The 288,358-nt window shown below is 37.5% G+C and overlaps 5 protein-coding genes across 20 annotated transcripts; 3 read left to right on the top strand and 2 right to left on the bottom strand.

Moving 5' to 3' along the window:
- The first annotated feature begins 6,307 nt into the window (after positions 1-6,307).
- On the top strand, positions 6,308-122,692 carry CCDC88A (coiled-coil and HOOK domain protein 88A). 9 transcript variants are annotated; one of them, XM_087436749.1, is made up of 34 exons: positions 6,309-7,121; positions 7,217-7,317; positions 31,810-31,918; positions 42,089-42,158; positions 44,168-44,226; positions 52,950-53,033; positions 54,606-54,746; positions 60,378-60,550; positions 67,048-67,129; positions 69,054-69,212; positions 70,808-70,954; positions 71,529-71,673; positions 75,146-75,330; positions 79,070-79,207; positions 80,473-81,543; positions 83,235-83,362; positions 87,308-87,449; positions 90,690-90,854; positions 95,421-95,582; positions 96,564-96,841; positions 97,060-97,203; positions 100,045-100,231; positions 104,142-104,287; positions 107,818-107,910; positions 108,044-108,258; positions 111,610-111,693; positions 112,695-112,898; positions 113,497-113,568; positions 114,105-114,191; positions 114,556-114,636; positions 116,487-116,755; positions 116,954-117,416; positions 121,051-121,150; positions 121,691-122,692. In XM_087436749.1, the coding sequence occupies exons 1-33, from the start codon at positions 7,059-7,061 to the stop codon at positions 121,113-121,115; spliced, it is 5,712 nt and encodes a 1,903-aa protein (XP_087292875.1). In that variant the 5' UTR covers positions 6,309-7,058; the 3' UTR covers positions 121,116-121,150; positions 121,691-122,692. The 9 variants fall into 9 exon arrangements, with proteins under 9 accessions (XP_087292871.1, XP_087292872.1, XP_014646991.2 ...); XM_014791510.2 differs by lacking the exon at positions 114,105-114,191; XM_087436750.1 differs by lacking the exon at positions 114,105-114,191 and having other exon boundaries at positions 87,311-87,449.
- A 4,325-nt stretch (positions 122,693-127,017) lies between these two features.
- Positions 127,018-129,157, bottom strand: LOC101401338 (prolyl-tRNA synthetase associated domain-containing protein 1). Of its 2 annotated transcripts, none has more exons than XM_004435676.3 (2): positions 128,683-129,157; positions 127,018-127,544 (listed from the first exon to the last, which is right to left on the bottom strand). In XM_004435676.3, exons 1-2 carry the CDS (start codon positions 128,764-128,766, stop codon positions 127,110-127,112), a joined length of 519 nt encoding a protein of 172 aa, XP_004435733.2. In that variant the 5' UTR covers positions 128,767-129,157; the 3' UTR covers positions 127,018-127,109. The 2 variants fall into 2 exon arrangements, with proteins under 2 accessions (XP_004435733.2, XP_087292877.1); XM_087436751.1 differs by lacking the exon at positions 128,683-129,157 and adding an exon at positions 128,499-128,659.
- A 14,997-nt stretch (positions 129,158-144,154) lies between these two features.
- Positions 144,155-164,134, top strand: MTIF2 (mitochondrial translational initiation factor 2). Of its 4 annotated transcripts, none has more exons than XM_087436752.1 (15): positions 144,155-144,269; positions 144,658-144,828; positions 146,112-146,337; positions 147,065-147,176; positions 149,831-150,002; positions 150,464-150,624; positions 151,754-151,930; positions 153,768-153,907; positions 155,963-156,087; positions 157,398-157,602; positions 158,226-158,475; positions 159,148-159,288; positions 160,948-161,112; positions 163,157-163,297; positions 163,900-164,134. In XM_087436752.1, exons 3-15 carry the CDS (start codon positions 146,119-146,121, stop codon positions 164,070-164,072), a joined length of 2,181 nt encoding a protein of 726 aa, XP_087292878.1. In that variant the 5' UTR covers positions 144,155-144,269; positions 144,658-144,828; positions 146,112-146,118; the 3' UTR covers positions 164,073-164,134. The 4 variants fall into 4 exon arrangements, with proteins under 4 accessions (XP_087292878.1, XP_087292879.1, XP_087292880.1 ...); XM_087436753.1 differs by having other exon boundaries at positions 144,171-144,269; positions 144,580-144,828; XM_087436754.1 differs by lacking the exon at positions 144,155-144,269 and adding an exon at positions 144,279-144,462 and having other exon boundaries at positions 144,580-144,828.
- Positions 164,135-165,253: 1,119 nt separating this feature from the next.
- Positions 165,254-167,735, bottom strand: RPS27A (ribosomal protein S27a). The gene is made up of 6 exons (XM_004435678.3): positions 167,717-167,735; positions 167,550-167,614; positions 167,016-167,070; positions 166,485-166,570; positions 165,955-166,086; positions 165,254-165,448 (listed from the first exon to the last, which is right to left on the bottom strand). Exons 2-6 carry the CDS (start codon positions 167,595-167,597, stop codon positions 165,299-165,301), a joined length of 471 nt encoding a protein of 156 aa, XP_004435735.1. The 5' UTR covers positions 167,598-167,614; positions 167,717-167,735; the 3' UTR covers positions 165,254-165,298.
- Positions 167,736-172,736: 5,001 nt separating this feature from the next.
- Positions 172,737-216,979, top strand: CLHC1 (clathrin heavy chain linker domain containing 1). 4 transcript variants are annotated; one of them, XM_087436760.1, is made up of 11 exons: positions 172,737-173,574; positions 177,848-178,035; positions 180,800-180,933; positions 182,558-182,759; positions 182,874-182,986; positions 183,361-183,445; positions 184,856-184,962; positions 199,019-199,193; positions 205,901-206,103; positions 215,055-215,234; positions 216,640-216,979. In XM_087436760.1, the coding sequence occupies exons 1-11, from the start codon at positions 173,398-173,400 to the stop codon at positions 216,834-216,836; spliced, it is 1,761 nt and encodes a 586-aa protein (XP_087292886.1). In that variant the 5' UTR covers positions 172,737-173,397; the 3' UTR covers positions 216,837-216,979. The 4 variants fall into 4 exon arrangements, with proteins under 4 accessions (XP_087292886.1, XP_087292884.1, XP_087292882.1 ...); XM_087436758.1 differs by lacking the exons at positions 172,737-173,574; positions 180,800-180,933 and adding an exon at positions 175,013-176,109 and having other exon boundaries at positions 176,519-178,035; XM_087436756.1 differs by lacking the exon at positions 172,737-173,574 and having other exon boundaries at positions 177,948-178,035.
- Positions 216,980-288,358: the final 71,379 nt, after the last annotated feature.

The raw sequence follows: 288,358 nt of genomic DNA on the forward strand, positions 1-288,358 counted from the left end.
ATTTAAACTGAGAGATATGTTCAAACTTTGATCATTGTTATATTTTCTAAGGGTGTGATGAGAGTGCTACAGGTTTTTAAAATAACATGAAATAAATGCAGTGCTATATTAACCTCTGAGTGGTAAAATTATAGGTTTGATTTTTTTGGTTTCTTCTTTATGTGTTGTTGATTTTTCCAAATAGGACAATGAAACATATATTACTTTTATAATGAGAAAATAAAATAATTTTTAAAATATGAATCATGTTTTGCTCCATGTAACTGAATATTTTGTATTGCTATTTTAGTTTAAGAAACCCAAGACAGACCTTTGGATTGCAAAATTCATGGAATAAAATTGAGTCTGAGAACTCATCTCGAGCTAATATTTTAAGAAAATATTCAACTGGCACATGTTGCTTGAAAATTAGGAAATAAAAACATTTACATTTAAAATTTTTTGTTTCATGTGAATTTTAACTTTCAACAGCAGAACATCAAATATATAGTCTCATATCAGTATATGCATTTTTATATATCTTCTGACTACTGTTTAACAGAAGGAAATAAAATGTCTTCATATTTCCTCATTTATAATGTTTATTATCAATTGTAATTTGTACTTTTTGATATGGAAGCAAATCTACATTTTTTTCTATGATTGGAAGCATTTAATAGTTTTAGCCCGCATTTATTTTCAGTAGCCTAAAAGCACCAGTGGTGCTTTATGTGGAAAACTACTTGCTGATTACCTTGAAGGGAATGCTGTGTGGCAAATTCAAAGGATGCCCTAAAAATGGTATTATTATACCCAATTACAGCCAGTTTGTGTTTAAGTTATTAAAGATCTTAAGCTTTTGTGTCATGGTATATAATTTATCAATCATATTTCTGTGATCTTCACTGTGATGGTATTGCCTGCCACGTGGAATTTTTGTCCATTTTATTAAAGATCCAGCAACCGTACTGACATAGGCTAGGTTCTGTTTTAACTAAGTATTGCTAATGTCTGTCTTTAGGATATAAATGGGTAGATAGTAGAGGTTGGGAATAGGCATACAGTCAGAATAGGAAAGTGATTTTTTCACCTTTTAAAAGTCCATTTTACAATATTTGTCCTTTTGTATACATGTTTTTATTTTCTCCTCTATCAGGTTTCCATTTGCTTAGTGTCTTTCTATCAGCAGCATTGTAAGTATGAATGAGTCACCACCTATTGCATAGATACAAGGAATTAAAGGAGGAACTATCTAAACCCAAAGGACTGATCACATGATAGGATAGTCATACCCTGGAAATACCACTAATTTACAAGATTATTTCGTGTCTTACCACGGTAAACTAGTTAAAGAAATAGAGTAGCACCACCTTACCTAAGTAAAGACCAGGAAACTGAAAGTAAGCAAAAACATCACACCAAGAGACACTTTAGGCATGTCACAAATTCATAGGAGAGCCCATCAGGTCCTCACTCAAAAATTATTAATTCTTTCAGACTGTTTTAACAATCTGTGTATTCCCAGCACACAGAAAATTAGAAGCAGCAAACTAGAATAAGGATGATAAATAGAGATATTGTCAGCAACAAAAACTGAGAGCCAAGAGAGAAGATAGAAAAACTCTTCAAAGTAAAATAAAAACTCAAACATAGTTGTCTGGGGCCTGTGAGTGGAGGTCAAACACCCTTGAACTTTTTAAGAGCTTCTGAACACATCATCATATTAAAAGCACAACGCAACCATTTAGGTCAATTGTGATGATGTATTTCTTTAAGAAAAAGTTAATTTATGTTCAGAATAAGCTGTTGAACAAAACTTAGACAATTATAACACCTTTTAGAGGCTTTCCATCAAAATGATAACAAATGAAAAATAATTTGGGCATTGAAAAGGATAAATATCATTGTACCCTGTGTGAGAAATAGAAGATTACATTGATGTTTATATATTCCTCTAAGCTTTTCTCTGAAAAAAAAGTTACATAGACTTTGGAAAAATCTGTTTTGAAAGCCATTTATTTTATGATCTCAATGTGTTTTTAGTTTTTCAAATTCACTGGCAAGCAGTAATCGCCAGCTAATGCCTCTTCTATGTCATCCGGTCATTTGAAAATGACTAAGTGATTTTGACTTGTTTAGTAAAAGCAATATGGATAAGAAATCAGAGTTACGCCCTTTACTTAGATTTAACAAAGTTCAATTAGCCTCTTCTTGGAAATTGCTCTGCTGTGAACTCTTGCGGATTGTTAGGAATTTAAACTGGTCACTGTGGTTGAAGGAAAACTCTGATCTGCTCTTTTATGGGCACTTTGACTGAGAGTGCCCATAATAGCTAGGTGCTGTCCTAAATGCCAGGGATACAAAGATGAATAAAACAAGGTCACTTTCCAGGAGTTCCCCATCTACTCAGGAGAAGAGGCTGTCAGCAAATACATGCCATTCAGAGCAAGTTACAGAAATAAAATGAGATTATATAGTAGGCAGGCACAGAAGAGGGAGTGTTCAACTCAACCTGAGGAAGAGGAATGCCACACAGAGAGGTGTCTCTTGAATCCCGAAGGATGAATAGAGTTGACCTGGTTAGAAAGCAGGAAAGGGCATTTCAGACAAGGATGGTAGCATGGAATACAGCGGAGAATTTGAGATGGTTCACTTTGGAACACAGTATTAGAGCATTTGAGAGGAGCAACTGAAGATCAGGCTGAGAGAAGGACCCCTCTCTCTGCCCTATCATCTCTTTCCAACATTCCTTTCCTCTGCCCAGTTGAGAGACAGGACAGAGAAAGTCCAGTCTAAGCAGATGTCCAGTAGGGAATGGAAGCAATAAGCCCATTATACAGCTGAGGAAATTGATGCTCAAAGAAGTTAAGCAACCTGCCTAATTTCTATCTCTCTCTTATTCTCTCTCTCTCTCATTCTATTATATTTTTCTTAAAACTATGTTGGATAACTAAAACTTATGCCTTCTATGTTCTTAGGTGAGTTTAAAATCTTATTCATTAGATCAAGAGGACTAGAGATCCTTTTGAAAAGTCTATGTGAGATTGGATTTCTCGAAGGCATTTCTTTTTAAATATTCATGAGGCAATGGTGCTGTTCTTTTTTTTAAATAGCTTTTAAAAGAAATAATTAACATATCATACAATTCAGCCATTTAAGGTGTACAATTCAATGGTTTTTAGTTTCTTCACAGAGTTGCGCATCTATCACAACTAATTTTAAAATATTTTGATTTTCCCAAAAAGAAACCCTGTACCCCTAAGCCATCAACTCCATTTCCTCCCAAACTCCCCAGCTAGGCAACCACTAATCTACTTGCTCTTTCTATAGATTTGTCTCTTCTGGACATTTCATATAAACGGAATCATAATATATGTGATCCTTTGTGATTGGCTTCTTTTACTTAGCATAATGTTTGCAAGGTTCATATATGTTATAGCATGTATCAGTACTTCATTTTTTAATTGCCAAATAATATTCCATTGTATGGATATATCACATTTTATTTATTCATTTATTAGTCAATGGACATTTGGGTTGTTTCCACTTTTGGGCTATTATAAACAATTGTGCCATTCTGCTTCTGTATTTATGTTATTTTTATTATGCTAGCTTATGGATGTGATTAGCCTTGCAAATATTTGTCACCAAGGAGCTTGGTTCAGGTGAGTCTATCACTTCCTATAGTGTAGATCAAGACAGAGGTAGACATGGGTGCTTTTGGTATAAGGGTAGTGTTATTTAGGGGGTAGTGTTATGTATGTGTAACCTGCAGATAGAGTCTCAATTATAACAGCACATGGCAGAGACTCTTTCTCTAGTGATTCCTAAACAGGATCATGGTCCATTCCAACCATTTAACTTCTGATTAGAAGAGAGCAGAGCAGATAACTTAGACTCTAACCAGATGGGTATGATTTTCCCAAAGTCCTTTCCTGCTGGATTTAACTTTCTAAGAAAGCATGAATTCAGGACAAATAAATGACTACAAAGTACAAAACTAAAGTACCCTGAAGAAATCTCTTCCTAAGTGAAAGGATGATAGGAGGAAACTTTTGGATTTAATCCTACAGGAAGTTGCAATTCAAAGACCATTAAATTGTGTATAATGTACAATCCCCTTTTGCCAGACAGAGAAGTTTCCTGATTGTTCTCTTGAGATATTATAAAGCATTTCTAAGGCTGCTGTTAAAGTAGAGAATTGTGAATTGGTAGGTTTTCAAATAAGTTACTCCAGACCTCAGTCTGGTCTAAAGCTTCCTGTTTTTACAATTAACTCCTCATGTTTCTTTGTTGAGTGTGTGTGTGTGTGTGTGTGTGTGTGTGTGTGTGTGAAACCTAAAGATAGACCAGGAAGCATCTCGGGCCATCTGGCTCTAGAGGGGAATCCACATTTCTGTGAGGGCTAGCTGTTAAATGTAAACTGGATAAACAATGCTATCTTAACGTACAACTCCTATGCTAAGCCTTCAGCCATCACTGTCCAAAATGCCCTTAACTTGTTGTACTTGGTGTTAATATTTTATGAGTTTTTCATCTATGAATGAAGCAGGTTGGTCTGTCTTAAGATAAACCCCAGTATAGGCATGAACAATTGCATGTTGTTTAGTCAAGCTTCTGAGGGATTACAAAGAAAAGTGGTCATGTCAGGCATTGGGCTGCTCCTGAAAGCAATGCTTCCTTCTTGGTGCCTGCTCTCTCGTGGTCTGCATTTCCAAATAAAGGATTGTGATTAAGAAAGAGTCATCAAGAGCAGAAGGAAAAGATTGCTAGCTTGTATACTGGCCACAGCAATGCAAGGTTCTATTCTGTACACCACCTAGCAAAGCACCACATGAATGCATTCTGATTTTAATTAAGATGATTTTGGAAGGGCATTTCTCTGCTCTCCAAAGCAAGATCCTTTCTCCTGTAACTGTAATAAAGCAGGAGAGGTTACATTTCAAGTTTTCTCCTAAAGATTCTTCGTTTGGGGGGAATGATGATGAAAACATCAATAACATTTATAGAGCATTTACTATAGGTTGCCATTTAATTTAACCCTATTATTATCCCTGCTTTACACATGAAGAAAGTGAAGCACAGAGAGGTTCAGTAACTTGCCTAGGCTCACACAGCTGGTAAGTATCAGAGCCTGGATTTGAACCAGGCAGGAAGACTCTAGATCCCAGGCTCTCAACTACCTAATTAAGAAACTTCTTAATTTAGTGTTAAGACGAAAACATTTTTACTGCTAATTTAAAATATCATATAAGTACTCAAAGTAGATATTACGTAAATGTAAACAGCACACACTGCAAAACTATAATACTATATTTATTTTCTCAAAAAAATGGTTTTACATGCCCATTTTGTCCCAGGGAAAAGGTCTTTATTTTCTTTCGAAATGAAGAGGAGTAACATTTGATTTTGCTGGGGAACTGTTAAAATTACTTGGATGGTTCCAGTCGTGCATAGCATAGAGATTTATGACAGATATGTAATCTGTTTGTCACCCAACTTGGATGACTTCCAAATGTTTCCTCTTAGCAGCTCTTGATTTTGTTTGGATTTTTTTCATTGCCAAATAATCCAACACAATGTCTGAATCACGTTTGCTCCAGTCAAGGAATACCAACGTGTTGAAAGACAGCTTTGGTTATTTAAAATCCTACCACATTCACTTGCAACTTGAAGAGCATTCATGCTTTAGTGGACTGGATTTCAAAAGAAGAAAAAAAAAGGAAATAAAAACAAACACAAACCAAGTTTGCGGCTCAAGCCCTTCCTTTGCTATTTGCTGCAGTGAGTTTTTCTATTCCGTTTTGCTGGCGAAAGCACGCTTAACAGATCAAATCAAACTGTCCGAAAAAGACTGTCTGCATCCCTCATGTTTAAAAGAGAAGGATTTTGTTCCCTTTGCTTCACACATCAAAGAAAGCACTCGGGGAGGAAATAAACCATAATTAGGCATGAGCGAGCGAGCAGACAGACCCCTTCCTCTGCCTTCCCCATCCCCGCCCCCAGGTCCCGGCAAACGTTCTGGACGCGAGTGAGGCGCCGGCCACCGCAGCAGCTGCAGCGAGCGCGCGTCCGCGCCCGCGCCCGCCGCCAGGATCTGGGCGGCGGCGGGGTCGGCCCGGGGGCGCGCTCGCTCGGGAGCGCGCTCATGCAGCGGTTTTCTTCTCCCACAATCCAGAGGCTGCGGCGCGGGAGGGGCGGGGAGTCGGCGGAAGGATATGGGCGCGGAGGGAGCAGCGCTCCCTTTGACGGCGGGCTCGCAGCGCTGGTTGGGCGGCGAGGAGCGGGGTGTGATGCGGCACTGCGGTTCTGAGGCCGTTACTCTGGCTCCTCCACAGAGGGCGGAGGAGGAGGCTGGAGCGCGGCGGTGATTTTGTGCCAGGGCTTCCCAGAGGCGCACTGAAAAGGCTGGCGGGGCTCAGGAAACTGGGGGGTTAGGGACACACATTCAAGCCCCCAGCCCCCGGGAGGGGAAGGGGGCTGGAGGCGAGGCTTGAGGGCGGCGGAGGGATGATGTCTGCTCGGCGGGAAGGGGCGAGCCCTGCCTGTCGGTGGTGAGGGGCTGCGGGCAGGGGAGACTCTGCGGGTCGAAGCGGCAGTGGAACGTGTTGAGCAGAACGCGGGGGTCGAGCCTGGCGGCCGCTCGGAACCCTTAACGTGATATCTTACGTGGTGTTTCATTTAGCCCACGTTGAGATTAATTCATTGGGGGCAGCTTCGCTGGTCTGCCTCCTCCGGGAGCTGGGCAACCTTGACGGGCTTTTTGTCTGCTGCTCCAGCCCCTTTTCCCTTCCTCCTCCTCCAGATGCCTTTTCTCTGCCCCTCCTCGCCCGGTACAGACATTTCCAGCGCAGACTGCCGCTCGTGGCTGCTGTCGAAGCCACTTCTCGGGATTTCGGCTCGTTTCCCTCTGGGGTGTTTTTTGGGGAGGCAGAGTTTTCCCCCCCTTCACGATGGGATTTTCTTCCCGTGCCAAAATGGACTTGCATTGATTTCTACTTACTTTTTCAACGTTTAGTGACCAATTCCCTAGGCGTATTTTTGTGGTAGTTCCTTTTTTCAAATACATTATCTGTAAAATGGAGAACGAGATTTTTACTCCCCTTCTGGAGCAGTTCATGACCAGCCCCTTGGTCACTTGGGTAAGTGGGGTGTCTTTATTGTATATTTTGCTGCATTATTTGCGGCTGCAGAGATGGAGGTGGGCGTTCGTGTCGTGATGATCGTTCTCTTCTAGGTTAAAACGTTTGGATCCTTGGCTGCAGGAAATGGGACCAACCTGGATGAATATGTGGCTTTGGTGGATGGGGTATTCTTGAACCAGGTCATGCTCCAAATGTAAGTGTTCTTCTCTTCTTTTCTACGTAACTTGTCTTTGAAAAATTGGATACTGTGAATTTAGAGACTATGTTTTAAGCTCCTAATTTGGTTCTTTGGCCAGAAAAATTCAAGTGGTTTAAGAATTGGACCTTGAAAGAAGTAATAATCTTACATGCCCGGCCCATTTATCACAACCCAGTAATTATACCTGTTAAAATTGTGAAACTTTAATTTTTTATTCTGCCAGCCATATATCGTCGCTTATTGTCTTCAGTGCTGAAATCCAAACCATATTGTGCCCTCTTTGATAATTTGGTAAGATGAGAGAGAGAATGAGAATAGTTTCCTAAGAGAGGAAGAGCCTTTACTGTGAAGTTATGTTCATTTGATGCAGAAATGTTTCTTATTAACCTTTGCGTCTAAAAATAAATGGTTCCGATTTTGAAACTGGAGAAGTAATAACAGATTTCAGAAGAGAAAATTTCAAACAACAGTTCTGATTGGTGAGGACTGTTACTGTAACAAGTAATTTAAATGCGTACAATAACTAAAGTCTGATTAGATGATTTATTGTGTGAATTATTAGAATAATATTTGGGGGATCATTTTAAGGTATTCTTAGAGCTAGTTTTGAAATGCAGGTAACTGAAATCTTGATAACAACTAAATAACGATTTAGTAGGCAAATCTTTGTTTTTTATATTTATGATATTGGATTTGTATTAAGTAGGACATTGTTTTTGAGATGAGAATTGAGTATTTAAATCGTATTGGTAGCTGAATCAGTGAAATAAAAACTTCTTAATTTTTATCATTATAGGTATTGTAGCATACATGCATTCTAAGTACATCAGTGTAGGTTATCAAACTGAATGTTACAGTTGTGCTCAAAATAATGTGTATTTAGCTTTATTTCTCTTGAATAGAATCTGATTACAAGAGTAGTTTGGAACTTTCAATTTCAAGACACTTATCTTTTATGTATGTGGGAATTAGTACATTATTAATAAATAATTGTTACTAAAGAATGTCTATTAATAGATTAATAACCTAGCATATAAAGTATCAATTCTGTATTTTATTGGAAGTTATTTTTATGTTTAGATTTTTTTTTAATTTAAAAGAGGCTAGAAGTCAAATCCATAAATAATTGTTCCAGTGGTAACTTCTTAGTCTGTGTGCTTGAAGAGATTTATAGTCTCTCTGCTCAAAGAGGTTTGTGTGCTGTTTTTCAGGTATTTGTTGATCCTACAGGGAAGTATTATACTACTATATGTTTTACAAAAGTGTTTTATTTGTAGAGGCACTCAGAGAAATATATATGTTATCTAAGTGTGTGTGTATATCTTTTTCCTTAAGAAAGGAAAAAAGGAGATAGACGTTAATTATTTCCAGGGATAGTAAATGTATTTTTGGCAGCTCTCCCATGGAACTACTTTTTGTCTTTGAAATATTCCACTATATCCTAAGCAAAAGGGTAGAATAATTAAATTGACTTCTGTTTTAGGGAACACACATGACAGGAAGGGTAGCCATTACAGCAGATACTCAGAACTTACTCGCCTATCCCTCTTTTCTTGCTTGTTTTTAGACAGAAAAATTTGAACTTGTATGCTAAACCCTAAAAAAAGGTGTGTTCACAAAAACAGGAAAATACATTACTTTAGTTTTCCACTTTAATGGTTTTTATTTGAATAATTCTAATTTCAAAAAATATTTAGATCTTTTTGACTTCTGAATAGTTAGCCAAGGTGCTAAAAACAGACACTTCAGCTTGTTTTCACTTTGAGTACAGTTTTATACTTAAAAATATATATATGTATATTTTGAAAGTAACGATGTTCCAGAATAGTGGTTGCCAGGTTGTTTTTTTGGGAGGACTAGCTCCATTCCAAACCTCAAATGTGCTTCTGTTTTCAGTTCCACCTCTCAGTTTCTTTAAAAGTTTTTTCAGTGTCCTAATTCTGTTCTGAATGACCTATATAAATTAAAGGAAAAGAAAAATGAATAAAAAAAGGAAGAAGTATGCTTTAGCTTTTCAAAAAATAATTTGCTAAAATAAGATCAACACAAATTTATTTTAATAAATTATTTACCTAATAGGGCAACAAAATCTACATTGTTTTGAAAGCTATGTTTTGCTAATTTTGAAATCATTAAGATTTCTGTTAAGCACTTTATTCAAATTAATGTTTGATTTAATGAACTCTATTAAATTGAGTTGAAACTGTACTCAGTTGAAACTGTACCCAGCGAGTTAACCTAAAAGTTAGCCTTAGTCTAAGTAATTTCTGTATCACATTTGGTTATAGAATTTGTGAGTGAGAACCCTTTGCAAATGAAACTTTATATATGTTTCTTCATGTTTCTTTTGCTTGGAGTTTGTTGAGCTTTTTTGATCTATTGGTTTGGTTTGTGGTTCTATCACATTTGGAAAATTTTTGACCATTATTTCTTCAAATATGTGTATATTTTGCCCTCTCGCCCCCTTTTGGAAATCTGATTACATGTATATCAAGCTGCTTGATGTTCACTGATGTTCGGTTCAATTTTTTTTCAGTCTTTCTCTGTTTCATTTTGGGTAATCTTGCCATGTCTCCAAGTTCATTAATCTTTTCTTCTGTAATATTTAATCTACTGTTAATCCCATCCAGCGTATTTTTCATTTTAGGCATTATATAGTCGTGCACCGCATATCAACATTTCGGTCAACAATGGATGCCATATATGACAGTGGTCCCCTAAGATTAGTACCATATAGCCTAGGTGTGTAGTAGGGTATACCTTCTAGGTTTGTGTAAGTATACTTTGTGCTGTTCGCACGACAATGATTGCCTAACAATGAATGCATTTCTCAGAATGTGTCCCCGTCGTTAAGCAACACATGATTGCAGTTTCATCTCGAGAAATTCAGTCTTTTTTAATATCTTCCATGTCTATAGCTTTCATACTTTGTCTTTTCTCTAGCTTCTTGAACATAGAGAATACAGTTATAACTGGCTTACTGTCCATGTCCACTAATTCTGTGTCATTTCTGGGTTGGTTTTGATTGATTGATTTTTCTCCTCATTATGGATTGTGGTTTCTTGCTTTTGCATGCCTGGTAATTTTTGATTAGATGCCAGACATTTGGAATTTTACCTTGTTGCTGGGTGCTGGATGTTTTTTATTTCATTAAATATTCTTGGGCTGCGTTCTGGGATGCAGTTAAATTACTTGGAAACAGTTTGATCTTTTCAGGTCTTGCTTTTAAGTTGTTTTACGCAGTACCACTTTGTTGCACTATTGAGTCAAAACCCTTCTGAGTACTCTGGCTGGTGGGAACAGAAACTATTCCTGGACCTGTGTAAGTTCTGGGTGATGTTTTCTCTAATCCTTTTTGATGGTTCTTTCACTTCTTTGGGTAGTTTCCTCACATGTATATACTGATAAGTACTCAGCTGAAGAGTTGTGGGATATCCTCTGCAAATCTCTGGATCTTTCTGTGCAGCTCTTTCCTCTAGGTACTTTGTCTTGTATATGGCAGTCACCTTGCTGTCTCCAGACTAAGTTGCATCTTGTCAACTCAGGGAGACTGCTGTGCTCTCCCTGGGTTCTCCATCCCTGTTCTGTGGCCTAGAAACTCTTTCAAGGCAGTAAGCTGGGGCAGTTGTAGGACTCATCTGTGTGTTTCCCATCTATCACAGGTCTACTGTCCCTTGTTGCCTGATGTCCATTGTCTTGAAAAACACTTCATGTATTTTGTCTTTTTTTTCTTTCCACTTTCAGGCAGGAGGGTAAATTTGGTTCCTGTTATTCTATCTTGGGCAGAAGTGGAAATCTGTTCGTATAATTACATTTTTGCCTTGCCAGTCTTGTATTCTTGCTTTCAGATGTGACATAGAATTTTTTTATAGGAGTCTCATGGTAGAATTTTCTTTTTCATCTAAAGTGTTTATTAAGAGTAAGAATATTGATTAATTTAGTGACTCCAGATTTACCAATTTGGATCTGGAATCTGAAAGTAAAGAGTTGACTTCTTCATGCCAGTTTACCAACTCTGCCTTACAGTTTCAGAGTCTGTTCACTGACTCGGGATTCACTGTATTCAGCGATGAATCCTGGATTTCATTGAGTAGCTCCTTGAATCAAAGAATATGTGTAAGAGGGCCGGCCCCGTGGCTTAGCGGTTAAGCGTGCGTGCTCCGCTGCTGGCAGCCTGGGTTCGGATCCCGGGCGCGCACCTACGCACCGCTTCTCCGGCCATGCTGGGGCCGCGTCCCACATGCAGCAACTAGAAGGATGTGCAGCTATGACATACAACTATCTACTGGGGCTTTGGGGGGAAAATAAATAAATAAATAAATAATCTTTAAAAAAAAAAAAAGAATATGTGTAAGAGCTTGTGACCTGCCATCAGTCTTCTTTAACTAATGGGAAGGCTTTAACTAATGGGAAGGGGAAGCTATTTAGAGATCTGGAATGATGAGCCAGCTCTTCTGCATGCTGCAGGGCATTTTCCTACTTCAACTGAATGAAATCTTTTTTCCTCAGTGCTAGCTGTCAGACACAGGGCTTGGTGACAGTGAAGTAGAAATAATCATTGTCCTGTTTGAGATATCATGCAGTTCTGTAACCAATTACAAATATTACTTGCTGTGAATTTTCAAGGAATTTGTGATATTGTAGTTAATTTTGTAATTCTAAACTTTAAAAAGTATGCTATTCATATTACCTAAGTAGTTGAAAATATGGATATGTTAGAGTTGTAAGTACTGAGAAAATTGTTAATAGTATCAAAACAATATTTGGAATTACTCTCTGTGATTCAGCCCCATTGGATAGCTATACAGATCTATAATTGAAATACTTGATAATTGTGATATATTTGTTATGGCTTTTCTTCTTTTAGAATCTTGAGTTTGAAAGGACTTTAGAAGTCATCTACTATGAAAATCATTTTTAATTGACCCCCTGACACATGGTTATCCAACTTCTGCTTAGGTATTTCCTGAGAGGTGGCTTCATAAAGTGTACCTAAAGAAGCTGCCTATCTAATAGAGGAAGTGGACTAAGAAATGTTCCTTAGTTCTATCAATGCTTAGGATTCAAAAGGAGATCGTGCTAGCTTTATGACTATAGTAACCCTAAAATGACTTATAATATATATAAGTTGTCTTACCAGGTGTGGCATTGACTGAATTTTGGTATGGTCACTCTCAGGTTTTCTCATTGGGCCTCACGGGTTTTGTTTAGTTTTGTTTTTCTTTGTTGCTTCTTTAAAAACACACTCACGATGTAGTCAGAGTTGCTATCTTATTAGGAAGTTTTGTGATTTACCTCCCAAATATTTCTCAGATATGTCACTGACTCTTGGATTAATGTAGTAGCTCCTGACTGGTTTTCTTACCTTTGGGCTTGCCTCCTTCAAGTTGTCTTCTCATCTGTGATCATATGAAACTTTCTAAAACACAGGTTTTTACTTGTCACTCCTATCTTTAAAATGGTTCAGTAGCGCTCGTCTGCCTTGAGAGTAAACACATTACTTAAGCATCCAGACTCCTTTGAGATCTGTCTGCTGCCTGCGTCTGTAGTTTCATCTTTGCATAGTACCACTGCTCAATGCATAGCCTAAAATCGAGCAAACTTGTAGTTCCCAAAGATAAGCTGTGTTCTTATATGTCTCTGTGCCTTTCTACACACTCTTCCCTTCCCCAGAACACTCTTCCAGCTCCTCACTATTACTTTCTTTAGCTGACTTCTACTTACTGTCACTGCTTCTCTGCCTTTCCCTGCCTCATCCTTGGCTTCCCTCCCTCCTCCTTGTGCTTCTATATGACCCGTGTATCCTTTGGCGATAGCATTTATCCCATTGTATTGCACTTCTTGGTGTGCTTGACTCTACTGACTAAGCTGTGAATTTCTTGAAGCCAGGGACTGTATCTTTCATCTCTCCATTCCTGGCATAGTGCTTGACGTATAGTGGGTTCTTGATACACTTGTGTTGTATGACTGAATAATAGAGAGGCTATGTGGTAAAGTGGAATGAACTTAGGATTTGAGTCAGACTTGGGTTCAGTTCTCACCGTGCTAATTATTAGCGTATGACCTTAAACAATTTAACAATTTGCTTAACATCTCCAGATCTCAGTTCCTACATCTATAAGATGGGAGATAATATTTCCTTCCTGGAGTAGACATAATCTCTACTAAGGCAAGGATAATATCTATTTTCTGTTTTGTTGACCACTGTATCCCCAGTGCTGGTTGCTGTCATTATTATTGTCCTCTGCTATACCATACGTACCTGTTTATGTTTCCTCAAATAAGTCATGATTATTCATGGCTTAGTTTTGTATGATCTCTCTTTGTGTCACCTATATAGCTGTATGATCTTTAGCAAGTTACTTCTCAATTTCCTCGTTTATAAACAGGATAAAAAGAGAATCACAGGGTTATTATGAGACTCATAGGATAATTTATGCACAATACTTCGCATATAGCAAGTGTTCAACAAATGTTAGCTGTTGATGTCTTTACTGTTTTATTTCTATTATTATGATAATCATTTTCCGCTAGACTGGCCTTCCCCACTTTTTTTGCCTAGCAAATTCATACTCATCCCTTAACACCCTATGAAGTCCCTTAGCAGAGTTCATTGCTCTCTCCCCTATGATCCTTTATCTACCTTTACCAAATTGTTAAAGTGATATGACTAGATAATTAGCATTTAGAGGCTAGAGATTTTGTGTTACATATCACCAGGGCCTGCATAGATTTGGTATGTTGTAAGTTTTCAGTAAATGTCGAAGGAATGAAGACCTTTTATAAATTTATTAATTTTCAAAAATTTGAGTATACTCTCTAGTTTTAGTATAGTATAATTTAGTTTGCTTTACTTTTTTAGCTTATTTTTCTCCTTTTGTTCTCTCTCTGTCCCCTTATTGTTTTAATTACCTTTATTGGATATTTTCCCTACCTGTGTTATGTTTTGCTTGAGGTGAGGTGGTAAAAACAAGTCATGGGCAGGCCCGGTGGCATAGCAAAGTTTGTGCGCTCCGCTTCGGTGGCTTGGGGTTTGCAGGTTCGGACCGACGCACTGCTTGTCAAGCCGTGCTGTAGCAGCGTCCCATATAAAGTAGAGGAAGATGGTCACGGATGTTAGTCCAGGGTCGATCTTCCTCAGCAGAAAGAGGAGGATTGGCAACAGATGTTAGCTCAGGGCTAATCTTCCTCACACACACACACACAAAAAAGTGAACCACAGTATAATCTTACTTAACTTGAATGTTCAGGGAAAATGGAGTGTTGAGTTTTCTCGTAATTGAAGGTTAACTTAGTTTTTTCTAAATCTTTTGTTGAAAATCTTTGCAAATGACTTAAACTACATTTCCACCTTTGTAAATAGAATATACATGTGATGATTCAGAATCTTGTAGTATCTCATTTTATTGTTTTAAAGTTAAGTATTTGTGTTAAGTATTCAACTGAATAGATGAATCTATAGTAAATGGTGAATGATCCCCAAGTGTGTTTTGAAAACAAATCTCTGGTTATTAGCTTGGTTTTTTTCTTTCTGTCTTTAATTTGTGTGAATTTTATATGTTTCTTTTGAGTGTGTGTATGTGTGGTAGTGGGGGTAGATTAGGTGACCCTACTGTTTAGAAGTTAGTCAGAAGTTAGGTTTGGCCTCTAGAGTTATGGATAGTCAGGGAAGCATAAATAGGGAGCAAGTTAGATTTGATTTAAATCTTGAAGAATGTTTGAACTTGGGTAGCCATAAATGAGAAGAGAAGGGTATTTTAAGCTATGGAAGCAGCTTGAGGAAAAAGCATATTCTATTTATGATTTGGGAGATGGTGGGGGGACTAGCGATAGTAAAGGAATGAAATTGGGGAATAGTAGAATATAAAGTTGCATAGGCAGAGTAGACCAGATTATGGGAAACTGGAAAGTTAAGTAGTATAATTTAGACTGCAGATGGCAGGCATTGGAGAGCCATTTAAAATTCCTTATTAGGAGATTAAAAGTATTATTTTAGGAAAATCATTTTGGCATTAGTTTGAAGAATAGGTTGAGTATGGAATTCATTTGTTCATCCAATATTTATTGAGCATATACTATGTACACGATTGTTAAATACTGATAATACCCCAGTGAATCAATGAAACTTACATTGTATTAGTGCTTGGAACAAAGGAGGGGAACAGGCAGGGATAAGTAAGGAAGACAGGTGGATAGTGATGAATGTCATCTATGCTTATGGTGGTGAGGTCCTAAATCAAGGTGGACTGTATGATTGGAGAAGAAGGAGCAAATTCAAGAACTATTGGGGCTGGCCTGGTGGCCTGGTGCTCGCCGGTTCGGATCCTGGGCACGGACCTATGCGCCGCTCATCAAGCCATGCTGAGGCGGCATCCCACATAGAGCAACTAGAAGGATGTACAACTATGACATACAAGTATCTACTGGGGCTTTGGGGAGAAAAAAGGAAAAAAGGAGGAAGATTGGCAACAGATGTTAGCTCAGGGCCAATCTTCCTCAAAAAAAAGAAAAAAGAACTATTGCAGAAGAATTGATAGAATTCTAGATACAGTGTGTGAAAGGGAAGAATGAAAGATGATGCCACGATTAAAGCTGAGCAGATAGACTATACTTAAAATTATGTATTTATAGGAAAAATGGTGTGGAGTTTGGATACTTAATTTTGCATGAAAAAATAAGGACATTTAGTTTCTTTTTATTTTTCCTAACTTGCAACTAAAAGCATTTAAATGTATAATACAGTAATATGTTTGGACAATGGTGTCTAATTTCGTGTGAGAAACATTTCAATAGCTGTGTATTTGTGCTCTTGTTTAAATTCTCATTACTTTTAGATAGTGCATATTTCATTTTTGAATTTATTTAGTAAAATAGTTTTGAGGATGTGTTATTATTCCAGTTCTCTTTGGGCTATTGGAATGCTTTAAAGTCTACATTGTTAGGATATAACTTATCTAGGAGATTTAACAATTCCCTGAAAACTAAGTTGCATTTTAATTACTCAATTGTTAGTATTTAGCCGTTTTTGTGACATCTATTCTATTTATTGTAAGGATTCAAAGTTTTGTCTGTGCTAATAGAAAGAGCTCAAAGCAGTATTTCAGAGTTTGGGCAGTGCTGTCCTCAATAAATTTTTCTGTTTTCTGAGAATATTCATATAATTATTCTGTTTTACACATTATTCTGAAGACATAGCCTATTACTGGGTTATTTATTCGAAAAGAAAATCCTGGTGTTCTTTGCATAGTTCTCCAGAGGTTTTTTGTTGTTGTTGTTTTGTTTTTTTTAAATTCTACAATAGAGAAATTAAGTTCAGTGTTTATTGAGTATTACACCTGTTTCTTCTGAACATCCCATTATCCATTAGCTTTGCTGTACACAGCTCCTTTCAAAATATTCTAAAATCTTAGGTCATTTATTCCTCTGTCTTTTAAAAACTAGTGACTCATTTTATTAAATTGGAGGTCCCCAAAACTGTTTATTTCTCTTGGGCCATTTGTAGACCATGCTGCAAATTTCTTTACCTTGTCTATTAATAATTCCTTACTCCCCTGCTTGTATGCCTTTCCTCTGACTTGGTTTTCAGTTCATCACATCTTTTTCAATACTACCTTTGTTTGTATGTGTGGCTATTTTTTCACCTCTGTTGTAAAATAGCAAGTGCTTTTTTAGTAGGCGTCTATTATTTTGCCTTTAATTGGTGGGCTTATAATGAAGTTAGCTTGTGATCCTTTTGGAGCACGTTTATGGTATGCAGAAAAGGGCAAATTAAAACAATATTGTGGTAATCTTATTCTGCTCTTAATAGAATTCATATTCTTAGAGTTGTCTTGTATGGGGACTTTTTTTTAATATTAGAGAAACTGTCAGGATTTTCTAATTGAATTTTAAAACTTCTTACTTAAGGTAAGTTTCTTGACTATATATTTTAGTTCATTAGATAGAAGAGGTTATACTTTGGGAAATACTTTTTAAAGTTTTTCCTCATTTTGGAGGTTTTTATTGCTTCTCAAAAATGACAGTGAGGGGCCGGCCTAGTGGCATAGTGGTTAAGTTCGTGCGCTCCACTTCGGCGTCCCGCAGTTCATGGGTTCAGATCCTGGCTGTAGACCTACACACCACTCATCAAGCCATACTCTGGCAAGGTCCCACATACAAAATAGAGGAAGATTGGCACAGATGTTAGCTCAGGGACAATTTTCCTCACCAAAAAAAAAAAAAAAAAACAAGAAAGAAAAAATGACAGTGATACCTGTCACTGATAATTAATCAACTAGTGAACTATTTAAATTACCCTAGGAGGGTTTATGGACTTCAGGTTAAGGATCCTTACTGTATTGAATTGATAGTATGGGAATGAAAGCCATACTGCTTAAGTCTGCCACCAATCAAGGAAAATACCTAAGTACATGTCAGCTCAGTTTGAGATTTCTTGAGTCTCTAAGACTGACTGGATCTGGATCAAATACTGCCCTAGGATACTGATTAAAACAGATTAAAACAAACTTCTGTGACCCTATCTTAAGGTTTAAGGACAATGGATAAGGACCATTACAGATCAGTGATGCCCATTGGTGCTATAAACAATCTTCGTTTCAGTTACTGGCCATGTGGTTGACTTTGGTATAAATGAAGGTTGTATTACTTTATGAAGGCACTGATTAGCATAATATTAAGTGCTCAGGTGTCCATATAGAGAACAGGAATTGACTTGCCTAATACAGTGGTTTTCAAAGTGAGACCAGCAGACCCCTGGAGTCTGGTTGTGTGTCAGGTCAAAATTATTTTCCTAATAATATTAAGATGTCATTTGCCTTTTTGCCTGTGTTGCAAAAGCACTGGTGGTGCAAAAGCAAAGGTGGGTAAAACTGCTGACACCTTAGCATGAATCAAGGAGTGGTACCAAATTGTACTGGTAGTCATTGTAGTCTTCACACTATGTACTTGCAGTTGAAAAGAAGTCCAATTTCACTTAAAAATGTCCTTGATGAAGCAGGAAAAGTTATTTTATTGAGTCTTGACCCTTGAGTACGTGTCTTTTTAACGTTCTGTAGGACGAAATGGGAAGTATGCATAAAACATTTCTATTGTGTAATGAAGTATGATGATTATCTCAAGGAAAATAATCATGATTTTTTTGAGTTGCAAGCTGAACAAGTCTCTATTTTGTGGAACACTATTTTTACTTGAAAGAAAAACTGACAGACAAACTATAGTTATTGGGACTTGAGTATTGGGCAGACATTTTCTCAAAAGTGAATAAAGTGAGCCTGTCACTTCAAGGAAAACAACTGATAGTGTGTGTTGTCACTGATAAAATTTGAATTATAGAAAACTTGAGCTTGGGAGCTTCTCAGCATTTAAAGACATTTCTGATGAGATTGGAAATGATATTAATCAATGTGATTCTTTTGTATTGAATGATAAAATGTGCAACATTTGGAAAATCTGTATAACTCAGTGAACCAATGTTTTCAAAATGACCAATGCATGATAAGAAATCATACATATGTAAAGATCCATTCATATGCCAGATAGGCAAATGGATTTTAATGTGTAACAGAAGAAAGGTTCATTGAGGGGGCCGGCCTGGTGCCATAGTGGTTAAGTGCGCACGCTCCACTTCCGCAGCCCGAGGGTTCGCAGGTTTGGATCGCAAGTGCGCACCGACGCACCGCTTGTCAAGCCATGCTGTGGTCGCGTCCCATATAAAGTAGAGGAAGATGGGCACGAATGTTAGCCCAGGGCCAGTCTTCCTAGGCAAAAAGAGGAAGATTGGCATCAGATGTTAGCTCAGGGCTGATCTTCCTCACACACACAAAAAAAAGTTCATTGATAACGGTTTTAGATTCCATATTGCAACCAACCTTTAAGAAAGTACCACTTTACTGAATTTTGGTAGTATCAAAGAAGAATATCCATAAATATCTGAAAAGGCTAGGAAAATACTTTTCCTTTTTCTGATTGTATATTTGTGTGAGGTCAATTTTCTTCATATACTTCAAGCAAAATAATGTATCACAACACATTTAATGCAGAAGGAGATTTAAGAATCCAGATGTCTTCTATTAAGCCAGACATTAAAGAGACTTAGTAAGTTGTAAAAGGATGTCACTCTCCACTAAATTTTTTTCTATTTTTGGAAAAGATAGTTATTTATCATAAAAATGCTCTTTGTATTAACATACGAGTTTGTCATTTTTAGGTAGATTAATAAATTATTTTTTAATTCTTAATTTTAATTTCTAATATAGTAAATATAGGGAGATATAACTCACATAAACAAAAGCTCTTTGGAGTCCTCAATAGTTTTTAAGAGTGAAAAGGGGTTTTCTGACCAAAAAATTAGAAAACCACCAGCCTGATATTTGAAGAGCTCATGTTGGCTCATTCTGAGAAGGGTAGATCTTCAGTCATTTTATCCAATTCAGATAAAACCAAAGTTAAATGTACGTATAGTATCATCATGCTTTAAATCAGAGCATTAGTTCTATTTGTTAAATCAGTGAATATCATGCTGTACTGCTAGCTTTGTCTTGGGCTAACTAGACAATGTCATAGATATTCAATTTTTGAAGAGGTGACAGTGTCTTAAATTATGAGAAAGTACACAATGGGGGCTGTGTTGAAAATCTCTATGTGGTAATTATATGTCACATACCTCTCCAAGAATGACTGTTTAGTCATTGTGAAGATTAAAGTAGTTAATATATATGAAAATATTCTGTTGATATATAAAAGATTACATTAATATTAGGTTTTATTGTTGGCCATCATGCACAGTGATTGAGTTTGTGAGAAGGGGGAGAAATTAAGGTGAAGGGATACTTTTTTTTAAAACCACTCATTTCCTTGATTCCTTACTGTTTGGATAACCATAAATGGTGATGATATTTACCCAGTTAATTATTTTTCATAAAACAATCATTCTGGTATGTGAACATTTGAAGTTAGATATGCAAATAACTTAGTTACTTCAAATGTTTCATAGTGATATGCAGATGTTATATAATTATATGTTACCATATAAAATAACTCAAAAATTAAAAAAAAAAATTCGTATACAACTAGTTTTAAATTAGAGTGGCATGATCAAAACCATGAGCACATGTAGTTGTTAAGCACCAACACTAAACAGATGGTCCAAGAGGATACATAACAGGTTTGCAGTCTGGGTAGAAGAGTATAAAGCCATTAAAACTATCAGATATCTGTTTCTCATAGTTATTAGTCAATAAATAAGTAAAGACATAATCTTTGGTTATACAAGGACCAAATCTTAGAATACTAGTGTTGCAGAATTGGTAACTTTTCCTTCATCTTTTACCCTGATTTTAAAATTACTGTATATAGTGGTAGATAATACTATTTCCTGCTTATTGAAATTAATGCATCTTGTCATAAGTAGGTCATTTATAAATATGAAATTGCTTGAGGCCCTTTTTTACTGCCATGTTGCATTTAACTTCTGGCTGGACAGATTTGAGTTATATTGCTAGGCTATTTGCCTCTAAAGCATTTTTCAATTTTTATCTTATAAAAGGAAATGGTCGATTTGAGATTATGTTGGCTTGGAAATAGCTGTGTGATTAGAAGGGTACTTGCTCACATATCACATGTGTATCATTCAATAGCTTGTCATTTATTTTAGAAAAAGGACTTTCCAAAGATAAATGCTTAAAAAAAAAAGATATGCTTTCAAAAGGAGCTTAATCAAAACTTCATTAATTATGACTTTCTATTCTCAATTAATCTTTATTGAGCATTTTAAGTGTTAAACATGAAGGAAAGGCAGAATATTTGGAATACTTAATAGACAATTTCTTTTTAGAGAATTTGGATTTATACTATACTGAGTTTGTTTAAATTACTGTACTGTGAATTTTATTGTATAAAGAAATAAACCTTAAAATACACGCAGGAATGGAGTGCTTTCTGTCTTTACATAGAATGCATACTTTTTACAGAAGACATTTTTAATATTGTTTTATTTTCTTATGTTTATGTGTAGTCTCACACGTGTCTTATGACTCTGAATCTCTAGCATTGAATGGACAGGCTTTATGAAACACAATTTTTTTGTGGGTGTTTTTTCTCTCTTTAAAAAATGTTTTACACGGTTAGAAGGATTAGTTAATACCAAAAGCTTCATAATGAAGAACAGCGGTCCCCTGCCCTAACCTTATTCACATCTCCATTCTGTTCCCCAGAGTAAAAACTTAACTTTTTTTTAGCAATTCTGTCATTTAGCCCCGTATATAGTGATAATATGCCTAGCCTAGTGTTTCTTGATTTATCCCTTTTAGACTTTATCTGTTGACTTCCTGTTAATGGTAGATGAGATTTTAGCTTTTTTTAATGCCCCATCTCTATTTCTCCTTCCCCTGTCCTTCTAATATATTTATTACAAGTTTAGTTAAATCAGTAATCAGTATTTATATTAGTATAACCATATAATTTTTCCTGCAGAGGCAAGTAGTATATCTTTATTACATTTTTCTTTTTTTAAAAATACTATTTTTCCTGAAGTTAGTGTTTTTGTTTGCATGATTTTTGGTAAATCTATCCTTAAATATTCAACTGTTTTTCATGAGAGTGGAGATTAGGACTTTTCAGGCAGTTTCACCTCAGGGTAGTCCCTCTCACATAAAGAGATCACATTCTTGGGGTGAAAGGGCCTGTTTTCCATGATCCTAACATATGTCAGTATGACCCTAACTCAAATTAGGCATACATCAAATGGGAAACCAAGCCTTGTAATTGAAAGTTTATTGCTCTCTAGGTCCATGCCTAGAGTGCTTAGCGATTATCCTGGTCTCCAAGTCCAGAAAGTTTATCGATAGACTGCGATGTAACATCAGTGGTATCAGCCTATTCTAATAGTAAAGAACTCCACTATTCTATTAGATTTCCTAATGAGTCTACTAGATCATATAAATCTCAAATCCCATGTAATCATAGCAAAGATTTGTAAACACAAAGCACCACAGTATTATAAAAGGATGCAGAAAACTTTCATTCCCCTATCTTTTAAGATTCCTCTTGAATGTGCGGTTAATTTTAGGTGTTGAAGTACTTTTCCATAAATTTTTCAAAATACTTTCTCTAGCTTATGTAAATTGCATTTTTCACTTTGTCCAAAATTCCTAAAATAATTTCATCTGATATCCTTAGCATATAAAAACTAAAGTTTCCTTTTTTTATATTTAGAATTGTCTGATTGTTACAAGCAATCTTTCTCAAAGGTTGGAAAAACTTAATAGAAAACTTATAAATAAATTTTTTTTTTTTACAAAAAACTCTTAAAAGATTTTGAGCAAACCAAAATTCCAATTCTTATAACTTGATAATTCTTAGAAGAGCTTTATGCAAAGGAGACTATAAGGCCTTTCTGGCAACTGAATAAATTTCAAAATATCATATGAGGAATGTTGGACATAAAATTTAAAAAGAAATTTTGAAACTTTATTTAAAAAAATTGCTTTAAAGAACACAGAAACTTGGTAAAAATATTTAATACTTTATAAAATTTGTTAAAGTGGAATGATATCACACATGTTTATTAGAATATTATACATCCATCCCAAAGTATAATCCAAATTATATATTGTCATGTAATAATGGGTTTGCATATAAATTTGTATAGTTTTTTTTAGTTTATATACATTTTCAGTAGTAATATTGAAATCTTTCTTAAGTATTTGCTGTCAGAATTAAATACCTAGGTTTATAATAAAATATCACTGTGATGAACTGAGGTGGGAGAATGAATCTTCTATAGTTTGATTATTCACTGTAAAAACAGAGTTAGGAATATGCTCAAACAATACAATGAGAACAGTGATTTATTGTACACATGGGTTTTGTATATAACATTGCTGAAACCTTTTTCTGTCAGTCTTTTAGTTTTCCTGAATGATCCTCTAAGAGAAAAGGCTGAAAGACAGTAAAGGAAAAAAGCTGTAAGGCAAATTACTGCTTTAGACTGCAATTTTCTGATTTATAGTAAAACTAGATAATCTCTAAGGTATTTTTTAGGTCTAAATGTTATCATTATATGAATAGAAGACAGTCATAGGTGAGAGGTATGTAAGGGAATTAAATATAGATTAAAAAAAAAAGAAGTAAAAAGATGGAAGAAGGCTAGAAAGGAATGATATTTAATGTCTGTGATTGCAAATGAAATTCACATAACTGTAGGTATACCTAACATTTATGTAACTAGGATTGTTCCTATTCTCTTCTCCCAGTTACAAGTATTCTTTTCTTCACAATGATACTGTGACTAGGCTTTTGTACATTAAGTAATATGGCCACAGTAGGTATTTCTTGAACTCACTGACTAAAAGTGTACCAGAGTTGATTATATAAAACAAGATTTTCCATTCAGCTGAGTTTTTAATCATGACATCCTGACCATGCTGCTGTTTGTCTTTGTCTGCTGTGACACATGATCTGACTTTTGTGATGTAGTCTCCTTGTTTTTGTAACTAGTTCTGGTTGGTGCTTTTTCCTCAGAGACGCACTTTTCCAGTTATACTCTCATTTGCCTTGGGCTGTGCGTTATTTCTCTTGCACTAAGCATAAATCAGTCACAGGTCAGATTTAGCCTGCATTACTACTATTCTCCCTTGTTCTGTAGATCTCACATTGTGGTTTAGGGCTGTTACTCAACTGGTCTTTGGGACACAAATCTTAGTAGGGAGTATCTATTCTGGATTGACAAGTGAGTTGTTAGCTTGGAGAATGTCATCTCATAACTCTCATCAGAAAGCAACAATTTTTAAAACACTATACTTTGTCTCAGATTTATTCTTATTTTTATTTGTTCAGACATTTGTGTTAGGATATAGGCTAATTTTTAGAAATAAAAATGTAAATAACATATGGTCCCTGCTGTCAAGGAGCTTCCAGTCTAGTGAGAAAGTGAGAGGCATAAAGGCAGTTAAGTATTAGAAGACCTATGAAAGAATTGTATACCCCAAAAAGGGAATAGTTGTTACCCTATGGGTGAGGGCTGATGGAGTGAATAGACTAGGATTGCGAGCATTATTTACTAACGATGTAATTCACTACATTAACATATTAAAGGAGAAGAATCAGATGAGAGTAGATAGGACAGGAAAAATTGGATAAAATTCAGCACCCATTCAGATATTGAATAGGAACAGGAGGAAACTTAACTTGTAGGAGGGTATCCACCAGAAAATTACAGCAAACATTATGCATTAATGGTAAAACACTAAAAGCAGTCCCATTAAATTTGAGAACAACATAAGGATAGCTCTTATCTCCATTATTATTTGTTAATGCAGTGAGTAAAGAAATAGAAATGAGATGTAAGCTTCGAAAGGAGGAGATAACTGTCATTTGCTGACGATATGATTTTTTTATCTAGAAAACCCAAGAAAATGAACTGAGTAAACTAAAATTTGAAAGGTAGTTAATCAGAAATGCAATACACAAAAACTACAATTTTCCTATTATACGCTAGTGGTGATGAATTAGGGAATGTAATAGAAAATAAATCCATTTCACAAACAAAAACCCAAGTAAGAAAAAAAAAAACCTTAGCTGTGTAAGATCTTTGTGGCGAAATTTTTAAATTTTACTGATGCCATTGTCAATTTTTATCAAATTAATATTATTAATAAAATCCTAATAAATCTCAACAAGGTTTTTCGTAGAACCTTATAAATACCCTAGAATTCATAGAAAAGAGCAGTATGTATGACTAACCAGGACAATTTAGAAAACCAAAACAAAAGAGAAGAGCTTGCTCTAATAGAATCAAGATAATAATAAAGCTATAGTAATATAAAAAAGGTTTTAATGACACAGGAATAGATAAATGGGTTAATGGGATAGAATAGACTCCAAAAGTAGACGCACACTTAATATAGGAATCTAGCATATCATAGAGATCAGTGGGAAATTATAAACTCTTTAGTAATTGGTGTTGGGATAATTGATTATCAATATGGAAAAACTACAAATTATGTTCAAGAGCACCTCCAAGAGCACAACAGACAATCTATTAGAATAAGAAAGTTTAGCATGGTTTCTAAAGATAAGAGCAATACACAAAAATTGATAGCATTCATATATCAATAATAACCTACTAGCAAATGTATTTTTAAAATATTACATTCACTCTAGCAGCAAAAACTAGAAGGTGTTTAAGAATATATCTAATGAAAGGCCTTCTTAGAGAAAATTATAAAGTGGTTTTGAAGAAGAGCTTAATGATGGATGTGACCCCCAAGAGCACAGGCAACAAAAGCAAAATTAGGCAAATAGAATTGCGTCAAACTACTTATGCACAACAAAGGAAACAATCAACAAAATGAAAAGGCAACCTATGGTAGTTATCAAGGTAATTGTAGTAATAGATTATGATCTGTTGAATATTGTAGGGAACCATGAGTGCATACTGATATAAATAAATAAACTGAAGATTGGTGAAGATCAGATTATGGACATAGTTTCAAAGTATGTTCTCACAAAATACTTAATAATTATGAAAGGAAAATAGTAACTATCATGGAGAAAACTGGCAGATACCAGTTTAATCAAGTGATAAACGTAAATGTCATCAATATCGGGACAAATCAAAATCGTATACCATCTCTTTGGATGCGTTGAGAAGAACAAGCATCTCTTCTGTGTTTTTCCTGTCAAAGATACGTAACGTGAACTTATGAGTCAGACTAAAGATCGCAGTTCAGACTGTTGAACGCAAAGTATGATTCTGAACTGGATCTTTTTCCTATAAAGGACCATCCATTCATTTTTTGGAACAACAGACTTGAATGGATTCTAAAGATTGGATGATGGTAATGTATCATTGTTAATTTCCTCATTTTGATAGTTATATATGTTTGTAGAAAGTAAACACTAAAATATTTGGGGACTACTGAATATCAAGTCAACAACTTATCCCTAAGTGGTTTAGGAAAAAGACTCTACTTGTCCATGCAACTTTTCTCTAAGTTTGATATTGCCCCATAGGTCACTTAGTCTCCTTCATTCGTTTCAGCTTTGTTCTTTTCTTTCTGTCCTTTGGATTTTTTTTATCGCTGTGTCTTCAAGTTTACTAATCTTTTGTTACACAGTTTCCTGTCTATTGTTAAACACATGCAGTGAATTTTTCATTTCAGATATTGTATTTTTTAGCTTTAGAAGTTCTATTTGGTTTTTTTTTTTTTAGTAGTTTCCGTTTCTCTCCATGTAATGTTTATTTTTTCTTTAAGTCGTGTAGTATATTTATAATAGCTGTTTTAAAGTCTTTGCTATTTCCATGGTCTCTTTCATTTCTGGGTCTGTTTCTGTTGACTGTTTCCTTTTTCTCTCCTGGTCATTAATCACATTTTTTTTTAATTGATGTCTTAATAGTTTATAACATTGTGAAATTTTGGTTGTACATTTTTGTTTGTCAGTCACCATATACATGTCTCCCTTCACCCCTTATGCCCACCCCCCATCCCCTTTGCCCTTGGTAACCATCATACAGTTCTTTCTGACCATGTGTTGGTTTATATTCCACATACGAGTGAAATCATGCAGGTTTGTTTTTCTCTTTCTGGCTTCTTTCACTTAACATGATACCCTCCAGGTCCATCCAGGTTGTTGCAAATGGGACAATTTTGTCTTTTTTTATGGCTGAGTAGTATTCCATTGTATATATACACCACGTTTTCTTGATCCAATCATCAGTCGAGGGACACTTGGGTTGCTTCCACTTCTTGGCTGTAGTGAATAATGCTGCAATGAACATAGGGGTGCATAAGCCTCTTTGGATTGTTGATTTCAGGTTCGTTGGATATATTCCCAGTAGTGGGATAGCTGGATCGTAGGGTATTTCTATTTTTAACTTTTTGAGGAATCTCCATACCATTTTCCATAGAGGCTGCACCAGTTTGCATTCCCACCAGCTGTGTATGAGGGTTCCTGTTTCTCCACATCCTCTCCAACATTTGTTGTTTTTTGTCTTGGTGATTATAGCCAATCTGACGGGCATGAGGTGATATCTTAGTGTTGTTTTGATTTGCATTTCCCTGATGATTAGTGATGTTGAACACCTTTTCATATGCCTATTGGCCATCTGTATATCTTCTTTGGAGGAGTGTCTGTTCATTTCCTCTGCCCATTTTTTCTTTTTTTTTGTGAGGAAGATCAGCCCTGAGCTAACATCTGCCAGTCTTCCTCTTTTTTTGCTGAGGAAGGCTGGCCCTGGGCTAACATCCATGCCCATCTTCCTCCACCGTACATGGGACTCCGCCACAGCATGGCTTGCCAAGCGGCACGTCGGTGCGCGCCCGGGATCCGAACTGGCAAATCCCGGGCCGCCGCAGCGAACGCGTGCACTTAACTGCTTGCGCCACCGGGCCGGCCCCTCTGCCCATTTTTTGATTAGGTTGTTTGTTTTTTTGTTTTTCAGTTGTGTGAGTTCTTTATATATTATGGAGATTAACCCCTTGTCAGATACATGTTTTGCAAATATTTTCTCCCAGCTGGTGGGTTGTCTCTTCATTTTGATCCTGATTTCATTTGTCTTGTAGAAGCTCTTTAATCTGATGAAGTCCCACTTGTTTATTTTTTCTTTAGTTTCCCTAGTCTGACTAGGCATGGCATCTGAAAAGAATGAATCACATTTTTTTGCTTCTTTACATGTCTAGTAATTTTTGGTTGTATGCTGGACATTGTAGTTATTACACTGTGGAGTGTCTGGATCTTGTCCTTTAAGGAGTGATGGATTTTATTGTGGCAGGTTGTCATGTTACTTGCAATCAGCTTGATCCTTTCAAAGCATGTTTTTAAGCTTTATTAGGGAGGTTCTGGAATAGCTTTTATTCAACCACTAGTTTAATCCTACTTCTAATATATGACTCTTCTGAAGTCTCTACTAAATGCTCTGGGTGTTTATCAAGGTCTCTCTTTTACTCTGGCTGGTCAGAACCTGAATTTCTCTCTGCCTTTTGTGAGCTTTGGATGTTATTTAGCTTACAGCTTTCCTGTACTTTTCCTCTGCTCAGCCTTGTGGAGTTTTAGGGTACATATGAATAACTTAGTATTTAACCAAAATCTTAAGGGCATATTTTCAGAGCTCTTTGTTAGTATAGCTTCCTTTTCTTTGGTATTCTTTTCTAAAAATTTCAGTCACTTCAACCCCCTTGAACTCGAAGCTTTGTCTCTTCAAGTTCAGTGAGACTTGAGCTACCCCTCCCTATACCTCATTCTGGAAAAGTGCCTCACTGCTTCACTAGTGAGAGCCTAGCTAGGGGTTATATCCTTGTATTACCTGCTGTCCAAAGTCTGAAAACAATTATTTCATATGTTTTGTCCAGTTTTCTAGTGCTTTATGGCAAGAGATCAAGTTTGGTACTAGCTATTCCTATTTGATATTTTAGCTTAGTTTGGTTGTATTATTTTCTCATGTAGTGCTGTGAGCAGTCTCAATGTAGACAGTTGAACTGATCCCGTGTTGGGGATTGACAGTGTGAGTGTGGTCAAAGGACAAAAGGATCAATATGTTGGGAGTGCTGGCAAGAGAATAATTGAAGTAAAGCAATAGTTCTCAGAGTTTGGTTTGAGGATCCTTTCAGGGAATCCATAGGCTCTTCCTACTTCTAACTACTACCTGTGTGAGGCTGAATTTTCTTCATATATGTGAACCAAAATAACACAAACAATAGATTAAATGCAGAAGCAAAGATGAGCATCAGCCTGTTTTTAAAAATTAAACCAGATATTAAGGAGATTTGTAAAAATAGTAAAACAAGGCCACTCTTCTCAGTAAAATTTTTTTGTTTGGTATTTGCAAGCATGTACTAGGTTTATTTTTTTAAAAAATGAGTTAATAAGTAAGCAAATGACTGTGACATTTTTGCAGGTTTAATTTCTAATGCAGAAAATATTGATAAAAATAGCCCACAAAAATAACAGTTGTTTGGAGCCTAAAAGTTTGAGAATTGCTGAAATAAAGCACCCATAGAGTCTAATCTGTCTACAGAAGGAAGTGAAGGCATTAGAGTGCAATGGACTAGGTAAAAAAGGGAGAGTTTAAGGAATGAGAGGTTTCTACTCAGTTCCTATTCTCTATTGGATTGTTGTCAGTTTCTTTACTTCTCTGCATCCTTGTGTGGAAGTGCTTGCATTTAAATTTTATAATCATAGGATAGTACTCTGTCCCAGCAGCTGCTTAGGTTTCTGTTTTATAATATTATATACTCACTCCTTGCATAGGGAATTCTGATTTATTGTCGGCCATTTCACTTGGCAATGTCTTTCTCCAGACTGACTTCTTTGCCCTAATGAGGAACTAGCTCATATCTACTTACATTCTGGGATCAACTTACCCTTCTGTTCTGGTGCCACCACTTTACTTGACTTTCCCGTTCTTTTAAAAAAATTTTTTTTAATTTTTATTTTTTTCAGCTCTATTGAGGTATAGTTGACAAATAAAATTGTAATACATTTAAAGTATACATAGTGGTGATTTGATACATGTATACATTGTGAAAGGATTCCCACCATTTAAGTAATTAACACGTCCATCACCTCACATTTTTATCTTTTGTGTGTGTGAGAGAGAACATTTACATTCCATTCTCTTAGCAAATTTCAGTTATATAATACAGTGTTATCAACTATATCACCATGTTTTACGTTAGATCGTCAGACCTTATTCATCTAGCTGGAAGTTTGTACCCTTTTACCAACTTCTCCCAATCCCCCCTGCCTCCCCGCCCCAGCCTCTGCAACCACTTTTCTACTCTCTGTTTCTATGAGTTTGACTTTTTGTTTTGACTTTTTGTTTTTTTGGTAAGGAATATTGGCCCTGAGCTAACATCTATTGCCAACCTTCCTCTTTTTGCTTGAGGAAGATTGTCGCTGAGCTAATATCTATGCCAGTCTTCCTCTATTTTGTATGTGGGATGCTGCCACAGCATGGTTTGATGAGCGATGTGTAGGTCCACGCCCAAACCTGCGAACCCTGGGCTACCGAAGCAGAGCACGTGAACTTAGCCACTATACCACCAGGCCAGCCCCTGACTTTTTTTTTAGATACCACATATAAGTGAGAACATACAGTATTTGTTTGTCTCTGTCTAGCTTATTTCACTTAGCATAATGTCCTCAAGGTCCATCCATGTTCTCACAAATGGCAGGATTTCCTTCTTTCTCATGGCTAAATAATATGCCTGTGTGTGTGTCTGTGTGTATATCACATCTTTTTTATCTGTTCATCTGTTGATGGACACTTAGGTTGTTTCCATATCTTGGCTATTATAAATAATGCTTTAGTGAACATAGGGGTGCATATATCTATGAGATCCTGTTTTCATTTCCTTTGGCTTTATACACAGAAGTGGGATTGCTGGATCTTATGGTAGTTATATTTTAAATTTTTTGTGGACCCTCCATGCTGTTTTCCATAGTGGGTTGCACCAATTTACATTTCTACCAGCAGTGCACAAGGGTTCCCTTTTCTCCACATCCTCGCCAACATTTAGCTCTTGTCTTTTTGATGATAACCATCCTAACAGGTGTGAGGTGATGTCTCGTGGTTTTGCTTTGCATTGTTCTGATGATTAGTGATGTTGAGCACCTTTTCATGTACCTGTTGGCCATTTGTATGTCTTCTTTGGAAAAATATCTATTCAATTCCTCTTCGCGTTTTAAAATCAGACTGTTGTTTTCGCTATTGTATGAGTTCTTTATATATTTTGGATATTAACCCCTTATCAGATACATGATTTGCAAATATTTCTTCCATTCCATAGGTTTCCTCTTCATTTTATTAATGATTTCCTTTGGTGTACAGAAGCTTTTTAGTTTTATGTAGTCGCACTTGTTTAATTTTGCTTTTGTTGTCCTTGCTTTTGGTGTCACTGAATTTCTCATTCTTAACGATGGTCTATTTTTATTCTTCAGTTTCTGCTACCTCAGAATCATTCAACCCTTTGCTTTTATTGAATCTACAAAATTCACCCACAATAAAAGTATTAACCTGTGTCATCATTTCATTCTTTAATTTCTCTGGGACATTGCCTGCTCAAATATAGTCCCCATTATCCAGTGAGGAGATATGACATTTATTGGTTATTGGCCCATACCTTACATTCTTGATTTAAATAGATTTATTTTGGGTGATGGAAATATATATATTCAAAGGAAATAAGAGGTTTATTCATCCCAGGAAGGTGGAGAGAGAAAATGAGAATGAAGGGCAATATCTGACTTATGTTTCAAATTTATTTTGCCACTGTCTTAGAAATATCAGATGCATTTATATTAATTAAAAGCATAGAATACATGTCAGAGTAATCATCTGTACTTTTAGATCATCTCTGTTTATGCAGATGAATATACAATTTGTTTAAAGAAAAAATGTATTATGATTATGGTCAGTCATCTATAGGTTGTTAGATATATTTCAATATAATTTTAGTTTAAAGTTTTTTTTTTTTTTATTTCTTACAGTAATCCTAAATCGGAGAGTCAGCGAGTAAATAAAAAAGTCAACAATGATGCATCACTTAGAATTCATAATCTATCCATTTTGGTGAGACAGATAAAATTTTATTACCAGGTAAGTGGTCTTTTTTTCATCTAGTATTTTAATAACTGCTTACACATTCACATTTTTGTGTTATTTGTTATCAGTCACCTAACATATACTAAATGTTTATTATATGCCAGGTGCTGGTCTATTTGCTGGAGATAAAGTAGTAATAACATAGTTTATTTCTTATGCAACATTAAAAATGCAAGCAAGCACTTCATAATTATCTAATTTTACAAATAATTATTGTATTTTATATGTTTTTAAAACCAGTTGCCAGTTTCCTGAGTATTTGCATAGTGCAATACTTTGTTAGCCTACTTGAATTATGCCTTTGAAACATGTACTTTTTATTCTTTTTTTAACTTAAATTGGATGCATTTTTGAGAGTTTAAATATGAGCATTCTTAAGACTATCAGTATATCTCTAAGAATTGCCATAGCTGCATCTATTTTGGTATGTTGTATTTTTTTTTTAATGTTTATTTCTATGCACTTTCTAATTCCTGTTATGATTTCTTATTTCACTTATGAGTTATTTAGAAGTATGTTTTTAAATTTCCAAAGATACAGTATTTTTCAAGCAGTCTTTTGGTTTTGTTTTTTGGTCAAAGAATGTGGTTTATATGATACTTACTCTCTGACATTTATTAGTAAGTAATTGGCTTGGCCTAGTATGTGTGGGTTTTCATTAAAGATCTGTGTGTACTTAAAAAACGTGTATTCTCCGGTTGTTTGGGTGCAGAGTCAGAGCAAGCTTGTTTGTTAATTTTATTTTTCAAACCTTTTGAAACGTGATTAATTTTATCTCTTGATTTATCAGTTATTGAGAAAGATGAGTTGAAATCTCCGCTTGTGATGATAGATTTGTCAAGTTTTCCTTTATACACTTTAAAGCTACGTTACTGGGTCAAACAAGTTTAAAATTGTTTAATTATTCTGGAGAATTATACCATTTATTGGTAATTGTTTCTACATATTTTTTTTTCTACTTTTTTAAAAGTTTTTCATCTTCTGTTTTTTGAGGCCACTCTCAAAGTTATACCTTTCATACTTAACATAGCAAAGGCGAAAATTAATCAATATCTTTACCCTTTTGTGGAATAATACTGTGACCTTAGAATGCTTTAACTCCAGTCATTCTCTTTTATGACTTTTAAGCTGTTCTTGCCTTGTATTTTAGTTCTTTTTTTTAAAATCCCATAAATTAGATATTGAAAATTCTGTTAAGTAAAATCAGTTTCTTTAGATCAAGCTACATGTTTTTCCTTTTTTCCCATCTTAAGGTTGTCTTTTGTATCTCAGACCTGCCTTTGGTATAGTTTTTCTTACTAAAGTATACCCTTTAAATTTTTGTTTAGACAGCGCTTGTTGATAGTAAAGTTTCTCAAAGTTTATTTGTCTGAAAATGCCTTTAGTTCACCCTTGTTCTTGAAAGATAATTTTGTTGGGTATGCAATTCTAGGTTAACAGTTATTTTTCTCAGTGTTTTGCAGATTTTATTCATCTATCTCTGGATTCCTTTTTGTTTTGGAGAAGTCAGCTTTCAGTCTAATTTTTGTTCTTAGGTTAACCTGTCTTTTTTTCTCACGAGGCTGCTAATATTGTCTCTTCTAATATTGCCTCTTTCCTATCCTATTAATCTAATATCCTTCAGCTATTTCTATTACATGTATATTAGACTTTCTACTCTATCCCTCATGTTTATTAAACTTTCTTTTACATTATCAATCTTGTGCTGCCTTCTAAGTTTTTTTTCAGGACTATCTCTTCATTTTGCTAATTTGCCCCTCGTCTGTGTCAAATCTTCTGTTTAACCCATTGAATTTTGACTCTCAGTAATTATATCTTTCATTTCTAGAAGTTCTGTTTGAGTCTTTCTACATATACTTTTTCATTTTGTTTATTAATAATTCTTTTAATTTCTTCCTTTATTTCTTCAGAAATTTAAAAAATTTCTCTTTTGGATTTTTTTTTTTATAAAGATTTTATTTATTTTATTTTTTCCCCCCAAAGCCCCAGTAGATAGTTGTATGTCATAGCTGCACATCCTTCTAGTTGCTGTATGTGGGACTCGGCCTCAGGATGGACGGAGAAGTGGTGCCTCGATGCGCACCCAGGATCCGAACCCGGGCCACCAGCATTGCAGCGCGCGCACTTAACCACCAAGCCACAGGGCCGGCCCTCTTTTGGATTTTATGTTTGATAATTCCAAAATCTGAAATCAGATTTGTGGGGACTTTGAATCTGCCCTTTGTTTTCTGCTTGCTGTTTCTTACGGTGGTGGTGGCAGTGGTGGCAGTGATGTGTGTGTGTGTGTGCACGCACGTGTGTTTTAATTATAAGCTCAATTTAGGGGGGAAGTTTATCTGTGAGAATACTTTTATGTCTTGGCCAAGGATGCATTAATTCTGAGGGGATTTTTTTCCTTTTGTGCAGCCAACCCAGGACCACTTTTAATTTAATTCATTTTAAGCAGCTTATATTATTTTAGAAGCAATACTTGTATACTGTAGAAAACTAGAAAAAATGAGAAAATACCAACATAGTTCTAGTGCCTGGAAATTACCAGTATTAGCACCTGAGTATATGTAATTCTGGATCTTTTTCTGCATTTGTGTTTATGTAAATTATGTATTTATGTGTTTACATATATATATTTTTTAACTGGGCCTACATTATTGCAGATCCTTAGGGAAACAGCCCTCCTCAATCTCTACCAAAGTCCAAGAAAAACAGCTTCGTCCTTGTCTTCCTTTGCAGGGTTCAATTTTTTTTCTGTTCTATCTTTTTACTTTCTTTTGAGCTCAATCATACATTTTAAAAGATTAAAAAAAAAAATTATCTGGCATTTTTGGATTTCTTCCTTCCTTTCTAGTATCTAGTACTCCTTGTTGCCAGAAATAAAAGTCTGTGCTAGATTTTTTATAAACATTTTATTAACACTTGCCAATATTCTGGCTCTCATTTTCCTCCAGTTGATTTGAGCAAGTTAGGTTTTATGGTGTATCTATGATGTCTTTTTTTGTTGTTTCATATCAGTGTTTCGAGATATTTTAAACAAAAGACTGGATTAAGTGACACAGTGACTCATTTTGTCAACCTTCATCAGTTTTGTCCTTATTAAAACGATGCTAGATTTTTGGTTTTATAGTATCTTTAGGATGATGGAAGTTTCTCTTGAAAATTTTAGTGAGACTCCTTGGAAAAAAAGACGTCAAAGGCAAAGGGATTTCTATATCAGAATCTTAAATCGGTTGTTGATGCAGCCTAATTCTGTATTGTATACTACTACTTTTTTGTGTGTATTTTTTAACAGTTTTATTGAGATATAATTCACATATCATACAATTAACCCTTTTAAACTGTCCAATTCCATGGTTTTTAGTATATTTACAGAGTTGTGCAGGCATCAACACAACCAATTTTAGAACATTTTTATCACCCCCAAAAGAAACCATGTATTTATTAGCAGTCACTCCCTATTTCCCCCAAACCTGCACACGCACGCATGCACACACACACACACACACTACCACCACCCCAGCCTTAGGCAACTGCTAATCCATTTTCTGTCTTTATAGATTTGCCTATTCTGGACATTTCATAAAAATGGAATTGTACCATATGTGGTCTTTTGTTCCTGGCTTCTTCTACTTAGCATGTTTTCAAGGTTCATCCATGTTGTAGCATGTAGTAGCATTTCATTCTTTTTTATTAAACTACTGCTTTCTTGTTCTTTGTCTTCTTCCTGCCCAAGCCAGGTGTTGAAATTATCTTTGTATTAATCATGTTTATCTAATGATGTTATAGTCAAAGAGATTTGAGGAGGAAGGAATTGTGAAATCCATCATCTCAACAATTTAGATAAGTAGTTCTCAATGGAGGGTGATTTTATCCCCTAGGGGACATTTGACAATAACTGGAGACATTTTGGGTTGTCTAGTCACCTAGCGGTACTACTGGCCTCTAGTGGGTAGAAGCCAGGAATGCAGCTAAGCATCCCACAATGCACAGGACAATTCCCTACAAGTAAGAATTATCTGGCCCCAAATATTAATAGTGCCCAGATTGAGAAACCCAAATGTTAATAGTGCCAAGATGATATTATTATTAATGTTTTGATTTGTCTTGGCTGTCACCGTTGTTTTTTTAGACACATCTGAAAATATTTCATTGATATTTGCTAGATGACCACTTATATACCCTTTTGTTTTCATTAATCCAAGTTGAAATACCAATAGACTAATTAGGGCTAGAAGTGATTGAATATCTTAACATTTTGTGAATATTGTTTCAGATATTTAAAACATAAAATATTACTAAGGGTTGAAATTTCCCTTGTACCACTCCCCTGTGTCCTTCCTTTAGAACCAGTTTGCCAAACCATCTCTGCCTCTTGCCCCAATGCTTCATATTCTTAGATAAAATATTTCTAAGGTACTTCTAAAGTATCTTCAGAAATAGGTCAACTATCTTATTTACACGATTGCTTGAGTTAGTGAAATTATTTTTTATTCTCTTGTATATAATCAAGAGACACATGGCCTGGTTTAATATATGACAGATTTCAAGTTAACAAAGTCCAAATCAGTGCAGTTCTTGTCACCTGTTAAATTACCTATCTTTTGGAAAAATGAGCTTTTTCCCTGAAAGTCTTTCTAAAACTATTCAAAATATTTTTTTATATCGCATACACCCCTCAGAAAAAGTATTTGAGATAAGATATTTTAGAACATTTTGATTGTTCTGACTCACAAAAAGAAAGTGAATTTGGGTAGGTTAAAATTCAGAAGTGTATGTCTCCAAAAAGTTTTTTTAATGAGTTGGTAAGCATCAAGGTCATCTTACAGAAATGATTCCCAAGGAGAGAGGAAAATTGACGGAATACTCTGAGATGATTGTTATTGGAGAGAATTATTTCAGTGTACTTTTTCAGCAATGATAGGTAAATTTAAGTGTCAGTATTATTCCTTTTTTTTTCATTTTAATGATTTAGAATATGTAAAAGCTCAGTAAAAATTATGTCATTCACATTTCCACTTTGTTCACTCCCTTTTATTGACTACCAAGGCATTGGGGCTACAGTGGTGAACAGGGCAGACCATGTCCCTATTCTCATGGAACTTATGGTTCTAGTAGAGGGACAATAGACAAGTAAATAACTAAATAAACTAATTTTGATTGTGATAAATAAGAACAATGATGTAGTAATGTGAGAGGTCCTGAGAGAAGTAACTGGTAACATTAGATTATCAGAAAATTTATTTATTTTTTTTATTTTAATTTTTTTTCTCCCCCAAAGCCCCAGTAGATAGTTGTATGTCGTAGTTGTACATCCTTCTAGTTGCTGTATGTGGGATGCGGCCTCAGCATGGCCGGAGAAGCGGTGCGTCCCTGCGCACCCGGGATCCGAACCTGGGCCGCCAGCAGCGGAGCGCGCGCACTTAACCACTAAGCCACGGGGCCGGCCCAGATCAGAAAATTTATTGACTGTATACTTCATTATGTTTAAGTGGCAATTCAGACCTTTCCAAATAATCACTTGATCCATAGCAAGCATCTTTTTGTTTTGCAATAGATATTTAAAAATTTTCAAGTCATAAAATAATTAAATTATAGCTGTTATGTAAAATTACCTAGACTCTTTGATTTTTTAAACACATTATTTTTATTCCTGTAAATGAGGGAGAGAGATAATTTGATTATCACAGCATAGTTTACAAGTAAAACTCTTAGTCCATTTTTAGAACTCTGTCAGCAGCTAGTGTTTGGTATGACTACACTGGCTGTAGCTTCAGTAAGTACTAAAGAAGCCAGGTGGTTCTTCATCTACCATTAAAATAATCATCTGAATCATTTGAGGCCCAAAAAAGGAAAGAACACTTTACAATTAGGAAATTTAAAGTTATTAGGAAGTTTTTGCATGGTTGATGTCACTAATGTTAAAAACAAAAACCAGGTCTATCAGCCATAAAAAAAGACAAAATTGTCTCATTTGCAACAACAGGGATTGGCCTGGAGGGTATTATGTTAAGTGAAATAAGCCAGAAAGAGAAAGACAAACACTGTGTGATCTCACTTATATGTGGAATATAAACGAACACATGGACAGAGAAAACTGTATTGTGGTTACCAGGGGCAGTGGGGGTAGGGGTGGGGACAAGGGGTGAAGAGAGACATATATATGGTGATGGACAAACAAAAATGTACAGCCCAAAATTTCACAGTGTTATAAACTATTAAAACATCAATAAAAAAAAAAAACAACCAGGTCTAATACCGTTAATCTAGTTTCCAGAGAAAGCAGGTACTTTTTAAGGTTTTTTTTTTTAACATCTGTTATAATAAACAAAATTTGGAGTATTAATAAAATTCAGTATCCAAGGAAACAAGACCCTTTGTTTATTATACAACACATGCTTTATAGTCCATCATATTTTTGACACTTTGGTCAGATGTTCTTTCCTTTTAATGCTATTCATTTAATTTTTTTCTATAGCCTGCTAAAATATGATAAAATAGTCTTAATTATTTTCACTAGTGACATAGATAAAAGGACAAATACAAATAGTATGATAAATATAATTATGTTTGAATTTTTTAAATAGATTATAAAAGTCTCAAAGGAGAGACTGTCAGTCTAGTGTATTTTAGAAATCATTGAAACCCATATTTAGTACTATAGAAGTGTGCAGTTTTAGTAACAGCATTTTGCTCAGTGTGTGATTCAGGAGAGGGAAATGAGCCCAGACCTTTGCCAGAAGTGTTTAACTTCTTACTGTGAAGGAAGTGTTATGGATAACTTATAGGAATAAGGAGAAGCTTAGTTTAAGTTATCTTTGAATAGTAACTAGATAATGTCTATGTCTGGCATAAACTTGAAATAGTCTTCCTTACTATGCTTTAGCAATGTGACCTTTAATTCACAGAAACTTGTAATATATGTCAATAAAAAATGTTTTTAGATGGTTAACTAAAAAATATAGTTAATATACCATTTTTTATAGAAAAGTTATACGAAGCCAACTAAAAGTAATAGGAATGAAATTACTTGTAGTATCTTTCAATGCACCTCTACTACTGTTTTTCTATTAACATAATCTCTGCCAGTTCTTTCTTGTTCTTTTTATTAAGTGTTGTCCATCTCCAGATCTTTCTGGACTATCTTCATACCAGGATAGAATTTCTACCTGTTCAGTGAAACTTTCATTTAGTTGTGAAAAGTCTCAAATTCTCTGTATTGGAATACTACAAGTGTTATTACACAATAACTTTAAAAAGTTATAACCTTCGCCTCATCTCCACCTCCACCAATACTCCTTCTCATTCCCTGCGTCATTTTTATCCTTAGCACTTATCACCAAAAACATTTATTTACTCATTTTCTGTCTATTCCTACTAAAATGTAAATTCCATGAAAGCAAGGATTTTTGTTTGTTCATTACTATGCCTCCAGTATCTAGAACAATGTCTGGCAGTTAATAGACGCGCAATAAATATTTGTTGTATGAATGACTGTCCTGATTTTCTCCAAACTTTCTCCTCTTTCAGTCATATTGCTAAAATTCTTTCTCCATACATTTTTTATAGGTTTCTTATCACTTTAGTAACTAATTGAAGTATCTTCATTAGTTAATATACATATATTATCATCCTAACCCATCAATTAATTTGTTCCTCCTACTTAACCAAGTCATATTTATCTTGGGCTCATTTATGTATTCTTTTTCCATTTCTTTAACATTTTAATGATGAACATCTTTAGAGCTAGGTGAAGTCTGGGAAATCTGGGAATGATATAATAGAGCTTTAATAATAATAACAACAGTTTTTTTAGCCTCTGATCTCTTTTATGTCTTGTATATTTTTTAATATTACTTGTAAGATTGAAGTAGGGAAATAAAAGGAATTTTTATAAATGTGTAGCTAGAATCCTCTGGAGAATCCATGGGACCAAATAGAGATTTTTAGAATAGTTTGGGTTTTTTAATTTGTATAGTTTTTAGCTGCCTTATCTAATATTAGTACTTTCAGACTTACCTTAAAATTAATACTTGGAAGTAAAGTAAAAGGTAAATTTTTTTTCCCCATTAACTCTTATGTTTGATAACCTTCATTTTTTATAACTTTATGCTTTTGTTTCATTTCCTACACTTCCCAATGAAAGTCACATACTTACTAAGTCATGGAGCTGAAATTTAAGCCTAGGCATTCTGACTTGACTCTACGGAAGTACATTATACTAAGCATTCAGATTTCGCTATATTAGAGTATAATTTTGGATACATGAAGGTAAGTTTGAATTTAGCAATTTGCATCTTCCAAATATAATCAAACTTCATAGTGTAAAGGTCAGACTGTATTAACATATGAGGTCATTGATAATAACCATGGGGCGAAAGGATATATGAGATTGCTTTCATCTTTAGGGAGAGGCTGAGTTAGCATGAGACCATGCATGGGGTGACAGAGTAGGCAGGAAATGGGGAGCCAGCTGAAAAAGAGGATACAGGAAAGAGGTAGTAGACCAAATTGAAGATTACTGTTCATTTGGACAGTTTCCTTATAACAGTGTACCAACATAGAATGTTACATCATAAATCAATAAAATAATTGCCTTTGAAATATAAGTTGATGTTTTCTGGGTGCTCCATCAGTTTTGACTCATGTTACCCCAAAATAAGTGGTGTCAGTGAGAATTATCTTTTATCTGTGAAGTTGTGGTAATGACTTTTTCTAATAATTCAAGATGAATGTGTACCATGATGCAAAGATAATTTTGCTTCAAGGGAAGGAAACTAAAAATTAGAATGAATTAGAAATTTGTTGCTTTAAGTCCATTTAGCTATTATATACTTAGCTATAGCATATTCTATCTTGAGATAACTTGCTTTTAACTGGAAAATTCATTTGTTAAATACCTGAATTCAGTATTAATCCTTGAAGTAAATGATTTTAGCAATTTTTGACACTTAATATTCTTAATTGTATTTATCTAACATGATGGACATATTGAGTTATGTACTTTTCTTTAAATATGTGTATGTTTTTGGTGGTAGTTTTTTAAAGAGCTAATAAATATAATGCTGAAGAAAATTTTTTGAAACTTTGTAAAACATATCTATAAAGAATTATGGATAAAAGATTAATTTGAATTAGCCTCTGATGTCATGCCACATCCTGGCTATGGAAAATGCTTCAATGGATCTAGAATTACAGATCTTTAAAAAGTAATACTATTAACTTTTCATGGTTATTCACTTCCTCATCATAGTATTAAGTAAAGAATGATTCAGAAAGAATTGAATACTTAGAAAAATTTATTCCTCAGTAGCTAGTTATATTTGAATATGTAGTGAAAGCCAAATTGTAAAGAAACTCCCAGTTATTTCTGTAATCTTGCAAAGATTCAGTAATATCACATGACACCCATCAGTCCCGTAGTCGAATTCATCGCAAACCCTTTGTAGCATGTCATTGTTAGTGCTGGTAATGACAGACACGATATGTTCCCTCATTTCCTCAAAGAAGAGGTAGTATAAACAGAAAATGCATACTTGAGATATTACCTAAAAAGAGTAATTTGAAAGTGTTCAATTCTTTTTGAATCATCCCGTACCATCAGAATGTGTATATATTCTTGTCACTAAAAGTTTGACAGAAGTCAAACGAAGTAAAACAACTATTGTAAATAGAGGAGAGAAATAATGATTCACTGAGGAAGAGCTCACTTTCATGAAATGATCATAAGACAGGATTTTTAGTAAAGTAACTAGCTTTCTTAATTTTAACATCAGTTGATATTTTTAGTTCCCTCAGAGAGAAGTAACAACAAGAGTACACATGCATGATCCTTTATTGAGGAATCTTGTTTAAATATCTAACACTTAAAACTCAGATTTCCACATAATAAATATTAGAGCAATTCAGCTTGGACACTTTTATTTTGTGGGCATTTGATATCTTATTAACTTAAGTCTATCTGGTATTATAATTTTAGTTATTTAATTCATTAACTTAAAGTTATAAAAGATTTAAAGACCTTACATTGTTTTTTCACATTTATTTTTTTAACTTTTTTAATTGCCATATAGCATACCTACGGAGAAGTGCACAAATCATAAGTTATAGCTTGTTTGAGTAATTGCCTAGTCAGCATTACCCATATAACAACCTTTGGGTATCTTTTTACAGGAGACTTTGCAGCAATTGATCATGATGTCATTGCCAAATGTCTTAATCATTGGCAAAAATCCATTTTCTGGTAAGTATTAAAATTAGTATAATGTGATAGTAAGGTCTTATCTTTGTGTAATACTGTAGTGCTTACCAAGATCTTGCTTATTTGCATTAACATACTAGGTTGTTGATGACTCTATGGGGAAAGTTGGAGGTGATACTCCATTTTACAGGGAGAAAATAAACTTAGAATATTTGTAAATTGTATATCGGACCAGATATACATTTTACATTAAGTCCAGTATTTTTTCAGCTCTACCAAATTGATACTTTTCTGTGGTGATTTTTAGCGTCCTCTTATAAACAAATATAGAAGATAATGTAGTTATAAGCTTAAGGAACATAACCGTAGAAAAGAAGTGATTTTGAAATGATTTCTAGGTTTCTGTTCAGATATCTACTATCTACCATTGCCAGAGTTGTTTGAATCTAAGGTTTTACTGATTGATGTGTTGTAATTTCTGTTAAACTACTTCTGGATGGAAAGATGAGAAACAGTTTCTTAAATTATTTAAATTATTTTCTTCAAAACTTTATGCCCTTGACCAGATTTTAAATGTGACATGTTCAGAGTTTTAATTTTTGAATAATTGGGGAAATTAGCAGCTACCTAACATTTTCAACAAAGACTTATTCTTACATGTAATAATACATGTAACTGAAATGAAGTTTATCTTCTCCAAACCCCAGCCCTACTCTCAGTCAAAACAAACCAAAATAAGAACTAAAATCAAACAGTTATTTTTATTGAGGAAACTACCAATTAGATGGGGTGAATTAGGAATTTAGAGAGACTTTAGAGATATTCTGGGATATTTGATTATACAAATTAAAAAATGAAAAAAATATTTTATGTGTAGAATGGAATTATTTTCAATTCCACATGCATTTAGTAATTACCTACCAAGTTATAGGGACCAGGAATATAAAGAAAATGGTCTGTGCTCTGGAGGAGCTTGTGTTTTGGTGAGAGATACACAGATTACTGGGAAATCATGTAATAATTAGTACAAAATAAAGATATGTAAAAATATTAAGGCATATGAAACATGGAGCCATTAATAATTCTTGAAGTTGGCAGATTAGTGAGGGTTGGGGACCATTGGTGGTTGGGTCAGGGAAGACTACACAGAGATGTTAGAGCTGTGCCTAGGATTCTGATTAGTACGAGTTCATTGGAGGGATAAGATATAGGGAACAAAGACAGGCAGAGGGAGTAACAGAAGTTAAGGCAGAGGAGTGTGATGTATACTTGTTTGGGAAAGGGTGTTTTGTATGGGTCATTGTGGCTAAGAAAGTAGGTTGTTTTGTGGAGAGTAGGAGGAAATGTTTGAAAAGAAGATTTGGACTTTATCATAGACAGATTGGCCTGATCGTGAAGTTATGGCCCAAAGAAGTGACATCTTTTTTGCCACCTGAATGTTTTAAGAAAGTCTGAATTGAATGCTGTTGGACAGTGAATGTACTTTCCAGTTCTGTTACGGACCATTAACTTTATCGAGCTTGTTATATACATTTATTTTACTAGCCTCACTGTAACTGACATGTAAGATTTTGATCCTTATAAATCTACACAGTGGAAAACCATTTAAATTTTGTAGGTAGATGAATCATATAAAATAGGTGTTTTAGAAAGAAAACACTAATAGGCCTAAAAGAAGCGAGACCTATTAGGAACCATTTTGGCTGACTTTGTGGCATGCCCCTATATCAGCAGTTGTTAATTTGGTGTGCTGGTATAGTATGATCATTTATGGAAAAGTAGTAGATTTATAGTTAGCATACTTGATTGCACAGAGCCTTGAAGCCTATTTTATCTGTATGAGGGCCCTTCAAAATTGAGATCCTTGCCTATTTCTTCTGCTATTATCCCGTTGTGTACACATGTAGCTGTTTTTTTGAATTCTCCATTGTACTTATAGATTTAATCCTTTGGTCAAGTTGTTGTGAATATTACCTCTAGAGGTAATGCTACCAATGTAAGAGAGTTGAACCAAAGTGAAATGTTATACTTAGTAATTGTTTTTATTTCAGAACAAGGCACAGAAGAAGTTAAAAAGTTGCTTTTACTTTTATTGGGTTGTGCAGTTCAGGTAAGTTAAAATGTTTCTTCATATTTTCATTTTAATAACTTCTTTATATATTTTTTCAGGCTCTAGTTTCTGAAAGACTTAAGGATGGGCCATTGGTTTTCAAAGTCTATGTTAGAAATTTTTAAATAACTGTATAATCTTCTAAGGAGATTTTGAAGAAAAATACTTATTCTGTTATTTTATTTCAAACTTTAGGTACGTTATCAGTCATATCATTTAAAGTCTTTAATTATTTTTCTTTTATTCTAAGGCTTCTAATGGCCCCAGGTTTTTCAGATTTCCTTAGAGGTACCCTTAAAAACCACTCCCAAAACATGCTTATAATATATGCATGCCATGTGTATGTTATAGAAGAGAAGGGGGATTAACAGTAAAAAGGAAGTAGAAATTATGAAAAATGTTTTAGGAGTCTAGGTTATTATTATATTACCCTTTTGATCAATGATTATAATAGTAATAGCAGCTGTGATTTATTGAATGCTTACTTGGTGTCAGATATGATCCCTTATATAGGTTTTCTCATAATATCTTTTTTCAGAGAAGAAGATTGGTGTTTGGGTAGGGTGATCCTACCTAAAAATAAGTTATCCAAATTAAGACACTTGTGAGAGTCAAAAACAGTACTATTAACTATTATACTGGAACTGCATGTGTAAACTGGGACTGTCACAGAGAAACCAAGATGGTTGCTCTAGATTTAGGTCATATTGCTTGTAGGACAAAGAGTCGCAATTCAACTCTGGTCTGGCTTCAAAACTTATTATGCTATGTTGATTTTTCCTTTAATCAACCATTGTTTGGATGAGTGATTACAGTGTTCCTTTAAACTATCTCAGTTCTTTGTGGAATAAAGTTATTTGTAAACAAATAAATGATGTGACCACTAGTAATTATATATACATATGCCAGAAATTATATATCAAAGAGAGTGTTCGCTTTTAGAGCCGACTGCTTGGGTGCTATATACTTATACAATGTATGTTATTCAAGTTTTGTACTGTGTGATACAAGTGTTTATAATTGATTAAATATTAAGTTAAATATAGTGTTTGTAGTCATTGCTATTCTAATTTGGTCATCAGATCCTGAGTTAGAAACACAGCCCTTAATTATTCACAGCCTTTGTATACATTTGCTTTTAAAAATACCCTCTGTTGAATGTTATATAAATTTAGATAACATAGTGATAGCATATATTTGACTGTTATTGCTGGTTACTAAAATTGACAATGGGAATGGAGCAGAACCAAGGACTTTTTTAATGAACAGGTTAGAGAAAGCCGAAAATATTAAACCGTTAGAAAAATCTGTTCTTACAGATTTTTACCATCTGTAAGAACAACAGAAAAAGACTATAGAATCTAAGCTTCTTCCTTCTACCTTACTATTTTCTGTAACTTACATGATAGTATCCCAGATGCTGGAAAATGAAAAGGGTGGCAGAGAAATACCATTCCTTTTTCCAGCAAGCTATAGTTTTGATAGGTTACCCAACCCAGGCTCTTCTAGTTCTGCCAGTGGGTGTTTCCTAAAGAAATTTACCGAGAATTTTTATGTTTGAATGACTGTTGATATTCAAGTTTTAATACACCTTCTATCATTTTACTTTACCAGTGAAGTAAAGAAGAGTTATGAACTAGGCATGTTTTTCTTAAAACTACTTAATGAAGCCATGCTAGAAATCACCAATTATCATAATGTCAGATATGTACATTTCTTCTCACTGATGCACAGAACTAAATGCTGCATAAATCAAAAAAGTGTATACATAGACTTACCCTTGTAATGAGCCTACCTTCTAAAATAGTTTACATTAATGTCAGCATGTAATATAAAAGATTCTCTAGCAATGCTAAGTAAATATTCTTAGTTTTTCCTGTTAGTGTGTTAGCTGGTTATGATTACTTGTACTTTAGAGTCACGTGATCTGGGAAGGGTTTTGTAAGGTAGATATTATTTCAAATGGTTATTGGAAAAGGGAGGAAGAATATTTGGATGGATTTAGGTATAAGAAAAGGCACAGAATGGGAAAATTGTGTAAAAGGATAATTATATAAATAGGCATCCGTGTGACACTGTAAAGTGAGCTAGAAAATAAAGGTTATTTTGAGATGTTTAGAGAGAACAGGGCAGTGTGAAGGTAAGTTTTAAGGTTGAGGGGAGGAATTTATTAGTTTTATAATTTTTTTTAATTTCAGGGGAATGGTTCAGAAAGCACGTAAATGAACTATATTAGCAATGTGAAAGAGTGACTTGAGGGAAGTGTGGTTGGAGTCAGTGAAGAGTAATCTATAGCAGTATATTTGGAAGATGTCCAGAACCCAGGGCAGCAAATTTATGTGAGATTAAGAAAGAATAAATACAGGCAAGTTAATTTTTTCGTAGTAAGAGAGGATAGGTTTTATCAATTGTAGAAAACAAAGCAAAGACTCAAGGAGACCATCATGCTAATCCTAACCTGTGTCAACATCATTCAAAGTTTTTATAGAAATGAGGACGTGGCAAGGTTGTCAGACCTTGGTCCTTGATGTGCAATGAGTTTATCAAGAAAACTGTAAACCAGTCTTTGTATATACTTTATGTCTTTGTAGTCACAGCAGAATTTTTTTTTTTTTTACTTGAAAACCCTTGAGACATGCATCTGTTGTGGTGCCAGAATGGCAGATCTCCCAAGAAAGGAGGAAGGATCCAATGTTGAAAAATATTTGTTCATTCTGTATTTTTTAAATGTTAATGACCTGATTTTTTTTTTTTTTGTGAGGAAGATCAGCCCTGAGCTAACATCCATGCCAATCCTCCTCTTTTTTGTTGAGGAAGACTAGCCCTGAGCTAACATCCGTGCCCGTCTTCCTCCACTTTATGTGGGATGCCGCCACAGCATGCCCTGACAAGTGGCGTGTCGTGCTCTCCCAGGATCCGAACCCGGGCCGCCAGCAGCGGAGCGTGCACACTTAACCACTGCGCCATGGGCCGGCCCCCAGTGACCTGATTTTTTTAATGCTCAGTATGTACCAGGTACTGTAGTAAAGGACAGGAACGGGGATTTTTTTTTTTTTAATGCAAAGCTCAAGGAGTTTCAATTTTAAAGGCAGACAGACCAAACAATAACAGTACGAGGTAATAATTACCATAATGCAAGATATATTGGTGCACAGAAGAAACATTTTCTTAAATCTGCTTGTAGTGTCAGAGAATGCCTCTCTCAGGAGATAATATTTGAAATGAGAGCAAAGATATTGAGATAACAACTTGTCAGGGAACATCGAGTCTGACTGGAATGTAACATGTGTACGGGAGAATGGCAAGAGATTAGACTGGAGAGTTGACAGGGATTGGGTCACAAAGGACTGGGTTGGCCATTTTAAGATAGAGTTTAGATTTCATCCTACAGGTGTTTGGGAGCAACTAAGGCTAACGACATTGTGTGTAACTATCAAAATCTCCTGTCAGCCTTCAACTGTGACTATATGAACTATTAGAAATCTTTGTTGATACTGAAGAGCCAAAATGTACTTGAGGACAAAAAACTGTTGATGAAACCAATCAGCCAACAAGTATTGTTTGAACACTTTCTAGAACATAATCTCTCTTACAGAAAATCTGTTCATCTAGTAGTTGAACAGGTTAAAATTCTGATGTTTAGTATAATATATAAATAAGTGGCATAAATATGTTTTTCCACATCAGGATTAGTTTTTATCTGTTACAGCTTGTGATTTGTAGATAGAAGTAGCAAGTTAAAGTTTTCTGATATGATACCAGAGTCTAAGAATTCAGTGGGCCATAGGTTTTAAAAGATGTTATATTCACAAAAAGAAATAGAAAAGGAAGCAAGCATCAGGAAATTAAAAAATGTTTTTCTTCTTTTGAAGAAAAAATTATGAAATTCTTAAAGAGAAGCAGCATTCAAAAAGAATAAAATTAGCCACTATCCAACGATCTTACCTCACAGAATAAATGATAATACAGACTTTTTTATCCTTGATTGTACATAAATATAAGCCACGGGCATAAGTTTGAATATGAAAATCTGTTCAAGGCCAGGGCTTGGATGTTTTCATTATTGACTAACTAAACCAATCCATTTCCTCCAGAATCTTTTTTAATGGATAACACATCTCCTGAACCACTTCTGAGCATCAGCTAGAATTTTCACAAATGATGGCTTTGCGTCCCAGCCCTGAGATAGCTGAGAGATTCCCACGCAAAATTATCCTCCACAGAAGGACAAATTTTTGCAGTGTGTGTTGTTTGGATATTTCTTTTTTTGAAGATGATGTAAAATTCACCCCTTTTCAACAGAACTTAGGTTTTATATCAGTGCTGGCTATTCAGTAACCAAAAATATTACTTATTTTGGACTTTGGCCAGGTTGCATAGTACTGAAAGTAACTGAGTGTCAAGTGTGGTTGGAATTACCATTTTGACCTTTATGTGTGCCCTTACAAGCAATTCTAACCTTAGTAGTTGATTCAGAAAACCAATTTTGAACTTGTTCAGCTTGAGGGCTACAATCTGTTGTTTTCCTGCCAGTTATCTGTAAAACATCTTAAAAGTTAGCATTTTAGAACATTAATTATTGTATTACATTTTTGGGAAATAAAACAATACATAACTTCTAGCCAAGGCATTTCTTTTTCTGAGAATACATGAAAATAGCAAATGTAACTTAATTTAAAGAGGGAATTATTTTGCTGATATTGTTTTTTAAATTTTTATTATTTTTGTAGTTGTGGAAAAATAAACGTAACATAAAATTTACCATTTCAACCAATTTTTAAGTGTACAATTCACTAGCATTAAGTACATTCACATTGTTGTGTAACCATCACCACTATCCATCTCCAGAATTTCTTTCATCTTTTCTAACTGAAACTCTATACCTATTAAACAATAATTGCACATCCCTTTTGGTCCCAGCCCTTGGCAACCACGATTCTACTTTCTTTCTCTATGAATTTTACTACTTAAGGATGTCACATAAGTGGAATCATACAGTATTTGTCCTTTGGTAACTGACTTGTTTCACTTAGCATAGTATCTTTAAGGTTCATCATATTGTAGCACATGTTGGAATTTCCTTCCTTTTTAAGACTGAATAATATTCCATTGTATGTACATACAGTAGTCTCCACTTATCTGTGGGCATTACGTTCCAAGACCCCCAGTGGATACCTGAAACTGCGGATAGTACTGAACCCTATATATACTATGTTTTTCCTATACGTACATACTTATGATAAAGTTTAATTTATACATTAGGCAAAGTAAGAGATTAACAACAACAACTAATAATAAAATAGAACAGTTATTACAGTATACTGTAATAAAAGTTACCATAGATCTTAGCAACCTCAGCATACGATTTTTTTCTTATTAAGTCGAGAACTTTCACCTTTCACTTAAAGGAAGCATTTGACAGCTTCTCTTTGGCATATCTAAATTACCAGGCATAGCACATTGGGGCTAGTTTTAAGCAAAATAAGGATTACTTGAACACAAGCACTGGGTGACAGTTGATTTCATAATCAAGATGGCTGCTAAGTGACTAACGCTGGATGAAGGGATGATTCATGTCCCAGGTTGGATAGAGTGAGATTTCATCACACTACTCAGAACATCATGCAATTTAAAACTTATGAATTGTTTATTTCTGGAATTTTTTTATTTAATATTTTTAGACCACAGTTGACCGTGGGTAACTGAAAACTGCAGGAAGCGAAACCACGGATGATGGGGGACTCCTGTACCACATTTTATTTATCCATTCATCCATTGATGGACACTTGGGTTGCTTCTACTTTTTGGCTATTGTGAATAATGCTGCTATGAACATGGGTATACAAATAGCTGTTTGAGTCTCTGTTTTCGGTTCTTTTGGTTTCTGTCTGAAAGTGGAACTGCTGGATCATGTGGTAATTCTGTTTTTGATTTTTTTAGGAACTGCCATACTGTTTTCTACAGTGTCTGTGGCCATTTTACATTCCCGCCAACAGTATACCATGGGTTCCAATTTTTCCACATTCTTGCCAACATTTATTATTTTCTGGGTTTTTTTGTTGGTGATAGTCATCTGTGAAAGAGGAAATTTTAATTTTTCTATTTTTATTTCTTTTATGTGGCTTATTTTGGTCTTTGGTAGAACTATGTTCTGTTCAGTCACTAGTGTTCTTATTTCATTGAAAACACTATACTGTATTCCTTATTTTATTCCTGTTCAGTAGCTTGTTTTGGGTGCCCTTTCCACTATTTTAATGTAGTTTTTCCACATAAGCTTGTCTTCTTTTTTTAAGAGAAAGCACTGAGAATAGCAAGTGAAAATATGAGGAATTTGAGGAATAATGTATTAAGAGCATAAACTCTCTGGTGGAAGATATACAACTTTAGGATTAATGTAATTCTCCCTCCCCCACCACCTCCCACCCAAATAACCTTCTTACTCTTTTCCTATATCCCAGCTTCCATCTTATATTTTTGGAGTATCATGGTAATCTGCTGGCTTAGGAATCAGTTATTATAATAGAGTTCAAAGTATCTTTAGTGCCCATAACACTTTAAGAACTTTGTATAAAGGTAAAAGAGAAATGCATACAAAATAGTGCATACTTAATTTTAAGTGGAAAAACAATTTGCAGATAATTAGTCTTCACAAGTCTTTATAGCTGGAAGTAAAACTATTTATATGTCTGTTTTTAACACCAGACTTTTTTTATGTTGTAGAGCTGGGCTGTCAGTATAGTAGTCACTAGCTACGTGTGGCTATTTAAATTAAAATTAATTGCAATTAAATAAAATTAGAATTTCAATTTCTTAGTTGCACTAGCTACATTTTAGTACTCAGTAGCCACATCTAGCTAGTGATTACTCTGTCGGACAACACTGATGTAAAACATTTGGTCTGATTATTCAGCTTCAAAGTTTGAACCTTCTCTCATTCTCTTTTCCATCTTAGTCTTTCTCTTTTCTATCCTTCAAGATCCTATGAAAGTCATTCCGTATTCTTTAAGAAATCCTAACTTATTTATAAAGTGTTTTCAGAAATCGTAAAACCTTTGAATAAAGATGAGATTTAATAGAAATTGTGGGTATTGTAAGGGTAAAGGAAGAATTCTCATTGATTTGTGTTGAGACTGTGTTAAAGGGTGAGCTCCTAAAGATAGTATAAATAAAGAAGCGGTGGCTCTAGGGCTTAGAAAAGGAAAGTGTATCTGTTTAAACTGAAGGCAGACAAAGATTTGCAGTTGAATTAGGGGACCCTTCAGTGAGACAGTCATTATAATCCTGGCATTTTGTGTGTTCATCGGCTCAGAAACTATACATAGGTCAATATTTTTTGGAAGCATTAAATTTAAAAATTAGGGTTACCATACCTAAAAAGTTAGTTATTTTATATTTGCTACAATTGTACATCAGAAAGTCATTTTTAATTATTCTCATTAGGCCTGTCAAATATAATTTACTAGACAAACAAAATTCTTGCTTTTAAACTCATCCCATCCCCCCAAAACTCTGACTTCCTAGTCACAACTAGGAATTGTACGTTCCTGGTAATTTAATTTTAAATATTGTTAATCATCCTAATAATTTTGTTTTTACAGAATATAGAACTTTCTGCACTGATGGGAATGGGTTTAATTGTGTTAAATTGTATGGCAATAGAAATAGAATGTTATGATTTGATATAATAAATGTGTAGAGTATAAATCAGAACCTTGCTAAGTTTCTTAATGATCAAAGAACCAGTTTTTCTTTTTGTGAGTACATTGTCTTCACTAGTAGTTCAGTAATTGGCCCAGGAGATGCAACTAAGCTAGACAAGGCGGTGCTGTCTATTTTGTATGCACTTCTCATTTGGTAGCTGCAAGAATACAGTTATACTAAACAGTTGGATTGCAGTATAAGAGATGTAGACGGAAGGCGGAGATTAAGATGCATGTTAAACTGCTATTCAATACTGACTGGAAAGAAAAAGATGAAGTTTCCATTTTAATATTTTTAATTTCTCTAAAGCTTTTAAGAAGTTACACAATAAAGAATTGCTGCCTTTATTCCACTTGATACATGTGTACTTCTATATATATTCTTAAATTTTGCCCCTGGTAACTTTATGTTATTTTAGAAACAAATCAAATATTTATTGTATTACCTTGTAAATGTTGAACTGGGCCACAAAAGTAGGTTTCTTTTATTAAGATTGATAGGATGAAGATGTGAGAATGAATTGTAAGCTTGAAGTAAAAATTGCCTAAGAGTTTTTTTTTCCCAAGAAGAAAGGCTGTGTTGTTTGATAATAGCCAAAGACTGACTGAGCATTTTGGCTGTATTCCGAATTCTGCCACTGACTCACTGTGTTTTTTGGCAAGTAACTTATCCTCCCTGAAACAAGTTCTTGATTCTTTACTTCTCTGTTTGTAAAGTTAGCATAATAATATTGTACTGACCTCAGAGGGGTTGTGTAATGGTTTCCCGCTTTAGAATTTTCCAGCATAAAAATAATATAGATTTTCAATGCCTTGCTTTTTAAATAAATATTTCTAAATTGTCATCTTTTTATTAGGTAAGAATATTAAAGAGACCATTTAAATGCAAAACAAAACAAAACCCTCATTATACTGTTCAAAACATAGCCAGGCTTTTTAGTTTGATGAGTTTTTAGTTATTTACAGCATGTTAAGGACTATGCCCTATAACGTATGAATGATCGTTTTATTCATTTCTTTTAGTGTCAGAAAAAAGAAGAATTTATTGAAAGAATTCAAGGTTTAGATTTTGATACAAAAGCAGCAGTTGCCGCACACATTCAAGAGGTAATAACCTGTATACAATTTTTATATGCATTTTATGAAGGTTGTGATATGTTTATTTGTATATGTCCCCAAATACTAAAGTCATAGGATAAGCAAGAACAAATCAAGGTCAAATATAAATGAACCCTGCTTTTAGACAAATTGTCTTTTTCTCTTTAGAGAGAGCTTCTTAGATGAATCATCTTATACAGGGCACAGTGCTAGCTACAAATGTACTGTTGCCTTTATCAACAGGGACATAGGGAGAAAGTGTTATTTGAGGAATGAAGTATATGTCTTTGTTAGCACAGAATGAATAGTATAGTAAATGGAAGCAGCAGAAAGTGGATCACTGCCTGTTGTTCAAAACTAAAGTGAGGTAAGATGACAACCTTAGTATTATGTCATCCCAGTGATTTTCTTTTGAATGAATGCACACAGCATTATTTTTATTGATGATACTACATGAATTATAAACACATTAGTGATTTGCAACATTCATATGAAAACTTAAATATACGACATATTGTGCAGTGTCAAATAATTGAAGTTAATATAATTTATTTGTTAAGATTGCTTTTAAAAGCTGCTATTTCAGTATCTATCTAGTCTTGGGCTTTTAATCTTGTGTGCTTAACAAGACTATTTAGAGCGAGAGCGTGTTAAATTTTACATGTTGACTAGAGAGAGGACTAAGGAAAGGGAAAGGAGAGAATTTTTAAATAGTGAAAATTGGTAGTGTTTAAAATATTTTCTATTTAATGTCTTTGTGTTCCATATGTCGTCTTTTCTCGTAGTTGACATTCGTAGAACCCAGCTTTTTTGTTGGTAATAGTATTGTCAACAGTAAGCATATTAGTACTCTACAAGATACAATTTTATTGGTAGTTTCTATTTATATAAATGTTTTTATATATAAAATCTTTGTATTTTATTTTGCATAAATGTTAACTATTGCAAGTTACTAAATTTGCCACCATTCTTGAAAGTGTTATTTTTGCTGTTTATTGTTAAAGCAAAAAAGTTAAAGCAAAATGTCAGAATCACAGCAAGAAATGGAAAGCAAGAAATAAGTATTTCACTTATATAACTTTTCCATTCTTTTAAAAATCTTTATTTTGGGAGTCGTTTTCTCCTAAGGTTCTATAATAGTGTCATCTTCAGAATCTATAAAGACTTAGCTTTTCAGGTATAAAGATGCAATAACATATATCCTACAGGAGTAAAAAATTTTTGGTTTTGAATTCAAGTACAATAAATTTAGTCTTATCTAAAGAAAAGTTCAATTGATTTTGTTAAAGCAGGTTATCAATATTACTTTGCCTTAGGAATGCCTTAAATTAAATATTTTATGTTTTAATTGACTGGAAAATAAATATAAATTCATTTAAAGATTATATTTAGTAAAAATAATTTTTAGTAGTAGTCTTTTCATCATTCATTAATTTCAAATGTTCTTTGGATATCATATTTGCTTTTCATATTTTTATTATATGGGATATATAATATTTGAGTTAATTTTGTGCTAAAATGAAATAGATTTTTAAGTATTAGTCATTTTTTAAATTGTTTATTTTGGTTGTTTTTCTAAAGGTGACCCATAATCAGGAAAATGTGTTTGATCTTCAGTGGATGGAAGTGACTGATATGTCTCAGGAGGAAATAGAACCACTCTTGAAAAATATGGCATTGCATCTAAAAAGACTTATAGATGAGAGAGATGAACATTCAGAGGTTTGTAAATTTCTTTCAGTATATTATGAAAATTTGCTTTCCAAAAAAGAAAAAACTAGCTTCATAGATTTTTCAAAATTGATACTCTGTTTCTTAAGGACAGGTAATAAAGTACTATATGTCTTTTTTTGTGCAGCACAAGAACCAGAAAAGATATATAAAATCCCCAAATTGCTAGTAAACAGATTGCAATTAGGTTTTCTTTTCTTCTTTCCTTTTAAATTATTATTGTAATTTTGTTCCTGTGTGTTTTTTAAGTCATCCCCATAGCTCTGGCGACAGAACAAAAGTGTGAAACTGAAAATATCATTGATGTACGTGGAAAAATCATTGCCTTGAAGCATAAGAATTTGCTTAAAGTTAATTTCTTAATTTTATTGCCACGTTTTGAGGTTGGAAAAATAAGTGTTAATAAAAGTAGAATAACAGGTGTTCTGAATAAAATATCCCACAAAAGGTCTCAAATGTTTGTAGTCAGTATAATGAGGTGTGATTTTAAAAAAGAGAATTATAAGCTCCTTTAAAAGAGTACTTTGCCTTTTAAAAAGAGTGAAATTGCACCAGGTTTTTTGCCTGCACTCTTTGAAGGCAGCTTGTAATTTTTAGAGGAGTCTAGACTTCAGTGCAGTGGTAGTGAGTAGTATTTTCTTAACAGTTGACCAAAGTACTCTGCCATTCAGGAGAATATATAGCTTTCATCAGTTGTTCCAGGAGAGACGGTTTTGACCTTATTCATAGAAAATTTGATTACTCTTGGGACTAGTGAAAGACTACATAGAAGGAATTCCTAAATATTTTTTTTCTGAATAAAACTGTCATGTCTCTATAGAGTATATTAAGTTCTGATGGGAATTTTCAGTTTTTCTTCAGGCATTAAAAAAGAAGAAAATATGGAAAATAAAGAAATATTTTAGAGCAACAATTAAATTTTTTAAAAATCTAAGACACTGAAACCAAAGGAAGAAAAGAGTGAGTTGAAAAACATCCCTAGCAAATATCAAACTTATCCTGAGATTTATATTATTTCATTTTCAATCTGATATTGGAACCATATGCTGTATCTTCTTTTTGTATTAGTGTCTTTTCACTGCTTTATTCATTTTCTAGAACATTTGTCTATTTGTATTTCAGGATATCAAAGGTATTTTGAAAGGTGTCCTCCAACTTCTGAGGAATTACTTCTACAAATGTATACTTTGGTTTCATGTGACTGATGGACACATATAAATTGTTTGATCTCACTTGAAGTGATTAATATGGGGTGAAGGAGGACATTTTGGAGAAATGTGAATAAAATACTTGTCATTACATGATCTGTGTCAAAATTAAAAGGAATATGAAATACTATATAGAGTGATTATTGGAAAAACCTTTTAAAATCTGTTATCCTGCCTGATTAAGCATTATAGTTGAATTTGTTTTTCTAACAAGGAAAAAAAAGTCACATTCTCTTGTCTCAGGTATTCCGGAAGCAAGTTGCTAGTTAGTTTAAACTGAATTCTCTGGGGAAAAAATTTTCAATTTGGGTCACCAGTGTACTAATTAGAAAAGATAATTTAAAATAACTGTGAAAAATATTAGACAAATCTAAATACAGTATGTAAATATAATAATTCTGTATCATTCAATTGGATTGAAACAAGTTCTTATTTAGATTTTCCCTTTAACTTTTTTTCTGTTTTGGTTGATCCTTTATCATAATTGTTTCAGTTTAATCTAGAAAGTATAATTTGGTCCCTCTGTTTTTAATTGCTCTTCATTTTTTTATTATTAAGGCTGTGTAAAAAGTATTTCTTCGGTCCTCCCTTTTTACTAAAAATCAAATAGGAGATTTTAATGAATTTAAAATCTTTTTATTGGCACTGTTCATTTTATGCCAAGCTTTGTGTTATAAGTTTATCATATACTATCATCTGCAAAATAACCCCCCATTTTATAGATGAAAATACTCGCTCTCAGAGAAGTTAAGCTTATGTTTCTACCATTATAATACCCTTGCCAAAATCTATGATTGTGCTGAGCACATCTCTGATTCTTTTCCTTAATAATGAGTTCCATATGTAGAATTATTAGGGCACTTGAATGTTTTTCTTAGCATTGATGTATCTTTTTACGATAATTTTTCAGCATATATTAATAAATGCGTGCTTTTTGCAAGATCTTGTGCTAGAGTGCTTGGGAGCAACAACTGACAAACTTTCAAAAAAGAACCAAAGATGTTACAATCTAATAGGGAAATTATTTTAATAAAATAATTAATTGTAATAATAAATTTTGAACGTGTTAAGTACCAAAAAGAGACATATATCTAAAGACTATAAAATTTAAAGAAGGAAGATGTTACTTCCAACTGCTAGTGGAATGTCTAGGATTGTAAGGATCAGAGAAGGCATATGAAATGAAAGTCATGCTTTAATGACATTTCCTGTCAGATTTTTTGGAAAATGTTTGGAGGTCTTAAGCTCAAGAAACTACCACCATTAGAGAAAAGTCCAAATGTCTACATAATCTTTAATGGAAAACACCTCTGAATACTCTTAATTCTTAGTTCCTGGTTTCTTTTTTTCCTTTTTTCTGTTTAAAAAATATTTTGCAGCCCATAGTTCTCTTGTGCTCTGTTTGTTGGCATCTGGAAGCTCTTGATATCTCCATTTCACCACCTACTAAGTTCAAATGTAGTATGTGTCTTCAGTACTTTTCTTGAGTTCTCCATTTTGTGAATCACTCAGTTAAATATTTTTGAGCAGCCCTTTTTGTGCTCAGTACTCTGCTGGATAAGATCAGAGATACAAAGGAGGCATAACAAAGATTGTATCTGTTTTATTGGGAAAAAACACACTGTAAATGAAAAATGTAAGGTAGCATATAATTAAATTTTAATTTATTTGTGTGTGAAACAAATGTTTATTATATACTTACTATGTGCAGGTAGTATTGTTAGAGTCGGGAGATGTTAGAAAACAAGATTAAAGATAATTGAGATAGTAAGAAAAGATACGAATAGAAGTTGACTCCATTGAAGTCCGTAGGCTGGACTACTATAGAGATTAATGAAGCTATTCACGGAGACAGGAAAGTTGGGCTGGGCACACGGGTAAGTGGATAGGATGAAGTAGTGTTAATGAATATATAAACTACCCTTCAAAGAGAAGCATTGAAAGAGAAATAGAAGTAGCAAGAGGGAAATGTGATTTTTTTTTCCCGAGATAGAAGAAACTTGTATATCTTTGAAGAACAAGGAGAAAAAAGCCAACTGAAGATGTTATAGAAGTAAGGAATTTGTGTTGGGAGCAAGGGATACATAAAAATGGAGGCGTTCATCTCAGGTGCTTTTGTTTCTTTGACAAGTTGGAGGAGAGGTCATTTGTTGGAAGTGGTGATAGCAGTTTGCAGTATGAAGCTTAAGTAGAGAAAAGGGAATATATTTACAACAGCCATTGTGGGGAAATTTGCTGGGAAATCAGTAAGATTTCAATAAGAGGATTGATGGGCATTGGAAAGAGCTTAATTGAAATTGGATGGCAAGATCTGTAGTAGGGCTATGTGGTTTTTTTTCTCTCTCTCTCTCAGTTCTTTATCACCTTGGAGCAGGAATAGAAAAAACTCATGGTAGGTAAGAAAAATGACATAGTGTTAGTGTCAAACTTGAATTTGAATTCCTGTTATACCTATCTTTAGATGTGTGACTTTGGTTAAGTAATTTAACCTATATGAGCCTTAGTTTCCTTATGTCTAAAAATAGACATAATACCTCTATTGCTGATAATAGTATCGGATGAGATCTTGTTGCAAAATTCCTTAGCTAGGAGTTCTATAAATATTAGTTTCTTTTTCCTTTTTCCCCAAAGGGTGAGCCATAGTCAAAGATGGCATGGTACTGTTAAATTAGAAAGTAAGGGTGACATTTAAGGGCCTAATTTAGTTCCAGGCTGAGTAGGAACTCTCGAATAGCCAGGAATAATCTGTTTGATTGGGCAGAAAGGGGGAGTTGAATGATTAAAGGTTCAGGCATAGATATGGTGACATGGGAGTAATGCTAGTAAAGGAGGCATGGCACAAAAGAGGAGTGATTCCTTCACTGGAGAAGCCTGTGTGTATGGAATAGGGAATGGATGTGGAATTGTAGAGAGAAAAAGAACTGGGAAGTCACGTTCTGTGGTTTATCAGTAGGCTTACTAGAATCTGTGAAAGTCATAGGTGGACAGACCTTCATTCAGGTGCTGAAATGTGTCCCAAGGATAAAGAAATGAATTCTGATGGGTGGTTTGAAAAAAAAAAGAAAAGTAATGATTCAGTGAGGGCGGTATAAGACTTGGTGATGAGAAACAAAGCAAGGATGGTGTTTCCATGGTCCCAAGTTGTTTATTCTGCCTATTCTGTCTGAAGTAGAAGGACAGTTGAAACTGCTATAGAAGACAATTTCTGTTTGCCTGAGAAGTTTTAAAGAAAAGCAGAAATTGGTTTAGAATAAGAGAATTTTCCAATAAATTAGAGGAATGGAGGAATATGATTGAGTGAGGTACATGTAGGTTAAATAGCTGTTAAAGTTCAGGTTTAGGATAAGTAGAAGGAGATTTGTGCCCCATGGAGGGTCTCTAGAGAAAGGAATAAAGGAAGTGTTGAGAAGTAAGCAGATTGGAACTAGTATTGCAAGAGAGAGTGCATAGTTTATGGAGTCAAGAGACTGACCTGGAGTCTTGGGATTGCTACTAGCTACTAGTGTGATCATGGACTAATCAATCTCTGTGCTTCGGTTACTTGCACAATTAAGAGATGGAGGGATCTGTTAGATCTCTCTGAGGTTGCTGTTTACAATTCTAGAGCTGTGTCGTCCAATTCTGCAATGATGGCAAGATTATATTTCTGCACTGTCCAGTACAGTAACCATTAGCTACATGTGGCTGTTGTGCACTTGAAATATGGCTAGTGTGACCAAGGAACTGTATTTTTAACTTTTTAAATTTGTAATTAAATAGCCACTTATGCTACTGGCTACCATATTGGACAGCATGGTTGTCGGCATATCACTCTTGGGTTAATTTCTTTCCTATGTCAAAAAAGTCTTTTATGCCTTTCCAACAGTTGCTATGTGGTCTAGTTATTTTACCACACTTGATTTCTTTTGTTAAAAAACTAGAAATGGGCCGGTCCTGTGGCATAGCGGTTAAGTTCATGCACTGCACTTCAGCGGCCCGGGGTTCACAGGTTTGGATCCCAGGCGCGGACTGACGCACCGCTTGTCAAGCCATGCTGTGGCGGCGTCCCATATAAAGTAGAGGAAGATGGGCACGGATGTTAGCCCAGGGCCAATCTTCCTCAGCAAAAAGAGGAGGATTGACAACAGATATTAGCTCAGGGTTAATCTTCCATACACACACACAAAAAATACTAAAAACAAAAAATATTAAATCTTGTTCTAGTGTTATCTACTAAATACCTGATCCATGAACTGTTAAATGAAATTTTTAAAAATGACAGCTAAATATGACAAAGTTAAGATATTTTTGACCAATGAATTGTTTTTGATATTGTAGTATAGTACTTAGACTCAGTGAATACTGTTGGTGTGTTTAGTTCTCTGATGTGTAGAATACTAAAAGTGATTCTGTGTTTATTTCTATATTTCCTTAGACTATAATAGAACTCTCTGAAGAACGGGATGGTCTTCATTTTCTGCCCCATGCCTCTTCCTCTGCACAGTCACCCTGTGGTTCTCCAGGCATGAAGCGAACAGAAAGTCGACAACATCTGTCAGTGGAACTGGCTGATGCTAAGGCCAAGATAAGGAGGCTTAGGCAGGAATTGTAAGTTGCTGATTTTCAAGGCTCATTGACTTTATATGGTCGTAAAGGTGACCTAAACAATATTTTTAGGTGTATGGAATATAGATTAGTGGTTCCTCATTGCTAGCCTGTTTTTACTAGTATTTGTCAAAATGAGAAAAATAAGGAGACTGGCATAGGGTTTTCCTAATGCTAAATCTTACCAGTGTAAAGGATGCCCTTTCTGAGTTTATGTCCTTCCTATCTTTGTAGTGTTAAGATATTCTTTCTTTTATAAAATAGTGTTTTTCCTTGGCAAATTGGGGTCTCTCTAATTTTTTTTATTTTTACGTTCCTTGAAATCCAAAATACTGCAGCCACTGATACAGATCAATAGGTTTAGCTTTTTTAAAATTAATATTATAAAAGACTGAATTGTTGGCATACAGTATTACAAAATAATAATCTTGTGTGTTTATCTTCTGCATTGAGTAATTGAAATGCCTGAGTCATGTACTAAGAAATGGTAAATATTCAGATTAGTTAGTGCTGATGAAATTATATTTATTTAATTTTCAAAGATCACTGCAGAAGTTAGTATAAATGTCACATAGGCATTCCTTGGTGAATCACATGTAAAGACATAACCAATCTCTGCTGGAGATTTTTTATTTTGCATTTTAAAAAGAACAAAGGATTTTTGTGTTTGGGGCTTTTTGTTTTTTTTTTTTTTCCCTTAGCTTGTTTTCCTGGAATTTGGGCTTCAGAGTGTAGATTTTGAACTTAAAGCTACAATATAGCAATTAAATTTACTTACTGATTATTTAAAGCAGTTGGTTTAAGAAAGTGATTGAATATGCAAGGTAGAAAAAATATACAGTCTATAGGAAAATTTGAAAACAAAAAAATACAGCTTTCATTGTGGATGTCTGCATTATTATGTATCTATTGAAATGAACACGCCCAGGATATTCTATAAACAGCTGCACCAGGAAAATTAGGGAAGAGATTGCTGTTATTAGTTTGACTGGCAGTTAATGGATAGCCTAAACAGTGAACACTAGTTCATTCCATATAATTTAGAACAATCTTCTGCAGTCTTTAGATAAAGCATGCAATTAGAACTGCAGTGATGGCTTTGAATTCATTTAACATTTTGCACTATATTAGAATCTGATTTTTGAATAAAATTTACTTGGGCATGGAGTATATTAAGATTCCAGACAACTTAAAGGATTGATAAAGTTTGGTCTCTCATATGCTGATTGGAAAATGTAAATGAATATTTTTAACAGGTAAATAAATATGCCAGATATATGCCAAACTGTTCCTTTGTGTATTTCTTCTGTTAACATTTATTTTAAGTCTTTTTGTTAGGACGGATCTTTACTGAAGTAATGAAGTATGGAAATCATGGTGGATAAAAATAGTTCAGGTTGCCGTATACCTAATGGAAATAAATAATTGTAATGAGAACATGCAGATTAACTAATAACATACTTATGGGTGATACATCAAAATATAATTGCTTTTGATTTATTAACATATAGAGCAAAAGTATAATTTGCAATTTGGATGGAAGAAGTAATTCCTTATACATTTCACTTTAATGCAGTAGTTAACACTATCAAAGACTTCCTTTAATAATTCTCTCTGCCTGCATGGATCCCATGTTTTCAAAGAGTTTTTCTATCACATAAATTTTTTTTTTTTGGTGAGGAGTATTAGCCCTGAGCTAACATCTGTTGCCATTCCTCCTCGTTTTGCTGAGGAAGATTGGCCCTGGGCTAACATCTGTGCCCATCTTCCTGTACTTTATATGTGGGACACCTGCCACAGCATGGCCTGATAAGTGATGCATAGGTCCGCGCCTGGGATCCAAACCTGTGAACCCTGGGCCCCTGAAGCAGAGCATGTGAACTTAACCACTATGCCACTGGGCCGGCCCTGACTATCGGAAAAATTATTAATTCTTTTTTTTAAATAACAGGTTTATTGAGATATAATTCATGTATCAGACAATTCATCCTTTTAAAGTGTACAATTCAGTGATTTTTAGTATATTCATTGAGTTGTGCAACCATCACACACTATCTAATTTCAAGACATTTTCATCATCCTAAAAAGAAACTTCATACTAATTAGCAGTCACTCCCTATTCCCCTTTGCCTTAGGCTCCTGGCAACCACTAATATACTTTCTATTTCCATGGATTTGCCTATTCTAGACATTTCATATAAATGGAATCAAACATTATATGGCCTATTGTGGTTGACGTCTTTCACTTAGCATAATGTCATCAGGGTTCGTCATATTGTAGCATTTATCAGTTTTCTGGTTGAATAATATTCTGTTATATGGATATACCACATTTTGGTTATCCATTTATCAGGACATTTGGATTGTTTCCACTTTTTGGCTATTATGAATAGTGAGCCTATGAATATTCGAGTGCACATTTTTGTGTGGACATACGTTTTCAATTCTCTTGGGTATATACCGAGGAGTGGAAATAGTAGGTCATATGGTAGCTCTATGTTTAACTTTTTGAGAAACTGTCAAACTATTTGACTGCACCATGTTACATTCCCACCAGCAATGTATGAGGGCTCCAATTTCTCTATATCCTCATCAATACTTGTTATTTTACATCTTTTTGATTATAGCCATCCTAATGTGTATGAAGTGATATCTCATTGTGGTTTTGACTTGTGTTTCCGTAACTAATGATGTTGAGCATCTTGTCATTTGCTTGTTGGCCATTTGTATATTTTCTTCGGAGAAATGCCTATTCAGATCTTTTGTCCATTTTTAAATTGAGTTGTGAGATAAACTTTTAATGAGATCAGTGAAATAATGTGAAACTGAAGATGTATTAGAAGTCTCTATAGTCTGCAGTTGAAACCCAAAAGAGTTTTGATCCTTTCTGACTTGAGGGAAAAAAAAGTGGTGTCAGGAAGATTTCATGGCGATAGTCACATTTTGGTTGGTGTTAGGCATTAAGTAGGTCTAAAAGGCTCAATTAGTTATTCTAAGCAGAAGAAACTGCAACAAGTTCAGTGGGATATAAGGAGGGGCATGGCTAGAAAAGTTGAAAATGATGGAGTGGATACATGGAAGGTCACGTGTGCTTTACTCAGAAGTTTGGACTTTAAGCAGTGGGAACCAATTGAAGTTTTTTTGCATAGGAGAATAACAAGATCAGATTTATGCTTTAATGAAGAGGTACTAGCCTAGTGGCCAACTCTTAGTGAGTGTTCAAATTGAAAAAATAAATTCTGGTGGCAGTGTGAAGGTGAATTGAAGGACAGTCCAGGCACGAAGTGGTGTAGGCCTGATCTAAGGTTGTAACAATGAGGTTGGAGAGGAGGTAAGGGACAAGGCAGGGTCTTTGGTATAATTCCTAGTTTTCTGTAATGAGTGTCTATCTGGATGGTGAATGTCATTCACTCAGGGAACATAAGAGAGAGGAATAAGATTCAGGTGAACGGCAAGTTTAGTTTTTGACATATTTAGTTTGAGATACCTTTGAAATATCTCTGTGGAAATGATCACTGGATAATTGACTATCTGGTCCACAATGCAGAATAGAGATTTGAAATCACTAGCTTACTAATGCAGAATAATATGCAGCGTGTAAATAGTAGTTGAAACCTTGGGAGTGGATAAGACTGCTCAGAAAGAACATAAAGAATGAGAAGGATGTAATCTGAAGAACACAAACATTAAAAAGGTATTTAAGTGGTTAAGGGCAGACTTCACCATTTATTAGCCACATTATAAAACTGGCTAATAAAAAACTGTTTGACTCAGTTTCTGCATCCATAAAATGAGACTTCTGATAATACAAACTCTAGAGAGATACAGCGTATTATCAAGTGTGTGAGCTTTAGAGCCATTCTGCCTGAGTGTGAATCCTGGCTCAATACTTCTTAACTGAGTGGCCAAGTTACTTAATCTTTCTAAGTCTGCTCAGTTTCCTAGCCTATTAAGTAGGAATAATAACTATTGTGACTACTGTAGGGTTGTTGTGTGAGGTAAATATGTAAAGTGAATGGTGTCTAGTACATAAATGTTCAATAAATGTAAGCTGCTATCACTGCTACTATTTCTTTAAAGGGCTCTTGTAAGGATTAAGCGTGTGGCAAAGTGTAAAGTGCCTAGCAAAAGTGCCGGGCACAGATAATGAGAGCTTGATAATTGTTAGCCAAAAAATGGGCACAAAACATGAAATCAACATAAGGGTCAGAGAATTAATATGTAGAGAAGTAGAAAAACCTAAGAGTGTGGAGTCATGGAAGCCAAAGGAGAGAGAGCATCAAGAAGAATGAAGTTAACTGTATTAAATTCTTCAAAAAGATCTGAAAATAATCCATTGGCTAAAGCAATAAGGAGGTAATTAGCTCTATGAAAAACAGTGTCAGTGGGGAGGTTTGGATGGAAGTCTCATTGCTGTGGACAGAATGGTCAAATAAGTGCAAAAAGGAATTATTAATGAGCTGGAACTCCTGGATGACTCTTTTGGAAAAATTATTTAAATTCATCACATACACCAAAGTGAATTTCAGATGCGTTAAAAAGCCAGATGTAAAAAATGAAATAATGCTGAAAGAATCAGAAAGAAATATAGAGAATATGTATATGTTCTCTAGGTGGAGAAGAGCTTTGCATAAAAGCAAAAGAAATATTTATAAAAGGTCATTGTTCTATTTGTGTAAAAAGTGTTAAATATGTAATCATCTGGGGAAAAAATAAGTGAAATTAAAAGCATTGACAATATTCCTAAGAAATTTAAACAGAGAATTTTCATATGACCCCACAAATCCACTCCTAGGTATATAGTCAAAAATTGAGAACAAGGACTCAAACAGATAGTTGTTTGCCAGTGTTCACTGCAGCCTTGTGCCCAATAGCCAAAAGGTGGAAACAACGCAAGTGTCCGTGAACAGATGGATGGATAAACAAAATGTGCTATAGGTATACAAAGGAATATTATTCAGCCATAAAAAGGAATGAAATTCTGATACCTGCTACAGCATGGATGAGCCTTGAAAACAATTTGCTAAGTGAGATAAACCAGATACAAAAGGACAAATATTGTATGATTCCACTTAAATGAAATATCTTTAATAGGCAAATTCAGAGAGACATAAAGTAGATTAAAAGTGGGGGCTGCGGGTATTGGGGAATTGGAGAGTTATTGCTCAATGGGTACAGAGTTTCTCTTTGGGGTGATGAAAAGTTCTGGGAATAGATAGTGGTGATAGTTTAACAACATTGTAAATGTAATTAATGCTACTGAATTATACACTTAAAATGGGTAAAATTGCAATTTTATATATATGTTACCACAATAAAAAATTTATTTTTCATTTTTAAAAAAGCATTCCACAATCTGTAAAGAAATATTTGTAATAAATAACTTACAAATCACAAAAGGTAATAGCCTTTTATCAGAAGAAATTTTAATGACACAAACATAAGAAAACAAAATTAGCCTTTTCCAGTATTCAAATAAATGTAAATTAGAACAATAACAGCATTTTCCAATGGTTAAATTGTTTCACATATAGGTACTTTTATCCTCTGTTGGTTGCATTATAAATTGGTAATGACCTTTCTTGAGGGCAGTTTGACAGTATATATCAAGTACCTTTAAACCTGTAATGTACTTTTAGAAATCTGTCCCGAAATACACAGTGTTTTATGTATAATAAGTTTATTTATCAAAACATTATTTATTATAGTGGAAAATGGAGTCCACTTAAGTAAATAAATTATGGTTCCTCTATCAAAGGGAATAATTTTCCGTTAACAATTAATGGTTTTGAAAAAAATGTACAGGTGTAAGGAGATGTGAACAACAGATTGTTTTATACAATGAACATTTACCTTTTATTATTAAAGAACAGAAGGTGGAAAAGTAGAGATAGTGAGTGGAGACTTTACTTTGAGGAGCTTGGCTCTGAAGGGGAGATAGAAAATGGGAGTTAGAAGTAAAGCAGTGCAAAGAGAAAATAATTAATAGGAGAAATTTGAGGATGTTATAGGCTACAGGGAAGAAACCAATAGAGAAGTAAAGATTTTAGGTATCTGTGTGGCAGTATATAATTTCCTTTAGGCTACTGTAAATGTTGAAAATAGTTTGGAAACCCTTTTAAATAAGTGTCAGACCCAGATAGTATTTATTGTCTTGCATAAAAACTTTTCCAGCTTATTTATCTTTGGCTATGCAGAGAGGGAGAGAGGGAAAAAGAGAGAAGGGAGAATGGGAATGGAAGATGGGAGGAAAGATGAGCTATGAGGGCATTAGTCACTGAGGTTAGCCTTTGGAGAACTTTAGTGGGGAGTTTGATTGATGACAGCTAATCATATAAATTCCTAATATCCATTTCTTTGTCTTTTTCTCCTGGTCAGGGTTTTGGCTAATACTGTGTTCAAATAGATATTTAGTAATGACAATACTTGTATTAATGCAGATGATCATAGTTTTTGAAAGTTGTAATCTTATTCTTTAATAAATATTTTTTGCATTTAAGGGAGGAAAAGACTGAGCAATTGTTGGACTGTAAACAAGAACTTGAGCAAATGGAAATAGAACTAAAAAGGTTGCAACAAGAGGTTTGTACCTGGAACTTTTATTATATAGGACCACTAAGTAATTAGAAATTGACTTTTCTACTTATGATTTATAACCTTTATCTTAATGCTTTATGAGGTTACTGAGGCATAAAGAGATCTGATGACTTTTTCAGTGTTTCTCTCTTCAAAAATGCCAGAGCCAAAACTAGAAATCAAGGCCTTTGGACTTTTCTTTCTTCTGTATTGGTGCTATTCAAACTTTGCTAAGATTCAATGGAGCCTTTAGGACTGGGCCAATTCCAAGGTTCTCTTTTTTATCTATTTGGCTTCTGTGGGCTTGGAAGCTCTACTGTAAACTGTGCTGCTTATGTGTGTCTTCCTGCGTCTCCCCTCTCTGATGGTGCTTTATGTTAACTTATATATGACAGAATGCTTTTTAATTCTTCACTGTGTTCTTGTTAAATAAAATCAAAACCTTTTACGTTTTAAAAATTGTTTTTATTTTGCTAAAGCTTTATGTTTTTTCATCTTGAACCAAGATTAAGAAGTCACTTCTTTTAATCACTCTGTAATGTTTCATTTTCATTTGGAGGTAGTGCATGAGATCTTCTTTAACCCATAAATTGTAAGGATTGGGGTATGGCTGGACAATTGTTTCTTCCCATTACTTCCCCTAACCTGCCATTTTGAATTCAGGAAATGCTCCACTTGCAGGATCATAAACTGGGACCTTTCTAGATGAATGAGACTGGGAGTCATAATCTTTATTTCTAGATATGGCTATGGTTGCTATTTCTCTTCTTGGTAGCAGGACTTTTTGTGGACTTTTTGTATGTGTGCTCCTCTTAACACAGTGGTTCTCAGTCTTTTTGGTCTCAAGACTCTTTTCACTCTTTTCAACTCTTAAAAATTAATGAGGATTGTTTCATGTGGATTATATCTACTGGTATTTACTATATTAGAAGTTAAAACTAAGAATTTAAAAAATATTTATTAATTCATTTAAAAATAATACTCAACTCATTCCACGTTAACATAAAAATTATATTTTAACTAAATAACCATTATTTTCCAAAACAAAAAAAATTAGAAGATTGGTACTCTTTGACATTTTTGCAAATCTCTTTAATGCCTAGCTTAATTGAAGACTGCTGGATTCTCATATGTATTTCTGCATTCAGTCTGTTAAGATATCATATGCCGTGTAGCCTCTGGAAAACTCCACTCTCCTGAGAGAATGAGAGTGAAAAAGGAAATAATGTCTTAGTATTATTATGAAAATAGTTTTAACTTCATGAACTCCCTGAAAAGGTTTCAGGGAACCGCAGAAGTCCTTGGATCACACTTTGATAACTGCTTTTTTAAAAGATTACGATAAGGCTTTTAAAAGGTTGAATTTTAATATTTGTCTTAAATGACACTGATTATATGCACTAATCATTTTACTTGGAAGCATTAAAAAAATCTCAGCAGGATTTTAGTACGTTACAACATGTCTAGATAGAAACATTATTTCTCTAAAGTAACTAATGATCAACTTTAATAATACAGTTTGCCTCTTCTGTGCTTTTACTATCTTGTATTTTAAAGTTAACTTTTTCACCTTAAATTAATTGCAAATGATTATGTTAAGTAGAGATTAACTTATTTTAATATATCCTGAATAGTTTTTACATTTCTGATAGAGAACATTATATAAAAATTTGTATATAAACATAAGTTTGTATAGTTGTATATAAACATATGTTTAAAGTACTTTTTATTTTTGGTATTAAAAAAAAAGGCTTTATATCTCCCCATTTTAAAAATAAACTTAATTGAGTTATAGTTTGCCTACCATAAAATTCACACCTTTAAAAAAGTTCATTGTTTCTTTAGTAAATTCGTCAAATTGTACAACCAAGGATTATCAATTTTAAAATAGAAAATAATATTTAAAATATTAATATTTATTTATATTTAGAACATGAATTTGCTTTCGGATGCTCGTTCTGCAAGAATGTACCGAGATGAATTAGACGCACTTCGAGAAAAGGCAGTCAGAGTTGATAAACTTGAAAGTGAAGTCAGCAGATATAAAGAGAGGCTACATGATATTGAATTTTATAAGGCAAGAGTTGAGGTATGTGGTTATTTAAGTTATTCACAATTTTTTTCTTTAAAAGTGTTATGATTTTTCAAAATGCATTTAAAATGCACTTAATAAATGTAAGAGACTCTTGAAATACTGAGCAAACTGTAAATACCTTCAGGTGTTTATGATGGATCAAGATATTGCTTAGACTTTTAAAAAGGGGTTTTTGGTTATTAATTTTATCGAACTCTCTTCTTTCATTTCTTTATTTAGCATTATAGGTAGGGCAGACTTGAAGTCCTTGCCTCATAGTCAAAATAAAGTATCTCACGGGCCGGCCCTGTGGCTTGGTGGTTAAGTGCGCGCGCTGCGATGCTGGTGGCCCGGGTTCGGATCCCGGGTGCGCATCGAGGCACCACTTCTCCGTTCATCCTGAGGCCGAGTCCCACATACAGCAACTAGAAGGATGTGCAGCTACGACATACAACTACCCACTGGGGCTTTGGGGGGAAAAAATAAAATAAATAAAATCTTTAAAAAAAAAATAAAATAAAATAAAAAAATAAAGTATCTCGGGCCGGCCCCGTGGCTTGGTGGTTAAGTGAGCGCGCTCCACTGCTGGCGACCCGGGTTCGGATCCTGGGCTCGCACCGACGCGCTGCTTCTCTGGCCATGCTGAGGCCGTGTCCCACATACAGCAACTAGAAGGATGTGCAGCTATGACACACAACTATCTACTGGGGCTTTGGGGGGAAAAAATAAATAAATAAAATCTTTAAAAAAAAAAAAATAAAAAAAAAATAAAGTATCTCTACTGATTTCAAACTTGTTTCTAGAAGTGAAAGCAAAACCTGTTTCTTCTGATCACTACTCAACTCTGAATACTAGATTAGGATCAACGAAGGTGCTTCTGTCTCTCTTTATAAATATATAAATATAAACAAATTTATATCTCTTTATGTGTATATATAAACAAATCAGAAAAAAACAATTTTTCCTATTTAATGGTTGCTGTTCAGTGTTACATGAAGTTGAGTTTGACAATCATTGCATCTGCATTCCTTTTTGCTTTCTCAGTTAATTTCCTCATTGTCTGTACACAGAGGAGATCTTGGTCAATTTCAGAATGGGGAAAAGAAGGAAGGAGCCTTGGTTTATGATTTATATGAGTTTTCATTAAAGTCGTGTTATTTTACTCAAAAACTCCAAACCCTTCCTTTTCAAGTTATAGTTTAAGTAGAGAGAAATTTTTAAATCTATTAGCAAATAAATTAAGCCCAGATTCTTGGAGACGTTGTGTCTTAAATATCTGGAAAACTACTTAAACTTAGTTCCCTATCCTTGTGGCTAAGGAATTTAAATATACCCTGACAATTTTATGTGAAATTATAGTAGTATTACTCATCCTAATATAAGTACTGACTATTTTCTTTACATAATAGCTTAAATTCTGGGGGAAAAAATGAAGCCAAGAAATGTCAACTGTATTTCTATTACTCAGTAGCTTTACTCTTGCATAGAATTGTTCTTAAAGACAGCTTAATGTCTTATTTTACAATAAAGAATTTTCATGTTTTTCAGAGCTTTAAAAAATTAACAGATATTAACATGTTTGTGATAAAGCCTATTTGAAATATTTATAGGAATTAAAAGAAGACAATCAAGTTTTATTAGAAACAAAAACTATGTTGGAAGACCAATTAGAAGGAACTCGAGCTCGTTCTGATAAATTACATGAATTAGAAAAAGAGAATTTACAACTAAAGGCTAAACTGCATGATATGGAAATGGTAAGTATTGTAAGGTAGATCAATTACATGGCCTCTAAGGAAAAATTCTGAGATTCATCTGATTTCCCTATAATGACAAAGGTGGCTAGTGTCCTTGAGGCTTTAGCAGAGAAGACATAGCTAAATAAATTAGATACTCCAATTTTATATAAATACAAGAGTAGTAGAATTTTCTGCTTTTGTTACAGAGGGTTATCATTTGTTAATTTTGTCTTCTACTTTTCAAAAACCCTGATACACTATTGTGTAAACCTGCCTTTAAAATATAGAAATAAAACCATTTGCTAAAATTTAGCATTGGGTCTGAAATCTTTTGTTATATCACTAAAACAATATATTGACTCTGAAGATGAGTTTTCAGTGTCCCCAAAGATCACTTTAAAAGGATATCAGACGCCTGATCACTATAATGACCAGTAGTAATAATTATAATAATTGATTATTGCCTTCAAACAATTTATCCTCATATTATTCAGTTTCTGATAAACAAAATTTATAGGTAATAAAATATTAGCTTTAAATTGTACTGCTTCTTAGCTTTCTTTTCTCTCCCTACTCCCTGCCAATAAAAAAGGAACGTGATATGGATAGAAAAAAGATTGAAGAATTAATGGAAGAAAATATGACTTTGGAAATGGCACAGAAACAAAGTATGGATGAATCATTACATCTTGGCTGGGAGCTGGAACAAATATCTAGAACTAGTGAACTTTCTGAAGGTATTCCCAATGTTGTTTTATTTAAATGGATGAATGTTTAAATGCAGTTGTATTTTGTATGAAGTTGTACATTTTATTGTAGTTCTTTTTCTCCCTAGCTGGAGCTGTCTCAGAAGGCCAGCTGTCTCCCTGGATATGATTTCACAGAGTAATATGTTATTTTCACATTTCTGGGTCTGGTCCTTATCTTTGCGTGTCTTACAACTTAACTTTTACGAGTGTAGTAACAGATTTGATCAGTTGTTTAGGCACTATTTCATTTTAATATTATGAGAAGCTGGAATACTAGTTTATTAATTTATTTTGAGAAATATAGCCATCTACTAAATAGAACAGAAGAGTTATATTAGCTAGTCAACATGTTCTTTGACTATAGGCAAACCTGATTCATGTTTACACAAGTCAAAACATAGTGGGAAAATTCTTAGGTGAATATGTAGCCACAGTAAAGCAAGTTAAGGATCTTTATGGCTACTTTCATCAATGTATGTAGTCTCTACTTTAGTATTATACTCACCAACCAGTCTAGCACAATTATACCCTGGAGATAATGAAATACCCCTAGATAAATTTTTTTTTTCTTTTTTATGAGGAAGATCAGCCCTGAGCTAACATCCATGCTAATCCTCCTCTTTTTGCTGAGGAAGACCGGCTCTGAGCTAACATCTATTGCCGATCCTCCTCCTTTTGTTTCCCCAAAGCCCCAGCAGATAGTTGTATGTCATAGTTGCACATCCTGCTAGTTGCTGTATGTGGGATGGGGCCTCAGCATGGCCGGAGAGGCGGTGCGCCGGTGCACACCCGGGATCCGAACCCTGGCCGCCAGTAGCGGAGTGCGTGCACTTAACATCTAAGCCACGGGGCCGGCCCTCCCCCCAGATAAATTTTTAACTTTTGGTTCTTTTTGCCTAGGCTTCGTATTGACTTGTCCTCTTTCGTAAAGCTGGGCATATACATACCACACAGTTATTTGGGTTATAGCTTTGAGTATGCTAATAGTGATATACTTGATTGAAATTACACTCAAGTCACATTTATTTGAATTAGACTGGTTCCATAATGCCTCAGTTACCCAGTATTAGATTATTCCATCTGCTTTCCTTCCTTCAGCAAATATTTATTAAGCACTTACCATGTGTAAAATATCATACCAGGCCCTGAGGACATGGTGCTGAGGTAGACATAAGGTATGAGAGAGCTTGTACTCTTGTGCTTACAGAATAATTACTTCTACAGAGGACTCATCATATTTATTACCATTAGGCTTTTTCCTGATTTTACACTTGAGAACCTAATTTCAAATTCTGGGACCCCATGTAAATTCACTACATACTAAATGATGATATTCAGTCCGTGAACTCGCTGATAAGTGTCACTGAAAATATTTGTGGAACTTTTTTTGTTGTATTCATTGTGCACTGAGTTACAAAGAAAGCAGTTAAGATTTAAATGTTTTCTACTACTAAAGTAGTTGAAATTACACTGTTAGGAGGTTCCTCATCTGTTAGGTGTGAACAATAATAGTAAGTACCTTGTAGGGTTGTTTTTTTGTGTGTGAGGAAGATCGGCCCTGAGGTAACATCTGCCAGTCCTCCTCTTTTTTGCTGAGGAAGACTGGCCCTGGGCTAACATCCATGCCCATCTTCCTCCACTTTATATGGGACGCCGCCACAGCATGGCTTGACAAGCAGTGCGTCAGTGCACACCCGGGATCTGAACCGGTGAACCCTGGGCCGCCACAGCGGAGCGCGTGCACTTAACCGCTTGTACCGTCAGGCCGGCCCCCCTTGTAGGGTTGTTTTGAGGATTGGATTTGTTAATACTTATGAAGTCCTTAGAACAGTGCTTGGTAATTAGTAAGCATTTGAATGTTTTTATTATTATTATTATTATTACCTGGTAAATAGCATTTGAATGATTATCATCATCATCATCATCATTATTATATCACAGTTGTTTTGCATTTGATCTTAGCTGGAGTCATGAACCTCAATATTTGTTTTAATGTGGGGTAGTTTTTGGTTTTTTTAATTATACAAGGGACTTCCTAGAAAATTTGCAAAATGTGGAAAAATATAAACGAGAAAATTAGTCACTAATGATTTCTAAATCACTTTTATATTTTAAAAAATTTGCTTACAGAATTTTTCTACACATACATAGATATTTTAGATGTCATCAGATCCATGTGTATATACAATTCAGGTTCCTTTTTTCCACATAGGCATTCTCCCATGTTGTTAAAAATGTGTATAAGCATCCTTTTTAGTTCTTCGTAGTCTGACCTGCAGCTTCTTTGAAGCACAGTCATAGTATTGAAAGTATTATTAAGGTATATCATGTAGTGTAGTCTGATCTTGTTTATTTGAAAAGCATGACTACAAATCATGAATTAGAGTTTTACTAATGAAGACTTGGACAGCTAATGGAATTTAAAAAGTCAGTGACTATGTGGTATACCAGCTTCAAATAAAAGAGTAACAATATGCTGACTAGAACAAAAGCTGGAGATAAGAATTGAGACTTTCTTCACTTAAAATCTGAGGGATATTTTACCCTACCTAATTTTGAAAAGAATGTAAGCTTGTGGGGATATATGGTGTGTGTGTGTGTATTTCTTTGCTTTTTATGATGGAGAATTTCAAACATACTTAAAAGTAGACAGACCTAGAAATGCCTTCCTGTACTTTTATCCATTTCTCTTCCTGAAATTTAGGATTTCAAAATAAATTTTTGGCATCATATTTCATTTGTAAATCCTAATATTTTTATATAATCAAAATATTTAATGAATCTGCTATAGGGTTATTAAAAAATAATTATTTTGGCTTACTGGAGAGCATCATTTACAGAACTAGAAACTGAGTTTTCTTATTTTAAAAAATGTAGTGCTGAAATCTACTTAGAGAGATGGTTTCCCTTGGCAAAATGGAGTAGATGTTGCTCTCTACACTTAAGTGTAGCAGGGATTCTTCATTTACAGAAAGACTCTTTCAAGGGGACCAGTGTATACTGTCTGGCCTTTCTCAGAATCAGATTAGGATTTTTTTTCCCTCAAACTGTCTTCCTTTAAATTTTTGAAGGTGTGGCATAGGATATGCTTTATACTTATTTGAGTCACACAGTGACTTTCTGAGATACACTGGGCAATAACTATATTTTGTACGAGTAATCTAAGATTAGGTTAAAGTGGCTTGGAGTTGTCAAGTAGTTAATTTCCCATGAAACTAGAACTGGAACTCTAGTCTCTTCAGTCTAAATTTTGTACTTTTTTCACTAGAATGCTTATGGATGCATTACAAATTCAAGATTTACCTTTTATCTGTTATTTTTTTCATTGCATCTATCTTGTATAACTTTATAAATTTTTTATAAAGTTAAGGACCAGATGACGTAGTGCATTTACACTCAATATTTTAAATAGTAAAAAGTAAAGATAGTTTTACCAATGACATGTTTTTGAATATTATAGCACCACAGAAATCCTTGGGCCATGAGGTGAATGAGTTGACATCAAGTAGATTATTGAAGTTGGAGATGGAAAACCAGAGTTTGACAAAAACTGTAGAAGAGCTTCGGAGTACTATGGATTCTGCAGAAGGCAACACTTCCAAAATCTTGAAAATTGAAAAAGAAAATCAAAGACTGAGTAAAAAGGTAAATAAAAATGTTTAATGTAATGTTAAAAAATATATGTAAATGTATAAATAAATAGCACTGTGGTAGAACATTTATTTTCCAGTTTTTAATGTACCTTCAATTTTAACTTATGGAAATTTTCAAACATGCATAAATGTGAAGTGAATGAACTCCTATACTCATTATTCAGCTTCAACAATTATTAACTTATAGTCAATTTTATTTTTACCCCTGCCTGCTCTCCCCACAACCACTAGAAGATTTTGAAGTAAATCCTAGACATCATATCATTTCACTAATAAGTATCTCCAAATATATCTCTAAAAAGTAAGGAATTTTTTAAAAAACAAGAACAGTGACATTATTACATTTAATACATTAATAATTTTTGGTCAGCATTTCAATTTCTCCAATTGTATTATGATTTGGGTTTTTTTTTATGTTTTGTTTGAATCTGAATCCAAATAAGATCAATATGTTCAATCAACTGATGTGTCCCTTAAGTCTTTTTTAGTCTATAGATTTACTCTTTTTTCCTAGCACTTTTTGTGTTGAGGAAACCAGGTTGTTTATCTAATAGAGTTTCCCTACAATCTAGATTTTGCTGACTGCATCCTTTTTGTGTCACTTAGCAAGTTCTTTTGTCCCCTGTATTTCCTGTTTTAACTGTAGGCTTAATCAGGTTCAAATTAAGTTTTTAGTGAGAATATTCATAAGGAATATATATATTTCAATCAGGAGGCACGTGTCTGGTTGTCTTTTTGTGATGTTGGTTGTCATGGAAAAACCATTTGCTTAGATCTTTTAATTAAGCAGAGGTTGCTACATCCTGATATTATAATTATATCATCCCTTCTTAATTTGGTAGCTAGAGTATTTCTAGAAAGAAAAACCTTCTTTTAAAAACTGTTGGTTTAAAAAAAACGACCACCATCAGTTACTCTGAGGAACACCCCTTATGGAAAAAGCAGGATAAATGATTCCCTTTATTTACTAGTTTCCTCATAATGAATTGGTTTGCTCATATCCTCCTGAGATAATTAATGAGTGAGTTTGTTGTTTGTTTTATGTCATTATGAACTCATGGATTTAAAAATATTTGAAGTGTTTCAATCCACTGCATTTATTTTTCTTTTTTTTTTCTTTTTTTTAAAGATTTTATTTATTTATTTTTTCCCCCCAAAGACCCAGTAGATAGTTGTGTGTCATAGCTGCATATCCCTCTAGTTGCTGTATGTGGGACGCGGCCTCAGCATGGCCGGAGAAGCAGCGCGTCGGTGCGAGCCCGGGATCCGAACCCGGGTCGCCAGCAGCGGAGCGCGCTCACTTAACCACTAAGCCACAGGGCCGGCCCTGCATTTATTTTTCTTACTATCTCAGCTCTTTAAGCTGCTTCCTGAATCCTTATGACACGACCTTTAAACTCCTTAAGAGCATCCTTGGTTTCTGCCATGACAAAATGTTCTGTGCTCCTTATGAACATTTCTGCCCCAGACCTGGAAACAGCCGTTTCTCCAAAAAGCCTTTGTGCCTTTTAGTAGAAAATGATATTTAAAGACCACAATTTAGACATTATGAAACCTGAATTTTAGGTAGTCTTTGGTTAAACAGAAATATTCCAATTGAGTGATGGTTAGACCAAGTAATTTATTTTTGCATATCTTTGCATATACACACACACATTTTACATAAATAGAATTGTATCATAAAAACATATATGATGTTTTTATCATGAACACCTCCATCACATCTACTCCCCCAAATGTGCTATCACTTTTGTTTCCAGTTCTTGTTCACTATGAACAATACTGTAATAAATATTCTTACTCATATGTCCTTATGAATTAGTTCTTATTTCTGTATGTAATCAACCATGTCTAGTTTTTCCTTTGATAGAGTCTAGGTTTCCAGACTCAGTTATAAAAATCTCCCTATCCTTTAGACCAGTTGTTTTCAACTATAGTATGCATCAGAATCACCTGTAGTGCCTGTTAAAATACAGATTGCTGAGCCTCATGCCTAGAGTTTCTGATTGGGTAGTGGGGGCTAAGAGTTCTCATTTCTAAGAAGTTCCTGGTGATGCTCATCCTGCTGTTTTGGAGCCATGCTTTGAGAACCACTGCCTTAGGTAACGCAAATAGACTTCTTGATTTTTCTTGTAAGATTTTTACTTTTTTAAAACATTTTTGCATCATCTTTAATTCATTAACCAAATAATCTTAATAAGCATTTGACAATCAATATAGTGTGGGAGTAGGAGTGGCCATTTAGAACTTGGAACAGTTTTATTTTGGTTGTCATTATAATGGGATCTGTAAGTTATTTGATTTTGAAATTAGCTTTGAGGTCTAATTAGTAAATTCTTAGTGATTCTAGCAATTTTTGGTAAGTTCATTGTATGAAAGATTTCTTTTGTAAATTGAATGATTCACTTGAATTTCATTGATGTAAAACAACAAATGAGTTTAATTAAATAATTATTATCCATATATTTCAATCTATAATAGGAGAACCAGATTAATTAGTTAATAGCTAAAAGCTTCCTGAACGTGTATATTAATGTTGAATTGAGTTACTGGATAAGATTTGTGACCTGATGCTTTTGAGATATTGCTGGAAGATTGTTTCCTTGTGCAGTCATCTTCCATTGATATTAAAATAGAAAAATTCAACTTGCTTTGTGTAGGACTATTAGAATTCTTAGAATTCTTCACCATTGATATAAGGATTTAAGTACTATTTAAACCTGAAGTGGAATATTTTATATAGCTAAATCTTCTTTTTTTTTTTTATTACCTGGTTTGACTGTGTTATATAATAATGAAAAAATCAATGGTTTGGCATATTTTGAACTTGAATTTGCTTCTTCATACTTATTAACCACATATTTTATTGTATCTTTAAACTTTGTAATTGAAAGTAAATTTCATCCTAGAATATAAATATTTGCTGGAGTTTTGTTCAGCTCTTTTTTCTCTAGTATTATTCTCCTTTTTTCTCCCTCTTTCCTTTTTATTTTAAACCAAATCCCTTTTGTTTCCTTATTAAACTTATACCATTTCTCACCTCTTCCTTCATGCTTTTTGTATTCTTGTCTTTCTTATTGTTCACTGAATTCCTTGACTATAAATAAAATTTTACTTTACAAATTCACTCAAGCCAAGAAAGTCTTTCAGTAAGATTTGAACAGTCTTCATATAGCACATACTTATCATGTATTCAATTGGATTTGTCTTTGTGTTTAGAAGTAGAAATTTGCCTTCAAAGATGCAGAGGATGAGAAAGATAGTCATGTCTGCATATTTTATACAGCTGCTAAAATTTTTAGCCTAGACTATTACTTGAATTTCTCTACTGAATTCTTAAATTTCACTGTTTGGATATTAAAACTGATTTTATCCTTTCTTCATCAATCTTTAAGCAGTATCCTTTTTTTTTTTTTAAACGTCATTTTAATGTTTTTTTTTTTAATTTTATTTATTTTTTTCCCCCAAAGCCCCAGTAGATAGTTGTACATCATAGTTGCACATCCTTCTAGTTGCTGTATGTGGGACGCGGCCTCAGCATGGCCAGAGAAACGGCTCATCGGTGCGCGCCCAGGATCCGAACCCGGGCTGCCAGCAGCAGAGCGCGCACACTTAACCGCTAAGCCACGGGGCCGGCCCAAGCAGTATCCTTTATTATCTTTTATTTTGACATGTTTCCACTGTTGTGAAATATTTAACGATATATTGTTTTGTGATTTAATTTTCTCCAGGTTGAAATTCTTGAAAATGAGATTATTCAAGAAAAGCAAAGTCTTCAGAATTGTCAGAATTTAAGCAAGGATCTAATGAAGGAGAAAGCTCAGCTTGAAAAAACAATTGAAACACTTAGAGAAAATTCAGAGAGACAGGTTCATAAATTTCCTATTAAACGATGTATTTTAAAATTTACTAACAAAGTTATTTTAAAGTTTATGCAAACAAAATGTTCATATAACGTTCAAGGGAAATATTTTAGAATTTTTTAGATTTTGAAGTAACTATAGTTTTATCTCATTTTCTATCCCATGTGTTTTAGGAAAGATGAAAGGAAAGCTTAGAATATTTAAAATTGCCAATGTCATTAATAATTATTTAGTATAAAATTTTGTAGTACCTGAGCTTTCAAGTGTCTGTGGAATTGGGCTGCAAATTCTAAAGTCCCTGAGTGAAGTTGGGGAGAAATTGTTGGGGAGAAATGCAGCTGTACCCTGACCCCACTAAAGAGGGAGAAGTGATGGCAGCAACCATCTTGGATACTTTCAAATTTATTTTCAAGTGTTTTTTGGTCATTCTCATTTTTTGCTTGAGGAAAATGACAACTGGATAGATTGAGTGACTTGCTATTTTAAAATTTCTATTCATTTTTTAGAAGTAAAATGATTTGTTTTATATTATCTAGGTATAGTCCTCAGGCCGCCTGTAAAAATACAGATTTCTTTGGAACTACAGAACAAAAATTCCAGAGCTAAGCATGAATCTGCACTTTTACAAGGTTCTCAGGGGGTTAACACACTAAATTTTGAGAACCATTATATTAAGCCATAGTATAAATCGTATAGATTAGTTTTCAAATGTATCAGGGGATTTTGTTATTTTGATGTTTTCAAATTATAATTATTTTGGGAAATTAATACATACTCATACACACCTATATATATATATATATATATATATATATATATATATATATACAGCAAATATTAATACAGCAAATATCTAATACAGCAAATATTAACTGAGGACCCACTGTGTATAGGCGTTGCAAAATTTATTTAATGAAAGGAGAAGCTTATATCCTCAAGAAGATATGTGTGTATGTTTCACCTGTATTCATATTTGTACTTGACACATGTAACTATAAATAATCTGATGATCATTTCAGTTAATATTAAATACACCTTTCTTGACCATTCCTTTATGTTATGAACTTCCTAAAGACATGAACTTTAACAACCTGGCAGTACATGTACACAGTGGCCTCGCAGTAAACATTTGTCAAAATTATTTGCAGGCTAGCACAGTTTTCTGTTCTGATTTCTCTGTTAGGTTTTGAAAGGGAAAAACTATGTAATTTAAAATATTGAGTTTTTGCTCAATTAAGTTTTTAATTTTCTCCTTTCTTTTTAAAAATTAGATTAAAATATTGGAACAAGAAAATGAACATCTGAATCAAACTGTGTCTTCCTTAAGGCAGCGCTCCCAGATAAGTGCTGAAGCAAGGGTGAAAGACATTGAAAAAGAAAATAAAATTCTCCATGAATCTATCAAAGAAACAAGTAGCAAGCTAAGCAAGACTGAATTTGAAAAAAGACAAATTAGAAAAGAATTGGAACATTATAAAGAGAAAGGAGAACGAGCAGAGGAGCTTGAAAACGAATTGCACCATCTTGAAAAAGAAAATGAATTGTTACAGAAAAAGATAACCAATTTAAAAATTACTTGTGAAAAAATTGAGGCCTTAGAACAAGAAAATTCAGAGCTAGAAAGAGAAAATAGGAAATTAAAAAAAACATTGGATAGCTTTAAAAATCTTACTTTTCAGTTAGAATCCCTAGAAAAAGAGAATTCCCAACTCGATGAGGAAAACTTAGAACTGCGAAGGAATGTGGAATCTTTGAAGTGTGCAAGCATGAAAATGGCTCAGCTACAACTAGAAAATAAAGAACTGGAAAGTGAAAAAGAGCAACTTAAGAAGGGTTTAGAGCTCATGAAAGCATCTTTCAAGAAAACAGAACGCTTAGAAGTTAGCTACCAGGGTTTAGATACAGAAAATCAAAGGCTACAAAAAGCTCTAGAAAACAGCAATAAAAAAATTCAACAATTAGAGAGTGAACTACAAGACTTAGAGACGGAAAATCAAACATTGCAAAAAAACCTAGAAGAGTTAAAAATATCTAGCAAAAGACTAGAACAGCTAGAAAAAGAAAATAAATCATTAGAGCAAGAGACTTCTCAACTAGAAAAGGATAAAAAACAACTGGAGAAGGAAAACAAGAGACTCCGACAACAAGCAGAGATAAAAGATACCACGTTAGAAGAAAATAATGTGAAAATTGGAAATTTGGAAAAAGAAAACAAAACCCTATTCAAAGAGATTGGTATTTATAAAGAATCCTGCATTCGTCTGAAAGAATTAGAGAAAGAAAATAAGGAGCTTGTGAAAAGAGCAACTATTGATATAAAAACTTTGGTTACACTACGTGAGGTAAATATACTTACCTAAATTTAAGGCAAATATTTTTTATATTTGTAACTCAAGGCTTCTTTTAAGTTTTATTGGAACTCGTCAGTAATTTGCATCATCTGTTTATGGTTCAAAGTAGAAACTTGAAATTAGAACTAGAAACAGTTTCCAAGCTTCCTGCTTTTTGTTAAACTAAGAAGTACATATAAATTGTATTTTTTAAGAAATTGTAGTAATAAGGTTTCCATGTGGTATCTGACTTGTTACATTATAATTTTATACTTTTATTTCAAAATAATATTAAAATATTTGATCAAGACTCTTACTGAATGCTAAGTATAACAGGAAGCATGATAGCTTGTATTTATTGAATGCTAACTATGTGCCAAGTACTGGGCTAAGGACTTCATAAGTTGTATTTATGTATATTTGTATAATTTTTATGACCAATCCTCTATAGATATTATCTCCATTAGATTAGAGAACTGAGGTTTGGAGATATTAAGTAACTTACTTAGGATCACACGGCTAATAAATGGCAGAGTTGGATTGCTGGATTCAAATTCAAATCTTTCAGATTCCAAAGCCCCATAAATTTTGACCTCTAAGCCAGGGCAAGCAAATCAGGTTGAACTTAAAGGTCAACAATGAACAATTGGTAGTTGCTTGGATCTATGTGTTGAGAAGAATTCTGAAATTTATAGGAGTGGATTGGCAATAGGTCCTGTGAAATATAGTTGGTGCAAATCAGAAGATCACATGCTTGGCTCTTTTTTTGGTGTCCCTGTGCTATACTATATATGATAACCCTTTAAGTTCAATTAGAAAGTATCTTAGTTAGATTCTGGCAGAAAGTCACATTGGAAGTCTGCATTTCTGCTAAAGAGGCATTGAGAGGGAACTTTCTTAGCCTTTCATTTTTTTTCTTTCTGTTCTACAGTCTCACAAACATAAACAACAGGGTCCTTGTGCCTGATCTTCTAAGAATTCCCCCTAATTCTTTTTTTTTTTTTTTTTTGGTGAGGAAGATTCACACTGAGCTAACGTCTGTTACCAATCTTCCTCTTTTTTTTGCTTGAGGAAGATTAGCCCTGAGCTAACATCCATGCCAGTCTTCCTCTATTTTGTATGTGGGTCGCCACCACAGCGTGGCTGACGAGTGGTATAGGTTCCTGCCTGGGATCTGAACCCGCGAACCTGGGCCACCGAAGCGCAGCATGCCAAACTCAACCACTATGCCACAGGGCCAGCCCTTCCCGCTAGTTCTTCAGATCGATATCTTAAGCCTCTTCCACTGGGAGAGTGGTGCTTGTGGTGAGAGAAGGGTGTTGTATCCAACATATATTCACAGGAAGAAATGTGCACCAAAGTTCTAGCTCATTGTTAAAAAGTTAATGGATATGTGTTTTTTTTCCCCACAGTTCTCAAACCTAAGGTTTGTATTCACAAGTAAAGAGTTTATCCTTTTAGTTTTTAACACTAAAAAGTTGAAAAAAAGTATTGGCAAAAGAAAGAAGGAAAACAGCTTTGTTTGAACTAGATGATAATTTTGTTAACCACTTTTTAATGATGAAGGAAAAGTTCAACATTTTTGTCTTTCTGGGTTTGAATTATGTATATATCTGGATGGTGGTAATTAGAATTTTGGCTGAATTTCTTAGATGTCTATGCTATTTATACTTATGTGAGTTTTGCATTCCTTTTAAAATAAGGATTTGGTCAGTGAAAAATTGAAGACCCAACAAATGAATAATGATCTTGAAAAATTAACTCATGAGCTTGAGAAGATAGGGTTAAATAAAGAGCGACTCTTACGTGATGAGCAAAGTACTGATGACAGGTGAGTTTTAAGTCTGTTTGGTGACAGTTGAAATTATATTTGTTTGCTCAAATATTGATTCTTTCCTGTACTAGCTACAGAATACATTTATGTATTTCACCCCATTTCTGGTTCCTTTCTTCTCTTAGAGAAAGTTCTGTAAGGAAAAAAAGTAAAAAATCAGATAAAGACAACCTAATATTGATATAAGAAAAAAAAATGCTAAAATGTTACTATATAAATACAGTTGGGGCCGGCCCGGTGGCGCAAGTGGTTAACAGTGCGCGCGCTCCGCTGCGGCGGCCCGGGGTTCGCAGGTTCGGATCCCGGGCGCGCACCGACGCACTGCTTGGCAAGCCATGCTGTGGCGGCGTCCCATATAAAGTGGAGGAGGATGGGCACAGATGTTAGCCCAGGGCCGTCTTCCTCAGCAAAAAAGAAGAGGAGGATTGGCGGATGTTAGCACAGGGCTGATCTCCTCACAAAAAAAATAAATAAATAAAAAATAAATAAATACAGTTACATTATAGGAAAACAGGATGCCGCCCAGGTAGCAGAAGATCAGAGGCTATAACTGCCTGTAAAAGTAGAATGAGACGTTAACAACAAACAAACCCTTCTCTTGTGAAATGCACAGTCAATTTAAGCAAGTTATTTTTTATTTGAATCATGTGCTTAAATGCCTCAGTTCTTTCATTGATTTTTGTGTGCCAAAAGGTGGACTTAAAGAGAATGGAGGAAAAGTATGAAACAAAGGAAAATATACTGAGAAAGAATTAGGTATAAAAATAATGTGGAAAACTAAGGCTTGACAAACAGAGTAAAAAATTAACTTATATACTCTTTAATTTTGAGAATGATCAATAGAGGTTTAAAGAAAATTTATATTCTCCCATGGTAATTGTAGTCTATCTCGAACAGTTATTCGAATTTTCAAGTAGCCTACTATTTAGCATCTCGTTTGCCACGTGATTCTAGCTAGAATAGAAGTGTGTATTGTTACAAATATTGTTTTATGTAGACTAAATTTTAATTCATTGGAATTTTTGTAATTATTTAATTTGTATTTTATCATCTACCCATTATTACTGTTCTAATAAGCATTTATATTCTATGTTAAATGTATATAGAAGAAATTAATGCTGATTATATGGGGTTTATGTAATTTTGAGAATATTCAAAGTTAATAGAATAGATTGATACTTCTAAAGGTTAGTTCTGTAATAACAAAGAGAGGTAATTTGAGGCATTTATTCTAGCAATCAATTCAAGCAACCATAATTGAATTAATTATACAGATATTTCATGAGAAAATATTTTTTATTTGAGTTAAACCTATGGTTAAGGGCCAATTTAGTTGATTATCTTTTAATATAGATACTGAATATGCATCATTTCTTTATTCAAACAGATTTATTACCTGCCATGTGTAAGACATTTAAAGAGTAGAGTGCAAAGAAAAAAAAAAATTGGAGTAGACCATGTAGCTGCCCTAACTGACCCTGTTACAAATTTATGAACCCAGCTCTAGATGGCCCTTCATACTGTTTGGCACCTCTTCCCAAACCTTAATTCATACAATTAGTCTTGTTAACTGAGCTCTTATTTTCTGCTAACTGAGTTCTTATTATCTGCTAATCATCAAGCATCAAAGAAATGATAATGCTTCAGCTGAACCTTGAAGAATGACAGAAATTTGCAAGGTGGAAATGCTGGGGAAGGGCATTGGGCATTCCATGCAAATAAAGCACAAACGTGTGGTGAGCAATTCTTAGAGTGACATGAAAGATGGGTTAAAAAAGAGGCAAATTTGGAGGCATGGAGACCAGTTAGGAAGCCGTTGTAATAGTCTAGGCAAGATGTGATGCATTTATTAATCCACACATATTTATTTATATAATGAAAGCATTAGATATGGAGATAAGGATATATATTGAACTAAAACTTTTAGGAAGTAGAATTGAGAGCAGGTAATAACTATGATCAAATCTGGGGGATCAGGAAAAGAAGTGTCTTAAGCCACTAAACCAGCTTCTTTCTCAGCCAGTAAGTTAGCCTCAATGTCACAAAGAAAATAAAAGCTCACAGACATAAATTCCTTTAACATTCCATCCCCTCCATCTTGGAATTTATGTATATTTGCATCTGTCTTTACCTCTAATCTCAAATGGTGTTCCTAATTCCTTTGTTAGTCTAACCTTTTCATCTTTCCAATTGATGTCATTCCCTCTTACCTCCTTTGAAGATACAATTACTAAGATATTTATTCTCGCCATCAAGGAATATATAGTCTACTTGTGGAATTGAATGTATAAAAAGATCAATTAAATTGCAACCAAGTAAATTTAGTGGTAGAATTGTAAACAGAGTACTATGTGATCACTCTTGTCTTTTTCTTTTAACAGTTCTTTTCCTGTCTTCTCTTTCAATATAGTTTCCTAGGGTTATGTTCTCAGACCTCTTATTCATTCATTCTATATGCTGAGCATTCCCATCCATCCTCTCACCTCATATCCATATTATTCTCTGCTTACTGGATATCTCTATCTGGGCAGTCCAGAAGCAACTCACCATCACAAATTCAACATATCCAAAGTCAGACTCATTAAATGCTTTAAAGATGTTGACTCGAGCTGAAACCAAAATGAGTGAGATTTGTTCTCTATTCTTTTTTTTTTTTTTAATTTTTTTGAGGAAGATTGGCCCTGCACTAACATCTGTTGCCAATCTTCCTGTTTTTTCTTCTTTCTCCCCAAAGCCCCAGTACATAGTAGTGTATCATAGTTGTAGAGTTGTAGCTCTTCTATATGGGATGCCGCCTCAGCATGGCTTGTTGAGCGGTGAGTAGGTGCGCGCCCAGGATCCGAACCAGTGAACCTTGGGCTGCCAAAGCGGAACGCATGAACTTAACCACTACGCCACTGGGCTGGCCCCTTTGTTCTCTATTCTCAATTAACTTAAAATCTGGTTGAGAAGAAAATATATACATACAAATTAATTACAGTAAAAGGCAGAATGTGATAAAATTTCTCATATATATAACTTTAGGTTTTTATTTGGTTTAGTCAGGGTTCTCAGGTGTAAAAAATAGATTAATCATAATCTCTAGTTTATGATTCACTCTCAAAGTGTTTTCATGCACCATCCTTTTTGGAAAAAAAAATCTTAAGAATAATATACATGATAATACATAACCCCCAATTAAAAAGACAACTAAAATATTGACATTCACATCTATCTGCCTCTTCCCCCTCTGTCACCAGTGTTCTGTCTTTAGTATATCATTCCCTTTTTAAAATATTCTGCAAGTACTTTATACTCTGAAGACAAAGTCTTAGTGAGTTTTAAGTAACTATTCATATGTCCTTGTATAAATACTTTACACATTAATATTGTAGACAAATGCTTGATAATATAATAAATCCATCTGCTGCTTCTGTCTATAGATTCTATTTTTATAAACACCTAAAAGGAATATTTTGAGACTTAGATCTTCTGGATTCCTTTTTTGAGCATTAATTTTTGCTTTTGACAACCTAGGCTGTACTCTGGAGCTCTGGTTACTGAGTGATTTTTGTTTCTTTATGGCCAGGGATATTTTAAAAGGGGGAGTAGGGCAGTAAAAGGATAATTTAATTTGCCTCTTTAAAACAGAGATTTTTTTTTTTTTTCCCCAAAGCCCCAGTAGATAGTTGTATGTCATAGTTGCACATCCTTCTAGTTGCTGTATGTGGGACGCGGCCTCAGCATGGCCGAAGAAGTGGTGCGTCGGTGCGCGCCCGGGATCCGAACCCAGGCCGCCAGCAGCGGAGCACGCGCACTTAACCGCTAAGCCACGGGGCCGGCCCAACAAAGATTATTTTAGAAGACCTATTTATTGGCATCATTATCTGTGTTCATATATTATCTTTAAAAATAATTTTATGACCTCCAATGATGAACTGTATTATTTTTATACTTGGATAGTAGGTATAAACTTTTGGAATCAAAATTAGAGTCCACTCTAAAGAAGTCCCTTGAAATAAAAGAAGAAAAAATTGCTGCTTTAGAAGCTCGATTAGAAGAATCCACAAATTTTAACCAGCAGTTGCGCCAAGAACTTAAAACAGTAAGTGATTTCCTTGGAATGAATTTTAATTGTCAAATATTTGGACAGAAAAATGTAAAGCAGAAAATAAAAATGTAACATCATTTTATTAATATTTTGTCTATTCCTTTTTCTTAAATCTGAGAGTATTCTTAAACAGATCTTTGTCATATAGTTATGAAAAATTGTATTTTGTCTATACAATATAATTTATTCAGTCCTGTTTCATGTGTGTATGTCCCCCAGGCAGTTAGGGACGTATAAAAATGGTGGGTGTGAGATGGGGAAAAGGCAGGCTTATTTCATTGGGAAAAGCTCTCGTCGCAATACTGACACTTGACTCTGACACTCTTTTCCTATTGAGAATCCAGGTAAAAGTTTGATAGGTAAAGATATGGTTATGAGGATGCCATGTAGAGGGAAATGGTATGTGTGGTATAAGAAAGCACCTGATCTCATAAATTTGAAGTCTTTTCTAGACCTGTTTTCTTGTCATATTTGGAATTATCCAGTGAAGTAAGCAAGGCAGGGACAACTGTGTGTTTTCCTTACTTGAATAAATTAAAATTAAAGGGGCTTGCCCATTCCATAGGGTTAGTATATGGTAGATTGGTAGAATCATGTTATGGCTTATTCTCCCTTTTTCGTCTCCGCAGTGCTACCAAGAATGGTTTTACAGTCAACTAAACATTCAGACTGAGAAGATTACTATAGGCTACATTTAGAACCTTTTGATTCAGAACACTTATAGGAAATACAAGTAGATAGCAGGCACTGTCAGTTGTCCATCTTCACGTAGTCATCTAAGAGTCATCTTCCCACCAGATGACAGTTCAGGTGCAAGAAGATGAGATTCACATTGGGTGTGTGCAGGAGCTGCCCTGACTTTTGAGATTTCATGCGCAACAGTCATCATCTCTTGCAACAACTCCCAAGGCATAGATTTAAGATCTCCACAATGGATATACCAGTTTTAAGAGTTACTATACTCAGAGTAAGTTCAAAGATATGGCTTCCTATTAGGTATTTATAATTCTGCCAGTCCGAATACAGTTTACCAATCGGGGGTCATTTTTCCCATAAGCAATCTTGCCTGGTAACATAGAACATTCCAATTTTAGTAGGTTTCCTGAGAAACGGTTACCCAAAGATGAATTTCTCATGCAGAAAGGGAAAAAGATTTTGTTCCCTATTTGCCCTTACCATCATTGCTGGTATTTGTCTTAGATATTACCCTGGAACATATATTGTTACTGAGGAAATTCTAGAACTTTGCTCAGTTAACATATAAAGGGTTATCTAAAAAATAAAGTAAAACTTGGTGCCAGGCTTCATTAATCTGCTTTATTTCCTGAATTTTTTACCCTATTAAGCAGTATCACTAGATTGCAAATAAAGTCAACTTCATGAAGCTACTAAGCTAGGAAATAAGTGGGTTAGGGTATAGGTTGGTATATGTGTATTTCAAGTCTAAAAGGTCGAGATTTAAAATTCCATCGTCTTCCCCTTCCAGCCATTTTGGCATAAATTTTTAAAAATAAGTAAATAAATAAAAAGCTTCCTGTTGTAAACATGTATTCAACTAGACTTATACTGTCCTAATTTTTAGTACTATACGTGAAGAGGTATATCAGTTGAAGATAGACTATGAAAATTAAATATGAATAGTATGAGGCCTAAAGTAACTATTAACGTAGCATGACAAAGAGGTATAACTAATATGCCAGCAAAGAACATAAAATAGTATCATAAAAAATCCAAAAGAAGGCAGAAAAATAAAAAAGGAACAAAGTACAGATTGGACAAATAGAAAGCAAATAGCAAGATGGCAGCTTTAAACCAAACCATATCAGTAATCACATTAAATATAAAAGTGTAAACACCCCAGTTAAAAGCAGAGATGAATAAATTAGATAAAAAGGCAAGACCCACCTACATGTTGCCTCTAAGAAAACTTGATGGAAAATATGTCATTTTCTGTGTGAACATAAATTAGAGATTTTGATTAATGATACATAAGGTAAAGGAACCATTTTTGAAACTTAGTTGTAAGGACACTGGGCTAAAAATGAAAGGCTTTGAGTTTTACTCTCAGCTCTCCTTCTTAGTAATGGCGTATGTCTTATAAACTTTCTAAGTCTAGGGATAAGACCCTGTGGGAAATTAATGTAAAATAGGAGACTAGAAATGATGTCACCCACCTATGTTATTAGGGAACTAAAAGTAAAAAAAACAAAGATACAAAAAAACTGGAAAATCAGGATCCCAGAACACCTGTTAGATCACTTGCCAAGCTTTAAATTACATTCTATCTTGGCATCTTTTTTCTTTGGTCTCATGTCATTATTTTGTAAGTCAATAGTAACAAAATTTATTGTTGAGTTATAAGCTTTCTTAATAAGGTTTGCATTAGATGTTGAATTATTTTAAACATTTATATCCTTGCCTTAATAGAAAGTTTGGGGTTAATTTAGAAATTTATGATAAATGTCTCCTAGGATAAACTAGTGATTCAGGATAAGTATAATAGTAATCACTTTAAATTGAAGAGAGCTATTAGGTAATCGGCAGTTTTGGTAATATAAGATGACCAAGTTGTTAGTTTTGAGTTGGCTCTCTTAAAGTAGGATTTGGTTGTAATTACACCAGAAAACGCTGGATAAGATATATCCTTGGATTGCTCCCTTTTTATAAAGTAATTTGCAGTAATTATATATGGATCAAGATCTGAATAAAGAAGTCATTAATTTATTTATTAACATAGCTCATTCTGGGTGACATATCCTTCTTAAAAGGACAGACATATATAGATACTTCCTCAACTTTAAAGTATTTTTTTAAGAGGAATTATTACGTTTCAAGTGTTTATTTGTTCTTTACGTGGGACTCTCTGAAATCTCTAGATCAGCTATAGATGGCTCTAAAAACAATTGTTAGTATTAGCAACATGTCTATGTCCAGTTAATCTATTCTTTTTTTTTTTTCATTTTCATTGTAAACAACCTGAAATTACAGAATATGTTGTAGAATCGTGGCACATAAGCAGAGTATATTTAATATTTCTAGGAGGAAAAGATTTGCATTTTTCAAAGCATAAATTGTGATCATGATAATAAAGATAATCATACATGTTATTTATCACGTTTTTAAGTAAAGCGTCTTTCATATTCACCAGACCAGTGCAGAGTCAAATTAGTTGTGAAAAGTATAACTTTGGTGATTTTTTTCCTCCCAATTAAAATATTTTAAATAAAATTTTAGGTGAAAAAGAATTATGAAGCTCTCAAACAGAGACAAGATGAGGAAAGGATGGTACAGAGCTCTCCTCCGACTTCTGGTGAAGATAGCAAATGGGAGCGAGAAAGTCAAGAAACAACTAGAGAGCTTCTGAAAGTTAAAGATAGATTAATTGAAGTAGAAAGAAATGTAAGTATTTTTAAATTTTTAGTAGGAATAAATTTTTTAAAAAATAAAGGATTATTGGATATGTAACTCAGAAAATTTATCTACTCTGGTTTTGTAGCTTTGTTCATTTTATACTTTGGCTGATTTATTTTATAATATAAAGACTAAAGAACTAATAATTTAATACACTTTTCTCTATCACCCTCATGTAAGTCCATCAGCTTTATCAACTCTATCTTGAAAATATAATCCAAACACATCTACTTCTCTCCATCTCTGCTATTACCACTCTAGTCTAAGGTACCATCATCTCTCATCTGGACAATTAGAATATCCTCCTAACTGGCTTCCTGTCTTCCATTCCTAATCCAGTTTAACCCATTCTCAGTGCAGTAGCCAGAGTTATTTTTTAAAACATAATCTGGGTCGTGTCACTTTCCTACTTAAAATCTTCAATGGCTTCCCATTTCAATCAGAATAAAATCCAGATTCTTTACTGTGTCCTATAAGATCCTTCCTGACATTGCCCTGCTTATGTCTCTGACCTTATACTATTCTACTCTTCCACCTACCCTGTTTATTAATCTAGGGGTAATATTATTATCTGTTAATATCTGGCAGACACAAAACAATGCATGGCACATAATAAGTAAATTAATTCTAGTCATATTGACATTTTCTGCTTGTTCCTAGCTCAGGGCCTTTCTGTTTGCTTCCCCTACCTGGAATACATGGCTGGCTTCCCGCCGCATTCAGGCTCATATCACGTATCTCCTGCAAGAGGTCTTCCCTGCACCCTTCCCCCAGTGAAGTAGCTGTCCCCAGCCAAAACTGTTTGTTAGCACACCACTGTCTTATTTATTTTCTTCATAGCACTTTCACTAGTGAAATTATATCTTTTATTCATTTATTTGTTGTTTTTCTACTGAAAAAAAGCTCCTTGAAAGCAGGTAGCTTTCTTTTTCACCACCGTACCTTCAGTATGTAGAATAATGCCTGGTAGATAGCAGACACTTAATGACTATTCACTGAATAAGTTCAATAAATATTTGACAATAAACAATAATCAAACAAATTCAACAAACATTTATCCTTCAAAGATGAGTAAGCTGAAGGAACTTACGTGCTAACAAATAAAATAGTTGTGTGTTATTTTATTTATTTGTTTTTTTGTGTGAGGAAGATCAGCCCTGAGCCAACATCTGATGCCAGTCCTCCTCTTTTTTCTGAGGAAGACTGGCCCTGAGCTAACATCCCTGCCCATCTTCCTCTACTTTATATGGGACGCCACCACGGCATGGCTCGACAAGCAGTGCGTCAGTGCGCGCCCGGGATCCGAACCAGCGAACCCTGGGCCGCCGCAGCAGAGCGCATGCACTTAACCATTTGCACCACTGGGCCGGCCCCTAGAAGTATATTTCTTTTACAGATTTACACCTGTGGGATCACACTATACAGTATTCTTATTTGCATTTTTCAGTTATGTTATCTTGGAGATCTCTCTATTTTAGCAGATAGAACTCTATCTCATTTTCTTTAATGACCACATATTATTCAATAGTGTGGTGGATGTTACCATAATTTATTTATATAAATTCCACATTGATGGACATCTAGGTTATTTTCAGATTTAGTTGCAATGAAAATCCATGTGTAACATGTTTATAGGGTGGTAAATTCCTGACAGTGGAATTGATAGACCAAAGAATATATTTATATCTGTGTGTGTGTTTAATTTTAATTGATGTCATTGTATTAGCTTTTCAAAATCACATAAATTTTCAGTCCCACTAATAGAGTACCTATTTTTCCAGATTAACATTGGGTATTACCAGCCTTTTAATTTTTGTTAAAGTGATAGAAAATATTTTAATTTGCATGTTTTAAATTATTAGTGAGCCATTTTACATCTTGTCATACATTTATTAGCCATATATGAATACATATTTTTAATTATTTAGTGATATATATACACACACACACCTCTATCACTCAGATTAATAATTACATTTCAGAAAATTCAGCTGGCATGTACAGTTCTATAAGGTAAATCTCTTTTCCCATCGACTTCCTTAATAAATTTCTGTTGGAAGAAAAATTACTTGGTTGTCATATTTTAGCCATTTTAGATAATGGGTTTATAAAGATGGCTAGCCCTATATTAGACTGCTAATTTTTGTGCATTTGCCAGTATATTTGCTAACCTCATACTTTTCCATCGTAAATTTTTTTCTGCTCTGATATATCCTTTCTACTCTCAGTTATCTCTTCTATTCATTATAGACTATAGGAATTTTTCTTACTCCTAGGGATACCCAGACTCATCATTAGAGTTTGTACATTTTGGTGTCTAAAGAGCTACACGATAATAGTACTTAACATATGTAAGTGAAATATGCTTCACTTTGGTGTGTCAAGATGGTATGTAAATACATCAGTATTCCATCTTACTTTTCCAGTGTAAATTTTTGTCATCCTCCTTATTTGAACAAATGAACAAAAGAGAAATACAATATCAAAACCCATCTTAAAGCAGTTTGCTTCCTCAGCTTTGATTTTATGGTATAGTACGTGGATTAAATCATGATTTGTCTTTTATACAGTGACACGTGGTGTATATAACATGAAAGCCTATAAAGTGAATGTTATCTTTGTTCCCTAGTGTAGATATGACAAAAGTGATTTTTTGTGATTCAGTTGTAACTTTTATGCATATTGAAGTTATGTACAAATTCTGGCCTTTTTGTATATTAAAGTTTTATTTTAGTTTTCTAGAGGGTTCTTTATTTGTACTTTTTTTTTTTTTTTTTTTGGTGAGGAAGATCAGCCCTGAGCTAACATCCATGCTAATCCTCCTCTTTTTGCTGAGGAAGACCAGCTCTGAGCTAACATCTATTGCCAATCCTCCTCCTTTTTTTTCCCCAAAGCCCCAGTAGGTAGTTGTATGTCATAGTTGCACATCCTTCTAGTTGCTGTATGTGGGACGCGGCCTCAGCGTGGCCGGAGAAGTGGTGCGTCAGTGCACGCCCGGGATCTGAACCTGGGCCGCCATTAGCGGAGCGCGTGCACTCAACTGCTAAGCCACGTGGCCGGCCCCAGTTGTAACTTTTATGCATATTGCAGTTATGTGCAAATTCTGGCCTTTTTGTATATTAAAGTTTTATTTTAGTTTTCTAGAGGGTTCTTTATTTGTACTTTTTGATGCTTAATTTATTATTATTTTTTTTGGTGGGAAAGATTAGCCCTGAGCTAACATCCGTTGCCAATCTTCCTCTTTTTGCTGAGGAAGATTGGGCCCTGGGCTAACATCTGTGCCTGTCTTCCTCTACTTTGTATGGGATGCCGCCACAGCATGGCATGACAAGCAGCACATTGGTGCACGCCTGGGATGCGAACCTGTGAACCCCAGGCCGCTGGAGCAGAGTGCACGAACTTAACCACTATGCCACCGTTTTGGCCCCTTAACTTATTTTTTTATGAAATGTTGTTTAGAAATAATCCTGAAAATATAATATCCATGACCAACATTTTAATATGTATCACAGTAAATATAATGATCTATGATTTGCATAGTAATTCAACCATTTAACTATAAAATTGAAATATGGCCATATGTACTGGAAAAATTGAAAGTGGTATGTTTTATTTGAATTTGCTCCAGAAGTTCTATAAATGAAATAGAGTTTTAGTGAGTGTTTTATACTATGAAAAAAATCACTAAAGAAAATATGTAACATCTGTTAGGTCTATTATGGACTAAATTTTTTAAACAGATGGTTAAGATTGTTCCTGTTTCTCTTCCAAGTATTTGTGTTTATAAAATTCTTAGCTTTGCTGCTACCCCTGGGACCAACGCTCACCTATATATATATTTACCTTTGGACAATTAGAAAAGGTGCATTTCATTGGCTAGACACAGCCTCACACACCTCTAGGCACTTTAGAACAGCATAAAAACCATACAACTGAAAATCCCATTCTGGTTTCTTACGTTAATAAATATATTTAGAATATAATATTTTATTTTTCAGACATTATAAAGCAGACATACACAATGGTATATTAAAGTTTTAGTATTATTGCTTTCTTTTTCTTAGATTAAGTATCTATTTACAATTTGGGTTAAAGGGGAAATGTTTTGTCTTTTTCTCTTTTAAGATTGTTGGGGGCCAGCCCCGTGGCTTAGCGGTTAAGTGTGCGCGCTCCACTACTGGTGGCCCGGGTTTGGATCCTGGGTGTGCACCGATGCACCGCTTCTCCGGCCATGCTGAGGCCGCGTCCCACATACAGCAACTAGAAGGATGTGCAACTGTGACATACAACTATCTACTGGGGCTTTGGGGGGGGAAAAAGGAGGAGGATTGGCAATAGATGTTAGCTCAGAGCCGGTCTTCCTCAGCAAAAAGAGGAGGATTAGCATGGATGTTAGCTCAGGGCTGATCTTCCTCACAAAAAAAACAAAAAAGATTGTTGGGATCTGTTTGGATTGTAATTGTAATAAATACTGAAACAAAATTCTAGTATCTGTTAAACAGAAATATGTTTGATGTTGCTTTTATTTTTAATATGTATGTTTTCTTTATTAAGAATGCTACACTGCAAGCAGAGAAGCAAGCACTGAAAACTCAACTGAAGCAACTTGAGACACAGAACAATAATTTGCAGGCTCAGATTCTTGCACTTCAGAGGCAGACAGTGTCATTACAGGAGCAGAATACTACTCTTCAGACACAGAATGCCAAACTTCAGGTTGTAATGTAATGTTTTGGGGATATGCAACCAAACTCTTGAATTATGCTATTAAAATAAGGATGACTAGACATGGTAACATTGTTTCTTAGTTAGTGAATTTAACAATTAATTGAAGATAAATTAAAATATTCCTCTTCAGTGCTATGCCAAACTTTGAGAGATCAACATTTTTTAAATGTCAGTCTTTAAATATTAATTAGTAAATTCACTCAACAAATATAAATTTAAAAAGATAATTTCATTTATGTTTACTTTATGGACTTTCACCCATTTAATAATCAGGTAGAAATCCTTGCTTTAGAATATGGTTGCAGCATACCATTCCTTATTTTATTTTTACAGCTTTCTTATCAGTTAAAATTATTGGAAAACAGCGCAGCATGAGAATTTTCTCTTCCAACTTGTCCTTAGTTCAAAGGATCCATCTTGCACTTAACACTGCCAGTGTCTTTTCAGATAGAACAGTTAGGTGGGGGGAAGTGCAACTCTCTGAAACCTCTTAAAGAGCAGAAGAAAAGAAATTCCCTCTCTGAATCTTTAAGTTCTTCTTTCTGTAACTCTTTTCCAAATGGTAAAGCAATACTAATTTAATTTAGGCTCTTGAGAAAATTTCCAATTGAGTTTTCACAAGTAATTTTTCAGTTCTATCAATTCTCAACTTCTAGAAAATGATAAACTAGCATTTCAAATTCTGTTCTTTTTGATGAGTGGAATACAAATTGTTGCTATTCACCTTCATTCAGAATAATTCAACCCAAAACGTGTCTCGTAGAATATATATTGTTAACACCTACCAAAAATCAAAATTAAGTGGTAGCCTTGTTCTTTGGGATGCTAAATCCAAATTTTTTCAGTATGATGTGAATATATCTGCTATGATTTATTTGCACTTCCTAAAGTTAATGTAATCTTTTATTTTAAAAAAAGAACAACATAAGCTATTTTTCTTATGTCTGATAACAGTTTGCATTCTTATAGGTTGAAAATTCCACCCTTAATTCCCAGAGTACCTCACTTATGAACCAGAATGCACAACTCCTAATCCAGCAGTCTTCCTTAGAAAATGAAAATGAATCAGTAATCAAAGAGCGAGAAGACCTGAAATCTCTCTATGATTCTCTGATCAAAGATCATGAAAAGCTGGAACTTCTTCATGAACGGCAGGCTTCAGAGTATGAGTCTCTCATTGCTAAACATGGAACACTAAAGTGTGCCCACAAAAATCTTGAGATGGAACATAAAGACCTTGAAGACCGGTAATTTATTATATTTTCTTGTGTTGTGAATTTAAAACCAATTATCTTTGGGTAATATAAAAAATTTTATGTGTTAAACAGGTCTAAGGTAATTTATGTAGGAAATTTACATGAATTTACATGTCTTATGTGATACTTATTAAGTATTACTCTTGTTTCCTTCATTTCTAAAATATTTTTTCTAAGGAAATATTATAAACTAAATACTTTTTTTCCAGTTACAATCAGTTACTAAAACAGAAAGGACAGTTGGAAGAATTGGAAAAAACACTGAAAGTGGAACAAGAGAAAATGCTGCTTGAAAACAAAAACCATGAGACTGTAGCTGCAGAATACAAGAAACTTTGTGGTGAAAATGATAGGTAATAAATATTTATATATTTTAGTTTTATAATATTCATTACATCCAAAGTGTATACTGCCACTTTGCACTACCATCCATAACTTAGAATTTAAAAAAAAAAGACCCTAGAGCGAGAAGTAAATTACCCAACAAAATCATGCAGCTGGTTAAGGAATGGCTCAGACAAAAACCTGGATTTCCTGTTTTCTCTCATTGTTTCTCTCTTGATTTATTCAACTAATTAAGTTTTTAAGTCACATTATATAATGATATTTCTGTACTTTGGTAGCATTTATGTACTTTATTGAGATAGAATGTAATGAAACCTGATTCTGTGTCTTTTTCTCTTTTCACTAGTCTGGTATCCCAGTTCTTGTCTTTTGAAGTTGCTACAAGTGAGCTGCCTTATAATTTCCTAGCTGATTGATTTATAACTTTTATTTTTAACTGTCTTAGGTATTAATGGTCTCATATTGCCATGGGGCAATTATTTTTTAATTTGAAGCCTTGGGAAAATGAAAACTTGCTAACTGGTAATTAGCCTGCTTCATAAGGGTATGTTTTCAAAAGTTTTGTAGAAACCTTTGAAAAGTTGAAACACCCTAAACGTTTGCACTTCAACTTACACTGCCATAGCTCAAGTGCTGAAAGGCAACACACAAAATTCAAATGGGGGTCATTTATTGTGTTATTTGTCCCATTATGAATTTAATACAATCCATTTTTAGAATTAAACCTTTATTTCTTTTCCTTTACCAAAAAAATCCCTAAGCTTCTGGAGCCGTTTTCATTTTCATGCTCAGTAGTTTTTAATTTAGTAGTTGTTACGACTGGAAATTCTGTACTGGGGGATTTGAACTTCAACAAGCTCAACACCAAGCTAGAATGAAGAATGTATTTGTACAGTATATGCAGTAGAAGACCAAATTGTAACAAGTTATAGAATACAAGGACAGGGTCGCTTTTATTACACAGGTTACGTTGGGGAATGCATTTACTATGGGGAATGCATTTACTATGGAAGTCGCATCTTGAACCTAACTTTTTTCCATTGTTACAATTCAAACTAAACTGGGACAGTTTGTGAACTTAGGTAGGCTTTCCAGGAATCTAATTGTGTACATTACTCAGGAGCCTCCAGAGAAGGAACTCAACCTAAATGATAAGGATAAATTGAGGGTGATGAGCTTGAACCAGAAGGTTCTGTAGGCTTCAAAGGGAAGAGTGATCCTGAGTAGAATATTTTCTGTCTCCCAAAGCTGTTCTTGCCTAGGTTTTATATACTCATGTCTGTGTTCTAAAGGAAGAAAAGCCTTTAAGTAAAACTTGAAAGAGCTCTTTCACCAAAAAAAGATATTTATGAAGACTTGTCTGAAGAACAATGGTTTATCCATTCCTCTAAATAGCCTAAGTTTTAATATTAGATAATGCTGTACCAAGAAACTTTCTTAATGTGTACTAGGCTGTCTTGGCCTCTTTAGAATTGTGTTCACTGAATTGCGTTTTGGTGTTAATGTTCTCAGCTTTGAGGGACAGTGTAAAAAACTTTCTTAAACAATTCATTTTAGCATTTCCCATAGAGATGATATTGAGGACATTGTTTATCTCTTCATATCTTGCCCACCATGAAGCATCAGTAGGAAAATCTTTGATATCCATATGTATTGTTATACTATGTAGCTGTCTGTAGGTGTCAGTGAGGTTTGACCAGCTATTATTCTCATGGCATGCATTCATTCATGGATTCAACCTTTTTATGGAGCATTTACTGTATGTTTATGGCCTTGCCGTTTTTATTTTTTTACTGTGTTATCTGATTTTTTTAATGTGTTTGATTTTTTTAATGTGTTATTTTATCACTTATAATTCTTGTAAGCTGACTCAAATTCTTTTGGGAATGAGTTGAAGTAAGTTACTAGATGTTCTGAACAAGTACCACCCTGAGCAAAAACTTTGTTTTTTTGGCTGCCTCCCCCTTTTGTGGTTCCTGATCTTAATGCCATAAGATAAAGGTTGGTAAACTACAGTCACCTCAGCAGGCCAAATCCAGCTTGCAGTCTATTTTGGTATAGCTCCCAAACTAAGAAACAATTTTTACCTTTTAAAAGGTTATGGGAAAAACAAAAGAGAAGAGCATGCTGTAGAGTACATGTGACTCAAAAAGCCCATGTAAGGTATTTACTCTCTGGTCCTTTACAGAAAAAGCTTGCTGATCTCTGCTCTTGGAGATCAGTGGACCTTGTTCTGAAGGTATAATAGTGGAAAGAAACAGAAAAGGCTATAGTTTAATTTTTATAAAAAATCCAAAATTTATCATTAATAATTGGAGACTGTATAAATATGAATAATTTGCCACAACTGCAGATATCTCAGTAACTAAAATTCTGATTTAAGCCTATGTATCTCAGTTATCTGGCAATAAGATTGATAGACTATCATAGCTCATACTACATTAATTCTCTCCATCTGATCTTTCTTGAATTTTCATGTTGAATTTTAGAATCTTTGAATTCTCTGTGAAATCAAAACTGGATTGGTCATTTTCTCTTTTGTCCTTGTATCTAAATATTTTCTTATTACTACTTTAAATTTTATATGATAAAATTATGAGTATCTTTACATCTTCAATGTATTTAAATGCTGAAGGATTTCTTTTCAAGGGAAATGTACTCAACTTTTTTTTTAATCTAGTTTTTACAGACTAGAAACTGATTCTTCATAAGTTTAGTAACTGGCAAAAGAGTCTTTTGTATTCTCTGAGTACGTCTGAATGTGATTTACAGCATTTCACATTGTGTAAATTACAATGAAAACTATTAAGAGAATCTAATTCTATTTCTATTATGGTTTCTAATTATAGGTTGAATCACACATATAATCAGCTTTTAAAAGAGACTGAAGTTTTACAAACTGACCATAAAAACTTAAAAAGTCTTCTAAATAATTCCAAACTGGAACAAACAAGACTAGAAGCTGAATTTTCAAAGCTAAAGGAACAGTACCAACAGTTGGACATCACATCCACCAAGCTAAATAACCAGTGTGAGGTGAGCTTTAACAAGTTTAATCACTATGTCCTTCCTTCAGGCATCAAGACATGAGGAAAAAGTAAATGATCATATTATAATGACAATAGCAGTATATATTTAGTAGGATATTTCTGAGAATTGGTCAGGGATAATTAAGTTCACATGTAATTCAGAAAAACTTCCTTTATCATTAATTTGAACGTTTTTTACTGTTAATTTAAACTTATATGTGCAGATACTTTGAAAACTTGTGTAAAATTGTGTCCTTGTTTAATGAAAAAATGTTTACTGACCATCTGGCATGTACTAATACACCACAAAGGTAAAAATCTCTCCCCTTGTGGAGTTTATATTCTGGTGGAAGGAAACAGACAATAAACATAATAAGCAAGTGAAATATATAGTGTTTCAGTGTTGTTACATATGGCAAATTACTCCAAAACTTAGTGGTATAAAACAACCATTTATTGTGCTCATAGATTCTGTGGGTTGGAATTTGGACAGGTACAGTGGGGCCAGTTTGTCTCTGCTCCCCTTGCAGCTGGACAATTGAAAGGTTGAGTGCGTGTTTGGTGGTTGATGCTGGCTATCAGTTGGAGGCATCAGTTTCCTCTCCACGCGGTCTCCCCATGGGCTGATTTGGGCTTTCTCACAACATGGTGAGAACCAGACAGAAACTATCTCTGCTTTTATGATCAAGCCTCAGAAATCATCCAGCATCATTTCTCCTAGATTCTATTCATTGAGGCAGTCCAAGTCCCTTCCAGGTTCAAGGGGAAGAGAAATAGACTCAGCATCTTGTTGGAGAATGGCAAGATTCTGGAAGAGCACATGGACTAGAAATACTGCAGTAACTATTTTGAAAATTAGCCTGCAACATATGGTATGCTACAAGATGATAAGTTATATGCAAGTAAAAATGGGGTAGGGGGTAAGGACTGCCAGGGTGGATGAGGAAGTGTAGCTTGAAATTTTAACTAGGCATCACTGAACAAAGATTTGAAGGAGATTAGGGTGTTATGTGGATTTTGAGAGAAAGAACATTCCAGGCAAACAGCCAGTGCAATGACCCCAAGGCCAGGGGAATCCTGGTGTGTTTAAAAAACACTCCAAGAAGCCAGTGTGGCTAGAGTGGAATGAGCAAAGGGGAGAGTAGTAGGAGATGAGATCAGAGATGTGCCTGGGCAAGATATGTAGCCTTTTAGGCCAGTGTAAAAAAACTTTGACTTTTATTCTGAGTAAAATGGGGACACCATTGGAGGGTTTTGAACAGAAATGATATCTGCCTTATGTATACAATTCTATTCTTAATTCCATGCCTCTCCCTATGATGGTTTGATAAAGTGATAAAAGTTTTGAAATATAAAAAGGACACTGAAAGCCTTAGATAATCCTTAAATTTTATGGTTGGTACCTAAATCATTAAAGTTTGAATATAGCTTAACAGCTGAATTTCATGGAACTTTTAGGAAACCAGCACTTAATTTAAGCAAACTCTTAACTGTAATTAGGAATAGACAGTATCAGAAAAAGTATTACCTAAAAGCTTTTTTGTCTGAAATGATAAACCAATAGAAAGAAAAATTGATTTGAAATCATATACATTTAATTACCCAACAAAGCTCAGAAAGTATAGAACATTCATTCTGCCTGTGATTTGTAAAAGTCTAAATAAAATCTAATTGAGGTAATGGATTTACAGAATGGTAGAGTGAGGAACATGACAAATCAACTCCCCAAGAAGCAGTAAAATTGGACAAAACCATCAAAAACAACCATTTTAGGAATCTGGAACTCAAGCAAAAGCATACAACAAATTGAGCAACATTTATTAAAAAATTACTCAACTTTGGGTAGGAGCATTGGTTGTCTGAAGCATCTATAACTTCTCCCATTCCCATTCCCCAGTTCCAATATCTGGTAGTTCTGCCAGGGCGCAGAACAAGCCATAAAAACCAGCACCTTTGCTACTGGAGGGGACTGATTTGATTTGAGCAGAGCACAGAAAAGTCCTGTGCTGGGGAGAGTTGTCAAAGGCCAACTCACAGATAGGCTGAGGTTGGAATATTGGCTGGGGCAAGTAACAGACCAGCAAACTAATCAGAAATTTAAGTGAAAGATCTGAGGAATGAGACAACCCATCATAGTAGGTCTTGATAAGGTCCCACATGTCACTGGTGGTCTGGACAGCTGCTCAGAAGAGACCAGAAAGGGCCCTAGCTACCTACTTATCCCTAGCTGATTGTCCCAACTTGAGTCAATTGTAAACCCTTGGCTAGGGCTAAGTCATGGAATAACATGATTTGGAGAGAGTGGAAAAATGAATCTATAATATAAGAGGTCAAAATAGTAGTTAATCTTTGTGGGAAGGGATGGTGATTGAAAGAGAGCACAATGAGTGTTTCTGGAATACAATTAATATGCTGTTTCTTGATCTGGGTGCTGCTTTCACACATGTGTGAAAGGCCTAGGCTTGGAACTGTCACACTATCACTTCCACCTCCTTCTCTTGGCCAAAGGCATTCCAAATTCAAGATGAGGGGAAATAGATTCTACTTCTTAATGGGAAGAGTGAGAGGTCACATTCCAAGAGGGTGTAGGTACAAGGAGGAGGAGAAATGCATTGAATTTTGCTGTGAATCTGCCACCTGTTACATTTCAATTTAACAATATGTAGATAAAACAAACATAGCACAATATTGACAGTAGTGAGATCTAGATGGCTGTTTATGGATATTCATAATATTATACTATCTGCTTTTCTGTACCTTTTGACAATTTTCAAAATGTTTGTTTTCTTTTTCCTTTTTTGGAGGCAGGGTTGTTGTTGGCTTTTTTGTTTGTTTGTTTGTTTTTTTTTTTTTTTTTTTAAAGATTTTATTTATTCATTTTTTTCCCCCCAAAGCCCCAGCAGATAGTTGTATGTCATAGGTTCACATCCTTCTAGTTGCTGTACGTGGGACTCGGCCTCGCGCTGGACGGAGAAGTGGTGCCTTGGGGCGCGCCCGGGATCCGAACCCAGGCCGCCAGCATCAGAGCGCGCGCACTTAACCGCTAAGCCACAGAGCCAGCCCTGTTTGTTTTTTTTAAGGCAGATCTCTAGGCTCTACTTCAGACCTGCTGAATTGGAGTGCTAGGTCCCAGAAATCTATATTTTTAAACATATTCTACAAGATGCCACATTTTGAGAATCACTACTTTGGGCTTTCTGACTTCTGCTGGAACCTCTGGCCTAACTAAGGCATATTTCTAGTTTCTACTAACTACACAGAAAAAGCAGCCCCATGCTACTGGCAGCCCAACTACCAGTAATATCAGCTAGTAATACCAACCTTTGATAAGATTACCTGACTCCCTTGATCAAGCCACAAAAAGTGTGTACAAACTTTAAGGTTCCTTGAAAACAGTAGTTGGGGGAAGAATGAGGTGTATTAAGTACCTACTGTGTGCCATAGGCATGACACCAGGTCCTGTATTTGCATATATTATTTAATCCTTGCAACAATCTTGGGGGTGGGAGTTACTATCCTCATTTTATAGATGAGGTCATTGAATCAGAGAATTAACTAACTTGTCTAGAATTTCATAGCTACTTAAACAGAAGGCCAGAGATTTGAATCTAGCTTTCAGACCGTAAGTTAAATAGTTTTGAAGAAAGCAGTGTTTTGGGGACTAGATAATTTATTATATGTTAAACCCAGTGTTTATGAGAATTAAGAAAATATGTATGAACAGCACATAACCCTGTGCTTTAGCTGTCATTATTACTAAAATAATCACTCATATTCTGATCGAAGTGCAACCATCTACTTGTTCAAGTAGCAGTAGACTTAAGTCTTTGTGAAGTACTTTATATTTATCAGATGTTTTGGGTTATGTTAAATGTAAATGTTGATATTTTAAAAAATAAATGTTTGTGTTTAAACAGTTGCTAAGCCAACTTAAAGGAAATTTGGAAGAAGAAAATCGTCATCTACTAGATCAAATTCAGACATTAATGCTACAGAACAGAACACTATTGGAGCAGAATATGGAAAGCAAGGATCTTTTTCATGTTGAACAAAGACAATACATGTAGGTACCAAATAATTTTGTGCTCTGAAATATTACTCATGATTTTATCATTGCCATACCTCATGGCAGGGAATACTCAATGCTAATTTTTTGTGATTTTCAACATTATTATTTCAACATATATTTTTTTGAATGCTTATGTTCTAGGCACTATGCTAAAAACCAGAAATATTATGAAAACACATGGGTCCTGCTCTTAAGAAACTAGTAATATAAAGTGATAAATATAAATAATTGCTATAATGAAGGTATGTGTAGGAGGCCACAGAAATATAGCAAATATAGGGGAAGGAGTACCTTAGTCTGGGAGAGGTAAGGTGGACTTTGCAAAGATGATTGTTTGAGCTGAGACTTAAAGGTTCAACAGGAGTTTGCCTGAGGAGGCATGCCAGGCCAAGAAAGCAGCAAACACAAAAAACATGACAGTGTGATGAAAGTGTCTTGTGGTATGGTATAGGATCTAAAAATTAATCGTTCATACTGGAGCAAAATTGAGGAAGGAAGAGCAGCAAAGTGGCTAAACACTCAGGAGCCACTTCACGAAGGCTTTTCTATGCCAAAGGAGTCACTGAAATGTTTGAGCAGGGGAATAATATGACGATATTTGCATTTTTTTTAAAAGCCACTAATGACATTTTAGAGTATGGATTGGAGGTTCTGAAAATAAAGACAAGCAGTAAGTTTTAAGAAGGCAGTTAGAATAATCTAGTGAAAATAATTCATAAGCAGTGGCAGTTGAGATCAAACGCAAGAAAGATGTGAGAGAGAGAATTGACTAGGCTAAATTATTGGTAAATTGTGTCTCTATTGAGAGTGGTGGAATCTGGTAAAATCAGGGATTTTGGCCTGGGCAGCTCAGTGGGTAGTCTTCGTATTATACCATGATTCACCTTTCCTAAATTCTTCTCTTTCCCTTGTTCCCTAAATGACAAGCACTATAGTATAATAGAAATAGCACAGATGTTGAAATCAGACAGCTCCTAATTCAAATTCCAGTTCTTACAGTCACTAGCTCTGTGACCATAGACAAGTTATTTCATTTCTTTGATCATTGGTTTCTTTTTCTCTAAAATAGAGATATGTTACCTACTTCCAGGGTTATCCTAAGGAGTAAATGAAATAATATATCTGTGCCTTTCAGACATGATGTACATGATGGTAAGCACATATGAAACCAGGATACATCATACATTTTTTGAAGTATCAATTTTAATATAAAATTTGGGGCAGGGAACATTTTTGTATTAATACACAGGGATATCATGGAGCAAAAGGCAGAGTTTGCATGAACTTTTAAGATAAATGCAAAACTTCAGAGAAATTTTACATTTGTGGCTGGCTGCTTGGGACTGCACCTCTAATCCTTTCAGGGTATGTATGCCTTTACTCTCTGCCGTAAGAGGTATTTTACTTAAGAAGCAGTGAGTATATATCTAAAGCTTGGCATTTGAGTTTCTTGTCCCTTAAGCAGACGCATTATCCAAAGCTTTATCTTCTTAATATTCTGATCCCTTATGAATAATCCATTTCCAAGGTTTCATTGATTGTATCTATATAGTTGACTTACAAATATTAGTATCTATTCTGACTTTGAATTTAAATTAAAAATATCCATCTTACCTGTCAGACATTTCTAGCTGAATGCCTCTGTCACATGGTCCTAGCAAGAGTAACAGTGAACTGCTAGTACTGAGAATTTGGAGGTTCCTGATATATTTCAACAGGTAAAAGGAGAAAAGAATTGGGAAGTATAGGTCATCTGCTATTTGTGCTGTGGTGTAAATGTTGGCAGCATCTGTTCACAAAGCATCTTCTTCCATAGAATCTCTCAAGTCAGTTCCTTCTAGTTCCCACTACCCTAGTTGAGTCTTCCCTCTCAACTAGACGACCCCATTAGCCTCCTGAATGCTTTACCTCCATCCTTTCTAATATATCCTATTCCATCACTGAGTTAAAGTACCTAAAGCAAATTGTGCATAATGTCACTTTGTAAGGAAACCTTCAATACTTCTGATATCCTCTTGAGCAAAATCTAAACCTGAAACTCCCTCACTTCTTCCCCTCAGCTAAACTGCTTAATTTAGCATTCTTATCTTTCCTTTTCAGTCTATCTAATATGGCTTTTTTCTTCATTAGGCTTTCTTTGGTCATCTGAGAGGGAAATATTTTCCCTTTTATAAGTTCCTATTGTACTTCCGCAGTAATTTTATTTTGGCATCACTACTGCCTTGGATTATAATAGTCATTTATGTATATATCTTCTTTCTCCTACTATATTATAAGCAGAGCTAGGCTACTTATTATTCATCTTTATATACTCCTCATGCCTTCCTCATTGTAAATGATCACTAAATGTTTGTTGAGTAAATAGTATTCTTTGGCATCACTTTTTTTTTTTAGAGCGATTTTCTTTGGCCTGTGATCTTTGATGTTTCCCTATATAATATATGCAGTCATGCGTCACATAATGACGTTTCGGTCAATGATAGACCACATGTACAACAATGGTCCCATAAGATTAGTGCCATATAGCTTAAGTGTGTAGTAGGCTGTACCATCTAAGTTTGTGTCAGTACACTTGATGATGTTTAGACAATGTCAAAATCACCTAATGATGCATTTCTCAGAACGTATCCCCATAGTTCAGCGACACATGACTATAATACTAAGAACATAAAAATGAGACTAAGATGTGGTGAAACTAGTATATTCATGCTTTGATGGAGGCAGGAAATAATTCTCTACTAGTAAATTAAGCCTAAATAATTCTGCCATAAAGGAAAAAATGTGTTTGCATGAAGATGTGGTTGCAAGATTATTTATTGTATCTGTAATTGTAAGCAAACTATTCAACATTCTAATTTTTTGCCTATATAAATTATAATAAATTACTCTTCATTCCAAAAATCATTTGAGATACTAAAGATCCAAGAATAGAAGAAAAGTCAATGTTGATGTAATGTGTAATTGCTGTAAAAAGATGTTGAGAGAATTCCTTTGTCGTGATGAGATTGTAATATGGAAAATTTTCTTTAAACAAATAAATACTATTGAAGAATTAAAACTTTAAATCCTATAGCTTTTTATTTAAGTAAGTTGTAAATTTAAAGAAAAGGAGAGGGCCGGCTCCGTGGCTTAGCGGTTAAGTGCGCGCGCTCTGATGCTGGCGGCCCGGGTTCGGATCCCGGGCGCGCCCCGAGGCACCACTTCTCCGTCCAACCCGGGGCCGAGTCCCACGTACAGCAACTAGAAGGATGCGGACCTATGACGTACAACTATCTACTGGGGCTTTGGGGGGAAAAAAATGAATAAATAAAATCTTTAAAAAAAAAAAATAAATAAAGAAAGAAAAGGAGAAACTTGGAAACCTAATAACTGTTACTAACCTAATAAATTCTTAGTTGTCAACTATGGTATCTGTATTTGTTTATGTTTTGCGGAGAAGTTAGAGCATAGTCACACAATAATTTAATATCATTCATAGCTGTACAAAATATGCATGTCCTAAAATGTAATTTTTATTCTTATAGTGATAAGTTAAATGAATTAAGACGACAAAAGGAGAAATTAGAAGAGAAAATTATGGATCAATATAAATTTTATGATCCATCTCCTCCTAGAAGGTACTAGTCACCAGATTTTATTCATTTTTATTTTGCGGGGGGGGAAGGAAAATTATATTAAGACTTTTAATTTTATGAAGGATATATATGTTGAATTTTACACTGATAAGAATTTTTTTAATTATTCTCTTAGGAGGGGCAACTGGATTACTCTAAAAATGAGAAAATTGATAAAGTCTAAGAAAGATATTAATCGAGAACGTCAGAAATCTCTAACATTAACACCTACCCGCTCAGACTCCAGTGAAGGATTTCTTCAACTCCCCCATCAAGATAGTCAAGATAGTTCTTCAGTAGGTTCAAACTCTTTAGAAGATGGCCAAACTCTGGGGACCAAGAAAAGCAGCAGTGAGTGCTTCAACTTTTAAACATTTGTGATCTCCAGTATTGATTTAGAATTCTTTCTAAAGATTTCTGTTAAATAACTTCAACTGTCCTTTGAGGTAGTAGTCTGATGAATGCATTTCTTTTTAACTCCATCTCATTATAAAATTCATTGCATAATGCAGTAATGCATAACCACCTGATTTTCTATATTGTGTGTTTAGGGATATACCATGTACAGAGATACCATAATTGGGCCAGGGAGATAAAATAGTGTAGAAAGAACATTGAAGTAAGAGTCAGAATACCTCTGCCTCTCGCTAGTTCTGTTAATATGGGCAAGCCTTCTACCTTTATGTCATACTTCATAGGGTGATTATGAGGAGCAAGTGAGAAATATTTATAAGAGCTCATTTTCATAATTATTTATAACTAAATAGTGTAATATGGCATTTTGTAATGAGGTTTTACTTGTATACTTCAATGGTGTCAAAATGGAGCTAAGTTACATTGGGAGGAAGCAAAGATAAATAGGTATGAATTTGAGAGAATGTTATTCAATGATTTAGAAATAATTGAAGGTTATGAAAATTATTGAGGGATTGCTTGGTAGAGGGTCAATTAAAATAGATGTGGAGATAAAAGTTTGTGATTTAATTTTTAAATTACAAATGTAGAAGTACACATCATAACATGCCCTATACAATTCATAATCTTTTTGTTTTATTACTAGTGTGCTTAGCTAAACAACAAGAGCAAAGTAAAAGCCTAAAGAAGTGAATTTTAAGAGAAAAACAATTCAATATTAGGCCCTTGGAAGATATCTAAGTCGACTGCTATCAATGTTCTTATAAAATGTTTAAATAGGATACTTTGAATTCACTCATACTATCACCAGAGACACTAAATTTAAAAATATATATAATCATAATTTACATATTTATATAAATATTATGTATATTATATGTATAAATTTTACTACTATTCTTTTGAAGTAAATAGCAGGCAAAAACAGCTACTACTTCCCCCGGGGAAGTAGTCTCTCTCTCCTATGGGCAACTCGCAAAATACTCAAAAACTACAGGCAGTGTTTTGGCCTCAGGAGAATTATCTCTGAAAAGACAATATTTTAGGGTGTAGGAGATTAGACATTCATTATAGGATGTATTTCAGAATGCAATATATATATGCATATATATTTCAGAATATGCAATTATTCTAAAAACTAGAATCCATAAGTAAGCAACAGAATACACCATGCACATACATATGTACATATACCATACATGCAGGTGTGTGTGTGTGTATATATATTAGTCTCAAGAAAGTGGTTTAATTCTATATCTCCACATAATATTGTTACCTGGGTCTTTTGCTGTCTAGTCTTGTCACCCGAATCTAAACGAAACCTCTGAGTATTGTTACTCAGAGAGATCATCAATTTTTCTTTAAAAAGGTGCCAGATAATTCAATTTTATCTGCTACTGTTAGTCATAAAATATCTTACATCTTAATAAATGAGAAATGGTAATGGGTATACTTAATTTTTTTAATTAAAGGAAGATATTTCAATTCAGGTATGAGAACATACACAAGATAGGCACGACAAGTCTTTTGAGGTCATCTTGTATGTTTTAAATATAAATCTGTTATTCACACTCTCTGCTGAAACATCCAAAATAAAAATCAGAAGGAAGTAATATTCTCCTTTCCTGCAATTGTTCAGGTTTAGAATATTTAAAATAAACCACAAAACCCAACAATGCTAATGTTCCCTTACTTTCAGTACAGTTTGGGAAAAGAACATTGTATATCTACAAACTAATTGCTGTAAGAGGGATCACATTCCTCCACTGGCAAGTTTAAAACTCCTTTTAGCCTGTCCGTTTTGGAAGAGTGTCTGTCTGTCAGTAAAGCAGTCTTTGGAAAACAGTTGAAAACAGAAAAAGTTATCTAAACAAGACAACGTGTACATGCTGCAACCACTCAGCTTTGTTTTAGCTAAGTGTCCATTTTTACGTTGCTTTCAGTTCATTTCTTTTTAATCATTGAAAACAGCTGTGTTTACCAACCTAGAAAAAAATAGGTCAAATTAAAACTTAAATGAATCGTGACTATTCCTAATAGCAATCAAATAAATAAGTTAAAAAGCTGTATGTCCACTGCATTCTCCTTAATGAATGGTACTTGTCAGTTTGTCAAAAAAGCTTTGATTACTTACAAGATGATGGCAAACCCTGAAAAAGAGCATAGTTAAGGCTGTGTACAATATGCTTTTAAGTTTTTATGCAAGTTGCTTCCCTAGCTCCTAAATTGCAGTTCCAGAAAGGTGTAACAATTTTTTGTGTTCAAATCTTATTAAAATATGGCTTAAGAATGTTAGTGATTCTAGTGAACATTATTATTTTTATGCTAATGACTTCTACTATAGTTATAACCCGAATTTTCATTCACAAAATTTTTTTGCACTGTGCTACCTTTGATTTTTTTAATAAATTCACCCAAAAAGCCCTTCAAAGTATCTAAAAATGTTATACATACATATCTTTCTGTCATTTTTGCTTGCTTTAGAATGCCTCCTTATCAGAGCTTAGTGCTAGCACTTACTACTACTGTCAAAATACTCTTTTTTTTCTCTTTTTCCTAGCCAGTCTTTTTGCATAATGAAATTAATATAATTGCTTAAGTCATCTTTTGAAAGACTTTGCTCAAAAGAATATATATTTCCATGGTGCTACTAAATAATGCACCAGAATTCAGTTTAAACAAAGAAGTAATTTCCTATTTTCTTTATTAAAGTTTATGAAAATAATGAAAGTTTTAAAAGTTTCTTTAGATTGTTTTAAACATCCCCTGGACACCCTAGTTTTTGTTGGTGTATATTAATAAAATACTCTTATAGGATGTACATTTTCCTAAATTATTTTTTTCCAAAATAGAGCCGTATAATTTAAGAAGTTAAAGAAAGTAGAGGATTGAAAAGCCTTGTACATTTTCATCATGTGTACTCTGTGGCCCACCAATAGCCCTGTTTTTAAAGGTATACCCTTACTACTTAACTAGGAAAATTGTTCCTTCCATAAGGAATTCTAATCAGTTCTGTATTTACAGGACGTTAGCCAATCCAAGCTTTCAAAGTATATGTCGTCATCATTGTCTTCAGTGCTTTTTCAAGTATTTTAAAGTATCAAAGTACATATTTCATATTTCATTATCACTCAGCAGCACGAGAATAATAGCTTTAGTATAGCATACATAGCTGAAACTCAGACATTCATTTCTGTCCTTAATTTCAACATTTAACTCCCATCTGTTCTTCTCCCTTTTTTCTTTCATTTTTCTGTTTCTGTTTTTCCTCATGCTCTGACATTAAAGTGGTTGCACTGAAAAGACTGCCCTTTTTGAGGAACAGACCGAAGGATAAAGACAAAATGAAGGCCTGCTACCGTCGTTCCATGTGTAAGACTTTATGACAGTTCAGCTTCTTTCAAATGACTCCACTGGCTTCCATTACTAATTTTTTACTAACTTTTGTCTGGACTGTGCCAATTTTCTTATTTTGCAAAGTGCAGTCTTCCCCTAATACAAGGAGCTGGAAGAATATTTTTTTCAAAACTGGCACTGAATTTGCATTATATGTATGTCACTGATACATATACGTGCATATGTTTAGCCATACATGTAATATACTTGTAAATTTCCACTGCTTTCTAAAAGTTGGCAGAAAAAAAGCTTTAATTTTATATGCCATAGAGATTTTTTCCCAAAGAAATTTACTTAAAGAAAATATTAACAAAACCTTTAGCATTAGGAATTTATTTCCTTAATGAACTAGATTAAATAAATAAATAAATAAAATGTCCTGTAACCTTTGAAAATGTTTGTCATTCTTTATATAATAATACTCTGGATTTTTCTTTTTTTAAGTGGAATGGGTATTACGTAATCACATTAAATGTCTGTCACTGTGGATATTATCTCTTTTAGGTTTTTATTGAGTGGTATACTTATTTGATTCATACAATGAATAATTTCTTTGGTAACCTGCTCTGACCAAGGACTCGTTGTCATTTTCAATAATGATGCTGTATAAGAACTGCTCTCCATCTTACCTTTATTCATTCCATTTTTGTCACCACAAAACCACATTATGAAGGCTTCTAATTATACTGCACATGACTGCGCAAAAGCATGGCAGTTGTACAGAGTAAAATTCCTTTTTCTGTCTTTAAAGGGGGGGGGGGAGGTGAGATAAAAATACTGACTGAAACTTACCAGCCTTTGGGCTACTCATTTCATTCAGCTGAATGCATGTCATAATTCAGATGACCACTTGGTTATAGTTTTTGATATTCATTGCATTAGTCCATAGACAAAAACCAGATCATTTATAATACAAAATAGAAATAAGAACAAATACATTAACCATGCTGATTCATTTGCTTTCATTTGCATCCCAGCCATGAATGACCTGGTGCAGTCCATGGTCCTAGCAGGAGGACAGTGGACAGGTAGTACTGAGAATTTGGAGGTTCCTGATGATATTTCAACGGGTAAAAGGAGAAAAGAATTGGGAGCTATGGCCTTCTCTACTACAGCCATCAACTTTTCAACTGTCAACTCTTCTACAGGCTTCAGATCCAAGCAGTTGGTTAATAATAAAGGTATAGGCTGTTTGCACTGTGGTGTAACTGTTGGCAACAGGAATTTTAATTTGACTTTCCCACATGTACTTTTTTGACAGCAACAACCTGAAATAATTATCAAAACAATCTGAATTTGATTTGAGGGAATTTTCAAATCATTTCAGAAATTTAAAGCATCATACAAATAACTAAAATCTTTTCTAGGCCTTTCATAATAAAAAGCTAATGAGCTAACCAGAAAAGGAAGAGTAAACCAAGTAAAGAGTGAGAAAAGGAGAGAGTGATAGAAGCTTTTAAAAAAACCTAAAGACACTACAACTTTAAACAGAGAGAACCATGTGGAACAACCCAGGCTCTTGCTTTGCTTTGCAGGGTCACAAGGGAGATTGTTTCATTGCTTCTGATGTTTTCCCTAAGCAAGTCAATTCTCATTAGAGCTATTACGTTTCTTTCTCTTAGGTCCAGTTTCTGGTTGTCTATGAAATATGTTAAATCAAGATATATTATACATGATTGAAAAAGAATTTTCATAGTCTACGTAAATAAAATTTAATGATGGGATTTTTTGTTTTGTTGTTAAAAGATATTTTTATATCCATTTTACTATTTTATGTAGATACTACATCCTTTGAAGATATAAGTCCACAAGGTATTAGTGATGATTCTAGTACGGGATCAAGAGTTCATGGTAAGATAATGAACTTTATTTAGAGAGTACATATTACATACAGAATGGAAATGCTAAGACTCTTGCATTGAATTGGTGAATGTGGCCTTGCCAGCAAGCATGTCTTCTCTAACCTGCATCTCATATCTACCTCTGCCATTTCTTCAGATCTAATACTCCCTTTAGCCCCTTTTAAGGTTATTGCTTCATCTAAATAGTCTCTGTTTTAGTCAAGGTCATTTATAAAGTATGCCTGCACAGTGCTCAAAGGTAATTTTGTTGCCATTTTGGTATAGGGTTAAAGTTATGAGAGATATATCATTTTACCATTGATTTAAAATATATTTACTTTGGTACAGGATGAACTCTAAGAAACTACATTTTCTGCAATGTTGAGCATTTCAAATTTTTGAATTTCTATCTGGAAAATCATATCTTACCAAATTAGATTATTAACAATAAGTGGATAACATTAAAGGAATTTCATATGTAAGCAAGATTTTAAGAAGTAGGACAGGGCCACGTTAACTGTGCAATTGTTTCCCTTGTATGGATAGGAATACAGGACATTAACTGTGCAGATGCTCATATTTCTCCTGTTCGTGGCATATCTGCAATGTGCAGGGTTCCTTGTCTGATCTCTTGTAAGTGACCATTATAATCACTAGCACTTTTTTTTGGCGGGGAAGGGGTGGGGGCATGTCATTGTCTTTAACTAAAACAGACCTAGTATCCATCTAGAAATCATTTCCAAATCTAAATATGCACTTTAACATCTTTTCTTTGAATCTCAACTATTGTTTCAGAAGTATCCTGTTCTAAAGGGTCTAACTGAAGTATCTGGAAATGCCTTTGCTTTCTAATCTATAAGATTCAACTTTCGATGGGCATGCTCAGCCTGTGAAAGTATGCATGATTGCTTCTTCAAAGCATTCTGTGATCAGAATGTAAAGTTCAGTGTCATCAGCTGGAAGTTTTATCACACTGTCTCCTGATTTTTTCATTTAGCTTCGAGACCAGCCAGCCTTGATAGTGGCAGAACATCCACTAGCAATAGCAATAATAATGCTTCAATCCATGAAGTAAAAGGTATGCTGTAGGTAAATTTGTTAATATGCTCCATCCATTTCCAGATTTAGAAGTGGGAAATTGGTGAAGTTCCTGGGGTAAGGTATGAGATCCAAATCATCTACATTTGGAATATAGTTCCTTAGAACATTTTCTACTTTTCACATTGTAATACAAGTGTATTTCAATGAATACAAATGTAAAAACAGGAGCAGTTATTTTGGTTTCCATTTTTCATCTTCACAGATAAAATATTTTTATTGTAATCTTTATACTTCAAAAATATCTGTAGGTCCTTATTTTACTTACATTTTGTCTTTGTCTTGAAAATGGTTGTCCTCAATTTTCTCATGATGCATGTACATTGAAATCTCATTACAGAAAATGTTTTAGAAAAAATTTTAGCTTAATTTATCCGTGAAATAAAGGGAAATTTTTTTTTAATTTGAGAAGACAAGTGTGTGTGTGTAAGTAACAAGAGCCAAATGGATGCATGTAGCTCATATAAAGAATTATTTCAAGATATCTTTTCCTTAATTTTTAAATATACATTCCAAGGTGAGGTTTTTATGTAAATGTCTGGAAGTCTTGACTACTGCCTTTTTTCTTAAAGATATACTGCCTATTCAGATTCTGGAATTGTTTAATAGATTATAAAAGTTGGTTAAAGTAGTTATTCTCCATAGTCTAGAATTGTCAAATTATAATGAATGTGTTTGTTCTATGGCTTTTTGTATTATAAAATCATTTTGTTTCAGTTGTAATTTTATTTTATCATTAATACATGACTTGGTTGTAGTGATTTGAAAAATCTTATTTCAAGGAGGGATTTTTTTTTCATCTTTACAATCATGTTCTTATATCCAGTAGAAAAATGTAGTCTGAAAATATGAAGTATTTCGTTTCTGATTTGAAAATATAAATCCTTATTTCTATAAAATGTTACATAACTTGAGCCAAATTCTTTGACCCACTTTACTCTCTGTGATTAGGAAATCATGGAAAGTGGCATTTTCTATCTCAGTATATCTATATTATGTATCTAATGTATCTGTACATTTGGTATTGATCAAAATGAATCAGCACTCCTAAGGAATAGCATAAACTTTAGGGAACTTTTTTTCAGAACTAGTAATTTGTGTTCTATACAGTTGCTAAACCTCAATGAATCGTTTAAGATTATGTAGCCACCATACCAACAGTGGAAAGCAGGAACAATCAGATGATTCAGACATTAAATAAAGAATAAAATACTATGTATTTGATTTTATATCTTTACTGGAATTTTCTAAGTAATTACATCATGTCTCCATTTGACTTTCTATACGCCTGCTATTTAAATAAAAAAATTTTTTTAAGGTTATTGATTTAGGATGAACAGAGAAGCCTTCAAGTAAGGAATAAAGACTTCATAGAGAGGCAAAGAATTAGAACTTTTAGCATTTAGAACAGTTTTTGGTTTTAATATTCTGAAGTAATTTAAAATTCATATAATCATGTTTTGTTCTAAATTGTGAGGTATTTTACAATTACTTGAACCTAAATTTTTTAAAATGTATTATTCATTCATTTACTCATCAAATGTATTGTGTGCCTGCTTTGTATATTTAGGCTCTTAGTATGGTGGTGAAAGCAAGTCTTTTTCCTTGTGGAACTTATAATATTTATCAATTTCACAAAAATGAGGAAGCAGGCTATGGCAGACAATTATTAGACTGATGAAAGATTAACATGGTTTACTAAGCATTTCTAAATAAAGTTTGTAAGTCAGTTTGGCTATTCATAAGAATCTAGTCAACAAATGTTATTACTTATATAGTTTTAATCTCATTTCCATTATTGAACTCTTAACACACCATTTACTCCAAAAGCAGGTGCAGTTAATATCCAAAGCAGGCCACAAAGCCACAGCAGTGGAGAATTTAGCCTGCTTTATGATCATGAGGCTTGGTCTAGCAGTGGTAGCAGCCCAATCCAGTACCTGAAAAGACAGACCAGATCAAGTCCAGTGCTCCAGCACAAAATGCCTGAAATACTAGAGAGTCGAGCACATCACAAGATCAAAATTGGTTCCCCTGGAAGTGAAGTTGTTACTCTACAACAATTTTTGGAAGAAAGCAACAAGCTTACCTCAATACAGGTTAGTTTTTTCTATAGTGACCTTAATTTAAATGGACACTACAAGTTGAATTTCTATGATGGAACTTCAGAGCCTTTTTTTTAAGTTAAGGAGTAAAGTTTAGCGATACTACCAATTTTATATCATACAGTCTAATATATCAGGAGAGTAAAAGTATGGCTGTATTCACTAATCTATTTTGATAATTTTTTTTAACAGATGAAGTCCTCCAGTCAAGAGAATCTTTTAGATGAAGTAATGAAAAGTTTGTCTGTCTCTTCTGACTTTTTGGGAAAAAACAAACCAGTTAGCTATAGTCTGGCCAGGTCAGTAAGTGGAAAAACCCCAGGAGACTTCTACGATAGACGGACAGCTAAGCCTGAACAATTTGTGAGACCTGGTCCTCGAAAGACTGAAGATACCTGCTTCATTAGTTCTCCAGGAAAACCTACACCAGGCACTCAAGGGAAGCTAAAATTAGTAAAAGAAACTTCTCTGTCACGACAATCAAAAGATAGTAATCCTTATGCCACTTTACCTCGTGCAAGCAGTGTGATCTCTACTGCCGAAGGAACTACTCGAAGGACAAGCATCCATGATTTTTTGACCAAGGACAGTAGATTACCTATGTCAGTTGATTCACCACCAGCTACTGCTGATAGCAACATCACTGCAGCATCTAGTGAGTACCGTTTACATCAGTGGTCCTCTCGTACACTTCACAGTCCAACATATCCTGTAGGTTATCATGCACAAAATGATTTAGCTACAGATAAGCCGGAGTCTCTCTATGCCCACGCTAGAAACTCAAGAACAGAGAGGTCACATTTTCTAAACCAAACTTTTGCCACTATTAATGCGTCTGATGATGCATTTGGAGTATCAGATAAAGATAGCATAGAGTCATTTACTGTGGTTCATCTGTCTCAGCCATTTTTATCCCTGAATACAGAATTAGTTAGTAACATAAGTGGGTTACCTCCCAGGCCAGTCATCAGAGTAACTGACCAGACTTCTGCCTCTTTGGATAAAGCTGCACAGAAAGATAATGAACAGTTTTCTGATAATCAGAACCTTAATAACAGTAACCCACAGTCTTCTGTAGATGGCAATAATCTTATCACTCCAGCATGCCTCTATCCTGATGACACAGAAGCTGCATTTTTGGTTTCTGAGGATAATCAAACTGTTTGGTATGAATATGGTTGTGTATGATCAAAACTGCACAATATAATACCGATGTCATTTGATATGCAACGTGCTTCTCTAATCTGATTTGAAGAGCTGCTGTCAAAAAGTATCATTTGGCTAGGTTTATATTTTTATTTTTAAATGATGGCATAGTGTTCAATTATACATAATAGCATGTATATAAATGTGAATGTGTAACCACACCAAAGCCTGCATGAATAAATTGCATTGTACATGTTCCGCATGACTTTAAAAACCTTAGCAATACATGCTCCTCTTTCATATTTTTTTGTTACCTGATAAGAGATTGTTACTTTGATACCTAGAAGCATGTGAAAATAGTTGCATGCAATAATTACCAAGAAGGCATTTCCAAGTCATAGTTACTTCATTACTTCCAGAAAAGAATGCTCATTTTCTCCCTCCCTCCCTCCTGCTCCTCTTCCCTCCCTCCCTCCTTCTCTTCCTCTCACTCCCTTCTTTTTTTTTTTTCCAGAATGTGCACTTCATATTGCACATGTACAGTAGTGGTAAGGAAAATATGTAAAAAGATGTCATCTTCTTTTGCCATTTAATTATGCCTTCTGTCCTGCTGTTTTATTTTCAAAGAAACAGTAAATAACTCAATACTTTATGTAGCAAATATTAACTACTTCCCATATTTATAAAATTGTTCAGATTTAAAACATTGTTAATACTCATCAATTTAGTGTAATTCTTAAAAAACTCCATCAAATTTAAATGTGACTTATACAGTGACTAGGAGCATTTGTATTAATTCTACTTCTTCTCTGCACTTTCCTTCATCTGATAAATATAAGAGCTCAAGTACTATCTTTCTTTGAAGATGACTTTTTTACTTGGAATCAGTTAACATAGTTTTTCCAGTTCTTTTTTTTATATCAAGTCAAAGAGAAATAAACCAAATCATACTCAATGTGTTGGAAATTTGAATTTTTACTTCTGTTCAAAAAGGGTAGCAAGTTTACAAAGTGGTGAAGATTGTTACTTCTATAATTCTATAATTTATTTATTATTAAATTATATATGTCTGTCCTTAAAACAGAATTTTCTAAAATGAGTACATTGTGCTAAAATAAAATGTAGAATTAGGATTTGTAACCATTTAAACAAACAAGTATGTTTTTAATAGAACATATTTTAGACCTAAGAATAAATACCAACTCTTAGCTAAAAAATAACCATATAAGATAGAGAAAATAATTGCTAACTCTGACTCAATATCATAAACTTTAAAATTATGTTGCTGTGGTCATAGCACTTTTAAAGCAGAATCAGCTAAACTTAAATCTCTGACTCCCAGAATAAAACAAAAAAACCCCAAAAACCCATAACCTTAATTCACTTACTTCTAGAGGAGTGTATCTTACCTCTGTCTCTGGAATGTTTTTTGCCATTTTCATTCAGCCTAAATATTACTGATAATAACTCAGCCTGGCATCTGGAAGGAATGTTTTGAAATGTAACTAAATGGGGAGGAAATTATTTTAGACATATTATATTATTATTGTTATTAATTGGGCCAAAGAAAGCAGAATCTATAGAGAATCTTTGCTTGATGAAATTTGTATCTTTCATAAATTAAGCCATCCTCTTGTACTTAGACAAGATCATTTCAAGGGCTAGGCCCCTTCCATTTATATTTTTGACCATACTTCTTTTCTCATAGGCTGCTATTACTAAAAATGGTTGTAGTGCAGGTAATCAAATGAACACAATCAGAAATTTTTCATATTTTTAGTACCACCTAATATATTTTCTATGTGAATACATCAATCTATTTTAATGTCAGTTGTTTACAATCAGTCCTAACATTTCAAATGTTTTTAGTGTCCCTTTCCTTTTTTCATAACCTAATAATAAAACTTAATGGTAAATGTGGGTGAGATTAGATGGGGGCCATATATGATGATACAAATGTAATAATTAGTGTTCTTTTCCGCATTGAGTGAAAGATTATTTCACAACTACTTCAACTTTTTAGATACTATAAATCTGGTCATACACTCTAAATTTAAAATATTAAATTTATTTATGCAAAATATGTTGAGAAATCATGTGCTATTATATTAAAAACTATGTGATTATTTTACAAAATTAGACTTGCAGGAAAGAAGTATTTACAACCCAAATAGCTATAGTTAGATATACAGCATGTTTTCAAAAAGAACATACACGTTGTGCTTGTGAGACAGATACATACAATGTCTGTGTGTCTTGAGGATTGTCTGAGAATATAGGCTAGACCTCCTTCAGAAATTATCATCGACTATGGAGTCATAAAATTCCCCCAAAACACTAGTTTCTTACCTGTGTTTCTTCATAGCACTTGGGATCAAATTTTTAGTGGTGGGAAGAACCTTAGAAATCATATAAAGCCAGTGCTTCCCAAACTTTAAAAAATCAACATAATGCTTTCTATAAATGAAATCTTACATAGATACCCCAACTTTTTAAAAAAAAAATTTTTTTTTGAAGATAAAAGTGAAGCAACTCTGACTCAATGGAGCAGCTGCATTTTTTTCCTCTAAGACATGTCCATAAATATCCTTACGGCTTCACAAAGGATTGAGAAACTATTGGGAGTTACCCAATTTTAGATGAAACTGAATAGCTTTCATATTCCTGGCCTAGGTTTCTGAAAATTATACCCTTATTATTTGTATGACATGGTAAACATATGTTGTTAGGCATTGGGTCTTTTTTGACCAAAGCAATTTTAGCTATAACAGTGTAAGTAGGTATAGTATTTGCCTATAAAATATGACTCCGGCCCTGGTTTTCTTAGTAAGTAATACAAATATTTCATTGTGGATGTTTCCGCTGCTGCATGCGAGATTATTTTTTACTTTAAAACTGTATGTGACCATTTAGTAAATAAACATGGTAAGTAAATCTATCTGACAATAAGAGGACATAAGTATATTATTTGTAGCTTTTAAAATATAAAAAGCAGTCTTTAAGTTATGAGATCAGATTAATAAATTTCTCAGAGTTAGATTCCTTCTCCTTGCCCTACTCAGTGAGAGCTCTTTAGTTTATCTTCATGAATTGTATTATGTTTAGCCTTTGATTAAATAACATGAAATGCTTTTCTCCTGCAGATGTGGACAAAGTACAAGAAAGCAGAAATTCAAAAAGCAGGTCTAGGGAGCAACAAAGCTCCTAATTCTGTTACCCACTACATGACATGTGGGCCAAGTGGTGAGTTTTTTGCTTAAAATGTAAATGAGATTAGTCTCATTTATACAAACTAACCGTGTTAAGTATAAGAACAAGTGCACATTGCATTAACGGATGTAAATATTGCTTGCTTAATTCATGACTTTCTGTCTTAATTACTTATTAGTAAAGGAAGATTAGTTGATTCCCGTAAGTTTTTGCCTGTCAGTGCAGAAAGCAAACCTTTAAAAATTATTTTTCTTTTTTTTTATCAATTTAAATTTGATTTTACTAGTGAATAATATTTTAGGAATTCCTTTTTTAGTTTGAAGTCTTTTTTTGTGGTAGGAATACAACTTTCCCACAATATTCTTAATTAATTGAGCAGAATAAACTAAATGCCTTTTCTATGAAGAGCCACTTAAAGAAAAATTGTCTCTGACTTTCTGTCACTCTCTCATTCCTATAGAAATACTTATATCTGATGCATGCTGTTCTTATAGTGGCTGCTCTGTATTTTCTCTCTCTCTTATCTTCAAGCTTTTCTTATATTTTCTTCTTTCTACCTCCAACTAAATACAGAGAGAAAAGTGTCCTTCAGTTTCTCAGTATGGAGCCTTTATTTCTGAAGTAACAAGACACCCAACTATAGGAATCATTTTAAAAAATCTTTAAGGAGACTTTAAACAATCCTTCGTGACTAGAGCAGGCAAGAAATACAAACCTTCATTCCTTCCTTGAATCAAGGAGCACTACTGGAGTCAACTGCCAAAATTTTTAGGTTTTAGGACTTACCATACATTGTACTGTTAAGATCTACTGAATAAAGGATGTTCTCTCGCTAAGGACCAAGTGTTTTAAGGTTTCAAGAAGTTCTCCAAGAACAATCTACTTCTTTCATCATTTGTTTATGAATTTATCCATGTTTGCTTAATGCTTCTGCTAAGTATTAGCCAAAATCTAGCCATTTATATTTAGTTGTGTAAATCTAAATTAAATGCTGTAGTATGTTGTGGAATGTACTATATATTAAGATACAGAGAACATTGTATTGGCATGTCAGCCTTATTTGGTTAGCAGACTGCATGTGTTGGTATTCGTTTTTTTCTTTTTAAGCCAATTATTTTCATGCACTGCAAAAGAAATTCAGTTTATAAGATAAATCTGAAAAATCCATAATGAGAATAGGAATTATAAAAAATTTACAGTAATATTAATCTTTCCATATTCCCCATTAAGCAACGCTAAGCATTCACACATGGATCCAAGGTAAAGAGTGTTTTTCTGAAACTTTTTTTTTTAGTAGGGTGGTTTTCCAGCAAATGGCATTCCCAAGATAAAGATGTTGTATTTTAACTCATTTCCCTTCTTTAGTATTGGGTTATGTATGTGTGTTTGTTTTTTTAACTTGAGAGCTGACTGTTGCTTAAGAAGTTTTCTTATGGCAAAAATAATGTAAATAATTTAATATGATCTGCATTTTGCCAAGAACTCATTTATTATTAAGGTTATCACTTAGTAATACGAATTTTCCTGTTTTTGTCCTTTATAATATTACATTAAAGTTGGTAACTGTTATTGGTACTTTTGAAATATTTGTATGCATTTGTTACCTTAAACATTTGAAAGAAGCACAAAGTAGATTTAGTTAACCCAGGGAAACATCAATTTTTTTGTAGTTCCAATTTTATATCAATTTTATTTTCTTATGAAATCAAAAAATGCATTGATACTTATTAATACAAATTCATTATTTAACATAAATATCAGAATAATGTTAAAGGTCTGAAATGAGAAAGATACTGATTTTTTTTTATTTTAAAAGTATACTTCTTAGGCTCTCATTACCAGCTCTAAAAATCTTTTTGGAATTATTCTATATTCCATAGTGTGTAGTTTATGAACTGTGTATTTCATCACAGTTCCTAGTGCCATGAGAAATGCGTCTGTCTCTCGCTCCCTTCCTCCCTCCCTGTCTTTCTCTCTCTCTTTTTTTTTTGGTAGGCCAGTAACAGTGTTGTGTTCATAGTCTACTTTCAGAAAGACCGTTAATGAAAAGAAAGACAGCATGTATAGTTGACCAGAATTGAAATGGAAGTTAGAGAACTTGGATTTATTTAACTTAATGCCACCATTAACTTAGGTTTTGCCACCAAATAATGCTGTAAAGTTAAATCACTTTTACACTCTTGGATGAAAGGTGCTATGTAAATGTAAATACAAAGGATTCTTACTAAAATACAAATATTGACATATTTAAAACCTATTCTCTAGGCTTTGAAACATCTCTCTCCATCATGACTCCCTAGACTCAAGTATCAGATTGATAATGGGCATCATGGCAGTCTAGAGACACTTGCATGTAAAAAATGTAAATTCATTTTTAGGTGGATAAATTGAAAGTAAATATAGAAATTATGTTTTAGCTAAATACAGTAAGTGGGTAACTTAGATTTATATTAACTAGCATCTAATTTGCACAACTAGGACACAACCCAGGACAATTACTAAAAGTTAAAATTGAATGAGTAGGAGGTGGCCCAAGGAGGGTGAACACTATCACTATCACAGCGTGACCTCCCCAGGACACTAATATCTTAAAATAGAGAAGCTGCTGACTTAAGCAGCACATTATTGCTTCAAGTAGAAAATGCTTAAGGGCAGCCTTTAAAGTACTGAATCTGGTAGGCTGACCCTGAAAGTGCAGTTAAAGAGACAGCCAAGGGACACACTTGAGACTGCACAAGTATGAATATTCTCAATTATATTCGTCACCTTTTTCATACCATTTCAAGAAAGGACTAAATAATAACCACATGAATATTTTATTTTCTCCAAAAGATACTATCAGAAGCAAGCTTAGTAGGAAATCACTCTTTTTCCTAAGATAAACTACTTCTGCCAAACAAAACATGGCCAACCAGAAACTAACGGGCCATTTTCCTGACTGGGGCCTGACATGCTTTTAATTATCTGGCTCTATTCTAAATCAACATTTAAACCCCCAAGGAAACACAGGAATTCACTTTACAGGGTAATAGCTTCAGCCCAGAGCTCCAATAAAGTGCTTCACATCTGGCCATGTGGAAACGTTTGGTCCAAGTTTTTGAACTGGTGGTTACCAAAGAGTTCATGAAACAGGTTTGTATGTAGCACCTTTCATGCAAGGCATGGTTAAGAGCCTATTTAAAAATCACTGTGCATATTACAGAATTACAGCCACCTCACAAATGAAGTATTACAGCTTGCACTGTCTTAACAGTTTGTCAGGAAGTGAAAAAGATATTGTACCAAATCTGGAATTACAATGAGGAGTAATAATGTACGCTAAATGACTTTTGTATTTTAAGTTACATTTTATGAGAAAAGTGGTGAATTTTTGTGTTTTTCTTTTCCACTACACCTAGTCCTGAGATGTATTTTTTTCTTTAAGCCTTGAATGAATCCAAAAGGAGCCCATTTTATAATATAAACCTTGATGTACATGTTGAGCTATTTGGACAACAATGAAAATGCCTTAAAAGGAATGCTTATGGATAAAGTTGCACTTATAACACCCTTTAACAAAACCTGATTTTAAATTGTCTTTTTCTTTCCTACTAATAGGGTTCTCTTTTTCAGTGTTTGCCATTGTACTTATAACTGTTATTAAATATGAAATCAAATAATATAAAAGCTGTAACATTTCCTTTAAAAGTAATGCTACTGAGGGATTGGGAGTTATATGGCAAAATGTTTATTACTTGGCAATACCTGATATCAGTCACAGAAATCCAGTTTATAACAAAAGAGACACCATTGTTGGGTTGATTTCTTTTTAAAAACCTTATTTTTCATTTTAGTTTTTAACTTTATTTCTCCTAAAAAAAATTAAGTTTAACATTCACTTATCGAACTGATATAAAAAGAAATAAAGCAAAGAGGTGTTTTTATAACAAGTAGTAATCATTTAAAAATTCTAACATACAGGGCCAGCCCCGTGGCTTAGCGGTAAAGTGCGCGCACTCTGCTACTGGCAGCCCAGGTTCAGATCCGGGAGCACACCAACGCACTGCTTGTCCGGCCATGCTGAGGCCGCGTCCCACATACAGCAACTAGCAGGATGTGCAACTACAACATACACCTATCTACTGGGGCTTTGGGGCAAAAAAGGGAAAAAAAGGAGGAAGATTGGCAATAGATGTTAGCTCAGGGCTGATCTTCCTCACCAAAAAAAAAAAAAAAAATTCTAACATACAATTTTAGCAAAGTGTTATTCCTTTTCCTTTGCCCTGGAAAACCTATTTTCAGTCATAACCCATAACCTCATTTAGATGATTCTTTTCTAATCATTTTGGGATTAGTATTGGAGGTTTTGGGAGAAAGAAAAGAGAGTCTGTCATTTCTGTCAATCCCAAAATAGGTTTAAATACAATAATAGATTGTACAAATCAATTTCTTTCACTTTCACCTGTTGTCTGTGGAGGCATAATGTCAGAGACAGCAACTGGCCTTGTGTCCCTGGGCAGATCCGTCTTTCTGGGCCTGTTTTCACCATGAGGGAGGGAGGGTAGTTTTAGACCAGTTATCTAAGGTTCTCAGTGTCTTTGATTCTATTCATTAAACCTTCATTTTGAATACAAAGCAACCTAAAATTGCCTCTTTCTTAGAGATATAGTACAGAATAGGTAAAAACTAACATGGCATCCCAGAATAAGGTTATCATTTATGGAAAATATTTCTTACTAACTCCACATCTCTTAAATCTAGTCTATATTTTATAAAAATTCTGCCACAAGTAGACACGTAGTTTCTAATCATATGTATCAAGAAACAACAAGTCTTTACTTTTATTTTGCCTGTTGGTAACACCAATTGGTACAAATTAAGTACAATGTCTCTACCAGATGGAAATTATTTTTTGAGTGATCACACTTAGGAAAATATGTTTATCTTACAAATATCCCATTTGATTATACGAAGAAAACATATGAGCATTTTCATGAGGAGACCTCTATACTATTTTTGTAGCCTAGTGGATCTCAGACCTTCGACTGATGAAGGGTTTTGTCTGAATTTAAATGAGGTGAGAAAAGTATGTCAATTTTCCTCATGCTATTTTTTAACTAGCTTCTATATGACAACTGACAATACATTATCCCGGGTTCTTATACTGTTTCAGATGCCATAATTGAAAGGGGATGAGTAAAATTTAATACAGCTTAGAGGACAAAAGAAACTTGTTCAAGTATGTTCACATTTCTAACCTCTGAACAAAGACTAAACAAATCCTTCTTAATGGCCTATGTATATCCTGCTATTGAGTTTTAAAATGTAATTTTCTAAGTATAATGATTATGACATAACATTTTCCATCCCTATGTTGTTTTTTCTAGATTAAAATTTTCTAAAGATATACTTTTATAGAAAGGTAATTAGCTTATTTTTCACTGAGAAAAAAGAAATCACTAGTTTAACAACAAAAACACCCAGTAATGGAAAGTTTTTGCCCTTGCCCCCATGTTTGTTTTAATTATCTTGCTGAGGATTCCCATTCCCCAAAGATAATTACTATCGACAGTTTAATATATTCCTATATTCCTTTTGATATTTTCCCTGTATGTACACTATCATATATATAATTTATATATGCTGTTGTTGCAACTTGCTTTTTTCAAGTACAATAAACATGTAAAGATGTAAGATAATTATCTAAAGATGTAAGATAGTTAATCTTAGCTAACTAATCTTAGTTTTGATGTTAATTTATTCTTAATTGTTGAAGGCATTCCTTAATGAGTAACTGTCATGGGGAATGAGGAAGTGGAATCTCTGAGCTACTAAAACTACCTCAGTACATCTTTTTAAAAACAGATGCTTTACGATGAAATATTCCTCCTAAAATGATTTAGGTAGTCACCAAACCAAGGTGCTAAATACAGTCATCAATTTAATGCTTTTTATAAATTACAAATAAGAAAAACAGTTTTCAGAAATAAATATATTGTAAACATTAGCCCAATTAGTTGTTTTTATCAAAATTTAGTATTATGGGATCATGTCCTGTCTTCTTCACAAATGTGAGCAAGTCTTCAGGACTCAACCCCATGGTTGCAGCGTTGGTCATTGGATGAAAATACACCTTTTCATGTCCACCTTCCAAAAAAGCAGAATCCAGAACAAATTTCACATCTCCATTATCACAGAAGAGTGCCAAGGGTGTGGCACAGCCTTGACCAACTTTCAGTTTTTCTAGCATGGCTGTTTCATCAGCAAATCGCAGATTTCCACTCCCAACACCTAACTGCTTGGCAAGATCATTTAAATTAATTTGTCTGTCATGAAGAACTGTCACCAGCCAATAGCTTTTTTTCTTTTTGTCTTTAAGAAATAAGTTCTTACTATGTGCTCCTTTCAAATGCTGGATATGAGGCATCATTTCTTCAACTGTAAACACCTGTAAAATATCCCATGAGAAGTGTAAAATTAATATGCATGTATATACACACACTGCACACGTGCACTGTTATATGTATTTTGCTTGCTGGGTGAAAACAGCAAGGTTAAGGGGTACTGAGTGCTTTGGATTTCACTGGTAGAGACCCATTCCCAGCCAATTACCAAATAATTATAAGCCTTTGCCATCTCAATTCCTCATCTCAGGGGACCTCCAGCAGTTTCTCTTAGGCCAGTTCTTTATTCCAGTGTGCTAGCCAAACCCTCACATTCCTAAAAAAAATTTTTTGTAACTAATGGTATTTAAAGTTTATAGCAGCCCAAGACTCCTCTTCCTTAGCATTCTATTACATCCAGACCATGTGACAACCTCTACTCTACAGATATATACATAACCACAGTGAGGGTGAGATAATGAGACCCTGGACTAACAAAGATCAGAACAGCTGGCGATATACATAGGTAGAGAAGGGATGGAGAGTGTGGACTGTACTGGAGGAAGGTCAGAGAATATGATACAGTTCTGATTTGTCGAGGTGAGGAAAACAACTTTTAATGTATTTCTCTCCCTTTGAAGATCAACCGTATTTAGCTATTATCATTAGCTGTTAACTCAAGCCTTGGGTAAAAAGTCTCTGCACCTCTCAAGTTACACATTGGTTCCATTAAATATTTGCAAATAAATCTTCAAATCCATACACTAAATCATGGTAAAAATATCAAACTCTCTAACCTTGGTGTCCTGCTGTATGCATGATGCCTGATACATCACAGCCACTGCAGAGACGGTTTACTGCTGGTAACTTATTTTATCTACACATAAAGTGGACACACCAACATCCCACACCAATTTAAGATGCGCAAGTTCTCAATATGTTGCGCTAGTTCTCAACATGAAATGTGATCGAAACACTCCAAGAGGAAAACAAGTCTTCTCACAGTAACATCATAGTACCGAGTCGAGAGGCCTCTGATGTCCCTGACGGGTCCCCCTCGGACTCGAACGCGGGAAGTGCCCTGGAACGGACATTTCTGCGGCACATTACCCCTGGGACGTATGGTCTTAGCGGCCTCGCCCGACAGACGCTGCAGCGGAGCCCACCCTCTCCAGCCGGGCTGTCCCGGCGGGAGCGCCTCACCTCGGGGTGCTCCACGACCTCCGTGCGGACGCCGAGGGCGCCGAGCCGCTGCTCGAGCTCCGCCCGCATCTCTGCGCGCGCCATGCTGCTGTCGTGGCGGCCGGCGGGACACGTGACAAAGAAAGCGGCCTCGGCTTCCGGCGGCCGCGCGGACTGGAAGCTGAGACGGAAGTGCCTGGAGAGACTAAGGCCGGCGCCGGAAGTCCAGTGCGGGCGCCTTCCAGAGGCAGCGCCGCGCAGGGCTCGGGCGCCTCACCTGGCACGTCCTTGCAAGTCTTCCGCGGAGAGAGCGGTGCAAGACCTGTGGGGTGTCTTCCCCGGAGCCCCACAGGAGGGAGGCGCCTGCATTCTCATAGCCTTCCCCGACCCCGCTTCAGGTTTCCTAGGTCCGGCATATTTGCCACTTAAACAGAATCAGAGGCACGTAACAACGTTCCAGCTTAGAGAGCGTTGGAGGAGGTCATGGAGAAGACGTAACCGCCGGTTGACCCGCTAAAATGGTCTCCGGCAGTAGAAGGCTCCTCACCCTCTCGCCTGTCCTTGGAATGTACCTTCCGCCCACTGTGTCAATACTGGGAGCCACTTGAAGGGGGCAGCCTCGAGACAGCAAGGTGTTTTTGAAACCATCTGGACTGGATATGTGCTGAACCTCTTTAAGGCCTCTATATAAAGTATTTAAACTCTTAAGATTCTGACCAGCGGGCGTGGAGGTCTGCTTGTCTTGCAGCCACGCAAGATAAGTCTATGAAAGCTCCCTTGCTTATTAAAACTGCCATCTACCAACCTGGAGTGGTCTGCCTGCCTCTTTAGTTTTTCCTTGCTCTCTCTGTAAGGCCAGTTTCGGATTTCACCCGGGAATTCCTAAGGTCGCGAACCAACAAGGAAAGTGGAGGAAGCCCAAATCCCCATCCTTTTAAGACTTTTGAACTTTTAATTTGTAAATTACAATGTTACGTTTTACCTTTTCTGCGTTAGTTTTTGTTATTATTCCTCTAAGAACAATTAGCCGAGGCAACCACGACTCACCTGTTTCCAAGGCAGTTTGCGTACCTCTTGGTGGGAAGTTTTCTCCTGTCCTGGGAAACTCGCACTCACCCCTTGAATGAGGCATGAAGTTAATTCCGCGTTAGGATTTCATTTGTGAATTTAGATCAAGCCTAAAATAACAAATAAAACATAGATATTTCTAGGGACAGTAAACTCTGGCGTGAATGAATTTAGGTCATTTCTGGGGTGCAAATTGAAGCGCTAGAGAAGGGAGCCTCTTAAGAAGACATAGCTAAGGATCTGAGTCCTCACCCCCAAAACAGCCTTGGAGGAAGCTGCGAAAGAGGAGGAAATCAGAGCCAGTTTCACAATTTCACCCAGAATTGGCCCTGCATAGCGCAATTTTAAAATGCAGCTTAACCCACTTCTTAAAACTATTAAGCCATGTTTCCCTTCAAAGACTCCATCCAATTCTTTGATCTCTGATTATAGAGCCAACAACAGGCTGCTGTCCCTGGCCGCCTACAATCAGGTCAACAACAAAAGCAACATACACACATTACAGAGGGTTTAGAAAACAGACAAGGGGGAGAGGATCACTCAGAACATTTTTTCCATGTTTATTATTTTATTTCCCCATTTGTGAATTAGCTTTGTTCCTGTCTTGGCTCATTTAGCCACTGAATGAATATTAATGGCTTTCACATTGATTTATATGAACTCTTTATATAATCAAGTTATGTGCCTTTTATTTGTCATACATCCTCAAAATAGTTTTCATTTTTCCCATTTAAGGAGAGATCTTTTTTGTTTGGTTTTATCTAAACAAGTTAGTCATTTTTGTGTAACCAAATGTCGTTCTTTCCTGTTTAAGTTATTCTGATCTAAGTTTAAAAAGCTAACCTCGGGGCGGGCCTGGCGGCGCAAGCGGTTAAGTGCCCGACCTCCGCTGCAGTGGCCCTGGGTTCGCTGGTTCGGATCCCGGGCGTACACCCACGCACTGCTTGTCAGGCCATGATGTGGCAGCGTCCCATGTAAAGTAGAGGAAGATGGGCACGGATGTTAGCCCAGGGCCAGTCTTCCTCAGAAATAAGAGGAGCATTGGCATTGGATGTTAGCTCAGGGCTGGTCCTCCTCACAAAAAATAAATAAATAAATAAATAAAATGAAAAAAAAAAAAGCTAACCTCCAGGGGCCCGCCGTGTGGCGGAGTGGGTAAGTGCGCGCTCCGCTGCTGGCAGCCCGGGATCCCGGGGGTGGAGCGACGCACCGCTTGTCAGGCCATGCTGTGGTGGCCTCCCATATAAAGTGGAGGAAGATGGGCACAGATGTTTAGCCCAGGGCCAGTCTTCCTCAGCGGAGGATTGGCATGGATGTTAGCTCAGGGCTGATCTTTCCTCATTAAAAAAAAAAAAAAGCTAACCTCCAGCAATAGAGTATTCGATCTATTTTCTTAAGAATACTCGGTTAAATTTGGGGCCGGCAGGGTGACCTAGTGGTTAAGTTCGCGTGCCTCGCTACAGTGGCCCGGGGTTCGCAGGTTCAGATACCTGGCACTGACATACTCACCGCTTATCAAGGCATGCTGTGGCAGGCAAAATAGGTAAAATAGAGGAAGATGGGCATGGATGTTAACCCAGGACCAATCTTCCTCAGCAAAAAGAGGAGGATTGGCAACAGATGTTAGCTCAGACTAATCTTCCTCACAAAAAAAAAAATCAATTCATTAATTTATTTAAATTTACTTTGGCATATAAGATGTGGTGGGGCTCTTATCACTAGGTTTTTCACTCTTTTCACTAGGTTTCCCTCTAAGAATGAAATTAGAAAGCATTAGAAGAGCAAAGATCACCGATTTGAAGAATGGCATATCCCAAATGATTGTCCTTAAATGCTGGAAGACTGTCAAGAATACCCAAATTCAATCATAGTGACCTGAGGTAAACAGGGGAAAGAAGAATTGGAATTTGATTGTAACTAAAAATGTAATTTATGTCCAGAAGTAGGAAAACGTTAACCAAGAGTAGGATCTCCATGACAGCTACAAAAGAGGAATTCAAAGAGGAAAAATTGGTAGTGGCATCCAGCAGATCATCTAGGCAATAGGAGGTTCTGGCCTAGAAATCTCTTTGGAAATGAACTGCTATCCATCAGTTATGCAAGGCATGAATCGCTCTTTCCTTCCCTCACCCTCAGCTAATCCATCTCAGTTCAGTTTCTCAAATCCTTCCACTTCTCACCACCTCCATCACCCTAGCCCAAGCTACTATCATTCTCCCCCCGGTCTACACTAATGTTTCCTTAATTTTAGTCTAAAATAAAGGTGGTTGAATGACCAAGTATCCTGCTCCGAGTGAGTCTTACAAGCAAAGATTTTTATCATCAAGTGGAGCTAAATCTGTCTATGGTAAAAAGAACCTTATGTTGCTGTTTAAAAACTATCCTAACCCAAGTTTAATGTAGTATTTATTTACCAAACGTATGCCAGCACTATATTAAATACAAAAGAAATGCTATCCTTGACCTGGTCCTTTGTCCTCAAAGCAAATCTCAAATTTACTTTGGAAACAATAACATGAAACAGATTAAATTCAAAATTATCAGCATGAACTTGAGGAACTAGATATCTAATCACAGAACTTGAATATGAAATCTCATGTTTCTAGGAGAGGGGAAGCATCTGGGAGAGAGTTACCAAATTATTTTACAAACAGGGAAAGACCTCATAAGTTTGAAGTCTTGTGGCATTTCTACAAGAACACATTGAAGGAAAGACTCTTGTTATCATTAGGAAGAGTATGGGTACTTGGCAGATAAGGACAGAATCCTGAAAAGGACAGAAAGAGAGCTGGAAGATTGAGTTATGCCAGGGTCCATAAAACATGGTATCCTCATCTTATGTCTGCTTACAGTAAAGAAGCAGCTACAACTATAGCCTATCTGGCAAAAGAAATAAAAAGGCCAAAATTGTAAAATATTTGTCAACACCAAGGAGAATGGGCATCATTGCATTTATAAGGTAAAGAATGTTAAAAATCCCTATTATTGAGTGAAACAAAGGGCAATTCCAGGACAGGTAAGTTGAAAACCATCCTAAGAAGCTGTGCCTATCCAAAAAGCAAGCAAGACGATAGGAAAAAAAAAAAATGCTTGCTGCAATCTGTGTCTCTTCAATATATCTTTTGGAACATCTCTATGTGCCAGGAGCACTATGGCGCATCTATATGTGCCATGCTTCCTGCCCTCAAAGACCTTAACATTTAGCAAAGAGGACTGAAACATTCACAGAGGATAAATCCAGAAAACGTGCCTGGTGCAACGATAGTGGCATGATGAGGCTGCTTTGGGAGCCCGGAGGGAGGGCACCAAGAAGACGGAGCAGTGGATCAGGGAAAGCATTAGGGGAAGATGATGCCAGTTTAAAGGATAAGTAGGAGTTTGCCAGGAAAAATGTGCTCCAGCTGCAGAAACTCTGGGAGTTGAGGGATGGAGGTGAAAAAGCACGACGTGTCCTGGGCGTTACGATTTGGTGTGATAGCAGAGCAGAATGAGAGGCCAGTCAGCAGGAGACAGGCTAGAGCCAGGCACAAAGGATCCTGCAATCTATGCTAAGGAACCAGGAATATCCTACCATAAAGGGGCATGTTAAATAAATGAGGTGACATCTTCCTAGGGAATTCTATATTCTCAATCATATTCTTAATATTTAAGGATATAGGGAAACACAATTTAGTAAATCAGGAAAATGAATTATAGAAGAATATAGACAATATGGCCCCCATTTTGCTTCAAAATACACACTCCTGTATAACAGAGTTACTAAAAACAAACCAACAAAACAAAACCTTAGTATTAGCCTGTTCTTTCCCTAACCGCACTCCACAAAAATTGGTTTCTAAAGACCCATAGAAGAGGATTCACCCCAGGACAGGAGACGATGGAGGTTAGTTCCCAGAACAAGGAGAGGAAAGCAGCTGGATCTAGGAGGAAATTTAAGTTTCCTCAGAGTCAGAAGAGAGGTTGAGGACAGGGGTGGGGAAGGTGGGAGGGTGGAGAACCATCCCCTTTTGACACTTTGTCCCTCTGGTGGGTAGCAAGATGGAAACCTGCTGTCAATGGAAGGTAGTCTGCCTGGGGCAGCCTCGCCAAAGCAGATGCGGCACAGGTACCCTCTGAGCTTGATGAGGACAATAACCCCACAGTCCAAGGATCCACCAGGTTCCCTGGCTCCTCCTCCTAAGTTTCAGGTTCTTGCATGGTTCCATGGAGACGGGAGGAAATCTCAATAATAGCCTCAGGTTCACTTTCCTTCCAGCTCCAGCAGTGGGGACTTGGGCCATATTAAATTCAATTCAATAAAATATGATTGAAGATCAGCTGAGTGCTGAAGGTACAGCGGTGAGCAAAACCAGACAGAGACCCTGCACTTTTTTTTTTAGAGAAGTAGAAAACTTTATTATACCTATATAAATGGGTTATTTAGTTGTTTTCTGAAGGAAGACAGTCTATTGGAAGAGATATTAGTCAAATAATCACAGAAACACATGTTAAATTGCCTGGGTGGCAAGTACTAAGAAGGACGCGTATGCTATGCTATGAGAGCCTATGATAGAGAATCTCACCTAGTTTGGGGAGGGCGGAGTGAGTCAAGGAAGGCTTCTCAGAGGAAGTGAAGCTTAAACTGAAATCTGAAAGATGAGCAGGAATTCAGAGGGCAAACAGAGTAGAGAAGAGTGTCCTAGGCAGAGGATATGGCCTGACACCGTGTGCAAGGCAGGAAGCAAACCAAGGAAGATGCGTTGAAAGACGGTCAGTGTGATTGGTGTGCCAAGAGCCAGGGAGCGGGGCCTGGCTCTATTTCCCACACACTAGAGCTGGGAACTAAAATTCTTACCTGCTACAGATACATTTCTTGAGGCAGTTACCTCTGGCTGATGGAACTGTGGGTATTTTAAATTTTTTCTTTACATTTGCTATCTTTTGAAAATTTCTATGTTAAGCATTTTTATTTTTATAGCCAAGGGAGGATCAATAAGTTATTAAAAATAAAGAAATGTAAGCCAAGTCTGAAAAAGATCAAGAAATGTTATTAAACAAACAAATATAAAGAAATGTAAACCAAGTCTCCACAACAAAGATCACGTGGGGGTATTTTCAACAAAGACTTCCAAAGAGAAGAAAGCTAAGGTGTAAAACGGTTGATAAGTGGGCAGGCTGAATATAATTACCTCCAAATTAAAATATGAAATGGGTGAAGACATTTAGTTTTCTTGCCTGGGAAGTGGATTTTATACAATATAAACAAACCACATATAGCAGATGACAACTTGGTTAAGCGGAGAGGGAGCATTTTTCTTTCTCTTTTGTTCACTTTCAACACTCATTTAAAAATTGCGTGGTCATAAGGAAGCTTTACTTTGGACAAGAAATTGTTTCCAGATGTTGCTATGAGCCCCAGGCTGTGCCGTAAACACCTGGTGAGTAACTCAGGCCTCCTGACCCCACATGGAGTGGAGCAGCAATTACAGTAACTCAGGAACCCCTGCAGAAGGAGGCCAGGCCGGCAGGGCTCACTCTTAGCTGCTCTTCAAACCAGTCTTAACTTTCTGGACCTAGGGAACCCTAGACCACCAAATTAACTAATGGAGCCTTATATTCAGTGTTATTACATGGTCTGTAGGTGGTTCTCATAGCAACCCAAGAAAACTGACTTCTATACAGAAGAACTATATAACATAGATGATTTTTTCCTACTTTGCATATGGGCTAGGGATATTTTCTTTAAGTCTAGCATTTCAAAATAATTAGTTTGATTGGATTATGTTTATGGGAACTACTTTGGAATTTCTGTCCTAGTCTTACTAGCTAAAAAGAGAAATTTCCTGTGATTTTAATGCATTAAATTAACTTGCAAGAGGAATATGTTTGCATAAATTTCAATAAAAATGTAAGATTGAGACCAGAGATCACATATTATTCCTCTACCTCTGCTGATTTGATTTACTTATTTATGGTAAATGCTGATTTGAGTAAATATTAATAAATACATTTTTTGAAATGTGTTGAATGTAATGTAAGAACAAAAAAGGCCAATTCAATCAGAAACACTCATATTCAGTATTCCTCCAAAATATAAAATAGCTTTCCTTTTCTGAGTATAAAAATACTGTTTAGGGCTGGCCCCGTGGCTTAGTGGTTAAGTGCGCGCACTCCGCTGCTGGTGGCCCGGGTTCAGATCCCGGGTGCGCACCGATGCACTGCTTCTCCGGCCATGCTGAGGCCGCGTCCCACATACAGCAACTAGGAGGATGTGCAACTATGACATACAACTATCTACTGGGGCTTTGGGGGAAGAAAAAAAAAGGAGGAGGATTGGCAATAGATGTTAGCTCAGAGCCGGTCTTCCTCAGCAAAAAAAAAAAAAAGAGGAGGGTTAGCATGGATGTTAGCTCAGGGCTGATCTTCCTCCCCCCCCCAAAAAAATATATATATTGTTTAATGTTTTTTAACAAGTTGCATGAATTTATTTCTTTAAATAAATATTTTTAAATTATATTTTAAAAAGAAATACAAAAATTAAAAACATACATGTTTATTATAAAACAAAAAATCAGACCACACTTAAAGATACAGAAACCTTTAAGTCACAGGTATATACATATAGTCACGTTACATATAAAATGTGTGTGTATACTCTATATAATGCTGCTTATTTCTAATTTTATCTGATCAAGACAGAATTATATAACATATAATATTTTATAATGTTCTTTTCTTTTTTCACCCAATAGGCATCTTTCTATGTCAATAGAGGTCTACATTACTTATAATGGCTATATAGTATTCCATTTATTTATGACTCCAAATTTGGAAATGTCCAGTGTCCAATGCCTTACATGTAATACTTTGCAAATTTTCTGTGTTATTATAAATAAGGCTATGATAAATATCTACATTTCTATATCCATATATTTTTGCATAATTATTTTATTTATTCCTTAGACTAAATCCCCAGAGTCTTTGAAGTTACACAGCTTATACATTTAAATTGACAGCTATTGCCAATTGCCCTCCAGGCAGTTTTCATCAATTTACGCTATGCGAGTGTTCTATTCTCCCCATCTTCTTAGCAATTATTTGATTACCAGAGTCGAAGCTATTACCTAAGCAAACATGTTATTGCATTGTGTTTTTAAGATTTAGGAAAAATACTAGTATCGCTTTTATGTTTATTGATGTAGGATGATATATCTATATCTGTTAAATATCAACTAAATACCGTCAAGATAAAATATAAACGTCTCCTCCAGAATGTGAGGGGAAGTGCTGGAGGGCACAGGGATTTTTGTCTGCTGTGTTCATGGACGGCAGCATGGCTCCCCAGGGAAAGAAAGTGGAGCTGAGTGTATGCTCCATTAGTCTCACATTTGGTAATCAGATCTAGCTCCTCAGAATCTGAATGAGTGAAAGGGCAGAAAAAGGCCCCAAATTGCATGAAGGGAGCTCCTTTCACAGAAAACAACTCCAAGAATAGGGATGAAATGTTCCCAATTTATACCCTTAATTGATCAGATGTTGCTACCGGTTTCCCAGTTGTAGCTTTTCTTTTAATGTTGTTTTTAGTATCTTGACAATATAGATATTTAAAATATTTATGTAATCTAATCCAGGTTCTCAAAGTGTAATCCCCAGAGCAGCATCATTGTCATCACCTGGGGATTTGTTAGAAACACAGATTCTCACAGCCCACCTCACGCTTACGGGACCAGAAACTCTGGGGGTGAGGCCAGGAATCTATGCTTCAACAGCCCTCTAGGTGATTCTGATGCCCGCTCAAGTCTGGGAACCACTGGTCTAATCTAATCTATCAGTTTTTTCCCCTATGGTTTCTGGTTTTGGAATTATGACTAGAAATGTCTTCTGCACCCAAGTTGATGAATGATATCCTTTCCTTTATCTTCTAATTGTTATTTAATATTTAAATATTTAATCCATATGGAATTTCCCACCACAAGAATATAGTCTCCATCAGGACTGGAGTCTTCATCTATTTTATTTCTCTGTTTTATCCTAAAACCTTGACTGGTACATGATGGACTCTTAATATATATTTATTAATTATTGAATTAACTACTTAATTTTAGGATAAGATGAGACACATCCTTTATAAAGCTTTCCTTGAAGCAATAAATATCAGGACACTACAGTTAGCCTTTCAATTAGTCTGGGTGTTTTAAACTGACAATTGGCAATCCTAACTAGAATAAACTTAGTCAATGTGTGCTCACTGGTGGTGTACTAGGGTTGTAATCTTGGTGGCATTGCATTTTTGGCGCTGGTTCCTATAGGAGAATTTTAAAACTCAAAGGACTCCTAGTTCTGTTAAGAAAAATTATCCACAACTTGGAAATAGACAAAGAGATTACTGTTTGCCATTTCCGTGTCCTGCTGGGTTGTGTCTAGCAGGCACTCCTGGGGATTATCTGATTCTCCAGGAATGTGCACCTTTCGTTGAACTGGTATTTATTGTTTTTTAATGTACAGGTATTGTACAACTCTGAAAGGATAGATCTTAACATGTAGAAAACTGATAGTAATAGAAATGAATTTTGTCCAGTAGAAGTGCTAATGATTTTTGTCACATAGAAAAGATAACCCCAAAAGTTATAGCTTTATTGTGCTGCAGGATATTAACCAATTTTGTGTCTATATTAGCAATCTTATTGAAACATTCATTCTTCCAGCCACGTAAATACTTGGCACTCCTCAATTCTCTTTGAATGAGGCTTACCATCTTGCTGGTTCTCTCATTTATGAGTTAAATACATCTTTGGACACATGCTTACTTACATTTATTTAAGAGGTATATTTTTAAAACGTTTCAAAAATAATAGTCTAAGAGTTTAACCTTCTTGATTTTGTAATGAAGAAATTGAACACTAGAAATCTTAAGTGTCTTATTCAAAGTCTTAATAGGAGTCAGTGGAAGAGATGGGACAAGAATGTAGGAATGAGGAAGGTAGGTTGGTAAAAGGGTACAAACGTTCAGGTATAAGATGAATACAGTCTAAGTGTTAATGTATAACATGGTAACTATAGTTAATAATGTTGTATTGTATAATTGAAATTTGCTAAGAGAGTAGAACTTAAATGTTCTCACCAAAAAAAAAAAAAAAAAAGGTAAATATGTGAGATGATGGATGTGTTAACTTGATGGAGGGAATCATTTTACAACATATACGTATATCAAATCATCACATTGTACACTTTAAATATCTTACAATTTTGTCAATTATACCTCTATAAAGCTGGAAAAAATGAAACCAAAGATTTTATGGCAAAAAAAGTTTTTTAAAGAGATGTAATTGTGTATGAATAAATCAGTGAAGTGTAATCTGATGAGACTCAAGAGGAAACCCACAGAAAAGCTTCATGTAATTTGGATGCCAGTGGTAAAGTAGTAACTATTGTCATTGCTGATGAAAATCCAATGAGATATCTTTAATGAGTATTGGTATAGCTTTTATTAGAGGTTACTGGAGGTTAATGTCATGTTTTCCACTAGGAATATACCAAATTGTTACTTTTATTGTTTTCCATAAAGATAATTGTTGCCTTACTAGCAACTGCAATACTAATGGAAACACAAAGACTTACCATATGTCACAGAGTACAGATTGATATCAAATTTAAGTGAAAAAATGCTTATAATCATATGTTCAAAAGGTAAATTTCAAAGCTGGATGGGACCCTGAAGATCTTTAATTCAACATCTTCAAATATGGAAGTGGTTAAGACAGCCTTGGAATCAGACTTAAATCTAGGTCCCTTCCACCCATCACTAAGGAAGGGATCTGTACAAGTTACTTAACTTCCTCAATGATAATGCAACCCCTCTGGTTTGTTAGAATTGATGTGCAAAAATAAGACATTCCCCCAAAAAAAAAAGACATTCAACCTTGCAGGATTGAATCAAATGATGATGATAAAGCATTAAGAAGAATGACTCAGGCCGGCCCCGTGGCTTAGCGGTTAAGTGCACGCGCTCAGCTACTGGCGGCCCAGGTTTGGATCCCGGGTGCGCACCGACGCACAGCTTTTCCTGCCATGCTGAGGCGGCGTCCCACATACAGCAACTAGAAGGATGTGCAACTGTGACATACAACTATCTACTGGGGCTTTGGGGAGAAAAAGGGAAAACAAAAGGAGGAGGAGTGGCAATAGATGTTAGCTCAGAGCCAGTCTTCCTCAGCAAAAAGAGGAGGATTGGCATGGATGTTAGCTCAGGGCTGATCTTCCTCACACACAGAAAAAAAAGATGAAGAAGAATGCCTCATCCTTAGTACATCGAATGAATGATAGCTATCATCATCATCACTATTATTAAGGTTTAGTGGTTTTCCCCAAAGGCACACACTTAAAACAACTTGACCTTACCAAAATGTGAGCTCTAGATCACCAATTTTTCACTGGGAGAGGTTGTCAAATCAAAGTCAAGGAAAACTGAATCATCAGTGGGCCTCAAACTTGCTAATGTGCCAAGAACTTCTGTACAAAATATTAAATATCATAAAAGCTTTATGTGACTAGTACATAATTGGCCATGAAAAAACGATGGTTATGATTATAACTATTACTGATAATTTTAGATTGCCATGATTCAGGTTCTCAAGTCTTTTCCAGTTCTAAAATTCCTAGCACTATTTCTCTAGTGATTTATATTGCAGGGTTTTTTTGCTTTATTTTGTGAAGCCAACAAATGACAGTTGAGACAGAAAACAAAACGGATTTAAATCTTGTAATTTTGATCTGCTTTACGGCAGGCTTGATCAACTTCTCTTTGGAAGACACTTTGTTCTTGTGTTGTTCCTTATGATTTCCTCCTCCTAGAACAAGCCCACACAGACAACTGAAGCTCCTTCTAGTAGTCTCTCTGGTGTGCACTGGGCAGCAATTCACCTCTGGCTCCTCTTGCAGATCTAATTATCACCAAGAAGTATATTTGGTCTGGATATTGAAGTGACCTAGCTTCTTAAGGGAGCTTTCAGCCAAGCTCATGAAAAGCAAGAAAAAGCTTGGTAGAGGGGGTAAGTTGAAAGGCAGAATTGACAAAAGTTAAGACATTTGCGAGATAGGGAAGGAATGGCTGCAATACAGCTGCTTTTCTGTTTTCTTTTCCTACTGATCTTTGGATTCACGTTTGCTCATTGAGTGTGTTTTATAACCTGTTGTTTAACAGTTCTGAGAAATGGCTGTCACCAAGGAGATGACAATATGAAACATTATTTGTGGTTAAGTTGGCTCCTCCTGTGTCCAAACATAACCATTCCTCGGTTAATATGATCAGACTTTTTGAAGGCCAATAAAGGACATGAGATGACGTGGAAATAGGAGCCCTTCTTCGTCCCTCCCTTTTCTCAATAATTCAATCCTAAAGCCATAAGGGAAGAGCAAGGCAGGCATCCACAGATGTAGGGCAGGAATGGGGGGCTCCCGTGGCCCTGCATGGGTGTAAATTTACAGAAAAGGTTACAGGTCACAGAAAAGTTGCAAAGATAGTGGAAAGAGTTCCCAAAGGCCCTTGACCCAGTTTCCCCTAATCTTAACATTTCACATCCAGCCAGGATGAGGAGGATGTCTGCTTCAAGGGTGGACTGGCCTGGGGAGTCCAAGCTGAAGAGGGGTAAAGAGGGCTTGAGCACAGGGGAGGGGCTGGTCGCCCGATTGAGATGGGTTTCATACAGGGGAATTGCTCAAATAATTAAACATATAAGATTGATGGAAGTCAGGTTTCTCACGGCTAGAAAAGGACGTTACAAACATGGAAAGGGAAAAGAGTAGAGTGAGCCCTGTGGTGTTAAATTGGAGTTGGCAATATCAGTGGGAACTCATGGTTTTCCATGTATATAGATGGAAATGTGTGCATATGTGTGTATATATTCCCTAGCTCTGTCTGCTGAGAGGGCCTGCGATCAGCAAAACCCCAATAACAACGAACACACCTAACACCCAGAGCTTAGATTATAAATACCATTCTCCACTGAAATGAAATAGGGCTTCCATTTTTAAGAATGTATTCTAGAAAAAGAACTGGACTGGCATGCAAAGGTGTATGCCCAAGAATACTCATTGAAATATTGTTTATAAGTTAAATACTAGAAACAACCTATATATCCATCTATGTAAGTATGGCACTTACAGACAATGGAATCTTTTGTGGTCATTAAAAAGAATGATATGGACTTATGTTCATTAGCCTGGAAGATTTTCATGATATATTGTTATAAAGATAAAAAGCCACATTTATAATATGAATCTCATTTATATAAAATTGTATGTGTACACTTATTTATACATAGAGATAAATGGAATGAGGTTCACCAAAATAATAAAAGTGGTTACCTCTGGAGAGGTGGGATTTAGGATTCGATTCACTTTCTTTTTAAAAAAATAAACTTTTAATTTTGGAATAAATTTAGATTACAGAACAGTTGCAAAGATAGTGGAGAGTTCCCAGATGTCCTTTGCCCAGTTTCCTCTAACATTAACATGTTATATTAACTATGATACATTTGTAAAAATTAAGAAATTAACAGTAGGGTATTACAATTAACTAAACTGCAGACTTTATTCAGATTTCATCAGTTTTTCCACTGATGTGCTTTTCTGTTCCAGGATTGTATCCAGATACCACACTGCATTTGGTCATCGTCTCCTTAGTCTCTTCTGGTCTGTGATAGTTTCTGTCTTTTCTTGCTTTTCATGACCTTGACAGTTTTGAAGAGTTCTGGTCAGGTATTTTGTAGAATGCTCTTTGGTTTGGGTTTGTCTGGCATTTTCCCCATGATTAGAGTAGGGTTGTGGGATTTTGGGAAGAATACTACAGAGATGAAATGTCCTCATTATATCATTTCAGGGGGTACATCTATCAACATGACATCGCTGGTGATGTTCACCTTGATCAGTTGGTTAATGGGTGTCTGCCAGGTTTCTCCACGTTAAGTTACTATTTCCCTTTCCGGACTCTGTTCTTTGGAAGCAAGTCACTAAGTCCAGCCCACACTTAAAGGGAGGGGTATTAAGCTTTACCTCCTAGTGAAAGTTATACACATATATTATATGGAATTCCTCTTAAGAAGATTTGTCCCTTCTCTGCCATTTATTTATTTATTCAATCATTTATTTATATCAGTATGGACACATATATACTTATCTGATACTTTGGGTTATAATTCAATGCTATGTTATTTTGTTCACATGTTTCCAGCTTTGGCCATTGGGAGCTCTTTCAGTTTGGCTCCTCTGTTCCTTTAATTGCGTTCATCCTTTTTTTTTGCCACTTTCTTTCTATATTTTGGCGTATTTCTTGAATTTTCTATATTAACATGTAGTATCTTCATGATTAGAGAAATATCAGTTATTTTCACATTCATATTGGAGGAAAAAGATATGATCACTACTTTGATGTTCTACCAACCAATTTCTGCTTGTTTCTCAACTGCTTGCCAAGAACAATTTCTTGCAGAAATTGCACTTCGGTGGATGTTGGTGAATGGTAAGTAAAATGATAGTTTTTGCAATGAACTTCAATAGTGTTCAAGTGTGTGGGTGTTAGGTTCATTAAAAGGATTTCCAGGACAGAGGTTTCCATTCAATCATTCAGCAACACTGATTGCACACATTTGTGGTAGGTACTAGGGAGTTAGGGGGCCAGACTATGTGAGGGAGATAACGGTAAGTATGCTTTTGAGTAAAAAACTCTTCTATACCATATCATTAGCCTAGGGTAGTGGTAGACCTTCAAGACAGAGATAAAGCAATGCTTATACTAGAGAAGTGGGGTGGTGGTTGTGGTCAAGGGAGTGGGCCAAAAGATGTAACGTCCAATCAAGGCGTGGAAATGCTCTGGGAGGAGGCTGTAAGAATTACACGAGCAAACCCTTACTGCGAGCCAGTGCTATTATAAACGTTACTGCCATTCTATGAAGCAGCTGCTATCATTGCCATATTGCAGAACGGAGGCAGAGAGAGTTAACATAACGTCCCCAAGTCTACACAACTGGGAATGAGCTGAGATGGGAACACACTTTGGCTTGATTACTTCAAATGCTACCACACGAGGCGACTTTTGAAAGAGAAAGCGCCCCTCAACCGATACTAACTGCTTCTATCGCCTCGTTGCCTTGCATTTTTTCCTTCTTGTTGGGTATGTGTCTTTTAAGGACATAACATTTCTCCCACATTTCCTCGTTTAATTTTCTCTCGAGTGTAGGCACCGAGGCCGCTCACAGCCCCAGGGTAGCAGTAATCGATTTTCTAGACGGGGAGGGGACCTACAGATGCGATTACCGACGCGCGTGGACCCCGGGAGAAGGCCACAGGGGCAAGCAGCGCCTCCCCGCACCTCAGACCGCCCCAGTCCCGTCGGCCACTCCGAATTGGGACTTCTGAATTCCGGGAAGAACCGCTTCCGGCGGCACCGGAAGCCTGACGGGAACCATTTCGGGGATGGACCGATCGGCCGACAGTTCTCTCGGGTCCGGAAGGTGATCCTCTCGCGGCTTCAGAATCCAGCCGTCCCGGGCTTTATTAGGAGCTACGTGAGTGGGGTCCCCGCGCCGAGTCGTCCCGGGCTGCGCATATTGTTTGGCCTCCAGTGTCAGTGGCACAAATCAGAAACACTGCGCATTCGGAAGCCTTCCTTTCCACGAAGCCTTTACTCCCTGCGTGCCGCGACCTTAGGCATGACGAGAGCGGTATCGGCCAGATGCGGCCGGCTCGCTTCCTCTCCGGGTACGCCCGGCGGGGGGACCCCAGCCCCAGCCGCCCTCGTGCCCAAGGCTATCTGGGCTCGGGGTCGAGCCACCCCAGATCTGTAATTGTTCTACAATGCTTCTCTTTACCTTGCAGATAAGTTCCAAAGCTTCCATCTCTTACATTCAGGCGTTTCCACCAACGCAACTACACATTTCCAACATCCTTTTTCAGATTCCGTGACAAGAATATCCTAGCGGCGAAAGAACACCGAAGTGACACTCAGAATCCTGGGTTCTAGTTCTGACTGTCATTGACTAGCGGTATGACATTGGAGAAGTCTTTTTGACCTCTCTGGACTCCGGTTTCCTTTCCTGTAAAATGAAGGGCTTGGAAAAGTAGCAAGTAAGGTTCCTTCCAGTTTTGACATTTGGATTATTGCCCCCAGTGTGTGTTTCTCTTTCCTGCCTCAGTTACCTAGCTGGCAATTACCTACCTTCATGTAAGGCCCTTCTTTCCACTCCATTAATCTGTGTCCTTGTCAAATCTGGTTTTAAACTCATTAAAAAAAAAATCCCTAAGGAATCCTTTGCCTCCTGAGCGCTCCTTATTTCTTAGTCCAGGGACACCTACCTAAATAAGATTTTTTAAATGTGCTATTCTTGAGGTGTTTGATGTGCCTGAGAATCATTATGTTGGAACACTTGAAAGACAGTGCACTCTGAAGGAAGGGACTCTGGCTTATTAAACTTTGAATCAGCAGCCTCAAACGCAATGCTTGGAAGATGGTGCTCAGAAAAATGTGTGCTGAGATGAAAACATGTACTTGTTACATTATTTTTGTTGCTCCTTGCCTTAAAAACTAGAAAGCAAAGCCATAGAAATGCAGTCTTGAGAGCAGAGGGAATAGAAGACTTGGAGGAAAAGAACTATACTACTGAGTTCTGAACTATACTGTTGAGTTCTGTTGCAGTTTTCTCTCAATAAATTCTTCTTTCCTTCCAAGAATAATATTCAAAAGGCATTATTCAATAGATATTTATTGGGTGCCTTCTTCCACTCTAAAACATCTTTGTGGGGTGGGAAGAGGGAAGAATGTTGAGGGTTGAAAGACAATTCCAAGTAGAGGGAGCATATGCAAAAGTTCAAAAATTAGATGACAAAGTATCAGAGATTACAGGTAGGTCAGTATAACAGGAGCTTGGGAGGTAGGTGTGAGGGGACTATAAGAGTGTAAGAGATGAAGCGAGAGGTTAACAGAGGACAGATAATGAGACCTTACGTAGCATGTATTGAAGTTGAACATTAAACTGGGATAATGAGGGGCCACTGGAGGGTGTTTAGAAAGAGCTGTTGAGTTCATATTTGCGTTTTAGAAAAATCACTCTAGTTGTAATTTGGTTAGTTGATGTTTCAAGACTGAAAAAAGAGTCATTTATAAGTCTGTTATTGTATTTCAGTTCTATCGTAGTAGGAACATTAACAATAATGATAGTTAATATCTAGAGAGTTTTTGTTATGGAATCCCATCTGTCTGACTAGACTGTGAACTCTTTCAGGGCAGGAACCCAGTTTTAATCATTGTTGTAACTCTGAACTGTGCTTTGGATGTAGTAGATATCCGAGTAATGTTTGTTAACTTCATTTCAACATTAACCAAACTATTATTTTAAAACTTTTTTTTCTAGGAGAAACATGAACCAGAAGATACTGAAGTTGGAGAACTTGCTACGATTTCACGCTCTTTGTAGGCAGCTGCACTGCCTGGGTCAAAGAAGAACGTTAGCCCAGTGGAGACATGTATTTTCATCTGCTTACCCAGTGTGGACAGCTCAGCTCTATGCCCGGCCCTGGCAAACAGATGTGTTCATCGGGGCTGCTTTATCTCAATATAGGCTTCTAGTAACAAAGAAGGTACTTATAGATTTCTATCAGTTACTATATTATTTGGTCTATGATGAATGTGCCTACAGCCATGAGTAGAAATCCATTTTGAGTATTTTGCCATTTATGGAATCTTTATTCTTTAATGCTACACTTCAGGCAATAGATCTTGTGAGGATGGGAAATTCTAGTTAGTTGTTCAGAATGCTAATGAATTTGAGTACTTGGAAATCAGTGTATAAAGGTGTATAATTCAGGGTATAATCCTGAATTAAGGATGCACAGGGGCGGCCCCGTGGCTTAGTGGTTAAGTGCGTGCAGTCCGCTGCTGGCGGCCAGGGTTCTGATCCTGGGCGCACACTGACGCACTGCTAGTCAGGCCACACTGAGGCCACGTCCCACATACAGCAACTAGCAGGATGTGCAATTATAACATACAACTATCTACAGGGGCTTTGGGGAGAAAAAAGGAAAAAAAAAAAAAAGGAGGAGGATTGGCGATAGATGTTAGCTCAGGGCCAGTCTTTTTCAGCAAAAAGAGGAGGATTGGCATGGATGTTAGCTCAGGGCTGATCTTCCTCACAGAAAAAAAAAAGGATGCACAATTTTTTATTTTAGTCTAAGGTTTAACTACTTAATAGAAGTGGTAGTTGGTAGAAGTAGGAGACATGATTATGGTAGATATTCCAGAATAAATCTTGATTGTCACTTGAAGTTTTTTCTTCCTTCTTCTTTATGCATTCTGAATTTTTAATAGGAAGAAAGATCACGGAAATCTCAGTTATCTTCAACAAAATCTAGAAAGGAGGTAGAGGTATGGATTGGAATAACTGTTGAGGAGCTGGCCAGAGCAATGGAAAAAGACATAGGTGAGCCAGATAATTTAAATTTTCATTAAATTAAATTTAACTTTAATTTAAAATATAATTTGAATCCCATGGATTAGTGCTCTAAACCCAAAACTGATTTGCTGTGATTAAATAAAAGTTATCTATTTGAAGCTTTTTAAATATTATATTCACATCTCTTCTGAATTAAACATAATTTTAATAGGTAAATATTTTTAACTACTATATTAGCAGTGTGAGTACATTTTTTTTCCTCCCCGGGTCAATTAAAATAAGTTGATGTAGTATTTCTGGTTGAAATGTTTTGGGCACTTTTCTACATGTAAATATTTATTTAAGTCTTGGATAAGATAAAATAATATGTCAGTACTATATGCGTTTAATATAAAGGGAAACAGATTATTCCTATGTATAAGCAACCTCTCAAAAGTTTAGGGTAACATATTAGAAAATTGTAGTTACTGGACTATTATGGGTTTTTAGCATTATTAGAAACAGAATTGTACTCATTATAATTTTTATGTTTAGAAAGAGTTTTATTGTTCTCTAAGAGCATATCCATATAGAAAACTTGCAGTGTATCATTCTTAAAATGTGTGTTCTTGGGAAAGGATGTGGTGGGGAGATACATAGGAAAGGATTTCTTAGCATTTTTATGGAGTGGGATTGTGCTGTACTGAGGCTAGCTTGCACCAGCTTGTGAGCTGATTGCTAAATTATAAGGAATTATGTGAGCTGGTTTTTAAACACAACCATTTTTAAAGATTAAATCATAAATGAAGATAATAAATACTCATCAAAACTCTTCACTTCCTAATTATTTTACTGCATGTTACTATTGTCTATGTTCTTGAGGTTATTCGTGCCTATTGTACCTATATGTTGGAAATACTATGTAATAGTGTGCTACTGCACCTCTCTTTCTATCTCTGTGTGCAGTGACTTCATGTTGGTAGCTTGAAATCAACCATGGTGGGAGTATTTGCACCATGGAAATTGGAAAATGCTATAAATCAGGGATTTTTTTTTTTGAGAGCCCTCTGAGTAAACGTTTACCAGCACACTACTGAATAGGATGTTCTTTTAATGTAATGTTCTGCCTACCTGAGGATACCTTTCTTTCATATCTGTCCCTCAAAATATAATTTATAGGGTGACTGAAAGTCTGGAATTTACTTATTTCATTATCATCACAGATATATTTATTTATCATCCACAGGGAAATATGACTGAAATTAAAACAAAGCACATTAAATAAAACAAAAAAAAGAATGACAAGTAAATGTTTTTCCAATATTTCAAGAATTTTTGGACATCCTAAATAGATACATGCATAAATAAGCTAATTGTGTGCGTGTATTCTGAGATGCTGTATGTGTGTGTGTGTGTGTGTGTGTACACATACAGTCAATCCTCATTATTTCGGGATTCTGTATTGGCAAATTCGCCTACTCTCTAAAATGTATCTGTAGCCCCAAAATCAATACTCACAGTGCTTTTGCAGTCATTCCTAGACGTGTGCAGAGTGGTTAAAAATTTGAGTTGCCTGGTGCTCACATTCCCAGCTGAGGTTGAACAAGGCAACATCTGCCTTCTTGTTTCAGCTCTCATCCTGTAAACAAGTGTCCTTTTTGTGGTTTATTTAGTGTCACTTTTTTGTATCTTTGAGTTTTTTGTTGGTGATTTTGCTGTTTAAAATGGCCCCTAAGCATAGTGCTGAAGTGCTGTTTAGTGTTACTAACTGCAAGAAGGCTCTAATGTGCCTTACAGAGATAATACATATGTTGGATAAGCTTTGTTCAGGCATTAGTTACAGTGCTGTTGGCTATAAGTTCAATATTACTGAATCAATAATATATATTAAATAAGATGTCTTTAAACAGAAACATAAATCAAGGTGTGTATTGATTGGCTGATGAATATTTTGTGACCAGAGGCTGAGGGAACCTAACCCTGGATTTCCCTTTGGAGCAATGGTTCAGTATTTGCCAATTCAGTATTTCCAGTGAGTTTATAGAACATAACTACCGTGAATGATGAGAACTGACTGTACATACACACACATTTGTATATGCATGACATATGTAACTATAAGTTTTCAAAGAACTAGACTATGATAAACTACTCAGTACTAAATATATGCAGGGGCTGGCCCCGTGGCGTAGCGGTTAAGTGCATGCGCTCCGCTGCTGGCAGCCCCGGTTCAGACACTGGGTGTGCACTGAGGCACTGCTTGTCAGGCCATGCTGTGGTGGTATCCCATATAAAGTGGAGGAAGATAGGCACAGATGTTAGCCCAGAGCCAGTCTTCCTCAGCAAAAAGAGGAGGATTGGCATGGATGTTAGCTCAGGGCTAATCTTCCTCACAAAACAAACAAACAAAAAATGTATGCAACATGCAATTTAATGTTTTATTGATGATTCAGATGGTTCATAAGGTATGTAAATATTTAAATATTTATGAATATGCAGAACTGTCAGTTATAAATGAATCTTATTTTAAAGATTATTTTCTTTTCAGCTTCTTTGTGATTTGTTAACATTAGAGAAGCAGACAGTTTATATAGTTATTCCTCTTATTGAATGTACTGTTTATATAGACACTTATTAACAGAGGTTGCTTTCTTTAAATATTTAATTTATGATCCTAAAAGGTTTTATCTTATTCCAACCAGATTATGTATATGAAGCTTTAATGAACACTGCTATTGACATAGATTCACTAGAAGCAGACTCACATTTAGATGAAATCTGGATCAAAGAAGTGATAAAGAAGGCAGGGTTGAAGTTAAAATGGAGCAAATTAAAACAGGACAAAGTCAGAGAAAATAAAGATGCTGTAAGAAGGTAAAACCTAACTGTATATACTGGGGGAGGGAGACTGCATAGTTTTATTCACACTTTTTAATGGAAAGATTTGCCTTAAAATTTCTTTTGCAATTAAAATGATGTGTGACTATAGGTTAAACTTTTCTTTAAAGTGCTTAAAGCATCAGAAAGTATATTCAGGTTATTATAAAACCGTAAGGGTTATTTTTCTTAGTTTGCCAAGTATGTGTATTGATCCTGCATTTTAAAATTTTATTCAATTCTGCTTGATGTTATGAAGTTGTCAGTTGTAGGTGGGCAGTCATATATTTTATCATAAATCATTGCATGTATAGAAGAGGAAAATAGTTATGTCTAATCAAAGCTGAATACTGGGTTTTGTTGTTAATGGTAGTTTACAGAGATAACTGCAAACCAATCACTGCCTATGAAGTGTTTCTGATATTTAAGAAATGAAACTCCTTTGCTGTTAATTGTAGGCCCCAGGCAGATCCAGCTTTATTAACCCCAAGGTCCCCGGTTGTTACTATAATGGGCCATGTTGATCATGGGAAAACGACGTTACTTGACAAACTGCGAAAAACTCAAGTGGCAGCAATGGAAGCTGGAGGCATCACTCAGCACATTGGTGCCTTTCTTGGTATGAACACAAATTACCTTATAGTGTGCTTGGGAACCCCACATATTATTTTCTTGAACCAAGTGTTGAAGTATGAAATATACAAATTCAAAGTAAAAGAAAAGGCTAAAGGTTAAAGCCATTGGTTTGATGAAATGTAGAGCAGATGGTTAATAAGGTTATTTTGTACATTCTTTTTTTTTTTTTTGTGAGGAGACCAGCCCTGTGCTAACATCTGCCAATCCTCCTCTTTTTCTGCTGAGGAAGACTGGCCCTGGGCTAACATCCGTGCCCATCTTCCTCCACTTTATATGGGACGCCGCCACAGCACGGCTTGCCAAGCAGTGCATCACTGCGTGCCCGGGATCCGAACCGGCGAACCCCGGGCCACTGCAGCGGAGCGCGTGCACTTAACCGCTTGTGCCACCGGGCTGGGCCCTATACATTCTATAAGAAGAAAATTATATTGCCTTTTTTATTCTAGCCCATTTTTAGTTTGGTTTAATAGGCCAAAATTTTTGAAAGCTCGGTTGTGATAATGTTGCTAATAATAATTAAACAATGGCTACCATTTACTGAATATCGTATTTGCTTTATCATTTTGATCTTCACACAACATCATGAGGTAGGTATTAATATTCCTACTTACAGATAAGGAGGCTGAGGTTTGTTTAGGTTAAGTAGCTTGCTCAAGGTACACAGCTAGTAATTGGCAAAGCTGGGATTTAAATCCAAGGCTGTTGGACTCAAAGCCTGAGCTGCTAACCACATACTAAATTGCCTTTGTTGGTTAAGGCAGCTGTGCAGCTGATGTTTGCTAATGTAGGGGTGGCTGCCTATATAAATATCAGTCTGTTCTCTTTTCAGAATACATATCAGTTGGTACATTTATGAAAGTAGTTATATTCTAGAAATATGAAGAGTTTTAATTTGAAATTATTACGTGAAAAGAAAACCCCAAAAGTCTCACTGGTGTGTTACCACTTTTCATTGTGACATGATGATCTGCATTATTCTGATGAAGATTAATGGAAAGAATAAAATTATTTTAAAGAGTTATTGATTGTGTTTGGTAATGTTGCATATATTTCTTCATATTAAGGAAGTACATATTTGAGTCCTTAGTGTTCTTGGATTTCTGTTTCCACAGTCTCTCTGCCTTCTGGGGAAAAGATAACCTTTCTTGATACTCCAGGACATGCCGCTTTCTCAGCAATGAGAGCCAGAGGTGCTCAGGTCACTGACATTGTCATATTGGTTGTAGCTGCAGATGATGGAGTGATGAAGCAAACTGTGGAATCTATTCAGCATGCCAAAGATGCTCAAGGTACTGTGTGGCTGCCTTATGTGTAGGAGGAAGCAAGTTGCTTTTTTTTTAAAAGGATCCACTACATAGAGTCATTGTTCTGGGGTCATTTACATGTAGCTCGTTTTATCTGGCAATCCCAGGGTTATTATACCTGTTTTGCAGATAAGGCTCAAAGACAAGTTGAATTGTTTCCTCAGAGACGTAACCTCTAAGAAGAGAGTAGCAGTATTCAACTTGGGACTTGTGACCACAAGTATAGTCCTTCCTGTCCTGTTTACTTATTTGGCATGGTATGAGAATTAAACAATCTGAAATGACTTTTTTAAAAAACTTTTTATCATGGAAATTTTAAGCAGATATAAAAGTAAGCATAGAATGATAAACCTTTATGTGACTATCACCTAAATTCATTAGGAATTGCAAAGTGGTGATATTCTAATGCTGTTGTTCCTTGTTCATTTATTATGTGGAATTCTTCTCTAAAGAGAAACTTTCCCCTCATCTACTTTAAATAAGTTCTTATTTGGTCAAATGTATAAAACTGAAACTTATGGTAATCAGTTGACTATCTTCTCCCTTATTTCTCCATTAAAAAATTGTAATAATAAACACCATGTGCACACATATTCTGTACATTCATTCTTATTCTGATATGGCCCTACATCCACTGAGAAAATACTGTTGTCTTAAGAAAATGTGCCGGATGGAGTGCATCATATTTTCCTAGGTTTGTTGGCAAGAAAAAATAAAGATTGAGAATTACTGATCTAGTCCAATTCTTTCATCTCACAACATGAAACTAAGACCCAGAGAACGGCAGGAACTCCCCCCAGTTACAGAGTTAATTTGCAACATGTCTGCATTTGGAATCTGGTCTTCTAGCTTCCAGTGTTACTCTCTTTCCTTTTAAATTCTTCAAAACTGTTTGTGTGGAATGGACTAAGTTCTTAATGATTCTAGGGAATGTAAAACAAAGAAGAGGGTGATAAATTTGCCAGGGTTTCCATAACAAAGCAGTTGGTTGAGCTAGGATAAAGTCCTTACATCATACTTTCTACACCTGTTCTTTTGGTCCCTGTTCAGTTCCAGCTCATTGATATGGAATATACTTTTTCATATTAGTGGATTGTAGATTGCCTAGCTTTTTTGTATCTGTTTTCAATTTCTGTTCATTGGATGCCTGAGAAAATTGCTGAGTTGGTGAAACCCAACCAGAGAATTATCTCCTAGAATTTTGTGTGATTTCTCTATTGAGAGGGTATGTTTTGTAGTGACAAGTAGATTCGAAGATTATTTGGTTCATTCATTAAGTAGATGTTGAGAATCTACACTGAGCTAGGTGTATGAATAAAGAGTTGCTCTAAATTCTAAAAGAAAGTTTACAGTAATGATACCTAGTTGCAGGATGAAATGTTGGGTTTTAACAATGAGTTAATAGCTCCTGGAAAGAAGAGGCAAATGATCTAGTGGTATTAGAATTGAGTTAGAATCTTCTTCTGATTTTTTTTTCTGGAGATTGTCTGCAGTGTGGTTGCTGATCATGCTTTCATATTTAAGGATAGGCCTTTCTCTACCCAAAATACTATGGTATTTTGTTTTGTTTTGTTTATCATCTTAGGTGTCTATTCTTAATTTATAATCTGCTCATAATTACAGTTTTGAAATCTCACATCTGAAATCCTTCTTTACATGGAGAGAGCAGAGTAGGATGGGTCTAAAGTGGGTCTTTTTAGGTCTTTTATTAGATAAGTACATCCACTGAGTGAAGAAAAAGCTGGAAAAGATTGGTGTCTTTCATTGTGAATGCCTGGAATTGAAGGTGTCATCATTTGCATTCTTCTTAACTCTCTTTCAGTTCCTATTGTCCTTGCCATAAATAAATGTGACAAAGCTGAGGTGGATCCCGAAAAAGTGAAAAAAGAACTGCTAGCTTATGATGTGGTGTGTGAGGATTACGGAGGCGATGTGCAAGCAGTGCATGTCTCTGCACTTACGGTAAGTGTAGGCACCTCAGAGACAACTGTGTTCAGATGGGAATGCTACACTGTCTGTAACACACATTGTGCATTATAACTAAAGTACATTTTGACATATATAATTTCTGTTGTTGTTTAAAAATTCTCTGGGTACTAGGCAAAGCTAGTGTCACTATCCTGGTTTGGCAGAATAGAAATTAGGCTCAGAAAGGTCAGTCACCAATCCAGGGTAACATAGCTGAGCAGTGGGGAATCAGGTCTAAACCTAATGCTTTTCTTATTTATGAGATACTTAGAATGAGAAGAATAAATGGTGAATGATGTAGGGGATAGGGTAATAGGAGGCAAAAGATTGTTTTAAGGAGAAATTAAATCTATTTGGTAATAAAAACTGCTTGTATTTCATGCCTTTTATAGTGAAAAACTATAGAATAGGTCTTAGGCCATTTAAGAGAGAGTTAAAAAAATATTTCAGTAATACAAAGATGAAACATTTGGGTTTAGTTTGTTATTGATTGACTCAATGTTTCTGTGAATTAAATTGCTGTAAGTTTTATAATATTATTTATGATGAATTCCATTTTCTTTTCAATTGCCAATTATTCTTTTCTGGTTGAAAAACAACAAGGAAGCTCAGTACCTGCTTCTTGACAGCATTTTCCAATTCTCTTGTCCTACACAGGTTGCTTCTAAATAACAATTTCCTTTTTTGTCTGTTTTTTTAATCATTCCATGGTTTATGCGTAATACAGACTTTTTTTTTCCTGATTGTTCACTGAAGGGATGGTACTGTATTTGGCCACCTTCTTCCAATTAAGTCTTATTTTATCTTTACTTTTCTTAAATTTGTTACAGCCAAGATGCTTAGAAATTATGCCTCCATTAATAGTAAAACCATGCATCTTTTTCTCTGAAACTCATAAAATGCCCCCTTACTTTCTTATCTTTCCACTATACCTCGATTGCTACTGCACTCTGAAAGCCAGCTGGCAGGATTAAAATGTTTGAAGATGTGGCTGCCTTTCTGCCCAGATACCATCAGATGAGTAGACACTTTACTGTAAAGCTCTTTAGGCATATTTGGAGGCATGACAGAGAGATGATTCCTGGGGAATGGAGGGAGTTGGAAGAGAGTGGCAGGGAAGTAAGATGAGACCTTTTTTTCCAAGGTAGAGATAGAGGACTACTTCGTGCAAAGAAGCAACCCCCGCTCTCCTTTTCAGAGCAGCATTTTGTAAATTGGAATAAATACTAGGAATAAGTGGATGGGTAAGCAAAGTATTTAGTCAGTTTTCTTTACAGTTGTCTCTGTTTTGTACTCTGTAAGAGACTGATTACAGTCTCTTAGCTGATGTGGGAAAAATCTCTTGCCCATCAGTTCCAGTTCCATCACCAGTTAATCAGCTGTGTGATCTTGGAGCCCTGGAAAGCACAGTCAACATAGGTCATTAAAGGTGAAAGAATCATCTAATCTAGCTCCTTCGTTTTACATTTGAGGAAAGGAGATCCAAGGAGGTGAAGTGATTTTTCAAGTTGCACAGCTGGGTAGTTACAGAGTATGGCTTAGAGCCTGGGTCTAGTCAGTGCTTTTTCTCCTGATTTATTTAATAAGAGTAAGTAAGGCTTGATTTACTTATTTTATAGGATTATTGAGTGGATCCAATGAAGTAATAGATGTGAAAGCTTATTCAGTTGGATAGAACTTCAAATGTAAAGTAGCATTGTGAAGAAAGTGAGAGGAAGAAAACACAATTATAGAGACAGATAGAGGAGAGAGAGAATGGATGAAGCATTTCTCATTTTTATGTTTATGAAAGGGTATTAACAAAGAACCACTAGTGGCCATCCTTTAAAAAAAAAATAGCCACTATTCCTTGCAAGATCTGTCCCTGGGTTAGGTTTTCTTGCTTATCTCTTCCTTCCTTCTAATTGGGTAATTCATGCTTTTAATGCTTACAGGGAGAAGTATAATGTAACTGTCAAGGATTATTTGGCTTTCTGACCCTAGTGTTTACATTTACAGATAATATTTATTAATGTATATTAAGAACCATTTTTGTTGTTGTTGTTGAAGGGTGATAATCTGATGGCTTTGGCAGAGGCAACAATTGCTCTCGCAGAAATGTTAGAATTGAAAGCAGACCCCAATGGTCCGGTGGAAGGAACAGTAATAGAATCTTTCACAGACAAAGGAAGAGGGTAGGACTGTTAAAATGCTTGCTTTTTAATCATTCTGTTCCATGGTTCTTGTGACTTGATTATATAACAATGTATTATTTTTGTTGCATGTTATTGTTAGTCCATGAAAAATATGTAAAGCTTTTGCTTTGAAAAGTATTTTATTGCACTAGCATACAGAACACAAAAATGCAGTTATTATCAGTAGACCATAGCAACCACCTGTATATATATAGTAGTCATATTTAGATGACTTAAGTAGTTCAATTTGTTTGATTTTTTTCCCCACTAACTTAACTGAATTGGTACAGCCTCATAGAATAATATAAATTGGAATGAAATATCAATTGTTGCATTTTAGGGTTTCTAAATTCTTTATGTCCTTACCCATTAATATAATATATATATGAAGGTCTTTGAAATGGTGTTCTTTAATTTCCCTCCGTATCAGCAAAAACAGTATTCTCACTGCTTGATGAATTAGTTCTAGAAAGGGGATCAGAATTCTGTCAGAGCACTGAGCTCTTTGCGCCCTCTACTACCGTAACCTTACAAGAAATTTTTTTTTATTGTGGTAAAAGACACATAACATTAAATCTACCATCTTAACCATTTTTAAGTGTACAGTTCAGTAGTATTAAGTATATTCACATTGTTGTGCAACAGATCTCTAGAACTTTTTTATTTTGCAAAATTGAAACTCTACACCTGTGAAACACTAATTTCACCTCCCATCTCCCCTCAGTCCTTGCAACTACCTTTCTATTTTCTGTTTCAGTGATTTTGACTACTTTAGGTAATATATATGAGTGGAATCATACAGTATTTGTCCTTTTTGACTGGCTTGTTTCACTTAGCGTAATGTCCTTGAGTTTCATCCATGTTGTAGCATGTGACAGGATTTCCTTGTTTTTTAAGATTGCATAATATTCCATTTTATGTATATAGTACATTTTCTTTATCTGTTCTTCCACTGTTGGACATTTGGATTGCTTCCACCTTTTGACAGTTGTAAAGAAATGTTTCTGTAATATGTAAAACTGCTTGAGAAGATGAGAAGTGGTGAACTTAACCCTGTGTGTACATGTTATATACATTTAAATCTCATATATATTTAAATATCATGTTATATATATTTAAATAATCTCGTAAATATATATATTTAAATCTCATATAATGTGTGTACATATGTATATTTAAATCTCATTATCTATATTTAAATCTCTTAAATCTCTCATATTTAAATCTCATAGTGTCTTTGCTCTACTTAAGAAAGTGCTCTTACATCCTGATTATGGCATTAAGAGTATATACTTTTATTTTCATTTTAGTCCTGTTACTACAGCTATAATTCAAAGAGGAACTTTGAGAAAAGGCTCGATTCTGGTTGCTGGAAAGAGTTGGGCAAAAGTACGCTTAATGTTTGATGAAAATGGAAAAACAATCAATGAGGCCTCTCCTAGCATGCCAGTGGGAATTATAGGCTGGAGAGACCTCCCTTCTGCAGGAGATGAAATTCTTGAAGTAGAATCTGAGGTATATCAAAGCTTAATTCCTATGTATTAGATATGATATAATGATTTTACATATCAATCTATATAGTGTTATACCAAATAAGTATATTAATGTTAACAAATAATTCTAGAGTATAAGGGGCTATGAGGGGGCCATTTTAGAATTTGGCTATATAATTTTTTAAAATTTGAGATAAGATTTTTAAATCAAATAATTTTAATTATACACAAAACCCCTAAATTAAAGTTTTCTTTTTTTGTGTGTGTGTGAGGAAGATCAGCCCTGAACTAACATCCATGCCAATCCTCCTCTTTTTCTGCTGAGGAAGACTGGCCCTGGGCTAACATCTGTGCCCATCTTCCTCCACTTTATATGGGACGCCGCCACAGCATGGCCTGACAAGTGGTGCATCGGTGCGCGCCCAGGATCCGAACCCAGGCGCCAGCAGCAGAGTGTGCGCACTTAACTGCTATGCCACGGGGCTGACTCCTGAAGTTTTCTAAGTTTCTTGAAACTTATACAATTAGTGGTTTCATATATGAGTTAAGCTAATTTCATAGTGGAGGAAAAACACAAAGCTTTTAACCCAGCAGTTACCGGTTTCTATTTAGTTAAATAATGCCTGGTTTTTTTCCCCTTTAAAGCCAAGGGCACGTGAAGTTGTTGACTGGAGGAAGTATGAGCAACAACAGGAGAAAAATAAAGAGGATCTGAAAATGATAGAAGAAAAACGAAGGGAACACCAAGAAGCACATCGGAAAGCTCGTGAGAAGTACGGCACTTTGAACTGGAAGGAGAGATCATTTATAAAGTACCAAGAGAAAAGAGAACAACCCTTAAAGCCAAAAGAGAAAAGAGAAGGAGATTCACATATACTTCCTATTATTATTAAAGGTGACTTTTTAAAGATTTATTTTATAACTCATTTTTGGAATATATTTATGTCTTCATTCTCACAATTAATTTGGGCTGTGAAATTTAAGCCAAAGTTATTTCAGTATTTTGGGAGAGTTTTTTCTTTTTTTATTGAGGTATAATTGACTTATAACATTATGTTATTTTCACATGTACAACATAATGATTCAATTTTTGTATATATTTGAAATGATCACCATAATAACTCTAGTTAACATTGGTCACCACACATAGTTAAAATTTTTTTTTCTTGTGATGAGAACTTTTAAGATCTATTCTCTTAGCAACTTTCAAATATGGAATATAGTATTATTAACTATAGTCATCTTGCTGTACGTTACATCCTCAGGACTTATTTGTTTCGTAACTGGAAGTTTGTACTTTTTGACCCCCTTCAGCCATTTCACCCACCCCCCGACTGGGGGAGATTTTCTTAGTAAACATTTTTCTTGCTGATTTTATTGTAAATATACATTTGGTTCATTATTCTTTATTACGTTAAGTAGATATTTATAATGCTACACCTAAATAAAAGTGGATTTAGTGGTAAATGCCACTCCTATTATAGCTTTAAATAGATTATTGTCATTTTTGTGTCTGTTAAATGCCTAACTCTTAACACCACTAATTTTAAAATTTTGCTGCATTTAGGTGATGTCGATGGTTCCGTTGAGACCATTTTGAACATTATGGATACCTATGATGCTTCACATGAGTGTGAACTAGAATTAGTACATTTTGGTGTGGGTGATATTACTGAAACTGATGTTAACCTTGCTGAAACATTTCATGGTAAGGATTCCACTTCCTGTCTGTTTACTTGTGTTCCCTAGAACACGCTGTGAACCATTTGCTTCTGTCTTTTGTCGCTTGGCCAGTCACACCCTGACATTTGGCTCCATCAGCATCACCCTTCCTACTGCAGTAGCGTCCCGGCCAGCGACTGAGGGGGAGTGGGACGTGCAGTATTGCAGCCGCAGCTCCACTTGTCGTCGTCATACTGCAACCTTAGGGAGCTATTTCAAGCCCCCGTGGGGTCTCTTGATTTTTTTTTGAAGGTGCCATTACTGCCCCGTGTCCTCTCTCCTCCTAGTTCCCCACCCAGCCTAAGATTGGTTCTCTATATCTTTCATTTAGACTTTTGAATGCTCCTATCACTATAATCAGCCTATTTAGTACTTTCCTTCATCTTTTACTTTTGGCTGCCTATTTTTGTTCATTGATAACTTTACAAATCATATCTTTCTTAGATCAAAAGCCCCTTTGAGCTTTAAATGCCTGGAAGGCGGGGGTGCTGTTTATTAGTCAAACTTATGATACACAAAAAGGGGACTCATGACTGTCACTTTAACAAGGTCTAACACCTAGCAAAGCACCAACACTATTGAGTGACTGATGAATCATTTAGGAGGGAGGTACTTCATGACCTGACTTGATTGGAATTGTGTGTTACCTCTACTACTGAAAAGGTGTTTTCAGTAATACTGGTTAGTTCAAAGTAGCTTATAGGTACGGACTGGCCTAGCACTATACTACGTAATGTAGATAGTATATTGAATGATTTCTTAATGATAAGGCTTTCAAGGTGGTTGTGTTTTTCTCTTAATTAGGCTGTTTGCATTAATTTTTTTCACTTCTTTAAGGCAAGAGTGTTTTGCTTTTGCTTTTTCACTGCCAAGGTGTTTGCAGTTAAATACGTTATTTGTTCTTGGGTAAAATGGTCAGCTCCATGGAACTTCTTTCATATCTTGAACTTTACCAGTTAAGTAACTATTTTTGAGCATCTTTTGGCCAACTGAATACCCAAGAGTAAACCACAAAAGCTGTAGGCAATAAGATTATAATTTAATAATAGAATTGTTATTAAAATAATGTAATAATATTTCAGCCCTAATCATTTTTTGTTTTCTTATTTCTCTGGTATAAAAATCAAAGCTTTGTTTAGCATATTGCCTTGCACATTGTGGGCACTTAAAATAATGTTTCTTAAATGAATGAATTTAAAAATCATAAAGAGGGCCAGCCCCCATGGCCTAGTGGTTAAGTTTGGCGCACTGCACTTCGGTGGCCCAGGTTTGCTTCCTGAGTGGGGACCTACACCACTTGTCAGTGGCCATGCTCTGGTGGTGGCTCACATACAAGAAGAGGAAGATTGGCTGTAGATGTTAGCTCAGGGCAAATCTTCCTCAGCAAAAAAAAAAAAATCATAAAGAAATTTTGCTTGTTAAACAAGCCATAATAGGATTTTATAAATTCTATTAAGAAATAAATTCTATTAATTTGAAAATTTACTAGTTTTCATGAAAAAATTATAGAATTTCTCATCTCCCCTACGTGCTTGAAATTTACATAGAAGGAAATAAAACAATTTAGATTTGAGTTTCTGCTTGAAAGACAAACTGTTAAATGCAGTATTTGAGCTACTTTATTGATTGTATTTCTGCTTGCCAGGTGTTATATATGGCTTCAATGTGAATGCAGGCAATGTTATCCAGCAGTCAGCTGCAAAAAAAGGAGTAAAAATTAAACTTCACAAAATCATTTACCGTCTTATTGAAGATTTGCAGGAGGAACTGAGCAGCAGATTGCCCTGCACTGTCGAAGAGCACCCAATTGGTGAGTATTCACTGAATGTTACTTTTAAACATTCATGTCTTAGATGCTGTAAATAACACTTGAAAACAAAGTTTAGGGGAAATGTATTTCATTACTCAAATACATTCACTGTTCCAGTACATACCCCCTGTTCTAGAAAAAATGACTATAATAGATAAGAATTCAGTGTAACTTCATATTATAAATGCCTGCCCTTGGGGCCGGCCCCGTGGCTTAGCGGTTAAGTGCGCACGCTCTGCTACTGGCGGCCCGGGTTCGGATCCCAGGCGCGCACTGACGCACAGCTTCTCCGGCCATGCTGAGGCACGTCCCACATACAGCAACTAGAAGGATGTGCAACTATGACGTACAGCTATCTACTGGGGCTTTGGGGGAAAAAAATAAAGGAGGAGGATTGGCAATAGATGTTAGCTCAGAGCCAGTCTTCCTCAGCAAAGAGAAGAGGATTAACACAGATGTTAGCTCAGGGCTGCTCTTCCTCACCAAAAAAAAAAAAAAATACCGGCCCTCTGCAAGACATGGTGCTTAGGCCCTGAGGATACAAAGGCAAATAAGGCAATAAAAACTTGCCCTCAAGTTTAGACTTGAACAACTAATTGTAGTACAAATTAGACTGGGATGCGAGGCATAAAGGTTATTAACAAGTGTTGTGGAAGCAGCAGAGAAATCCACCATGAGAAGATAACTTACATTTAAATATTAAAAATTTTAAAATATTCTTTCTAGCATATCCTTTGGCCAGATTAAAGGGTAAATTTATGTAAGATGGACTGAATCATTTTATCTGTTCTTTTTCCTTGCCACATAGATTTTTCTGTTAACTTTTTATTTTGGTGATAGTTTTAAATTTCTAGAAAAATTACAAGAAAGAATAAGGTACTGTCTCCCATATACCCTTTACCCAATTCACGAATTGTTTACATTTTGCCCCATTTGCTTTATTCCTCCCCACTCCTGGACCTTTTGAGAGTAATTTTTTTTTCCTGGACCATTTGAGAGTAAATTTGAGATATTGTGTCCATTTTGCCACTAAATACTTGCATTTCCGAAGCACAAGGATGTTCTTTTATAAAACTACGGAACAAATATCAAACTCAGGAAATTTAACATTAATACTATTATCTAAGCCACAGTTTATAGTCAAATTTTGTCCATTGTTCCAATAATGTACTTTATAGATATATATTTTTCCCCCAGTCCAGGATCATGGATTACATTTTGTTCTTCAGTCTTCTTTTGACCGTGACGTTTTTGAAGTGTTTAGGCCAATGACTTTGTAGAATGTACTTTAATTTGGGTGTGTCTGATGTTTCCTCATGATGAGATTCAGTATTTGTATTTTTGGTCCACAATATGGATTTGTTTTAGTCTTTTCTGAACCGCTAAACATGATTATACAGAGATTTGTATGTTCTGTGCTAAGAGCAATTTGGAAAACTGAGTCATATGAGAATTTCTGGGAGTAAGCAAGCCCCACTCAAATGATTCTAACCCTAAAAAACTGGTACATTATAGTGTGTGATACCATGTCATTATTGAATTTTGTTTTAATTTTCAGTCAGTGAAAAAATGAAGCTGAGTTACAGAATTAGTACTCCTAAGTGGATATAAATCACTGGTGTTGAGATTAAAAATAAATCAGGTAACAACAGATGATCTATTCTAGAAAATATATTGAAGGACAGCTGAAAACTAGGTTTTCATGGAGCAGACAGGAATTGTACTAATCTTATCATCGACTATTATCATCTTCTAGTGCATTTTATTCAGCCAAAAAAGTGAGTTCCATTTTTCTTTTGTTCATTCTTTTGGTAAGCATGTGTATTTTTATCATTTTTTTCCAAGAATACCCAAGGATTTTCATACATTTTTATTTCTAATATTGGTCAGGAAAATAGAGTTGGTGGAGTCAAAACCAGGACTTCTTTCTATGCATGAGTTTGTATTTTTCTCACACCTTTAATTCTTGCTCTGCAGAATGTCAGAAATTATGTATTTCTCAGAATCTGTTTTCTGTACACTTAATGTTCTCTTCTTCCTAAAGGTGAGGCTTCTATACTAGCCACCTTCTCTGTAGCAGAAGGGAAGAAAAAAGTTCCTGTGGCTGGCTGCAGAGTCCAAAAGGGACAGTTAGAAAAACAAAAAAAATTTAAATTAATCCGTAACGGACATGTTATTTGGAAGGGTAAGCAACATCAAAATCTTTTTCTATATCATATCCAGTCACCAAAACCTGATGATTCTGTGTAACTATCTGAAATCTATTCATCTTTCACTCCCATAATCCTAGTTCAGGCCATTCCTTCTTACTGGCTCATAACTGGTCTTCAGGAGTCTTACTAGTCCTGATGATACCTCCAGGATTGTTAATCCCCCAGTCTGATTTCCTAAACTTCTAACAATTGGCCCCAAACTACCTTTCCTGCCATGTCCCCTACACTTTGTATCACTATACTTACTTATTTCCATCTTTCTTAACTTAGCTTTTGCCTGCAATATCCTTTACCTTGGTTTATCTCCTTCTTCAAGTCCTGAGTATAATACCATCCTCTGCAGTGTTCTACCTTTGAAATGTGAGATTTAGTATTTTTTGCTGCAAATCAAATCCTGTTTACAGCAAACTTCATTTATCTTTCATTTCCCTGGTATTTAGTCTCATCATTTAACATGACAGGACTGTAGAATTTATAAAAATTTCAGTGTAATTTTAATACCAGATACATAGCACTTAGTAGGTATTTATTTGTTGAATATATGAACCTTACCTTTCTTTTATTTTTTTTTAAGGCTCATTAACCTCACTGAAACACCATAAAGATGACATTTCAGTCATCAAAACTGGAATGGATTGTGGTCTCAGTTTGGATGAAGAAAAGATAGAATTTAAAGTGGGAGATGCAATTATTTGTTATGAAGAAAAGGAAGTTCTAGCCAAGACTTCTTGGGATCCAGGATTTTAAAATTATATTAAAAATGTAAATAATTAAATGTCTTGATTAAAGAGCAACTAGTTTTGCTTTACTGAAGGTAAGAATTCACCACTACTGGTCAAAAAGTACCCAAGTAGTTCAAGTGTTAATGCATAACTCAAAATGCTACAGAAATTGGAAACCTTAAGGATGCCTTAACCATATGGTAAAAGGGAATTGTTAATAATTGGTGTTATCACTGAATGTAATAATCAGAGTTTAAAAAACTTCAAGTGCACATTTTAGTTAAAGTAGTATCAAGAGAAGCAGTCCTCCCTGAATTGAGTTCCACGGGCAAAACATGGTACCAATCAAATACTGCTTGAAACCCTATTTTTTTAGTGTCAGCAGTACTCATGAGCAAACATTAGTTTCAATTCCTACAAGTTCATGCTCAACATTGAGCAATAGTGTGTTCCCTTGTACTGCAGACAGCAAACATCCCAGCCAAACCACCCAAGGACTGAGGATTAATTTTTGAATTGGCAACTTAAAGCTCAGCCTTTAAATTTCCTGTGTATGAAACAACTATGCAGTAGCCTCTTTTGTAGGCGTGGTCATAACACCACTTCACACAAATCAGTGTTTCTCAATCTAGGGGAGGTGGTTTCCCCTCCAGGGGTCATTTGGCAATCTCTGGATATACTTTTGGTTGTGGTAATGAGGGTGAGGTGGTATGCTATTGGCATCTAGTGGGTAGAGGCCAGGGATCCTATGATGCACAGGACAGCCCCCACAACAAAGAATTATCTGGTCCAAAATGCCAAGTGCTGAGGTAAAAAGAAGTGCCAGAAACACAAACTGGGGGCTGGCGGTGTGGCTTAGCGGTTAAGTGCACACGCTCCGCTACTGGTGGCCCAGGTTCGGATCCCGGGCGCACACAGACACACCGCTTGTCAGGCCATGCCGTGGCAGTGTCCCATATACAGCAAGTAAAAGGATGTGCAACTATGACATACACCTATCTACTGGGGCTTTGGGGAGAAAAAAGGAGGATTGGCAATAGATGTTAGCTCAGGGCCGGTCTTCCTCAGCAAAAAGGGGAGGAGTGGCATGGATGTTAGCTCAGAGCCGGTCTTCCTCAGCAAAAGAGGATTGAGCACGGATGTTAGCTGAAGGCTGATCTTCCTCACAAAAATAAAAAATAAAAACCACTCTTTCAATCACTGGAATAAAATACAATTAAATGTTCATGTCTTTTATTAACCCATATACAATTATTTGTCTTCTGGTTTGTTGAAACAATAGGTCAGACAACATTTGCCACAATAATGTCTATCAAAGTGGCTAGCCATAAAAACTCCAGCACCACATTCATCTGAAGGGCACTCCCGACGAAGGCGGCTGATTTTGCCATTCTCATCCACCTAAAAAAAAAGAACAAAGCTGCTAAGATAATTTTACAATATATTCTGAAGTCTAATTAAAAACTGCCTCAAAACATTTAACCTTTTGATCACACAATTGTGGTATCTTTAGTACTTACCAACCAAAGCACCCCAAATCCTCACCAGTAATTAGAACAAGAAAGTTCAGAGCTCATTCAAGTCCAGCCTTGCAAATGGTGGACAGAGCCAAGACCCGAACCCAGATCTGACTTAAATATCAGAACTTTAGTTTGGAACAAGCAGCTAAAGGTACACCCTATTAATATAAAGGGCGGGGAGAGGCCAGCATCACGAATCTTTTAGTTGGGTGCGATAGGAAGTACACAATACCACAGATGAGGGAGTCTTGGGGGGAAAAAGAGGTATCTGGTTCAAATACCAAATAGGAAAAAAACAAACTTTTATATTAAAGAGTTTAAAACCAGAGATGCAAACAAAATGTATTAATCTATAGGTAAAAACTTATTTTTAACAAATTAGCTCACCTTATAGTACTTTAGGACAGCCAGCTTAACCTTCTTTCTCTTATGCTTGTTCTTCTTGGGAGTAGTGTAAGACTTCTTCTTTCTTTTCTTAGCACCACCACGAAGTCTCAACACAAGGTGAAGAGTGGACTCCTGTTAATGGAACAGAAGAGGAAACAGGCTTTAAAAACAATTACATTAATGCTGATGCTCCATTAAGAATGGACAACTAGCATCATGCATCTTTTAATTGGATGCAATAGAAAGTACACAATACCACAGATGAGGGAGTCTTGGGGAAAAAAAGAGGCATCTGTGTATTAACTAGTAATGTATAGGGAGATTAAAAAACACAGTAAATTACACCACAGGATGCAACCTGCAAAATCCAGAGTGAGCAAGTACAGCAGTGCTTCTAAAATGTTAGTCTAGGAGTCACCATGGAATCTATTGCTAATTTAATGCTGTTCTCCCCACTTTTGTGTATTGGTCAAAATTTCCAAAATAAGATTTATTTATATATAAAGCACTGCTCTTTACTCCAAACAGACCTTTTGAATGTTGTAGTCAGATAAAGTACGTCCATCTTCCAGTTGCTTGCCAGCAAAGATCAATCTTTGCTGATCAGGAGGAATTCCTAATGAAAACAAAACAAAACCCCAAACAAACAACAAATTAAGTCACAGAAGAACTAGCATTATCTACTCAAAATTTACAAACTAATAATCCTGAAATAAATGGTACTAACAGCTGTCACTGAGTTCTTCCTACAGGCTAAGCATGGTTTTAAATGTTTACACATTTTACCTCATTTAATCTTAACGACAATACTTAATACATATTAATACTATCATCGCACAGATAAGAAAACAGGTATAGAGAATTAAATAGCTCGTCCAAATTCACACGTGAAATGGACCGCAGCTTGGCTCCACGCTCATAAACGTCTGCCTACTGTGTTACTCCAAAAGCATTTCACTTTGTCAATCTGACCTCTTCCCACCCACCAAGAGCAGATAAGTCCAGCGCCTACTGGTGGAGCCTCTACAAGTTAATTTTTCTGAACTAGAAACATTACTTGCCTTCCTTATCCTGGATCTTGGCCTTTACATTTTCTATTGTATCCGAGGGTTCAACCTATGAGTTTTAGAATGCAAACCTATTGATAACACAGTAAGGCACTAGAATACACATCAACTTAATGGTTACCCCAGAACCGAGCCAGTGGGGGGGCTGAAACCCACCTAAAAGAGCCGATCACCCACCCACTCGCTGGGCAGGCCACCTCCCAGGACTGCGGTGGCGAGCACACGTCCTCACCTGCGGCCAGGGCGGCGCAGCCCGGCCACACGTGCACGCGCCCACCCGGCGGGGAGCGCCTCCCACCTCCCGCGGGACCCCTGCTTGGCTACCTGGCCAAGAACCACCAAGGCAGGTGACTTCAGGCTTCGAAGACCAGCCCTAGGCCCCCGCTCAGCAAACAACCCCCAAATTCAGGGCCAGGTTTCAGAACCCAGACTCGGAAACACATTCTACGACAGAAAGCAGCGCCAGTCCCGAAATCCACCTCCGGCCCTTAGTCGGCCTCTGGCTTCCTCCCGCCGCCTGGCCCGTACCTCGAGAGTGATGGTCTTCCCCGTAAGGGTTTTCACGAAAATCTGCATCCTGGCGGCGGTTCCACCTGAGGTAGAGGGAAAGGAACAGACAGCTTAGACCTGGGAACACAAGAGAGGGCGACCAGGGGGCTGCTGGCCTGAGAGCCGCCAAAAGAGCACACACTCACCGCAGATGGCGGATCGGAAAGGAAGAACGCGGCGCCGGCCCACGGGGTTTCCTGGCGCCCTCGCCGGAGGCCCCACCTCTTAGGTCACCATACCAAATGCCTGACCGCTGTCACAGCGGCTGTCTACCCATACGCCAGACTAGGTCGTGAACCTCATTTCTCCTCTCTCTAGCCTCGGCTTATTTCTCACTTTAACCATCAGGATGCTCTCGAAATAGTATATTTAAATAACTTAAAAATGTCTTTAAAAGGCTTTTCCCATACAGTCGACACGCCTGAGGGTCTTTGAAAGGAGGTGGGCTTGAGGGGGCCTCATTGAGGAAAAGGGGGGAAATGGAAGTGACTTCTGGGAATTGTAGTTCTCCACTGCTTTCTTTTAGCTAGGACTACTTATCCCAAGATGCAGTTCCACACCCCCGTGTCCCCTAGTTACTATGTTCAAACACCGGAGTCAGTGTTAAGAGAAAGGGATTAAGGTGAGGAGGGAGGGAGGCTGAGGCGGAGTAATGGTTTCGAGAAAGGAGGAAACGGTCGGAAATGACTAGGAGGAAAGGTTAAGAGGCTGGAGAAGAGGGCAGGAACCAAAGTATCGTTCACCCACTGACAGAGGCGGGGAGGGGCGGAGGATCAGCGGTCTACAACCAGATGCTCTCTCCTCCAAGGGAAGGGAATTCCTGTGGTCAACTCCAGGCGACTGAGAAATAGGTGATATTTTCAAAACCTTGGGTTCTTCCTTTCCTCGCCCTGTAGCCCCTCCTCGCCTTCAACCCCCAAGTCTCTCCTAGTCTAAGGAAGGTCTGGGCTTGGTGTGTCACTCTTTAGTGTGAAACGGTTTAATATGTTGAAAATCTCAGGACTTTTCAAATTTTAAAATGAAGCTATACGGGAAAGAAATCTGCGGAATGGTTGTTTAGTTGTAGAATTTCCAAGTTTGGACGTTGGGAGTGGTGGTGCAGGTCCTAAGCGGAAATTTTTGGAGTACTATGTGTAGGGCGCTCTTCTGGCAAGGCGGGCCAATGAGAAGTGAGGTACGCACCTCCGCTGGTCTTTCTCCATTGCACAAACCCCGGAATCTTTTCTAATGTACCCTCGTAATGTCTTCTCTATTATCTCTCTATGCCCTGCCCTCTGCATCCACGTCCCCAAATTCAGGGCCTCGTTAATTTTCTTCTGGAAGGGTTCAGTATCTAACTTCTAACCTGTCTCCAGTCTTTCTCCTTTTCTAACCCACCTCCACTTTTGCCTCCAAGATATTCAAAAAAGTAAAAATGATTATTATTATTCTACTTCACCTTCAGGATAAAATCCAAATTCTTTACTATGATATTCAGCTTCTGCCTCCCTTACAGCCTAATCTGTCAAAACTGTTACTCACTTTACACTTTAATAACATTGAGCTAACTGAAATTCCTGATATGCTCTCTCAAGCTTTGGCACTTCTGAAGAAGCCATTTCTTCTTCCTGGAACAGTCTTCATCCCATATTCTAGTCTCCACCTTTACAACAACTCCTTGAAAGATTTGTCTATACTCTTTGTCTCCAATTCTTCCCCTTCCATTGACTGACGCCACTCCTATCAGGCTTTTGTCCCCACCATTCCAGTGGAATAGCTCTTGTGGTCACTAATCACCTCCATGTTGCTCAATTCAATGGTCATTCATTTAATTATATTTGATCTGTCAACAGCTTTGATACAGTTGATCACTCCCTCCCTCTTTGAGATACTTTCTTCACCTGACTTCCAGGATACCCCTCTCACTTCTCCTGCCTCCCTGGACACTCTTTTCCGGGCTCTTTTGCTGCTTCCTCTTGATCTACCAGACATCTAAACTTTGGAGTGTCCCAAAGGCCCAGTCCTTGGACCTCTGCTTTGTTTACATTTCCCAGGTCATTTTCATTCTGTCTCATAACTTTTAAATACTATTTATATGCGGATGACATAAATTTCTCTCTCACTCAGACCACTCACCTGAACTCCATCTTCGCATATCTAGCTGTCTACCCAACATCTCAAATAGGCAAGCTCCAAACTCCTAATCTCATGAAATTGCTGTTCCCATCTCCATAAATGGCGATTCCCATCTTTCTAATTGCTAAGACCAAAAAGTTGACGGTCATCCTTGACTGCTTTCTCATACCCACATCTAATCCCTCAGCAAATCTTCTTGGCTTTGTTTCTAATATATATGCAGAACACTTCTCACCACCTCTACTGTAATCACCCTGATTTAAGCCACTCTTATCTTTTGCCCTGATTATTACAGTAGCCTCCTAATAGTTCTTCTGGCGTTGACTCTTGTCTTCACAGAGCAGCAAGAGTAATTCTTTGAAAATGTAAGTCAGCTGTCTCTCTTCTGCCCACAACCCTGCAATGGCTTCCCATCTCGCTCAGAGTGAAGTCTAAGTCCCTATAAGTGAGGCTATTGCTCCAGCATGGGAATGACTGGAGGCCACAATCAGGCTTATTGCTCTTCTTGCCAAGTCTGCCCAGAGAAAGGGGCACCTTTTTCTAATCTGCATAAAAGTTCTTCACGGGCTGGTAGTGGTCCTGCCTTCAAGGCCCTATATCCTACATGATCTGGTAGCTACCTCTCTGACCTTTTCTCTTTTTCTCTCTTTCTCATTCTCTCCCAGCCCCACTGGCCTTCTTGCTATTCCTCAGACATGCTGTCCTGCCTAAAGGCCTTTGGACTTGCTGCTCTCTCTGCCTCAATCATTCTTCTTCCAGGAATCTACGTGACCTACTTTTTTCAGATTTCTGAAATGTCACCTTATCAGTGAGGGCTTTCTTCTTTCCTGACTTATGCCGTATATAAAATAGCACCCTCCCACCTTCCTTACTCTCTAGTCCTCATTCCCTGTTTTATTTTTCCCCATGCAATTTATCCCCATCTATCATACTGTATTTTTACTTGTGTGTTGTCTGTCTCTACTTGAATGTAATCTCTGGGACATTAGGGATTTTGTTTTGTTCATTGCTATATTTTTTAGTGTATAAAATAGTGGGAGACACACAGTAGGTGCCCCCAAAATATCGAATGAATAAATAAATGCACAACTTAAGCGTTGCCCTAGCTGTTGTTCTGTTAGATGTTTTCCCTGCTGTCTCCCGCAAACTAGTGAGGTGCCTCTCTGGGCTTTTGTAGCCCATTGTGCCCACCTCTGTCACACTGCCGTCTCTGCTCTGTAGCAATGGCTCATTTAACTAGACTCAATAGACCTGACTGGGAACTCTTGTGACTTGTTTTCTCTGTATCCCTAAGTGTCTGATATGAATGAGTAAGTGAAAGGTAATCTGAGTTGCTTTATGTAACTCAGTGGCGTTTTGTAGATGCTCAGGAACAATCATTTTAGCTGTGTTTTGGTTTGAGGCCTCCGCAAGTCATATCTTCTAAGGAGACCAGATTATTACTAAGTATTATCCATTATTAAGCAAAAATTCTTTTGAGTATGTACTCTACTAGAAACTGTATTATGCACTGGAATGCATATCGGTGGAGAAGTATAATGGGGAATGAGAACATTTTGGTTCCTGATCTTGTCAAACTTACAGCCTATTGGGAGAGACAGAGAATATAAATAGCAAGTCTATAATACAGTGTGGCTGAGTGATAATACCATGATAGAGGAAGTGCACAGTACCATGGGAGGACGTGGCAGAATCCAGGGCAGCTTTCCTGGAGCTGTATAGGCTGAGATCTGAAAAATGAATAAAAGCCAAGTGAATGAGGGTGGCAGTACCTGTGTATCTTGTGGGGGAGGGGAGCAGTGAAGATTGGGGGAGGGTATACAGGGATGGGGAGAGAATTATGAAAGACCCTCAGGTAAGAGAACAAGTTCATGGGAGTGGGGATGGGGGTTATGAGGAGGATGGGGCCATGAAAAGGCTAGATTTGGTCAGAGAAAAAGAGTCCCTGATTCCTATAGGGCATTCGTAGGCTAAGTAAGGAAACTTGGATTTTATCCTAAGGGTAATAGGAAGCCACAGGTGTTCAGATGTGACCACACACTCCCCAATGATCAGACCCATTCCTTCCTCCTTTGACTTTTGTCTTTTACTATCTAAAATTACATTGTTTATTTATTTATAATCTGTCTCCCCTACTAGATTTAAACTTTGAAATTATTTTGATATCTCTCTCCTCCTATATATGGCCTATGGGCAGTATTTATAGGCCATATATGTTATTTCAGGTAACCAGATATCAGTTATATAGCCAAAACATGGTAAAATTGATTTAGACATTTATTATCCCAGCATTATTTATAATAATGAAAATATCCAACATTGGGAGAATGATTAAGTAAATTACAGTGTATCATATCATGGAATGATTAAGTAAATTACAGTGTATCATATCATGAAATACTAGGCAATCATTAGAAGTCATGTGTTTGAAAACTATTTAACAACATGGAAAAGTGTTTTTAATATCAAGTGAAAAAAATTAGGATACAAAACTGAATATAGAGTGTGATCCTAATTTTGGAAGGAAATACACCAAAATATTAAATAGTCATTTTCTTTGGGTGGTGGGATTCTGGATGATTTTTGGTTTTTCATTAATTTTCTTTGATTTATATTTTCTAGATTTTATACCATGATTATATATTTCTGTAATGGGAGCGAGGGGAAGTTAAAATGTTTTGTCTTGCCAGATGTTTTTAAGCAAGCCATGGGTTCTGTTTGATGTTAATGTGAATAATCTCGGGAACTAACTTCTTTATCCATCTCGAGTTAGATAATGATTCTTTACTAAAAGAGCAGTGGAATGTAGCTGCTTGAAAACTATACTCAGAAAGGTACTGTTTGTTATCTTTGACATCATTGATGGATGGATTTTACAGAGGTCCTGGCTTCTTTTTGGTTAGTACAGTCATATTTTTTTTTTTTAAAGATTTTATTTATTTTATTTTTTTTCCCCCCAAAGCCCCAGTGGATAGTTGTATGTCGTAGCTGCACATCCTTCTAGTTGCTGTATGTGGGACTCGGCCTCAGGATGAACGGAGAAGCGGTGCCTCGATGCGCACCCGGGATCCGAACCCGGGCCACCAGCATCGCAGCGCGCGCACTTAACCACCAAGCCTCAGGGCCGGCCCTAGTACAGTCATATTAAAGATAAGAAGTATAATAAAGTTTATCATAAAAATAAATTCATGAATTATTTTTAGCTGTTGTGTGCTGGATGACTGTGACTGGGCCAGGTAGGCATGTGGGTAGAGAAGTATTTGACCTTGTTTGTGTCATCAGGAGGCTTCCAAATTAGTTTTTCCACATGAAACAAATAAAATGCCAAACCTTCTGTTAGAAAGTGTTGAGTTAAACATAAGAAACTATCGAAGCATATGATACATATGATACATATGCTTGGTTAGTAAGAAAAGAGCCCTCTGTTGACTGCTGTTTGGTATTTCTATCCCAGAGATATAGCACATGACTGTAGAATAGATTAGATCTTTTAATTCATAGGTTGAAATATTTTTCTCAGTGATCCATGGGACATTTTTTTTTCTGAAACAAAGATACATTTTTCTAGATCAATATTTGACTTCATTTATTTTAAGCTTTAGATTAATTGATGGTCTTTTTTTCTTTCAGGTTTATCAAAGTTTTGGCTTTGTTGCAAAAGCAAGTCAAGACTTAACTTTTCTCTGGTGAACAAGTGTGCAGTTTGTGACATATGTCGGTCCAAGAAATAAATAAACATGCAGTGCTCCCTCCTATCATTAGTAGAAGTGACAAGGAATTTTTGGAAAGTATGCAAAGATACATAATTACAGAAATTGAAAGAGTGGGCTGTAATGAGGAAGGACCTGCTGATGAATATTACATCATATACCGAAACGTTTTTGATAAGGTATCATAATGCTCTTAATCAATATAGTATCAATAAGGGTGTCATTAATTCTCTTCAGACATAACGCTCTTAAGGGTTTTCATGTGGTAGAAAGGTCTGTCTTGACAACTACTGTTCCTGCCCTGGTGACACCACTGCTTGTTTGACTGCATTCCGTTCGTCAGTTTTGAGAAGTTCATCCATTTATCGGAAAGTGATGAATGGGGAAAGTGCAAGGCCAGATTTATATTAGTAGACAGTTAATGAGTGTTCCAATTGTTTTAGCTTAAGTGCAGGCTATCAGTTTTTAAGCAACAACCAGCTGTGCCATCTAACATCATTTTGACTTTCCATCTGAAAGTATTACCTGATTTGTTAGGAATTGGGCTGCAAGCAGGAAACCAGTAGTTGCTTGTTGTTTTGGGTTTGTTTGTGGTATTATTAAAGTCTTGGTTTAGATTTGATCTAGCATAGTAAATTGAAACCCCTTGTAGATTAAAGGTCTAGATGGGCACCTTAAACGAAGGGTTTGACTGGAGTGAACATTGGAAGTATGGAGATCAGATTAGAAAATGTTGTGGCTTTCTATAACATTTGATTTTGCTTTTCAAGGTTTTAGAAATACCTGTTTTTCCTTATGAACAATTGCAGTTTGCCCACCGATGCTAATTTTTTTACCTCGCTTTTTTTACCCCTCTTGGAAGATGCCCTGACAGTAAAATAAGTGAAATCAGCATCTTTTCCTCCTTACCTAGAAGAAATAATTAAGTTAAGACTTCATAATTAAGTCTTAACTTAAGACTTCTGTAAACTATTGGTCTCTGGGCCGGCCCCATGGCTTAGCGGTTAAGTGCGCGCGCGCTCTGCTGCTGGCGGCCCAGGTTCGGATCCCGGGCGCGCACCGACGCACCGCTTCTCCAGCCGTGCTGAGGCCGCGTCCCACATAACAGCAACTAGAAGGATGTGCAGCTATGACATACAATTATCTGCTGGGGCTTTGAGGGGAAAAAAATAAATAAATAAAATCTTTAAAAAAAAAAAAAACTCTTGCTCTCTGAGTAAAACAGCCACAGGCAAAATAAGAACTCAATCTTTTGTTTAATTTTTAAACATACACACTGTGAGTCTTATTTCTCCTCCAAATAAAAACACAGTGCCTCACTCTAATGAAAAGTGAGCACAAAGTAGTGATATATACCTACCAGTGGAATTAAGAAAATTGATGCAGGGCCGGCCCTGTGGCTTGGTGGTTAAGTGCGCGCGCTGCAATGCTGGTGGCCCGGGTTCGGATCCCGGGTGCGCATCGAGGCACCACTTCTCCGTCCATCCTGAGGCCGAGTCCCACATACAGCAACTAGAAGGATGTGCAGCTATGACATACAACTATCTACTGGGGCTTTGGGGGGAAAAAATAAAAAAGCGAAAAAAAAAAAAAAAAAATCTTAAAAAAAAAAAGAAAATTGATGCATATCTGAAAGAGTATAAAATGGAGAAACAGAGTCTTTTCTTCCTTTTAAGTCATCCGGGAAATCTGTCTTTTAGAATTCACACATTGGCAGGTTAGCTTCATTTTATATGTTGTTATGATCAGTGATATCGCTTTTGGTGTTTTAGTCATTAAGGAATGTATTAGATGAATGTTTAGAGGTAATGTTTTGAATAGGCTTCATAAATATCAAGAATCATGCTGAGTCTACTTGTATGAAATCAGCGAAGTTATCATAACTGTGACATGCTAATCTTTGCATGCTGAAATGCTAATACTTGTCAGAAGTTTTCTTACATGAAGAGCTGTCTGCTTTAAATTAATATATAGTGAAGTCATTTTGAAAGTGGTGCTGGTAAATCTAAATCTTAGAGAAAAGACATGAGGTTGAATAAAAATAGTATCTATATATCCATGGTCCTTTTCCCCCTACCCCCCAAGAGTTCCATTTGGACTATTTGTACATTGTACAATTATAAATTGTACATTTGTACATTGTAAAGAATCCTATTCTTCAGGACTGAGGGGGATCTGAAATAGAAATGATTTGGTACTTAGAGAAACTTTTATTCTAGCTTCTCAATAAGATAATCTGCCTTTTCATTTTTATGTTATTCCAGCACACTTGACTGTTATTAAACTATTAATGACTCCCTTCTCTAATCTTCCTTCCTTCTTGGAAGGATCTAGTTGGGGAGAAGATGAAAGTATCAACTTGCATCTCTGAGTACTTGGAACCAGAGAACAAATACCAAATTCTATTTAAAATAAAAAATAGAGGATTTGACCTGGAGAACCATGCCTGAATCCAAGCAAGGAGGACCTGAGACTCGTATACCAAGAGTTGAGAGTAGGTTGTAGAGAGAGCCAAGGACTTAGTAAGCAAAGAAGACCAAAGCTAGGAAGAGTAAGCTTCCGTAGGAATGGGTAAATTATGGAGGCAACTGGACCCTGGAAAGTGGCTGGCCTGTTGTGTTCCTGGTAGCATGTTGTACAAATGATCTAGGTCCATATATAGGAGCTGAGGTGGAATGGATCTATTCCTCTTCTCCCTCAGATACATGTACCTGGTAAGTATAGCTCTGGTTTTCTTGGGTTTAATGGAAGGCTTAATATAGGAGTCTCAAACTTGAATGCCTACAGAGGCCAGGAAGGTCGTATAAGAGAGTTAAGTGGGCTGGCTGAGAATATAAGACAATAAGGAATCATGGTAAAATGAAGAAGCAATCCAATCTAAAGCTCCAGCTGATTATTGACATTAAGGAATGGGGGTTCCACGTTGGTAGATTTTTCAAGGTTTTCAAGAGAAGTGGGAAATATGGTTTTTGGGTGAAATTTCCTAAATTTAAAAATATTTTGTCAGCCAAGCAAAAGTGTATTTTATCTGTGGCAAGCCAGTTCGCCTCCTTTACTTTAATGCATTTTCCCTGCATTCTTAAAGGTTCTCATGAGTGTTCTTCTGAAATCTATTTCTTCTAGAAAACAGAGATGCAAGCTGATCATGGTGTCACTTTCAAGTCTGTTTTCTATCCATTAGTGTATCTGAGTTGTCTTGGGTGCTGTAGCACATCACAGAGGCACGTGGAGGAGAAGATGGCCAGGAACAACAGAGTGTTTAATTTGGAAGACCATAGATTAATGGTTTCTGTTTTATTAAACGTTTCTGGGTGGCAGTCCTGATTTGGGTAAATAGGTAGATTTAGGTAAATGGTCATGTCAAAAAGACAACCAGCATTTCCCACGCAAATATCTTCTCCTGGTACTTGCCATTGATCAATAATCTCCTTATACCATTTCTTGATAGACCAGATGTCTGCCTGGGTAATCTTTTCTAGATATTGTCTAGCTAACGGAAAACCAGTGGGGGATGCCAGAGACTAGAGATGTAGTAGGGGTAGAAAGCATAATTGTAGCTTCAGAGAAAATTATGGATTGATCACATCTATTCCCTATGTACATCAATCCTTTCTGAAATTCTCATGAGCAGAATTTGGAAACCATACATTATAACTTTTTTGTTTTTTAGCTTATTTAAAATGCCCCTTAATTATTTATTTTTGCATGGGTAATGCATATACAAGATTAACAAAAAGAAAAAAAAGAAAGAAAAAGAACTAATAAAGAAGAATATACAATGAAAAGTCAGGTCTTTCTCACCTCAGACCCTACTTCCCCTTTCCCTCTCTACAGGCATCTGCTGTTTCTGTTTTCTTCCATTATCCTTCCAGAGATATTCTGTACCTAAATACCATTGGAAACCATGAATGTATAGTGATGAGGGGTTTTCTACAGTTGCACTTGACAGCTTGGGAATAGAAATGCAATTTAGGAATTGAGAGTATTGATCAGCCAGTAGGAGCTGGTAGGTTAGACAAACAGGGAGGTGAAGGGAGTCCAGGATTTTAAGGTCTGAATGAAGTCAGAGACTAGGCTTGGAGGTAGTAAGGGACGATAGGTAATTATATTTAAAGGATCCAGAATTGGGATAATTAGACCTGGTATTGGTTTTAACTGACATCATATAATGTGTGTGTTCATACTAAGTAGAGCAAAAATATGTTCTTTTTTTTGCCTCATATTTAAGCTCACAGTATTCTAACGATTCACAAAGAGCACATATTCAGTAAATATTGTCTTTAATACTCAGTCATATTTGAGCTTGCTAAGCTCAAATTTGTAAAATTTTAGACTTCTAATTGCTCATCATGTTGCATTTAAAAGATAATCTATAATGCTATTTGCAAGGCTTTTGATCCATAGTCTTCTAGAAAAAAATTCAGTACCATAGGCAGAAAAATCATATTTCAGGTGATAGAGTATGTCACTGCATACAAATCCATTCTTACTTCAATCAAAAAAGAATATGATGCCTTTATTGAAACAATAAAGAAAAGCCAAAGAACTGCATTTTATCTTCATGGAAAACTTAAAGTTTTGGCAGCAGAGCCCACAGCATTGGTATATCACAGGAAAAGAACAATTCAACTAGAAGCAAAGTAAGTATATTAGTAAATAGCCCAAAAAGTGATAATTGTTACTTTGTTATATTGACTAGCCAGATGTAACTATAACCAGTGGTTCTCAGTCATTTTGAATTTCAATTTTATTTTAAAGCCATGTTTTTATGTTACCCTTCCTACCAACTTGAAATTACTGTATTTTTTACTTATTTCAAGTAAAAAATATTAATTCTGCTTGAGAATTTTATAATATCTCTTAGGACAATTGGAGGTACTTTGTAGTATTATAAAATGGGGGATGCAGTTAATTGCTTCAGGTAATTTCTTGCATGGAAGATTTGGTAGTACAATTTCATGATTGCTATCTGAATTGGAGCACTTAATCCTGTGATGCACAAAGGTAAGTAACCTACTGAGAGAGGATTAAATGCTCACTTTTGTTGAGTAGTCTCATATTTTCAGTGTTCCATTTGATAAACGATGGGTAAATTATTTTTATAGATAATTTCAAATCAACTTGGAAAATTATTTAAAGTTTGACCTCCCTTTCTGGTAATATGGCTGGCTAGATCTTCCTGTTGGGGAAAAATGCTACATAAAATATTAAAAAAAAAAAAAAACTTTCCAAAAGCAGCAGGAAGCTGACAAGATAGTAGGAGATTATCAGGGCAAAATTGTAACAGAAGACAAAAGATAAGAGGAGCACCAAAACTTCTTTGCCCTGAGAGCAGTTATTAAAACTAATGACAAAAAGCTTCAGTTTTTACTGTGACACAGGGGAACAAAAGACAGAGCCCAGGAACTGCCCAAAGGGTGTAGTCTACTGGGAAATCCTCCCCATATAAAGCTGGGACAATAAAGGGCTACACCCTTGTAGAGTGAACCAGAGGTAAACTGCCCCATGTGGGGACTACATGGAAAATTGCCTTCTGCTCAGCAGACTGCTAACATGTACGGGGCTTATTTTTGGGGTGATGAAATGTTCAGGAACTAGAAGTGTACTGGTTGCACAACTCTGTGAATATACTGAAATCAATGAATTGTACACTTTACAAGGGTGAATTTTAAGGTGTATGAACTATATCTCAATAAGCTATTATGAAAGAAAAAGACAAGGAGGATAGAGTGAGAAAGTCATTATGTTTAATCACAACTCTAAAAGAGAAGAGAATATGGGACAGACAATATTTGAGGAGATAATGGCTGAGACTTTTCCAGAACTGGTGAAAGATGCCAATTCACAGATTCAAGAAGCCCAGAGAATCCCAAGCATTGTAAATAATAAGAAGTACTCAACTAGATTTATTGTAGTAAAATTGTCAAAGATGAAGAGATCATGAAAGTAGCTATGGAAAGGAGCAACAATTAGATACCTTCTCATCCATGTTGTAGCACGTATTGGAACCTCATTCCTTCTTATGGCAGAATAATATTTCATTGTATGTGTATACCATATTTTGTTTATCTACTTATCTATTGTTGGATTGCTTGGGTTGTTTCTCCTTTTGGCTATTGTGAATAATGCCACTATAAACGTTCATGTACAAGTATCTGTATGAGTCCCTGCTTTCAATTCTTTTGAAAGTTTGCTTTTAACATGCCTTTCTTCCACAGGCATAAGTTTATTTGGGTGAAAGCCAAAGGATATTTTATTTCCACAGTCCCTCTTTCATAAATACTGCAGGCTCTTTCTCTGAGCTTCTCTTATAAAGAACTTTATATAATACTCAGACACAGGCAGCAGTTATCTACTGACAAACTTGTTTTAATTTGCCAAAGAACTCGTGACATTTATGTATCTAGTTTATTTTAATTTGTTAATTCCTCCCTGGGCCAAGAAATATCAATGATAAACTAGGAGGTAAACCTCAAATAATGCTTAAAAGAAGTTTGTGTCTACTTCTTGGTCTTTAAGATCCCCATTTCTGGATGAACTCTTTTTTTATCCCAGAGAAGTGCTGTCATTTTTCTAGGTCTAGGATCAAAATTACTAAAGTAGGCTGAATAATGGGCCTCCAAAGATATCAGGTTCTCATCTTGAACCTCGAAATGTTACTTTATTTGGAAAAAGGGTCTCTGCAGATGTGATTACAGTAAGCATCTTGAGATAGGGGGATTATCCTGGATTATTTAAGTGGGCCCTAAGTACAATCACAGCTGTCCTTCTCAGAGAGGCAGAGGGAGCTGTTGACACAAGACGAAGGGGAGAAGGCAGTGTGACCGTGGAGGGAGAGAGAGAAGTGATGCAGCCACAAAAGGCCAGCAGCCCCCAGAAGCTGGAAGAGGCAAGGAACGACTTCTTTCCTAGAGCTTCTACAGGAAGCACAGCCCTGACAACACTTTGCTTTTGGCCCAGTGATGCTGATTTTGACTTCTGGCCTCTGGAACTGTGAGAGAATAAATTTCAGTTGTGTTAAGCCACGAAGTTTGTGGTAATTTGTTATAGCAGCCACAGGAAACCAATACATTTACTTACAAAAATAATTTTTAAATTGCAAAGGGACTAGACATAGTACTTTGTGTCCAGATTTTTATGTTTAACACTTATAAATTTCCAATGAAGTTATGAGTCATAGTCACTATAAGATTTTATTGATGCTCTGAAAGAAAATCGTTCCTCACTGTGAGATTAGTTAACTTTTTCTGGGCATTGTTTTGTAAACTTCCACCTAAGTCCATAATAGTTCAAAATTATAATTAGCCAAAATAAAGTAATGATTTAACCTGTTTTACTTTAAATCTTATGATTAAATAATTAAATTAGTTGAAAGAAATATAAGGAAGCCTTTCTGTCTTTCAGAATGAGGGTTATTGAAAATAATTCCTCAAAGATTCAATTGCAAATAGACAGAATGAAACAACTTAGGGCAGAGTATGACACGAACGAAGTAAAATATTGTACTTTCTCCAAAGATCCTTCAAAACCTATTCCAGGTACTGTATTTTGTTTAAATATTTAAGAGAAATTCTGTTTCCATTTATTACCTATTACACAAATTAATGTATATGTGCTGCTATGTCTATATAGTGTGGACTATACACACAAGTATACCGGGACTTTAGCTATACTTTACAAACAACTTTAGCCAGGACTCTAGGTAGGTACAAGGGAAGGAGAAAACTTAATCCTAAAAGATGAAAAGAGTTCCAGTCTGGCTAGATTATATAAAGTATAATGCAGCGGCTCTTAAAGTGTGGTTCCTGCATCAACATCAGCATTACCTAGGAGCCTGTTAGAAGTGCAAATTCTTTGGCCTCGCTGCAGACTTACTGTGTCAGAAACTCCAGGGATGGGAGTTGGGTAGGGTTGGTGAGGATGCCCAACAGTCAAGGTTTTAACAAGTTCTCCAGGTTATTCTGAGGCACTCTAAAGTTTGGGAACCCATGGTGTATGTAATATATGAAAAAACTGTACATAGAGTATTAAGTTCTGGTGAATATTGTTGATTTATATTGATGTCAGCATTCACTGGTTCCTCATCTTCAGCTAAGCCACATTTTAAGAAATTGGAGTATATGCTGGAAGGCATCCAGGATCTTGAGAGGTTTGTATGATGAATGAATGGATGGAGGAATTGCTAATTTGCAGAAATGTGCCTTTTGTAAATATTCATCCTGGGGAAAATAAAGACTTTGAGAATAGATAACTGTATTCAAAACTTTTGAGGATTTCAATTAGTGTTTATCCAGAGGCAGAATCAATAGGTGGAAATTGTAGGAAGTCAGATTTTGTTTCAGTGGAAGAAGCTATGTCTTAAGATAATGAGCTACTCCATACTGGGGGATTTCAACTGAGGTTGAATGGTCGTCCTGTGTTTGGTGGAAGCAGGGACTAGATTCACTTTCAGATATAAAATTATGACTAGCAAACTACAAATAGGATACATATGAATAAGTACAGAATAACTGACAAGTTGACTAAATGCTGAGAGGATTCATGGTTAAGAGAATGATTAAAAGCAACTAGGATTAATCCAGGGTGGTTTCTGAAAGAGAATTTTGAGGTATGCCTTTAAAGGCAACAATTGGCCTGAATGAGAAGGGAAGTCCTTTGAAGTGTGTGTGTGGTGTTATGAATAATAAATAGAGAAGACAGTGAGAGGGAGAGAGGGCTGAAGATTTGGCAGGCATTTATAAACTTTGCATTGGAGAGAATAAACAGATTACCCTGGGGTTAGCCATGGTAGGTTAATGGAAGATTTAGTTAGAAACCATTTGACAGAAATCCTGAATTGTTAGGCAACAAGCTCTTGGTGTTATAGTATAACTGATATTTAGGGGTTTGCAAGGTGTGGTGATGAGGTCATTAAAATTGTTTTTCTTAAGATGCTAAGGTTTGGACAATCAGTCTTCATCGATGGTATGTTTAAAACTGCCAGCCATTTAAGATTGTATGCTAATTCTGTTTATGTTTAGTAAGCTACAAGTTCGTGCTACCATTTATTTCTTACTTCCTAACATAGTGAACTTTCTGACCTATTTTGCTAGGAGTTGCTGTTTGAGCACAAGAGTCCCACACATGGCTTGGCTTGTTTGATTTGATCCCTTTTCCACATAGGCATGACTCTCCAAGAATCCGTCAATTTAGATGCTCTCACTAAATATCTGAAACATCTTGAAGCTAAATATGCAGAAATTAAACAAGTTATGTTGAAAAAATATGTACCAGCTCAGAGGAAGGTGGATTTAGATGAAGAAATGACTGTGATATTAAAACGGCGAGATTTAGCTGAAAATCTGAACAAAGAATTACAGTTTCGGTATGAAAGTTGATTTTATATTTTTAAAGTTTGCAGCTTTTGTTTGTGTTTATTCTAGTATTCCACTGTTTGAATTTAGGTTCAGTGAATTGTTGATGTTTTTTATCTTTATAGTCATCAAAGACTGCAGACTATTTTGTATGCACTTACTTCACTGGTAAAATCTGATAAGAGCAGCTCCTTTCAAGACTTCGAGGAGCAAATTCAGAAAAGTAAAGATTTACATGGTAGTTTATCTATATTTCTTAATTTACACAAATAATAGAAAACATTATAATTTTTTTCCAGAAAGCTAGAGTGGAGATTTTCCTGGGCTGAGCTTAAAGAAAGTAAAAATGTGCTTACTTCTATTAGGTCTCTGTTACCTTCTGGGCTTTTTGCTTCAATAGCTAACAGATAATTGGTAAAGAGTATACTTGGCGAGCCAAAGAGAGAATACCTGAAAATAAGGAAGAATGGGACAGGGAGGCCACTCAGTGTAGGAGGAGGTGGGTGCTGTTAGAAACCATGGTGTTAAGTTGTTGGTATTAAACATATGTATGTTTATTATTTTCTATTGATAACCTTAAATATCATCCCGTGGTGCTTTCAATATTTACAGGTGATCGAGGCATTGTTGAGGAGCTGTTTGAAGATGATCCAGGCAAGGCAAAAGACGCTGAAATTTTGCTTTACTACATTGAAAGGCAAATATTTTAAAAGCTTTGATTTTTATTGTTAAAATATTATAGCATTTATTTAATATTTGTTTAGCATTTATTTAGCATCTTGATCAGCTAGTCTCCAGCTTTTGTATCTTTAAAATTCTACCCTAGTAGACAAATTAGAAAATAAACTAGAATTTTTTTAATAGATTCTTTGTGGAAAAAATACCAGATTGGTAGTCTAGGAGATTTTTCAGAGGATATAGGTGGATTGTAATATTGATTTAAGTTTTTATTTGTATTTTTCTTGTATTCCCTAACCATCAACCTGATATTACAAAATATTTTTGAGAATGTCTTCTTGAGTCAGATTATCTTAGCCAATTCATTCTTTTTTTCCTCATTAGTTCCGTCCTGTGACATATTAAGAAGGCATATTTTTCCCTAATACTAATTAAGTTATTATATATAGTGCATAATAGAGGCTTAAAGAGATCTAAGACTTTATCCCTTAAGAAATTAATTCATAGGCTATGAGGCCAATATGTAATGAACATATGTAATATTTCTAGTCTTATATGTTAAACAGTTTTCGACTGTTGATTTGCTTGTTGATATGGTACAAAGAAGGGGTAAAGATCATTTTGGGGGCCACCAAAGCCTGTGTTACTTCCTTATACTGTATGCTTCTCTAAGTCTACCAGCTTTAGATATGAGAGAAAAAGACCCTTGTTGAGGTTGTAAGTTTTATGTATTTTGTTTAATGCTACTTTGGTGTTTTTCTCCTCTGGGGTTCCACATTCATTTGCAACACTGTGTAAATCCTGTTTGCCATTGTTTTATTAATTATGAGGTAAGGGCTGATTTGAGGACATTTTGCCCTGGGAAGAGGAGTAAAGGCTTAAGTTATCTGAACTATCTTTTCTTCTTGTGTTAGTTTCATATTTCATTGGGAATCTTATTCCTGGCAGAGCAACATAGGCTTCTGAATACCAAGGATACCTCTTGATCTCCAACTGGGCAGCCTTTGTGTTCAATTAATATTTCCCCTAGGTTGAGCCTCTAAGCATATTGCCCTTCTTTCCCTGATACCCCCTTTCATCTGGAGATGGTATGAGAGAAAAGAATCTAGGCTCAATGTAAATTCACTTCAAGTTCTTTCTTTCCATTTTTTATGGCTTGCTATAAGTACTATAGGAATAAAGCACAGGATCAGGTTCAAAGTCAGCTGGCAGGTGAGAGTATTATTCTGAGGCTACAAAAAATGACAGAATATTAGGGAAAGAAGTGAAATAACATCTTACAGAGTGAATAAATCTAGTTCTAGTTTATTAGGATTGCTTTTCTGTATTACTATGCCACTATGTTTAGTCTGTATTAGACATTTCTAATCAGTTTTCTTTCCTTTTTTTGTATACTATTTTAATGTATCATGCAATGCAATGACTGTAGGTTCAATGAATTAATCTCACTTGGTGAATATGAAAAGGCAGCTTGTTTAGCTGCGAACAGTCCTAGAAGAATTCTTCAAAACATTGGGACAATGAATAAATTTAAGGGTAAGCATTTTTCTCTGAACCTTATATATATATATGCAAATTATACTTTTTTTTCCCCTGATAGAATGGAAAGAGTATTGAACTAGGAGACTAAAGATCTAGGCTCCAGCCTTATCTCTACCATTTACTTAGTTTCCTTAGCTGTAACATTAAGGAATTTGATTAGGTTTCTAAATTAAGTTATGAAATATTTCAAATATACAGAAAAGTATGGAGAAACACATAACAGCCATGTACTCACTGTCTAACATTTAATAAATGTTAATATTTTGTCAAATTTGCTCTACTTCCTTTTAAAAACAGCTTTGTTGTGGTAAGTTGATATACGTACAACAAACTGTGCATATTTAAAGTACACAATTTGATAAGTTTCAACATATGTATCACCCAAAAGTTTCCTCATTCCCCTCAGTGGTCCCTCTGTCCCACTACTCCCCACCCCTTCTACTTCTCTCCCTCCCACAGCTTCCCCACATTCCCTAGGCAACCACAAGTCTGCTTTCAGTCACCATAGATTAGTTTGCATTTTCTAGAATTTTATATAAATGGAATCATATAGTAAGTATTCTTTTTTGATTAAATTCTTGCTCTTAGCATAATTATTTTGAAATTCATCCATGTGTTACATCTATCAATAGTTCATTCTTTTTTATTGCTGAGTAGTATTCCATTGTATGAGTACAAGTCCTTTATCAGACATCTGATTTGCAACTGTTTTCTCCCAGTCTGTGGCTTGCCATTTCATTCTCTTAACAGTATCTTTCCAAGAGTAGAAGTTTTAAATTTTGTTGAAATCCAGTTTATGAATTTTTTTCTTTTATGGATCTTGATTTTAATGGCATACCTAAGAAATCTGTGCCTAATCTGCAGAGATTTTTCTCCTATTTTTTTTTTCCTAAGGATTTTATAGTTTTAGGTTTACATTTAGGTTTATGATCCAGTTTGAGTTAATTTTTATATATGGTGAAAGGTGTGAGGTAAAGTTTATTTTTTTTGCCTATAGATATCCAATTGTTCCAGGATAACTCATTAGAAAGACTTTCTCCACTGAATTGCCTTTATACCTTTGTTGAAAATCAGTTGTCCATATATTTGTAGGTATATTCTGTTTTATTGATCTATTTGTTTATCTTGATGCCAGTAGTACACCATCTCTATTACTGTAGCTTTATAATGTCTTGAAATCAGGTAGTCTTCAAACATTGTTCTTCTTTATCAAATTTAAATGGGCTATTCTAGGTCTTTCATATTTCTGTTAAAATTTTTAGGATCAGCTTGTAAATTTCTACAACAACGCCTGCAAGGGATTGCATTGAATCTATAGATCAATTTGGGGAGAATAGACACTGAACAATATTGAATCTTCTGATCCAATGAACCCGTAAACATGGTATATCTCTTCATTTATTTAGGTCTTTTAAAATTTCTTTCAGCAATGTTTTGTAGTTTTCAGTGTTCAGGTCTTCTTTTTTTTTTTTGACATTGAAAAAATTTAATATTTTACTCAAAAATTTTCAGACATCTTTCAAATACCCAGGAACTCTTTTTTTGGATGTGCCCTGAAATCAGTGTAAGTTAAAAGTGATATTAGTATATTCCTGAGTTTCTTTCTCTTCTCCCTTTGACTTGGTCTGCTCGAAGTATGGATTGCAAGTTTCAATAAAAATCAAAGCTTGTAATTAAGGCTTAAATAGGTAGAATTACCAGTGAAATTGGAAAACAGCCAACTTTTATTAATTTTCTAGAAATTTACCAATACTAGACTGGTAGTACTTACTGAGCATTGCTTAGAATCACAAAATGTTCTCTTGTTTTAAAACTAACCTGCATTTTTAAAAGATGAGAGGATCAGAAGGAAATGCAGAGGTATAAATAAAGGAGAGATATACTCAGTGGAGCTTACAAGTATACAGATTAATTTTTCTAATTATTTTCATTCTAAGTGGAAAATTTTGATGTCAGATATATACAGCCTGTTTTTTATAAATTTCTTCAAAAAAACCGTTTAAATTCAACAATTTGAAAAAAATGTTCTTTTACTTTGTCTGAACACAGAAAATCTGTTGCCATACACATAGTGCATATGAACTTATGTATTTATAGAGATTGCATGACTATGAATATTTTTGCATGCACAATTTCCAGTATTCTATCCTACTGGATGATAACACAGAGTATAATTTTATAATTTTTATTTAATTGACTTGAAGTTAAGAAACCATCCAATAATTATTGGCAATTTAATAACTGAATGATTATCAGATCATGTTATACTGCAAAAGTAGTCTTACATCATGAATGCTGACACTGTGCATTTTGAGTGTTAAATTGGTAATTTTTATAAGCCCAAGGTTTAAATTGGCATATACAAAAGTAAGTCAAAGCCTGAAGCATGTGGTAACAAAAGAGGTTTCTACCACAGAGCAGTTATAGTTTCATAAGGGACACAGGAGCACAGAGAATTAAGTGATTTTTGGTCAATGTTTAGGTCTTATACTTCTTTTGTCAGATTTATCTCCAAATATTTTATATTTTTTATGCTATTATAATTTTTATTTCAATTTCTAAAATTGTTTGTTGCTAGTATATAGAAATACAATTGACTTTTGTATATTGGTCCTGTGACCTCTTTAAACTCATTGATTAGTTCTAGTACATTTATCGTGGATTTCTTAGAATTTTCTACATCAGTAATCATGTCATCTGCTAATAAAGAGTTCTCCCTTTCCAATATGTGTACCATTTTTTTCCTTGCCTTATTGCACTGGCTAGATCTTCCATTACAGTGTTGTACAGAAGCAGTGAGAGCTGATATCCTTGCTTTGTTCTTGATCTTAGAGATAAAGCATTTAGTTTTTCATCATGTATGATGTTAGCTGTAGATTTTTCATAGATGCCCTTTATGAGGTTGACAAAATTCCGTTCTATTTAGGGTTGGTGAGAATTTTTGTCAGGATTGGATGTTAGATTTGTCAAATACTTTTTCTACACTTATTGAGTTGATCCTGTGGTTTTTGTCCTTTAGCCTATTAATATAATGTATCGCCTTCCTAGGGAAAACTCCACAAAATTTAATAATTTTACTATAATTACAGAGTTTTATAACCATTACCATAATCTAATTTTAGAACATTTTCATCATTCCAAAAATAAACCTTGTACCCATTAACTCCTCATTCTCTACTTCCTGTTCCCCTTTCAAACCCTAGGTAACTACTCATCTATTTCCTGTCTATATAGATATGCTTATTCTGGACATTTCATACAAGTAGGATCATACAACACGTGGTCTTTTGTGACTGGCTTCTTTCACTTAGCATAATGTTTTTGAGATTCATCTATGCTGTAGCATGTATCGGTCGTTCTTTCCTTTTTATGGTCAAATGATATTCCATTGTCTGGCTATACTGCATGTTGTTTATCTGTTCATCAGTTGGTGGTCATTGGGTTGTTTCCACTTTTTGGCTATTATAAATATTGCAGCTATGAACATTTGTGTACAAGTTTTTATGTGGGCATATGTTTTTACTTCCTTTGGGTGGATACCTAGGAGTGGAACTGCTCGGTTATATGGTAATTCTATGTTAATACTTTGAGGAACTGCTGAACTGTTTACACTATTTTCTGTTCCCGTCAGCAACGTATAGGGTTCCAATTTCTCCATATCCTTACCAACACTTGTTAATGTCTGTCTTTTTAATTATAGCCTTTCTAATCCATGTGAAGTAGTATCTAATTGTGGTTTTGGTTTCCACATACCTAATGACTAATAATGTTGAGCATATTTTCATGTGCCTATTGGCCATTTGTATATCTTCTTTGGAGAAATGTCCATTCTTTGCCTATTTTAAACTTGTATTTTTTTGTGTTTTTATTATTGAGTTGCAAGAGTTCTTTTTATATTCTGGATAAAAATTCCTTATCAGATAGATGAAGTGCAAATATTTTCTTTCAGTCTGTAGATTCTCTTTTCACTTTCTTGGTGGTGTTTTTTTTTTTTTTTAATTTTTTGTTTATTGCAGTAACATTAGTTTATAACATTGTATAAATTTCAGGTGTACATCATTATACTTCTATTTCTGCATAGATTACATCATGTTCACCACCCAAATACTAATTACAACCCATCACCACACACATGTGCCGAATTATCCCTTTCGCCCTCTTCCCTCCCCCCTTCCCCTCTGGTAACCACCAATCCAATCTCTGTCTCTATGTGTGTGTTTATTGTTATTATTATCTACTACTTAATGAAGGAAATCATATGGTATCTGACCTTCTCCCTCTGACTTATTTCACTTTGCATAATACCCTCAATGTCCATCCATGTTCTCACAAATGGCTGGATTTCATCATTTCTTATGGCCGAGTAGTATTCCATTGTGTATATATACCACATCTTCATTATCCATTCGTCCCTTGATGGGCACTTAGGTTGCTTCCAAGTCTTGGCTATTGTGAATAACGCTGCAATGAACACAGGGGTGCATATATCTTTATGCATTGGTGTTTTCAAGTTCTTTGGATAAATAGCCAGCAGTGGAATAGCTGGATCATATGGTAGTTCTATCCTTGATTTTTTGAGGAATCTCCATACTGTTTTCCATAGTGGCTGCGCCAGTTTGCACTCCCACCAGCAGTGTATGAGAGTTCCCTTCTCTCCACATCCTCTCCAACACATGTTGTTTCCTGTCTTGTTAATTACAGCCATTCTGACGGGCGTGAGGTGATATCTCATTGTAGTTTTGATTTGCATTTCCCTGATAGTTAATGATTTTGAACATCTTTTCATGTGTCTGTTGGCTATCTGTATATCTTCTTTGGAGAAATGTCTGTTCAGGTCTTTTGCCCAGTTTTTAATTGGGTTGTTCGTTTTTTTGTTGTTGAGATGCATGAGTTCTTTATATATTTTGGAGATTAAGCCCTTGTCAGATATATGGTTTGCAAATATCTTCTCCCAATTGTTAGGTTGTCTTTTCGTTTTGTTGATGATTTCCTTTGCTGTGCAGAAGCTTTTTAGTTTGATGTAGTCCCATTTGTTTATTTTTTCTATTTTTTCTCTTGCCCAGTCAGACATGGTGCTTGAAAATATGTTGCTAAGACCGATGTCAAAGAGCGTACTGCCTATGTTTTCTTCTGGAAGTTTCACAGTTTCAGGTCTTACATTCAAGTCTTTAATCCATTTGGAGTTAATTTTTATGTATGGTGTAAGGTAAGGGTCTACTTTCATTTTTTTGCTTGTGGCTATCCAGTTTTCCCAACACCATTTGTTGAAGAGACTTTCTTTTCTCCATTGTATGTTCTTGGCTCCTTTGTCAAAGATTAGCTGTCCATAGATGTGTGGGTTTATTTCTGGGCTTTCGATTCTATTCCATTGATCTGTGTGTCTGTTTTTGTGCCAGTACCATGCTGTTTTGGTTACTATAGCTTTGAGTAGTATATTTTGAAATCAGGGAGTGTGATACCTCCAGCTTTGTTCTTTTTTCTCAGGATTCCTTTAGCTATTCGGGGTCTTTTGTTGTTCCAAATAAATTTTAGGATTCTTTGTTCTATTTCTGTGAAAAATGTTGTTGGAACTTTGATAGGGATTGCATTGAATCTATAGATGGCTTTAGGAAGTATGGACATCTTAACTATGTTAATTTTTCCAATCCAAAAGCACACAATATCTTTCCATTTCTTTGTGTCTTCTTCAGTTTCTTTCAGCAATGTTTTATAGTTTTCCGTGTACAGCTCTTTCACCTCTTTGGTTAAGTTTATTCCTAGGTATTTTATTCTTTTTGTTGCAATTGTAAATGGGATGGTATTCTTAATTTCTCTTTCTGCTACTTCGTTGTTAGTGTATAGAAATGCAACTGATTTTTCTATGTTGATTTTCTATCCTGCAACTTTACCATATTCGTTTATTACTTCTAAAAGTTTTCTGGTGGATTCTTTAGGGTTTTCTATATATAAAATCATGTCATCTGCAAATAGTGACAGTTTCACTTCTTCCTTTCCAATTTGGATCCCTTTTATTTCTTTCTCTTGCCTGATTGCTCTGGCTAGGACTTCCAGTACTATGTTAAATAGGAGTGGTGACAGTGGGCATCCTTGTCTGGTTCCTGTTCTTAGAGGGATATGTTTCAGTTTTTCACCATTGAGGATGATATTAGCTGTGGGTTTCTCATATGTGGCCTTTATTATGTTGAGGTACTTTCCTTCTATACCCATTTTATTCAGAGTTTTTATCATAAATGGATGCTGTATCTTGTCAAATGCTTTCTCTGCATCTATTGAGATGATCATGTGATTTTTATTTTTCATTTTATTAATGTGGTGTATCACGTTGATTGATTTGCGAATGTTAAACCATCCCTGCATACCTGGAATAAATCCCACTTGATCATGGTGTATAATCTTTTTAACGTATTGTTGTATGCGATTTGCTAGTATTTTGTTGAGGATTTTTGCATCAATGTTCATCAGTGATATTGGCCTGTAATTTTCTTTTTTTTGTGTTGTCCTTGTCTGGTTTTGGTATCAGGGTAATGTCAGCTTCGTAGAATGAGTTAGGGAGCTTCCCCCTCTCCTCAATTTTTTGGAGGAGTTTGAGAAGGATAGGTATTAAGTCTTCTTTGAATGTTTGGTAGAATTCGCCAGGGAAGCCATCTGGTCCTGGACTTTTATTTTTGGGGAGGTTTTTAATTACTGTTTTGATCTCCTTACTGGTGATTGGTCTATTCAAATTCTCTACTTCTTCTTGATCCAGTTTTGGAAGGTTGTATGATTCTAAGAATTTATCCATTTCTTCCAGATTGTTGAATTGATTGGCATATAGCTTTTCATAGTATTCTCTTATAATCTTTTGTATTTCTGAGGTGTCTGTTGTAATTTCTCCTCTTTCATTTCTGATTTTACTTATTTGTGCCTTCTCTCTTTTTTTCTTGGTGAGTCTAGCTAAAGGTTTGTCAATTTTGTTGATCTTTTCAAAGAACCAGCTCTTGGTTTTATTAATTTTTTCTATTGTTTTTTTTTTTGGTCTCTATTCCATTTATTTCTGGTCTGATTTTTATTATTTTCTTTCTTCTACTGATTTTGGGCTTTGTTTTTTCTTCTTTTTCCAGTTCCTTTATTTTTTTTTTTTAAAGATTTTATTTATTTATTTATTTTCCCCCCAAAGCCCCAGTAGATAGTTGTATGTCATAGCTGCACATCCTTCTAATTGCTGTATGTGGGACGTGGCCTCAACATGGCTGCAGAAGCGGTGCATCGGTGCGCGCCCGGGATCCAAACCCGGGCCGCCAGCAGCGGAGCGTGCACACTTAACCACTAAGCCACGGGGCCGGCCCTCCAGTTCCTTTAGATGCATTGTTAGATTGTTTATTTGAGATTTTTCTTGTTTGTTGAGATAGGCCTGTATTGCTATCAACTTCCCTCTTAAAACCGCTTTTGCTGCATCCCATAAGTTCTGGCATGTCGTATTTTCATTTTCATTTGGCTCCAGGTATTTTTTGATTTCTCCTTTGATTTCTCCGTTGACCCAGTCGTTGTTCAGTAGCGTTTTGTTTAATCTCCACGTATTTGTGGCTTTTCTGATTTTCTTCCTATAGTTGATTTCTAGTTTCATACCGTTGTGGTCAGAAAAGATGCTTGGTATTATTTCAATCTTCTTAAATTTATGGAGACTTGTTTTGTGGCCTAATATGTGATCAATCCTGGAGAATGTTCCATGTGCATTTGAAAAGAACGTGTATTCTTCGGTTTTTGGATGGAATGCTCTGTATATGTCTACTAGGTCCATCTGTTCTAGTGTGTCGTTTAAGGCCTATGTTTCCTCATTGATCTTCTGTTTGGGTGATCTATCCATTGGTGTAAGTGGAGTGTTAAAGTCCCCTACTATTATTGTGTTACTGTCTATTTCTGTTTTTATGTCTGTTAATAATTGCTTTATATATTTAGGTGCACCTACATTGGGTGCGTAGATATTTACAAGTGTTATATCCTCTTGTTGGATTGTTCCCTTGATCATTATGTAATGCCCTTCTTTGTCTCTTTTTACAGTTTTTGTTTTAAAGTCTATTTTGTCTGATACGAGTACTGCTACCCCAGCTTTCTTTTCATTGCAATTTGCATGGAGTATCTTTTTCCATCCCTTCACTTTCAGTTTGTGAGTGTCTTTAGGTCTGAAGTGTGTCTCTTGTATGCAGCATATATATGGATCTTGTTTTTTTATCCACTCAGCCACCCTATGCCTTTTACTTGGAGCATTTAGTCCATTGACATTTAAAGTAGTTATTGATAAGTATGTACTTACTGCCATTTTTTAACTTTTTTTTCTCAGTGTTTTAGTAGTCCTTCTCTGTTCCTTTCTTCTTCTATACAGAATTGATAGTCTCTTTAGTTTGACCTCTGTCTGAAAGCTCTACTCTTTAACTCCCCTCCTCCCTCCTTTTATGTTTTTGATATCATATCTAACCTCTTTTTTGTGCATTTGTATCCATTACCCTCTTCTCATGGAAATAGATAATTTTTCCTATTTGTGGTCTTCTCTTTTCCCCTTAAATCAGTCCCTTTAACATTTCTTGTAGCACTGGTTTCTTGGTGACAAACTCCTTTAATTTTTGCTTGTCTGGGAAGTTTTTGATCTCTCCTTCCATTTTGAATGATAACCTTGCTGGGTAGAGTATTCTTGGCTGTAAGTTTTTTCCTTTTAGCACTTTAAATATATCGTGCCATTCTCTTCTAGCCTGTAAGGTTTCTGCTGAAAAGTCAGCTGATAGCCTTATGGGGTTTCCTTTGTATGTAACTTGACTTTCTCTTGCAGCTTTTAGGATTCTCTCTTTATCTTTAATTCTGGACATTTTGATTATGATGTGTCTTGGTGTGGGCCTCTTTGGGTTTATCTTGTTTGGGGCTCTCTGTGCTTCCTGTACCTGGATGTCTGTTTCCTCCCTTAGGTTAGGGAAGTTTTCATCTATTATTTCTTGAAATAGATTCTCTGCCCCTTTGTGTTGCTCTTCTCCTTCTGGGACACCTATAACACAGATGTTAGTGCGCTTGATGTAGTCCCAGAGGTCCCTTAGACTGTCCTCACTCTTTTTAATTCTTTTCTCTTTTACCTTTTCAGCTTGGGTAATTTCTTCTTGTTTTTCATCCGGCTCACAGATCCGTTCTTCTGTATCCTCTACTCTGCTTTTGAGTCCCTCTAGTGAATTTTTCATTTCCAGTATTGTATTCTTCATTTCTGATTGGTTCCTTTTTATATCTTCCATTTCTTTGTTGACATTCTCACTGAGTTCATCTATTCTTCTCCCTACATCAGTGAGCATCCTTAACACTCTTTGTTTGAACTCTCTATCGGGTAGGTTGCTCATTTCTCTTTCACTTAGTTCCTTTTCTGGGGTTTTGTCCTGTTCCCTTCCTTGGAATGTATTCCTTTGCCTCCTCATTTTGCCTCTTTCCCCGTGCTTGTGTCTACGTATTAGGTAGGTCAGCTACGTCTCCTGCTCTTGGATAGGTGACCTTATGTAAGTGATGGCTTAGGAGGCCTGCAGTATGCTTCCCTCAGTTCTCAATGTTCCAGGGGTGACCCCTATGTGGGCTACGTGTGTCCTTCTGTTGTGGCCTGTTTGCTCTCCCTGTAGGCACCCAGGGAGGCCCAGTTATGCTCCTGGCCAGCTGTTGTAATGCTCAGCTGCTTGTAGTTGTTGTGGGCCCTTCAGTTTCTTTATCAGGTGTGGGGAGCCCCAGCACAGTTGGCTGCAAGTTCTAATACCACATTTGTGTTGCAGTATTTCTTTTAAGTGAGTAGGCCCCGAGCGTGGCAGGTTGTTAGGCTCAGGGCCTTACAGTTGCTATAAGCCTCCAGCCTTTAGGTCTCTTGTCAGCTCTCTGAGGATTGCAGCTGGGTGGAGATGGCCTCAGGCACAGGAGCACCCAGTTGTTTCAGGCTTTGGAAGGTGGGGCAAACCCCCTAAGTGTGAGAAGCACAAGTCTTCTGCAGCTGACAAGCCCTGCTGCCCACAGGTCCACACACACAGTCAACACAGTCCTGCCCTGTGTGCGTGCCCCAACCTCCCAAAGCAGACCCAGTCTCTCCACGGTGGGAGCCCCACACACTCCACCACTGCCCCACACTCTCCACCCGCTCCTTGTGCATGCCCTGCCCCACTGAAGTCGGCTCAGTTGCCAGGCTGCAGAGAATCCAGTCACCAATCTATGCAGGCCCACAAGTTGCCTGAGGGCTTGTTGTTGGGTGGGGCAAGTCTCTAGGGTGGGCTGCCTGCCCTGGCTGAGCTGGATTAAATCGGTGCTCTAGCGGGTGAGGCAGACCCTGGGCTAGCAGGCCTCAGGGAGAACTCCAATGGAGTCTGTGTCAGCACGCCCACACCAGGCCACAACAATGGCCGCCGCCAAGTCCCTGGAGAGGTCTCACCTCTCACCGAGATGCACACAGGGCCTATTAGGTGAGTCTCTTTTCACCAAAGCACTATGCACCTTTCTTTCTGGTGATTTTAGGTTGCTTTCTGAAACGGGTGAGTTTGTGCGTGGGCCCTTTAAGAGCCAGTTTTAATTTCTTTGTGAACTGGCTTTTCTGGGGGTATTCCCCAATATTTTAGTAGCAGGCAAAGTCAGATATTATGCCACTCGTCTTGATTGTGCTGGGTCCACAAAATGGCCACAGTGGGGGCTCTCCCCAGCTCAGGGCCCCGCTCCTCCAGGGAGGGCTGCGTACCTGTGGGCTGCTCCTGGGCGGCCGTGAGGCGCTGCGGCTTGTGAAGGCGGCGTTTTTCCTCTCCAGAAGGGAGTTTCTGCCTCTTCTACCTCAGTTAGGATTGTCCGTTGTTGCAGGAGTTCCTCTTATCCAGTTTTCAGTTCTGTCTCAGGGGTAATTTTTCCACGAGTAGTTGTAAATTGGCTGTGTCCGCGGGAGGAGGTGAGTTCTGAGTCTTCCTACGCTGCCATCTTGACTTCCTCTCTTGATGGTGTTTTTTTTTTTTTTTAAATCTTTATTTATTTATTTTTCCCCCAAAGCCCCAGTAGATAGTTGTATGTCATAGCTGCACATCCTTCTAGTTGCTGTATGTGGGACGCGGCCTCCGCGTGGCCGGAGAAGCAGTGTGTTGGTGCGCACCCAAGATCCGAACCCGGGCCGCCAGTAGCAGAGTGCGTGCACTTAACCGCTAAGCCACGGGGCCAGCCCGATGGTGTTTTTTTGAAGCAGAAAAGTTTTTAATTTTTATGAAGTCCAATTACTAATCTTCTCTTTTATGTCTGTGCTTTTGGTGTTGTATCTAAGAAATCTTTGCCTAACTTAAGATCCTGTGTTTTCTTCTAAGAGTTTTATACATTTAGGTCTATGATCTACTTTGAGTTAATTTTTGTGTATGGTGTGAGGTAGGGGTCCAAATTTATTCTTTTGCCTTTAGATATCCAGTTTTTCCCAGCACCATTTGTGGAAAAGACTTTTCCTTATCCATTGAATTATTTTGGCCCCTTTGTCAAAAATCAATTGCCCATATAGGGCTGGCCTGGTGGCATAATGGTTAAGTTCGCACATCCACTTTGGTGGCCCGGGCTTTGTGGGTTCTGATCTCGGGTGCGAACCTACACACCACACATCAAGCCATTCTGTGGCGGCATTCCACATACAAGATAGATGGCATAGATGTTAGCTCAGGGAAAATCTTCCTCACAAAAAAAAAAAAAAAAAAACACACAAAACACAAGTGATCATAAATATTTAGGGTTTATTTCTGGACTCTTTATTCTATTGCTCTAGATGTCCATCCTATGCCAGTATCATACTTTCGTGATTGCTATAGCTTTGTAGTAAGTTTTGAAATTGGTAGTGTGATTCCATCTTTCTTTTTCTTTTTTTTTTTTTTTTGAGATGGATAGGGCTTTTTATTTTATTTTATTTTTTTTACATTGCGAGATTCCAATTGTATTGTTTCCATTTGTACATTATTATTTGTTAGTCGCTATATAAATGCACCCGTTTACACCTTGTGCCCACCCCCCTAACCCCCTTCCCCCTGGTAACCACCAAACTGTTCTCTCTGTCCATGTGTTAGTTTATATTCCACATATGAGTGAAGTCATACAGTGTTTGTCTTTCTCTGTCTGGCTTATTTCACTTAACATAATACCCTCCAGTCCGTCCATGTTGTTGCAAATGGGACGATTTTGTCTTTTTTTATGGCTGAGTAGTATTCCATTGTATATATATACCACTTCTTCTTTATCCAATCATCTGTCAATAGACACTTGGGTTGCTTCCACTTTTTGGCTATAGTGAATATGCTGCATTGAACATAGGGGTGTTCAATGGTCTTTGTATGTTGTATATTGAACATAGGCCTTGAACAAAGAGGCCTAAGCCTCTTTGGATTGTTGATTTCAAGTTCTTTGGATAAATACCCAGAAGTGGGATAGATGGATTATAAAGTATTTATATTTTTAATTTTTTGAGGAATCTCCATATTGTTTTCATAGAGGCTGCACTGATTTGCATTCCCGCCAGCAGTGAATGAGGGTTCTCTTTTCTCCACATCCTCTCCAATATTTGTTATTTTTTGTCTTAGTGATTATAGCCATTCTCACGGGTCTAAGGGGATATCTTATTGTAGTTTTGATTTGCATTTCCCTGATGATTAGTGACGTTAAACGTCTTTTCATATGCCTGTTGGCCATCTCTGTATATCTTCCTTGGAGAAATGTCTGTTTATGTCTTCTGCCCATTTTTTGATTTGTTTTTTTTTTTGTTATTTGTTTTTTTGTTGTTCGGTTGTGAGTTCTTTGTATGTTATGGAGATTAACCCCTTGTCGGATACATGATTTGCGAATATTTTCTCCCAGCTGGTGGGCTGTCTTTTCATTTTGATCCTGGTATCCTTTGTCTTGCAAAAGCTCTTTAGTCTGATGAAGTCCCACTTGTTTATTTTTTCTTTTGTTTCCCTTATCCAAGTAGACATGGAATTCGAAAAGATCCCTCTAAGACTGATGTCAAAGAGTGTTCTGCCTATATTTTCTTCTAGGAGTTTTATAATTTCAGGTCTTACCTTCAAGTCTTTGATCCATTTTGTGTTAATTTTTGTGTATGGCAAAAGATAATGGTCTACTTTCATTCTTTTGCATGTGGCTGTTCGTCTTTCTTTTGATGAGTGTTAGCGTGGTATATTTTTTTCCGTACTTTTACTTTTAATCTATTTGTGTCTTTGCCTTTTCTTCTAGGCAACATATACTTGGATTCTACTTTTTTATATCTCTGATGATCTTTGCCTTTTAATTGGGGTATTTAGATCATTTACATTTAATGTGATTGTTGACATGCTTGAGCTTTGTTTTCCATTTTTCTCATCTCTTCTTTGTTATCTTTTTTCTCTTTTTCTGCTTTCTTTTGGATTAATTGAATTTTTTTATGATTCCCTTTTTCTCCTTTGTTGATTTATGAGCTATAACTCTTTGTTGTCTTATTTTGGTTGTTGCTTTAGAGTTTATAGATTATATCTTTAACTTATCACATTCAATCCTCAGGTAATATTATACCACTTGATATATTGTGGAAAAACACTATAATTCTAAATACTTATATTCATAGCATATACCATTTCTGGTCTTCATTCCTTTGTGTAGCTCCATAATTCTATCTGGTATAATTTTCCTTCTGCTTGAAGGACTACCTTTAATATTTCTTATAGTCCGGGTCTACTGGTGGTATATTCTTTCAGCTTTTAAAGGTTCCTTTTGGAGGCTCTGAGGGAAATTCCATTCCATGCTTTTCTTCTAGCTTCTGGCTGGCTATCAGCATTCCTTTGGCATTGTTTTGACCTTCCTTGGCTTGTAGACACATCACTCTAATCTTTGCCTCAGTTTTCACATAGTATGTGATATTTAGTTATTATGCAAAATATAAAGTTTAATCCATAAGCATTAGGGTTAAAAATTACAAATGTATAGTTTTAGGTTAAAATTTTTAGAAAATGAAAAGAGATGAAATAATAATATAAAGTAAGAAAAAGCCAACTATTACTTAAGGTATTTGACTCAAAAACTTTTCTTCTCTCTGTAGCTGTTGGAAAAATTAGAGGAAAGCCTTTTCCATTGCTCTTATTTTTTGAGGCTATCTTTAGGACAAGTCATGCTTTTAGACATCCTATTGATGCAGAACTAACCCTGGAAGGAATCAAATGTGGATTATCTGAAAAACGTTTAGATTTAGTTATCAATTGGGTCACCCAGGAAAGGTAAGCAAAATTAAACTTTTAACTTAATTTTGATATTTGGTTAATAAAGTTGTTCTCAAAAATTTTAATAGTTTTCTTATCAATACATTATTTGAGCATTTATTTCAGGTCCCTTTTGCAATTAATCAGTCAGTATTTACTAAGCATTCGTGGAGTAAGGGGGCCTAGTCACAATGAGCCTAGATCAAGAGTTGACTCACCACAGTTCACAAGATGATTCATGACCACTTAATTGTGCTTGGAAGTCGATCAGTAAGGATAGAAAAGGATTGATCAGTATCATGCTGCTTGGAGGGATAAGTCAGGAACCTGGTTCTAGACAGGCTGTGGGGATATGTAAAGGATAAACGCAGGAGAAAACTTATAAGCAGGAGGGACATGGACCAAGGTAGCATTTAGAAGAACATACAAACCAGCAAGGACAGGCAGGAGGTGGCTTCTTGAAGTTGGGTCTCAGCATACATTGGCAGATTTGTATCAGGGCTCCCTTAAGTTGGATTCTCTAGAACCAAAGCCTGAGGCAGGAATTTGGATGCACATGTTTGATAAAGGGAGGGCTTCTCAAGAAAAACCTATAAGGGAGTGAGTGAAGCAGAATAGGGAAGGGGAAAGAGCTGAGCAAAGATGTGACCTCAGGCAAGTTCTAACCTTGGCCTTATTTATAGAGGGATGGCTCTGGACCATAAACCACTCCACAGAGCTGTTCCCCCTTGAGGCAAAGGGCCAGCCTTTTGTACCTCTCTGTCAGTCAGTCAAGGGCTGTGGGCTGCCTGGATGGGGTGGAAGTACGTGACTTCCTGGGAATAGTGGCTCCCACCAGCCAAGGGCAATCCACTACAGAAGGGAGGGACATGTGCGCCACTGGCAGCCAACTCCCGGAGCAGCTGGGGAAATGTATACTGTCCCAGTAAGGAGGATTTGGGCAGGACACCAAAATAGCATCTACATTAGTCAGCCATTTGCACAACACAGATCTATTTGCTTCTCACATTAAATTCACTTCATCCAGGCACAACTTCTCCAGGTTTCTGTGGTCATAATTCTGGGGGGAACTTAGAAGAGGAGGGTTAATGGGATGAACTATATAGCTCTTGGTCGTAGGGCTCTAATTTATTTATTACAACTTTATTGAGATATAATTTAATACAATAACATAATATTTAAAGTGTACAATTTGATGATTTTAAAAAATAGCATTATGCCGATATAATTGACATGTAATAAACTGCACATATTAAAAATGTACAATTTGACAAGTTTTGACATATCTGTATACCCATGAAATCATCACCACAATCAAGATAATAAACATATCCATGACCCTCAAATATTTCCTTATGTCCCTTTGTAATGCCTTCTCCTTCCTTTCACCACCTCATTCCACTCCCCTCCTCATCTCTAGGTAACCACTGATCTACTTTCTGTCACTACAGATTAGTTTGTATTTTCTAGAATTTTATAAGTGGAATCATACAATTATGTAGTCTTTTTTCTTCTTGCTCTGGCTTCATTCACTTATAATTATTTTAAGATTCATCTGTATTAATTAGTACTTATGATCTTTATCCTCTGTCACCCATTTTACATTCTTCTCACTCTTATACTTATGTTAGTTTTATTTATTTATTTATTTTTAATTTTGTTTAGTTATTTTTTTCCCCAAAGCCCCATTGGATAGTTGTACGTCGTAGCTGCACATCCTTCTAGTTGCTGTATGTGGGACGCGGCCTCAGCATGGCCCGACAAGTGGTGCGTCGGTGCGCGCCCGGGATCCGAACCCGGGCTGCCAGCAGCGGAGCGCACGCACTTAACCGCTAAGCCACAGGGCCGGCCCAACTTATGTTAGTTTTAATGGCTTATCTGGTAGGATGACCATGGTTATCATGCCTTTATCAAACCATGGTTATTGATTTACCCACTAACAGTTTTCACTTGGCATGGGACTACCCAGAGATATCCCAATAGATCATCTCCACCTGTCACAGACAACTATATACCATTCAAAAAACAGCTACTGAGTTCTGCTCAAGTTGGAGTGGTTATCCATGGAACATCAGTGACTGTGTAACTAGAACTGCTCATCATGAACTGGATTCTGACAGACTCACCGAGTCATAAAGTCAGGGGGCTCAGAAGAGTCCATCCAAAATCAGGTACAGCTAAGATCATACTCAAGCAGGTCCAGAGCACACAAGTAAACTTCGGGGATAGGTGGACCAGACCCCATGTCAACTACCACTGACTCACTGATACTGCTTCCACAACTCTCACCTATGGCCTCGTGCAGGGACGCAGTTACCTAAGACCAGCAGACAGAAAGAAAAACTCCAGACTTGGTTCGCGAATGGTTCAGGTGGTGCCCAGGTGATGCCAGCTTTGAAGATGGAGTAACATCCTTCAGGATGAAGTGTACTCCTTAGATCAATAACGTATGGTGTCATGTCCCCAACAGGTGGATTACTTGCGTCTGGGAGATAAAGAGTGGCCCTGCTCAACTATCACTCCCAGTAGCCTGCTTGGGGAGTATATTAGTCAGGGCTCTCCATAGAAATAGAATCGATAGGAGATATATATATTATGTATATATATACATATATATATATATATAAAATAAGAAAATGGCTTATGTGATTATGGAGGCTAAGCCCCAAGATCTGCAGTCAGAAAGCTAGAGATCCAAAAGAGCCAATGGTGTAAGTTCTAGTTCCAAAGCTGGCAGGCTTGAGACCCAAGAAGAGCCAATGTTTCTGTTTGAGTCCAAAGGCAGGAAAAGACTGATGTCTTAGCCAAAGTAGTCAGGCAGGAGGAGTTCCTTCTTACTTGAGGGATGGTCAGCCTTTTTGTACTATTCAGGCCTTCAACTGATTGGATGAGGGCCACCCACATTCAGGAGGGCAATCTGCTTTACCCAGTCTACTGCTTCAGATATTACTGTCATCCAAATACATCCTCACAGACACACCCAAAATAATATTTGACCAAATGTCTGGGCACTCCATGGCCCAGTCTAGTTGACACATAAAATTAACCATCACAGGGAGTTTGTGCTTTCCATGCCTGCAACTTTAGGCTCTGTGAGTCTGGAGGTCCTGGTTGATACTGATTATCATAAGAAGGTAGGACTGTTGGCACATAAGAGGGCAGAGAGGAATATGTTTGACACTCAGGTTCCCTATTCCCTTGAAGAGAGCATGACACTTGGATTTGGGTGCATGTCTTTTACTGGTAAACCACTTCTTGGCAAATTTTGTAAGGGAAGGAGTGAGATAGGATAGGGAAGGGGAAAGAGCCAAGCAAGGATGTGAGCTCAGGTGAAGTCTAGTATTAGCCAATGTTATGAGAGAGGGCTATGGACCATAAACCATACCACAGAGTTGTGTCCTCTTGATTGTGAGACTGGCCTTTTGTATCTAGAGTCAGCTCTAGACTACTGGGGGCTTGAAAGATAGGCATAATTTTCTGGGCAAGGTGGCTCCAGTCAGCTAAGGGCAATTCTCCGGAGAAGGGGGCAGCTATGAGCTGTTAATAATCAGCTGGAGAAGGGGCACTGGTCCAAAAAAGAGGAAACTGTTTTGAGGCATCAAAACCGTGTCTACCAGCTTATGAAGATCAATCTGGGGGTAGATACCAGCTGCTTTTGCTGGGTCTATGTGGGCATGGGTTGGGCTGTGAGTATTGGAAGGCAGAGTGAGGAAGGGCCTCCCTGTCATCTCTTTTGTAGCTGTGGCCTGCTTATTTTGCAGCCTAAGGGCTATGCTTACTTGGCTCTGAATGCATAGGGACATAGGATCATATTAGAGAGTAGTTACAGCTCTCATCTTTAAACAGTGTATCACAAGGAAGATAGATGAACTAATGTAAGCACTCCCTAAATAACAAATCCATGACTTAGAAATGTCCCAGACATAAACATGGCAAGTTTTCATACTACTGCCTACTGCCACCCATTCCAAATTCGTCATTTCCCCTGCAAAACTCTGGATAGCCATAAGGCTGTCCTGGATTCATGGCACTATTGTTTACTGGTACAAAGTATCTTGCTCCCACCCTCTCTTGTTATGGCCTTCACTTACTGTTCACATAATAGTTAATTCTGTTTTAGGAAACTTCTTCATACGTATACCCTTCTTTTCACTCTGCATCCTTTCTTTCTCTGCCTGGTCACACTTCTACACCCACCACAGAAAGTACTTGTCAGAGAGCACTGGAAATGGTTCAGACGTGAGGACATCATCAGAAAGTGCATGTTCATTACTAACACCTGTTATCTAGTGCAAAGACACTTCAGACAAGATTAATTTCCTTGCATATACTGATGGTTCTTGGCCTATTCTACCTCTTAGTTGTAAGAATTTAAATTCTTATGCAGTTCCTTGACTGTGTAAATTAGAAAAATACCACCACTTTTAAGGATTCTGAGATGATATAAGAGAATACTCAAGGCACTTCACACTCTTCATTCTTAGCTTCTGTCCCCTGATCTCTGACTCTGATAACCTGGCCTCTGCCACATGGCTACCTTAACAAGTTCTCCAAAAAAAAAGTTCTCCAATTCTTTCTCTGAAGCTCAGCACAGAGCCAGCCCTAAAGCAGCCTGGGTTATAGACTAACCTTGGCTCTCTTAATCGTTCTTAGCTGGGAAAAGTATAATCACTTGACTGACAAAGCCTAAATTTAAGAAATGATGCTTTACTGGTATTCTCTAAATTGCAGACATTGCTCCTAGAAGAGGAAAAACAGCTTCTGAAATACTAACTTTACAAACCCAATCCTATAAAATAACGGTACATAAGTATCATACATAATTTTAGTGATTATATATTACCTTTATTTTGACTTTTAAAAATATACAGTCTGGGGCCGGCCCCATGGCTTAGCAGTTAAGTGCCTGCGCTCCGCTGCTGGCGGCCCGGGTTCGGATCCTGGGCACGCACTGACGCACGGCTTGTCCGGCCATGCTGAGGCCGCGTCCCACATACAGCAACTAGAAGGATGTGCAGCTATGACATACAACTATCTACTGGGGCTTTGGGGGGGAAAAATAAATAAATAAAATCTTTAAAAATATACAGTCTGGTTTATAATCAAATATGCCTCAGTTTACTAGTGGAGTTAAAAATATTTTCTTTCATTAGTCGTTTGTATTCTCCAGTCTGGTCTCAGATCCACTTTCAGAAGTCCCTGAAAGAGTCTTAGAGTTGGGAGTAGAGGTGGGGAGAGCCAAGAAGGGGGTTTTAGGAAAACAGAGGATTATGATGAGGTGATTGGAGGGAAAAAAGCAGAGGGAAGTTCCCAGGCTAATGTCCCGGCCTGGTCCAGGGTGCTTAACTAGCTCCCTTTCCACCAGGGCTGGAATCCCTGTTTTTCTTTCCCCTTTTTTCCTTCAGGGCCAATTCCATTCTTTTGGGGCTTGACCCTCCTCCTCCCTTTGGATAATTTTTCTTTTTAATCATACTCTTCTTTCCTGATCATCCTTTTGGAAAGTGACAAGCCGGGAGAGAGCAACCTCGGTCCTCAACTCTGGCCTCCTCAGGTGGAACAGCATCACGATGGGGACCCTGTAAAAAAATAAAATAATGGTATTAATAAGAGAAATAAATACAAAATACTGGTATTATTATGTTGCTTTGATAGTGCAGTCACTGCAAAGACTAAAATAATTACTTTTTCAGCCTCAGGAAATGTGGCTGTAGCTACCAAAACCTATATTTTGGAATTAAAATGTAGAAGTTAGGGAATTGCTTACTAAATAATTGATTTGTACTCAGAAGCTGCCTTTTGATTTTAGACCCACCTCTGTGCTGTCCGCTCCAACAAACACAGAGGGATTTATTTCCTGAATTTTCAGTAAAGAGACATTTTGTAGGGGTTTCTGGATTTCATTTTAATGTTATTGGCAATTTGTTTCATGTATACAGATACCAATATTATGTGACTGCTGTTATTCTGTAGTTGTTAATTAAAAATATAACTAAAGCACAAGTTCCATACAACCAGTAATTGGAAGTGATATCTTTAATTATGCCCAAATGGTTTTTGTCTTATGCTGATAGTTTCTAGGTGGAGTTACTGTGACAATACAGATGGTTCATGTCAATTGTGTATGAAGATGGCACATTAAAATATGATGACAAGTGAAATCTATTCAATGGGCCATCTCAAAAGAACTGCTTCTTCAGTCTCATAATAGACACAGTTATGTCCTTTTTTTTCCTGTTTCTTATAAATCTATAACAATTTAAAAAATAACACTGGTGTCACACTTTCTTTGTTTTCCTTTTGGTACAAATGCTTGCAAGATCTGTTACTAATTTTGAGCTAAAATTTGTTGTCATTATCTTTAACCAACATTTAGTAAGTTCTTACATTCTACAGGGTTTGGGATGTAGATAACCACCAAGAACAATGAGACCCTCAATTATAAGAGAATTTTTGTTTACCTTGTAATTTTAAATCCCACCAGTCTTTTCAGGAAAGTTTTAACCTTGTTTGTAGATTTTTTAAAAACTAAGGAATATGTGCTGATTGTTTTTGTTCTTCTTGTTAAATCTTAGATATGTTTAATTTCTCCTACATCAATTGCCTATTAACTTGGAATTCTTACAGATTGTAGAAAATCTAGTTCTCCTGTGCTGAATTTTTAAATACTTCCTTCTCATCCCCATCAAGAACTCTCTAACATGTGCCTTATGATCTGCTTGCTCTAGACTGACGTTTTCTGAGGAGGCTGGGGATGTGATTTGCGATTATGGGGAGCAGGATACTTATAACAAGGCCAAGTGCCTGGCTTTAGCTCAGATTATCTACAGTGAATGTGGCCTGCACAAGAAAGCTCTTCTTTGCCTATGTAAACAGGGTCAGATTCATGGGGCCATGGAATACATACAACAATTCAAGGACTTTACTTCCGGTAAGTAAAAGAGCCTACTTATTTGTATACACTCCAATTCTGGACTTTAGTTGTAAGATTACCCATGATGGTAGGCAATATTTTGGTTTTAAATTATTAAGTCCATTTTATATGTATTCCTAAGTAGATTTCCTTTGTAATTTTCAGTGAAAACAGTTAATCTGGAGCTGATTGACTTTCATGCTAGACATTCAAATGCATTACATATTTCCTCAATACATAAACATTTAGTAAACTGGATAGTCCTGAAATATGCAGTTTTAAAGATAAATTTTGCAGATATCTTGAACCATGCCACTTAAAGGATTTTTAAAAATAACTGAACTTATTTTTTATGTATAATGTTCTAAACTATGATATAAGCATTAGAAAGGGAGAATTTGCGAAATAATGTTGATTTCAAAATTTTGAAATACGTAGGTTGCAATTGGGTAGTGATCTGAGAGAACTGTGGATCTTAGGGTGACCCTAGTTGAATGAGCTGATCTCTTATTGTGAATCTAGTTCAGCAATAACCTTAATGGACAGGCAGACCTGACATCTTCCTGTATCCCAGGGCGATGTCAATCCTGATTTACAGGCTATGTACCCCAGTTCTAAGAAGTTGCAAAATGGAACAAAACATAGCACTTTTAGATTACATTTCCCAGGAAAAAAGGATCTTTTATGGCTGTTGAATCTAATCATTTTCAGACAATAAGTTGACTTGTACTCAGAATCTGTTTGTTTTTTTTTTAAAGTTTCAGGTGTACATCATTGTACTTCTGCTTCTGCATAGATTACATCATGTTCACCACCAAAATACTAATTACAACCCATCACCACACACATGTACCGAATTGTCCCTTTCACCCTCCTCCCTCCCCCCTTCCCCTCTGGTAACCACCAATCCAATCTCTGTCCCTATGTGTTTGTTTATTGTTGTTATTATCTACTACTTAATGAAGGAAATCATACGGTATTTGACCTTCTCCCTCTGACTTATTTCACTTTGCATTATACTCTCAATGTCCATCCATGTTCTCACAAATGGCTGGATTTCATCGTTTCTTATGGCTGAGTGGTATTCCATTGTGTATATATACCACAGCTTCTTTATCCATTTGTCCCTTGATGGGCACTTAGGTTGCTTCCAAGTCTTGGCTATTGTGAATAACGCTGCAATGAACACAGGGGTGCATGTACCTTTGCAAATTGGTGTTTTCAAGTTCTTTGGATAAATAGCCAGCAGTGGAATAGCTGGATCATATGGTAGTTCTATCCTTGATTTTTTGAGGAATCTCCATACTGTTTTCCATAGTGGCTGGACCAGTTTGCACTCCCACCAGCAGTGTATGAGAGTTCCCTTCTCTCCACATCCTCTCCAACACATGTTGTTTCCTGTCTTGTTAATTACAGCCATTCTGGCGGGCGTGAGGTGATATCTCATTGTAGTTTTGATTTGCATTTCCCTGATAGTTAGTGATTTTGAACATCTTTTCATGTGTCTGTTGGCCATCTGTATATCTTCTTTGGAGAAATGTCTGTTCAGGTCTTTTGCCCATTTTTTAATTGGGTTGTTAGTTTTTTTGTTGTTGAGATGCATGGGTTCTTTATATATTTTGGAGATTAAGCCCTTATCAGATGTTAGGTTGTCTTTTCGTTTTGTTGATGGTTTCCTTTGCTGTGCAGAAGCTTTTTAGTTTGATGTAGTCCCATTTGTTTATTTTTTCTATTGTTTCTCTTGCCCGGTCAGATGTGGTGTTTGAAAAGATGTTGCTAAGACTGATGTCGAAGAGCATACTGCCTATGTTTTCTTCTAGAAGTTTCATAGTTTCAGGTCTTACATTCAAGTCTTTAATCCATTTGGAGTTAATTTTTGTGTATGGTGTAAGGTAAGGGTCTACTTTCATTTTTTTGCATGTGGCTATCCAGTTTTCCCAACACCATTTGTTGAAGAGACTTTCTTTTCCCCATTGTATGTTCTTGGCTTTTTTGTCAAAGATTAGCTGTCCATAGATGTGTGGGTTTATTTCTGGGCTTTCGATTCTATTCCATTGATCTGTGTGTCTGTTTTTGTGCCAGTACCATGCTGTTTTGGTTACTATAGCTTTGTAGTATATTTTGAAATCAGGGAGTGTGATACCTCCAGCTTGGTTCTTTTTTCTCAGGATTCCTTTAGCTATTCGGGGTCTTTTGTTGTTCCAAATAAATTTTAGGATTCTTTGTTCTATTTCTGTGAAAAATGTTGTTGGAACTTTGATAGGGATTGCATTGAATCTATAGATGGCTTTAGGAAGTATGGACATCTTAACTATGTTAATTCTTCCAATCCAAGAGCACACAATATCTTTCCATTTCTTTGTGTCTTCTTCAATTTCTTTCAGAAATGTTTTATAGTTTTTGGTGTACAGCTCTTTCACCTCTTTGGTTAAGTTTATTCCTAGGTATTTTATTCTTTTTGTTGCAATTGTAAATGGGATGGTATTCTTAATTTCTCTTTCTGCTACTTCGTTGTTAGTGTACAGAAATGCAACTGATTTTTCTATGTTGATTTTGTATCCTGCAACTTTACCATATTCGTTTATTACTTCTAAAAGTTTTCTGGTGGATTCTTTAGGGTTTTCTATATATAAAATCATGTCATCTGCAAATAGTGACAGTTTCACTTCTTCCTTTCCAATTTGGATCCCTTTTATTTCTTTCTCTTGCCTGATTGCTCTGGCTAGGACTTCCAATACTATGTTAAATAGGAGTGGTGACAGTGGGCATCCTTGTCTGGTTCCTGTTCTTAGAGGGATAGCTTTCAGTTTTTCACCATTGAGGATGATATTAGCTGTGGGTTTGTCATATATGGTCTTTATTATGTTGAGGTACTTTCCTTCTATACCCATTTTATTCAGAGTTTTTATCATAAATGGATGCTGTATCTTGTCAAATGCTTTCTCTGCATCTATTGAGATGATCAAGTGATTTTTGTTCTTCATTTTATTAATGTGGTGTATTACGTTGATTGATTTGCGAATGTTAAACCATCCCTGCATACCTGGAATAAATCCCACTTGATCATGGTGTATAATCTTTTTAACGTATTGTTGTATGCGATTTGCTAGTATTTTGTTGAGGATTTTCTCATCGATGTTCATCAGTGATATTGGCCTGTAATTTTCTTTTTTTGTGTTGTCCTTGTCTGGTTTTGGGATCAGGGTAATGTCAGCTTCAGAATGAGTTAGGAGCTCCCCTCAATTTTTTGGAAGAGTTTGAGAAGGATAGGTATTAAGTCTTCTTTGAATGTTTGGTAGAATTCACCAGGGAAGCCGTCTGGTCCTGGACTTTTATTTTGGGGGAGGTTTTTGATTACTGTTTTGATCTCCTTACTGGTGATTGGTCTATTCAAATTCTCTACTTCTTCTTGATCCAGTTTTTGAAGGTTGTATGATTCTAAGAATTTATCCATTTCTTCCAGATTGTCGAATTGGTTGGCATATAGCTTTTCATAGTATTCTCTTATAATCTTTTGTATTTCTGAGGTGTCTGTTGTAACCTCTCCTCTTTCATTTCTGATTTTACTTATTTGTGCCTTCTCTCTTTTTTCTTGGTGAGTCTAGCTAAAGGTTTGTCAATTTTGTTGATCTTTTCAAAGAACCAGCTCTTGGTTTTATTAATTTTTCTATTGTTTTTTTTGTCTCTTTTTCTTTTATTTTCGTTCTGTTTTTTTTGCTTTCCCTTCTTCTACTGATTTTGGGCTTTGTTTTTTCTTCTTTTTCCAGTTCCTTCAGGTGCATTGTTAGATTGTTTATTTGAGATTTTTCTTGTTTGTTGAGATAGGCCTGTATCGCTATAAACTTCCCTCTTAGAACCGCTTTTGCTGTATCCCATAAATTCTGGCATGTCGTATTTTCATTTTCATTTGTCTCCAGGTATTTTTTGATTTCTTCTTTGATTTCTTCGTTAACCCAGTCGTTGTTCAGTAGCATTTTGTTTAGTCTCCATGTATTTGTGGCTTTTCTGATTTTCTTCCTATAGTTGATTTCTAGTTCCATACCGTTGTGGTCAGAAAAGATGCTTGGTATTATTTCAATCTTCTTAAATTTATGGAGACTTGTTTTGTGGCCTAATATGTGATCAATCCTGGAGAATGTTCCATGTGCATTTGAAAAGAACGTGTATTCTTCGGTTTTTGGATGGAATGCTCTGTATATATCTACTAGGTCCATCTGTTCTAGTGTGTCGTTTAAGGCCAATGTTTCCTTATTGATCTTCTGTTTGGATGATCTATCCGTTGGTGTAAGTGGAGTGTTAAAGTCCCCTACTATTATTGTGTTACTGTCTATTTCTGTTTTTATGTCTGTTAATAATTGCTTTATATATTTGGGTGCACCTACATTGGGTGCGTAGATATTTACAAGTGTTACATCCTCTTGTTGGATTGTTCCCTTGATCATTATGTAATGCCCTTCTTTATCTCTTTTTACAGTTTTTGTTTTAAAGTCTATTTTGTCTGATATGAGTACTGCTACCCCAGCTTTCTTTTCATTGCCATTTGCGTGGAGTATCTTTTTCCATCCCTTCACTTTCAGTTTGTGAGTGTCTTTAGGTCTGAAGTGTGTCTCTTGTATGCAGCATATATATGGGTCTTGCAGAATCTGTTTTTTAAAGTTACTAATTTCTTCATTCATTATATAACAGCATGCCTGATACTATTAGGGTAATAATAGCTGATAGTTTGGCTTTTTTTTTTTTTTTGTGAGGAAGATCGGCCCTGAGCTAACATCTGCCAATCCTCCTCTTTTGGCTGAGTAAGACTGGCCCTGGGCTAACATCCATGCCCATCTTCCTCCACTTTATGTGGGACGCTGCCACAGCATGGCTTTACAAGCGGTGTATCAGGTGTGCACCCAGGATCCAAACCGGCGTACCCCAGGCCGCCACAGCGGAGCGCACGCACCAAACGGCTTGCGCCACTGGGCCGGCCCCTAGTTTGGCTTTTTACATGCATTATCTTACCTAATCCCTATGTTAACTCTATGAAGTAGGTTTTGTTATTATCCTTGTTTTATAGATGAAAAAAACTATGTTTCCACAGAGAGGCTAAAGCACGAGAGGCAAGTAATTTGACTGTACGCACACAGCAACAGAATAGAATCTGGTATAGTAGGTACTCAATTAATATTTGTTGAATGAATTATATATTTTATTATTATATTATATAAACATACAGATTCAGTTTCTGTGTTAAGTATTATTTTCTCATAGGTAAAAATTATATTTTAGTTAGTCATGGAATATAGTTTTAATTACTCTCAGAATTTTTATTGAATGAAATGTGAAGTCTCTTTTTGTTTGCAAAATTTGCCTCCTATAAGTGCATAGAAATGTGATTGACTCATTATCATATTATTCTGTTCCTCTGGTAGTGCATTATACTCTAAAATAATTAAATATATATTGTAATAATTTAAGAAGTAATAACACTCCTATATAATTAGAACCTTGATATTTATTCTCAGAATTTATTTAGCACCACATCATAAGATGAAAATAATAATAACCTGATAAAAATTAAGCTTAAAAGATAGAAACAGTGTTTGAAAAGTTACTTTTCTTATTTTACTTTTTAATGAGAAACAGCCACAGCTTTCCAAGGTACCATCTTTGGCCTCGGGGGACAGATTCAGTTAATACTTTCTGGTTCCAGAAAAAAAATGTTCTTTCTCAGATTTAGACTATCAGCTTTATATTTACAAATTTTTTATTTATTTATTTATTTTTGTGTGTGTGTGAGGAAGATCGGCCCTGAGCTAACATCTGCCAATCCTCCTCTTTTTTTGCTAAGGAAGACTGGCCCTGGGCTAACATCCGTGCCCATCTTCCTCTACTTTATATGTGATGCCACCACAGCATGGCCTGATAAGCGGTGCATCGGTGCGCGCCCGGGATCGGAACCGGCGGACCCCGGGCTGCCGCAGCGGAGTGCGCACACCTAACCACTTGCGCCACTGGGCCGGCCCCTATATTTACAAATTAAAAAAACAAAACAAGGGGCCGGCCAGGTGGCGTAGTGGTCAAGTGCACGTGCTCCACTTTGGCGGCCCGGGGTTCACGGGTTTGGATCCCAGGCACGCACTGATGCACCGCTTGTCAAGCCATGCTGTGGCAGCATCCCATGTAAAATAGAGGAAGATGGGCACAGATGTTAGCCCAGGGCCAGTCTTCCTCAGCAAAAAAAGAGGAAGATTGGCATCGGATGTTAGCTCGGGGCTAATCTTCCTCACCAAAAAAACAAAAAACAAAAAAAACCCCACCAATCAGAACAAAACAAAAACAGAAAAGTCTTAAAAAGGTCTTTTGTTCCAAAAGCATAAATCTGACTAATAGAGTGTCTCTTTTAGAAGTAAAGACTCTTTTTGTTTTCTCCCCCCCTAATAATTTCTAGAAGCAAGCCTGAAATGATTTCTTTGTTCACCTTCCCCATTATCATTAAACAATTGAATGTACCTATCTGGAAACTGGATTATTCTAGATCTGAGGCTCTCAAACTTTCTGGTCTCAGGTCTCATTTACACGTTTTTTTTTGTTTTTGCTGAGGAAGATTCACCCTGAGCTAACATCTGGTGCCAGTCTTCCTCTTTTTTGCTTGAGGAAGATTCACCTTGAGCTAACATCTGTTGCCAATCTTCCTCTTTTTTGTATGTGGGTCACTGCCACAGCATGGCCACTGACAAGTGGGTGTAGGTCTGTGCCCAGGAACCAAAGCCAGGCTTCCAAAGCAAAGCGTGCCAAACTTAACCAGTAGGCCACTGGGCTGGCCCCTCCTTTACACTTTTAAAAAGCATTGAAGATCCCAAAGAGCTTTTATTTATGTGGGTTATACCTATTGATATTTATCCTATTAGACATTAAAACAGAAAACTTAAAAATATTTATTTATTCACTTAAAATAACAACATTAGGGCCAGCAAAAACAAAACAAAAAATAAAATAAAATAAAACAACATTAAACACATTACATGTTATCATAAATAAAATATTTTTTATGAAAAATAACTTTTCCAAAACCAAACAATTTCATGGTTTTACATTTTTGCAAATCTCTGTAATGTCTGGTTTAATAGACATTTTAATGCTTAGAAGATAGCTGGCTTCCCATGTCTGCTCCTATATTCAATCTGTTGTGATATCACATGTATCCCATGTAGCCTCTAGAAAACATCAATATGTATTTGTGAGAGAATGAAAATGAAAAAGGCAAATAACAATTAGTATTTTTATGAAAATAGTTTTGACTTTATAAACCTTAGACCATGTTTTGAGAACCACTGTTCTAGATATTTGTGAGTTAAACAGATACCATACTTGGTAGATAGGCCCTTATAATCTTATTAAAACTGAACATACATGAGATAAATAATGATTAATAACATGTCAAACCAAGGAATAAAGAAATGGATTCTAAAGTGTCATAAGCAGAGGACGAAGGTCATAGGATTTGAATTTGTGTCCTTTATAATTGGTCAGAGACCATATCCTGCACATAATTGAGTAAATATTGGTTAATTAATCAATTCATGGAGTAGGGGATTTGAATACCTGATTGAATTGAATCAAGAGAGATGGGTGAGTTATGAAATGTTGGAGGCTTCGGGGTGCTGTATAAATAGCTTCACCTTAGTGGAGGCCAGTTTGGGTGACCCAAATCATACACGTCTACCTCTTCTCTAGGAAAAAATTTTTTTAATTGTTTGAATTCATTGATATAGAATTATATTCTGCTATTCCTTGTTTCCTCTTTTATCATTTCTCTCTCTCTCTCTCTCTGTATGTATGTGCGTGTATGTGTATATATACATACACACGTACAATGCACACATATATATTTATTACTTTGGAGGAGCAGCACTATAGATTGGAACGTCATGAACTCTGAGGGTCATATGAACTGTTCTACTTTGTACCATGTGTACAACTGTGGGAAAATTAACTTCTCTAAGCCTGTTTCCTCACTTGTAAGAATATTTCACTAATACTGAATGTTAAATGCAATGATTTAATATATGTAAGTTCCCAGTACAGTAAATATGTAGTTAACAAACACTAGATTACCTTGTACTGCCTTTCAGAGTGCAAATTGTGTTTATGGTAGGTTTTTGAAAGGCTCTCAGAAATTATTCTGAAAATTACCTCTGTTGTGGCTCAAGAAGAATATTTTTACTTTAAAAGATTTAGGAAGTTAACACAAAGTTTATAAATTTAAGAATATAAATCATGATTGTAGCTTTCTATTACTTCAATGTTTAACTATTGGATTAAACAATATGAAATTGCTTTTTTTGGAGTCAAAAATAGTGAACTGTGGGCAACTTCATGTGGCTCAACCTGTAGCTACTTGAACTAGCTAATAGCTTCTTAAAATCTTCATTTTTGAGTTTCTAAATACTTGATAATTTTAGGAAAAAAATTACTGAGCCCCTTTTTCTGTACAAGGCACAGAAAGACATTATATCGACTAGAAGTTGGCCCAAATATAAGCAACAAGGTACAGACAAACATAACATAGTTATTAGATGGAACCTTAGAAACTGGAGATACCAGTGCTAGCACTTTTAAGATGCAAAAACTGAGATCCAAAAGATTAAGCTTTGATTAGCTCTGATTTGATGAAGCTATGATTAGAAATCAGGTTTCCTGATTGCCAGTCTAATCCTTTTTATTATACCACATTTCTTTTCACGACAGTTCTTTGATAAACTTTTTTTCTGGTACTCTTTGTTATAGGCAGTTTTCCTTTGTTTTTTGCTGTGGCGAGCATGATTTTTTTTTGCTTGGAGATAGTACTGTTGAGTTCATTGAGGGCTTTGGAAGGATTGAAAAAAGAAGTGTTGATTGGCAGGTATAGACATTAGTTGGTCCCAGTTTCTAGTTGATGTATCATGTTAGGATGTTGAGACATAGTTTTTCATTTTTCCTTTCAGATGACCTCATGCAGCTAATAAAGTTATGTCCCCACACTGAATTAATTCAGTGTCTCACTAAAGAATGGAATGGGAAGCCACCATCTTTATCCTTTGGTCTTGCTATACTTTATTTGTTCTCTGCAGATATGAAAACAGTTGGCATTAAGCTACTTCAAGAAATAAATAAAGGTGGAAAAGGTAAGCAGAATAAAATGTTGTAAAAGAAATAGCAGTGAGTTATTTAGGGAAAGGTTCAAGATTATTATGTTTGAGTTAACTCAATCTTCCTAAGAGTTCCTTCTTGGCAAGAGGTAACTTTAGGAGTTTATAAATGTAAAGATTACCATGTTAATAATAATCTCTTGCCAATGGTATATATTTCTTGGAGGAATTAGAATGAAGACAGAGTCCTTATGACGCTTGAGGGGAATGTCATAATTATAATAGCTAACCCTTAAAAAAAACTCTATGTTTTTAACATGTGTATATTTAGTAATTTTAATATGTGTTTTAAATGTTATTTAGACATAAACTACATTTTTTATTCCTAAACCAAATATATATGTAAATATCATTTACATATGATATTTACTCTGAACCTAGCTCTGCAGTGGGATCAAGAATAACTAATTAGATCTCACTTTTTTTTTTTCCTTTCTCTAATTGAATATAGGAACTTGAGCAGAGAACTTGACTTTAAATTACTGTATGGGGTCAAAGAATGAATAGTGAATTACATGAAACATATTTGGGAAGATTATTTTGAAATTATCATTATAGGTGTTAACTAAAATATTTTATTTGATAGAAAAATAATAATCATGGTAGAAATAAAATAATAGTGATGACAGTATTCTAAAAAGAGATCTTCCTCCATTAAGTATTGTAAATAATGCAGGTAGTAGATAAGAAATAAGTTCCATAAATAGATATATCCCACAGAGGGTCACTATAATTGATTTTCAGAAGTAAATAATATCATTAGTTTTTTTTAATAAAATCTTTCTTTTATTTCCTTTAGAAAAATATTTGTTGCAGAAGCCCCATCATTAACAGGTCTCTAGCTAGAGATAGGATGGGGGGTTTGCCAAAGAGTCTTTAAGCCTTTGGGTCAGCATTACTAGGGCATTTATAAAAGTGTTTGAAGGATCATGACCTATAAGCCTAAAATCTAAGACCTAAAACCTAAAAGTAGACCTATAAGCACTCAGTTATTTGATAATTTGTAGTGGTACCTTATAGACTCTCTGAATGAGGCTGAGCCACATTCTTCACTTTCTGAGCTCCCTTCTTATAGCTTTCAATATCTGCTAACCTTACCAAGAAGGGGATGAGTGGAGGGGTGGGGAACGTGAGAAATGGTAGAGGGTTGAATTGAGGCATAAAAAGTTTAATGAAAAAGGAGGAGAAGGAACTAACACTTGAATACTTATCATGAGCTGGACTAAGCACGCCACGTTAGACTTATAGGAATCAGGTATGGGAATCAGGTTTAATAGTAACTAAGTTGAAAAGATATCCTTTTCTATTTTCGAAGAATTTCTAGGTGTAAAGTATGGATTATTAAATAAGTGCCATACTATAATGTGTTTTTTTCCCTCAGATGCAGTTGAATATCTTATGATAAATGATCCATTTTGCTCCCTAGAAAGTTGGCAAGAAATGGCAGATATATGTTTACAGAATGGCTTTGACAAATTATCTAATAACATCATGTCCATTCTTCGATCTCAGGCTGGAGTTACAGAAATTTCTGAAGAGGATGATACACTCAACTTAATGGAACATGTTTTTTGGTAGTTCTATATCTTAACCAGTTGAGGGAGCTTGTACAACATTTTATGTATGTTGGTTGGGCAAATTGATTTTGGCATAACTAACTTATGAATAAATCTAGAGTATGAAGCTCTCAGAAATAAATCATGCTTCTTTTGTTATGATGACATTTGGATTTGTCCTTGAAACATTTATACCATTGCTTCCTTTTTTTCCATATGGTCATTTTTTATATTGAATCTTGATAAATCCAAGAATATAACTTTGTATAAAACTCAGTTTAGGCATTTCTATCTAAGGGCATAAGCTAATGTCTAGGTATGTTCCTTTCTGGTGATCTAATTTGATAGCAAGAACTGAGGAAGGTGTGCGTAGTATCCTTTCTGTTAGACTGATTTCCCAAGCATCAACAAGAGAGGCAAGATGTCATTTCAAGGTTGGACTCACTGGTGAAAACCTAGAGCATATATTTTGTACTACTGGGTTAAAGATGTGCCCCCTGCTTTGGTGTATAAAAATGGCAAACATTAGTCTTCTACTTTAAAAGTTGGGAATCCTAGCATGTTCTTACCTAGAGAGAGGACCACCAAATTTTGCATAGAAGTAGACCTGGGATACCTGTAGGCACGGAAAATATGTTATAAGAAGTGGTTTTGGGTGATTTCAAGTGTCTGAATCAGTTATTTGATTGAAAACTCAGAGTTCTGTGTCATGGACAGGTGTAATATTCAGAATATTTAATGATCAGTATGGCACAGGCACCAATCAAACAGAAAAGATACTCAGCTAATCAGAATAGCTTTCAGCCCCTATGCCACACCGGAACATACCAGGTGAATGTTAGCCTTGATCATGAAACATGATCTGCTGCTATAAATGAGCTGCTATTAAATAGAATAAGTAAAGAGCATAAGCTTTTCCCTCTTAAATTTAAATTGAATGTATATTTTTAAATTTGTAGTGGAAAGAATATAAACTTGGAATCAGACAGCCTCATATTCAAATTCTGGTCCTACCTCTTACTCTCTAAAATATGGGCAGAAATACCTCCCCTAAAGGTTTGTTGTAAGGATTAGTGATATGTATGTGTAGTATATATATAGAACATAATGGAGGAACTTAGTAGAAGATAACTGTTATTTCTATGTAATAGGTTCCAGAAACACATGTTCCTCTACTTGGTTTATACTTACTAAATCCCACAAAGCTATCCATTTGTATTTGTGTAATTATCCTCCTTTGGAGTATTTGATATATTGAAATACTTTACTGCCTATATTAAGCTATTTGTCTACACTAATATTAGGTTGCTTGGCTTATCTTATAAATCCAAAAAAGTGCTGGCTGAGTTCTCAATTTTTCCATATATTGCTAAACACAGTACTGGATAATTATAATTCGGTTTTCTAAAACATAATATTTTTTAAAGTAATACATGTGCACAATTTAAAAGCCTTATTGATAAAAGGCTTATAATAACTAATAATATTTTGACTTTTGGCTATGATTTTTGGAAAGATGAAGGATGGAAAAAAGGAATCGAAAGAGAATATTTCAGCAGCATTGATTCTTTATGTATCAATGGCTTAAAACCTTTTCTTGTTTGAGACTGGTATGATTAACAGAAAGCTATTATGTGTCCATTGACAGAACTTAGAAAAAAATGTGTCCATGAAAGCCAGGCGGATGAAGTAGAAACATAAATCTGGAAAAAGCTTGGAATAGCAGCTATTGTTCTCGTTACTGTTAATTTGGCTTTGGTTTTAACATGTTTTTCCTCCACTCATTATTATTCCGTCTTTGTTAGCATTACCTTTGGCAGTTTTCCCAAGGAAAGTAAAACTTGTCAAGTGAGTATAAATTAAAATGCCTGGAGATGGAGTTGGGATGAAGAGCAGGAATATAAAGTCAAGTGGGGGCAGGAGAAAGAGTTGAGTTGTGAGCTACAAAGGGCTCGGAAGTGGTAAGAACCTCCCTGCAAGCTGCACTGAAAGAGGTATAAACGTGAGCCTCGTGGCATAGGAGCCTGTGTTCTGGACCAGCTCTACCACGATCTAGCTTTGTGTCCTTTTCCTCATGAATTTATTTTCACTAGACAATTCCTCTTGTCATTTACAACTCAAAAATTCAGTAATTCTAGAAAGGTACAAATGATTTCCCAGTGCTTTTCTGACCTTCTGTCTAAATTTTAAATACCGTGATTCACCATCAGCATCAGCAGCACGTACTGAATACCTATTTGGTGTATGGTCTCTGCTCTCAAGATTACAAATTCAGTGGGAAGACAGCATATTTTTTTAAATAATTAACAATAATTCCTTATCGTCTAATATCCATTCTATATTCTTATTTTACCAATTGCTTAAGAATGCCTTTTTACAGTTGGGTTGTTCCAGTTAGGATCTAAACAAGGTTTGTGTGTTCTATTTGGTGGTTGTGTCTCTGCATCTGGAGTATGCCTCCTTCCCTGTCTTTTTTCTGCTCTTGCCATTGACTGGTTGGACTGGCTTGGCTGTTAGTGAGAATGTTCCACATTCTGGATTTGTCTGATTGCTTCTTTATGGTGTTATTTAACTTGTTCTTCTATTTCCCGTATTTCCCATAAATGGAAGTTAGCTCTAAAGACTTGACTAGATTTAGGTTCAACTATTTTGGCAAAGATGCTGAGTGCTTCTTTGTGATGCTGAGTACTTCACATTCCATCCTATAATGATGCACTAAATGTTTGGTTGTCTTATCTCATTGCTTTTGGGGATAAAGTCCAAAATCCTTAACATGGCCTAAAAAACTCTGCATTATCAGGATTCCAGCTGCCTTCCCAGCCTCATCTCCTACCATACTCCTCACTTTCTTCAAGACAGAAACTTGCCTTCTTTCTGTTCCTCCTGTAAAGGGCTTTAAAATATGCTATTTTTTCTACCTGGAAGGCTCATTCCTTTCTTTTTACCTGGTTAATACTTTCTTTTACTTCAGATCTTAGCTTAGTTAAAACTTCCTCAGCGAGGCCTTTCGTGACTTCCTTACTTATGCCAGTTTTCCCTTTTATAGGCTGTCTTTTATTGCCATTATCACGGTTGTAGTCAGGGACAATACTTTTTATTGGGGAAGGACAATACCTTTTGAGGGTGTGGGAAATGGGGGAGGGTTACTGTATTTGTTTTCTAGGGCTGCTGAAACAAAGTACCATAAACTGAGTGGCTTAACCAACAGAAATTTATTATCTCATAGTTCTGAAGGCTGGAAGTCTGAAATCAAGGTATCTACAGGATTGGTTCCTTCAGAGGACTGTAAAGGAATAAGCTGTTCCAGGCCTCTGCCTTTCCCCTTGGCTTATAGGTGGCCATCTTCTCTATGTCTCTTATGTCATCTTCCCCCTATGTGTGTTTGTGTCCAAATTTCCTCTTCTTATAGGAGACCAGTCATAATGGATTAGGGCCCACCCTAATGACCTCATTTTAACTTGATTACCTCTGTAAAGACCCTATCTCCAAATAAGGTCACATTTTGAGGTACTGGGTGTTAGGGCTGCAACATATGAACTTTGGGAGGACACGATTCAAGCCATAACACTTACCATTATATTACCAAAATCAAACACAGTACTGAGTACAAAGTGAATTTCAATAAGTAGTTGAATGAATAAATTCCAGGCTGGACCTGGTATCTTTCATATTTAATGCCAATTTTGTGAATTAACTTTACTCTTTATTTTTTTGGTAAATTTTATTGGTATATAAACATATATATACACAATAATACATTCTGGAAAATACACAAATTATAACTATAGAGCACAATAATTTTTCACAAAGTGAACACATTTGTGTAACCAACTCCCAGATGAAGAAACAGAATACCCCGGGAATCCTAGAAGCCCCCTTCCAGTCACCATTATCCCCCTCCCAACGATAGCCACTATCCTGACTTATCATACCATAGGTGAGTTTCGCCTCATGTTGAATTTTATATTAATGAAATTATAATGTGTTTATTTTTGGGTATTTGGTTCTTTTGCTCTTTATTATTTTTTGTGAGGTTCTTCCATGTCATGTGTAGTTGTAGCTGTTTATTGTCATCAATATTTATTATTCCATTGTGTAAGTATACCACAATTCTACCACAGATGGACATTTAAGTTGTTTCCAGTGTGGGGCTAATACACACAGTGCTTCCATGAACGTTCTTGTACATGTCTTGTATGTGAACAGATGTGTACATTTCTCCTGCTTTGTTTTTTAGGTTGATAGATACTAGTAGCTGTAATTTTCAGGGTCAACACTGCATTAATGTTTGATTTATAACAATATTCTCCTCTGACAGCTATAATGAAATAGCTATGATAGAAATTCTGCATTGGATTAGAAATAGCCAAAATTAGTCATATTTTTCTAAACCCATGGCTTTTTTAAAAAAATAGATTTTGTTTTTTTGAGCAGTTTTAGGTTCACAGCAATATTGAGCAGAAGATACGGAGATTTCCCATATACCCACAGACCCACATATACACAACCTCCCCTGTTATCAGCATCCCCCACCAGAATGGTACATTTGTTATAATTGATGAATCAACATTGACACATCATTATCACCCAAAGTCCATAGTTTACATTAGGGTTCACTCTTGGTGTTGTATGTTCTATGGGTTTGGACAAATTTATAATGACATGTGTCCACCATTATAGTATCAGAATGGTTTTATTGCCCTAAAAATTCTCTGTGCTCCACCTATTCATCAACCATGGCTTTTTTCATTTTTATACGGGGCAACTCTTCGCCTCCCATGTATGAAGAGAACAAATATTTTTAAAGTGCTCTGTGGGGCCGGCCTGGTGGCGTAGTGGTTAAGTTCCTGTGCTCCGCTTTGGCGGCCTGGGGTTCGCGGGTTCGGATCTTGGGCGTGGACGCACACTCTGCTCAGCAAGCCATATGTGGCAGCCCACATATAAAATAGAGGAAGATTGGCACAGATGTTAGCTCAGGGCTAATCTTCCTCACACACACAAAAAAGTGCTCTCTCTGCCAGACACTGTGCTAGTTATTTTATTTTATTTTATTTTATTTTATTTTATTTTATTATTTTATTTTATTTTATTCTAATTTTATTTTTTTGTGAGGGAGATCAGCCCTGAGCTAACATCCATGCTAATTCTCCTCTTTTTGCTGAGGAAGACTGGCTCTGAGCTAACATCCTTTTTTTTTTCCCCCAAAGCCCCAGTAGATAGTTGTATGTCACAGTTGCACAGCCTTCTAGTTGCTGTATGTGGGACGCGGCCTCAGCGTGGCCGGAGAAGAGTGCGTTGGTGCGCGCCCGGATCCGAACCCGTGCTGCCAGTAGCAGAGCGCGCACACTTAACCGCTAAGCCACGGGGCTGGCTCTGTGCTAGTTATTTTAATATGTATTCTTATTAAATCCTCACAACAATGTTGTGAAATAAATATTATTATCCCCATTTTTATAGGTGAAGAAAAGGGAGTTCAGAAGACAAAATAACATGCTGAAGATCACATAGTAGGGGTCATGATGAACTGTTTCTCTGACCAAATTAGGTGTTCCTTCTTCCATACCAATGGAAGAGAGGAAAATGTTTATTCCAGAGTCTGAAAGATTTAATTATACTAGTTACATGTCTGTTTAATTATTATAGTCAAGCATTTATCAAAATGAATTTCCATTAATTTCATTCATTTGGAAAGGTTTAGAGATTTTCTGAAACAGAAATTTAATCTAATGAATAAATTTTCTTAACCTTTAGCGCTTTTTCTAAATCCTGGATTAATTAAGAAATAACCGTTATATTTAATCACTTTTTTAACATCAACAGATGAAAACTTTACTTTTTAGTTGCCTTTAATTCTGTTAGATCGCCAAAGCATAAGTTAAGTTAAAAATCAAAGTACAGGCCTCATTTGTTTTGTTTTTGTGAAGAAGATCAGCATCTGATGCCAAGCCTCCTCTTTTTGCTGAGGAAGACTGGCCCTAGGCTAACATCTGTGCCCATCTTCCTCTTCTTTATATGGGACGCAGCCACAGCATGGCTTGACAAGCAGTGCGTCGGTGCGTGCCTGCGATCTGAACCTGTGAACCCTGGGCCGGCGAAGTGGAGCCCCCGCACTTACCAGCTATGCCACCGGGCCACACCCCCGTTTGTTATTTTTTTTTAACTTTTTCCCCGTTTGTTATTTTTTTTTAACTTTTTCCATTTCATGGAAATCTCATAAATTTCTTCCAGTCCTCAGAAAAAAAAAAACATTTCAACAAAGTTAAACCAGTGTAGCACTACTGAACATATAAAGTTGTCAATTTGCTAGTAGTTATAATTTGTTGTGTTCTTGGATTAAAAAAATATTGGATACAACATAAAGATAATATTATTTATGTAACTATTTCCTTTTGTTTATTTTTTATTGTTAGTTATCTACAGGTACCCTCCATACCTTGGGAATCTGTGTCAATCTCTCCTTGATGTTCTTTTCTTAGAATCCAAACAAAAGATCACTCTCAAGTATCTATAGAGGCCTGGTACAACTGTAAATGAGTGAAATGTGTCACAGTCAGGCAGAGGGATATCTGGGGCCTTTTTGAAAGGGACAGTTGTTGTAAATGCCAGCCAATTTTTTTCATACAGGATCATGGACTCAGAATTACCCTATCAGAAGCTGGAAATGTAGATTAGATGTGAGCAGTCCTGATTTTCAGAGTACTATGTAGGCCAAACAGGTTGGCCTATAGGTTGACCTATAGGCCACCAATTGAAACCTCTTTCTTAAACTCAGGAGGCCAGATTTAATTTCTTATTTCCATTAACTTTAAATGAAGCTTTTTGAGTGGATAAAGTAAGTCAAGTGCTACCATGTTTTCTCATTTAGAAAAAGCTGCTGCAGAATGCCCAATTTACTGATGTCCTGGTAATAGAAGGCAGGATTCTTTAACCTAAAAGGTAGAGCTATTATATGTACTGCCGGTCCAGAATGGAGGCCATTTTGATTTCTAATGCAGAGGAACTCGGAAAGTAGCACGGATGTAATTTGTGTGTAGAAAGAGAAAAAGATACATGCTGTTTAAATAATTTTGACACCTTTTTCCCTCATGCTAAAGAATGATCTTTTGATATCCTCCTCCAACTGTATTGCCATAAGGATGGTAAAGAAACAGTATTACAGTTTTTAAAAAGAGTTTACTAAGATATATTTTGAAGATTTTCCTAAATGGATCCTTGTTTCTATTCAGTTAGCTCTTTAGTGGAAATTCCATTGTGGTTGTGGGGGGCTGCCATTATCATGTTGTATTATCAAAGTGCCTGCAGAAATGATCACCACCAAGTGTTTTTAGTCCTCCATTAAGTACAAACTCTACCTTCAAGCTCCCATGTGTATTTATGTGTTAAGGCCACTGAGGAGGATCCACCTTTTTCATCCAAGGAACAGTTGCATGAGTTATATTCTGTTATCTTGTTTTCTTGGGTCAAATCATACCATATTATTATAAATGGAGCCAGTTTTAGTTGTATTTGTGCTTAACATGGCCCTTGAACTCTTTGTACATAGATTGAGATGTCTAATAACAAACCCCCATACATTTCCTCCTGGAACTCTTTCCTTACCCCACACCTGCTCATACAGTTGGAAAGCACGGAATCAGTGTGAGAATGTACATTTTGGAAGCAACCTCCACCAGTAGGACTGAATTATCAAAGATCTCTGCCAAGTTGCTTAAAGATCTAGGCATGTATGTGTTAACAATCATGGGTTTTGAATTGTAGGCCTTGACCAATTCAAAGAGCAAACAGTCTACATTTAAAGTCAGCATGCCATTTTTGCCCAGCTTCTCTGGGGTGAGCACTTATATTGATCAGTTCCTGAACACAACATCCAGAAAGAGTTTTGTTTTGATACTGGGATCAATAATGAGGGTGGGAAGAACATTGGCATAGAGACTCAAGTGGTTAGAGTTAAGATGGAAGCATATACGGTACAAAGACCTTTCTTTGGTCAGGATTTACTAGAATACAGTACAAATTTGACTCAGTAGATGGCGGTAGAGATGCCAGTATGACCTTCACCTCCACTTCAGCAAATTGAATTGTTTTTATGGGGAAGAAGTGAGGTTGGTCCTATTGTTGCTAGTCATGTTTTAAAATATAGCATTCTGTTTGCAAGCTTGGGATATCCAAGGACCATTCTTTTTTTTTTCCTAATTTTTTTTATTGTGGGAAAATACACATAACAAAAATTGCTATCTTAACCATTTTTAAGTGTCCAGTTCAGTGGTATTAAATACATTCATAATGTGCTACCATTACCACCATCATCTCCATAACTCTTTTTATCTTGTAAAACTGAAACTCTATACCCGTTAAACAATAACTTAGCATAAAAATTAAAAATAGAATTACCATATGATCCAGCAATCCCACTTTTGGGGGCATACCCAAAAGAATTGAAAGCACACTCTTGAAGAGGTGTTTGTACAGCCATGATGATAGCAGTATTATTCACAATAGCTAAAATGTGGAAGCAGCCCAGGTGTCCACTGACCAATGTATGGATAAGCAAAATGTGGTACATACATGCAATGGAATATTATTCAGTCTTAAAAAGGAAATTCTGAAATATGCTACGACATGAATGAACCTTGAGGACATTATGCTAAGTGAAATAAGCCAGTCACAAAAAGACAAATACTGTATGATTCCATTTATATGAGGTACTTAGAGTAGTCAAAATCATCAAGACAGAAAGAGTACTGATGGTTGCCAAAGGCTGGGGGGGAAGGGAGAATGGAGAGTTATTGCTTAATGGGTATAGAGTTTCAGTTTTACAAAATGAAAGAGTTATGGGGATGGATGGTGGTAATGGTAGCACATTATGAATGTATTTAATACCATTTAACTGGACACTTAAAAATAGCTAAGATGGTACATTTTGTTGTGTGTATTGTACTAAAAGAAAAAAAGAAAAAAAACTCTGCTCCTTTAACAGCTCTATCCCCATCTCTTTTGGTTATTGATGTCACAAATTATATCTTTAAACACTGTGTGCCCCAAACCATAAACTAATAATTCTTTTAAATGCATTAGTCTCTTAAACTATGTAGAAAACAAAATTTAGAATTACAAACCAAAGTTACAATAATACTAGCTTTTAGACTAATAATTTTAAAAAAGGTATTAATCTCTTAAATCATGTAGATAACAAAAAGTGGAGTTACAAACCATTGTTACAATAATATTAACTTTTGTAATTGCCTATGTGTTTACCTTTATTGAGATATTTATTTCTTTATATGTCTTTGTGTTACTGTCTAGTGTCCTTTCATTTCACCCTGCAGGACTCCCTTGAGCATTTCTTTCAGGGTAGATCTAGTGTTAACAAACTCCCTCAGCTTTTATTTATCTGGGAATGTCTTAATTTCTCCCTTACTCTTGAAGGACAGTTTTGCTGAATTTAGGATTCTTGGTTGACAGTTTTTTTTTTTTTCTTTTAGCATTTTGAATAGTACTGCCTTCTGGGCCTCCAAAGTTCCTGATGAGAAATCTGCTTGTAATCTCATAAAGATCCCTTGTATATGGCAAGTTGCTTTTCTCTTGCTGCTTTCAAGATTCTCTCTTTGTTTTTGTCATTGGCAAGTTTGATTATAATATGTCTCAGTGTGGGTCTCTTTGAGTTCATCTTACTTGGAATTCATTGAGCTTCTTGGATGTTTATTTCATGTCTTTCATCAAATTTAGGACATTTTCAGCCAATATTCTTCCAATTTGGGAAGTTTTCAGCCATTATTTCTTTGAATATTCTCTCTGTTCCTGTCTCTATCTCTTCTTCTGGGACTCCCACAGTGTATATGTTGGTCTGCTTGGTGGTGTCCCACAGGTATCTTAGGCTCTGTTCATATTTTTTCAATTTTTTTTCTTTCTATTCCTCAGACTTCATAATTTCCATTGTCCTATCTTTCTTCTGCTGCTGAAATCTACCTTTGAATCCCTCTAGTAAATTTTTCATTTCAATTATTGTATTTTTCAGCTCCATAATTTCTTTTTGGTTTCTTTTTAGGTTTTCTATCTCTTTATTGATATTTCTGTTTTATTCAGACATGATTTTCTTGACTTTCTCCACATCTTCTTTTAGTTCTTTGAGCATCTTTAAGACAGTTGTTTTAAAGTCTTTGTCAAGTAGATCTGCTATCAGTTCTTTTTCAGGAACTGTTTCTGTTGATTTATTTTTTTCCTTTGGGCCATACTTTCCTATTTCTTTATATGCCTTGTGATTTTTTGTTGAAAACTGGGCATTTGAATCTATTAATGTGGTAACTCTGGAAATCAGATTCTCTTCCTTCCCCAGGGTTTGCTGTTTTTGTTTCTGTTTATTGTTTTGTTTTTTTGATTTTTGTAGGCTGTCTCTGTGCCAGGGGTCTGCCTGAGGTATAAACTTAAGGTCTTCTCAAGTCTTTTCTGAACCTGCATCTTTCCCTGGGTATGCATGATGACTTTCTAATTTCTCCTGTATATGGAATTGCTTTTGAATGTCCTACTCTTTTGTGTCTGGCTACCAAAATGAAAAAAAGAGAAAAATGAAGGGAGGTAAAAAAAAGAGTACTGGCCCTTTAAATCCCCTGGATGTCACTTCAGCTGGAAGCTGGCCGGGCTTGTAACAATGGAGGGAGGTGCAACAACAATGGCCAACTGCCTCTTTGTTGGTATCTCTGAGATCAGAAGCAGCAATCAGTGATCAGAGCACAGATCCCCTATATTTTGAAGACAGGGTCTTTTTTGCCCACCCTGGCTCCTGCTAGCTGTGTGCAAGCTGCTCCAGGCAAAGGTGTACAGCTGCCTGCCATGGAGCTGGGGGTGGGGGATGGATAGCTGCTGCTGTACTAAGAGCTGAAATTAACTGCAATTTACTGTCCAAGCCTTCCCCTGGAAGTTGCAAACCTTCTGTAGACTCGAGAGTCCCAAGATAGTTACATCAGACAGCTTCTACCAGTGCAATTGTCGTATAGGTGGGAAGACAGATTCCTGGTGCTTCCTACTCTTCCATCTTCCCAGAATCCTCCTTGAAGATCATTTCTGGGAGATTTGTATTCTTAGGAAGACGGCCCTTTAAAGAAAAAAAAATTACTCTAAAATATTTTAAAATTCTAGCACTTTTACTTTTTTTGAGGTTTTCAGTTGAAGCAGGGATGAGGGAGGGGTGAGTGGGGTGAGCTGGGGCCTGGAGATGAAGGCTTTGTTCTCTAGACAGAAGATTTCTTTTCAAGACATTTCAAAGGCCGTATTGTAGTAGGATCCTGCCCATTATGCGGCGGTCCCACACTATTATATGCTTGACCAGGCCCTCGTGGCTTGGCTGACTTTTCTGTTTGTGCTATTCCAGGTTGAAGCACAGGCTGGCTGTAAAGTTGTTGCTTATACCATAATTTTAGCTTTGAAAATTTTGGCATGCACAGTCTATATTTCAGAAAAGTAAGAAATGTATACACAAAAATATTCAAGGCTGATAATTTACTGCCAGATTTGGGGGAGTCTGTTTTCTCAAAATCACTGAGATGGTTTCAAAACCAATTGAAGAAGGCACCTGGTTATTTTGCTTGCACAGTGTTCAATTCTTGATTCAAAGTGGCGAGATGAAATTATTACAGAGTTGAAAGCAAGAGGCTTCTCTTTGTGTCCCTGAACAAGACCCTGACCTAGGAAGTAATTCTGAGAATTTCTTATTTTCTGGCTCGGCCTGCCTGCTCACAGATCCCCACATAACACAAAGCTTTTGAAGGGAGCCCATGAGTCAAAGTCAAGCTTGCTTTCACCTCACGGTTGGAGTTTCACTTCTCTTTGTTTCTCAGCTCTGCCTCCGTCAAAAACAAGATAGCTTATTGGTCAAACAGCTCGTAGCTTCTCCAGGCCAGTTGTGTGTCGAGTGAAGGAGAAACGATGCCTGAAGCTTCCTGAAGAGGTGAATACGTTTTGGAGGACATGGAATTATTTGTAAGTCAGGGTTTCTCAATCTCAGCACTGTCAACATTTTGTACCAGATCATTCTTTGTTGTGTGAGGCTGACCCATGCACTGTCGGATGTTTAGTTGTATTCTGGCCTCTATCCACTAGATGCCAGTAGCGCTCCCCACTCCCCACCCAACCAGTCATGACTAGCAGAAATGTCTCCAGGCCGTGCCAAATAGTTGAAAACCACTGGTGTAAATTTTCCTAATGAGTATAAAAACTCTCCCAATCCACAGTTAAACATAATAATTACTGGAGGATTCTTCTGCAAAGAGGATCAAAGATAGCAAAATAAGTGAATGTACCTCCTTTATTTCTTTCTCCTACATAAATCATTATTTACCACGCAGATCCAGAAAGCATCCTGAGGTAAGTGCAGGGAAACAAACAAATGAAATAGGGCTTATCTCACTTTCAATTCATAACTCAGAAATCTAAATATCTCAAGGATTCTTGGCAAGAAAGAAGTAACTAACGTACTCAGATTTCTCTCATAAGCAGAAGCACATAACCCCAAACATGAGCTGCCTGCCTCTGGCCAAATTCTGCAGAATCCCCCCCTCCCACTCTGTTCTCAGCAGGAACAGTGGCTTCCCTGTTCCTAGGAACCATGCAGCCACGGTTTAACCTGGAAACCATCAGGTTTAATCTTCCTTCTTCCCACCTCTTAATCCCTTCCTACCTCTTCAGTTAGAAGCTCTGTTAGGGCTGTGGCAATGCCTGCCTTGAAGAGTAGAAACCAAGGACAGTGCCCTTGCTGGCTTGTGGATGGTGAGTTATGTACTGGAGTGCCATTTGCCACGCAAGATGATAAAGTGGACTCTAGTAGGTGAGAAAATAGGTGAGACTAGGCATAGCCATTAAATTGACCTATACTCAAACCAAGATTTGAAAGAGGTACTTTTGTGGCCTTTACAGAAATCCACAGAGATGATGACAGGATTGAAAGCATGACCTTTTGCAGAAAAACTAGTGGAAATGGGATCATTCACCTTGAAGAAAAGATTGAGGATGAACCATAAAGGGTCGTTAAACAGAGAAGCTTATAAGCTTTTCTACCTCTGCCTAACATAACAAAAAGACATTAATACAGGGTGTGAGGAATTTAAATTATTGCAGGGGAACACTTCTGATAGTTAAGGTTTATCAGTTTTACAAGGGGTACTAGTCCCAAGGGTGTTTTTGGAATCTTCTCTAAAGGTCTTTTAGAATTGTCTGAACTTGTTTCTGGCTCAGGTAGGGTGTGCAAGGGAAGGAATGGCCTTTTCAGTCTCACTGCTCTGGCACTTGGAAGGCTCAATACACATGTTGTGGTTGGCAGTGTGGTGACAACCTATCACCTAGGCAGAGCCTGACTTCGTTCTGTCAATCAGGACTTGGACAATGTTCTTTCTCAAGTGTGAGTTACTTGACCAGATTCAACAGATAGAGGTTTTTCTCCCTGCCTTCAGCAGGGCTTTGCATGTTTACTTACATAATCAGTGCTGCCATTTGGGTTCCCCCAAAAGCTGAAATGGAGATTTGTGTGCAGGCTGTTCATTAGGGAGTGCTCTTGGTATCAACATTCTGGAAGGGAGGGGGAGAAAGCAGGATTGGGCAGAGGGAGAAGTTAAGCTCTGAAGCAATCCAACAAAGCTGACCACATGGAAAGCTCTGGAGCTGGGATGGCCCCTCTGAGGCATCCGGGCAAGAGGGCTGGGCCTTCATACTCCCGTGGATGAGTCACCGGATGGGGGCTGCCCCCGAAGAAGGCATGACCTTGGGTGGGGCAGCTTCCTTAGCTCAGGCACTCCCCAAAGAGAGCTGACGGCTGAGGGTCTTCCAGCAGCATTCCCACCACGTGAGGGAATAAACCCTTCATTCAGGAAAGGAGATCTGGGGGGTGCATCACTGCGTTCACCACAAGCAGCTTTCCCTATCTTCTGCTCGAGTCTGAGACTTGCCCTTACTCTTTACTTATTTATACAAGAAGTGTTTTCCCTCCTCCAGGGACATATTTCCTGTACCCTCATTCCCATCCAACTCTTGCCACACTGGTACACAGAGTAAATGCAGAGTCACAGATTCTGTTTGTTCTGAAATGTATTCTTTCCTCTCTCCCTCCCTCCTTTCCCCTCTTCCTCACTTCCCTCCTTCAACTCTCATCAGGCAGGTTCACCTGCTTCCAATTTGAGCCTTGTGACAGCCAGCCTAGACAGCAAGCTAAATATCAGCTGATTTCTTCCTCTTTGGAGTTTTTCCATTATTCCCGTAGTGGCCACATGTTCCCCTCTCTGCCCTCTGCCAATACCTTGTGCATGAATTCCCAGAGCAGCAGTGCAGCAGACAGAAGGCTGGACTGGAGCCTGGGTTCGCTCAGCCACTAGCTTGTGGGACTTTGATCACAGCCTGTTTTCTCGATTAGCTCTCTAAAAGAGGAGAGACCATTGGACTAAGTGATCCCTAACATCTCTTCTAACTCCAACATTCAATGACTTTTTGATTTGAAGGATTTTCACAAAAGGAAATGGGAATGAAAAGGAATGACAGATTCCCTACTTAGTTTCGCTTCCTATCTCACCCACGTAGAATATTTGAGCCTCCTTTCCCAAATAAATGCAATATGTGGGATTAGTTATGGCATAGTCTGAAGTCTCTGGGGGAGTGAAGGTTTAGAATCCCCAGAACATTTTGGAAACCAGTCCGAATTGAAATCAGAGTTCATGGCAGCCCACCTTGCCGCTGCACTGGGCCTCTGTGAGGCTCTCCTGTGAGGTATGTGAAGGTGAATGGGGTCTTGTGCTGCTTTTGAAATGCTCCTGGGAGTCCACTGCAGCGAGAGGCTTCCTGCTGGTTTCATTCTCCTGGCCTCCCTCCCCTTTTCTTAATCTAAATGGATTTAGTTATCACTGTTGGTATTTTCTGTAGCAGTTGTCTTCTGTTTGTTTTTTGCACGAGACTGGCCAGGGTAAACGTTGGCCCTTGAAAGGAACTCAGGCTCAGGGAGACCAGGTAAGACTCTTCAAACTGTCCTTTCTTTTCCAGGCTGGTTATCTCCTTCAGCAACGACAGACCGTGATAAATGAGTTGCATAGAGTAAATATAGCAAAGAAGGTAGAAGCTAAAGAGAAAAGGCTGGTGGAAAAGTGAACCTGGCTGTTCAGAGAGCAGAGCTGACCTTATTTGCATAGTCACTCAGGTGTGGTTACTTATTTATGAAGCGCATTTCCTCTGAGGTGTGGAGAATAGGCTGCCTGTGAACGTGATCCCTGCTCTAGAATGCTCATGGCCAGGAGGCAGAGCCCAGTGGTACCCTTCTCCCCTCCCAAGTGCTCCTGTTAATTCCCTAAGCTTTTCCTGTCTTCCCTTCTTGCTAGGCTGTGAGGTCCTGGAGGACAGGGACGGTGTGTGGTTACATTGTTTCCCTGTGCCCGGGGTTTCACCTGGAACATGGCAGGCCTTCAATAAATAAATGTGTAATGAATGGTACTAGGCAGTGAAGCTTGCAGCTACCTGGAAGTTGGAGGGAGGCAAATACAAAAGCGGAGGAGAGGCCTCAGATCTCCCAAGCTAGACACCCACCCTGAAGCGAGGGGAGGAACTAATTTTAGAAATTGAGGGGAAAATCACCACTTGAAGAAGGGGTCAGCTGCGTACCTATTGCAGGAGAAATCACAAAGAAACTTGACCTTCTTGCAAGTGCATGATTTGACTTCCCCAGGACAAGCAAAAAAAAAAAAAAACCCCAAACACACAACACCCCTTCCCCCCCAGAAAACACCTACCCCAAACAGCAATTCCTCCAGACTCTTTATGGTGCCCTAGTTACACAGCAGAAAGAACAAAGAAGTGATTTAAGCATCTTGAAATTGAAATAGCTATTGCCAAACCAAAGGATCAGCAGAATCATTAGATTCCAGAAAATGCAGAACCTCTGAGGCCTCTGTATTCTTCCATCCTGATGTCAGATTGCTGGCAGCCCACGCTCAGCTGCTTTGTAAGAGTGTGCAGCTAGGCCGCTGCCTCTAGAAAGATGAAGGGAGAAAGGAAGGGCAAGCTCGCCTTGCTTGCAATTTGGAAGCTCTGCGTTGAAGATAAGTTAACCAGCATCGGACACTAGTTTCTCTGCTCCCAGCGATGAATGAGGACAAGGCTGGCCCTTTGAGCTTTTCAGATAAGATGCAGATGTGCACGTCTCTGAGTTTGTCAGTCAGGGGCCTGACAGGAAAACAGAATTTATCCCAGGTGGTTCAAATAAAAAGACTTTAATAAAGGGATTAACAGAGATGTAGGCAGGGTTAAGGGAACAAATACAGAATATTGAGGTACCCAGAGACATTCATCAGCGGGGAGTCATTACCTCCCTAGGGCTAAAGGGCAAAGGGAAGAAGGAAATTTTGGTGCCTGAACCCATGAGCACTGGAGCTGTGGAGGAAGGGTCTCCAGAGACAGGGCACCAAAGCAGGGAGGGTGTGGGGAAGAAATCCCTTGCCCAGTTTTCCTGCTGGGTGCCTCCTGTTGGCCAAACCAGAAGCCAGTCAGCAAGGGTGATGCCTTCCTCAGTGGTCAGCCTCCTGGGGCTGAGAATGCATGAAGGTGAGTCAAAAGGAGCATAACCAGTACACTGACAGTTAACCTGGTTACCATATACCACATATATTTTAAACATTTCCTATAGCTTCTTATATGTTATCTCATTTAATTCTTTTTTTCTTGAGGAAGATTGGCCCTGTGCTAACATCTGTTGCCAATCTTCCTCTTTTTCATTTTTCTCCCCAAAGCCCCGGTACATAATTGTATATCATAGTTGTAGAGTTGTAGCTCTTCTATGTGGGATGCTGCCACAGCATGGCTTGATGAGCGGTGAGTAGGTCTGCACCCAGGATCTGAACTGGCAGACCCCAGGCTGCTGAAGTGGAGCGCGCAAACTTAACCGCTATGCCACCGGGCCGCCCCCTCATTTAATTCTTGAAATCACTCTAAAGCAGGCTGAGCCAGGGGGTCTTCAGAATACCAGGGGCTGGTGGGCATAGTGCACACTCACACCTAATGGCATGTTCAAGCTGATGAGCTGAGAAGAGGGGAAGTCTGCTGACACCCATCATCAGGAGCTTGAGGCCAAAGGGACTTTAAACTAGAAAGGAAGTCACCAGGCAGTGACTGCGGGCACTTTGTCCACTTTCTTCAGCCTTTGTAGTTTCCTCACATTTGTGCTTTTTATCTCAAGTGTTTCCCAGTAGTAGGAAGGTTGTCTTCTACTTCCAGGGGAGAGAATCCTGTGGGAGCTGTGGGCAGTGACAGCGTTCTGTGGAAGGAAGAGCAGGCTGTTTCCTGGTGCTGTCATTAAGGCAGGAAAGGGAGGCAGAAAGGCCAGCAGCCAGATAGGCCTGAGGAGGGGGGGCTGGGGATGAGGGGCACTAGGCCTACGCTCTGTGTTTCTAGCTCCTTGGAGGTACGGATCTCCTCCTGGTTGTTCAGCTTCCCCGCCTGAGGGGGTGGAGTGGGGAGTGGTTCTCCAGGCTCCCGTGCGGGCTGGAGTGACTGACCCTCCAGTAACTTGGGGCAGCAGACCCTGACACTGGGTCTACTTTATTGTAAGGTAATCCAGGCAAGAGCAGCCATTTGATCTGAAGGGCAAGGTCTTATCACCAAATAAATATTTCATCACTTCAGGCCCCAGTGAGCTAAGGCATGGACAGGGCTTCTGTGCACGCCTGAGCCCCTTGCCCCCTCTCAAATATCCACTGGCTCCTGCCCAGGGAAGGAGGAGGAGGAGGGCCTGTGGCTGAGCCATTAGAAGAGGTGGGTGACAGGTTCCCCTCTCATGACCTTCACCGATATGCTAAGTCACTCAGCTAAGCTATCTCTCTGCGTCTTAGTTTTTTCGGCTGCAAAATGGAAATGATTTCCCAGCCCAGCTCTAGTGCCCTTTCTTGTTGCAAAGATCAGATGCGATAATGTATGAAAGCATTTTGGAAGGCAGAAAATGACATACCAAATGTACCAATTATTAGTACCGACCATGTCTTTTCAGAAAATGTCCCTCAAGAGGCCTAAACCATAGTTGAGCTGCTTTTATTCATTCATTTATTCATTTAACAGATATTTATTGAGCATCTGCCATGTGCCAGGGGCTTATTTCCTGCCTTATGGATTGACAGGGTTGTTTGCATAATCTTCTTCGCTCACCAGTCCAGCCCTTTAGAGGTTTTATTTTAACCTCTGCCCTCTAGGGTTGACAGGGAGTATAAAAGGAAGTCGAATGCTTATGGGGTTGATGAGGAATATATCGGCTGAAATGAGATTTCAACATCCTTGCTCATTACCTCTAGTCATTGACGGTCTGCCTTTTTGCCTAAGGAGCTGCAGGCTGGCTCTGCGTAGGGAGCTGAGTGGCCCTCCAGGGTGCCATGGCAACCACACAGGGCCGCCACCAGGGAGCTCATGTCAGGTTGCGCCTGGAAGCTCATCAGCTGTTGGGCTCAGCAGAAAAGAAACCCTTTCCCATTCTGTGAGGTGGAGAAAAGGAGAAGAGAGGCGGGTGTGATGATGCAGCTCAGGCAGACCACTGTCAACAGGGCTGCATGCATCAGAGGGGACTTTTCTCTTTCAGTGGAACCTCTGCTTGCTGGGAGCTTGAGAGACCAGGCCCCAGGATGGAGAAAGGCACAAATACCTGACCTGAGTTATTAAATACTGGATGTCCTCTCAGGACATTAGTCTCAGAGCAAGAAGCATAGGAATAGAGGGGCTCCCACATGGTGGGGCAGCCCAGGATTCCCTGCCTATCCTGAAGGGGAACCCTCCTAAGCTGGTCCTGGTTAAACCACACACTGCCCACATGTCCCAGGCCCATCACCTCTGGGTGTGTAGTATTTTGTTGTTGCTTTCTTTGTTAATAAATCAACCCTCCTACAACATTCATTTCCTAGCAGGACAGGTTGGTGGGCACCCAGTAGGTGCCTGGATTATCTGATAAAAGCAGCCCTGGTCCAGAAGAAAATTGTCTAAAAGTATCACTAAATAAGCACAAAATAGTGTCCTCGCTGAAATAGAAAAGGGGAAGAAATGTGGGACAGGGTCTTGGAAGCTTGGTGTCCCTTAGTACTTTCAAAATATGCTCCAACTAAGGATCCCAGGGAAGGGGGTGCTGATAGGAGAGCAGACAGAAGCAAAGCTCTTGCATTGGGTCACCCCGCCTGGCAGAATCAACAGAGTCTCAAATATTGGTAGTAGGCCTTGTCTGCTAAGAATTTGTGCTTCTGCGTCTCTATCCTTTTACCATGCTTTCTTGTCATTCCTAAACCAACATCTCTAAACAAATCTAGCCTCGTTATTTGCCTCATCAACCTGCAGGCAGGCCCAAAAGCTGAGCAGGAGCTTTGTATGGTGGTGAAGGTGGGCCACTGTTGGATGATGAGGGTGATGATGATGACACAACAGTCTCCTCCTCCTTGTCACTATCATTAGTTAATATGGACCAAAGTGATAATGACATGGTTGACAGCACTTCAGGGGATTTATCTTATTTTAGCTGCTCTTTGCAGAGGTGCTTTAGGACTTTCTAAAAACCTCTCCTTGAGCTCTGGTGATTTGTCTTTGTTTCTCAGACTCAGGATACTATTTTGGTTTAGAAAGCTCCCTGTTTGTGCTGCAGGGGGTGGTGGCTGCCCAGTTCTCAGAGGAGAGGACCCAGTGGTTATCTATTTTCATAGGTGCTGTGTTGGCTGCCCATTCAATATTGATGTTTAGATTGCTCCCTGTAATCACACTGCATTATGCTGCACTGGTCCAGGGCCTGTGCAGAGATTTTAACTTGAAATGTCTTGTCTCATTCTCTGGAAACTGCTGACACTCACTCCATTGGCTGCCTCCACTAGGTCTGCTGGGGCCCCCAGCTTGTCACTAACATCCTTCTTACTATTGAGTTTGAAAAGGTCTGAGAAGAGAGGGTGTCCACACTCATAATTTGCTAGGCGCAGCAGTTTGGCTTCGGCTCTTGAGGTTACTTCGATCTTGGAATGTATAGTGGGAGGGGCTGAGCCAAGGAAATTTCTTAAAGAAAGATACACTAACATCAGAAATCTGCAGTGTAAGACTTTGAAAACACCCCGTGAGAAGAAATATACTGTATTTGGAAATAGAAATAAGGGTTAGCAGCCAAATTTTTCTTTGCAAAATTAGCACCTTACGTATGCTGTTGGGAGCATTAGATGGAAGCTGTGATGGTTAAGTGAAAGGGGTTGCACCCAGGGGCTGTTTCCTCCCACCACACTGCCCAAAATGCTGTGTGAATCTTCCCCTTGTACTCCTCCCCCAGTGCAATTTGTGCTGGCACTCGAGAAACTGAGATCTGTCAAGGCCTTAGAAGAGTGCTGGGTATGTAGTAAATGCTATATGAGTGCTTGATAAAGAAAATATACAGCAGAACTGAGGGCCAGAAATGGGACTAAAGGAGCAACAGATAGGAATATGCGGCTGGGGTAGAGAGAAATAGGTTTGGGGTTTAGGGAAAGTTGTAATTGATGATACGGAACGAGGTCTGTGAGAGGCCGAGGCTATAGGAGAATTCAGAATTGCTCCTGGGAGGAAGGGACAAATGTCTCTCAGTTGAGTGCTCACTGCGTGTTGAGTGCTTCATATACATTCTCTCATTTAATCACCTCGGTATTCTATGCAGTAGGTGTTGCTGTCACGTTTTTACAGATGAGGACATTGCCCAGGGTCACACAGCTACTACAGGCGGCCACCTCTTCCTCTCCGAGGAGGAAATAGGAGTAGAGGATGAATTTGGGCCTGTTCTGCTCTGGACATTGTGTTAGGGGGAGGGGAAGCACACCCTCCACACCCCCTTTCCCAGTGGGCTCAGGGCCAGGCTGTGGGAAGCAGCGGGGTGGAAGGGGAGCCAGGCCACAGTGGCCCTGCTTGAGCATGAGCCCAGAGGGGCTGAGATCACCCTCTCCCTGGAGCCCTTGAGCCTCTGTGGTGGGACACGAGTTCTCTATAGCTGCCGCTGGCTCCTCACTCTTCCTCTCTCCGGAGACTTGTTGGCCAGAGGCCCAGGCTCTGCTGATAGAGAACTGGCAGATTTTCTAAATAGGAAGACTTCTCACCCATTCTCTCCCTTTGGCTGAGCTGGGAGGAGCCTCCCTAGTAGAAATCTCTCTGTATAGATTTGTTTTACCAGAAGAAGCTTTGGCATAAAATAATGTGGCTGAATGGATGGATGCCTTTGGTTTGAGGGGCAGTTTACAGCCATGGAAAGTCTGTTGAGCCTGGGGGTTCACTGGAATAATAGGGCAGATTGGGGGTTGGACAGGAGTCTGTGCTCTCACTTCCTGTTTAACAGGGATGAAAGAAGCCCATGGGACCCCACTGACTACCCAGCTGAGTTCCTTCCCTTCTTGCAGAGGCCCGAGGCCCGGTGGGACAGTTCAGGGAGCTCTAAGCTTGGTGTTAGAACAGCCAAATTCACGTTCTGGTCATGTTATTTTTCTAATTAGAAGACCTAGAACAAATCTTCCTGGGACTTGTTTTTCTCATCTGTAGAGTGGGTGTAACAGTCCCCGTCCTGCCTACCCACAGAGGTGTAGTCCAAGCGCAGAGGGGGAGCATCTGTGTGCAACAAGCGCTGGGTCAACACCGTCAGTACACTTGAGCTGATAAGAGACAAGCTTTTATTTGCTCAGAGATTACACACAGGGCCTGGAACAGGACAGGTGAGCCCTGGCCCCCCTGTTTCCTCAGAGAGCTGCTTCTCTGTGGCTGTCACTGGGTCAGCCTCTCTCTCCAGTAGTCCTGCCTCTCTTTTACATTGATTATGAAAATAACCACATACCTCCTCCATTTCGCTGTTGGGATTTTGCTTGACTGCTTTAATTCACTCTTCTGTCACATGGGATTTTTCTCCTATACTCGGTTGATCTGAAATTGAATTTCACCTAATGGAGCAGAATTTCCCATTCTTTCGTTTCTGAGGGGTGTGGATTTTGTTTTTTAGTTTTGTTTTTACTGCTCAGAATTCTCCTGTTATACTTAGTTTTCCAACTTTGCATGTGATTAGAGGGAGAGGCGATTGTAAGAACAGGATGACAGTAACTTTCCCTTCCCTGGGACATGATTCTGCCTTGAAAAAATAGCCAGGAGAGAGACAAGGCAGATCCAGTCTCAAATCCAAGTGCTCATACCGTGTCCATTCTTGGTGCACTTGGCAGCCGTGAGTTTGGCAGGACTTAGCGGCTCCTTAAATGTGGACCTAGCATTTGGCCCTGTCTCTTTGCTGACGGCTATGGGAAGAATCACAAGGGCACGGTTGCCCCACACCCCCCAATAGGGAAGGCTTTTGGAGGGGACCCTGCTCCCCTTTTGACATGGTTGGCTTTGGGTATTTTGAGTGGGGGTGGAGAGAGAGATAACTGAGGGAAACCAGACAAAGGCAGAACGGCTGAATCCACAGAGTGTCCCAGCTGCCCTTGCTTAACTGACAGCAGAGTCTTGCCCAGAGTCCCTGGTGAGCAGTGTGGTGAGACCCACCATGCCCACCTCAGAGGCTAGAACCAGTGCCTGTTCCTCAGTGGTAGATACAAAAGAGAACAGATCAAGTCCCTCTACTTGAGGAACTCAAAATCTACCAGAGAGATTAAAGCAATCCCCAAAGCATGAGAGATGTGGCAATTACTACAAAATAACTGGGTGTGTGGGTGAGTGTGAACAGGTGGGTGTGAGGATGGCGGTTTACCTGGGATCACTTTGGCCTTCTGAACCGGCAGAGGGGAGTAGACTAACAGTCTGTCTCCCTTCTTCCCTTTTTGCTTCCCTTCCTTCCAGTGGAAAACCTGCTATTTGTATAACACTGTGCTAGATCCTGGGTGGGGATGGATGTGTTATAATAAGGGAGTCACCAGTTCTTACGTAGGAGTGTCAGTGCCGGAGTTGGGGAGTAAGAATTTAAGGGCCAACTATAAAGGGCAGGATCTGGACTTTCAATATCAGTGTCTGGGCAAAAGAGCCTTGTCCAAGGGCGTCCTTCTGGACTGACCATATCCTAACCTCAGCTTCTGCACCTGTTCTGTTCCTTTGTTCCCGCCTTTGAATCTAAATCATTCATATAGATTCAGGCCTCCACGTGGGTGTCTTTCATCTGTTATCCCAGTGTCTGATTTGGAAAGACCCCTGACATCATCCCTGAAGCAAAGCTTTGATACTGCACCCCCTTTCTCACCTTGGCTGCCTACTGGTTCTGGCAAATTGCTTCAGCCCAGGTGGAGCATACAGGACTTCAGATTAATTGAAGAGACAGGACCCAGACACAAGTGAATTAAAAAAAAAAAAAAGTATGTTAATTGCCAAGAAAACAGAGTTTTGTGAGATCTCAGAGGACTTGATTTTGGTCCTGAGGGACAGTCAGGATTTGCATAAATGGAAAGGAGCAGAGAGTACATTCTTGGCAGGAGGCAAGGCTTTAGCAAGGGCTCAGAGATGGGAATGTGCTTAATGAGTTCAGGGAGCAATGAGTAGACTGGTTTGCTAAAAATATTTGTCAAGTGCCTCCTATGTTCGAGGCACAAAGAAGATACAAAGAAAGTGTATGAGTGATCTTTGTCCTCAAGGGTTCTGTAGGTCTCTGACTCTGAAATGCCCCCTTCAGAATAGAAAGGCCAGGGAGAAGTCTAAGGAGTGAAACTGGAGGCAAGAACTGAGGGTGTAGGAAAGTGTCAGCTCTCCCAGCACAGAGATTTGGATGACTAAAAATGTGCGCTCAGGATGTAATCTTAGTAAAGCTGCAGATTACGTTTAAAGCAAACATTTACAAAGAGGATCAGTATGAGGAATGTGCAGGGAGAGGGGGCAGTTCTGCATCGCAGAGCTTCTGAATTGCTGCAGTAGAATTAGCCAGCAAAAGTGGAAAGAGAAGAAAGCAGGGGCCAGGCAGGAATGCGTTTTATAGCAATCTCGCTAGCCAGGGGCTGATGCTCCTGCTGTTTGTTATGTTGCTATTGTCTTGGTGACCGTGGCAGCAAAGTCTTACAGGCACAGGGAGACCTGTCTAAGTTGCTAGATTTGGCTTTTTGAATTTGTTGCAAGAAGTTGCTTTGCTTTGCTCTCCCTGAATACAGAGGAATGCCTGTGGTCTCTGAAATAGAATACAGGTGACGGAGCTCTGCGTCATTTGAACGGGGAAAATTACTAATGAGGTAGATGATTTTCGTCCTTGCATTTGCTATACTGAGCATGTCCTGAGCATAGCTAAATTCTAATGGTTTCTCTAAAGGAACTTCATTTGAATTTGCATTTATAAAAGCTGGTATATCATCACTTAAGGTACAATTAAAAATTAGCAAGACATGAAGTAAGAGCATAGGAGTGCCAATAAAATGGACATTCATTCATTCGTTCAACAGATATTTTTGTCCCCGCTATGTCTAAGTCACTCTGCTAGGCACAACATCAGGTGTCTGTTTATAAAAGCCTCACTTGTACTATCTTCCTAAATACACAACATCAGGACATGATCCAACTAAATGAACAAGGAATTCTAGGCTCTAGTTCTTCCTGTGGAAGCATGAACTGTCCACCTAATAGGAAAGACGTGGAGAGAAGGGAATTCTTCAGTGATCTCTGGCAGCCATTTGGCCACAGGCTTCGACCTCATCCCCCTTGGGACTTTGTGAGGTTACCAAGTTTCAGAAGAAAAGGCCCTTGTCCAGGAGTGTGTATGCAGAGGGCGTTAGACTGAGAGGGGGGAGAATAACCTAACTAAGTGGGAAACTAAACCCAGTGTGGAGTCCTGCAAAGAGGTGGAAACTGGCTGGTCTCTGAGGAAGCTGGTTCATTTTACACAACAAGCAGGGGTGCTCTGCCCATTCTCAACCTAGGCTCGGTGAACGTAATCTGAATTAGCCTGCTGGGTGGAAAGGTGTGTTCCCAAAACTGACGAGTTGGGTACAAGAGCCAGGATCTGAGGGATAGGCAGATGCCTGGGGTGGACACAGTTGGTCAGCTGTGGGGCCGGGTGAGCCGCTGCTGGTTGAGTCCAGGGGCCCTAGGGAGGAAGGTGTGCTGCGAGGTTCAGTCTATTTGTGCTCCTGCTCGCTTCTTTGGGAACCAGACAACAAGAGAGGAGAGATTGACACAGGATGGTGTTGGAGCACGTGCTGTGGAAGACCAGCTCGAGGCTTCCTCAAGTTAACTTCCTGGTTGCCAGAAACATAGGGCTCTCCATTGTAGGACTAATCTTTATTTTTCAATTGGGATTTCTACCAATACAAACCATTTGTTAGAAAAGTTCGGGTCCAGAAAGAGTGGAAACTGTGATGCCCCTGGGTTTATTTTTGGGTAGTGCCTCTGACTCACTCACGAGAATCGGGTAATCTTTTGTACCTCAGTTTCTCATACCCAACAAAAACAAGATGATACTTGCCTGCTGCAGATCACAAGGCTGTGTGGGAAACCTACTTAAAGAGAATAAAGAATGTTTACATACTCTTAATACCTTTGAGGGAGGCAGGATTTTGGCCTGGTGAACATTTTCTATGGGGGAGCTACACGGTGGTCTGAAAAATCTTTCTTTATAAGTGAAGCCCATTTCATTGTTTGTGCCAATATCTTTTTTCTTTCTACATCCCATTCCCATGTAGTAATGAACCCCATATGATAATTTATTACTAACTAATAGTAATAGCTACTATTTATTGAGCAACTTCTATATGCCAATCACCCTGCTAGATATTATATTATTTTGAATTCTTAAAACAGATATAAAAAATGAGTGTTATTAGTCACCCTTTACACTTGTGGAAATGGAGGCTCAGAGAGGTTAGTGGAAAGGGTAGAGGTGACCCAGCTAATAAATGGTAGAGCCAGGATTGTAACTCAGGTCCACCCAGCTCCAAAGCCCTACTCTTCCCACTACACCCCACCAGCTCCTGGCCACTCTTCTTCGATTTCCGAGGGCAAATGAGAGGGATCTGCCCAGAGAAGGCAGGTCCTAGCAGAAAAGATGACTGCAGAGTGTTTGGTGCTGAGCCCAGCACTGGCAGTGCCAACACTCAAACCAAGGACACAATGTCTTTCCTTCTTTTTCTTGGCTTTTGGCTGAATTCCATCTGAGACCAAACCCACCCTTTTTTGTATAGAAGCCTGCATATTCCTGGCTTTCAGCTGTATGGAGGATGACAAAGCTAAGAAAAAGAAAGAATTTGTCTGGGCCAGAATCATTGCTCACCCAGGTCCCTCTCCCCTCTTGCACTTTGGGGATGCAGCAAGTCCCCTACCTTCCCACCTGACCACTCATGCAGAGGAGTAAAGGCAGGTGGTCTCACGGGGCGCTGGGGATTAGGCCTCTGTCCCACTGCTTCTAGAAGTCCCAGTTTTCTGGCAACGTTGCTTACCTGGAAGCTGTTAACTTTGCCTTAGTTCATTTTATTGCATGCTTATTGCATTCTTACCCTTTTTGCAATGCTTTCAGAGAATGGGTGTGGTGGCTGATGAGTTGAAACTTGTCTTAATTATGCACTGAAGCCAGCTTTAGGGGTGTTATTACTTGCTTAATGATAGCAGCTTGCAAAACAGTTTCCATGGCTCTCAGCACAGCCAGGCCTGCATCGTCATACATCTGCTCCTGAAAAGGGTTTGCCATTTGGAAATGCAAGCATTTGGCTCTGGCAAATGGCACCCTGACATAAACATTCTCGTGCTTGAGTTCCTCTAAATGTCATTGTCTAGTGATCAGTATTGATTTTGGTAGCTCTTTCAGAGGCTGGGCTATCAGCAATCCCTTTGGGGGGATCGTAGGCTTTGATACCTGGGAATAGCTGCTGGTTTTAGTGATGCGTTGCCAGGACCAGAATTCCCCAGGACCTATCATTAGTTCTTCAGAGGAGTTTTTGTATACAACATCCAGAATACTTGTGAAATTTCTGTATTATGTAATCACTGTCAATATTGTATATGTAAGACTTTTTTTCTTTTTCCAATTTGTGGTAATTGCCATCTTGATACTTAGTTATTTAGGCAAGGATGCACAATAAGGCAGAAATTTAGAGCCAGTTCTTACATACGGTAATATTCTATTTTTTCCAACTTTCTAGCCTTCTCAGAGAATGATGTATTCCAAATAGCGTATTTTTTCTAGTATCTACAGTTTACCCCTTGAAGTAAAAAGTTTAAAGATTTCAAACTTTTGTAGTATAGCCTTGGTTCCTTAAATATTACATATTTAATGTAATATTTTTATTTTAATGACTTGGGGCAATCAATATGAGAGATTGTATAATAGTGCTGTAATTCAGTGATACTCTTTCAAGGCAGTTGAGATACACGGAGGTGGCCGTTTGTTCCCCAAAGAGCTATACTGTTGTGTGCTTTTATTTCCCTGGACCTTTAGCACTCTTCACTCTCATTTCTCCCTGCTGCCAAGTGTTCTGTTGCTTCTTTTGTTTTTTTTTTTCCTTTAACTTTATTATTGTCACTTTTTTTTTTTAAATCACACTGCTTAATCCCCAAGATTTCCTCATGGTACTTCCGAATGAGGTTTGTTTGTTTGTTTGTTTGTTTTGTGAGGAAGATTGTCCCTGAGCTAACATCTGTGCCAGTCTTCCTCTATTTTGTATATGGGATGCCGCTACAGCATGGCTTGGTGAGTAGTGTGTAGGTCCGTGCCTGGGATCCGCCGCCCAAAGTGGAGCACGTGAACTTAACCACTACACCACTGGGCCGGCCCTTGTTGCTTCTAGTCCACAGCCTTATTTCTCACACAGTAGGAATAAGAACTTGGAAAAGGCTCTTCTTTCCTGGAGAAGTTAAGCATATGGGTTTTGTGACAGCAGCCTGTTGCTCAGAGGTCCTCTTCGTTTATTCCAGAATTCACAGCTTTGCTGTATATAGTGGAGGGAGACGGAGCCCCCAGTTCTCCAAAGCATTACTGGCATTGACATTGAGCAGAGCTGCCACTTGGGAAAATGTATTTCAGCCTGAAGTGAAGACCTTACAGGTTATAGATTCATCATATGTATGATAAGGCTAGTGTCTTGTATTTCCTGGTCTGCCTTTGAGAGAAGCCACTGCTCTGATTTCTCTTTTACCAAGTAGCTGATGGTTAATGGAGCAACCTAAGCTTTCCCCCTCCAGTCTCCAGAGGGAAATGTGACCTGTTTGCCTTACGTACTACCCTTTGGATGGGCAGGAGATGCCAACACCATATCCTAGCAAAGAACTGGCCACCCAACTTGTGAGCACTTCTGAAAATCCTTTGGTAACTCTCATCACACATGTAATTTCTTCTTTAATGCCCATCTTCCCCACTAGACTGTGAGCTCCAAGAAATTGAGGGCCATATCTCTTCTCCCTGTAGCCCCAGTCTCCCTCAAAGTGCCTGACACACAGTGGGCACTCAGGGAACAGTTGCTGGGTTAAGTTCGAAAGGACCCTTAATTGACACTTTCGTCAGAACAGCCCTGCAAGAATATTAGTGGACAGGGCTATCCTTTAGACTAGGTGTTTGAGCTTGAAGAAAGGTTTTTAGGGTGGCACAATTTGTGCCCTCCGCTCAAGGCTGACTGGAAGTTCACGCCATCTTTCTGGTTTTCGGTGTGATTGCAGTCTGATCAGTAAGCGGCTACCCTGCACGCAGCACTCTGCTAGGTGCTTTGATGACTGGAGACCCATTGTGAGACTTCACACTTGCCAAGAACAAGTTTATTGTCTAAGCAGGGAGGTAGCCCCGACCCTGTAGGTGATGTATGTTAAGTACTCATATGTCTAGGGGGATTCAGAGAGGACAGAGTGATGGATGGAGACCAGAGCCAAGACTAGGACACCCACAGTGGAGTCTTAGATATGTGGGTGACTCAGCCTCTTACCTCATGCATGTCTTTAGAGGACAGTTATTTGTCCAGAAATCCTACATCATTTTCTTGTTTATACTGACACTTCTCTACCCTCGTCTTCTCTGGTAAGATAGCTGCAGGCTGGACAAAATAGATATTTGGCGTCTTCCCACCTTAATTTCTTCTTTTCCTGTCCCATTTTTCCCATGTCAGTGTTTCGCTCTTCCAGCCCCAATATTTCAGTTTTCTTCACATGCCCTCTCCCACCTTGCCAGTTCTCAGGCCTCCAGCCTCCCTTCCCCCTACACGCCTGTTGCCCGTCTGAACATGTACTGCCTAGGCGGGAGCTGTTCGCCTTTCCTTCGACTCACTTTTCCCCACAAACTAACTACCTTCATGGCCCTTCACGTCTGGGCTTTGCTTTGCATTTTCCAAGATGAGAGTGAATTATCTGATACAATTATTTGCTTGTCAAACATTTACCTTCTATGGTCAGAGTGCTGCAATAGACACCACAGAGAAGTAATGTATGAAGATTCACCCTCCCAGGAACTCAAAACAGACTGTTGGCTCTTATCTTTCCCTGAGAATCTCCTAAGACTTTCTGAGAAAAAAGATAAAAGCATTTTGGGACTTACGTTGAGCCCTAGAATTATAAAAATTTCATTTGTATTCATGATTATATATTAAGAGGGAAGATAGTGAGTGATCATAATACCCTAGGTGGAGAAGGAACTTAATATGGGGCAGAAAATTTACTTTCCTCTCCATCCTGACCTTGGACATTAGTTCATGTTTGGTGGGAGTAAGACATTGGAAGATATTATTCGACACACTCTGGTCTAGCCCTGGGCATGCCTTACTCACCTGCAGACAAAGCTGTAAATGGAGAATATTAGATTTCCTTGGTGGTGGGAGGAGTCTCATAGGAACTGTTATCACTGGTGAAGAAAGCAGCTTTTGCTTCTATGATGAGAGACAGGAGCAAGAACTGTAAGAGAGGACATGTGGTGAGCAATAGACCAGGAAGAGGCAGGGCCCTGGTCTCCTGCTGCTGGCAGCAGTGAGCTCTGTGGACTCCTCTTCCACCTGTGGTGTAAGTGAAGCGTTACAGACGAGACCATCATCCTCTTGGGAAGTGGAGTTGAGGGGCATGTTTGATAATGGTGGGGACTTAGTGGGGAGCTTAGACTTCCAGGAATGACTTTGGGTAGAGAATAAGGAACCAAAGATATTACAGTTGAACCCTTAATTGTTTCCTTAAGTTTAATGAGTATAAAAAATGAAGATTAGGTAAAGAAGAACAAACTATAGCCCTTGCTTTCAGAGAGAATCAAAATGTGAGGGGAGTGGTTAGGGAAAGTGACACATACACACATAATACAGGGGAGTGAACAAAGTTGGGGTAATGAGTAAGGAGAGAAATCGTTGAATGTGAGCTGAGTATGGGATTGGCCAACCCTAGTGATCCGAATGGGAAGAGTCGTGTTGTGGCCTCGTTGGAAATCCCTTAAAGTAGTTAATGGTGTTTGTGTTTCTTTGTGGCATAAATGCTCTCAATAATGCTGACAGGGAGATGAGGACTGAACCTTCCTCATTCATTCTAAGCATTCTAACCAGATCATTAGTTCAAAGACATCATTTCTCAGATCATTTTCTTACTTGTTTATACTGAAACTTCTCCATGCCGGGCTTCTCTGGCCAGCACAGAGGTAAATGCTAATGGCACCATGGAATTAAACTTAGCAGGATTCAGGTAAAACCAGCTGTTCAGGGGAAATGGTGCCATGACCACTGCTCAGGACACTCTCATTCCATAAAGCTAGCTTCAGCACAGGTGGTACAGAATCACTGAAGACCAGCGTGGGGGGAATCCTACAGATAACCAGGAACTACTTCCCTCCTCTCCCACATGAAGAATCTGAGGACCAGAGATGATAAGATCCTGCCCAAATTCAGAGTTGCAGAACCAGGGAAAGAAGGCAGGTCCTCCAGTTTAGAGGTCAGGGTGGCACCTCTTCTGCAGTGTCAGAAGATGATATTCTTCAGCTGGACTGGATTGAGGCACCTGCCTCTAGGAGCCCCTTGATAAAATATAAATTAAAGCCATGCATTAAGCTCTAATCATCAGTAATACTTCAGTGTGGATGGTGATAGCTCTTTCTTACATCAACCAGACCAATAGGATAGGGTTTAAGACTAATTTGTTCCCATCCCTACTACTGGTAAAAAAAAAAAAAAAAAAACTTTCCCCCTTTATTCATTCTGTCCTGCCCTAAAGCAAATTCTCACCTTGATCAAGGTAGCGTCTTTATTAATGATTAGCCGAGAAGACCATGTTGACTTTCCTGTTAGAGGGAAGGCGATGTCAAATTTCCTAGACAAGGCAGATCTTTGGGCCTTTCCTGTGTTTTTCTAGTTGCCATTTCTGTGATGGAAATGAAACTTAAGATATTTCAAAATAAATCTCGTAAGCCCTCATTCCTTCTTCACACCTGGGAGATCAGGAGTGGAGGAGGAAAAGCTATGAAACATTCCTTCTGCCAGCCAATGAGGTCATTGATGACTAACATGATAAGTGTCTTTAGAAAAACAGACACTAAGAAAATACATTTTTTGTGTTAAAAACGTCATTCTAGAGCTGTATAAATGGCATGCTTTATCTGGTAATTTAAAAAACTTTTGATGTTTCATTTTTCTTCTATGAGGAACATGGGTCATGTGGTTCATCTCCCCTAGTCCCCATTGCCAGCTAGGTGAAAAGTGAGATGCTTTGATCAGAATGCACCACTGAACACATACGCACTACCTGGCCTAATTCCTTCTCTTACAAATTCCTTTCCTTACATATCTCACAGAATTATCTGCTCTTTAAATTTGTCAATTAAATACAGTAAACACACAGCTTTGATCACCTCACTTTCCTACTCAAAACAGTTATCAGCTCTTGAATGACTACAGCAGTGGTTCCCAAAGAGTGGTCCTGGAACCAGCAGCATCAGCATCACCTGGCAGCTTGTTAAAAACGCAAATTCTTGGGCCCCACCCCAGACCCACTGAATCAGAAACTGTGCAGATGGAGACCAGCAAGCTCTGCTTTAACAAGCCGTCCGGTGATTTTGATACAGGTTTGACAAGCACTGGACTACAGCATTAAGTACTCTCTGGAGCTTGCCATCAGAGGGACTTCATAGTATAGTCCCAAGCCACCTGCTCAGCCTCCTGTGCTCCCCTGCACACACTCTGTGCTCTAGTTAAACAGAAGAGGCTCTTTACTTTCATGCCTTCCTGTCTTTACTCAAATGGCTCCTCTGCCTGGAAAGCTCTCCCCTTCCTTACCCCATATCTGTCTGCTCAATTCTTTACCTAAAAGCTTTGTCTGCCTTAAATGCTATTAGGCATGTTTCTGATGAGGGATGTTTTCCAGTTTTAGAAGCAAAGATGGCTATCTCCAGTTATTCACAGGCCCATTAATCACCCTAATAGAACCCCAACAACACTGGAGGGTTTCTCTAGGTGACAGTTTGTGCAAGCATCCTCTAATCAGCACGTAGGTTAACTGACATGCGCATATTGTTTTCCTTCTGGGAGCTTCCAAAGGCAAGTGCTGTGACAGAAGAGGGGATGATTCAGTTCCAGACCTGATGGGAAAACAGGATATAAAATCCAATACCACTGATGTGAGCAATGAGCAGTAATGACAAGCCATATTTAAAGAACATGAGCCTTGATAATTACCTCATACAGTATCTATCCTCCCAAGCTGAATGCCTCCTCAGGATGTGAAACTCATTCTAATAATTTAAGCACTGGAAAGTGCTAGTAGGCTCGTAAAAAGTAAATACTGTAAATACTTGATGTTCTGAGCAATGTATTCACTTCTGCCAGGTTCCATGTGCCAAAATGACCACCTTTATTATAAAAACCACAAACAAATTTTAACTAATAGTCCTCAACTCTCAGCTTTCCATAGGGCATTGATCAAAATGGTGTCTACCAACGTGATCCCTACCATCTTCGAGGTGTCACTCATGAGGTCTGTAGCCATTTGCAGTTGTGGGAGAACCAGGCAACCTCTTACTGTACAAATGGATGATAATGACTAACATGTCTTGCTTCCTTTGCAGGGCGATTGTGATGATTAATTGGATCATAGGTCCCCCTGTAAATGGCAAAGTTTATTGCAAATATTAGTTAATATTATCTTAATTACCCACTCCCTGCTGCCTACTCCAAAGCCAGAGATTGTACAGTTTCACTTGACAAACTGAAAAATCGTTCTTCTTATAGTTATGTCATAAATACTTGATTAATCCTGGATTGTGACCATAGGTTACTGGGGCTTGGTTGAAAATGGGCACTAGCTTTTAGTGAGATATTGTGATTAGGATGTGGAAGGTGTTGGAAAGAGCAAATTTGGTTCAAAGCACTGATTTCCCCAGTGTCGTCCTCTGGCTGGTCTATTTGTTCACAGAATTGTGGGCTCTTTGAATTGGAGGGGACTGTAGAGGTGAGCTAGTCCAGCCTTTCACACTTTTCAGAAATCCATACACAGCATCCCTGACAGACATCTCTAGCTCTTGCTTGGACATCTCCAGAGTTAGGTGGGCTCATCATCTCAATAGCTCATTCCACTGTTAGATATTTCCAATTGTTGGAATGTTCTTTCAACTTTTGAGCCGAAATCCGCTTTCATTTTACTTCCAACTATTGGTCTTCATTCTCAACCCTGACAGAACACACAGAAGGCTGCTCTTCTCCACCTGGCAGTGCTTCCTAAAGAAATAATGCATAGCTAGCATGTTTCCAGCAGGTCTTTTCTTCTCTGAACTGCACATCCCCTGATCTTATAATTGTCTTTTGTTGATGTGGTTTCCCCAACCGCCTCATAGTCCTGGTCCCCTCCTCTGAGTGAGGAGCATGAACGTTTGTAATGTGATTGTTGGGGTTATAATAAACTGGCAGGGAGCAACGAGGTCTTTGATGATTTTATAATAAAGCAAACTTTCCTCTGAATAGTGTCCCCTCCTCCCTGCACCCTTACTGCAGCACACAACTACAAGAATTCAAAAAGGGTAACTGACCCTCCAAGACTCCAAGGAACCAACACAGTAATATTGGGCTATGGGGGCAGCCTGATACCGGCTGTTGTGCAGAATGAATTCACTTGGCATAGTTCCTACTGATCCTCTCTTTATCCAAAGTGATGGAATTCTTCTTAGAATTCTATAGAAACATTTAAGCAGCAGACAACTTAAGAAGTTGGATGCAGTGATGAAGTGCACAGACAGGCAGATCTAAGTTCATATATGGCTCTGCTACTTCAGCAACTTACTTTACATCTCTGAGTCTCTGTTTTCTCATGTGTAAAATGAGGATAATCATTCCTGTCTCACAAAGTTGATGTGTGGGCTAAATGCAATGATGTTTCCGAAACAGAGCTGGGCTCACAGTAGGTACTTATGAGTGCAATCTGATGTTCTCAGCACATGGACTTTTTGTTGGGGTTTTGGTCCTCCTCCCTCCAAGGCAGTTCAGGTAAAGGTATTTGAGACATTCTGGTGTGGTGCTAAGAGCACTGGGGAATCTAAAGCAAGGGGTGGCAAAATTCTTTTTGTAAAAGGCCAGATGTAATTACTTTTCATTTACATTTAAATAGCCACATGTATTTAGTGACTACCTTATTGAATACAGCAACCTTGGAGCGTGTGAATTAGAATTGCGGCAAATAATGCTAAGCCCAGTCTCTGGACTGAGTGACAGACTAATAGGAAGTAGAGAAACGTTTCAAGTTCTCCAGTAGAGAACACCAAGAACAGACATGTGGAGAATACCAAGATGACCTTGTGCTGGGTGTCAGGACTTTCAGCTCTGTGGGTCGTACAGTCTCTGTCACAACTACTCAGCTCTGCTGTTGTAGTTCGAAAGCAGCCACAGACAACACATAAATGAGTGGGTGTGGCTGTGTTACAATAAAGCTTTATTTACAAAAACAAGCAGCAGGCCGGATTTGACCCGTAGGCCATAGTTTGTCAACTCCTGGTCTAAAGTCTTATTTTCTTTCTATCTTTTTTTAATTGAGGTAAGAATACTTAACATGAAATCTACCCTCTTAACAAATTTGGAAGTGCATAATACAGTATTAATTATTGTCACAGTATTGTACAGTAGATCTCTAGAACTTATTCATCTTGCATAATTGAAATTTTATACCTGTTGAACAGCGACTCCCTGTTTCCATTTCCTCCCAGCCCCTGGCAACCACCATTCTACTCTCTGCTTCTGTGAGTTTGACTATTTTAGATACCTCATATAAGAGGAATGTGATATTTGTCCTTCTGTGACTGGTTTATTTCACTTAGCATAATGTCCTTGAGGCTCATCCATATTGTTTCATAAAGCAGGATTTCCTTCTTTTTCAAAGCTGAAAAATATTCCTTTGTATGTAGATACCACATTTTCTTTATCCAGTCATCCACTAATGGATATTTAGGTTGTTTCCTTATCTTGGCTATTGTGAATAATGCTGCAGTGAACACGGCAGTGCAAATCTCTCTTTGAGATCCTAATTTCAATGCTTTTGGATAAATGCCCAGCAGTGGAATAGCTGGATCATATGGTAGTTCTATTTTTAATTTTCTGAGGAACCTCCATACTGTTTTCCATAACAGCTATACCAATTTACATTCCCACCAACAATATACAAGTGTTCCAATTTCTCCACATCCTTGCCAACATTTGTTCTTTTGCTTTTTTGATAATAGCCATCCTAACAAGTATGAGGTGGTTAAGTCTTATTTTTCTGATCACATCCGTGGGGACCTGCTTCTTTCATCTTTCCAAGAACATTTCTTTCCCACGCTGAGGGGCTCTAGGATCCACTCTGGGCTTACCGGACACACAGCCCCAAAACATGTCTGAATATTTCCTTCAAATACTTGTAGCTCCTGGACAGGCAGGCACTTCCATCCACTATCCTTGAGAGAGAGGGCAAGAGAGTGTGTACAAACCCTTCAGAGGAGACCCACTGGAGATTTCCTTGTCAATGGGGACAAAGTACCTTTGTTCTGTGTTTCCATTTAAATCATCTGTTAGGTGTGCAAAGTGCCCCGTTGTATGCCTCCATGACACTACTACTCTTGCTCTGTAGCATTTAGCTCAACTACAATTATTTGTGTGATAGCCAATTTAATGTCTCCCTTCTTCCCTCTCTATAAAGCCAGGGCCATGTTTGAATTGCTGTCCATGGCTATATCCCTAGCATCTAGCAGAGTGACCAACACAAGGTACACACTCAACAAAGACCTGCTAAAGTTCAGCCCCTCAACTCACCCACAGAACTTTGTCAGACCACATTTGCCAGACCTCTTCTTCCTAGCACTGTGGGGAAAAGTTTGAGTTTCAACTGTTAATGGACTCCAGGCCTGAAAAACAAGACGTATATTATAGACGTGGCCTTGACCAAAGGCCCACCATCTTGGGCCTCAGAAGTTGGCTTGGTAACTATCACTGACATATCTTTGTTTATTTACACAATTGGCAGAGATTTCTTGGAGGAACGTGACATTAATAACTTAAGGAACTGTTCCTTTGAAACTTGGAAATGGTGATTCACTCAATATTTTCTTTCTAGGAGAAAGGAACTTTTAGAATTTTTGTACCTGGTGTGCCTTTTTCTGACCCTTAAATTGGATTTTGTTAACTAAGTTTTGGAAGGCTGTTCCTTTTGTAAACGTTAACAGCAGCAGAAGAAAGTTAAGTGCCGAATCCTGTGTTCACAAACCAGTCGTGGAAGTGCAGTCATTTGAGCAACCCCAGAGTGGATAGAGTTGGCTGACCTCCACAAGGCAGGCGGGCAAAGTCCTGGACGGACAGGCTGCTGAGAGAGTTTCCAGGGCTCAGCCAAGGCTGCTGCCTTGTTCACACCCCCAGAAGGGTAAAAAGCTTTGGGTTATCCATTGGTTACCTAGCAGGGGTCAGTGAGGTGGGAAGAAGGGGGTGGGGCGAATGGGGAGAGATATTGATGATGTGGCTCTTTTCTCATGACTTTGTCATTCCAGCCATCTAGTACCCTCTATGGGTCTCAGTGGAGGGCAGATCCCAAGCTAGTGCTCCTTCTTCCCTACTACAGCCAAACTGAAGGCCTATTCAGTATCCTGTGGCCCTTGCTACCACGATTTGACTGAATACCTCCAGTCCCCACCTTGTCCCATGAATTCTTAAAGGTTTGAATAGAGGCTCAGTGTGGTTTCTTCATCTTTTCCCTACCCCTCTGTTTGGGTGCTGTAGTGGGTGGAAGAGTGGTCCCCAAAAAAGATATGTCCAAGTCCTTACCCCTGGAACTTCTGAAGGAGAACTTATTTGGAAAAAAGATCTTTGCAGATGTAATGCAAAGATGAGATGAGACCTCGAGATGAGATCATCCTGGACTTAGGGTGGGCCCTAGGTCCAATGACAGGTTTCCTTATAGGAAGAGGAGAGGACACAGACACAAAGGAAAAAGTTATGTGAAGTCGGAGGCAGGAATTAGAGTGATACAGCCACAAGCCAAGGAATGTCAAAGATTGCCCTGATGGAGGCATGGAATGGATTCTCCTTCAGAGCCTCCAGAAGGAACTAACCCTGCCAATACCTAGATTTTGGACTTTTGACCTCCACAAGTGTGAGTGAATAAATTTCTGTTGTTTTAAGCCACCCAGTTTGTGGTATTGTTATGGCAGCTGTAGGAAACTAATACAGGTGGTAATGTGAGTGTAGTTTGGAAGACTTTTAAGACCTGAGCATATCAACCTCACATTATTATCTTTTCAACAACATTGCCTAGGATGATGCAGCCAGGGCTTGGAAGGGTTGAGAAAAATAGTGCTGGGTCATGTGCTATTAACCATCAGCCCTGGGGTTCTCCCCTAAAGTCAGGGGCTGTCCGTGGCAGATAATACCTCCCTTATCCTTATCAGCTGGGAAAAGGAGAGAATAACCATACAGCTTAGTGACCACTTGGCCAGCTGGGGAGGGGTAGAAAGAGCAGTCTAGTCACGGGACTTGCATATCTCTCTTCTCTCCACTCTTCCTTTACTTCTTAGCATATAAGCTGGAAAAGAACAGTGCCCTGTCCACAGCAGCTGCCACCAGTTAGACTACAACACAGTCCATTTTCTAAATGATGGAATCTTCCCTAGAGGGGCAAAGTAAAGCAACATTCAAAGTTAGAGGAAAGAAATCCTCCCACCCTCACTACTCTCTTTGGTATTTCCCTCTCCCAGGCACCAGCCCTTTCACCTGACATCAGAGCAGTGCAGCTGGAAGCATAAATTGGGTGAAGCAGAGAGTGAGTACCAAGCACATGCAGGTGACACACTCTGGGGAACCACTAACGGGCCACTGGGAGAGATGGCTTGCTTTGGCTGTTTTGGCTTCCATCACTTAAAAATGTTGGAAGTTCATTTTGGTGTTGATGTGCAAGAATCTTCATTTGTCTTATTGGCTGAAAAAGCCAGTCGTCTCATTTCCCAATAAACAGAGATTTTTGGCAGTCACTAAATGGTCCAGTGCTATGGCCTCAATTAAGACATTTCTGTTACGACGTATATGCCATTTATAGCTGCTTTCTTGTCCTTCATTTCATTTGAGTCTCCCAGTAGCTGGTGAGATGAGTAGAGCAAGGATTATTGCCCCATTTTAAAATGAGAAAACATGAGGTTTGTGAGGCTAAGAGGATGTAGATGGACAGCAGAGAAATAGTTGGGAATTCCAAGCTTGGAGAGGAGCGTGGGTTGGGAGATGAGTGTGAAGGGATCTGGGACAGTGAAGAAATCTTCATGGCTGAAGAGAAAGGCATGTGGGGTGAAAGATACAGATGGAGAGCTCTATCATTTGAAGAGGTTTCTGGAGTGGCGTGGGAGATTAGGAATGCCAACCAAAGGGGAAGAAAATGAGAGAAACCTGTGGTTTGTGAGCAGTGGTTCCCACCTGGAGCCTGAGCATTCGATAAGAGGTGGATTTTAGTAAAACTGTGTATCCTCACCCCAATGACTGCCCACCGCAATGATGCTTCACGATAATAGTACAATGAATGAACTCTGTGCTTTACAGCAAAGGGTAGAGGCTGCTATGGTAGCGAGGTGCTGCATCATGGGCCTGGCTGTTGAATGGGGTCCCCCTACACAAGGCAGCATTTTGGGAAGTTGGCTCTATCGGGCACTGGGAAGCCTGGGCTGGTGGATGTGACCATTGGGTTGTTATCTGGGGTGGTAAGCCTTGAGAGGAGGAACTTGGCACCTCCAGAATCCCCAGCAGGAGGCCTGTCTTCAGCTGGTCTGACACATCACATTTGCTTTTTGATTTGCACACATAAAATGAATCTCCCCAACGACCCTCTCCCCAGAACCTCATCAATTAGAACTGCTTTTGTCCTTAACCTCCTTTCCTTGACCAGCTTGGAAATTAGTTAGAAGGGAGAAGAAAGGGAAGTTGTCTTTGTGGGCAATGGCACTGGAGAGCTGGCTGCTAATGAAGGAGCCCTGAATGGTGCGATTGTGCTGCTGTTTATATAGTTTTTATTTTAATTTGCATCCGTACCAGGCTCGGATCCCAAGAGTCATTCAGCTGTGTTTGGAGCTTTTATCTCCTTCCATAGAGCCAAACCTGCCAGCTTATCGTTTGCCTCGAGGAAATTAATGTGGGTCCCCCCTCCCTTCACTTTTATCATGTGCTGTTGAATTGTTTATACATCCATAGAGAGAAAGAAAGACTCTGTAGAACCACAGAAGAAGGTTTCTTTCCTCATGTTCATGGGTCATCTGACTTAGCTCTCCTAGAGCTAAGGACTCAGGGATGCGGACATGGCCTTAAGGAGCTGAACTGAATCTCTAAAGAAGTGAGAGAAACTGTACTTCATTCCCTTTATCTTCTGCATGGATGTATATTCTTTACTCTTCTACTTTTCCTGAATGTGTCAGCAAAATTTGACTCAAGAAGCCACCCCAGCTCACTATTTCCTTTTTGGATAAATTGCAGCTCCTCAGCGTGGCATTTAAGACTCTACGTAACTTAGTCCCTTTTAGTTCTTACTGCTGGCTGATAAGAATTTTCAGTTCCAGCATATTAACTTCCTTTGCCTGTAGTTCTCCTCACCTGTGAGCTTCACTCTGCCCCAGGGCACTGCTCAGGCCAGGACCGCACCTGGAACGCCCCTCTCGCCTTGTCCAGTCCACCCTGCCTTCAGATGCAGCCATGCCTTCCTGTTTATGGAGCTTTCTCTGAATGCACCAGCTCACGTGGTTCTCTCCATTCACTAAGGTCCTGGCTACTCAAAATGGGTCCCAGGCCAATGGCATCAGAATATGTGAGAAATGCAGACTCTTGAGCTCCACCCCAGAACTACTGGATCAGAATCTGCATTTGAGCAAGACTCCAGGGTATTTCATATGCACAGCAAAGTTTGGAAGCCGTGTTCCAGACGCCTATGACATTTATCAACTGGTCCTCCCCACCTGGTGATTGATTTATTCCCAAATGTCTTCATGTGTGTGAATCTTGCTTCTCCTGGAGTGTTAACTTCTGGAGACAAGGACAGGTGACTTAGGTTCATTTATGGCATCTTTAACAGCTCTGGACAACACCGAGTACACTGTAGAAACTCAATAAATACTTGGTTAATTCCATGCAGATTTGCCCTGTAAGCGACATTTATTTGTTGCTCCTTTTAAAACATTGGACAAAATATTGGGCATCCAATGTTTTCATGTCCTTTTATGTATGCTTGTTCTGTCTTCATCTTAATTATTAATATATTAAGGCAAGGACCTCTTACTATTTTTTTCTCATCTCCATACAGCTTTTTCCCCCCTTGACAAAATAAATCTTCCCCAGGACTTTTCTGAGTAGAGGATAGAGTAACTACTCTATCTGGAGTGATCACCTCTGATCCCCTTTCCACATTGAGTTGGGTCAAACATCCTGGTGTGTTCCCAGAGTGTCGTCCTTGGGGCCCTGCCCTCGTCCCTCTATACATTCGCCTTGTCTCAGCTTTCCTAGGCAATTACTGCCGACATCAGATATTACTCTCAAATCTCTCTCTCTAGCACTCCAATTCCAAAAACGAAAGACTTAGACACCACCCTCAAGAAGTGACAGTTGAGTGGTGTGAAGGAGATGACAGAGGGCGACGGACAGTGTGTGCTGGGGCGCCGGGGGAAGAGCTCGTGGGTCTGAAGTCCTCAGGGAGAGCTTCTGGAGAAGGAACCTCAAACCCTGGAAAGGAGGGTTTTGTGTTCAGTCTAGGCCAAGCCATGTGACAAGGCACACAGGCAGAAGGGACATGGAGACAGAGAGCCAGTGCACTATTGCACCGTGTGTGTGTGTGTGCGCACGCGCGCAAGTGTGTTTGGAAGAGAAGGACTGCGGGAGTGCTTGGGGTGGCAGGATGAGGCGCACAGGCCGGTGGGTGGGCCCAGACTGCCCTGGGCTTTGGCCCATCTAAGGGAAGTGAGATTTCGTTCTGCAGGTGGTGGAAAGCCGTGGGGGAAACTGAGCTGGTAGGAGATCATTAGGGAGTTTAAGTCTCTCTTTGCCAACAGTGGGGTGGGTGGCACGAGGACCACCTGTGGGGAGGCTGTAGCCAGAATCTAGGCAAGAGAGGATGGCGTCAACCCAGAGTGCCAGCAGTAAGGGGCCCGGAGTCGTGCACTTCCACATGCCTCACATCCAGTTAGTTGCCTTTTCCTGTCCAGTCTGCTTCTGAACCCTCCAGAACTTATTCCCTGTTGTCCATTCCCAGAGGCATCATCCAAGTACTCACCAGTCCTGTTTTCTTCCCCCAAGCGTTCTTCTAAAGTGCAATCTGGCCTGGCTCTTTTTCCTGGCTCAATAGTGTCATTGCCTGGGGGACAAGGACCAACCCCTCACCATAGCATAGCAGGCCCTTCATTCTGGCCCGCCAGACCCTCTCCCGCCTGCTCTCCCGCCACCCCCATCTCATGCCCTCCTCTGCTCAGAGTTCCTGGAACCCGCCTTGCCCTGGGGAATTTCAGAGCTTTCTCCTGCACTTAGAAAGTGCCCCCCCAACTCTGCTTGGTGGATTCTACTCTTCCTTCAAGACCCAGTTCAAATATCACCTCCTGGGGAAACCTCCCTGAGCTCCCCAGACAGAAGTAAGTGCTTCCTCCTCTGTGTCACCAGAACCTTTATGCATCTCTCTCTGGCTTCTCATGTTGAATGCGAGGTGCCTGTTTATGCATCTGCCTCCCCTCCCAGATGGCTAGTGCCTTGAGGCAGTCCCTGGAAAAGGCTAGTCTGTGGGGCAGAGAGGGTAGATGTACCCAGTGCCCTCCCTCCCTGGGCCCTGCATCTCTGTAAGAATAGCTCCTCGCTCTGCACCTGGCCCAGGATGTCAGTTTGTTGAATTAAACTCAATTAAGTAGGCAGTCGGCCTGAGCTGGGAAATTGGAGGGCCTAGAAGAGAATCTAGATGTGTACTGTTCAATAGAAAGACAATGTAAGCACATTTAAAATTTTCTAGTTGCTACATTAAAAAAAAACAGTTCAAGTTAAAAGAAATAGATAAACAAATGTTCATAGCTACTTTATCTGTAATAGCTCCAAAATGGAAACAACCCCAATGTCCATCAATAGGTCAATGGATAAACAGACTGTGGTACATTCATGTAATGGAATACTACACATCAATAAAAAGGAATGCACTCCTGATACATGCAATGACAGGAATGAATCTCACAATAATTATGCTGAGTGAAAGCAGTAAAAAATTATGCATACTGTATGACTCCACTTACATAAAATTCTAGAAAATGCAAACTATTCTATGGTTACAGAATGCAAATCAGTGATTATCTCGGGATGGAGGGTAGGAAGGAGGGACTACAAAGGGGCAAGAGAAAACTTTTTGGGGGTGATGGACGTATTCATTATATTGATTGTAATGATAGTTTCATGGTGTATACATGTCAAACTTAAATTGTATGTTGTAAATATTTGTAGTTCATAGTATGTCAGTTATACTTCAATAAAGTGGTAAAAATGAAACAATAATTAATTTAAATAATATATTTTAACCCCATAAATGCAAAATATTATTATTTAAACATTTAATCAACATAAAAATTATTAATGATATTTTTTACATTCTTATTTGTGTACTATCTTTGAAATCTGGTGTGCAGTTTACACTTACAGCACATCTCACTTTGGACCTGACATTTCAAGTGCTCAGTAGCCGCACGTGACTAGCAGCTCCCATGCTGGACAGCACAGATCTGGACCCTCTAGCGAAACCCTCTCCCCTGATCTAGAGTGGTTTTCTTCTCAGATGGGGCAACCCTGGGCAAACAACGCCTCAAATCTACACCTGGAAGAGTTTGGAGCTCCCTCGACTCTAGACTCTCCAGAGCCACTCTGTGACCCGCAGCCCCAGAGGCTCCAAGATTTTCAGGGCCACAGAAAGGGGCTCTCGTGGTGGCTTCCAATAGAGATAATAGGTACATCTGTCACTAGAGTAGGCTCAAGACTTGGCATATGGGCTGTCCCCTGCTTACACTCGCCAGTCTTTTTTTCTTCTATAGTATTTATTAAAGGACCTGCACATTTATTAAGGTGTACTTTCTATTTTTAAACCATATAATACCTCAGATTAGAGTAAGGATCAAAATAAACAAACACCAAGTACAAGTTTAAATAATGTTTAAATAATTAAAGTTTAAATAATTTCTTATCTAAACACTTTTTTTGTTTGTTTTTGGTGAGGAAGATTGTCCCTGAGCTAACATCTGTGCCAATCTTCCTCTATTTTGTATGTGGGACACTGCCACAGCATGGCTTGATGAGTGGTGTGTAGGTCTGCGCCTGGGATCCAAACCTGCGAACCCCAGGCCACGGAAGCAGTGTGCGAACTTAACCACTATGCCGCCAGGCCGGCCCCATAAACACTTTTCTTTTTAAAAAAACAGTTATTATTAAAAAAGAAATCTCACCACTTATTTGTTCCTTATTTACGTGTGTGGTACATGTGGTATAAATTAACTTTTTAAAATAATTCATATTGTGTCTTCTCCTCTGCCCCATTTTAAATAAAAAAAAAACCCAACAGTTATTATGAACTGTTTCAAAATGAAAAATGTATTATATTATTCTTTCTACCTTTTGTAGAGACAGTAATATAATGAATACTATGGTCCTCATCACCCAGCTTAAGAATTAGTATAATATAAATATAAATTGAAGTCTCTTAAATGGCTCCTCATTCAGCCTGCCTCCCTCCACAGGTGTTTCTCTCTCTCCTGCACGTCTTTATACTGATACTAATTTGTTTGTGTTAAAAAAAATACGTATCAATATTAAATAACAGTAAACATCATTATTATAATAAATAGTAAATACTTGAATGTTTTAAAATGTGCTAAAAATAGCATCATACAATATGTAGGGAATTAAATCCTTGATTTTCTTTGTACAGTGAAGACAAATAGGGGGCCCAGGACTTTTGTGCGGCTCCCGGACATCTCTGTTCCAATCTACCATTCAGAAAAATGGTATTAATTACCTTCTTAATGCCTCTCTATTGTTCCTCTTATTTTTCTCTGTCCTGACTAAACTTTTTGAGTCTTTGCAAACCACCTCCCATCTTGGTGGCTCTAGAAGGAGCCAGACCTGGACAGAAACCTTTCTGTGTTACTTGGTAGCTCTGTGATCTCAGGCAAATTACTTTATCTCTCTGAGCCTCAATTTCCTCATCTGTAAAACAAATAATAATTAACACTTGTAAAACAGATACAATTAGTACTCAGATTTGTGAGGTTTAAAGAAGACGATGCATGTTAGGGGCTTAGCTCTGAATCTGCCAAACAGTCAGAGTTTGATAAATCAAAGATTTTTGGAGCTCTATGTCCTTCTCAATTACTCCTCCATTTTTACAACCTGACATCTTTGAAGGAATCAGGTCCTGTATTCTCTCCTCTTCTCAACCCCCTGCAGTGATCTAGAACTGCCAAATAAAAGCATAAGATCTAAACAAGGCTATGCAGGTTTTTTTGGAGTTGGTGGGGAAAGAGCAAGTATTTCCTTTATGAATAGGAATGGCAGGAGGATAAACATTTCCGTGCTGGTACCTGTGGGTCTTCGCTGGGCTCCGCTTTTCAGGATGATGGAGGCTGCTGACTGTGGTATGTGGACTTCATGAACAAGGGCCTGAACCAAACAGGCTGACGGGACCAGGATGGGAGAGAGCCACTGGGCTTAATTCCAGACAGCCAAGATGTTATCAGCAGCACAAATGTGGTGTTCCTCTTCTCATCTCTTTACTTTTCAAGCAATGGGCCCGATTTATTGTGAATTAAGTTCTTTCTAGATATGTAAGCTGAAATGAGATAATTATCAGGGCATTTAAACTCAAAATATTGCTCCCTATTTCTGGTCAAAGCATTTGCTCCCTCAATAATTTATATATTTTTTTCTTCAAACCGTGCTTTGTGAGTCCTAAAGAGGGAGTTGACACAGGTAGGCCTGATAAGCAAGCCCTCAGCCTGGGCATCCAGTTCCATGCTTCTGTTGTTGACTGACTTCCAGGACATACCAGAAAGAACTTTATTTCTCTACCTGTAAAATGGAGATAAAAATGTGTACCCATTCCTTATTTCCTCCATCCTCAGAGATGAATGCTTCCTTAGTTCCAGATTCTTCTGGACACGGGGAACTTCCCAGATTCCCCTTCAGGCCGAGGCGCTCATTCCCCTAGCTGCTGCCCACAGCTGAGTCTCTCCCAGGACTGGCCCTCAGTGGAAGCGAGTTGTTTTGGCCAAAGTTATACTCCCTTCCCAGAGGCAGCCCACATGCAATGACTGGTCCGTGTGGTCCATTTTAAAATTGCACATATAATATATGAATATATTCTTCTTTGTACCACATGAAGGTACAAAGGCCCAGCCCCTCTCCTCATTTGGGAACAACTCTGAAGGGCCCTCTCAGCTCCAGAGCTCCTTTTGGGATCTGGTGAGGCCTTTGCTGCGACTGCATCACAGCCCAGCTTCTTCCTCTGCTCAATCCTGTCTTTACTCCCCAAGAAGTGTTGTTCCCAGAGCTCTTCCCAGTAAACCTCTTGCATGTAAATCTGAGTCTCAGAGTTTGTTTCCCAGGGAACCTGACCTGAGACACAGTGGACGATAGAATAACATCTGTCAATTCTTAGAATTCACTAGAAGTAGGAATCCTGGTATGTCATGTAATGGACACATGACTTTCTGAGTCATATCTATAAAAAATATAAGGAATACAAATTCAGAGGGGAGACTGGCCTTATTCCAATAAGTTAAGACAGTAGAATCCAATCAGGAAAGGGAGGGAAGACACACAAAGGGGCTTGTAGGAAAGGTCCAGGCTACAGGGAGTATCAGAAAGTCAGGAGACTTACTGGCATCTGAGTGGGGGCTGACACTGGACATGGGGTGGTTCCTTTTCTCTGCCATGTCCCCCCTCTCCAGATCCCAGTCAGCTACTTATGCCCCCAAGAGGGAAGGCAGACCTAATGGATTTTATAAGTCTGCCTTTGAGCAGCCCTGAGTCTATGGTAGTTTCGTTTTCCTTTTCATTTTAAAATTGCACGTGTAATATATGAATATATTCTTCTTGTAAAAACATCAACCAACAGAACAGTCATAGCAAAAGTCTCTCCTTTGCTGTGACCCCAAGCCCACTTCACTACCCAGAGAGAACTATTAATTCCAGTTTAGTATGTATTTTTCCAGTATGTATTTCTATCCATTTTCACATACACATATGTACATATAGAAATGTGTGGCTTTGTGGGTGCACATGTTTAAAATATAAATACATTACACTATGCATATTGTTAAACAATTCACTTTTTTCCACTTCATACGTCTTGGAAATCTTTCCACATCAGTGCTCAGTGTACCACATATCCTTTCTAACTGCTGCATAATATCCCTGCTATGACTGTCCCATGCCTTATTAAGCCATGCTGTTAGTAGAGGACATTTAGGTTGTTTCCAATGTTATGCTTTTATGAACAATGTTATAATTAACGTTTTTGTACGTGCTTCTTCATTCACAAGTGCAAGTGTTTCTCTACGCTAGCTGTTGGAAGTAGAATGCTGAGTCAAAGAGCATGCACATTTTAAAATTTGGCGCAACCTAATTGCCCTCCTAACTCCCAACACTGGACTTTTTTTTCTCTTTTCTTCCAGCTTTATTGCAATATAATTGACATATAACCTTCTGTAAGTTTAAGGTGTACACTGTGATGATTTGATACATGTATAGTATATCGCAAAATGATTGCCACAGTACCATTAGTTAACACATCCATCACCTTAAATAATGACCATTTTGTTGTTGTTACGCTATGAACATTTAAGATCTACCCTCATAGCAACTTTCAAGAATACAGTACAGTATTGTTATAGTCACCATGCTGTACGTTAGATCTCCAGAACTTATTCTTCTTATAACTGGAAGTTTGTACTCTTTGACCAACATCTCCTCATTTTCCCCACTTCCCAGCCCCTGGCAACCACCAATCTACCTTCTTTCTATGAGTTAGGCTTTTTTAGATTCCACATATAGGTGAGATCATACAATATTTATCTTATCTCTTGTCTTTTTGATAATAGCCATTCTAACAGGTGTGAGGTGGTGTCTCATTGTGGTTTTGATTTGCATTTCCTTGATGATTAGTGATGTTGAGCACCTTTTCATGTGCTTGTTGGCCATTTGTATGTCTTCTTTGGAAGTCTATTCAGGTCAATTGTTTGAAAGAGTTTGAAAAGGATCGGTATTAATTCTTTTTTAAATGTTTGGTAGAATTCAGATTTTCTAATTCTTCATGATTCAGTCTTGGTAAGTTGTATGTTTCTAGGAATTTATCCATTTCTTCCAGGTTGTCCAATTTGTTGGTGTATAATTGTTCATAGTAGTCTTCTATGATCCTTTGAATTTCTGTGGTATCAGTTGTAATGTCTCCTCTTTCATTTACAATTTTATTTATTTGAGTCTTTTTTTCTTGGTAAGTCTAGCTAAAGGTCCAACACTGGATGCTATTAGTCTTTTTAATGTTTGCTAATTTGATGAACACGCAATGATATTTTAGTATTTTAATTGTATTTCTCTGTTTACAGTGAGATTTGGCATATTTTCTGATATATAAATGGTAAGCAATAGAATATATTGGAGTATATGATGAAGCCATTTGGTGTAAAACTAATTTGGCCTGACCTTGTTTTTCCAAAGGGGCCTGTGGCCTTTGAACATGCATTGTATATCTGCTTTAAAGACAAGAACAAATGCCCTTAAGATAAGGATGCAACTTCCCCCACATTGGCATTTCCTTAAGGATAAGCATTTCTCCCTAGGCTATGATTTGATTGCTGCACTCATTCTGTGACCACCCAACTCAAGACAACAGATCTGCTACCTGCTGTGCCCATTGAGACACCAGACCTGATACTTGCTGTGTCCATCAATTGCTGTGCCGACAGGGCAATCTCGTGACTACTGTAAAAGGGACATTGCAATCATATGTGATACATGCTCTTTGACAATATATAACCACTCTGTACACCCCCACTTCTTTGGAGTGCTCCATTTCTTTGTGAAAGGACTTTCCCAGGCTATATGGTCCTCAAATTTGGCTCATAATAAACTCACCCCAATTTTCATTTATAGATTGGTTGTGGATTATTTGTGTTGACATTTCCTTTGCTGTTTGTCATTTATATTTCCTTCGTTATGGAGTGCTTCTTTATATTCTTTGCCTCTTTTTATTAAGTTGTTCACCATTTTCTTATTGAATTATAAGAATTGTTGATATACTGAATATTAATCCTTTGCCTGTTATACATGCTGCAGATATTTAACATGTCACTTTCTTTTAACTTTATGATATCTTTTATTGTTCCAAATTTTGGATTATTATGTTGCCCAGGGTTTTAGTCTTTTTTCCTTTGTGGCTTCTGTGTTTTTGTACCTTAAGTAGGCCTTCTTTACCGCATGGTTATAAACATGTGAGAACCATTTGTTAAAGTTGCAATGAGTTGGGACTGTCCTGTAGGCCAGACTCTGCGTGGCCTAAGACACTTAGGAGAGAAGGCAATGTAGGGTGGTTATGCTCTGGAGACCTACCATCCCACATTTTCCTCATCTTAGGAGGGCAAGGAACAGAAGCCATGGTTATGGATAGTCACTGCTGCCATGAAGTCTAGACAAAGTGCTTTTAACTGGTGTTGCTGCCCTCTCCACCCCAGAAGGGTGTAGAAAGTGTGAGGCCACTTTGCAGAGCTGAGTTTTGGAAAGGTCCATCCCCTCCTGCCCGAAGTCCTTGACACACTCAGCAGTCCAAGAACAATGCAGATGGGTATATCAGGTACTTCAGGGTGTGCCACCAGGTAGTAGAAAAGTTGTGATTCTGATGCTAAATGTGAAAACATCTATCATCAAAAGGTCTTACTGAAGTATCTGCATTTGTAATGCACCGTGCTAGGTAGTGGGCGAAAAGAGTGATGCCTGCCCTTTAGAGATGGCCCCTTCCACAAAGGTGCAGTTGAACAGAATCAGACAGATCTGTGATGGAGTCCTAGCACTGCCCTCTAGCAGCTGTGGAACTGTGGGCAAACCAGTGACCTTCTCAAGGCCTTGATCTACTCCTCTGTAAAATGGGCATTACTCTATCTTGTGGGGGGGGTTGTGCTGTGAGGACTGATGAACTAATGAATGGGAAAGTGGGTTGTAAGTGCTCTAAGAACTATAGTATCATTGTCATACTTGGAGTCTGGGGGACACATGAAGAAGAAGATAGGGTCTCTGTCCTCAAGGAGCTCATGATGTACACACATGGAAACAGAGAACAGGACAGGGCAGGAAATGATCAAGTTGTCAAACTGTATGTTAATGGAAGTTGGAGAAGGTCCAGTGTTCAGGTGGCCTGAGTACAACCTCATTTTTGGTTGTGTTTTTATGAAATTTGCCCAATGTATTTTGTGTGAAATGAAATGAAACAATTCAAAGGAGATCACCTTGTCAGCAGTACCTGTTTGTCCTGCCTTGTTCTGAAGCACAGTGGAACACCACCTGGGCAGCTTCTGTCCCCAGGTGCCTCACTCTTAGGCTGACTTATCTTTAAGTACCTGTGGGCTTTTATCCATTGCCAAGACTCTGACAGCCTTGGTGAAGTGACCTTGTGAGAACTTCTGGGTATTTGATCAGGAATCACCAAATAGGATTCAGAGGGTAAGGCTGAGAAACTGGCTGTTGGAGTCTGAATAACAAAATATAATATATCCTATGCTGAGTCCCCTCAATGGGGAATTCAGTTTTGTTCCATGCTGTGTCCCCAAAGGAATGTAGATGTTCATCAGAGAAGGAGAGACATTGATGAAGGAGAGGGAGGTTGGGGTGGTGTTTTCAGCCATAACTTTCCTCAGAGTCTATGTGTGGGGGCTGGCAGTTCCACTGTGGTCGACAGAGAAGAGACCTGTGTGTTAATTTGCCCTTGCTCAGCTGTGGGCCAGCAATGAGGACACAAGGTCCCCAGTCCATCTCTGAATGGGCCATTTTACTTCCCAAGACCAGCTGCCTAACAGATAGATGCCTGGCCTTCTTTATGAAGGGCGGTGGTGGCTTGATCACCTCTGGAAAATAGTCTGGGGTAGGGCTAGCTATATAATTCGCAGGGCCCAGTGCAAAATGAAAATGCAGGGCCCTTGTTCAAAAAGCAGGAAAGAAAAGTGCCATTAAAGGTACTAAAATATAAAACTTTTTCTTTTGAAAAGATCTTGTTACTTATAAATGTAATAGGCATAATCGTGTTATATAAATAACAGCATAAACTTACAAATGCAAAAAAAATAATGCTTTTGGTGTCATATATTATATAATACAGTAAATGATAATACTTTATTAATGTGATATCTTGATCATAGGTTTTTCTCTGGTTCGTTTTTTTACGAATTCATTTATTAGGTCATCAAAAGTTATACTTTTAGCAACTTCATTTTCAATTGATATAATTGAAAGTGACATAAGTCATTCTTGGCAAATGCAAGATCTCAAATAATTTTTGATAATTGTTAATTTTGAGAAGGATCTTTATGCTGGTACAACTGTTACTGGAAATGCTAGGTAAATTTTCGAGGCTGGGACAACATTGAGGTAAATTTCTCGTAAATTATTCCAAAATAGAAATTTTAGTACAGCTTCATGAAAGTCTGAATTTAATTTTAAACACAAATTTATACAATGGCATTTAAATGTTTCCTCTGACATTTCCTGTAACTTGTACAGGTCGTACAAGAAATTGAGAGCAATTTCATGATTTGTGTATAATTAAAAATGCTTATTTATGCATTGTATTACTTTATCTTTCCTTATAAGAAAAATTAATTTTAAATTGTCTTTCTTGTTAATAATTGGCTTACCTGAAACTTCCTATGAGAAAATATCCTTTCTGTTGCATGCAGTGGTCTTTAAATTTACTTTCTATTTCTAAGTCTGTGGATATTTGCTTTGCGTTGCTGTAACAGTTTTCAAAACCGGAGATTCTAAACTCTTTAAAGAATTCTAGGGCTGGCCCTGTGGCTTGGCAGTTGGGTGCGCGCGCTCCGCTGCTGGCAGCCCAGGTTTGGATCCTGGGCGCGCACCGACGCACCGCTTCTCCGGCCATGCTGAGGCCGTGTCCCACATACAGCAACTAGGAAGATGTGCAGCTATGACGTACAACTATCTGCTGGGGCTTTGGGGGAAAATAAATAAATAAATAAATAATTTAAAAAAAAAGAATTCTAATAACTCACTGATAGGCTTTATTGCAACATGCACGTGCACAATTTTATTTTGCAGTAATTTACCGACGAGGTTTGCTGTCTGAGAACTGGCAGCTCCTGTTCCAGCACTCAGACTGGAGATGCTGCAGGGACGGGCTCTGGGGATGGATGGGCACGCTGGACTCCCCCCACTGTCCCGGCGCTGCTTCCGTGAGGAGCCTCTCCCTCTTCTGGGGCTGTGGCCACTGCTGCCATCAGTGCTTCTGCTGCTGCTGCCACCACTGAGCTCAGATCCGGGCCTGGCCGTCCCTTCAGCGCGCTGCCTGCCGTGCCCACAGACCTGAACACGTGTGTGTGTGCACTGCTGCCAGTGTATCTCCTCTGCTCACACACATGCTCTGTTGTTTCATCAGACTTTGCTTACAAAACACAAAAATCAAGTATAAAATTATTAAGACTATCAGGATAGCGGCTACAGAGCGTTAGACCAAATCTGAGAGTTTGGCCCTGTGCGACTGCACAGGTCGCACACCCATGGAGTCAGCCCTGATTCAGGGCATGTGTGCAAACCTGGGTGGGTAAGCAGTAGCATTTTTGTACCGCAAGCCAGAAAGCACTGTAAGTCAGGGCACAAGTGAAAATCAGGACCATGTTCTAAAAATGGAATGTCAGCACACCCCAAGTTGTAAAGTAGGGGCACCACACTGATAAACAGCTTGAAAGACTTATTTTCCCAGGGGTAGGGAGGAAACCATTACTAAGTAACTCCTGTTACTTGCTCCTCCCCAAGATCTGGTGACCTAGGCCCAGTGAGAGGTCAGCCGAGCATAGGGGGTGACCATTGCCAGGTGCCAAGGTAGCAGATTTCCCTCTGATACTTAACTATCATCAGCCCTCGTCCTCTCACACAGTGCTGGAGAGCGGTGGGCAGTGTCCCAAGCCCTTGCCCAGCCAAGGAAATGAGTGTTCACTGGACGGAGAAACAGGAGACAGAGAACAGACCTGGCCTTAGGTCTACGCAAGATGACTGGTCCTAGTTTTGACCCTAGTACAAGCACTTTCTTCAGGATGACGTGCAGTTCTCTGAAGATGGAAGTGGGATTTATCTCTTCATTCAGGATTCCAAAAATAAGAGATGTTCAGTAGGTAAACTGGTGCCTTGGAATGTTTTTATAACTTTATTTTCTCATTATCAAATAAACTCCAACTTTTAGAGATAGATGTTGATTTAGAAAATACGGATAAGTAAAAATAAGAAATCCCACCTAGCATAAACAACCACTGTTAAAATTTTGACATATGCTCTAGCAATCTTTTTGTTTGTTTTCTGTATGTATTTCAGAAAAAAATATTAGCTATAGTAAAGTACAGCACATAACACGACAAACACTCATGTACCCAATACCGTGAATGAATAAGTATTTACATTTTTTCATATTTGCCTCTGATTGTTTTATATGAAATAAATAAAATATTACTGATAAAGTTCAAGTCCCCTTGGTGCCCCACTCAAATCCTCTCTTCATTCTTCCTTCCCCAGAAGCGACTTCTTTTGTGAATTTATATGTATCCTTTCCACACACATTTTTATAGATTTACAACTTATATGTATTTATATTTTGTGAGGAATTAAAGGTTTACCTAAACTGTACATATTTTTTCTGGAATTTGTTTTTGTCATTTATTGTATGTCAAGACTTATTCAAATAGCCACATATAGACCTAATTCCCTAATTTTTTTTATTGAGGTCATACTGGTTTATAACACTGTGTAATTTCTGGTGTACATTATTATATGTCATTTTCTGTATAGACTGCATCATCCTCACCACCAATAGTCTAGTTTTTATGCATCACCATACATTTGTGCCCCTTTACCCCTTTTGCCCACTCCCTCACCCCCTTCCCTTCTGGTAACCACTAATCTGTTCTCTTTATCCATGTGTTTGTTTATCATCCATATATGCTAATTCACTAATTTTAACTGCTCTTATAGCAGAGGTTGGCAAACTATGGCTGTGAGCATATACAGCCTGTGAGCAAATCTGGCTAAGAATTGTTTCACATTTTTAAAGGTTGTTAAAAAAAATCTGCAACACAGACTTGGGTGATCTACAAAGCCTAAAACATTTACTGTCTGGCCCAGAAAAACGTTGCTGAGCCCTGTCATATAATATTCCTTTGAACGAATATATAACAATCCATTCCCCACTGATGGACATGGAGGTTGCGTCCAGTGTTTCACTCTTACAAACAGAACTGCTGTGAACGTCCTCACACATGTCCTTCTATGCATGTGTGCAAGGAGAACTCATCTCTCCAGAACAAGTAGAAATGCTGAGTTGATTGCTGGTGCAAATGGTGCATTTGCAGTTTGACTGCCAAATTCCCCTCCAGTGTTGCTATGCAAATTCAGGCTCCAACTAGTGGTAAATGAGGTCTCATATTTTCCAAAATTTCTCCTACATTTAATTTTATCATATTTTCCGTTGTTGCCAATCTAATGGAGGGGAGTGGCTCCCTGCTTTTATTTATGTCTCCCTGTTTGCTAGTGAGTCTAGGCAGCCTTTCCTAAATGCATGGGCCGTTCAAGTTTCTTCTTTTGTGAATTTCCTTTCTGTTTCCTTTACTCTTCTTTCTACTGAAATTTACCTTTTTATTATCATAGGAATTCTTTATATATTCTGAATTCTAATCTTTTGTGAGGTCCATATGTTACAAATCTCTTATCCTACTTTATTTTTTTGCTGTTTATGGTATCATTTGATGTACAGAAGTTTTAATTTTTGTTGTAGTCAAATGTATCAATCTTTTTCCGCATGGCTTGTGTTTTTTGCTGTTTCTCTAAGAAATTTCCCTCTATCTTGAAATCATAAAGATAGACTCCTATATTATGATTTGAAAGTTTTAAGGTCTCACTTTTTGTATCTAGTATTTAATCCATCTAGAATTTGCTTTGGTGTGTGGTGCAAGGTAGGAACTGAATTTTATTATTTTCTATCTGGAACACCAAAACCCCATCACCATTTATTGAAGTTTTTCCTTTCCCAACTAATTTATCATTCATTCTTTCCTTCATTCAATGAATGTTTATTGAGGTTCTACTATGTGCCAAGCACTGTTCAAGGCATTGGAAAGCAGGGGTGGGGTGGAGGGGAACAGAAAAAAAAATCTCTGTCCTCAAGAGCATTCATTCTAGCTGGGGAGACAGACAACAAACAAATTATGTAGTGTCAGATAGTGATACCATCTCTGAAGAAAAATAAAGCAGAGGAGGAGGACAAGGACTGTGGAGGGAATACTGCTATCAGAAACAGGGGGGCCAGGGAAGGTGTCATTTGAGCAGAGACTCAAGTGAAGTGCGAGAGTGAGGATGTGGATATATGGAGGAAGAAAGTTCCCGGTAGATAGAATGATGACTGCAAAGGCCTGGAAGAGGGAGCGTGCTTGGTGTGTTCAAGAAAATCAGCAAAGAGACACGTGGCTGACGCAGAGTGAGCCAGGAGAGATTAGTAGGAGAGGAAGTCAGACAGGTAATGAGGAGCTGGATCACGTAGGGCTGTGGGCCATCGTCGGGACTTCAGATTTTAATCTGAGTGAACAGAAGAAGACATCATCTGACTACATTTTGAAAGGTTCACCCTGGTTGCTGTGCTGGGGGACGTCAGTGAAACTTCTCGTCACCGCTCTTTTCCTGTCTTTGGGGTTGAGGATGTCTAATGTACCCTCTGCTCTTGGTTGATGTGAGGCTGCTTATATGACGCCTTAAAGGGCTGGACCTCCTTGGAGGAGAGGCTCCTGATGATTATTCTTGTCAGGGGAAGAGTGAGAATAATGGTAGATGATAATAGCATGCTATTATAATGACCTAAATGGGTAAAGGGGTCTGTCATGCTTCCCAGAGAATTCTGGATACTTTGATGGATGCTCTATGATTATAATTATTTATTCCTAGAGCTTTATGTTCAAGAGACTGGTAATGAAATAGAACAGGCGCCAGATGGGTAGATATTAGCTAAAAGTTTAATTAGCTAAAGAAAGAGAGAAAGCAGTGACAGCCTTAGGCTAACATCTCTTGAGACCCCAAGAGTTTGAACTACATGTATCTCTTAAGAGACAGTTTCCCTATCAGGGCAATTCCTTGTGGTCAGTTCAGAGTTGCCCTACGTTGTGCTCTTGGCTCCTTGAACTTCCTGTATCAAAACACTCGTCGCATAATAACCAGTTTAATTGCAGGTGATTTCTTCCAGACTGTCGACTCTGTGAGACCAGGATTGGGATTGTCTCATTTGCTGCTCCATTCCTAGTCCTGTGCTCAGTATCTGCCAGACGAAGTGCACAATAAGTATTTGGTGAATGAATAAAAATAGTCTCAGGACATGGAGCTGTTGTGTGGGATTCCCAGCTGGTTTTGGGTTCTTGGGTTTCCTCTGTTGGGGAAGGCATTGGAGGCGGCACTTCTCTATTGGGAGTGTTTGGTGGGGTGGCCCCATGGGAATTCTCCCAGCTGTCCTGGTGGCCTCCTGGGTTTCCTTGTTGGTTGAGTCATCCCTGAGTGGAGACCTTCGGGACCCCTGCACTTGGATGCAGTGTCTGGCGCAGCCACCGCCTGCAGCTACGTGAGTGTGATCTGGAGACCAACCTTGTCTTAATCTCTGCGCCAGGCTGCTGACAGTAAACAAGCTTCCCTCCCAGCAGCTGTTGACAGTTGCCTCCCACACGGCCCACCCGAGCCCTGCCTGGAGATGGCATGACTCCCCCCAGTCGCTCTAATAATAACACTGTGTTCTTAGCCAGAGCTCCAGGGATTCACTCAGACAGACATATTTCACTTGCCTTGGAATGGGAGTCAGAAGAGCCTAGAAACACAGAAAACTCATTTGGACATTTATTTAACCATCTCCAAGTTAATTTGTCCAGGTGCAAGTTCTCTAATTTCCCCTGCTCACCTCTCGGCTGCTGAGCAGCGCAAAGGGGACAAGCAGAGCAGAGGGACAGTGAGAGGCCTGGGTGTCAGCTCCAGGCCGGGAGGGAGGCCCCTGGGGAGGCAGGGCCGGGAGGGAGGCCGGCAGGCAGGCCCAGAGCCGAGTAGGGGCTCTAGTTTCCCCAGGACTGGGGGGCACCCAGTGGCAGTTTATTCCTGTGTGTGCACGGGATGGGGGAAGGCCTGCTGGGAGAGGCAGCCTCACAGAGCTGAAGTGAGAGGGACAGGAAGGCTTGCTTTCCTTCTAAGAACTTTCTGTTCCCTTCTGCCTCAGCCTCTGCTCTTCAGAGACGTGGCTGTGCAGCTCCGCCCCTCCTCAGGTGCTGCCCAGGCAAATCCCAGTGCCCAGAGTGGGTATGGGAATCATTCATCACCAGCTTCTCGGTGCCATGGCCAGTCCAGGCCACACACAGCCCACACCGAGGCGTGGGTTTGCATTTTACAGCCGCCTGCACTGACTGTAATTTCTTCCAGCTCATAAGCAAATGGAGAGATGCTCTGGGAATCCCATCCACCTCCTCCTGCGTCTGAGGCTGTGAGTGGCTGAGAGAAGGAGAAATGAGAAGCCGACTAGTCAATGCCCTGATTTCTACGCCTCTGCGTAATTACGAGTTGGCCACACATTCCCTCTCATTTTCTCAACAGCCCTGTGACACAAGGCAGGAGGAGGCAGCTGTTGAAACCACATGCCGTGGATCTCGGTGGTGCTCCACCTGCCTGGGAGCAAGGCTCCCCGGGAGATCCCTGGGGAGGTATTTACTTTTCTCCCTAGTTTTTTGTTTTAGTTTTTTTGCTCCTTGTAATATTTCATTATTTTCACCATGGCTGAGTGAGATTTCGAGTTCGGCTTGTCATCCTGCCCAGAGAATATGGGATTACGCTGTAACTAGGAATGCCTGAGGTTCTGTGAAGATAAGTGCCCTATAAATCCAAGGCATTATTATATTTAATTCCACTCTAAGGCTTTTATACTTACGTCCGGTAAGGCTGTGTTCCTTAGCTGAGGGATGTAGCCAGCCAGCTAGCACATGTGAGCACTCTGTTCTTAGACTCAAGGCTTTGCTCAAAGCTTTTCAGGTGGAATCATTTAAAACTGCAGCTTGCCTGCCACTTTAAGAAATTCATCATATCCATCATCAGCCTGTTGAGTATATTACCATTATGCATGGAGACACAGATAGCCCCCAGTGTAGAAAATAAAACTCTATATTGGATAATCGCAGAAAACTTGATTGAAATTCACTAAGAATATGTTTTGATGAATAAGGAAACAACACTTCAAAAGTAGGTCAGGGTGCTTTTAGGGGACTCAAAAAACCCACAGTGATTCTTTGCAGGTGTAATAATTGGACGGTCCAGCAGCCTCCCACCTCCGTCTGCCTTCCCTTGTATTTCTTTTCCATGCTGTGACAGCTCGGGAAGGGGCCCCAGGCAACTCTCCTCTGAATCCTTCCCTATGACATCTCCTCTCGGCCTTCTCCCCACACACATCAGCCTCACTAGCACCTCAGCTTCTAATTTTAGCTTCTGTTTTGCCTTTTGTGTAGCAAACAAGGAAATATAATGCAGAATTTAGACAGGAGAGAAGTTCAAGCTGTTTGCTTCCTTATAAATTGGCAGTGGGCCACATTTGAAAGTGGATAGCAGAATGGTTGTGCCCTCATCTACGTTAGGGAGCTGTCACTTTTCAGGATCCCATGAGCTAGAACCTTTCTGTCCTTTTCCTCTGCACTGATGGCTGGTTGCACGACTTCAGAAACACTGAACTTACTCCTGGCTTTGCAGAAGTTCAAATTGACACAGATAATTTTGTGGAGAGTGAGAGTACATATGTGTATGTATTTGGGGGGCAAGGAGGATTAGGTCACTAATTAGATTCAATAATCTGTCAAGACTAGAAGCTGGATAGATCTGCATTATCAAACAGGAAGAGGACCACATCCTACATCCTATTTCATGTGGACTGTCTCCTTGAGTGTCTTTTAAAGGATGGCGCAAAATTTTGGGAGCACACTAGATCACTGTCTCTCAAAGTGTGGTAGCAACAGCAGCATCTGGGGGCTTATTAGGCATTCAGAATCCTGGGCCCCAGACTCTGTACCTACTGAATCCCAATCTCTCAGGGTGGTGCCCCGGAAGCTGTGTTTCAACATGTCCTTTAGGGGACGCTTATGCATGCTAAAGTTTAAAAATTGCTGAGACAGATGATCTCTCAAGGTCTCTCTAGTCCAACTCAACAGTTATTTAGTTCCTATAGCTTTTTCTATATCTTCTCAGCTGTGGTTGCTGTAAATATCATTAGTGAAACAAAACAAACTAACCTTCGTTATTGTGAAATATAACACACAGGAAAATTCATAGATGACTTATACAAAAGGAACCCTGTAGAACTAAATGAATTATAGTAAAAGTAATCTTGTGTCATTTCCACCCAGGTTAAGAAATAGAACCTTACCAGCACCCCAAGAGTGCTCTTCCCAATGGAATTCCAACTCCCTGCCCTGCTCCAAAAGTAAGTACTCTCCTGACTTCTGTAGTAATCATTTACTTTCTTTCTTTTATATTTTTGCCATCTAAAAATGCATCCCTATAAAGCACAGGGTAGTCTTGCCTGTTTTTGACCTTTATCTAAATGAGATCGCAAAGTACATACTCCTTGGTGTCTGGTTTCTTTTGCTCAACGTTTTGTCTACGAGATCTCATTGTTTTCAACACAGCAATTCTTGCCCTTTGTAGAGCTGCCACGCCCTCTCATTGTTTGGATCCATAGCAACACCACAGAGAAGCACAAATTTTCCTTTAAAACTATAGCAAATTAAAATTAATTTTGTTAATGAGAATTTCATGGTGCTCCTTGAGCCAACCATTGATTCCCCAGGATGCTGGCGAATGAAGATGGAATTACTGCTCCAGGGCTCCCGCTGTGTCTTCTTGGTGCCAGGGATGGAACTGAGGAGTCGGTCAGGAGGAGGCACCTCTCAAAAGGGAATACTCAGAGCTGTGAGCTCCCAGGGGCCTCAAAACCCAATATCCAACCAGTGCGTGGCATTGGATCAGGAACAGGGTGACGCAGAGCTGTTTCAAGGCCACACATGTCTGTCTTTGTGCTAGTTTCATTCGGGTTTTCTGATCCAACACGCAAGCAACAACTGTGCATAAGGCACATGCTAGAAAGTGTAGAAGAGATGGGATATCTAAGGCACAGCTACTGTCAGTCTTTCCCTCTAGACTCTCGCTCCCACAGAATTTAAGAGCATGGCCTTTTGAATCACACCCACTGCATTCTGATCCTGGCTCTGCTGCTCACCAGCTACGTGACCTTTACCTCATCTTCATCTTAAAAATGGAGATTATAATAATAGTACATACCTCATGGGGCTATTTTGATGATTCATTAAGAAATGCTTGAAAAATGCTTAGCATTGCTTATGGCTAATAATAATTCCAGCTAACAGTTAGTGAATGCTTCCGATGTGCCTGGTTCTGCAATCCTATATGATTGGTTCTATTGTTACCCTCAATTTCAGGTGAGAAAACTGAGGCACAGAGAGGTTCAGAAACTTGCCCAGGATCCCATGTTTAGTACATGGTGGGGGCAGTCTAACACCAGAGTCGTTGCTCTTAACCACTCTGTCTATGGCCCAATAACTGTTAGCTATTTTTATCATTTTATGTCTAGGGTTTGGTATTCTTGACATGTTCCTCTCACGTGGCTTCTAGCAAAGCCTGGGTCCTATCAGCTGCCTGTCCCAGATCAGCCTGATGAAACAAATGAGAGTGGCCTTGGAACTTGAGGATGATGCTGTCTGCCTGTTATATGATCCTCTTTTTGGGTTGTCCCTCAACAGAAGCTGGTGACGACAATGATAGCCGTGTTAGATGCATACCAGAGTGTCTTAGCTGTCATTTTATGAAGCACTAGCTTGCCCCAAAGCCTCATGCCTCCTTGGTAGTTAAAATGGTTCAAGGATTGGAAACTGGTCCTGGAAGGATGGTTTAAAGGAATTGGCATATTGGTATAATGGTAAATGGCATATTAGTGACTCTAACTTTGAACAAGATATGAGAGTTGACAGTTTATCCCCTGCCCACATGTGGTAAGAGAAGAAGCATGTACAGAAAGGGTGAGCTTGACAGACTGTTTTTCTTCTATTGATGACAAAGACTTAGTGGCCTGGAGTAGAATATTGAGGGGATATTGGGAACAGACTGCTTTCCTGGGCAGTAGAATTGGCAGCTTGAGACAGGGAGTGGACTGCCTCCCTTCTTTTCCCACAATTTTGTGATAAGGACATTATCTCTTTATTCTCAAATTTCTAAAGATCTTCCACAGTATGGCAGGCAAAATCGTGGGCCCCCAAAGATGTCCATATCCCAATCCCTGGAACCTGTTTATATAGGAGGGTCAATAAGGTTCTTGTAAGAGAAGAGGGAGGCAAGAGAGTCAGTTTCAGAGAGATGTGATGTGAGAAAGACTTGACCAGCCATTGCTGGCTTTGAAGTTGAATGAAGAGGACTATGAGTTAAAAAATGCGGGCACCTCCAGAAGTTGGAAAAGGCAAGGAAAAGGACTGTCCTCCAGAACTTCCAGAAAGGAACGCAGGCCTGCTGCCACCTTGATTTTAGCCCAATGAGATCTGTGTCAGACTTCTGACCTCCAGACTTCTGACCTTCTGACCTCATCGTATAGACCTGTAAGATAATAAATTTATGTCATTTAAAGCCACATAAGTTTGTGATAATTTGTTATAGAAGCCATAGAAAACTAATATACACAGTTTAACCCATATGGCAAGAATATAATTTGGTAAATCAAATAGATTGAGGGGGGAAATTTTTATTTTCTCTCACAGCCCTGGCTTCTCTATTCCAAATTCATGACTTGTAAGCCCAGATGTACCTGTTAGTGTGGCATAAACATTGGTAACAGAGGCTAAGTACCTCTATTTCTTAAGCCATCTTTAATGCTACCTGTCAGCTGATGCACCCTCTGGTGTCCCCTGGAATTGACAGGAGGAAGTGAATGGGGACCACTACTCTTCATGCTGTCAGCACTTCTGAGCCTCTGCAGCCAGAGAAGCTTCAGAGGAGAACACAGTAGGACACTTTTCAAGGGCAGCCTGAGTGGGTATGCTAACTTTCTGTGGTTCTCTGGAGTTATCTTAATCAATGACAACATAAATCATGACCTGGACTTTGGAGCCTCCTTGTCCTCTTCCAGCTCTAGCCCCTGCCTAGAGAAGTGAGTTTTCTCTTTGTGCTGACTCACCTCTCAGACTGCAAAGTGGAGCTGCAGAGGAGGGAGGCAGAGCAAACTCGTATCATCATGTGCAAGAGATGCACCAAGTCCCAGAACGAAGAGTGTCATCACAAAATGTCCTAAGTGTTCCTGTCTTATTATAGATTAATATAAAGACAGATCATTCTAAACTGCTGACTGGAAAAAAGAAATCTAGCTATATTTTTCTATAAATTGTATATTTGGCATTTTAAAAGGAAAACAAAACTTTGAACAGGTACAAAGGAAATCAAGTTTTAAATAAAATATAGTTTCCCAAAGCAAGTTTGTGAGGCCATCACAGGGGCCAATAGGCCATGCAGAGAAGGGTTTCTTTCACAACCTGGCTTAGTTGCTCAAGGCCCAGGGTCGGTAGTTGATTTTCTGTTTCTGGCCAGGGAGAGACGGCCAAGAACATTTCCAGGGGCCGAGAAGGTCCTGTATTTGACACTAGACTCTTGGGCAGGAGATTCTTTGGCCTTTTGGTCCCAGGCTCTTCAGTCATGGTTCCCAATCTCCTTCACCTTCGTACAAGGGTCGTAAGTGCTCCTGCAGCTCTCGGGTGGGGTGTGGGACAGCGTGAGTGAGGAAACCGGACTGATGAGTCAATTTACCTTTATTGGGGCCCATGGGTCCTATAGGTCAGAGTGAGAGGTCATCTGCTGCAGGGAAATCCATGATATTGTCCAACTGCAACAAGCACCATTGCAGCAACTTCTCCTCGCAGAGCAGCTGCCGCTGAGTCTCCTCTCCCTGCTGTAGACGGACTGACAGACATTTCCCAGGGAAGGACTGAGCAGGCGGGGATGCTAATGAGAGGGAAGGTAGCCATAGCCTCGCTCGAGATCCTAGTCTGCTGTCCATGAGTATCGATAAAGCTTGAGCTCAATTCCACACTGGCCTGAGTGTGCCCTGGACTTTAGGAACTCCAGTACTGGGACCCTGAGGGATCCCCTTCTATAGGTAAGCAAGGCTCCCTCCCACAAAGAAGAGAATACACCTTCCCCCATTGCAGGGAACCTTGGCCCCAGCCACTTACCCTCCTCCCAGAAGAAAGCGGGGGGCGGCTCTCCTGGTGGTTAGCCTTTTTTATTTTTCTAGTGACAGCACAGGACAGAGCCTTTCTCTCACTGTCAGGTCACCGTCTTCCTCCTCATGCCAGCCCTGTGCTTTCCCCTGGGTCCTGGAATCACAGTACAGCCAGGCCTCCTATCTATGGACTGTCTGCTGAGCTCCTGGCTGCCCACCTTGTTCTGGCCACAATTTTTCATTCTACAGTTTGTTCTCCTGAAACCAATTTGTAAGCGCCAGACTCCTGCTGCTTCCCCTTTTTGCTTTTAGCTATTTTGTTGCTCCACACACTCCAGTTGAGGGTTTGCAGAAGAAATCAAATAAGGAAGCCAGAGTCATGAGCAGCTCTGATGAATTCTCTAGCAGAGGAAAACTTCATCTCTGACGTTAAATGAGAGTTGGGGATTATCTGTTAGAATTATCCTTGCCGCTTCCATCCCTGTTTACTCAGTTATAGAAGTACATGCCTATCCCTGAACCTCCAGGGTTTATCCATTTTGAAATCTGTTTTCATAAGACTGCAGCAAGGCTGGGCCTGGAGCCAGTGGCGGCATGGATGCAGGGTCAGGTTCCGGAAGAACCTCTGAGGGTTGCTGCAGACACAGCTGAGGCAGCCTGCCTCTGAGGTCACCAGAGAGCCAGTGCCTGGGGAGATGCTACTCTATAAAAAGCTCAGAGGTCAATTTGGAGCTTCCTATTCCTTCCCCTGGCCATGCTTAGATTTAGAACCATGATGGTGTGGATAGTGCAGCTTTTCTAAAACCAGTAGTGTTGAAGTGATTGGTCTGGGCCCAAATCCTGCTTAATCACCACTTGACTTTAGGCTCTGTGAACCCTGGTTTCCTCATGTGTAAAAGGAGGATTTTACTGTCTACCTTCCCGGATTGCTATGGGGGGTAAATGAGGCAACATCACCAAGGGTTTAGCAATAAGCATTCAATCAGTAGTGCCTTTATTAGCAGTACAATTTGTCATCATCATCACAGCCCAATATCATAAGCTGGTAAGGTGGGCCTGGTATGGTCTCGAGCAAGCTCACACCAAGGGGAGTCTCTCAGAGCCGGCCTCCGAGCTCTTTACAAGGCTGTGGTGCACTCTTCCTTGATTTCAGTAGCATTTAATTGGAAGGTACTGCCCCCGCTCCACCAGGGTTCACTTCCTTTTGATTGTCATCATCGGAACAGGGTCCCCAGAGGCCCAGTGCAATCAGCTGCTTCTGGTAGTTAAAGCAGTGTTGAGAGCTGTGCTTGCCCGCAGTGCCAAACTTCAGCACGCTGAGTCATACTGCAGGGTCTGCCGGCGAGCCAGTCACCCAGACAAAAGGCAGGCAGCAGTCAGGAAGACGAAAGGCCATCGTGTACACAATATTTTTTAAGGGGATTTTAGTGAATGTTTCTGTTTAATGTGTCTGGATGAAGGAAGGATGGGGTGGGTGTTAACATTTATTAAACCCTTACCACTCACCTGGCCCCTATAATCGGGCTTTGATTGAGTTGAGCCCCACCCAAACTACCCAATGGGGACTCCCTCCTCTCAAACAGCCCCAGACACCCTCCTAAGTGGGTCCTTGGGGGGAGTCTGTGACACACAGCAAAGGGTGGGAGGTGGCTGTGAAGGGAAAGGTGGCCTAAATGGGAAAACAATTCTCCCTTCCCCTCCCCTGACCCTGCACCTGTATTCAAGGTGGGGTTATAGGAACAAGAGTGGGAAGCATTTAGTTCTGCCTGAGGTTAGTGAGGTGTCACAAAAGGAAGTGACTTGCAATAAGGACTATGCCGTGGGATCTGTTTTCCACAGTTGCTATGGATATTTAGTTGTTTCTGTTAATACCACCATCTATTTGGGCCTAGGCTATGAGGCTGCCTCTAAAAAATGCTTCATCATTGTCCCTGTACTTACTCTGTTTCAAAATCTTGGAAGAGGGAGGTTAAGGTGAAGTGGTTTCTTTCATGCAAGTATTCCAATGTTCCCTCAGAAATTATTGGAAAATAAAAAGCAACTTTGTAACTAGCAAATTTTCCAAGGTTAGCAGGCAAGTGAATAAAAAGAAAGATGACTTTTTTTATAATCTCTATTTATCCTGATTTGAGTTTGGCTTTTGATTTTATTTCTGGAGTGAACATATTTGGCATTTAGTTAAAGAATGAGACCAATAATTTAAAAAGGGTCCAAATGGATGTATATGTCTCTTAAGATAGATTGACATTGGTCTACATTATTGATAAGTAATCAGGAAATGCCGTTTGGACACATTTGTTTTCTTCATCAGCAAGAATTTTTCGAGCCTTTATTCGCTCTGGTATGTCACAAGGTATTCCTGATTGTTCTGCTTCTTTTGATATTATTGTAACCTTGGGTAAATATCCATCACAAGAAAATGGAAGGTGAGAAGAGATTCTGAGGGGTCATCTGGCCTATCCTCCTGCTTCATTTATAGCAACTATTGTGCCTTCTATTGATGACAGAGACCCTCTGAAATTGAGATTCCAGAATATTTTTTTTGATAATTTATTCCACTAGTTAACATCCCTTCTTTCCCCAAAGTTTTCCCTTCTGCTCATGAGTGTCAGCCGAATGCTTCTCTCTTCAATGAAGAGACAAACAGTTGTTCCCCAGGGAATAAATAATATCCCTCCACGGGTCTAAGATTTTATATGAGTGCTCCCTCAGTCTCCTCTTTCCTTGATTGAGTGAACCTCAGTTTCAAATATTTAGAGGATATTTACTCTCTGCCTGGAGATCCTGTGTACTGCAGGGCGCCCAGGCCATCACGTGCTCTGAGTTACTAGCTGTTGCTGCTTTTCCCTGACAAATCCCTAACATGATGCCTACACAGTAACACCCTCTTGCTCCAGAGCACACCAGCAAAATATCCATCCTGCTCAAGTTCTGCCTTTTCTAGAAGGTGTTTCAGCAGAACAGTTGGTGAACTGCAAGTGAATATCCATAATAAATAATTTCAGAGGGCAGAATTCCAGGGACAAACATTCTTATCAAAGCTATTATCCCTTTTCTCTTCGAGGCCCACCTAGCTACGGGATCCTGCACCTGTTGGTCCACCTATAGCATGGAAGAAATGTGAGGAATTTGCTTTTGAAAGCACAGTTCATGCCAGAAGTGATCAGTGGAATAGAAGCTGGTTTGAGTCACCCAAGCCATTGTCAGCGTTGGCATTGTCCTAACTCTGCGTCTATTATGAGGACTCGAGCTGCTCAGGGACTCTCTCCCACGCAGGCATCCACTTGTTGGACTTTGCATTACGGCTTGTGATTTTGGACATTTGCTGTGCCTTTTAAAGGAATTTAGCACTCCTTTTACTTCAGGAGTTTATAATCTATCAATCTTTAAAGAATTGTGGCTGAAACATTTCACAAGTGGGTGTACTTAAAAATAATAGTTCAATTTGTACATTTAAAACAACTCCACTTCTCATAATTCAGGAATGGAACTTGCAGCAGTAGCCAGCTAAGCCTGCTGTCACTAGAAAACACTGTGGACGTAAAGAAGCTTCTGGCTTCACCTGCTCTTGGCCATTTTCTTAGGAGCGTGTTTAGCACAGAGTTCTTGGAACTGTTCTCTGGGGCATATGACTGTTAAGAGTTCTTGAAGAGCCTCTTTTCTTACTATTTTCTGAGATTTTAGTCATAGAAGTTGGTCCATTATTTATTTCTTTGGGGGGTCAAAGGAATAAGAGAGGAGCAGTAGGTAAGGATAGAGAAAAGGCCTAGAGGTTTTTTATTTCCAAATCCAGCATGGTCAACTTTTATTAGCACCCCTGCCCCAATCCCTCCACTGGAGCCGTTTCACTGCTGGTTCTTCCCTTCCAAATACGGTAAAAACAAACAAAAAACCCTCACCCACCCATGGCTAGCAAGGGGTTCCCTGCCCCTAATAAATCCCAGTTTTCAATATCTGTCTCTCTCTTTTTTTCTGCCCCTCCCCCCCCCCAAACACACACACATGGAATTCCAGGCTCATTCACCACCACAGAGCCCTCTCCACCCTGGCGGGAAATAAGCCCTCAAGTCACTAAAGTGCTCTGCAGCTTAGAATTTGGAGAATACAGCTAAAATAGGCCAATATTTTTAAATGCTCACTTAATCACACTTCCCTAAAGCTATATATATATATGTAAAACTAAATTTAACATACTAGGAAAGTGTGATTTATAGCTAAAGCCCAATGTTTAAGGCAGTGAAGGGCACAATGAGGTTGCCCAGAATCTAGACTACATTTATTTACATGCACTATGTATAGCCTTTCCTGAACCACTCAGAAGTATCTCACAATCCCCATTTTTGTCATTATAATTGGTCAAGGGTGAGAAATCCTGCCCCGGAATCCCTGTTTGTCCAGGGAGTGGTGAGGACATTCCTGATGCTCAGGGACATGAGGGCTCTGCCCAGACCGCCCTTTATTTGCCAGAGCCTGACTGACATCTCTGCTCACTTTTGTATCTGCTCAGCCTGGAGTGCGTGACCTTGTTCTATAAATACCAGCCTTGTTTAAATAAGAGCTGCCTTGGCCTGGTGGCCACCACAAATCCCCCAGATGCACAAGGCAGGCAGCCCCATCCTCGCTGTGAGGTTTGATCTGCCCTCTCTCTGTGAGAGGAACAGAGGCATGGGGGCAGGGCCAGAGCTGCCATCACTCGCCCTTTCTTTCCACAAATGTGTGAGGGCTTTGGGGGATACAAAGATGAATACAACTCAGTCTCAGCTCTCAAGGAGCTTACAGTGTGGTACAATAGAAGAGATATGCACAGATAATTATAATACGAGAAAGAAAGAAAAACCATGGGGTGGGGGTTGGAACAGTTAGGAACTGAGGGGAGAGCAAGCTCTCTCTCAAGTTGGGGATCCTGAGGGCTCAAGATTAGGCAGGATTTGAACATAGGAAAATAGGTGAGCTATTTAGAAAAATATTACTTTGGATCCCTAGCTTATATACCAAACTAAATTCCAAATCCCAACAGTTTAATATAAAAAATACAACTCGCAAAATAGTAGAAAATATAATTGAATGTTTATGTGATCTTGAAATGGGGAAGTTCATTTTAAGCATAATAAAGAAACAAAATGTAAAAGAAAAGACTGCTTCTGACTATAATAAATGAACTATCATAAACATCCTATACAAAATAAAAGAGCAAGAGAGAATGGGGAAATATTTGTTACTTATAATAGTAGATAAAAGGTTAATATCAATATAAAGAGCTCGCATAAAATAAATTACATTTCCAGGGAGTGGCGAGAACATTCCTGATGCTCATGGACATGTAAAGAAAGAAATGTAAGTGAAGACAACAGGGTGCTATTTCTCACTTATTAATCCAATTAAAGTTTTATTTTTGTTTTTATTTTTTAATGATTATTCCCCAATGTTCAGCAAGGAAAATAGGGAGAAATGGACAGCTCTTTCATTCAGAGCTGCCTTTTATTTTTTTTTTATTTTTATTTTTTTTTAGTAATTTTATTTATTTATTTTTCCCCCCAAAGCCCCAGTAGATAATTGTATGTCATAGTTGCACATCCTTCTAGTTGCTATATGTGGGACTCGGTCTTAGCATGGCCGGAGAAGTGGTGCGTCGGTGTGCGCCCGGGATCCGAACCCAGGCCGCCAGCAGCAGAGCGCACGCACTTAACCACTAAGCCATGGGGCCGGCCCTAGAGCTGCCTTTTAAAACTCACTGTTTCTTTAAATGTTTTATAAACTTGGTTTAAAAGTGTACATTTATGATTGTAAATTCTTGGATTAATAAGGAGGCTTAAATTTGTTTTTAGAGAAGTAACACTATGAAATTTTTTTTCACAAATCTCTGGGATTTCTTCCCCTACTCCCCACCCTCCGTTCCAGAACTAAAGAGAAGCAGCAGGTTCTGAGATCAAGCTCTGGCCTAGAGCAGAGGCCAGCAACCTACAGCCGTGGGGCAAGTCTGCCTACCACCAGATTTTTGTAAGGCCTACTAGCTGAGAATGAATTTTACAGTTTTGAATGATTGAAAAAAATCAAAAGAATAATAATATTCATGACTTGTGAAATTTATATAACATTTAAATTTTCCTGTCCATAAATAATGTTTTATTGGTACACAGCCACACCCATTTCTTTATGTATGTGCTATGCCCGCTTCTGTGCTATGATGGCAGAGTTGAGTCATTTCAAAGGTAGAGAGAGAAAAAGTTTTCCTTGGTCCTTGTAGGATCCCTGTCTGGGTCTGAAAATTAAGCTGACAAAGACAGATTAACAGGAGAAAAGCATACAGATTTTATTGAATTTTTACATGTACATGGGAAACTTCACAAGAGAATGAAGACCTGAATTGACCAGAACAGGAAGCTTTTATAACTTTTGACAAAGAAACAATAAATCTGTGAAAAATCGACAAGACAAAAAGGTTTGGGTTGGGGTTAGTAAATGGTGAAGTAACTAGGAAGATAAGGGTTAGTTTAACAAGGTTTGTTGATACAGCCTCCTCTGCCCTGAATTCCCTGCCTCTGGTGTTAAGAATGTCTGCTTTCCTCCTGGTACGAGAAGGGCACCTTTTGCATGGGAATTTTATGACCTGTTTCAGGGAGGACGAACAAGTAGGGGGAGGTCCAAGTGACCTTCCTGCTTCTGCCAGTTTTTTACATTCCTTCACCCTAAGATATTTAATATGCCAAGGTGCCATATTTTGGATAGCCTGTCATGAACCCCATCAGGACAGAGACTACATGGCCCAAAAGCCCAAAGCAGTTACTGCCTGGCCCTGTACAGCAAAAGTTTGCTGACCCCTGGCCTAGAGTAATAGTAGGTATGGCATCTTCAAGGAATTTCAATTCTACAAATACAAATTCAATTCTATTTCAGTTTGACAGTATTGACAGTTTGATCTTCCTTTCCCCCTAAATGGTCATCTGTTCCACAGAAGGGACTGAAAAATGTGGGCATGACTTAGACTGGAGGTTATGAGATAAGAATATCTCATCTTTAAAGAAGTTGATATTAATGATTTTTGAAATTTGACTTGTTAACTTTATAATTCAGAATAAGACCAGAGACTTTCTTTTATGTCTTTGGAATTCAGATGTCGCATCTAAAACTGAAATACCAATAGGAAAGAAAATAAGCTTTCTCATCTATTTGTGTTCTTTTTATTTTTTATTTGATTTAGAAGTGTCAAAATACGTGATAATATATCCTACAGTGAGAGATAATTTTGTGAAATTTGAATATGTTGATGAAATATATGTTTTTAGTCACTTAGCCCTTATCAAAGGAAAAATTCGCTTTAGCAATAAAAATTTGAGCAGAAGTACAATTAATTTATTTGCTTATTATTTATTGACATACAGTAATTCTTCTAGTTAATTGTTGATATGCTCCAGGATATACACAGGATTGGTTTTTACCATAATAAGATGAGGACAGAAACTGGGTCTATCTCATTCACCACTGTATGGCTAGCACCTAGCACGTTGTCTGGCACGTACTATTATCAGAAATACACGTTTAAGGAATAAATGTGGTTTGTTCATTGTTCTAAAGATATCAAAGTTTTAAATTTCATTTGGTTTTGTATATGTATAGAAACATGCACTAAATTATTTTGGATTCAATGAGAGCTAGGTATACTGTTTTCTGATACATCAGTCATTACATTAATAATAACTTCTATTTTCACAGAAGCTTACTAATATTATACCACTCAATTGAAAAGCTACCATGAGAAATCTCACTAATATTATTACAATTGATAATATATTCTTTCACTGTTTTGAACAAGTTATAACTTGTATTTCCAAAAAAATATATTTTTCCTGATTGAAAAAGTAATACTTATTAATAAGAAATTCAGGGACTATAGAAATATATAAGAAAAGTCAATTATAATTTCACCCCTGGAGATAACCGCTGTTAATAGCTGAGGCTATCTTTCTACAGATTTTTTACTATGCATATGCCAACATGTATAATAATTATTATTTTGCTAAAATATGATCCTACTATACATACTGTTTGGAAACTTGGTTTTGTTCTCTCAAAAACATGTTTGCATGTTAATACCTAAAAATCCACTTTATTATTTTTAGTAATTTTATTATTTAGTAAATTTAGCGCTTTAGACTGAATAGTTTTCATTATATGAATCTACCATGATTTATCCACAGCCACTTCCCTGTTGACAAACATTTGGATTATGATTATTATTTTTAAAGTACTTTAAATGTCATATCATCTTATGACAAACAGCTACTTAAAACAAAATCCTAAGAGTGCTATCAAGACACACACACACACACACACACAAAGAAAACAAAGAGTGAAACAAGTGAGTAAATTTTTGTTTAAGCAATGACAGATCTTGGTGCATCCTGGGAATTTCTAGCCAGAGCCCTGCAGACAACTTGGCATAGCTGATGCAACGAGAGTGCAATTATATGTCAGTGATGCAAGTAGTAAAATTGCAAACAAACACCTTTGTTTTAAGGAACCCATGGCATAACCACTTTAAAGACTATTCAAGTTAGGGCTCTGTAGGGTTTTCAGGTTTAAAGAGGACCTGGAGGCTTTGTTGGGATCTAAGGGACCACCAAGCTAACAGCCCCCTGGGCTGCTGCTTCCATTTCACTGTCTATCCTGAACCATTCA

Source organism: Ceratotherium simum, chromosome 11 (genome assembly GCF_057802395.1).
Source record: "Ceratotherium simum simum isolate JZ-2026a chromosome 11, ASM5780239v1, whole genome shotgun sequence".
NCBI lineage: Eukaryota > Metazoa > Chordata > Mammalia > Perissodactyla > Rhinocerotidae > Ceratotherium > Ceratotherium simum.

What these genes read in the sequence shown, in the direction of transcription:
- CCDC88A (XM_087436745.1), top strand. Translation starts at nt 7,059, where the DNA reads ATGGAGAACGAGATTTTTACTCCCCTTCTGGAGCAGTTCATGACCAGC. An exon ending in ATCAAAGACTGAGTAAAAAG is followed by an intron (nt 75,331 to 79,069) that starts GTAAATAAAAAT and finishes AATTTTCTCCAG; the next exon opens with GTTGAAATTCTTGAAAATGA. An exon ending in TTCAATCCATGAAGTAAAAG is followed by an intron (nt 114,637 to 116,486) that starts GTATGCTGTAGG and finishes TTACTCCAAAAG; the next exon opens with CAGGTGCAGTTAATATCCAA.
- LOC101401338 (XM_004435676.3), bottom strand. Translation starts at nt 128,766, where the DNA reads ATGGCGCGCGCAGAGATGCGGGCGGAGCTCGAGCAGCGGCTCGGCGCC. An exon ending in AGGTCGTGGAGCACCCCGAG is followed by an intron (nt 127,545 to 128,682) that starts GTGAGGCGCTCC and finishes GATATTTTACAG; the next exon opens with GTGTTTACAGTTGAAGAAAT.
- MTIF2 (XM_087436752.1), top strand. Translation starts at nt 146,119, where the DNA reads ATGAACCAGAAGATACTGAAGTTGGAGAACTTGCTACGATTTCACGCT. An exon ending in TGCATGTCTCTGCACTTACG is followed by an intron (nt 153,908 to 155,962) that starts GTAAGTGTAGGC and finishes TTGTTGTTGAAG; the next exon opens with GGTGATAATCTGATGGCTTT. An exon ending in ACTTCCTATTATTATTAAAG is followed by an intron (nt 158,476 to 159,147) that starts GTGACTTTTTAA and finishes TGCTGCATTTAG; the next exon opens with GTGATGTCGATGGTTCCGTT.
- RPS27A (XM_004435678.3), bottom strand. Translation starts at nt 167,597, where the DNA reads ATGCAGATTTTCGTGAAAACCCTTACGGGGAAGACCATCACTCTCGAG. An exon ending in GGAAGACCATCACTCTCGAG is followed by an intron (nt 167,071 to 167,549) that starts GTACGGGCCAGG and finishes TAAAACTCATAG; the next exon opens with GTTGAACCCTCGGATACAAT. An exon ending in CAAGATCCAGGATAAGGAAG is followed by an intron (nt 166,571 to 167,015) that starts GCAAGTAATGTT and finishes TGTTTTCATTAG; the next exon opens with GAATTCCTCCTGATCAGCAA.
- CLHC1 (XM_087436760.1), top strand. Translation starts at nt 173,398, where the DNA reads ATGTCGGTCCAAGAAATAAATAAACATGCAGTGCTCCCTCCTATCATT. An exon ending in AACAAAGAATTACAGTTTCG is followed by an intron (nt 182,760 to 182,873) that starts GTATGAAAGTTG and finishes TTATCTTTATAG; the next exon opens with TCATCAAAGACTGCAGACTA. An exon ending in GAAAAGTAAAGATTTACATG is followed by an intron (nt 182,987 to 183,360) that starts GTAGTTTATCTA and finishes CAATATTTACAG; the next exon opens with GTGATCGAGGCATTGTTGAG.